Source organism: Chionomys nivalis, chromosome 24 (assembly GCF_950005125.1).
Source record: "Chionomys nivalis chromosome 24, mChiNiv1.1, whole genome shotgun sequence".
NCBI lineage: Eukaryota > Metazoa > Chordata > Mammalia > Rodentia > Cricetidae > Chionomys > Chionomys nivalis.
The window spans coordinates 11,397,800-11,686,157 of NC_080109.1; the positions used below are offsets into that span (position 1 = coordinate 11,397,800).

A 288,358-nucleotide genomic window follows, 5' to 3' on the forward strand; every position below is an offset into this window, starting at 1 on the left:
TGATTCTTGACATGTAGAAAATTTACTGATTTCTAAGGCCTTTTCAATGTCTATTGAGATGATCATATGATTTCTATCCTTCATCCTATTACCCTATTGATTTGCATGTGTTGCAACTTATTTCCATCCCTAGTAGGAAATCAACTTGGTCATTCTTTACATACTTTTAACATATCCTTGAACTTTTTTCAAAAATATTTTATTGAGAATTTTCATTCTCCATGACGTGAATCCATGTTCATCACATAGATTGGTCTCTGCTTTTACTGCTGTGTTTTTATCTAACTTGGACAATCAGAGTAATACTACTTCAAGAAGACTTTGACAGTGTTCTTTCCTTCCTTTTTTAGGGGGCAGTTTGAGGACATTGCTGCTAATTATTCTTTTATTCTTTTGAGGCCATTGCTGCTAATTATTCATAGCTTTTTGTGAAATAAGAGTGAATCATACTTTGGTTATAAACAAAAAGAAAAGCAAAAGGAGAAAAGGTATTCATATATCTTCTTTCTGTGTCCTATAAAACTGGAGTTAGAGCAGCAGATGTAGGGGGCATGGAGAGGAGAACCAGTTGAACTTGTAGCCTCTTGACTGCCCAAGACTGAGACTGGTGCTGAGTCTGTCCTGGACAGGTACCAGATGTTGCCAGAGCTGTATTTTCTTTTGAAGTTTCCCTTCCACGTACGAGGAGCTTCTGATCGACTCCTTTAGCTTTGTCCTTGGTTTGATGGTTCTCTCGCCCTTCTGAGACTCATCAGTTCACATGACAGTTACTACTTGGTAGCTCGTGTTCTAGACGAGCAGTTTCACCAAAGCATCTTTGGAGAGGAAGAAGGAAACATGATGCCGTTGTCTGTCTGGGCAGACCTGTCTCCGTACTCTCAAACGCCCTAAGCACCGACCCTGAACATTCAGACCTAAACGGGGATGTTTCCATCAAATCCCTGCCCTCAGGGCTCAGGGAACACTGTGGAAGGCAGAAAGATTTTAAGAGTCGGAGGGAATGGATGATACCAAGGAAACAGTGTCTCCCACACTCAACAGGACTGACACATGTATGAACTCCGTAATACATGTATGATCATGTATGAACTCCGTAATACATGCATGATCATGTGTGAACTCCGTAATACATGCATGATCATGTATGAACTCTGTAATACATGTATGATCGTGTATGTACAGAGACTGGGGGCATCATGTATAGGACCTGTCCAGGCCCAAAGCAGAGGAGGTCTCAGAGCTGACACGGAGAAGTGTGCAGGAGTCCCTATTCCTAACCCAAGAGCTTTAGTTGATAACCACTCACAAAGGAGAAAGGAAAACTGAGTTTCTCCAAGGGAGTCTCACTGGGTACACACAAACCACACTTAAGAGCAGGCTCCACAGCCCGCAGTAGATGGCCAACACAAACAAACAAACAAAAAACTCAATGGTACTTAGGGAGTTTTGTTTTATTTTGGTTTTATCTCATAGTGCTTTGTTTGGGCTTTTTTGTATATTATCACTTCAGAGTTTTGTTTTTATGGTATGTATGTCTATAAGTGTGTATGTATATATATGTGTGTATTGTATGTCTATGTTCATGTGAGTGTGTGCATGTATGTGTGTGTGCTTCTCATGCTCTTTCTTTGCTCTTTATTTTGTTTGCTTGTCAGTCTGTTAATTTTGTTTTATTCTTGGTTGTTTGTCTTTTTTGTTTGCCTGTTTGTTTTCTAAAGAGAGAAAAAGAAGGCCTGGAGTAGAGAGGGTAGGGTGTAGGGATATAGCCCCACCCATTGGGGGCATGTTTGCCTCGGGCTAATGTTTACGGATAAATCTGTGGGGCGTGATCCCAGCAGCCCTTTCTTTTGCTCCGCTTTTCCTGTTCTCCGTGGGAACCTGTGGTCCTGTAAGTCTATTTCCTTATTAAAGCTGTATATATCTATATAATCTGTCTGCATTCATTTACGCCACCACATTTTGGCACCCAACGTGGGGCTCGAACCCACGACCCTGAGATTAAGAGTCTCATGCTCTGTGGTGTACACTTCGCTGCCTCGGCAGAGCCTCTTGTCCTCTGACCTTTCAGCTTCTCACCATTGAGCCTTTCAGTTCCCACAACAATTTCCCAGGGCTCTCTCACCCTGAGGCTGCTGCAAGTGACTTTAGGTTCCAAGACTTGTGATTACTCTTTTTTTCAGACGCCCCCCACAGTGACTCCATTTTTTTTTAAGGCAGAGATTCCCTATCAAATGCCACCCGGGTACAGCTCTTAGAGACTAGAAGACAAGCTAGACTTCTCTCTACTGCGGATTCATTTGTCCTGCTGGAGATACCATTGTCTCACCAGAACCCACACTGGAGTCAAGCCTTGAGAGGGCTGTGGGCTCACCAAACTCACCAACCTATTTTGACAGGGCTGCCTGGATTATAGCTGCTGCCTCTGTTTCCCCTTCCCATGCTGGGGCACCCTGGGCTAGGACAGTGTGATGCAGATTTCTTGTTTGCTGAGTCACCCTTTCTGTGTTCCCACCCTCTCCTGCTGTCCTCCCAGCCTGGAATCTCTGGAACTCTAGCTCTCTGTATCTTTGAAATAGATTCTCTTCTCTGCTCTGGTAACTCTTCTTTACCAAGTCATACAGAGACAGCTTCTAATCTGCCATCTTAGCCCTAAATCCACCCGGCTTCTTCCCATTCTACTTGACATTCAAAGATGTCCCTATGGCTTGAAAGTACCCCAGTCCTCTCATGATGCCACCAACACAGCCTTGTAAAGGGAGATCGTGGAGACTAGAATGTTTTGTGTATCCTGAAAGTGGAAAGAAACCACGTTAAATACTCATTTTAACAGCTTCAACAAGCACAGTTAATTTGACAACTTTATTCACGGCATGCTAAAAGACGTAATAAGATAGATGAAATATTAGATTTCACCCACGAATTAAGGAACTATCGTTAGAATGTAATTTTACTCTTTTTCCTGCGCTATCTCACGATCATCACATAAAGGAAGGAAATGATCAGGTACCAGTGGGCATAAGTTCCTTTTACTTCAACGGTAATTCCTACGATGGCTATCTCTCTTCCATTGCTGTTTCTAGTTATGAAGAAAGCTGTACAAGACGTGGCCTCTAATGCCTCTTTTACTCTTCTGAAACAATTTACCTTTAAGCCGTCACTTTAAGCTTCCATTTTAAATCACATTAACACTCTGGCAAATGCTGCAGACACCACAAATGACCGTCAAGCCTTAAGGTCATCTGTGTATTTTCCCCCTCTCTACAACTGGGGCCACACCTCTAAGAGACTCTTTGTCCGCACAAATCAACCAGACGCCTATGCTCCTTCAGCGTCTTGAGCACAGAAAGAACATGAAAGTTAGCACAGCACAAGAAAGCCAAGATATCCCGAGCAGCCCAGTGCCATTGCTTCTCAAAAGGGACTGGAAGCTGCGATGCTGTGCTTTAATCTTGGCAAGAAATTAGCAGATTTATAAATCTTAACAATGTGGAAGTTCCAGTCTTATGACCCACTGTGCACTCTCTCCGCAGTCAATGCCCAGGGAAAGAATGCCATGCTTCCGCATTGGCTCTGCGGAAGAACTCAACTGACCTCTCACCCGTGTAATGGGGATCCCTGGGGGGATGGTTTCATTTAGCAACAGTCATGAACACTTTAGAATTTCACACTTTCTGCTTCCGAGATGTAACTTCTCTCTGACCTTTGATGAAATGTCAATAGTATGTCTAGTTTGTAGTGCTGGTGTAAGGATTAAACGAAGCTACTGAAAAACACTCATTACTTGATAAATGGTCATAAATGTTTGTTCCCCCGTGCAGAAGACCCTGCTGGGATGAGACCCAGCTGGGATGCGGGCAGGAAGGTCCCTTCCATGTTAACTTAGCTTCCATGTTAACTTAGCTTCCTCAGTCTGCAAGAATTCTCATTAAAAAGCATAGACAGGGTCAAGAAAGATGGCTCAACTGTTAAAAAATGATTGCTCCTCTTGCAGAAGGCCATATTTGGTTTTCACCACAGTTACAGACTGACAACCACTCATAAACCCAATTCCAGATGATCAGACACCTTTCACAAGCACCTGCACACACATGCACACACCACACACACAAACTAAAAATATTAACGCATAAGAAAAGCATAAGCAACTTAGCAGTAAGATAGCAAAAGCAAGCAATTCACCTTTTCCAAGCTAAACATTGTTAGCGTGCTTTCTGAGTATCTATAATGACCTTGTCAAACAAAGGACACACAATGTGCCTGACATTGCCCAGTGCCTCACAAAGCGTCAGCTGCCATTTCAGAAGTCACCTTCACAGGAGTTCATGTGACAGTTACAAAGTCTTTGAAGCTGGGCCAAGGAGTTCTCTCAATGGTCAGAGCTGTCACCTTGGAGCCACGTAAAGCTTCTGTGCGCATCATGAGAAGCCCCTCAGCGTTTTTCCTTGAGCAACATGCCCCCTCCGCTGAGCCACTTGCTACCCCAGCTGAACCAGCGCTACCTTGGCTCTCCCACTGGCTTGCAAGGGTTTTTCTTTCTCCTTAAGAGAGACATTAGGCAGACTGGAACACATTCCAAGACTCATGCCTCTCTCTTTTTCTGTCTCCTTGTCCTATAACTACACCAAGAATATAGCTACACAAGCAACGCCAACAGCATGAGCCAGGCCCACCAAAAGCCCTTAATCAGAGTTTGCCGAATGAATGAGCATCACCCATGGTCACTGGGATGAGGTCCAGTCAGTGGTGAATCATGAGCTGTTTCTTGTTTTCTTGGAATCCTGTCAAAGACAGACTTTAATCCAATTAGGGAATCAATATCCAGCAAATATCGGAGCTGTTTCAGTCATACATTTTTTTGTTGTTCAAGGTTACTATCTGGTAGCATTTTAATATATGACATTAAAATAACAGCAGTGCAGCAAACAAACCTAAAATTAATTAACAAACTGATGTAACATAACACCAAATACACAAAGATGCTCCAAAAAATAGGGTCATTTGAAAAGTTGGTGCATTTTTGTAAATCTTTTAAACAATAAGCTATGTGGAAAGGACAAAGAAACCTTGAGAAAAGACAAGTAAATTTCACATATCTGCAGAAGTCTTCTGAAATAGTTATTTTAAAAAAAATAATGAAGTTTAAATTTACTTTAAGTGTTGTTACAACGCAAAAACAATCTGAAAAATTGATGTCTAAATTTGGCTACGTCAAATTTGCTTATCTTGGTTCCTTCTTTTCTCACTGTAGGAAGCAGAAAATGAAATTGTGCATGCTAAATCAATCTCCCTAATTGCCTTGGTCACCATTGCCTGCCATTTGGATAGGAGTCTTGCTAAATAGCATCCAAGAGCCAAATAAGATATGACATTGAGCATAATCCAGCTTTGTGACTTCGCCCATGTCAGTGTGACCTGAAGGACGAGAGTTTATTCTGTAAACTCTGAAGATGCAAAAAAATGCCCAAAAATATGGAAATAGTCACAAACTTGACAAGTATCAGAACTGGAGGTGGGGCTTGGAACCCTTTGTTCACGGCTTTTTCCCTAGATGAGAAAAGTATAGACTTGAGGTCCTCATTAATACACCTGTAACTAGGGATTCCACACATGGAACAGCAATTCTGGCCATCCTCTGAATATAAATGAGATAGATAGACAGCCATGGATGGATGGATGGATGGATGGACAATATATGTAAATATCTATACACGATGTATTATAGCAACATTTATGCCTATCTCCCCCTTTCTGTACACACCATATACAGACTCACACAAAGAGAGACAAAAAGACACACACAGAGAGACAGAGACAGACAGACAGGCAGACAGACAGACAGACAGACAGAGCTCTATTATTTGAAAATCTTTGGTCATGTAATTTAATACATGCGGTTCTGAAGCATATCAGTAAAATTTGATTAAACTAACTCATAGAAGTATGAAATTATTCCGTATTTTGAGTTCACTTTGGAAACTTCCCCAAGCTGTGCTTTCTGTGTCTACCCAGGCTTTGGTTGTGGGTGCATCTCTTTGTGTCGTTCTCCCGGAAAGGGATTGTGGGAATGTTCTTCCCAAGCCACTGCAGGCCGTCGCCTGCGGCTTATGCAGAACAACAGCGCCATCTGCTGTGAGCATTTTCACAACAACCGCCAAATACTGCGGGGAGCCTTTGTTCCTCAAAAACGGGAGACAAACAGCAATTAGTTTACATTTATTAAAATTAATTCTAACCCGTTCACTAACTTTTAAGGGAATTACAAGGCACACGGCGTCATTGGATGTCTACACCAAGTGTCCTCTCCGGAGAAAGAACGACGTTAATACCGTGGGAGACGTTCCGTCTGGGGTACCCGTGCTAAGTTTCTGGGTTGCTTACACACATTTCTCTAAATGCACCTTTTAACGACTAGAAAGCATAGACTATGACCTTGCCTGTAACCTGAATGTGTTGGGCCCTCGATGACTGCAGAAGTATGTGGCCGCAACCTCTCTGGGCAGTCACATTCTGACCGAGCCTTGTGACTTCAGGGATCTGAAATGGTGTTTAGCAATAAATGTCTCCTCAGAGGACAGTCCTTGAGGATCGTTGAGCTACATCTCCGCGATACCTTACCTTCAGCTCCTAGACATATAGGCAAATATATCTGGAAACTCCGTCTGCATGAAGCCCTCGAGATATTTTAAAAGCACAATTGCACTCCGGCTTTCCCCCTACACACATAAGGAATTCTATTTTTGTAGACTCGCGGAGGGAATTTTATTTCTCTTTCTACCAGAAGTAAGATATTCAAAGATCTGGACTTAAAAGAATAAGCCGTTAGAGGTGGACACTGAAGAAATAGAAATAAAAAGTGGATTTTTCGTTGCTTTTGGATTTTTAAGTTTGGGTTTTGCAGGTTTCAGAAGTTATACAACAGCGCCACCTAGGGCCCTTTGTGGAATAACAGACCTTTCTTAGATGAGTCAGTTTTTCTGTGCAAAGCATCATACTGAGGGCTAACCTAGCACAATGTGTGATTTCACTTTAGTGTCGCTGGTTTGGCTCATTTTTTTTTTTAAGACACGAGGGCTTAAAAGCATTATTTGGCATATTTTCTTATATATAGAAACTAGGTGGACAAAAGATACAAAAATAGCCAAGAGGACTAAAACAAGAAAATGAAACCAGGAAAGGAACCGGATCCGAGGAAGAGAAGACAATGGGGCAAACAGGCTTTGCATTAGGAAATCACAGTGAAGCTGGTTTTACAATTAATGCATACTAGTAATAAAAATGCTTCTTATCCAGGTGGTGGTGGCACACACATGCCTTTAATCCCAGCACTTGGGAGGTAGGAGCAGGCAGATCTCAGTGAGTTCGAGGCCAGCCTGGTCTACAAGAGCTAGTTCCAGGACAAACCCTAAAGCTACAGAGAAACCCTGTCTCGAAAAATTAAAAATTAAAAAAAAAGGTTCCTAACATTGTGCTAGAATAACAACAACCACAAGATACTTTTCTTTCGAGGCCAAAGCTGCCACCTCACTTTTTGGATGGCTTGGATAAATTGCTGTGGTGGCCCAAGTCACCTCCCTGAGCTTCACATTCCTGGGCAAAATGGATGAGTTGGTCCATAAGACTTTACCATCCCATAAATTGTAGTAACAAGTTCCAGTTTCAATTGAGAGAATTAAGACGAGGCAAAGTTTGAAAACCCACATTGTTTGTCTAATCAGCCACAATAGGCACCAGCGGCTCAGAGCTACCCAAGAGCAGCAAAGCAGACGTGACGTCACAGCAGCGGGGCGTGGCCAGTGCTCACACTTCCTACCAAAATGAATCTGCACGCTCAGAGGAAAAACCATGTGGGAGCCGGGCGGTGGTGGCGCACGCCTTTAATCCCAGCACTTGGGAGGCAGAGGCAGGCGGATCTCTGTGAGTTCGAGACCAGCCTGGTCTACAAGAGCTAGTTCCAGGACAGGCTCCAAAACCACAGAGAAACCCTGTCTCGAAAAACCAAAAAAAAAAAAAAGAAAAAAAAAAAAAAGAAAAACCATGTGGGAATCAGCTTAATCAGGTGAAGGGAACAAACAGCGACCCTTTGGAAAGGAAACAGGGGAGGAAGAGGAAGCGGAAGGGAGAGGAAAGAAAGATGAGGTCTGGTTCTAAGCTACCCGCCACCTTCGTGGCTACTATCTGATGAGCCTCTCATGTTTTAATTCCAGCCTTCAAAGCAACTCATCTGTAAAATGAGAAATCCATTGGCTGCATCCATAGTCGGTACGGCAAACAAGGGAGGGCCGGACGCACAGCGTCAGTTTTCAGGAGTGACAGATGAGGGAGGAATCTGCTGACAATTCTGTGTTGGCTGTGGAGCACAGCCCACACAGCGGGCTGCCTGGTCGCCTTAAGGGCATTGAGATGATTTGCTACCCATACACACCGAAGGTGTTTCCTGACACATCGGCTAGAGGCCTGGCACAGTGGACCCTGGCCACACTCCAGAGAGAGAGATGTCTTGGAAACCGATGAGTGGTGCAGCGGCCTTGCTCCTGGTGCGTGTTGGTCGCGGAGTCACAGCAAGGCACCTGAGCTACACAGGCTGTGCTATAAAACTTCTGCTGATCCTGAAGCCACACACAGCTCTTGGCTCCACCAGCAGCAGCCTTTGCCAAGGACCTGGCCAGTGAGTAGAGCTGCTGTGGTCAGCTTTCTCGCATGTGTCCTCTAGTAAAAGCAGGAGGTGGGGTAAGGAGGGGCCAACGAGGGCCTTCTCCTGGGCACTCCATACCCCTGAAGAAACTTCTCTAGGGTTCTGCCTCAGATTGCATTCCCTCTTGGAAACGTAAGCATAACTGTAGCCTCTGCAAAGGGAGGGTTGAAGTCAACATTGTCTCCATTTCTTCGTATTGAAAGTCTGCAGCGATAAGGTAGAGAGAATGCAAAGGAGATCATGAAAGTGTTGTCCTGGTATCTCTCTGCAGGAAGGCACGCCTGGCATCCTTTCTGGAATGCAGCAGGCTGGACATGATGTTCCCTCTACACTAGCAGGTGTGAAGGCCAGGGCCAGCAGGGAGGCAGGAGGACCAGTCAAGTGAGTAGAGCCTTCACAGTTTGGAAGGCAGAAGAAGCGCTTTAAGGACCCCGGAGGCACAGCCTCGATAACACCAGGTGGAACAACTGAATGAGAGCCAGGGGAGAGGACGGGAGATGGAAGCCATTTCAGAACAGCATTAAAGCAGGAAGCAACGTGTACTATCAACAAGAGGACAGACACACTGAGTGACCCCCGCGTAACTACTGCTTTCTGCATGGTGTGGACTATGTTGTTCTCTGCCCCTTCAACACACAAACACAGCAGAGTGGTCCCGACTGGGACCATTGTCTTAAACTCAAAAGACAAAGATTTATTTAGACCTTTAAACATTTTGCCTTCTGAAGGATGCAGCTGAGGAAAAAAAGAAGAAAGAAAAAGCTAAATTGTTGATTTTGACACAAGCTCTTATGAAGCTTGGTGTTTCTCACCCTACACTACCCGGACATGGTAAACTCTCCATGGGAAAAATAGCAAGTGATTCCCCTCTCTAGAGCAGAAAGGAAAATGCATAAAGGAATAAGAACTGGCTGTGAAGATGAGCAGGGCTGGGGAAAGACTGAGCCAGTACACACAGATCAAGTACATGCAAGGCCCCGGCATCATGGGCAGTATGCTCCCTCCCAGCCCCAAGCTGCTCCTAGCCCTGAGTGGAGGGAAGAGCTCCATAGAGTGCCAAGCGCTACCACACAGCTGTGTAACAGATTTTGAAGCAACGCCTACTCAGAGTGTTTTTCATGGCCACAGGTATCTGGGGTCCTAATTTGCAGGGGTAAATGCTGAAATGGTTAAAGGGGGAGAGCTTGTTCTCAGTTGCACACGAGACCGCACATCCCCTCAATGGTGTATAAAAAAGATAGTTGCCCTTCCTCATTGGCAAAAGGAGCTAGGGGTTAGTGCAGTTGGTCCATGGCCAAGGGTGGATAAAGAGAAGTCTTAATGACCTCATTTGCCACAGACGAGTTCTCCACCATGGCTAGCCTTGGCACAGCAAACAACAAGCAGATATTACACAACTCAAAGAACCCACGACTCCGTTTTCTAACTCAGCCAGGAGACAATGCTCTGCAATTTCAAAAGGCTTTGTTGCTCATTGCTACAGCTAGTTTTGACAGAGAACTTGTCCACATGGGCCAGCAAGATGATGGCTCAAGGGTAAAGGCCCTTGCTGTGCAATTCTGACAAAGGGAATTCAATCCCAAGCACCCACAGAAAGATAGAAGGAAAGACCCGACTCCCCAAGTGTTCTGGACCTCCATAGACACGTACCCCTGACCCCAAAACATATCACATGCATGCACACACGCGTGCACATGCAATAATAATAATTTCAAAAATGTCTGACCCCCCCCCAATGATTAAGCTGGGTATTATTAGAGCAGATGGACTGCACACCCATGAATTTCTTGCAGCTGCTGTTCCTTTGCTTACCATGGCCACAGTGTTCCTTTCCACAGCCCTTTTCCTTGAAAACAAACAAAAAAATAAAATCTAAAATTCCTTTTGAAAATTTCCTTAATACTCTTGTTTACTTCGAGGAAGACATAAATCAGTCCTATGGCATGATAAAGTATCTGTTCTAATTAAAAATAAAAATAAAAGCCAGTACGTCAGTCAGCTTCACAGCCCTACAACAGAATCCCCAAGGTGAGCTGTTTGCGCTGTTCTGGAGGTTCAAGTTCAGCATTTGGTGGCCGTGTTGGATTTGGGCTGTGATGGAGGCTTGTGGCAGACAATTTGCTCACTCTTTGAACCAGAGCAAGAAGGTGAGTGGCCGAGCGTGGTTCCCACACTCGCCTTCAGAGATGTTCCCAGAGGCCCGAGGACCTCTCTCGAGACCCTACCTTTTTTTTTTTTTAATTGAAAAAAAAAAAAAAAATTCCGCCTCCTCCCAGCCTCCCATTTAGCCAAGGACAATGGCACTGGGTTTTGATCCTACTTCATGTTCTTGCTTTGTGGGAGCCTAGCCAGTTTGGAGACCCTACTTTTTAAAACCCACATCTCCTCTGGGGGCCTCAACCTTTAGCACAGAGACCGTCCTCATTCAAACAGTAACAGCTGGGTGAGAATCCACCTTGTTTCTAAGATTAACCTCATTCATTTTTTTCCTAAGTTGACCTCTCGTCATCTGAACGCCTACCAAAGCAAGTTAACGAGACTTGCCTACATGATGTCTGCTTCAGGGGCCATTCAGTTGAGAGAAGGGGGTGAGAAAATGGACGGCTACAGGCAAGATGCTTTAAATCTAAGAAAATCTCAGTCTCTGTGGTCTAGAGGAATGCAAGGTGGGAAAAGTACCTCAAACAACCGGAACAGAGCTGATGAGAATCCTCCGTGCCCAAACAGCACAGCAAGTCTGGATTTGTGATGGTACTGATATGTCAGGAAGAAAGCACACCTTTTTCTTGCTTGCTTTCTTTCTTTTAACTAAATGTAAAATGATCCTTTTGTATTATTTTTGTTCCCCAATTTGGCTTTGGTCAGATTCACTGCCAGGAGAAAGAAGACCCTTGGCCAGGACCAGAAATTGCTAAAGGAGATGACTCAAACCTCGTTAGGGAGCACTGTTCTAGATGGCAAAAGAGAAAATAATTTGTCTTCTCAGATAGATCTCTGGGCTTGTGACAGTGACAATCTGCCATCGTTACAATTCAAGAAGCAACCATTTTGACAAAACGCTGCTCCTCTTCGAAATATATTTCGGTGCTAATCTGACATTTTTCTGCCTGTCCCCTTCTACTCTTGTCTTTATCGAGTGTAACGCACACTCCTCGACGGAGTCCCGGTGAGTCAATCTTCATCTCTCGGCTGTTTATCCCTTCATTTTCCTCAGGCGGATAATCAGAGTGCCTGTCAATCCACCAGGCGGGAAATCATTCCGAAGAAACCTTGAAAACAGAGATGTCGCCGGCTCTCCTGAGGGATGGAGGGCAAAGGTTACACAGCACCACCTCTGCCTGGCGACCAAGTGCCCTGGGCCCATCTGTCCCCAATTCAAACACCATGGCTTTGAATGGCATTCCTCGGGACTTCAATTGTAGAGTAGGACTTCCCCTGACTGGCGAATCTGGGCCCCTTTGTCTTATCCTGGGGAATCTGTTTGTTCCCTGATTGACAGCTTTCCTCTTCCCTACACAGATGAAGACTTAAGGTGACTGTAACCTTTCTCTTCAGAATTAGTCCCAGCAGGAAGGTTTGCAGATCTGCTTCATACCGCAAAGATTAAACAGGTCCTTTGACTCATCCTGTTCCATTCTTTTGGAATACCTGAAGTGGGGAGTGCAGAGGAGGCTGGTTTGATAGGGTGCGGGGGAAATGACAGACATGTAATCAGTGGCCTCAGTTTTGGGTAGGAGTGGTCCTCTGCAGACCTAAAATCTAACTTCACATCTGCAGGGAGGAGACAGATGCAGACGCTGCCTGTGCAAGGCCCTGAACCTTGGCTTCCTTCCTGCTGGCTCTTCCCAGGGAGCTAAAGTACAGCAGCCACCCAGCAGGAGGCTCTGTTCCCCTTTGCTGCAAGTTACTGCTACACATCCGCCCCTTTTTTTCCCTGCTTTGGGAGGCCGTGTAAAAACCAAGCGCCCCCCACACCCTTGTTCCAGCTCACAGTCTGGGGCCACATAGTCCACAGGGCCCAGCCACTCGTCTGGATGAGTCTACAGAAAAGGCAGCTGGGCATTGTTTGCAGCTAACTAGAGAATTGGAGAGGGAAAATTCAGCTGAGAGCTTGCTGTGCAACAGCCAGGAACTCTCTTGAGCTCATTATTTGGATAAAAAACCAAAGCGAAGAGAATAGAAAGGAAGAAAAATGTGCCTGTGTCTTTACCATGCCTCCTCTGTCCCTCATCCTCTACTGGGGAGGAGTGTGAAAAGTCAAAGCAGCGGTAGCGTTCCTGTTTTTCTCTCAGAATCAGGTTAAAAGGGGTTTCACAGTTGGGTTTTCTCCCCCTCGGATACGGGTTGTTCAGACAACTTATATTAAAGCGATATTCTCCATTCCTTCCTTGAATGTAATGGCCCCAGTGTAATAAAAATCATTTTGCTTAAATGTTCCGGTGTTCTGTGGAAGTACGGCTAGTTCACCCTCTTTTACCCAACAACCTTGTTTATCTCCATGAAGATTTGATAATCACCCAATTTACTGAACATGTACTATGAACCCATCACAAATTTATTCTACTTGGAACTACATCATTTTGCAATAATCACTCCAACATCACCATGGAGAAACTGAGGCTCCCAGAGGTTAAATGAATGGCCTGAGCTATCGGGGACTCAAGTAGAGGATACAGTCCTTGCTGCCAAGTTATCTCACCGCAATGCACATAACAAACCTACTGCACCGTACAACGTCACTGAAGCAGGGGCCCAGAAAAAGTGTGGCACACCGGCCTCCATTCTTTTTCCCTCTTCGTCTCACAGACGAGCAGACCCGCGACAAAGGAGTCACTTCTTCATAGACTCAGAGAAGAGACGAGAAGATCAATTGCTATTAGTGCCGAACCCGGTGCCACGGTCGAGAAGCCTGTATTCACTGCGTACTGCGTATACTCAAGAAAATATCCATCAGTCTTATCCTCCTGCCCTGGGCACCGGAAGTGAGCCGTGAGGAACTCTCCAGACTACCGCAGCTTCCCACTCACCTCCTTAAATTCCAATGCAATAGCAGAAACTTATCTCAAAGTACCAGAAGTGGGCGGATAACATACAATTCAACCCTGAGAGTCTGCCTAATCAATGTACTGTCCCATATTTTCCACGTTTTATGGGAAAGCAGGGAGAATTGTTGAGAAGAGCCGATTTGCAGCTGTGTTCTTAATTATGCTTTCTCTGAGAGAGGAGGCAACGCTTGCCGCCAGAGACTGCAGCTGCCTTCCCAAGGCAGGAGACCCAGGGTTTGCAGCAAACAACTGAACCCCGCAGAGGTGTCGGGTCCCATGGCAGACTAAGTGGCCACCTCTCTACTTGTGGATGGGTGGCCAGGTCAAGCCATCTGATTCCTCTGCGTCTCCGGCAAGCCTGCTGCTCAAGTGAGCTCAAGCAGGAGGGTCTGACGGCTAAACACATGCCGGACGAGCTTAACTGGCCTGGATCATTACGTTCCCACCACGCCACTGTCACGTGCAAATCAGCGACGCTGGAAAGCTTCTGCCAACAGTGAGTTGCTTAGAACTGGCAGCACGGCTGGGCCGGAAGTAGCTCTTTCAACTGTCTTCCGTGGACTTTGGGCCATGATGGAAAGAACAGTGCCCAGACCCCTATATATCTGTACTGGTTGATCCTAGGCATGTTAAGACAGATGGAAGTCTGTCCACCCTACCCCCAACTCGAATTTGCAAAAGCTGCAATCTTATCTTTCTGTCACTGAATTTCACATCTATGAAGACCCCCACTCACTAGGAGGAAGGGTGAGGAGAATCCAGAAATGACCCTATTTTCCCGTAATTACTCTCAACTATTGCACTGTTAATATATTGCCCATAAAACATGACCGCAGTAACCCTGGGTTATCACTACGTAAGTAGGTATCCCAGAAGACATCATCCTTCTCATCACATGACATCGTTGTCACTGTGGAACTGCCCCTTGTTTCCTTAACCGTTGGTCTTTGGGTCTAGTAATCCTCTTATCTCCGAACTCTATGACCGTGCAGTGACAGGCACTGCCTGCTGTACATGACCTCCGCTTGACTTCTTTTATGAATAAGGAAACTTTGCTACTTCACCATCACTGACGGGCAAGCGGAAACTGACCTCCGCTGTGAGAAAGGAAATGCCATTCGAGTTATGTGGATTTCTGTCCTCTGAACTGGGGATCTGGCCCAGTGGTAGAGTATTGACTTTGTATGTGTGAGACCTTAGGTTTGATTCCCAGCACCTCGAAACAACAAAATCTCTTCTGCTCACGTCTTCTGTCTTCGTCCCTACCCCAAGTTAAAGGAAAGATGGCACAGGGCCCACAGCTCACCATTAAAGGGTGGTAAGAATTTAGTCACTTCTCTAACTCTGTCTCTGGAATTCAGGTAGGCTTCTTCTGGCTTCAGAAGGTCAGTTTGCTCGGGTACTCTCCGACCCCAAAGCCCTCCCAAGTCTGTGGCTTCTGCTTCAGCTATGACATTCCCAACAGAAAATGCTTCCAGGTCAGAAAAGAACAAGACACATTCCAAACTCATAGGTCAATATTTCAGATATTCCCACTCTCCCGTCAAGCTTGTTGGTCTTATTCCAACTGTATCTGGGCAAATTTATCTATTCTATCCTTTCCCAAAGCCCTGCCGAGTGAACAGACTTACAATGGCATCTGTCTCATCACCTGGAAACCTTATTCCCATGAGCAAGTGGTAGGCAGGCACACATGTTGTAAGAATATTGACCTTGTTCCTCCTGGTGGTTGATAGAGGCTGTTTAAAACTACACATGTTCCCACTGCTGCCCTGTTAGCCCCTGATCCTCCCAATAAATAAAACCTGGCACAGGGCGAGCCAGGATCCTTACCCTGTGCTATCCATTCTTTCTGTACCTCTTCTCTTGCTAAACATCCTAAGCTGCATTCTTGGATATGTCTACAAGACTTGAGAGTCTGGTCTAGGCAAGTCTTTCCTGGGATTGGGAGGTAGGGACGGGTACATCCTTCCAGCAGGTCTCCCCTGGGGTTCTGGGTTGAGCTACCAAAAAAAATTGATGAGAAAAACCGGAGACCTTTATCCAGATAATGTGACTGCTCCTAAATGAAGAAAGACTGGAGATGTTGTATGAGCAATCTATATACAGCTTGAGATCTTGTAGATCACTAGTCTTGTGATTTCATCTCTGCATGTCTTTAACTTTGAGATGAGAAGAGTTCCTATCTCCTAGGAACAATATGTAAATTCCAAGAGGTAGCACAACTTTACTTCCTTTTGGACATTTTAATCCAAAACTAATTAGATGGAGCAGAAAAAAGAAGGGGGAGGGGCCCAGATCTGCTCAGAATGGCAAGGTCTAAGTGTTTAAGTAGACTCTAACATGCTTAGCCAAGGAGAATGCCCCTGCAGATGACAGCATCATCCCAGTGAGAGGATGGGAGTCCAAGGTATATACTGATGAGCCAGGCATGGTGGCCCTTACCTATAATCCCATCACTTTGGATGCTGGAGCAAGAAGAACTTGAGTTCTAGGTTAACGTGAGCTACCTAACAAGACCCCCAAAATACTAGACGTACATTTGGCCAGAGTCTTGAGAGGGAGATGAGTAATTAAGTTGATCAAAGTTATAATGCTTATTGAGGGCCTGGAGAGATAGGTTAGCAGTTAAGAGTACTGTCTTCTCTTCCAGAGGACCCAGGTTTACTTCTCAGCACCCACATAGAGGCTCACAACCATCTGTAACTCCAGTTTCAGGACAGCAAATGCCCCCTTCTGGATCCACTAGTGGTATACAGACATACTTACAATTAAAGTACCCACACACATAAAAGAAAACAATAATAAATTTAAATATACACTGACAATAGAAGCCCTGTTTTTTTTCATGTTTGAAGAGGGAGTTACAAATATGAAAGAAGACAAAATTGGAAAAACCCTTATAACAATAGGTTAGAATTTCATGTCTTGGTCTAAGGTGTGCTTTTTGATTGCACTGACTGATGTACAAGTAAATATACATGTAGACAGCTGTTTATGTAGCTCCACGTGTATGAGCACATGCTCTATATTTCCATGAAAGGAGAGAATCTAAGAGGCGGCCACTCCAACGCAGTGAGCACACCTACAACAGATCCTTGTTTCAGAATACTAGTCTTCACCAAAAACAGGCAGAACCACTCAGAGATAGACACAGCAACAAAAGTAGACAAACATTCTGAAATATTAAGCTAGAAACTAAAAAAGATGATTTAAACACAAGTAAAACAGAGAATAAATAGAGTTCATCTGACTAAATCTGGTTTACTTTCATCATGAAAACACACAGCAGAACCATCTATAAACTATTACAGAGCATGGGGATGCAAGAACCAATATGAATATAAATAAACAAGTAATAAAGAGTTAAGAAAACTTTTGCAATGGCATGCTAACTAATAAATGTAGAAGAAACAACAGAGTGAAAAATATGGTATTCCTACTGTGAAGGTAATAGACAATTGAGCTATGAAATATTAATACCTGCTAAAGTAGTAGTGAAATCAAGGGGTACATACAAAGTGTCAAATGCCACAAAAATACATATTAACCATAAAGAATGAAAGAGAGCCTCTATGGCGGATCAGTTTGACAAACAGAAAGATTAAAGGTAACATCAGCGACTCAGTAGCAAATAGAATTCACGTCACACCTGGCAGAATGCAGTGAAAAGAACACAGAATCCCTTCTGCCATATTCCTATTCAAAATACATAGAGTAAATATTTTATAAAGAAACATCAGACAATTCCAGATAAAGGATTCTAAGAAAATAAACTGTATATAATCTTTGGTACACCAAGCTTAGGGACGTAACAGGGATTCCAGATGAAAGAAGACAGAGGGAAAGACAGTCAAGTGGAATCTAATCTTGACGATCTGGGCTAAAGGGCATTGCTGGGACAAGTGTCCATGCCCTGAATGCAGTTAGACGATGCAATAGGTAATGTGTCAGCATCGTCTTTTTGACTTTGATGACTAGGTTATGTCAAGAATTCCTCTTCATGGAGAATGCAAACTCAAGACCTGGGTAGAGAAGATTCTGTGTTAATTAGGGTCTAAGAAAACAAAACCAAAATAAAAAACATGTCTCTTAATTGTCTGCAATTCTTCACATAAGTCTGAAAGTACTATAAAGTTTTTTTGCAATAAAAGGCAGAAAAATTATAATCATTTCTAGTTAAGAGAAATAACATGCACAGACTTGGGATTGGAAAGAATTAGAATGAGCTAACAATTGACCCAAGCCAATGAGCCTTATTCCCATGGCTTTGTGGGAATGAATGAACCTCTTGATCTTGTAGGCTGACACAACACATTCTCTGAAGAAGAAAGTTTGGGAGAAGCAGGCACCAATGGCAAAGGTATTTACAGCATTCACACGACACATGTCAGTCTTGTTCTTTATAGTTCTGCCTGTATGCTCGGCAAACAAAGCATACCAATATAGCTTTAATTCCAGTATATTAAAATATCCTCTATTAATGGCTCCAAGCATTATTGCTGCTCTTTCTCCACCAGAAACAAAATCAGTTAAAAATTATTTTAATGGCTCCCATCTCTTTAGCCAAATAAAAGCTGCAGAACAGGGCACATCAGACTTAATTATCTCTTCACTGATACGAGCAATAGCAACTGGCTTCTACTTACCATAGAGCCCCTATATCTGACGATTCCTTAATTACACACACAGCTTATGCAAGGTGAAAAACCCAGCCCATTCTCATATCTATTACCACAAGAACAACTTCAAATTGCTTTCCATGGCTGAATAGAGAAACTAAAAATGCTGACCCAAAACTTTTTCCTTTCTAATGGTAAAGAAGTTGAAACGGATTCAGTAGAGTTGTCAAGGAGAAAGGAAAATAAATTAGCAGAAATATTGTGTGGCGGTCAGGAGCATGAAGCCTGGGGCCAGACCTCCTGCCTTTAAACCTTGAGTCTACCATGGTCAAGCTGTGTGATATTACAGCGTTACATAACATCTCTGTGCTTTGAACTTCTCATATGTTAAATAGTGCTAATAATAAAATCCTCTTCACAGAGCTGTCACAGGATATAATGGATTATTTTATGCTAAGTGCTCAAAACAATAATTGGAACATTGCAAATTGCCGACAAATGTCAACTATTATCTAAGAATCAGCAAGGCGTAGTGATATACATTCACATACAACCTCCTACTCAGGAGGCTGAGGCAGGAGGATCACAGATTCAAGCCCACCCTGGTGTGTATAACACCTCTATCCTTAAAAATAATTAAGGGAATATAAAATGAACGATATTAATTTTCCATTTTTGTATTTGTTATACTGTTTGACTCCAGAGACCGAAGGTTACTTCCCTATGGACATCAAAAGCAAGCACACTTTGCATTCCAATATATGTTTTTGTTAATCTTCTAAAAAATGCTGCAGCTGGCTGATCCAAATGCATTATTTTCTATGCAAATGTTAAAATGAACTCTATCTTGGGGGAATGCAAGGGAAACTCATGTCTGCATGTTTTAAGTTTAGAGCTGAAAATCCGCTTGAGTCATGAATGCAGAAGGTTTAAATGAGATATTTTCGTGTGCTTTATGAAGAAACTTGAACACAGAGGTATGTGTAATCCAGGCATTTGGGAGGCTGAACCAGGAGGCTTTTCACAAATCGGAGGCTCTCCTGGGGTTGTGTGTAGCTTTGATTGTCAACTTGACCCAACCAAGAGTCACCTGGGAAAAGACTCAGTAAGAGATTTCCTGCCCTGAGTTGACTCATGTGCACATCTGTGGGGGCTGTTTTGACTGCTTTGATGGACGTGGGGAAACCAGACCTCTGGTACAGGCCCGGGCAAAGGTCATGCTTTGGGGGGAATGTTTTCGTTCATTTGGCATTCACTATCTGACGGTCCATCTCCCCCATTGTTGCTGCAGAGGATTCCTTAGCTGGTATCAGAATCAGCTTCTTCAGGTTTCCAACAGAGACTGAAGACCAGCATCCTCCCAGAAATACGCCATGTCCTTGATGCCAGATTGGCATGGGTGAGACATCCAGCCTCTTGGAGCGGAGAAACTACCAGAGTTCTTGACATCTCCAGTGCGAATCAGCCATTGTTGGATTATTCCGTACATACCGTGGAACACAATCTCAGACATTTCCTTGTAATATATATTCCTTGTGTGGGTTCTGCTCTTGTGGAGAACCCACCAAATGCTTAGTCCACCAAAGCATTACGGTGAGTTCAGTGCCAGCCAGATCAACAGGATAAGACATTGTCTCTGAATAAAAAAATAAAAAGCATTCCTTTTCCACAAGGAGCATCACATGTACCCTGTAAGTCAAGACAAGCAGATGAAGTCAGGGCTTGTGCCTGTATGGACGAGGAGACTAAAGTAAGAACCAGTCAGACGAGTCTACCACGGCTACAAAGGAGACAAGCTATGGTTCAACTTTAAAATCTAAATCTCGATCCAAATCAAGATGGAATTACACATCACAAAGATATGGTGTCTGCCCCCACAGCTCAATGGGGGGTGAATCTGCTCCATCTTTACCAAATGTTCCAGAGACATTTTCTTCTCACAGAGACACGGTCATCTTTAGAACTGCTCCTACCAAACTTTGCATCAAACGGTTATTCTAATTCTCACTCGCTCCACAGCAAAGTCCCCTGGCACACTAAAACCAAACTTGGCTGGAGAAGATCAGTCAAACTCCTTTTGGTGATTTAATTAATTATATTGAAGCAAAGAAGTCAGGTGAGTCTAGCAAAAACCTGCCGGAGCAATAAACCAGAGCTTTCACAGGATGCTGAATGTCTGGAGGTGATATGACCAGTTTGAAAAACAAAGTATATTGAACAAACCCATGTATGCATGAAGAAAAATAGCAAACATTTCGCTTCCTGTAGCACTTTAATCTTGAGATGAAGCACTCCTGAGAACAGTCATTTTAAATTCCCAGTTCCCAAGGGCAGGAAACGTGGGTAGGGTGACAGAAACTGAGAACCATGAAAGAGACTTCATTCTTTCTGTGAGCTCAAGGTTTCTCTTATGAGATTGTCATGATGGTTTTAAAAAACTAGGAATGGTCCCCAAGGTGTAAGAGTTTCTTCTATGTCACAGTCAGAACAAGAGGAAAACCAAAATATCACACACAAAACAGACAAGCACTTTCAATACATCCAAGGAAAAATAATTTTCTAGGGCAAAAACATCCAAAGCTGTTTGAACAGGAAGATAACTTACCAAGGAGAAAATGTTTACTGCTTGTATGCAGATAACTCTGGAAAACTCAAAGAGCGCCTATTAATTTTTAAGAAGAAGAAGATCATATTTTTTTAAATGGGCCAAAATTATGAATAGTGAAAGAGAAGAAAAGTGGGCTACTCAGAAACTTGAAAAGACACTCTGTTTTACTAGCCATGGCAGGTATGTAAATCAAAGTTAAATTGCGGTATTATTTTTTCATCAGTCAGACTGGAATGTTTTAATCACAAAATCTCATGCCAGTGCGTGACATTTCAGTGGAAGTATGAATTGCTGCACCAATTCAGGTCAAAGATTCGGATGCTAATAAACATTATAAATATATACCCACAGAAATCTTACCTCTATATCGAAGGACCAGTAAGTGGATAAACAGATAAGACGTGAGTATCTTTTTTCTGTAATAAATTATTAAAACCTTGTGATTGGGAGGTACAAACTTAGAACAATACAACAGAAATCTAGAAGCCATGCACGAGTGTTCAGGTACTAGAGGGCTTCATTTCCTCTGTATTTCCTCTCCTACCGGTGTGTCCCCTTGACTGTTCCAGATTCTGGAAGTCACCAGGTTCTTAGATGAAGCTAGAATCTTTTGGAAAGAGGAACTCTCAACTAAGACTGTGCCTCTGTAAAATTAGCCTGTAGGGAAATCTGTGGAGAATTTTCTTGATTAATGATTGATGTGGGAATACCCTGCCCACTGTGGGTAGTACCAATCCTAAGCAGGTGATCCTGAGTTGTTTAAGAAAGCCAGTTGAACAAGCTGTAGTTGAGCAACCCAGGAAGCAGAATTCCTCCGTGTTCTCTGCCTCAGTTCCTGCCCCGATTCCTTTGATTGTGGGCTGTGCTGTAGAAGTGTAAACAAATAAACTCTTTCCTCTTTAAGTTGCTTTTGGATCATGATGTTTTCTCAGAACAATAGAAATCAAACTAAGATCTCTACTACAGTCTGTTCCCAGTGTCCCACATGGCCTCTACGTCTATCCTTGCCTTACCTCTTCTGACTCTGGGCTCAGCTCCATCTCAGGAGAATCCTTGTTGGTGTTCCTCCATTGCAACATCCCTCATCCCATCTCACAACCTCCTCTAGCCATGAGATGGAACAAAATGTGAACATTCCAGTATTATTTATTTGTGGAAGGCCTATGATATGAACATATACAGAGAGAGAGAGAGAGAGAGAGAGAGAGAGAGACATAAGTGCACAGACATGCACACATTCACACCCAACCAAAAACAATGGCAGGTATTCAATTCTCCATTACGAAATTTCAAGTGAGACTCTTACTATTCACAATAAAGTAAATTCTGAAGATAATTAATACTGTAACATACAGAATATTAACTCTAAATCAACCACAGAAATGTTGGCACGGGGTTAAGGATGTAGCTCAATTGGTATGGTGTTTGCCTGTTATGCATGAAGTCCTGCACAATTCCCAACATCACATAAACTAGACAGGGTGGCACATGCCCGTAATTCCAGTTTTACAGGACAAGAATGAATGAAGGAGGGTCAGGGATTACAAATTCACATGCACTATTCCCACTGAATATTCCCTTCCCAGAGACACTTTGCTCACTCTACTCTCTTATTGGAGTATTTGTTCAGATTTCCCCTAAATGATGAATCTTGTCTTAGCTTATCTGAATTAAAATAGCAGCTCTACAGATTCCAACCCCTCATACCCCCAGATCCTTCCTCTTGTTCCATTTTCTTTCTTCCAGATCCTTCGTTGATTTACCTTACACTCAATAATCTAATTGTTACTGTGTTTATTGTTTCCTGGTGATCTTTTTTTGTTGTAACTGGAGAGCCAAGATTGTTCCTTTCCCAGATGTTTCTTACGGCAAAGGATAGTGCCTGGAACATGGCAGGCCATAGAGCACACAAGAAAGACATTGAAGGAACACAAACAGCAGCTGGGAAGTATGTTGTAGCATACAGTAAAACAGTCTAGGAAGCATGATTCAGCCTATGCCTAATAACCAGGAAGTCTTTGACTGAGCAAGGAAAGGTGCACCAGCTTGATTGACCTAGTCATAAACAAGTGAAGTAGAGAAAAGAGATTTTAACAAACTAAAAGACCAATAAGATGGAAAGAAGGCATAGGGTTAAAAATAAAAAAACACGGACTACAAAGTTCTGTCTCTTTATCACAGAGTCTGGAACTTTTAACTCAACATAGAAATATCAATTAGGTTTCCAGGAATAGTTTTTGTGCCCTATTTCTTGTTGTCATAATAAGCTTTGTAATAAAGTAACACCGAGAGAAAGAAAATACATAAAAAATACATAACTCTTGACCTTTTATATTTTCATAAGAGGTTTCTAAGAAGATGCATTTCTATTGATTTTTGAAGTAGAAACAACTCCCTTGTTAATTAATCTTTCTCACATATGAACACACTCAGTCCCAGAGCATACCTCGTTCCACCTTCCCTGGACGTTATTAAATGGATATTTCCCAGACTCAACCTCAGCGTGGGCTGCAACATTGTCAGCTGAACCTGCTCTGCATTGATAACAGCGAAATAGTCTCACTCAGAAGCCCTCAGTATAATACCACCATGCCACTCTGTACACGTGTATGTAGCTTCCAGCAGAAACTTGATGGTTCCAAACTAACCCTTTCAGCTTCCTCTCCCTCCAGACATTCTTACCTTCTGCTGATTATCAATATTCTCATGGACAATTGAGTAATATTTTCCCCCCTAGGAAAGACCAGCCTACGTCCAGCCTATGTCTGCACTATGGGTGACTTACTATAGAGTCACTTTCTGGCCTTAGAAAGAATGAAGCATTTTCCTCTAGTGGCAAAGCCTTCATTGCCCAGTCAGGCACACATTAGAAAAGAATCTTGGCGTACAGAATTTTGAGTTCACTCAGCCTGATATGGAGTTCCTTAGTATGTGGAGCCTCCCATAGCCTTGCTGTGCTTAGCCCAAAGACACTCACAATCATGAAAGATCAACCTGGGACAGTGACTTCACATTTGCTGTTTCGTGTCAATAAAGACTAAAACACAGTTCTCACGGACCTATGCAAAAAAAGATGCAGGTTGTGTTAGGAGAATTACGGAAAAGTGAGTGTAACAGGTTTTTTCTTTGTGCCTCCAACCAGCTCCCAGTCATGACACAGAGACTTCTTATTAGTTATGAAAGCTCAGCCTTATCATGTGCTCGTTTCTTGGTAGCTATTATAACTTAACCTATTTCTCTTCACAAGTTTTTTCTTTGGGGCTTTTTAACTTTCTTTTTTTCTGTATATCTCATTTTCCTGCTGTCCCCATATTTGGCTGGCAGCTGCCTGGCTTCTGGCCCCGAGTGTGACTCTCTCTTTCTCCCTCCTTCTCTTCTTCTCCCCTGTCAAGACTAGATTTCTCCTCCTACATATTCTCTTTGCCCACCAACCCTGCCTGTCCGTCTCTTGCCTCACTATTGGCCATTCAACTGTTTATTCGACCAATCAGGTGCCTTAGTCAGGCAAGGTGAAACAAATGCAGCACATCTTTACATCATTAAACAAATACAGCAAAAACAAATGGAACATACCTTCAGATAATTAAAAATCACACAGCATAAACAAATATAGCCCATCTTTGCCTAGTTAAAACAATGTCCAACCAAAAGTGAGTAATTGAGGAAACATGAGAGAAATTCCCAAGCGTGGAAGGGATTTTCAAGATTTCAAATGTCCCTGCCCAGGGCTTCCTAAAGGCAAAGGGGAAAACTGGACAAAGGCTAAGATAATTGTTATGAAATTGGTTATCTCTCTGGCTATCATGGGCCAAGTCAATGGAGGGCCCACATGCTCTATGTGTGTCCTTCTGACCCAACTAAGGCGGTAATTCACCGTCTAGGCATTGCACACCTGCTTAGGGGTACTTGAAGCTCATCCTTGTCCACCTGTAACTCAATCTTTGTTAACTGTTGATCTTGGCTGTTGGTTATTAGTCCCTTGGTAAGCAGCCCTGCCCTCCAATATTGCAGAAGTCTCAGTGAAGCTGGTTATACTAACTCTCTCTTTATTCCCACACTGCCAAGAAACATCTGCAGTGCTCTAAGTTACCTGCTTGTCTCCAGGATAGTCTACAGTCTCTTTCCTGGTGTGAGTATGGGCTTGTTAGAAGCCATCCTTACTGAATTTGTTGTAATTAGCTGTGTTAGGCACCGGAAAGTGTGAGAAGCAGTAGCACCTAGGGTCAAAGGTCTTCCAGGGAAGCTAGCCAGCTGGCCTTGGTTCTTAGAGCTCATCTATTTCCTACCAGATTCTCTTGAGCATCTTATACCCAGCTATAGGCATTATTGTCTATCATCCCCAAAACAAAAATTTAAAACCATAGTATACAAGCAAAAGATCAGTAAGAAAAACAAAAGCCCAGACAAGACCCCTCCCTCATCATCTATTGTGACTCTCATAGTTCCCTTCAGATGAGGTTTTCTCCGGAAGGAGCAGGGAGGACGGTAAGGTCCGTGAGACTCAGAAGGAACTTATAAAACTCTGGTGACCAACAAGAAATTTACAAGATTTAAGACCCTACTCCCTGGAGTTGTATAAGCAGGAACCATTGGTGAGGGAAAAGGACCTCTTCAGTGATACAAATGCGTGCCCGTGACTTAGTGACACAGCTTCCCAAGCTGTTCTCATTCTGAGGTAGGCTTTTCAATTATGCAGGTACCTGAGTTGCTCATGCTCTTGTATATAATCTCACCCATGCTTTTATGTGCAATCCAATACATCCATTGCTTCTCAAACTAGACTTAAGCATCATTGTTTCTTTGGTCTTGGTCAGGAAACTTCAAGCAGCAACTTATTTTATATTTTGACTTTGTTCATAGTAATCATCTGAACAATTCTTAAAGGACTGTACCTTTGTAGCATTTCCTATTTATTCAACTATTTTTTTTGCAGAATTAAAAAAAAACTTGATCATAAATTCATATGGCATGAAAGCACTTCTTGCTATCAGAATATATCCCACCCAAACCCATCCTTTCAAAAATGTGACTTAAGTGCATTCTACACGCCTGGCTTTTGATAATGGTGAAAAGGAAAGCAGAACACGTGAACTCCACAGCAACAATCACCACCATCACCATCATTGTTCCCAGACAGCTACTCACTCTTCAGACAAATGCCACAGGGCACTGCGGGTCACATTGATGAGTAGGTAAGGTGTGCAATTTTACAGCCATTTCGAAAAGTCTAACACTGGTAGGATTTCTTTTATCACATTTTCTTGGGGCTAAAATCTGACATGTCATCACTCTCGATTTGCCGGAACTCTCAGTCATTTTGTTCTCACGTGTCTTTCATTCCATCAGTTTACACAACTCACCTAATCTCATTATTTTCAGGAGGAAAACTGTTTTTCTCGTGTGAGAAAGGTGCTGCGAGGAACCCATGCATATGTGGTAGGGCTTAACAGTGTAAGATGTCAGCCATAGGCCCTGGAAAATGTGTTGACGTTCTCTTTGGTCTCTGTAGAATACTAAAAATCTTCTGAATACTATTCATCTGAGTCAGGAGGCTAGCTTGCACTAAGCAGTAAGAGAAAAGAATCCATGCTTAAAATTAAATATGAATATGCATGTCTCAGCCTCAGTATGCGTTTCATGTGCTTTTTTTCTTTGGCTATTTTTTTTCTGCTTGCTTGTTTTGTTCTTGTCTTGGTCAGTGAAGAGACACCATAACTGTGGAGACTCTTTTACAGGAAAGCATTTAAATGGGGCTGGCTTACAGTTTTAGGTTTAGTCCATTATTATCATGGCAGGAAGCATGGTGGGAACATGGTAGCACACAGGCAGACGTGCTACGGGAGAAATAGCTGAGAGTTCTACATCTGAGTTGGCAGCCAACAGGAAAAGAGAGACTCTGGGCCAGGCTTGAGCTTTTAAAACCTCAAAGCCCACCCCAGGGACACACTTCCTCCAACAAGGTCATGCCTACTCCAACAAGGTCACACCTCCTAATCCTTCTCAAGTAGCACCACTCCCTGATAAATAAGCATTCAAATAGATATGCCTATGGGGAACCATTCTTATTCAAACCATCACAGTCCTATTCTAATTTGTTTTTTATCTTATTTTATTATTTTCTTAGATGCCTGTTTGTATTACAATGAGAGAGAGAGAGAGAGAGAGAGAGAGAGAGAGAGAGAAGGTATGGATTTGGGTGAGTGAGGAAGTGAAGAGGATCTGGGAGAATTTGAGGAAGGGAAAACCATAATCAGAATATATTGTATGGAAAAAATCTATTTTAATTTTAAAATTAATGAAAATGTTTAATAAGAAATAGAAGCTCAGAAAGAGAGCTGCCTCTTAGGAGAATGGCATACATGGCTCTGCATTGCTGAGGTTAGAAGTGAAGGGTCATCAGCACAATGTGTCCCAGGCAGTAGCCAGCAGTGCAGGTCAACTTTCTGGTGTTGCAGAAAGCACTTGTGAAATATACCTTAAAAGGAGAAAAGTTTATTTGAACTAATAGCTTTGGAAGTTCCAGTCCACTGTTGGTAGTTCCCATTTTTGGGAATGGGGGTGCTGTACTGAGGTGGGATGTTATGTTAGATGTGTGAGAAAGAGGCTACTCACTTGGTGGCACCCAGACAGGAAAGAAAGATGCATCTGGGCATGCAGCCACCTTCTTTGACAGTGTACCCCAGTTAGACCCCATCTCTTGCATCCCAACACCTTCTACTACACCAAAGTGATGACCAAGTCTTTACCCCATGGGCTTTTGTAGAATGTTCCAGATCTGAATTGCGGCCTTACCCTAGCCTCACTCCTTTTCTTCACACACATTTATCCTAACTGAATATTGCTTTCTTCATATGCTAGAAGTACCTAGAAAACTCAAATATTGTAAGGTAAAAATGAAATAAAATGTAGTAATAATTAATTAATTTGCCAATTAATTTTTACTGGTTTTTAAATCACTATTTTTGCTTTTTATAAAATTAATAAATAGAATATACTTAAAATATGCAATGATGGACAGAGGAATTAAACAAAGGCTCTACACCTTTTTAGGTGAGATTACAAAATATACTATCATTTATATAAGTGAAAACACCATTGAGGAAACTGGAGTGTTTTGGTCAATACGATGATGCAGCAGTGGTGATGGCAACAGTGTGCCTAGCTGCTACCTGCTAACTTGAAACTTGGAAAACTCACTTAGCCCTCTCAGCGTGCAGAGTTTCTATGTTGTAAACAAGAGGACCACTAAGTGAGCTACAGAGTTGAGGGCAAAGCCTCAGCTTCTGCCTTCTGCCTTCTGCTCATGTCATCCTCTGAAGCAACACTTAGCAAGACCTGTTGATTAATCTTGATGCTGCTGTTCAATAACAAAACTCAAGTTGAAATGTTCTCAAGAAAAATGAAAAGAACAAGTGGGGCAGTGTAGAAATTGGAACCTTCATGCACTTAGAGGGGGGATTGGCAATTTCAAATTGTAATTATAAAAACACTAATAAAATATTTTTGTTTTAAAAATATGAAAACAGAATGTCTCCCAGTGAACTAGGACATACTCTAAGGTTCTTTACTCTACAGTTTATTCTATAGACATGTCTTATCAGCCAGTCTTGGTGCCTGTGATTCCAGCATTTGGGAGGCCAAGGCAGAAGAATTGCCATGAGTTTGAAGCCAGCCTAGACTACACAAACAGACCAATCAGGCTAAATAATGAAACTCTTTCTCAAAACATAAATAAAGAAGCAACCAGACATATCTTTTTCTTACTCAATTTAAAGCCAAAGTTTTGTCCATTTAATTTTCCAGCAGCTTGTTTCTCAAATAATAAGTGCCTTATAGTGAAATAAAATTTTCAGGAGGTAACATTCCATCTATAAAGACTGTTCACAGGTTTGGGAAACAAAACTACATGAAAGTTGTAAAGCCTAATAAACATAATATCTGTTTCATACAAATAATGGTGTTCTATTATTTTGATAGTCTCAGGGAAATAAGCATTGAGTTCAGGACTGCCACAGACCACTCTATCAGCAGACATTTTTATTGACTGGGCTGATGCCCTTTTAATACCAAATTGATGAGCAATCATGGCAGACAATCTTATTAAGCTATTTTGCATATTTATGAAGACCCTATAGCTTCATAAACTGGCATAGGGCAATGAAAGTTTATGGAGATCACTAGAAATGTCAGAATGGTACTCCAAAGATACAATAAAACTTCATAATTCCAATTAAAGTCCCAAACCATCTAAAATAAAAACCAACTTTCTTTTATTAGCTCTATATCATATTTAAATCAAATTTTCTAATACAGGTTCCAGTTTATCTAACATTTTATTGACTATGTTGAAGCCTTGTCATAGCTTTGGTACATGCAATAAATTTAAAGGATTTAGGTTTAATTTTATGAATGTTGATTTCTACTGTCTTCAATTATAAGTATAGAAGTTTATCAGTAGTTAGACAGAGAAAAAGACCATGGTAACTAAGATAATAAACAACATACCACACCAGTAAATCTTCAATAGGATTGTCACTGAAGCTAAAATATTACACTATCATATTGCAGTTTGATATTAGATAAAGAATTATAACCTATTCTTTTGTGAAGATGATTTATCAACTCAGAATTTATCTCTATGGTGATGACTAATTGCTATTTGACCAAGAATTATAGTTAAACTTTTATGCATAATTTTAACAGAAGCAACCAGTATAATAATAAAAGCAAGATTCTGTCAGGTACCCTTAGTTTCCAGTTTTATTCCTCTAGAGCAGTGCTTCTCAACCTTCCTAATGCTGTGACCCCTTAATACAGTTCCTCATGTTGTGGTGACCCCCAATCATAAAGTTACTTTGTTGCTAATTTATAACTGTAATTTTGCTACTGATCTGAATTGTAATTTAAGTATATGTGTTTTCTGATGGTCTTAAATGACCCCGCCCCAAGGGGTCACAACCACTGTTGTTGTGCTTTCTAGGTGCTTTCATTTACAACCGTGACCTTCACCACTTTCTCCACATTCCTGAATCTATTGGGATAGTGTGGGACCTTTCTTGTGGTTAAGAAAGTTTGAAAAAAAATTACAAATATGCATCCAATAAAGACAAATCCATATGAAAAATACCTCTAAATGGGTCACAGTGTTAGATAAATGTACATAGTCTTGGGAGAAAGAAGAAGAAGAAGAATATAGACAGTTATAAAAGGAAGTAAATGGTTATAAAAAAATAAAACAAGGTCTTTAGAGAGACAGAGTACAGACAGTCATAGATTAATGGAGATCATAAAAATAAATCATGTAAATATGGAAAATACACAAAGAGTTTGGATTATGTATATTATTGTGTTTTCTTTGAATTTTTTGACTGTGAATAAGCTAAGTACAAAGAGACATTTTATTGTATGTACTGCTAAGATAAACCAACATATATATTTTAAAGGTATCTTTATTTCAAAATTTGGGTCTAAGGATATGTTACTTTGGAAAAGACATTCTCTTTTTGTTTCCACAGAGGATGGTAACCTGTGGATTTCTTCCAAGCTAATGTGGTTTGATAGAACAAGATCCCTCGAGAGGTCTCCATGAAACCTAGAAATGCTTTACCCAATAAACAGACATGGGAGAAGAAACCAAAAAATACTATAGGATATGTGACATACAAGCTCTGAGATGAGATGTGATAAATCTTAACTACAGAGACCTAATGACTTATTGCTACATGCCATCCTTTCAAATGGCATGGATAGAGACTTATATTACAGTTTTATTATGCAGTCCAAATGAAAGTTGACAAATGTTTTATCTATTCAAATATAGAACAAAAAAATCTTTAACTGATGTTTGCACGCCACACATTCCATACTTGTGTCAATGAAGGTATGTATGCTACCTTTGAAAGTTTATATGTTTTTAGAGCGAGGGAACTAGACAACAGAAAATGGGTGGCCTGGGTGATCTAGCATCTCAGAGTGTCCCTGTTACAGTTTCTTTGGAGTTCTGTATCCAGCATTCAATCATTTAAAAATCAAGTAAACTAAAAAAAAAAATAAAAAAAAAAATAAAAAAAAAAAAATCAAGTAAACTAATTTAATACTTAGATTTATAAAAATAATGCCTCCTACTTAAATTCTATCTAAAACAATTAGGCCTTTTGACTTCATTAAATGCTTTTCACATAATTATTTTAGCCCCTTTGTAACCTTACAGATTCATCATCATCTACACATGCTAAATAAAGAAGACAAGGCCCTATAGAAATTAAGGGGCTTCACAAAAGAACTCTTTAATAAGGGACTTAAAATAAAAGCTTCGTTTAAAGTTTTCTTCACCATTAACTGAACTTACTCAAAAAAATTCGCCTTCCAACCACATTGTTAAATAAAGTTTATTCTAAATTTTAAAAAATGTCTGCAGAACACAGAAGTCCCCAGCAACTATCACTTACCTCCCTTTAGACTTCATTTTGATAACCCCATTTGGATGGGATTTGTTAGTAGCTACATCACCCTCTTAAATTTATCATTAAATGATTCAAGGAAGGAAATCTTTTAAAAGACACCTTTTTAATGACTTTAATTGATTCTGAGGCCAATTACGCTTTATTTTTAGTCTCCTATAAAGCCAGACTCTTGATAATCGTCTTTTTGTTCAGCGTAGCTATTTGCATGAATCCTCTCTCCCTTTTTAGAGACTGAGTATGTGTAGTCCATAAAAGAAGCTGACATGGAGCCTCAGGGGGCCTCACTTCTCTGCAGCATCCAGAAGCACCAACTACAGAGCAGTGTTTACAAAGAAATGTTTCCCAGAGATGGCGTGCTAGTGACTTGCTCCAGCAAAGTCAGCAAGATGGGACAATTTTCTAACCAATGAAAATAAAGGACACCATAGGAAGAACAGGTTATCTTTCACTCCCTATGAGCATAAGCAACAGGTGAGCAGTAACCTGATAGCAATCAAATATTTATAGTATGTTTAACCAAACAAAAATTAAATTAAAGAATTTAAATATGTTCAAAATTTAATACCAAAAGGAAAACAAGCAACAGATATAATGAAAAAGAATTAGTAGCTTGAATTTCAACGAATTTTGTTTTGTTTTGTTTTGGGTTTTTTTTTTTTTTTTGGATTTTTCGAGATAGGGTTTCTCCGTAGCTTTTGGTTCCTGTCCTAGAACTAGCTCTTGTACACCAGGCTGGCCTCGAAGTCACAGAGATCCGCCTGCCTCTGCCTCCCAAGTGCTGGGATTAAAGGCGTGCGCCACCACCGCCCGGTTTAACGAGTCTTTTTGCATGTATAAGAAAAGAAAGTGAAGGCTGTAAATGGTCAATATCCCACACACACCCCCAAATTATTTTGAAGTACCTGGAAACTATTCAGCATCATATTTAAAGAATGTGGCAAATTTGTAGTAAAAAATTTGTAAACACAGTGGAACATGCAAATACGTAATAAGGAAGTAAAAGTGTACACAGCATTTAGACCTGGTCATTCTACTCTCCCTAGTTGTAGAAGACAACTCTTTTCTCCACAGCCATCATGTGACCAGATGCAGCCCCCACCCCAGCTCTGATGTAGGAGGAAAAGATTCAGCTCACTCAATGCATCTTCTACTTCTCCTTTTACTGCATCGAACAGGAGAGTGGGAGCTGCACTATAGCAACCATCTTCTAGATGGAACAGAGAAACCAAAACTATCCAAAAGCACTGATCTTAAATCAGTGGACCATCAGATGAACGCCAATACCTATCACATAGCCCCCAAGCTCACTATAGATGGAGAATAAATTCTGCTCGTTATAGCCACTTAACGATCCACAAAAGAATGAATGCAATGTGGTGGGAAGGCTGCTTATAGTTATTTGTAGCAGGATTTACTTTTATAAGAGGTAAAAAATGAGGTGAGCTAATATCTAATAGTAAAAATATTTAAGAAATAATTGTGTATAAAAATCAAGTTTAAATTACAGACCTGATTATATTCATGACCCAGGTTGCTTTTTTTTTTTTTTTTTTATTTTCAAGACAGGATTTCTCCGTAGCTTTTGGTTCCTGTCCTGGAACTAGCTCTTGTAGACCAGGCTGGACTCGAACTCACAGAGATCCGCCTGCCTCTGCTTCCCGAGGGCTGGGATTAAAGGCGTGCACCACCACCACCCGGCCCAGGTTGTTTTTTTAACTGTTCCCTATATCTACTCTGTATCATGACAGTTTGCTCTTCCTTGGCAAAAACATGAATCTATTTCTCTGAGGGTTTTTCTCAGACAAAGGAATGCCGTTGAGCATAACATAAGTAGTCTTAAGATGACTTCTGCAAATCTACTTCTCAAAAAAATCTCAGAAGTGTCTATGAGCATAAATAGGCTTGCCTGTCAGACCTATGGGTTATGGAATAAAGCTACTTAGTCCCAGTTTAAGTGAGGAGAAGCCATTCTAGACGATCTGTCTACTTAGAAGGTCCCCAAGATCAGAAGAGCTGGCATGGTGGCCTACAGCTACCACAAGAAGAAACTCAGATAAGAGCAATTGAGCCCACATTGGTGCTGCCCGTTCTATAGCTCTATGACATGAACAAATATTTACTATTGCTTATCAGATTTGCAACTGCTTGTCCCACAGTATTTCCATGGCAACGGGTAACTGATGTTAAAAGATTGCAAAGTATGTATTCATCTATTTAGTATTCTCTAATTCTCCTAATTGTACCAGGAATTATACGCAGTGGAAAAGAGTCAGGATACAGGATTGTACTATCCAATGATATAAAATTATAAATAATAACTGTGCTTGGTGGCAATATTGGAAGGATGTAAAGGCCAAAGGTTGCTTTTATTTTCACCTTTGTTTAATATAACCTCTGCAACAAAGATTTTGCTATACTGGTAGCATGGGCAGGATGAAGTAATGAATAGAAATGAAGGACTGGGGAAGAAGAATGAAAATAATGGGGTACACATGGGTAAGAAGGCGTGAGGATGGCCAGTCAGTCATTTGGAGCATAAAGGATGTGACACGTTTGTATGGTCATTCCAAAAAAATAGCAAAGCGTGGCACAAACCCAGCAAGGAATGGCAAGAGAAGGCAAGTGCCAAGTATGCACTTAGCTGAAAAGGAGACAGAAAGAACAGGTGGGGCAGTCTGTGTGTTTAGCATAGAAAGACCAGAGGGTGATAAGTGTCATCTGATCATCTCTCCCTTCGAAGCCCCAATGCATCAACACTGTCTGCTAAGAATGAAGAAAGTCAGGTGAATACATAACAGAGAGAGAGAGAGAGAGAGAGAGAGAGAGAGAGAGAGAGAGAGAGAGAGAACCTGAAGATAAAATTCTGTAAGAGGAGGATAAGTGTGGATAGCAGCAAAAATGGGTTCTGAATTGTGATGAAACTTGTTAGCATCTGTCTCACCTGAGAACTTGTGCTTGGGAGGAATCTTGAGAGGTGATTTGAAGCGACAGCACCTGGGAACCCATACAAAGATAATACCTTCATAGTTATCGTGATGATTGGTATTTCTGAAAAGCTCTCTTCCTTTCTAATGCACTTAGGGCTCAGCCTAGATTCAGTCAGACATGGGATAACAAAGTAAAATATAAACCAAAAACGCCCAGATTAGAAGAAAAATAAGATATCTTCATGCATTCAATTTACAATTACAACTCTAATTAGAACAGCTTAACACTCCAGTACTTGATGTGGATTCTTTTCCTAACTCTATTTTCACCACCGTAATAGCTTCCACCCCAAACTGCATTAAAAGATTCTATAGTTGTAAATTTTTCAGTATCACCTTGGGAATAAAATAACAAAAAAGAATGAATCTAACTAGCATTTGTTCAACTATGTTCATAGCAGCATTATTTGTAATAGGCAGAACCTGGAAGCAACATAGATGTCCTTCAATGGAAGAATGGTTGAAGAAACTGTGGAATATATATACATTAGAGTACTATTCTAATAAACAATGTAAAAAACAAAGTAAAAAACAATGACTTCTCGAATTTTGCATGCAGATGGATGGAAATAGAAAATACTACCTGAGTGAGGTAACCCAGACCCAAAAAGAAGATCATGGGATGTACTCACTCATAATTGGTTTCTAGCCATGGATAGGGGCCACTGAGTCTATAATTTGTGATCCTAAAGAAGCTAAATAAGAGGGTGAGCCCAAGGAAAAACATATAGTTATCCTCCTGGCTATGGGAAGTAGACAAGATTGTCGGGCAAAAAATTGGAATCTTGGGGGTGGGATGGGATGGGGGTTAGGGGAGATGGGGAGAGAAAAGTGTGAAGGAGAGGATGGGGGAAACTTGAGGAAACGGGATGATTGGAGATAAAGGAAGGTTGGATAGGTGAGCAGGGAAGCACATATCTTAATTAAGGGAGCCACCTAAGGGTTGGCAAGAGACTTGAACCTGGAGTGGCTACCTGGTGCCAGGGCAATGTCCCCAGTTATTTCCTTGGGCACCTGAGGATAGGGAACCTGAAATGACCCTATCCTATAGCCATACTGATGAATATCTTGCATATCACCATAGAACCTTCATCTAGCGATGGATGGAGATAGAGACAGAGGCCCACACTGGAGCACCGGACTGAGCTCCCAAGGTCCTAACGAGGAGCAAAAGGAGGGAGAACATGAGCAAGGAAGGCAGGACCACGAGGGGTGCACCCACCCACTGAGACAGTGGGTCTGATCTATTGGGAGCTCACCAAGGCCAGCTGGACTGTGACTGAAAAAGCATGGGATAAAACCGGACTCTCTGAACATGGTGGACAATGAGAGCTGACGAGAGGCCAAGGACAATGGCACGGGGTTTTGATCCTACTTCATGTTCTGGCTTTGTGGGAGCCTAGACAGTTTGGATGTTCACCTTCCTAGACCTGGATGGAGTGGGGAGGACCTTGGTCTTTCCACAGGGCAGGGAACCCTGACTCCTCTTGGGGCTGGAAAGGGAGGAGATGAGGAGTGGGGGGAGGGGGAGAGGGGCGGGAGGAGGGGGAGGGAAATGGGAGGCAGGGAGGAGGCGGAAAATTTTTTTTTCAATAAAAAAAAAAGATCTAGCTAGAAAAAAAAAGAAAGACTAGGATACAGTCAATTCCTGATCCAGATGAAGAATTTACAGAGAAAATGATGAAAACTGGGAGGGACCACGTGTTCAGGTTAAAAACTGTATGCAGAGGGGACAGAGCAAGAGAATGAGTCATATTGTACAAAACCACAATCTTGCCCCCAACCATCCATCCTATCTGTTCCTTCACCTTCCATCCAGTAAACAGTAGTCAAATGCCCCAGTGAACACTGGGGACGCCTAAATATCTGATTTTCAGTCTCTATATCAAACAGCAGAGTAAAGTTGAGTTGGCGCCTACCTGGGAAACCCAGAGAGTCATGAAAGCGAAATGAATGGACTCAAGTACGGGCCAGGATGAGGTTACCACCAGCTGAGATCAGTAACCAGGAAAAGAGAAAAGCAAAAGACTTAAGGTGTAGTCCACCTAAGGCAAGATGGCATCCTAAGTACTCACTAAAATTATCTATGCTGCTCCTTCTGCCTCCCAGGAACGAGAATAGGAAATAGACATTGGTCAGGTAGAGCTGGGAGCCCAACGTAGCAGTTCTGAGAATGATTTTGTTGGACCCTAGGAATGTCAGATAAGAGTTCTAATTCCTGTTTCTTTAATATTTCTTGCCCTTGTCAGGAAGTTGTCTAAACACAAGAATGGAACCAAACCTGAGAGGTGGCACCTGGACATCTCATAGATGAGCCAACTGGACTGACCAGCTCATCGCCCTCCAGGCCCATCATTTTACCCCAGGCCCTTTAAAAAGCTCTCAAACCTTAATGTTACCAATTTCCAGAGGCACACCCCACTGTACAGGAGTTCTCCCACACCCCACTCCTTTCTCTTACTCCAACATATGAATCTACAATAAATGTCTCTATAACTCCCCTTCTGTGATATACAAACTTCATTGTTCAAGTGAGAGAGACAAGAATCAGAAAGTCACTGACACAAGGCAGCATTGATAACTGTTCTCTAAGATCCTAGTCCCTCACCGCCCAACCTAAATCCAGAAGGAGTAGAGAAATGTCCATCAAACTCAAAGACACTCTAAATTTCTAATACGACCAAGGCCACTGCAAATGATAAATTCCCAGTATTTGGAGTTGATGAAAATGCCACTGGAAAATTTTGGGAGACCCACATGAGTTGCCATGTTTACTGGGGAAATTGAAGTCCTTTCTCTGGGTTCTTAGTCTCATTAATAAAAGAATTTAAGAACGGACTCAGAAGGAAATACAAGGGCAATTTTATCAAAGTTTCAAAGAAACCTCTAAGGCATATTAATCTCAGCAGCTGCCAAAGACAAAAAATGAAAAAGAGGAGAAGAAAGAACCATGCCTCTTGAGTTACACGTGACGGTCACCAAGAAACCACACGGTAGACGAGAGCAGCATAGGAATGGGGTGGAGCGTCAGAGAAATAGTGAATAAGCATGAAGTGTCCAGAAAAGCATGTTTATAAAAGATAAAAACTTAAGATTAAAAAAAGTTACGCGGCTGTACCCCATAAGCAACTGCATAGGGAGTGGGGGTTCTGGGAAGGAAGACATATAGTCTCATTAAGGGAATTATTAGTCCTATCTCTTGAGCATGGTTTAAAATCAGCCTTCCTAGGGACTGGTCTCTTAGCCATGTGACTGGCCAACTCAAGGGGATTAAGTTTTTGCTTTTCAAGGTCTGCTTGTTTATTTGATATTCATAAAGACTTAGTTTTGACTGGACTTGGGCTTAGAAGTAGAAGCTCGCAGTGAGGACAGGCTGTGTTTTTCAGCAATCCATTCCTGGAGGGGTGTGTGTGCGTGTGTGTGTGTGTGTGTGTGTGTGTGTGTGTGATGTGTGTTCCTTTGGCTTCTCCAACTCTCTTAACCCAAAGTTTAGCATGTCCTGCAGCCTCCTCCTTATTTACTTCATGCATTATCTCTCCAGAGCCACACATCTGTATCCACATTGCAGGACACATAGAGTAACAGATGCTGGATCTTGGGGCTTTGGGGCTTTGGCTTCTTATCTTCTTTGTTTAAGGGCTTTCTGACAATATTTTGCAGGCATCATCTTCCTTAGAGAGAATAAAAGACTTTCTGATTCTGCCAGCTCTTTTAGGACTCAGCTGCTACTCAGATATTACTGAAATACAGTATATCTGCCAGTACAAGAATATCCTTCTCTCCAATTTTTACAATGGCCAAGTTGAGTGCAATCATACTGGCATCCACAATGCATCCAGAAGGAGACAAGAGTCCTCTCTCCAGTTCTCTCTGCTCTATAACAAGAACGCCCCGTACTTAACAAGCGGGTGCATTCTGCTGAAGGTCGAGACACCTTGCTTCATGGGAATCCTTGCTTGTTCTTTCCACCACTGATTCACGCCACCTAACCTTCTGTTCATTGCCCAGAGCATCAGCAGCTACTTCAGAGGCCATTCAGTTCTCATAGGAAGTCTGAATCTTGTGTTCATTGTCCGCTTTGGAGAGCTTCTGACAGCTGGTGACTGGGAAGGAGATATTCAGCTATATCTTGACACAGTCAAACACCTAGAAGGAACCACAAAAAAAGGAGAAGGAGAAAGGAGGAGGAGAAAGGAGAAGGAGGAGGAGGAGAGGGGGAGAAGGAGGAGGAGGAGAGGGGGAGAAGGAGGAGGAGGAGGAGGAGAAGGAGAAGGAGAAGGAGAAGGAGAAGGAGAAGGAGAAGAAGGAGGAGGAGGAGGAGGAGGAGGAGGAGGAGGAGGAGGAGGAGGAGGAGGAGGAAGAAGAAGAAGAAGAAGAAGAAGAAGAAGAAGAAGAAGAAGAAGAAGAAGAAGAAGAAGAAGAAGAAGAAGAAGAAGTCGTCAATTAGGTTAACTCGTGGGAGAGGAGAGAATGGAATCTCTACCCACTTCCATTGAGATAATGCTCTTGTACACTGTAAAACTTTGTCAGTCATATTGGTTTAATAAAATGCTGATTTACCAGTAGCCAGGCAGGAAGAACAGGCAGGGTGACCAGACTAAGAGTATTCAAGGAAGAGAAAAGGCAGAGAGACACAGTCAATATGTTATAAAAAATGTTCCTGTGCAATGCTGTCCAGCCTGACTGCTTGTCTTTCACCAGCAATCCACAGGTATATTTCGTCTCCTGCCACCAGGAAGAAATAATTTTCCTTAAAGGGCCTCAACAGAGCCTTAGTTTTGATGCAACTTTAAGATACCCTCCCACCCCCCACCCCCGCAAGGAACAATCCTAAAATAATTTTGGAAATGAGCTGAAACTGGCGAATGACTATAACCCATTTTCATCACGGAAATCCAGAGCTCCAGCTCCGAAGCTGTTCGCCAGAAGCTGTGGAACAATGTGGAGACTAGAGTCTCTCACATGGAGCTTCCAGGCAGATGCTCATTCAGAAGGAGACAGGAAGCCCACATGACCCTCCTCCCATTTTTGTTTTTGATTTTGTTTTGACAAGGTTTCTCTGTGGAGACCTGGCTGTTCTGGAACTCACTCTGTAGACAGGTTGGCCTTGAACTCAGAGATGTGCCTGTCTCTGTCTTCTGGGTGCTAGTATTAAAGGTGTGTGCCCCCACACCCAATGGCAAATTTCTAAACAGAAAGGTGTCTATGACTTAAATTCTGGGGAGACAAGTCCACTGAATGTACTCATGTTTTTATTCCAAGGCAGAAGAAATGTATCTTGCACTAAATGGAACTTCAGGAGTTCCAAGGAGAGAGAAGCAAAACTCATTTTAATAACCTCTTGAATCATTTGTTCAATCAGTGTTATGAAGCCCTGAGAATTTAACAGTATTTTAAGGTTGACATCTTGACATGCATGCATAATAGGACCAGAGGATGAGATTTTTTAGCTAACAAGATCATTTTCTTTTTGAGTTGAATTTAGACAAAATGTTCACCTTCCCCTTCAGCCTCAAGTGGCTCACAGTTCCTCCCTCCCCCACCAGGGTCACTGATCTCGTCCTTGCCTAGGAGGTGGGGGCATTTGAATTTAAAGGGGAAAGAAGGCCTTTACACTACAGCAACTGAGGTGTATTCAATATGGGTTCAAATCGATTTGGATTCAAACAACTATGTCAAAATCCAGACACCAGCACCTTCTGGTCTTGTTGAAATGGGGAGAAGCGGGAGACTTGGAGGTTAAGAAAGCCTTCTCTCTCACCTCAGGTGGGCTTCAGCTCTGCAGTTTGGGAGCCAGAAGCTCACAACCACAAAGCATTTCCACCCAGTTGAGTGGCTCTGGCTTCTTGTCTGGCCGATTCTAAGAAGGAATGGCACAGGCCTCTCAGTGTGAGTTTGGGAAGACAGTTTCTAAAGCAGAAGTAAGCTGCACGTCTGGACAACAAGGGTGGGCCCAAGGGAATGAGGTACTGTGGACTCACCAGTCTTAGGACTTCCTAAGACTGATGGTGTAAATCTCCTAACATATAGTTTCCAGGCAGGACTACGTATGTAGGAGTAGAAAGAAAAGGAGCAAATCTCCCTTCTGTCCCCTTCACCTATGGACAGGGCAGAACCAACAACCTCTGGGCTTAAACATTCAGGCATCCTTGGCCTTCAGCAAAGACATACGTGTTAGCAGGACACATTACATGTCTAGCTTTTAGAAAGGAAAAACTGCTTTGGGCAGGGGGGCTCTCTACAGTAATACTGCCTGGACTGTTTCTGTCTCATGTCATCTTAATAATAGCAGCATCAATCATATAATATTTCTGGAACTCAGAAAGGTTCAGAGGGTGAGGTGTATTAAAGGTCTGCTTTACCAGGTAACTTAAAAATTAAATAAGATAATCTGCAAGGCACCTCATACAGAGTCGTGCCCTGGTGAATGCAAGTCCCCTTCCTCCCTTTGATTTTCTTATTGCAAAGTTCATTAGATTAAGGAAATTGAGTTGTATAAATAACCATTCAGTTGTCTATACTGCTGGCTTTTCATTTAGATGTTTTGAAGCCTTCAACAAAATTACATTAAGGGAAAATTCTACCTAATTACAAATAATAACCAAAAATTGAGTTGGCCTCAATTAAAACAATTTCATCCAAGTCTCTTCAACACGTTAAAGTTAAAATATGTGGCAACAGTATAATTAAAAAGCCAAAAGTCTGATAATTGCCTTGTTTTGCAGTGAGTAAAGATAAGCCTCTGAGATTTTTTAATTCTCTCCAAAGGTCTGTGTTTACCTTTCACTTGGCCTCATCATTTTTTATTTGCTTTTTACTGTCATATTATGGTCCTTTTCAATGACTACTCCAATAACCGGAGTTTCGGGGTGATTAAGCTTTTGTCTTTGAATGAGTGGTTTTAATGGCTGACTTTTCAAGTTCTGATTGCATGAACAACTCAGCAAGTGAAGAGTTGGAATACCTTGCCGATAGAACAACTTCAGATGATGTTATGGGTACACTGGCAAGACTAGGAATTAAAGACATAGCTGGAACATCTCAGAAAGAGGTGGAACCCAAACACTCCCTAGCCTACCCTTCAGCCTACGTATGAACCCCTCAACCCCATCCTACTTAACAACTACCTGCCTCTAACCACCAATAAACAGACCACCAATAAAACAGAACTTACCTTGGCTGTGAGCAACTAATTAGATTTTCATATGAATAATTTATTTCTTTGTTTTTAAATACTCAGTTTCCCTCTGTCCTCCTCCCAGTCCCTCCTCCATGCCTGCTCCCACCCTCCCTTCCTCCTCCCTTATCTTCTGAAAGGGGCGGGCCTCCCGTGGATATCAACCAGCCATTACATGTCAAGTGGCGGTGAAAGTAGACCTCTCCTCTCCTATTAAGGCTGAATGAGGCAACCCAGTAGGAGGACAGGGTCCCAAAAGCAGGTAACAGAGTTGGAGACAGCTTCCGTTCCCAAAACTCAAGCAGCACAACAATAACATGTGTTCAGAGGATCTAGGTTTGTTCCATGCAGGCTCCCTGGTTGTTGGTTTGGTCTCTGTGCGCCCGTTTGAGTCCAGGTTAGTTGATTCTGTGGATTTCCTTGTGGTGTCCTTGACCCTCTGGCTCTTGCAATCCTTGCTCCCCCAGGGAAAAAAAAGAGGGAATTTTAATGCAATGATTCTTCATAGTGGAGTGAAATCAATTGGTTCATTAGCAGAGTCCCTTCCAATCTGGGCCCTCTCAGAGGTAATATTTCAAAAAGTAGGTGTGTGTGTGTAAGAGAAAGGGGGTGGAGAAAAAAGGTGAGAACCTTGCACCCATGTGGAGGTCAAGGACAGCTTTTGTTTGGTTCACTCCTCTTACATTGGTTTCAGGGATCAAGCTCAGATATTTGGGCTTGTGCAGCAATGACTTTTACCCATCAAACCTCCTGTATCAGTTACTTCTTGTGATAAAACACCACGACCATGGCAAGGTACAGAAGAGAGTTTATTGTCTTCCTGTTCCAGAGGGCCAGGTGTGCCCCATGGAAGGGAAGTATGGCCATGAGTAGTAGACGTGGCTGCAGAAATAGGAAGCTGAGAAATTCCATCTTGAACTGCAAGTAGGAAGCAAAGAGAGCAAACTGGAGGACTTATACTCTCAAAGCCCACCCCTAGTGATATACTTCCTTTACCAAGGCCACATGTCCAAAAAAAAAAAAAAAAAAAAAAACCTCCAATAGTCCAATAGTGCTACCAACCAGAAACCAGGTGCTCAAATGCCTGCAATTACAGGAGACATTTCTCATGCAAACCTTCACACGGCTTCTCCAGCCCCAGTAAAGAAGATTTTATTTCTCTCATGATATAAATCGAATTTCTCTTTTAGTTTTGACTCTAACCACACAAGAGAAACATTGACAGGTAGCTTCCTTCAGAAATATTCCTCAGCATCTATGTGAGCAACCAGCTAATCTGAGGCACGTAATAGGCAGGACTTACAGGTCTGGCTAGGCGCGTACTGATTTACAGGTCTCTCTCAGCATGGGCCACAGTGATCCTAATTAGAGAGGATCGTTGTTGCCTGTGAATCTATGGAAGCTACTCAGGGCCTCCATTTTAAGGAGTGCTCCCTGAAGCTGCAGAAAGTGAATAATACCCAGAAATAATCATTACACACCAAGAACACCTAATATCAACAGAAAGTGTGAAATTACAAGAACAAACAGAAAATGGTGGCTTCCACCATGCTGTAATGTTGCACACTGTCTAAACACTCCGTCAAAATACTGCATCTCAGCTTTTCTAAGTTTAAGCCAGAATTCCATAACTAAGTTGAGCTTACAAGTTGGTGCTTCAGGCAGAACTATATTTACATTCCCATTGCAAAAGCTGATTTATGCTTTTCCCACATGCAGAGAAAATGACTACTGCTGTCACCTGGAGTGGAAATCCTCGCAGTACACCACCTGAACGTGCAGGGTAAAATCGGGAGTAAGGAACGCACGCTGTTTAACCAAGCAAAACATGAAGTGTGTCAGCAACATAGCAATTATACACATCCATACTGCAAAACACTCATCAACCCCCTGCCAATTGCGTCCCTCTATTTAGTGCATGATGGGTCACTCAGATCCTGACTGAGCAGCTACGTGGGTACCTCTAAATTATTATCGTTTGAATTCGAATTTCTCCCGCAACAATTTCACTCTATCGGCCACTTCAGGTCATTGCTATGTATCCGCTCTGAATGCTAAATCTGCTCATGTAGCATGAAAGGAAACCATAGAAATAACATTTCTCTTGAAACATAACATTTCTCTTGAAACACAACATTCCTTAATAGCTTCTGATCACGCTGCTGAGAAGTATTCCGTTGCTCTGCTAAAGCCATTTTATACACAGGAGTACATTTGTACCCCATGGTGTACTATATTAGTGGGTAAACACATGCTACTTTCCCATAATCACAGCCATCCAAGAGGCCGAGGCAAGAGAATCGAAAGGTCAAGACCAGCTAGGCTACAGAGTGAGTTTAAAGCCACGCTTGTGACTTTATGTGACCTTGTACCCCCAAAAGACATTTCAAGGAAAAAGAGGGCAGTCAACAGTAGAGTGTTAGCAAACACAAACCCATAGGTTCAATCTCCATACTGAATAAAGAAATCTGCTCAATATTTAAAAAAAACATAAATTCTATACAATTAGAATCCTACACTACTTAAGGACTAATGATAAGAAAGATATATATCCATATATTACAGACTAGATACTCTCTAATATCTTCAGTCATGCCTGATGACACCATGAATGGGCAATACAGAGGGCTGAGGGTGCGTCCCTGCTCCATCAAGGTTTATCTATCTATATGACTCATTTAGGGAATGGCACTTGAGCAACAATTGATTCTGTGCTTTCAGAGGCCTTGTAAGTTTCTGTCACCCACTTGAGAAAGTCGATTTGACAGCCCTTTCTTCTACTTGACTCCAAGAATAGAAGAATGTGTGGAACAAACTAGAACCCACTCCATTTCCTGGAGCCCAATCCAAAACAAGCAAGAAAAATCAAGTAAAACCACATCCAACCTGTGAACCCGTGAGTAAAAAGCACACACGTGTCTGCTTGTCAACCATCAAATATTTAGGGTTGTCTGTCATGCAGAAAAGGTTGATGAGTATTTACCTAAATGCTTCTGAAAGGCATGTAAGAGGAAGCAATAAATCTCACCTCAACCGGGATTCTGACAGCCAAAGTTATTGGACTAAAAGGTAGTTCATTGGAAGCTCGAAAAGCCATTTTTGACTCTTTAATAAGACTTTTTTATTTTTTATCTGATTCTTCTTGGTAAAACTGAAGGTCCTGAAACTGTTGGCTGTGTCTTTGAATACTTGCATAGGAATGGGAAAGCAATATTTAAAAGTTCAGAAACCTATCTTCACAAAGAGTGGCAAGTTGTGCCCTGAATAAAAGTGTGCACCCCCTATTATTCAGTTTTTGACTCTGGGGTGAGCGCCTTCCATTTTAGATCACCTCTTAGCTTCTCTCACCTTAATGCAATTCGCGTGTGATGCTCCTACATTCTGTTACAGGCATCTCTGAGGATAGAGACCACTGTCATATTCACCTCTGGATGAATTCCCCGAGTGCTCATCAATTGCAGAATGGTGGAGACAGAGAAAGGGAGGGAAGGTGGGAAAGAGGGACAGAGAGAACGGCAGCCAGAGGTAGAGGACTTTAGCTACGGCTTTTTCTGAAGGATCTACTCTACTGGATCCTCAACAAATGCCCTCCAGATACATCAATGATTTTCTACGTCAGTCTCTAAATTTGCCAACCTCTTTCCAAAATCTCAACGGCTCTCTGTAGGACCCCTCTGGAAATGGCTTTCCTCATAGCCTCACAAGGCACGTGTGTGGTGGTTCTTTCCAAGACACAGCTTAATGCCAGCTCCTTACTTTCCCACAAAGCTGCCAGTCCCATTCAGGCTAAAAGATGTTTATTTTTCTTGTTTAAGATTGTATCCAAAGCATCTAGCATGGTGTCTGTTATAAAACAGTTCCCCAATAAAATACTTCATAAGTGGGTAACTAAATGAATGTAAAAGTTTCTATAATTCAAACAAGTTGCTCTCAATCCCTCTTCTGTTCTATTCTAACTAATAAGTAACTTGATTCATTTAAAAAGTTCCATGATGGCTGTCTGTCCCAGAACATGGTCAATGAAAGTGAACAATAAATGGGGCCGTTGTAAAGAGTTTTAATAGCAGAAAAAAGAATTAAGACTGAGAAATCCGTGGACTGACTGTTCAGGGAGCTCAGATAATCCACTCTGCTTTGGCTGGGCATCTCAAATTTGTGTTTTGGTTTTTTGTTTTTGTTTTTGTTTTTTTGATTTTTCGAGACAGGGTTTCTCTGTGGTTTTGGTGTCTGTCCTGGAACTAGCTCTTGTATTCTTCTCGAACTCACAGAGATCCGCCTGCCTCTGCCTCCCAAGTGCTGGGATTAAAGGCGTGCGCCACCACCGCCCAGCTTTCAAATTTGTGTTTTGTTCTCGGGTTCGGCATCAGGTTATAGAGATGTACCGGACACTTTCTGATCAAGGTGTTCTCGGGTTCGGCATCAGGTTACAGAGATGTACCGGACACTTTCTGATCAAGGTGTTCTCGGGTTCGGCATCAGGTTACAGAGATGTACCGGACACTTTCTGATCAAGGTGTTCTCGGGTTCGGCATCAGGTTACAGAGATGTACCGGACACTTTCTGACCAAGGTGGGGGTGTATTCTTCTCATCTTTTCACTAGTGAGGTTCCATTTTGCTCACCACACGCATGGGCTGCCTTGTCTTCCCTCAGTGCCTTGATCTTGACAGTATTTCCAAGGGTACCCTAAGTCATTCCACCTGTAACTGTAAGGCTCTGCTTCCCAGTTTCAGATCATCCACTAACTTCTGAAGCACGCATGGTCTCCCACACAATGATTTTTGCAGTGTCAGTAGAAATTCCTAGGGTGAAAACCCCCCTAGAACATTGTAGCCTCGGGCTCTCAGGCTGGCCGTGAGCCCCTACTGTCAGTCATCTGAAATGTTCTCAAGAAAGATGTCCATGTGTGGGTAGAAGTAGCCTCCATCCCACTGGTCACCCAAACTTGTTCTTTGCCCACCTGTTCCCAAAGCCACTTATGAAATAACCATTCTGAAGCTTAATATTAACTACATACTCTTTGGCCTATTACCTCAGGTTTCTTATTAACTAATTCTTACATCTTAAATTAACCCATTTCTGTTATTTTATATTTTGCCATGAGGCTCATGGTTTGTTACCACACATTTTGTTTCCGTGGTGGCTGCTGGCGTCTTCCTGACTCCGCCTTCTTTCTCCCTGCGTTCAGTTTAGTTTCCCTGCCTAGCTCTATTCTTCCCTGCCATAGGCCAAAGCAGCTTCTATATTAACCAATGGTAATAAAACATATTCACAGCATACAGAGGGGAATCCCACATCATCTACATGTAGCCTTACACTCCTTAATCTTCACTTTTTGTAAATGAGGCAATCACTTATTGATGAATAAATTTCTTTCCTAGTCCAACATCTACCAAAGCTTTGTCCCAAATTCAAGGGGGAAAATAAGAAATAATGATACAGTTGAGTTTCACAAAATAAAAAAGTACTTTTTATTGGCCATTCTTTTTGTTGTTGTTGTTTGAGTACAGGTTTATGTATATGCCAATTTGATTTGTGGACATGTGCGCATGTGTGTGAGTGCATGTGTACACGTGTATGTATGTGCTGAGGTGTACACCTATACTCACATGTGGAGGCCAGAGGAAAACATTGAGTGTCCTGCTCTATCACAAATCCCTAATTCCCTTGAAACTCTCTCTCATTGTACCTGGAGCTAAACAAGCAGCCAGCAAGCCCTAGTGACTCTCCCATCTCCACACTCCAGTTCCACAGCTTTGCTGGGGCAGACACGAATGACCATGCCTAGATACGGGTCCTGTAGATTAGAACTCCGTATATTTGAACTCAGATCCTCACGTTTGCACAGAAGATGCTCTTATGCACTGAGCCATCTCCCTAGACCACTAATTGGCCCTTCTTGACAGGTACTTTTCCAATAAAACTATTTTCCATCACTTTTATAATTCCCAAAATTCCACCATTAGATGCCCCATTGCTCTTTTTAAAAGACAAAACAGAGAAGAGATAGTGTAACGAAAGGATCTCAGTTGGGTATCACTCACTTCTGTGAACACAAATTTTAGTCCAACAAAGCCAAGAAGCCAACAGAAGAGATGAAGATGGAGGGTTTGGGGCATCTAAGATCTAAGAGAAGGGAATGAAAGAGAAGGCTCAGAAAGCAAGTGAACTATCTGGAGAGAAAAATAGGAGCACAGGGGATTAAAGCTTCAGAGTCTTGTGTGCAGACAGTCTAAAGAAGTCTTACAAGCTAATAAAAAAAAGCAGCAGATGTCCAGGCATGAGGCTCATGTCTTTAATTCAGCACCTGGGAGACAGTGGCAGGTGGATCTCTATGAGTTCCAGGCCAGCCAAGGGCTGCATAATGATATATTGTCTCGAAAACACAAGGAAAAAGAAAAGAAAAGAAACAGCAGATTATACAATAAAATTGAGCAAAAAAAAACAAGCAAAAAAGCACCCAGAGCCACTTCACAGAAGAGGGTGTGCAAAGAGGGAATCCCCAAAGCCTGTCAGACGTCCAGATTTTCAAATCTTCAGGACAAGCAATGCCGAACAGGACTGGTTTCCTAGGCAGAATGTCAAGGAAAGAAAACAGACATGAGAGGCTACAGCTTCGTGATCCCATTTGTGCAGAGCTTGGGTCCACATGAAATTAATCTGTTGCAATAAATAAGAGCAGTGGCTGGAGTGATTTTAACTGACGATGTCCCAAGGAAGCTTTCCGAGTAGTAAAATGTCCCACATTGCGGTAAGTTTACAAGCATGAGGACCTGTCTTTGACCTCCAGCACTGACATTAAAAAAAAAAAAAAAAGCCAGAAGTGTGATTGGTGCTTGTAGTTCTGGCACTGAGGAGAGAGAGGCAGGCAGATCACCTCTTAGAGCTAATGGTCAGCCGGCTTTGCCTACTTGCTGAGGTATAGGCCAATGAGAGACCCCGTCTCTGAAAATCAAAGTAGGTGGCACATGAAGAAAAGAAGCTGAGATTGACCTCTGGTCTCCACACACACACACACATCCCAACATACACACACAGACATACACCAAAAGAGAAATCTGAAAATCTGTATACGCAATATTTGTATGTTTTTCCTATCAGAGCACCATATTCTGATAAGTTTTATAAATCGATAACCTTTTATTGGGATGTAAGTATAGTAGTGTGGCTGTGGAGGCCACTCCACACTGCTGAGCACAAAGGGTCTGAATTCATTTCTCCCTTTAGGATGTGGTAAGATGACTCTGAGAATCTTTCTGGGCTCAGGTGAGAGCAGCTCTGACGGCTCCTCTCTTAGCCCTTGATTCACTCACAACTCAGCTTCTGATTCCCCTCTAGAGCTCCGTAGTCTCCCCTCTCCTTATCAATCCATAGTCTCAGAAACAAGATTTAAGGTCCCACAAGGTAATAGCCAATTGTGAAAACGTTGTACTTGGATTTTTTTTTTGTTTAATATTTCTCTCTTGCTGAGACTCAACCTTTTGAAATCCATTGCTCACCTAGTACTATTTGGGGTAGTTAATAAGAACATCGATCAGCCAAGCTTCTGGATTAAGTCTTATCTCAGTTTGTCCAATAATACCTGTGGGGCTTAGTTCTTTGGCAACTGCAGACAGACACACACACACACACACACACACACGAGTGGAAAAACCACTGTTTCCATTTAGCTGATTCTTCCATTTGACTGTGACTTCCTCGAGGACAAGAAATTATCTCATTCATCTTTGTGTCCCTGGCATTGGGCCTCGTGCCTGGTACATAGTAGGTGCTCATTAATTTCTCTTGAATTAAAATAAATGAGTAAGACCTTCACAAAACCTTTCGCCAGAAGCGATTTTCACTTGCATTCTACATCCAAGGAGAGTGGGCGTGCTGCTTTGGTGACAGCCGTGGCATTGAATAATCTGGACGTTCCAGATTTCTTGGTGCTCATTTATCCTCCGGGGGGGGGGAGATGCACGAGGGGATCGTGTTTGCAGGGGAGGCAGACACAGCTCACACTCATCACACAGAGAGACGGATCCGATGATGAGGCAGCAGCAGGACCAAGGCCGCCTGCCCTGCTCCTCTCTTCCAACTGCTGATGTTGCCTTAATCACCCAGCCAATGCAATTTCCTACGGCTAACCCTCGCTATGGTCCACTGGGAGGTCCCATTTGTCACTGTCATTACCTTTCAGATCAGCAAAACATCCATCTCGGGGTGGGCCCTCATCCAGTGCTTTGCCCAGGTGTATAAGTAACGCATTGTCAGTGTGGCAATCAAAGACTGGGGACCCTGGGGACCTAAAAATGGAGGTGAAGGCGTACACTTTGATACAGTAACTCTAGGCTAAAAAATTTGAAGGGTGAGTGGTATCTCATTTCAGAAGTGTAACATTTTCTGTGCCTGCTACAAGCCACACTGTACCAGATTTCGACATTCAGTAGGGAAGTCAAGATCAAAGGCACAGCTCCAGCTTCCCCAATGCCACCATCTCTGCCCTACACTGAGCCTGATCCTGCCCTGGTTTTACCTCCCCATCTTCACAGAAAGCCAACAGCTGCTAGTGAAACGGGGTCTCATCCACACACAAATACAGCCTCCAGCCTATTTGAATCAATACTGCAGCTTTCTCGTTTATCAAACACCTGTTTAGCGCCTTTTATGCATCAAGTAGAGTTCTAAGAGTTTTGCAAACACAAACTCATTTATAGCACTGAAATTATTTTATGGAGGAAGATCACGAGGCACAGACGGATCTTGTTTTCACTAGGTAAGATCTAAGTAAGGGAAGCTTGAAGCCAGACTCCGGGTTCCTGGCGGTACTCTTAATGACCACAGCTACACAACAGTGGTTCCTCAAGACTAACAGTCAGGCCAGAATCTCCAGTAGGGTCCTTATCTTACCTTTCCCCTATGTCTATCCTTTGGGCACCATCCCAGAGCAAAGGGAAAGCAAGGGGTGACAGAGTCAGCAAGCAGCCCACACGCCTGCTCCGTTTATTACTTTCTCTCGCTTCTGGATCTCCTTGTCACCCGTTGGGTCTCCAGAAGCAGATGTGAAAACAAGGTGTTCAGTCAGAATAAATCACTGTGAGAGAGTGGGAGCAGAGTTAAGCTGAGGCAGAGAATGGTATGGCTGCCAGAGGGCCCTGCAAAGCTGTGGCCCACAGGCAAAATGCTGTCTGTTGCCTGAGTGCTGTCGCTTTGAGTGACCTCTAAAGACCAGAATGGCCAGACCTGTATACGTAGCTTGCTGAGTTGCTACTAGATTTCACCTTCTCCAGGAAGGACATAGCCTCAAGAGCAGCTAGGCAACTGTGGTTAGTGCTGAAAGAATAAACAATGCCAATGTAACAGTCCCCGTGGTAGGACATGTGCTAAAAGAATAAACAATGCCAATGTAACAGTAGGACGTGTGCTTCCCACCTAAGGGGTGAGGGAGCACATTACATACCCGCAAACTTGGCCTGAAATCTTGCCACAAGAGCCTAAAAGGCCAACAGTCTGGCATTTTGTTACCTTTTAGACCTCACCCACTTCCGATGACTTTCTCCACATTGGACTAACTGGCTCTGTTGCTAGGCGGGCGCCTCCATCAGGAATGCTGTCTTTATATTCATCCTGAGTTCCCAAGTTGACGCTTGACTTGTTCTCTTGCCTACTCCACAGCTTGGCTCAAATACTACCTTCTCGATGATGCCTTTTCAAAGCCCCCCACCCCACTTACCAATACCTGCTCGTAATCCCTCTCACCACGCACTCATTTTCCCCCAAAATCTGTATCATTCCCCAAGGATGCTAGGCAACCAAAAATTTACAGCACTTCTTAATTTACTGGCATTTCTTTTCTTCTTGAGCTCTGTGACAATAGAGAGGTTTTCCTTCATCTGTGTTGCTATGGGATCCATCCTCGGTACCAAAAACTAGCCTGTGTTAACTACAAATAAATTAATAAATACTCAGAGGGCCAAAAACTCAGAGTCCAAAGTCCTCAACATCTTTCTCAAGCTCGAGTTAAGTGAGATGCTGTCAATCACATTTCTTACCTCGATAGGAAAGATCATGAAAATGCTTGTTTCTCATGTGATCTCTGTTAGACTCAGTGTTTCTTATATTTCAAACAACAATAAATATGTTTTTATTCTGGTTACTAAAACAATCAAGTACTCTTTTTCAATTGATCCACCAAAATAACATATAGACCAATGGTTTTCAACCTGTGAGTAGCAACCACTTCGGGGGAGGTCGGACAGCCCTTTCACAAGGGTTCACACAAGGTATCCCGTATATCAGATATTCACACTGCAATTTACAACAGCAGCAAAATTACAGTTATGAAATAGCAATAAAAATAATTTTATGGTTGGGGTCACCACAACATGAGGAACTGTATTAAGGGGCCACAGAATTAGGAACATTGAAAACTACTGTTATAGACTAAATTAATCACAGAAACCTAGGGTTGGGGCTGTTGGGATCATCTTCAGTTTTACACGACTTCTCCTTCTCGTTCCCTGGCAGTGCTACCCTTGAGAACAGGTACAGTCAACCCCTTTCCAGGCGCAATCTGGTTTTTTTTTTTTTTAGTTTTTTTTTTTTCATTTTGCATACTACAACAGTTCCCTCTCTCTCCCCTCCTCCTGCTTCCCCCTTCTTACCTCCATCCAACCCCTCCATCCACTCCTCAGAAAGGGTAAGGCTTCACATCGGGAGTCAACAAAGTCTGGCAAATCAAGTTGAGGCAGGACTAAGCCCCTCCCCTTGTATCAAGGCTGAGCAAAGTATCCTTCCATAGGGAATGTGCCAGTTCATGCACTAGGGATAAATCCTGGCCCCGATGCCAGTGGCCACACAGACTGCCCAAGCCACAAAACTGTCACCCACATTCAGAGGGGCTAGTTTTGTCCTATGCAGGTTCCCCTGCTGTCAGTCCATAGCCTATGAGGTCCTACTAGCTTGGGTCAGCTGTCTCTGTGGGTTTCCCCATCATGATCTTGACCCCTTTGCTTGTGTGATCCCTCCTTCCTCTCTTCAGCTGGACTCCAGGAGCTCAGCCCAGTGCTTAGCTGTAAATCTCTGCATCTGCTTCCATCAGTTGCTGGATGAAGGTTATATGATGACAATTGAGGTAGTCATCAATCTGATTACATGCGAAGGCCAGTTCAGGTACCCTCTCCACTCTCCACTATTGCTAGGTCTTAACATCATCCTTGTGGATTCCTGTGCGTTCCCCTAGCACCAGTTTTCTCCCTAACCACGTAATGGCTCCCTCTATCAAGCTATCTCTTTCTTTGCTCCTTCCTTCCTCCTCCCTCCTCCTTCCCCGTGAGCCCCCTCCCCCCCCAATTTACTCAAGAGATCTTGTCTATTTCCCCTTCCCAGGGGCATCCATATCCGTGTGATATCTTAAATTGCCAGACTTTTAAATAATTACGCACCACTCTCCTAAGAATGTGAGTGATTTCTAGATTCAGTGAGCTGGGTCCATGCCCCCCCACCTCCCAGGTGGGTCTTATTGGCACATTGCTTTACTGGTAAACTCTATGCTTCAGAAGTGATAGGTATCCCTCAGGATACCGCCAACACCTGTAAGGCCCTCTGCAAGGCCCAATGTGAGTACCAAGGAAATATTAGTCAGGATTCCTCCATTATTTCCAGTGACCTTATTTCCCACTTTAACTGTGCACAGTGCATTGCTTTCTGCTTCACCTCCTCCAAAACTCTTCTCAACCTTGACAACATTATAAAACTCTAGCCTGCTTGCCCCATTGTAAAAGCTTTTGGCTAGTGGGTTTGCACTATAGTGTATATTATATCCTGGACTCTGAATGACTTCTTGGTGCAGGAGTGGGAGATGAGAATGGGTAGAGCCTTCTCCCAGAGCAGCAACTTTCTATCTTTGCTTGTAAATTTCTCACTGCAACTGCGAAGATCTGCCCAAATCCTACATCTCCACGGAACAGGAAAGCATGTGGCGTTTGAAACACAACCAAATATAAAACAGGTCCTTAATAGTAAGGCCTCAATCATCATTTTATCTGCCTTACAAGATGTCTGTTTGGAGGTTGAGAGAGTTGGGGAATTTTTTTCTTTATAAAGATTTTTATCTTGATAAAGATTATCTAAGCAAAGATAATCTGAGAGCGCCACCTTGTGGGGAGATCTCCTACTGCCTTGCAGGTTTAAACTTCAGCCTTCACTCTCTGGTCGTTTTAATATGCGGACCCTAAAGATAAAACAGCAAACAGGAAAAAAGGAAAAAATGCAAAACACACACACCATAAAAACGCAAAATCAAAAGCCATAATATATAATCAAAATGTAGACAATGCCCAAACAAAGCATTATGAGACCCAAAAAAAAAAATCTCCAAAAAATACCACTGAGTTCATTTTGTATTGGCCCATCTACTGCCTGGCATGGGTTTGTGTACCCACAGAGACTTCACGTGAGAAAACTGTTTGTTTCCTTTGTAAGCGGTTGACACTTGGAGATAGCTTATGGTTAGGGATGGGAGCTAGTGTCCTCTTCTCCCTCTCAGGACTGGGACCCCGTTTGGCTTGGACCTGGGAAGCCCCTGTGCATCCTGGTGCAGTTTCTGTAAGTGTATCTGGCAGGTGCTGTTTTTTTGGTGTTATCCAACCCTACCATCTCTGACAACCTTTCTGTCTTCTCTTTCACAGACTGTCCTACCAGGAAAGATCTGAAGAAGACATTCCATTTAGGACTGAGTGTTCCGAGGTCTCTCACTCTCTGCACACTGCGCAGTTATGAATCTCTGTGTTAATTCCCATCTTCTGCAGGAGGAGGCTTCTCTGATGATGGCTGAGCAAGACACTGATCTATGGCTGCAACAAAATGCTGTTAGGAGTCATCTTATTGCTGCATGCATTTAGCAGAATAACAGTATTTGGTTTTTCCCTAAGTCCATGAACTATCCAGTCTCAGGTTCATGGCTACCCAAGCAGTGTCAGGCATGGACTTCATCTCAGAGAGAGGGCTGGTCTTAAACCCTATCAGATATTGGTTGTTTGCTCCTACAACTTCTGTGCCCCTGTGCACCAGTGTATCGTGGTCAGATCACCAGTATACACCGATGTTTACCTTTCTCCTCTGGCAGCGTGAAAAGTACTTTCCAGTACCATGACTACTGGTAATAAAGGGTGAAGGCTCTAGTGAGTCACCAGCATGACTTTTCTGTGTTCATTGACATATGTAGATATTGTCTTCTGCAGTAGGGCCTTGCCATCCGTTTGTGGAGAGCAACCAATAGCCTTGACGGTAGCCTGAGAGGTTTGAGGGTTTCCATGCAGCCCGTTTGGCTAACAGCTAATTATATAGAACTCCTTCCTGGCACTGGGGATTTTATTTGCTGTTAAAGATGTCTAGATGGGGCTTTATCTCTGTGATGTTTGGGGACTCCACTTAGATTTCTTTCATATATATTTTTATTCTATATATTACATTTTATATAAATATATGATTAATATATATTTTAAGAAACTTCTACTGTAGTAGGTTTTCATATGACCCTCCCCCAAATGGCTTCTAGTGTTAGCTGTCCATCCCCAAATTCCCTCCCTTACACTCCTCTTCCCTACCCCTCTCCATCTAACCCCATTTCCTCTACTGTCCTCATCACTATATATCCTATTCCCCTTCCTTGGGAAATAATGGTTTTATGGATTGTATAAGGCTTATTGAAGTCTTAAAAGCTAATATCCACATATTAGAGAATACAATACCTACCATATTTGGCTTTTTGGATCTGGATTAGTTCATCCCATACGTTTTGGGGGGTTGTTTCGTTGGTTGGTTTTGGTTTTGGTTTTGAGGGGTTTTTTTTTTTTTTGAGTTCTATCCATTTACCTACAAATTCCATGATTTCATATCTCAAAGCTGAATAATATTCCATTGTGTAAATGTACCACATTTTCTTTATCCATTTTTCTGTTTACTCTGACTTTGGTTGTGGACTTGCTGTAAATTGTCCTTGTTATACTGAGATTTGCCTCTTGTACTCCAGGTCTCTCCATAACTTTTACAATGAAGGAATGTTGATTTTTGTCAATGATTTTTTTCTTCATCTGATAATCTTGTGGTTTCTGTCTTTGAGTCTGATTACATTTACAAGGTAGATTACATTAACGGACTTTCATTTATTGAAATTTATTGAACCATCCCTGCATCTCTGGAATGAAATCTACTTGATCATGGAGGACAATGCTTTTTTATGTTTTATTAGATTCAGTTTGCAAGTATTTTGTTGAGAATTTTTGATATATGCTCATAAGAGAAACTGATCTACAATTTTTTGTTGTTGTTGTTGGGGTTATTCTGTGCTTTAGGTATCAGGGTAATTGAAACTTCCTAAAAAAAATAACAATGATCCTATTTTTTCTATTTTGCGGAATACTTTGAGGAGCACTGGCACTAATTTTCTATGGAGGTCTGGTAGAATTCTGCATTGACTCGGTCAGTCAGTCCCTGGCCTTTTTTTTTTGGTTGGGAAACTTTTAATTACTACTTTTATGTAAGTAGGGGTTATATGTCTGTTCAAGTTGTTTATCTGATCTTGTTTTATTTGCCTTTTTACTTTCTAAAGATGGAGAGAAAGATGGTATGAGGTTGGATGGGTGGAGATGTGAAAAGGATCCATAAGCAGAAGCCACTCTGGTTTGGATCCCTTGTAGAATGTTCATAATTATCATCAATTATCATCAAATAGTAACCATGAACATTTTAGACTTCCGAGAAAATGCCCATCACAAACAGATGGAAGACACTGTCAGGTACCATAGACCTTAAAGCTGGACGGCTCCCTTGCTGGCCCTCTGCCAGGTTGTCTTCATCTCTAATACCTTGATGTGCTTGTATGTATTTTTGGGTTTTTATGACTTTATCTTCCTGCGCTACTTAGTTCACAGCCTCCTCAAACTCAGTGTTAGACATGATATAAAGAGCATGAAAATGGGTGAGATGGTTCAGCTGTTAAGAGCACTCGGTACTCTTCCAGAGGACCCAAGTTTGATTCCCAGCACCAACATGACAGCCCCCAACTGTCTGTAACTCCTGTCCCAGGGGATCTAATGTTGTCTTCTGGCTTTCTAAGGTACTGTGCATAAACATGGTGCACAAACATATGTGTGGTGAATCACTCATACACACAAAATAAAATAACATAAATTTAAGGGGAAAAAACATAGGAATCAAAAAACAGGAGATAAGACGCTATGTTCCTGAATCATTTCACTATTTAATACCCAAATTAGGGAAGAAAGATTTCAAATGAGGTGTAACTTATTTAAATCACCTGGAAGCTATCTCATTCTTTCTCTACGAAAATACAGCCACAGTCCTAACAAAAGCCACATTCTGGTCTACACAGAAGAGAATCATTGGATAAGAAACTAATGCCATATTTCCAAAATTAACATCGTGAAGAACACTGTTCATGAAATGAATTCAAAACCAACAATAATCTCAGGGTCACTGAGCAAAACAATATGACACTAATTTCCTATGCAATTTTCAGAGACTACCTCAATGGGCTTTATGACTCCTTACATGCTCTATATGTATGTACACATATAGAGATCATAGCTCTTCCAGCATTTGTTTAACATGGAAGCTAATTTTTTTCTAGAGATTCGCAATAGCATCTAGAAGTGGTGCTCCTCAAACTGTTTGGGAAACACTCTGTTAGTATGCATATGGATGAGGGTCTCAAAAGTGAGCGCCTGCCCAAGCTGGCAGAACAGAGCCAGAAAATTCCCAGGCACCCATTTCCTTACCTGGCACACAAAGATTTGCAAGTCTGTATAACTTATACCGCTGCAAAAATCTTTATAACTACTCAGATTTGCAAATCCCGTATAACTATCTATTTGGATTCAATAAATTTCACTTTTTTAAAAGAGAGAAACTGCTGAATTATCCAATATTTACAGTTATTAAACATTCACTTTGCAAATGAATTTCCTACCCCCACCTGTTCCCAAAACGTTATCACTGAATAACTGGAATTAATTATTATTGAGATGATGATAATGATGCCAAGAATGTATCCTAATTAAATGTTCTATCATGAAGAAAAGCCTGAAATTTTGATCAATACTGATTTAACTTTGTTCTTGAGTCTTTTGGAGACATTTAGTTCTATGCACAATAATCTGATGAATAGTTAACTGAGTGACATCTTTATCAATCTTCTATTTTACATTTAACCTTAGTCTACACAATATAGGCTTATGTACAAATCCTTACACATGAATAAGTTTTAAAGCCATTTTTCCAATTCTTTGCCACACTGCCTGTGGATTTTTTTCTGAATTAAAATCTGAAAGAGAATGCCTCTATTGCGTTGAAAGGCAACCCTTCCTTCCAAGAGAATCAGGGACTTTGCAAAAGAGCTGCCGTCATGGTCTGTCAGATGTTGGCCTGACATTCACACAGAGCAGAGTGATGTGTCATCACATGAGGTGAAAGAAAGTATCGAGAAGGATGTTGTCTCAGTGTTCCATTGATATGAAGAGACGCCACGACCAAGACAGCTCTCATAATAGAAAGTATTTAATTTGGGGCTGATGGTTCCAGGGGGTAGTAGAATCATGGCCATCACAGTGGGAAGCAGACAGGCGAGATGCTGGAGCGATAGCTGAGAGCTTGGCATCCTGACCTGCAGGCAGCAGGCAAAAAGAGACAGACATTGGGCCTGGCAAGGGCTTTCGACACCTCAAAGCCCACCCCTAGTGACCCACTTCCTCCAACAAGGCCATACCTCTTAATTCTTTCAAACAGTTTCACTTCCTGTGACCAAACATTCATTCATATGGGAGACATTCAAACCATCACTTAAATATTTATTAATTATAAATCTCACTCATAGCTTTGAGCATTGCCATTATTAATCCCTTAAATGGCATCGGTAATGTCATTACATTATTAAATGAAAAATGTTAGCTACAAACTTAATAGACATGTTCTCAAAGACATACATATTTCAAAGGAGATGCTTTGAAATCAGAGTCGTTTTATGTTGTGCAGTTTTTAAATGTTTCTGTGTTGCATTTATAATCATGAAAAAAATCAAAATTTTTAAGAGCTGGGCTCAAGATTAATAGACTAAATCAAAAGTGCAGTGTCCAAAACCCGAATTTATGGTGACTTTCCATGAGTTTCTTCCGGGTACAGGAGGAACCCACTAAAAATACTGTCATCCTCGGGGCCGACGTACAGCCCGTTCCAGTCCTTCGACACTTCCAGCCACACCTGATCTCCTGCGCTCAGTTTCAGAATGAGCAGGAGGGAGGCCTGGTCTACTTGTTGACCATACAGCGTCTCTCTGGACTTGAACTGCTTCTTGTTGCGGGCCACGAGGCTGATTCGAGCAGGTCGGCCCCTGACTGTCACGTGATAGGAGAACACGTACGTCCCTGGAGCACTGCAGTTAAACTTCCCAGTGATGGGGCTGTAATGGCCCTGGTCATTGGAGAGAATCTTGTCAAATTTGATGGGAATGTTTGGGGCAGGAAAAGGCTTGGACAACAGGGCACTAAAAGCCGACTGTGGAACATGAGAGGCCTCGCCCTTGGAGCCCTTGACCCCCCGGGAGCCCTTCTTCCCAGTAGGCCCTCGAGCCCCTTTGCTCCCCAGTTCGCCCTTTGGCCCGGCAGGTCCAGTTAAACCAGGAGGACCTGCATCTCCTTTTTCTCCCTTCGGGCCAGGATCGCCTCTGGGTCCAGGCAGACCGTCTGAGCCGCCTTTGCCTTCCGTCCCTTCTCCTCTGCTACCTTTTTCTCCCTTCACGCCTGCCTCACCCTTTTCTCCCTTCTCTCCCCTCTCCCCAGAATCTCCATGATAGCCTTTCTCCCCAGCATCCCCCTTCTCGCCCTTGGCCCCAGGCTCTCCAATGAAGCCATGAGCACCAGTGGCCCCAGGGTCCCCTTTCTCTCCTTTGGTGCCATTCTCACACAGGTCCCCCTTGGAGCCTTTTTGTCCTTCTATTCCTGCCGGACCTATGCTTCCTTTGTCTCCCTTGGGACCAAAACCACCTGAAATGAAAAAGTAAAATAATGCTTAAGAATCATATAAGCTACAACAGGATGCTATTACCTAAAATATTGAAATAATTCCCACCAATAGGACCTGTAAACCTGGTTCTTGCCTCGGTAATGTCTGTTTCAAGGAGTCATTAAATGTGGCGAGCAGTAATTACCGTGTCACGTTCTCAGAAGAATAGCTAAGGCTTCCAAGAAACAGTAGTGTTTCAGGCTTTTGTTTTTTTCTTTGCTTTTAAGATAATACAGAGCTGTTTTATTCCACTAGCTTTTGCACTTGACCCAACTCGTGTAACGGCTCCAACCTCTGTTTCACCCATCTACACCCAAAGTGTCACAGCTGCAGAAGAAGAAAGGCAGATTCCGTTTCTGATAAGAGCTCATGAAAGGGATCAGAGCACAGACGTATTTGCCTAATGTCTCAGCTCCTGGATTCAACTCATGCAATGAGCACACTGAGTCATTAAAATATTGAGAACTGGAGTATAAACCTTGCCGATCCGACATTGCCAAGCAGGAAGAGACAGAGCTTTACTGCACTCGGGTCCTCACGTGGTAGATAGACTGGACTTTACCTTGCTCTCCGGGCTTTCCTGGGTATCCTGGAACGCCACCTGCTCCTTGGTCTCCCCGTTCTCCCTTCAGTCCTAAAATAGTAGAGGGATTAATTCCAACGCAACTATGTCATTTGGGATAAATCTAGCCTGTGGTTCAGAGCTCCGCCACGTTCCAACGTTTCTTAACAAAAGTTGTTTAAAGGAAAAGCAGTACGAGAAAAGAAGGTGTTGAAGGGCATCTGGGGTTGTGAGTTCCGGTTAATAGTAAGCCACTTAGAGGGGATTAACAGCTGATCCCTTGAGCAGAACTCCTTGCAGCCTTCGCACGATTCTTGAAATTCCTCATGAAATTTCAAATAATCGGCAAATGATGTGTATGTGTGAGCTGGTGTTTTTCCTATTGTAAATTTTTGAACATCAGGCAAAATTTCTTCTTTGCCACCCACTATAGAAGTTTAGACAGAGAGAGAGAGAGCACCACTTTCTTTCATTCACTAAAACTAACAAAAACCAAAGCCAGGAAAGAAAAACCACCTTTAAGAGACACTGTCAAAATGGGTCATTTTCATTACATGTTAGAATAATTTCTGTATACTCTTACAGAGCTACAGGAAACATTATGATAATAAAATATTTAAACATTCAGATATTTGCCATAATACCACCCAGAGAAATCCAATATGGGTCACTCTAGTATCCTAAGGAGCTGGCTTCTCTATTTATTACTCTAGACAAAGTCAAATGTGCAAATTTAACCTATGGAGTACCAGAAAAATATCCAAACATATTCTGACAGGTTCTGATGCTGAATGAAAGAGGAGGACCAAGCCTATTCTCTCCTTATCAGTAATGGAATGTTGGACAGCTTCATTCAGCAATACTGGTATGATATATATTCTTAGATCCAGATTCTCTGTGTGTCCCTGATGTTCTGTAATTCACTATGTACACCAGGCTGGCCTTGAACTCAGAGAGATCTGCCTGCCTCTGCTTCCCAAGTGCTAGGATTAAAGGTGTGTACTACCACACCCAGCATAAGTGGCATTTAAGTTTATTTAAGGGGATTAATCGCCTTAATTGAAAGTATTCAGTTAGATGATAACGGACTAACATGCAGCCATTCAAGCAAGGTTTTGGAAACTTAAAAACTTTTATTCTTAACCAGGAGTCCACGCCAACTCTGGAAGTAAAAGGAAAGTAGAGTTGCCACTTTATAAAGACTGGCTGAATGAAATTATACTTTGATCATTCATCAAAGCCTCTTCTTAAGAACCATGTCTTACGGTACCGCCCCGGATTTTCTTTCCACTTCCAGAAGTCTAGCTTCCAAAACGCACGAAGTGCCGAGGAGGTTCATCACTCACCCTTATTTCACAGGCTCCCTGCTAATATGATTCAGCCACAAAAGGATTAAATGTTTCCAAGAATGAGAATCGCATAGCTGACAAGTGCGAAGTAGCACTCTCTCGCCTAAGCATATTTTTTGAGTAATTACTTCACTGACTGTTCCAGCAAGAACGAGTTAGGCAGTTCCCGAGCCGTGTGGAGGGTGATGTATATGTGACATTAGGCCTTCTGACATCCAACAACACGGAGCTTGGTGGACAGACGGTATTTCTATAGGGTACCAGTATTCAATGGGGAATTTCTAACTATCCCAGGGAATCTGTAACTACCTTAGTACCAAAAGAACCAGTCATTTCTGGGACAGAAAGGCTTCTATGCTAATGTTTTCAGAGTTATAGACTTCTTGGGCAGGAGAAGATCAATGAAAGTGTTCATAGCTACAAATCTTCTTTGAGAAACAGGTTGTAAGTCAATAAAAATCCACTTCTGCCAGGGTCCAGCCAGCAGAAAAAAATCATTGCTGTGTTTTAATTATTTCTTGATTTTTTTTGAGCTTATTAGTTCATTTATTCAGTTGCCCCATCATTGATAATACATCTGATTTCAGAGTGAGTCAAAAACAATATCAAATGCTCCTTACCATTCAGATTTCTACCAAAACTAAATATTCTACAGGATTACCTACTCTGGTACTATTTAATGTTAACTTAATTGCATTAAAGAAAAATATCCACACTTAATTGGGTGTGTATAGCTCAGCGGAGGAGCCTTAGCTAGCATGCATGGCCTCACTCCCCAATACTAGAGCAAGGAAAAGAAGAAATAAAAGATCTCACACTAAAAGAAAAGACCCTTCCCTAGAGTCCATACTTCGTAACTTCTAGTCTCTGGGTCACACCGGGAGCCAGTAAGTGGTGGGAAGGCTGTTTAAGAGTTTCTCTTGGCATTTTTTCTTATAATTTGTTTGTTTGTTTGTTTTGATTTCTGTTCTTTGTTTTGGTTTTTGTTTGGGGGAAGCATGTTGAGAGAGAGAGAGAACATGAAGTTGGATGGGTAAAGAGGTGGCAGAGATCTGGGAGGAGATAGGAGAGGGAAAAACATAATTAAAACATGTTGCCTGAATAGATGAAAAATAGTGTAACTTAAGAAAATAGTCTCCCCTACTGGTGTGTGTGTGTGTGTGTGTGTGTGTGTGTGTGTGTGTGTACGTGCATGCAACTGTGCGCATGTGAAAGCGTGAGAGAGAGAAGGAAAGGGGGACGGGATAGTTCACATATACCTGAAAGTTTTTCAAGTGGCAGGTATAAAGTTAATATTCATGTCAAATTAATATATGAGATGATTTATCAAATATTTGTACTTTTAAAAACCCTCTTTCAATAACCGAGCCTTTGTTTCAGAGTCTCCAAGTTTTATTCGAAAAGGAAATGGTTACCCACCCTTCTCTCCTTTCTGGCCTTTGGGTCCTTGGGGTCCAGTGATTCCTGGGGGCCCTGGGCTGCCAACGTCACCAGTCTCCCCTTTAGGACCTAGGAAGTTTCAAAATCATCACATTAGAAAAATCATATTTTGAAATTCATTAGTTCAGGGGAAGAGGTCGTTATTTTATCGAGACCAAAAACTGTCAGTGTCCTAATGATAAAACCTGGCAAGAATAAGCCACTACAGAGTTCTGAGAGCAATATTTTTGTCTGATTTTGTCTGATTTGCCATTTTGAACTACCTGAATAGATAAATTGAGCCCATTAGTACCTGTCACTAAATTCACGGCAGTGATCAAATGATTCAGGGAAGTGGCACTATATCAAATGACAAAAACAAAATGATTATCTGACGCTTCACCTCATAGGACCACACTTTTAAATTGAAAATAAAAGAAACCAGACACTTTGAGATACCCCTTAATCCACTTACTCATTGATTAGGAACGATTTGTGACGTTTTCTATACACTGAATCCTCTTGCTAGATACTAGAAATGCAACCATCTTCCCCCACCCAGGGATGAGAATCTGTGCAAGATGAACATTAAACATATAAGGGGAAATGGAAATTATCTCACTCTAGTTGATACAAAGTAAATAGGAAGGTCCCGTTGTAAGTTATAGTTAGAAATAAAATGAGCTATACATTTATGGGGTCAGAAGACAATTTCCTGAGAAAACAGTATTAAACAAAGACTCAACAAAGGAATTAGAATTTCCTGAAGTGTCAAAAAAAAAAAAACAGTGTCTTAAAACAACTGAAAAAAATAGCATTGTGCATGGAAGTCATGACCAAAAAAGGGGGTGGGGGTTGAGAGGCAGGCACAGTGGAGATCATGCCAGTCTCTGACCTCGCTGGACACTGTCTCGGTTACTATTCCACTCCTGTGAAGAGATGCCATCACCAAGACAACCACAGTAAGGAAATCATTTAATTTGAGGATCACAGTCCCATAGGGTACCACCATCATGGCAGGAAGCAGACAGGCATGGCATTGGAGCAATAGCTGATCCACAGGCAGCAGGCAGAGAGAGACAGGCTGGGCCTGACCTAGACTTTTTAACCCTCCAAGCCCACCCCCAGTGACACCCCTCCTACCACACAACCACACCTCCTAATCCTTTCTGGATAGTTACCAAACTGAGGACTAAGCTGTTGTAGAATATTACTTGAAATAAGTAAAGATGTGTTGCGTTTGTTTATGCTGTTTAGGTGAGGCTGGCAGGCACAGAGGTTAACTGGGAGGAGGAGAGAACTAGGGAGAAAGAGAAGGAGATGCCCAGGACCAGTCAGCCAGGTAGACATGGACAGACATACAGAATGAAAGAAACGTAAAAGGTCCCGAAGCAAAATGCAGATGAAGAGAAATAGGTTCCATTAAGTTATAAGAGCTAATGAGACAAGCATAAACTAAGGCCAAGCATTCCTAAATAATAATAAGTCTCCATGTCATGATTTGCGAGCTGGTTGGTGACCAAAAAGAAAGCCTGCTACACTAAGCATAGAAATATGAATTTTGGGGGCCTTCCTCATTCAAATCACTACAGGTACACTTATTCATCCAGGCAGTCACTTACCTAAAACACACCTAACTCAATTCATTATTTTTTTTTCGGTTTTTTCAATGCAGTTTCTCTGTAGCTTTGGAGCCATCCTGGAACTAGCTCCTGTAGACCAGGCTGACCTCGAACTCACAGAGATCCGCCTGCCTCTGCCTCCCGAGTGCTGGGATTAAAGGCGTGCGCCACCACCGCCCGGCCAATTCATTATTCTTTCTGCAAGTTCAGTCCTATTTGCAGAGTAAAAATTGCTCCTTACTTAGAATAATTCAAGGCTAATTTCTCCAAAAGTTTACCATATAGATAATCTCACCCAATGAAGATACAAAATGGCATTTTAATTATAATTAAGGTTAATGGGATAGAATGAAATGGATTTTTTTTTAATTCAATGAAATGAAAAATCATATTCGGTAGAATGCATCTTTGGAAGAAACTATAAATTTGTAAAAGGAAACCACTGATAAGTTGCTTGCAGTAGAGGTTAGGGCTGAAGGCAGTCTCTGCCATTTGAAGGAGAATTGCATGAAGAAGAGGAATAGAGACAGACTAAGCAGAGGAGGTGAAAGCAAACAAGAAAGCCACTGTCTTTTTGCCCTGTGCATTGTCCCCCAAGGCTTGGTGGGGCTCTGCTGTTGAAGGAAACAACAAACCACACCCCTGAGCTGGCACAGGCGCGTCATGTGACTGCACACATGTAACTGCTGCACATCATGTAACCCTATCACATCTACATGAGAAGGACACCTAGGGAGTATTCTCGTAAACACCTTAAGATTGAACTCAAGGTGAACCAATTGATTTTGCCTCCAGTCTCTGTGCAGGCAGGTGCTGCAACCTCCAAGTTGACCAAACGCTCACTGAACCGGAACACATCGCCAGGTGCGATGTAAAAATATCTTCAGTAATTTTATAAAGTTTTAGAAATGATGTAAAATTTCCCACTCTTCTTAACATGGGGAGCCCACAGCAACTGAGCCAAAAACAGAAGCAAGAGATGGAGAACTGCCTTCTGGCCATTAAATATAATCGCTGTATTTTCATAATGTTTTTCATCTATAAATTGGATCTAAGTGGACTTTTAAAAGTAGATAATGCACCGTGTGATGCCTGCAATATGTGTGTTTACGTGAACAAAGACAGAGAGTTAAGGAAAAAAAGTTGAGATGCTTGGATTTGTGTAGGTTTTTTTCTTTTTCTCTGAATTTGTTCAATGCTGCTCTTATATTGATTTCTAATGAAAGGAACACATGAAGAAAAGGAAAAGTCACTGAGCAGATCTATGTGTATACTCAGAAATATGCGTGTGTGTATGTACACACGTATGTAAACACACAGAAGTATGTAACAGAAATTAAAGGGGAAAAAGAGGCCATAAATTTGAAAGACAGCAAAGCAGGGGGCTTGGGAGGGTTTGGAGAAAGATTGAGAACTGGGAAATGATGCAATTATATTATAATCTCAAAAACATAAATTTCAGGATTCTAAAGCTAGAATAACTGAATCTCAAAAGAAGAGGATGCTGTTCTATCAGGCCCAGAGAATTTCACAAGCTAGAACCACACGCCACGGTAACCGAGTGATAAAAGCAGTTTGTAGAGTATTTATTCTATTTCGAGCATCACATATTCATACGGATCATGGTTTCATTTAACCCTGTTTTCCATTGTTGAAACTGAGACTTCAGGAAGTAATGAAGTCTTCTTAGAAAGGGCAGTGGCAGAGTCAACCTTCTGGGCTTGAACCTGGCCTTGACAGCATGGGTCTGTAACTGCAATTACTTGAAAGGCTGAGGCAGGAGTTAGGCAAGTTCCTGATTTGCCTGGCCTTCAGAGTGATTAAAGACCACCATGAGCCAGTTTGTGAGATGGACTCAAAATAAAAAGTGGACGAGCAATAGCCTAGCATGTACAAAGCCCTGTGTTAATCCACAGCAGAAATAAACACAGAACATTCTAAGTCAGATGACATAGGCAGCTAGATTATGACATATGAGTTACACAGACAGGCTAAAAAGTGGACGCACCTCCAAAATGTATTTCACAAAGATTAGGGAAAAAAAGCTGAAGGCCAAGAACAATCTAATCTCATCTGTCATCAGGTGAGACAAAAGCCCTCATGCTATGGAGCTCACTGTCTCCTTAGAAGGCCGTGTTGCCAGCCAAGTAAGATATGAAGAGTTCTGATAAATATGATTTTCCTCAGCCTCGTTGCATTTCCAATATTGTGTCATCGGCTGGGAAATGGGGTCCTAATCTCACTCTTTTTACCCCTTAATCCTGCTCAGTATAAATAGCACGTCTCTCTAAAACCCGCTACCATGAGATGAAATCAATTAAAACCCGAGTGGTGATGCAGAACTACTGATTTTCCAGCTTCCTCTTCCTCAGGTTAGATGCCACAAACACCATATGAATTCTTTTTCAGGGAATAGTGACTTCAAAATTGGCATTCTGATCTTTAATTTTATCTCAAGCTGTCTACACTACCTAGCACCTAAAAGCCAGACTGCATTACGGTCAAACTGAGAGCATATTCATTACGTATCTATTGGAGACATCTGAGGTTTCAAAATAGTAACCACAGTGTTCAACACAGAAAATTGCTGGGCAATGGCAGCGTTGCTTCCGCATCTCAATGAGGACCACGCTGAATTTTACATTTCATTTTCCACTCAAAGCCCTTCCACTTGGAATCCTAACTACAAATAGCATTCACAAAGTCCCTCAGTTGCCGCACTTTCTCGCCATGCAATAGGATTTTCATTTACCATTTTTTAACCCAACAAAAAAAAAAAAAAAAAAAAAAAAAAAAAAAAAAAAACCTGAACTGCCCAGAAAAACCTCAGCTCCGAGGCTGAAGTTGGGAGTCCTTGACTCAGTTCGAACCAGCGCTATTAATACAGCAGGCGTTACCCGATAGAGTAGGTATTAGTAGGGAAAGGTCTTGAAATACGGCTGTGATTAAGGCGGAAAAGTGTGCTCACATGGTGACTCACAGTCCTCAATAACCCCAGTGTCAGAGGACCTGACACCTTCTTCTGACTTCTGTGGGCACCGGGCACACACATGGCCCACAGACATCCATGCAGGCAAAATACCCATAATCATACAATAAGAATAAATCTCTTTTTAAATAAATATAGCTGTGGTTACTGAACTGCATTTTTGTCTCAATCTGAATATGTATCAATAACCATGTTTGCACTTGCATTTGTCACATTCTTACGGGCAAGTAGCCCGTCACTGCTACTTGCACGGCAGCGCAGAAACCCTCAAATCAATTCTTTACCCTAAGCCCTCCTCTCTGGGGACATTCGGTTGGGCACTTGTGAGTACCTTGCTTTCCCATCTTTCCAGGTTCTCCTTTCTCCCCAGTGACAAGTGAACAGCAATGGCAGCAATTCAAAAAGAAACGAGTCGTGTCCAGAGAGAAGCTTTCAAAGGCGAACAGACCGGCGGTGGCGGAAGTAGAGGGGTCCGTGGTGGGCTCTGTCGTGGTTGACAAAGAGGGGTCCGTGGTGGGCTCTGCCCCGGCAGCCATTTCTGTAAGGAGGGCTTCTTCTTCATCCAGAGGAAAGCCATTGGAAGGCTTTTGGCCCTTCAGCATCTCCTTCCCCTCAGATTTCTTTGTAAATTTGGTGTACGGTGTGGTCTTCCCTACTGTGTCCACATCAGCCACGGCCAAAATCATTAAAAGAACACAAAGCCAAGAAAATATCCACATGTTTGAGGCTGGAAGAAAGACATAAAAAAAACACGCGCAAATTATAAATGATCCAAATAAAAGCACTGGTACCATCTGTCCTTATATGAGAAAAATAAAATATATCTCCGAGACATAAGGATAACAGCATATGTGATTTAGAATGATGTTCAGCTGGGATATTCTATATGTAAGTGTGTAAGAGTCGCCACAAAGCATTTTCTCTAATTTATTATGAGGAGTACTTTGCGTTCAGTTTTCTCTCCTGGTTGTTTCTTGGTGTTACGTGTTCTCAAACGGTGTTCTCAATCATTCAAATTATCTTGCCGAATAGCAAATATGATCTATAATAAGTGCAGCATGCCTTAATAGCTCCTGTACCCTGTGGAAAACAAATATGTGTGATTTCCTCCCTGACCTCACTCAGATTTATAGGAATCAAATACATTTGTATTAGAGAGAGATGAAAAATATTGAGCCGAATAGTTTATTCCCGCAAACTCAATTATTTCAGGGAAAAAAAAGTACTGGTAAAATAGTCTTTAAATCTACTAGGGATAATGGCGCTGTTGGGAGAGCACTCTGAGGGAACCTATTATAATAAATGGAGAGGGAGACAATTTGAAAAATCATAACTTTGAAAATATGCTATGTCCTTAGCTTTTCACAATGCCACTTAGCTCGCAGAATCTTTGCTGTAGACTTTGGGGAGTTTTTCTAAAAACTCACATTTATCTTTGGGTAATTTTAATTAGGCAAATGTGGTTATTCTTATTAAGGTTTTTTTTAACCAACATCTAAAGAAGCATGGTATAATGTTCCCAGTGAAGCGAAATTGTGATAGCTCACCATTCCGTTCCCCATCGACTCCAAGCAGGCTGCTAACAGACACATGCATTTTCTCTGATATGAGATAGGAAAAAAGCAGTAGAGACAAATAGTAAGAGAATTTAAACTAAGAGGGAGAAAGGCACCTACTATGTGGAGAGTCCCTATACCTAGCTCGACACCATCAATCCAGACGTCATGTGATCATTCTCCATCACAAATGAGGAAGCCAGCACCAAGAAGTTGCATACCTTGTCCAAGGTCATAAAAGCAGTAAATATTGGGTTTAAGATACAATGCAGTTTGGTTTAATTTCAAGACCTAAACTCATATCCACAAATCATGTGGACTTTATAAGGATGGGATTAGAGAACAATAAACCCAAGTTCAGCTCAATGGAGTAGAGCAGTAGAGACAGACATAAATCAAAGCAGAGGAAGAGATAAAGATGGGACGCTTTGTTTTCAAAACTGGGTAAAAGTCCAAAAGTTCTAACTTTCCGTCTGGTTGTCTTTGCTGCTGTATTCATTGACCTGGCTATTATTGGTTGACATTGGTAATGTCACAAGAAACAAGGAATTAGTTTTAATGACACCAGACATAAGTTAAGTCATGATCCTATCCTCTATGAGTTACGTTTAGTAAGAAGAGATGGGAGACGACGGAAGTAAAAACGTGAACAGCAGTTAGTTCACCATGCATGTGATTGCAGATGCATACACGCCCCGACATGCACCACACAGTCCCACCCACAAGATGAACATACACACGATTGGCATGCATCGGCCGTTTACACTCATCCCCCTCAAATGCTACACTCAAGCTTCTTAAACTGTGGCTCAGAGGACCCCAGATGATGCCACAGGTGGTGGACTTCATTAAAAATTTGGTAACAGTAATATGTTTTTAAACACACGGGAACCAAATTTTAACTCAAACTCAGACTTCCAGTGAATCTGAAGTGCTTCGAGCCATGCTCACCTGTGTTGTGTCATGTCACTTCATTCAAGCCTTGTCTCTAAGCACACAGTGTGTAAACTATGCACTGCGTGTACCGCCGAGCCACCCAGTGCCTATGAAAACGGCCAGCAACAGGTCAACTCGGGCTCCGGATGAGCGTGTGATAGGAACTGCAGCCTTTTTACTCTGCACACTGCGCTTACAGAAGCACAATTGCTTAATTATGGAAAACGAAGACAATTGCTTCCTACTGTCACATTAATCATCAGATTAGTGTGTCTTTGGATTGGATTATGCTAGAATGTTTGATTTTTTTAAATGCTATTTGATTTGCTGTCTTGAGTTCCAGTTAACGAAAAACATTCAATACATTTTGGCTTGGTGGTAAGACAGGACTTCCACCCATTTCTAAACTAAACATACTTCTTCCATTTTGCCCTTTGTATTTAACTAAAGCAGCACTCTTAGTGTTGGCAATTAGGATATTGAATTGTCACTCAGCTCTGAAAACTGTTCAAGATCCTCTATGTCCAGCAATATCAGATGTTCAGCCAAGACTTAACTCTCAATAGTGACGTAAAAAAATAGATAGACCCTGCTCATTAGCACACTCATTTGCTTCTGTTTCTTGTAAATGGTAAAAATCATGTGTGAAGGAAATAATTACTTGAAACTTAATTTTGTTGTGATTTATTACCAGTGAACATTGGATCTGTATACCTATTATATATACCTATATGTTAAGTGTGCAACAAAAGTTTCTCAGGTAAAAAGAGGTCAAAGATGGAAAAAGTTTAAGAGGTCTCTATATTTAACAACAAGATTTTTCTTTTCAAGACAGGATTTCTTTGTGTTACATCTCTGGCTGTCCTGGAACCTATTGGGTAGACCAGGCTGTCCTCAAACTCACAGAGATCCACCTGCTTCTGCCTCCCGAGTTCTGGGATTAAAGGCGTGCGCCACCACACCAGTTTAATAACAAGATATTATTGACTATAAAGCAGCTAAACTTTCTTTTTCCGTACTGGGACACATCTGCTACTCCTCCATATGTACATGGTAATTTTTTTATCCTATAAGAATTTTGCAAAAGGATCTTAGGAAAATAGTCATGGGGGGCGGGACAAGGAAGAGAAAGCTGAGGGGTCCTGTGAAGGAGAAGGGGCCCAGCATCTATCTGGCAATCTGTCTGGCATTGTTTTAAGCACTTTTTAACTATTATGTTGACTATAACACAAAGTATATACCACAAGGTAAGACCCACTGTGCCCATTTAATAGATTATAAGATGGAGGCACAGGGAGGGAGAAGTGGTGTAACTTTATTTCACCTAAAAACAAAACCCAAAAAAAATAAATTCATAAAAACATAGCCCCCCAACAAAACCCGCCACAAGTGAGGACTTTAGACAAAATTTCAAGTCACTAAAAGACAATAAAAAAGAAGTTTTAGGTATGAAGTTTAATGAAGGTTAAATCCTAACAAGGATTTAAAATAAAGATTGGAAGAAGAGGATGAAGGCCTGCGGAGAAGGCTCAGTCAGTGAAAGACTAGCCCCACTAGCATGAAGCCTAGAGTTTCAGTATCCAGCTTGAGGAGTTCAGGACAGCAGCACACACTTGTCAGCCCAGCCCTAGGGAGGGGAAGACACATGGGTCCCTGGAACTCAGTAACCACCCCAACCTAGCCAAGAGCCAAGGCTTATGGGAGACACCGTCTTCAAAATAAGGTGGAAAGTGACTGAGGTTGGTATCTGGTATCTGACATTGACCTCTGGCTGACACATGCATGTATGTCCACTCTCATGTACATACAACATAGAGGGAGAAAGAGAGATAGAGACAGAGAGACAGAGAGAGGAGATGAGATTTCCAAACAGAAACTTAAATACCCTGAGGCTTTTACTTCTCCTGAATATTGTCTATTCCATAAAAACATTTTAGAGAGAGTGTAAAATTAGATCTCCTCTATTTCTGTATTCCCAGGGCCAAGCTCAAGGATTGACAGATGATAACTGTTGTATAAATGTTTTCTGAACAGCAAGAAGAAATAAGAACAAGTAAGGGGTAAATATGATAAACTATAGTCTTATACAGATATGAAAATATCATAATGAAACCCATCATTTTCTATGCTAGCTTAACAAATGTTTGCAGATGAAGTAAATATCATATTAAATATAGATATTGCTTTCTCCCCTCCTGGACTCACACCCTTTGCAGTGTGAGTCTGCACTTAAAAAGAAGTAGCACCTCTCTCCTGACCCCCAGTATTACTCCTGGAGTCATGTGACTCCAGCCAATGATCTGAAGGAGGAGGGAAAGGGACCCAGCCTCAAGCCAACTCCCAAGGACACACATGTCTCCATATTTCTATTTTGTTTTTGTTTTGTTTGCCCTCTTGTCAGAATATGAACAGCCTAGCTTTATCATCACAGGGGGAAGAGGAGGGACACCCAGAGTTGCACTCTCCCAGCCACACATGACCTAGACTGGAGCCCCCACTAATCTGAGTACATATGGATGACCCCAGTTAACAGCATCTGGAGCCAACTGAGATCATATGACTACCTCCTGTCCTATACACATGCCCCTGTTAGCTACTGCTGTGTAACAAAGTACCCCCACCTCCGCAGCTTAAAACAACAGCGGTCTCATTAGCAAAAGACTCTCCAGCAAGATTCTAAACCTTCAGATAAGTCATCTACACCAGCATTATATTCCAGCTGGAATATTGGTGTTGATAAATATGAAGAAATTTAATAATTTCAGTCGCAAGGATGTGTGGACATGTGCTTCAATAACTGCAGCAATGGTGACCTTTTTGACCTTATATAGGGTGTTCTTCCCCCTCTAACCCTAGGTAACTATGTAAAATTATAAGGTGAACTTGGATGTCTATGACATAATATTCCTGTCTGAATTTTAATGTCTTACAATGTTTCATTTAGGCCATTATCTTATAATCTGCTCCTTATGCCTTGTGTTTCTTCTTTTCCTTCCCTCTCCCCCTCCCCGCCCCATCCTTTATTCTTTCCTTCTTTCCTTTTATTCAGTTCACATAGTCACTAATGGTCTCCTCTTCCAGCTACTATATCAAACGCAGGAGTCACAGGATAACACATTTGTAGAGATCCTATTCCAGCAGAAACAACAAATGTCAGATGGTGAGCATTTCAGAGGGTGGCAGACGCTATGCAGGAAATAGGGGTGTTTGAGAAGGAGTGGCCAGGACAGTCTGCGGAAGGAAGGAAGCATCGCTTAGCATAATAGGAAAGACCCAAAAAAGGTCACTGATGGAAGGGCAGAGAAAGGAGCCTGGAACCTTTCAGATAGCAGGAACCAGATTCCCTCAAGAGAAGGAAATGAGACCAGCACACCTTGCCTGTGTGGCCTCCAAGGGCACATCACATCAGTTGACTGTCATGAAGACTTGACATGAATTCTACAAGCAATAAGAAGTCCCTGAAAGTTAAACTCAGGAGAAACTTGGTGACACGTGGCTTTAAGCCCACCTGGGAAAGCACGGAGAGCACAGACTCAGAAGAAAACCACAGTTGCAGGTTTAACTTTATATTTGACTCTAGGAGGATTCTTAGGATTGTGATTTTACTTCCTATTGTCTTGAGAACCTGAGGATGGCATGAAAAGCCCCATTCCATCAAACCTGTATGTGGGGAAATTTCCTGAAGCGAATGGCTATATATTTTTTTTCTTTTGGAAATAAAGGTTGGGGTTTAGATAGTATCTGAGTTTCTGTGTAAAATACAGAATGAACCAGAGATAATTGTAGTAAGTGGGACACTATAGACATGGTAGTGTCCAAGTCAAAACAATACTCCTGAAAGTATCCATCTGACACCAGGGACTGTAGAACGTCTGTGTGAATTTCCGATAAAGCAGATTCATTAAGAAGAGCCCGCTTGCCTCTGTGTTGAGACGTGGAGAGAACGCGCAAGTACTCCAGAAGCCTGAGTCCCCGTGGAGAAATGTGATGACCTAGGGCTTGGGTTAAGGATGCTAGCTGGCTCCTGTGATTCCTCATTCAAGTAATGGATCAACAGTGATGTGAGCAGCTGCCACAAGGGTCATTACATTATTAACCTCACTTTCATTCCAGGTGAGCTCGCTAGGGGAGAAGGCCCCATAAGAACATATGCCAAGAGAAGGAAAATGGGGAGGAGCGATTGCAGTTACTGCTTTCTTTTATTAATTCATGTGGGGTGGTGTGGGGGGGGGGGTGTGCAAACATACATGCATGTGTGTCCACAGGTCATAAGAGGGCATCAGATTCCCAGGAGTTGCAGTCTGCAATTGCAAGCTGTTGGGAGCCATCCCCAACGGGTGCTAGGAACTGACCTCGGGTCCTCTGGAAAAGCAATAAACACTCTTAACTCCTGAACCATTTCTCCAGGGCCAGTCACTTTCGTCTCTTTCCTCCTATGGGCTATGGGTCCTCTTTCCTTCTTGGGGTGCATGGTATTGTGCTCTCAGGTCTTTGAAAATACAATAAACAGTTTCTGATAAGCTGTTGCCTCAATTCTTCTAGTTCAGGGAAGCTTCTAGCTCTCAGATCTCAAGTTTATGCTCAAATACAAGGAGTATCAAAAGGAAGGAAAAGAGACATCGTCAGCACAGATTTCTGTTTCCTGGTTCATTTTTTAAGGGCAATTCCAGAGTGATTATAATCAGCTCTGACAGGCTCTGCACATCCCATTGTGTTGATGGAGGCAGCAAAAGCACTGTAATTTCTATTGTCCAGTGGGAGCCTATTTCTTCCAGTGTCTAAATAAATGAACCCATTATAAGTTTATTAAGAACATTGAATGTACCATCACACTCTCCCAAGTTAAATGCTTTTTTTGCCTTATAAGTATGCAGTAAAATGGAAACATATTCTCAGCATTTTTCTGTCAAATGGGAAGAGATTGGCTTTGGTTCAGAATACAACATCACACAGAGTCCAGCTGCAGATGGGGATATTGCTTTCCCTCTCTGCATGCTGCTTTTTCGGTTCCCACTCTTCCCACCCTGCTCTGAACCAAAGTACACATTCTGGATCACTGCAAGTTGAGACACACAGACTAGAGCTGTTAGAGAAAAAGCGGCCAAGCTCGGGCGAGACCAAGAGGTGCCTATTGATGAAGAAATGAAGTCACCTCTAAGCTCTAAGATTGGCACACTGATAAACATGTGGAATAACTTTAGGCACAAAAATAAGCCCCGGTTCCACATCGCCAAAACTGAGAAATAAAAACTTTTTTTTAAGAGAAACTTTTCAAAGGGAAGAACAAAATTATTATTGCTTGATTACATGAGCTTCCACTCACGGTGATTCTGGCCACGTCTGCCGTAGCGGTTTTATTCTTCCATTTGTTCAACAAATAGAAGGTTGGAGAGAAGGACAGTGTGAACCTGTAATTGTACGGCTGGATAATGAAACAGAAGTCAAATTTCCCAGCAGATAATTCTCTGGTTGTAAAAGCTAAGGGTGTGGGTGGAGGGAATGTGGGAACTCTTTGTTCTGTTCTTCTTGACTCTTCTGGAGACTTGCGGCTGTTCTCAAACACAGAGCTCACTGATTTCAAAAAACTCAGGGACATAGATCATAGATCATATGACTAGATCATAGCACCTGCTCTGTACCTTTGTCTATCAATTGATCTAAGTATTAGTTAGTAATCTATCAAAGTTGTCATTGCACACTTAAATTTAATGCCCACAATATATTTTTATCGAATTGGCATATTAACAGAAAAACCGTGATAAAGACAGGGACCCACATGAGGGACTTTCTCTATGAGGTCAGGGACCCTCATGAGGGACTTTCTCTATGAGGTCAGTTTCATTGAGTCTTTTCTATGCCTTTGGTCAGAAATATTCTCGCACTCATTAAAGTGAATCTAGCTATGTTTGAGCAGACTGCTTCCCCTTTCTGAAGATTGAACAGAACACCTGATTTTTGCAGTGCTCCTCACTGGGGATGTTATAGGAAAGGCATGAAGATTTGCAAAAGGGGAAACTTAAGGATGCAGAAGTTTGAAAATGAATACACCTTTTTGTTAAGTTTTTCTTTGAAGCTGCAGATGGTGCTAGGACACGGTGGTAGGCTGTCATTTTGAATACCAACAGCTTGGTAGCCTAGCTTCTGAGGGAGGGAGAATCTGTATTGATTTCTTTTACGCACTTACCACAAGTCCAGGTGTAAGCATCTCAAATGCAAAGTGTAACTACTAAAGAGATGTCCTGCAATAAATGTTTTGTTTTACAGAGATTCCTGTTACCAAACTTCTGTTTTCCAGAGAGAGAGAAAAAAAAGACAAACAGAGAGGTGAACACATACCTTTATTTTAATCCAGAATGATCTAAAACTGTTCTAGTCATCAGAAACATTAACATTAGGATAGTCAGAAGTTTACGAATGGCAACAGTGTAGCTGTGTATGCATAATATGTAAAAATATATAATTGATAGCCCAAACTCTATCAGCATCTTCCACACCCATTGATCTTCCATACCCATTGGAACCTGGTGGTGATGTGAGGGCCCTTCACGCATGTAGAAGCATGCGTGTAAAAACACATAAGTGTGAAGTTGAGAAGAGCAGTCCACCTAGGCTTGTAAGCAGCCCTGAGTGTCTTCCCCATCTCTAGATCTCAGCAAGTGCTTTAGAAGCCTCTGGTAGTCATGGCAGCTCACAGGGCTATTTATTTCCCTGACCCACGTCATCCTCATGCGGGTAGAAATCGTGGAAGACCCACACAGTGATCCTCTGCACTGCCCTGGCACACTCCTCCTCACCCTCGCCTCGTTTGCTCTACTCCAGAACTGGCGATTGCAAGACCTCTTAGTGGATATGGATTCTTAAGGGAATCCACCTGCCTCATGAACCTGGCATTCGTTCCCACTCTTATTCAAAACAAAGAATTGGAGCTAAGCGAGCTGGCTCTGTGCCTTTTCTAATTCTAAAGTATTAAGAGACCTTTCCCAATAAATCCTGGCTAATCTCAGTGGGTGCTGGGGAATTAAACACTCTCCTGTCTCATTTTGTCACTTAGCTCCGGGCCTATTCCAGGACCTCAGAGTCAACTCCTAGAAAACTCTGCTTGAGTCTCTGGCTTGTGAAGCCCTTGAGAGGTCAAGGGCTCTCCTGAAGGGAGTTGAGAATCCCAGACTAGCGAAGACCTCATAAGTATCAGATTTGGTATCAGTCCGAGAAGAACAGAAGGGAGCCTGTCCCTGAAATGCTACCAAGAGGCTAATGCATCACATGAAAAACAGCACCTCTTCCTCTCCAGGACAGCTGTGCTATTTAATACCCCCAAAGACCAAGGACAAAGAATGGCATTGTATAAGCACTGTAACTCAAGCAATTAACCAGGTAATGGCCTGTGGGTTCATTAGAGCAGAATGTCAATTAAAACAGTTGGAAGGAGATTATGCACCATACTTAGATTGCAAATCTTATAGACTACCCTAGTAGGACTAAATTATAATAAATGTCATATCACCACGATAGGTAAATGAAAATAAAGTTTCTTCTCTAATGTGGACCTCTGCCTAATGTCTCATAAATCCCAGGAATTGAGAAGAGCAGCCAAGTGTCTAGGCTTTATTCCACACTAAAGAAAATGGGATAAATTGTGTCGAGTATCTTCTCAGCCCCCTTTAACCTAATTAATTAATGCCTGTATATTGCTAGCTAATTGTTTTTTAAACATTCTAAAATATACTTGTTAGTTTTATCTTGGACTTCTGCCAAGAGACTTGAAAACTAACAGGGAATAATGGATAAAATATGAATTTCAGAAGGAAAAAAAATATTTCTTAGAATAATTTTTAGATGGGCGTTCTTCTGTTAATGACTTTCCGGGTCTGTTCCCAGGGACACGGAGTATTCGCCTTGTCGGTGCAGAGCAGACCACATTAGAAAAACTGACTTTGTCAGCCTGTAAAATGAATGCCAGTGTCCTTTATGAACTTTCAAAATGCGACTTGACTTGAGCATCCAAAGAAAGGACCCTAGTGGTTTTTCCTGAATAATGGATGGTAGAAGAACACGATAAATGAAAATTGGTTTCTGTCTTAACGATACTCACCTAAAGTTACATCGCAGTTCATTTTTATTCATGAATTATAAATCCCTTGCAAGATATAATGAAAATAAATGATCAATAGGTCCACAAATATAATATCTCTCTAATTCTATCATAGATAATAATGCATATTAACCTTTTGGAACTACTCGTAATTTTTCTGTAAAACACCACAAATAAAACATTTTTAAAGCAAAATATTTTTCTTCACCAGATAATTGTTATGAAGGAAACCACACTTTTAATGCAGCTCTGTATGGATCTATGGTGCTGTAAATGAACCTGATCTAAACTATTATGACCTAAAGGAAATTTGATTATTAGGATCTTCACTGCACATCCTCTCCGGAAGAAAATTAAACACTGCTACCAAGACAGCATGTGTCCGCTGTGCCTCCTTTAGAATTTGTTTTGTCTACACTCCTCACAGACATTTGCAAAGTCAGTCACTCTAGAGTTAAGAACGATTCTATAATCCACAGACTTTCAAATTTCAAAAATCAATATGAAAAATGACTTAATACCGAAAAGCAGAAGTACCTGTTAGTAATTGCATGCTTTACCATTTCTATTCATATTTTTATTTCCTGGCGGCAAGTAATATTAATGGGAACTTTTTAAGCCTGGGATCTCATTTCAGAGGGCCTGATGGAAGATAAAAGAAATCAATATTTGTAATCATCCCATACCTTATAGGTGTCCCCTTGTCGGCAATCCTTCTCCTGGATAGCACCCTGGCAATTTCAATTTCATTTGTCATCAGACAGGGGTCTGATTTCTTTTTTCCAAGGTTTGTCCTTACCCAATGAGAGGGGAGTGCCTGTGTGACAAGGGGGATAGTAACTTCCTCCGAATCTGGAGAAAGACACTGAAATCTGATCAAATGCAAATGTCTTGAGATTTATTAGAGTCTTAGCTCTAACTTTGTTGACCGTTCTTCTTGGCTTACTATTTCATCCAAAAAACTCTGTTTTCTATGAAGTGTGCTTGCTGTGTGTTATAACTTTTATCTGGTTACTTGTGTTACATATGGGTATTCTGAGACATCTTTTGCCCCTGCTCAAGGAGACTCTGTGTTAGGAGGGCAGCCACATAGAAGACATGCACATACTTGAATGCGATCCCCCTCCTCCCCAGGGCTGGGTCAGCCTATCACCCACTGAGAATCAGCAGTTCTTGGCCAAGTTCATTTCATATTTTATTATGTGGTCTGCAATCAAGGTGTGTGTTATTCAGTGACAGGGGCTTATCGTCCAGTTCTGGTGGACCAGGGACAATGCCTGAAAACTGTGCAGTTTTGGGGATGGGACTCTGCTGTCTTTCTTGGCCAAATTCATTTCCAAAATCATATCTTTGCCCTTATTTGAGAGTAACCATGTGACAGTCCCAAGGACTTATAAATTTTAAAAATGCTATTGGCCTCTGATGGATCGTTCATTCATGGTATGCCTTTCTCATGCATTTTGATGGTGTTTATGAGACCTTTCCAAGGGCTGGTCATAAAGCAGAAGGAAAATCTACATGGTTCCTGTTTCCATGGAGTTTACATCCTCATGAGAAATACAAACAGGGAGTAAAGAAGAAATATGAAACACTGAAGATCAGATACTAAGAGGCTAATAAGCACCACACCCATGCTAAACTAAAGCGGACAGAGACTGAGTGGCTGTTGGAGGCTGTGGGCTGTGAGGAAGCCTTTGTGAAAGATTCCCCGTTAAACTGTTGCCCTTTAGATAACAAAGAACCCCACAGTGGGGAAAAAAATCGATGGAATGAGGAAGCCAGGAAAAAATAAATCCCAGACCATTAAACTATGGATTAACATATCTGATATTTAAACAAAAGAGGAGAGTGAAGCAGTCATCAAAACACAGAAAAGTACGTCAGGCAGGACAGAATAACGACCCACCCATGCAGTCCAAAGGAGCCTGAACCAATGGGACTTAAACTCTAGCCCCGTAGTAAGTAGACTCCTGATGGATGCAGCCAGCTAGTTTAACCAGACGCCATGATCCATTTTGGCTTATGTAAATTCTCTCCTTATTCCATACTCACAAACACATTCCAATTACATTCTTTGAGAAATTGTGCCCCTTCCTATGACTTGCACTAACTTGATGGCCTGATTACTCACAGTGAGTTACAAAGCACGGTTCTAATTATCACGTGACTTCCCTGACAGCTCATCCATGTGGAGGGAGTTCTGTGACTGTGCTGAGTAACTCAGCAGCGCCTCTGGTTAGAGTGCATTAATGAATATCGTGAAATCTATCTATCTCGTTCCTGCTTCGGTATTTCCGGAAAGCCAATCACTCACGCCTAAACACAGGCAAGCTCAAGATTAATCAAGCTACCTACAACAGCCCTGCCTCACCTAGCTGGCTTCTTGTTTCTCTTTAGCTCGCACTGCCTCCGGGTACTGAAGGTAGGGACAATACCACCACAACTTCATTTAAAAGGCCTCGTCGAGTGCCCAGAGAAAAACAATCAGGTCTCAATCTGAGACTCTTGGCAGGCGAATGTTAATTTCTTCATCTATAAATGGGGTGGTTTGAGCTAGATCTTTTCTCATTTTTAAATACAGGTAATGTAAAGTTATATGTTAATTTACTTTCTGAAAACACATAAACTATTGCAAGAATGTCTCAATCACTGTTTCCTTCCTCCACTCAAAATGCACACGGTTATACATGAATCCTTCCAATCCCCTTTCATGTATTTATACCATATCTCCATACCTACAATTTGATAAATAATTCACTGGCCATCTGGTCCTGGAACTTGCTTTCACTGAGCTACTTGTCTTAGAGACTTTTCCACAACAGAACATTAAGCCTTGGAAAATGCAAATAGAACATCTGCCTTCGTCTCTTTAATTGTTGCACAGAAGAATTCGATTAAACGACTGTGTTATACTTTCGTTGACTGTCCATCAAGTGAGGGCTATTTAAACTCATTCCAATTTTTAACCTCACTCAAATATTGATTGATGTGACTATTTTTCTGCATTCATTATTGTGCATGTGAAAAGCTTCCCTGAAACAGGTTTGCTCATCTGGATCTAAGCTTACGTCTAACGCTGTAGTGAGATTGCTTAAATCAGAATCACGGAAGTGTTGCTAAGAAGGACAAGGGGTTGGAGCAGTGGTTCAGTGGCCGAGAGCACTCTTAACTCTTGCAGAGGACCTGGGTTGGTTCCTACCACCCACTGTGGGAACATAACTGTAATTCCAGTTGCAGGGGGTTTGGTTTGGTTTGGTTGGTTTGGTTGGTTGGTTCAGTTTGGTTTTTTGTTTGTTTTGGTTGGTTGGTTGGTTGGTTCGGTTCGGTTTGGTTTTTTGTTTGTTCACCCTGTTGCTTAATTTTGGTTTGGTTTTGCCTCCTTGGGAATCAGGCAGGCACACATGTGGTACACACATACATACATACATACATACATACATACATACATACATACATACCTGTAAGCAAACATTCCCATACATAGAATAAAAATAAAGCTTTTATTTAAAAGAAAGAAGAACAGAAGAATAAAGGAAAAGGCAGCTTCATTGGTCTCAACTTGGAATCGGAGCCAGTATCCACGGATGTGGCAACTCCAAGCTCCTCCAGTGTTTCCCAAACTTAATGCAATAGAACCACTGCCCTCGGCAGCTCTAGAGACTTTGTCTCTTAGAAATGTACTAATGTGCAAGACGCTGCCCTGAGACCGGTGCCTACGGAACTGTCTTGCGTCTGAGGTCCAGGACCAAGCAGGTCTGCGATTCCGCTTGGATTCCAGCCCAACTTGTGCTTCTCAAGATACAAAACCGGCGCTCACTCCGCTGGGACCTGCTCCTGGTGGGCTGTCTCCCTAGTGTATGCCGTCCCCTGCCGGAGGGAAATTGACTCACAATCCTTTCCCTTACGTTGCTTGGACCAACCTTTGTGCTCAAAGAGGAAAAGAGAAGCTAAATGAGCAAAGGTCCACATCTGTTGTAGATGTGAAAGACGGCATGGGAATATTAAATATAAACACATTAATAACACATTCAATTAATAGTTGCCTAGTTAATGAAACCATGTGAGGCAAATGCTGTCATCCCCTCTTTAATAAGATAGCAGAACACATCCCTTGATGTTCCTGCGAGGCCTGGGGCTTTCTGAAAGGAAATGAAGAGGTGGATCTGGTGCTAAGGGGAAGTTCGGAGCTGGGGCAGGGTGGGCGGGGCGTGGAGTGGGGGGAGTGGCTGGGAGGAGTGGAGGGAAGGGAGCCTATGATCCGGATGCATTGTGTGAGAAAATGTATGTATGTATGTATGTAACTATGTATATCAGAACACAGAAAGTGATTTTTTTTTCTCAAGCTAACTGGGGAGGGAGGATTAGATGCAACACGCAAACTCAGATGCGGCCGATGCCAAAGCTGAACTCACATTGCCTCCTTCTCTTTCCAAGGTGTCTGTGATTTCTTTACCCTGTTCTTCTTCCTGAGTGTTTCTGTGCCGAGCACGTGCTTTTTGCTGAAGTACCAGCAGCAACCTTGAGCAGCAGTTGAAAGGTGTGTAGCCCACCCGAATCTTCATCAATTCACTTGAGAGCGCTTAGCGAGTGAGGCGCGCGCTATGCTGAGTCATATTAGGAATTCTCGCCAGCCTGCACTTGCTTACGCTCCCTGGCCTGCTGGCACTGGGTGGATTTATGTCCCACTCAACTTAGATGGCTTAAAACACCTCACTGCTGGAGCCCTTGGTAGTGCTGATAAAATATGTGTGGCTATACTCACAAATCATTGTCTTTACTCACATTTAATGAAATTGAAAACAACGTTTTCCAATAAGTTGCTAGACAATTTCAACTCACTGAAACTCGTTGCTAGTGTTTGATTTTTGCACCCTGTGTCTCCGCCCTGTGATAATGTTTGGTGAAAGAGATTGCTTTGTTCAGGTTATTTTTGTGTGTTTCTTTAAAGGTGACATTTTTAGCACGGATAAGTCTGTTCAAATTTAGTTGTATGAAAAACGGCCTTTCTGTGGGTCAGCTGTGTCCCCAGTGCCTCATATACCAAAATCTTCATTCCCTGTGTGACTGTATTTGGAGAGAGCTTCTAGATATATGGACACAGTGAGGATACACCCTTCTTTTAAGGGTGGGATTGGTGCCCTTAAAAGAAGATGTAAGAGAGAGATGAGTTCTGTGTGTCTGTGAGTTCTGTGTGTCTGTCTGTCTGTCTCTCTCTCTCTCTCTCTCTTTCTGTGGGTGTGTGTCTGTCTGTCTGTCTGTCTCTCTCTCTCTCTCTCTCTGTGTAAGTCTCTCTCTCTAGCTCTGTTTCTGTCACACTCTCTGTTACCTCATTGAATACCAAGTTTTCCAGGCCACTCAAGGTCTCAGACACCTTAACTCACCATCCCCACCTTGGGATTTGTATCAGGGACTCCGGAAGAAAGCTCAGCCCTGAGCTGGGCATCCAGCTGACTTACAGTTTTCTTATGATAAGCTAGACGCTCCTGTGCTGGGAAGTCTTCGGCCAATGTTACAGTAACATCTCTACACGCTGTGCTTTCTCTAACCCTCATGACAGTGATTACTCAAGTGACTTCCACATTTGGAACTTTTGGGGGGTGGGGGGGGTGTTTGGGGAAATGGATGTTGTTTTCCATGCTAGAGACTGATATAAGAGCCTGGCGCAGGCTAGACAAGTGCTGAACCCCTAAGCTACACCCAGAGCCCTTTGTGGATTAAATTTTAAGACAGATAATGTATCAGGAGCTGGAGAGATGGCTCAGGGATTAAGAGCACATGCCATGCTGGTTCAGTTCCCAGCACACAGACGAAATGGTTCACACAGCTCCAGGAATCTGACACCCATTTCCGGTCTCCTCAGGCACCCAAGAGCACATACACACACTCACACACACACACACACACACACACACACTTAAGTAAAAATAAAACTACTCTTTAAAAAAAGAATATGCATCAGGTGAAATTAAATTTTCGAGCAGGAAAAGATCTTATATATAATTTATATACATTCGTGTCCAAATGACTTTGTACAATGTCTTGTGTTCCTCTCCAGGGTATATTGAGTCTATCGAATATAATTAGAAAGGGAACAATGACAGTCTAGAAGAAAGCTCCTTCAGAAAGTGCTGCACCCCCAAGCAGATCATATTCTTGACCCTGAACCAAAGGAGCTTGTGAGCTTTCTTTCCTCCCGAGCAATGCAGTCATTCAGGGCTGCAGTCCAGACAGCCTGTCAGTTCTTGTTCGCTCTGTCTTTCCATGACCTTTTCCCCCTGGACATGTATCTCACATAACAGGTGTGCACACCTGACCCTGACCGCTTTGTTCAAACTCAAAAGAGAAAGGAATTAGAGGAGAAAGCTTCCTCGCTCAGTGTATAACAGGGGGCCTTGTGTTTTGAAGACCGTGATTTTCTGCTATGGCTGCCTCTTTAAAAGTTGGTAACACGAAGTTCTGAAACTGTTTGAAATTAATTTTACTCTGGATCAGATTTTAATTGCTATGAAATTGTTTCATTCTCCCTCTTATTAAGAATCATATTGCAGAAATACTCATTTGTTTCCAACTCTGAGAAGCCTGTAAGGCATAGAATGGAAATTTTAAATGGCAACATGCTTCCTTATACTTTGCAACTGAATGCGTAAATAAAGTCAGCATGTAACCGCTAGCCACTTCTGCGGACCTGTTCATCATTCAAGCCCGCTGCCCAAAGAGAAGGATTGTCTTCTTGGCGGCTTCAGGCCTTTTCTTAAAACCATTTAGTTCTATTCCCATTGATCCAAACAATAAGAGACCCAATGTTCCTTGAACCACTTATATTTGAAAATGTTCTTTGCTTCCTGAAAATATTCAACCTTTATAACAGCGAGGGGTTTTATTTTCAATAATATGGAGTTCCAGAATATAGGCAAATCTCCCACCAGGGACCTTTGAAATATTGCAATATAGTAGTGATTCAATATAAACACTAAAAATAGTTTTCTTTTTATCGTATATTCTTCTAAAGTCTGACAGATTTACACATCATTCTATAAAATCAATTAATATTTGCTAATGTGCATTCATAACTAATATACATTTATACCTTTGTGTTTAAAATCCAAGATAAAGTCGTAATTAAACCTGAAGCCTTCTTGAATTCAACCAGAGACTGACATTTGGAAATTGTACATATGGAAATTTTCCTGTGTTTCTATGTTACTGGAGAGATAACTCAGAGGTTAAGAACACCCACATGTCTCCCAGAGGACTGGAGTTCAGTTCCTGGCACCAACGTTGGGCAGGTCACAAGCACTTATAACTCCGGCTCCAGGAGAGCTGGTAGCCTCTTCTGGCTTCCAAGGGCATCTGTACACACATGGCCTACACACACACACACACACAAATAACATGGAATTTGTGCACAGACTGATTTATTTTCCAGGGTCTGCGTAACCTTAAGAGTAACTTAAGTTTTGCTTGCTTTTACCTTTCTCTCTTCTAAGATCCCCTTCCAAGTGCGTCTGACCAAGTGGCTCCCTGTGTGGCCCCCTGTGCTCCATCCCTCCCCAACCCTCTCCCTTTGCCTCTCCATCATTGTCTTGTTGTTTAAAAAAAAAAAAAAAAAAAAAAAGCAAAAAAATAAGTATTTTCAGTTTTGTTCCAGTTTCTGTTCTATGCAGAGCTCAGACATGAGGTGAAAGGAGCCAGCCAGCCTGTGGGGTGCGTTTGAACTGGGCATCCATGGGAACAAGTATTAGAGGTACCCTTTCTAGTGAGCAGCCCAGAGCCCAAAGATGAATCCTTCTGCAGATTGTTCCAGTCCTGATGCTCCACAGCCTCATTTTCCTTAATGCACACGATGGGGTTCAGGACACAGCATTCAGAAATATGACTGAAGGACAAAATGCAGCGTGTCAAAATATGCCTATCCTTAGTTTAGACTCGTTATTTTTAAAATTAAAAATAACAATGCTATGGTTTTTAAATGGCCCAGTTTTTCGTTGCCATATTTATATGAATATAGTTCCCTTGAATATATGTATGATGTACATATATGAAATATATATATATTAGAGGGAAATAATGCAGCCAGTAAAGTTCTTCTCTAGTACAAGGACCTGAGTTCAACCCTTAAACTCCTATAAGCATGCCAGGAATAGTGGCACATACCTATTCATTACTTGGAGGTGAAGTTCACTGGCCAGCCAGCCTAGGATGCATGACAAATTCCAGGCCAATGAGAGACACTAAGGAAATTAAGGAATGACAGCCAAGGCTACTGTCCTCTAGAGTAACAATAAAGCCCCACTAGAGAAAAACTTCCAATAAGAGAACAGAATCCCTGGCCTGCAATAGAGACTTAGCATTCCAGATGGGCCAGGTCCATCACCTGGCTAAGAGACCACTCCTGCTGGGTAGGCTTACCTTTAATCAAACAAGAGAAAGAGAAAGCATGAGCTTTTACTTTAATGAGATGCTGCGCTTTTCCTTCCCAGGATTCCATGTTCCCCCTGAGCCACCTTAAGGGTCAGCTGGGTCTGCCTGCCCTCTGTGGCCTGGATCAGAAAAGTACAAAGTTTCCTTTTTCTCTTTTCTGTCTCTTTCTTCCAGATGCTTGGCAGAACCTGCATTTACTTTTCTGGAGACTCACCTGCTCTTTCTGCAAAGCTCCCCACCCCACCACATACGGTTTGTCCACCATGTTTGTGTCTGACCTCCTTCCTAGGTCAAACACCTCATCCACTCTTCCCCTATGCAGCTGCTGAAGTTTACAGCTTTTTCTTGCCCTGGGTTTGTTCATTTAAACTCCAGTAAAATGGTCCATTTGAGCCCATTCTTTGGTTCTCGCATTACTAAGAGCCTCTCACACAGGCTATTCTCTTACCAGAAGGAATTTTCCCCTGATTTCCCATAGGTCAGTCCTCCACATACACACAGAAACAGGATAACCCAGACACAAATATGCACATACATAATTCGTGTGTGTGTGTGTGTGTGTGTGTGTGTGTGTGTGTGTGTGTGACCCTGGGTTTTTATGCTCTTCTGCCTTGTATAATGCTCTGCTGTTTTATGCTCTTCATGGCTTCTTCTCATTGTGTAACACACTAAGGCCCTTACCAGATGTGAACCCTGGACCTTGGATTTCCAGAACTACAAGAAATATTAATAAATGTCTGTGATTTGTAATTTACACAGCCTGTGCTATTCTGTTGTAAGTGCTAAGGCAGAAATTGGGACCAAGAAGTCAGACTGTTGCTACAGCAAATACCTGAGACTGTGAAGGCAGCGTTGGAACTCAGCCATGAATAGAGACTGCAAGGATTTGGAGAAATTTGCTTAATAATAATAATAATAATAATAATAATAATAATAATAATAATAGTAATAATGAAAGAAACATAGTTTGCTTAGAATAGAGGATTAAGGTCAGTTCTCATAAGGACTCAAGAGTATAGGATTGCAGGAAAATTGTGAAGCATTTTAATTTTAAGTGATTATGACAAGAATGTTGGTAGAAACATGGATAAAAAAGTGAACTGGATTAGGTCTCTCAGACAGAACTGAGGAACAAAGCCTTACAAACTAGAGTAAGGGCCATCTGTTATAAAGCAACAAAGATTGTGGCTGGATTATATCTGCAACCAGAGCTTCAAGGAAATAGAATTGTTTTTTAATTTATTTTATGTGTATGTTTGCTTTGCCGGCTTGCATGTGTGTGCCCCGTGTGCATGCCCATTGGATCCCTAGAAACAGGAATTATGGATGCTTGTGTGTTTTGATGGGAACCAAAGCCAGGGCTGCTCCAAGAACAGCAGAGCTCTAATCACTGAACCATCCCTCCAACTTCTGCAACAGAGAACTGAAGGGCAGTGAGCTGGGCTATCTGGAAGAAGAAATGTCTGAGGAAAATGGTAGAGGAGAGGCATAGCCACTTTTAAGCACATCTAGTATAATGTGGACAACGAGAAATTGTTTTGAAAAAAGAATTTGCAACTCTAAGAAAAGCATGCAGGCAGAAAGATTTGAAAATCCCACAGTGGGGCTGTGAATAGAGGAAACAGGTGTTTAGAAAAGGAAAGGTGATCAGTATTGACAAGGCTGCGGGAGATCACCCTCGGGTCAATGGAAGAAAGACCCTGAGGCGCTTAGAGCTCTCAAGTTGCCCCTCACTTGACAGGCTCAGTGTGGGGCCTTGCAAGCAAAACATCCACTCAGGGTCCCTGTGTTCTGGCACAGGGTGTCTCCCTATATGCCCTGTTAGTAGTGGGTCGTGCCTGGAAAACACCAAAGATAAATTCAGGAACTACATCTCAAGAAGACCTTGTCACATCGAAGTAACTACCAGACTTTGTTCTTTTTATTCCATGTGTCCTTCCTACCCGTTGGAACTTTACTGAGGAGGGGAAGAGGTTCCACTAGCAGTTTTTCCAGCGAGTCCTTGCTCTTGACCCATCAACCAATCAGAATCCCTATATCCACTCAAATTAACCAACCATGTTCACCCCAACTTGCTCTAGAGTGCAACTTATTTTCAAGATTACGCCCTGGCACGGGCAGCTGTCAATCCACTTCTCATCCACTTGCTCGCCTTTCTTTCAAAAGGCTCTGTAGCAGGGCAGCAAACTCAGCTCTGGATCAAGACAGGCAACAAGAAGGACAAGAGTCTAATAGCACCAGCATCAGAATGCCATAGCTTGGATGTGTTCCCCTAAATTCATATGTTAGAAACATAATCCCCACTGAAACAGAGATGAGCAGAAGATGATTAGGTGTGATAAAGGAAATGATAACCATCATCAGCGGCTTGCTGATAAACAAGATGAGTTCGGCCCCTTTCCCTTCTTTCCTTCACATTCTGTTGCAACTTCTGTCTGTGCCACGAGATGGTATAACAAGATAGCCCTTCCACAGACATGAGTCCACCCAAGTCTAAGTTGATGCAATACTGACTTTATTTGGTTTACTTTGCAAGAGTATGAATGACTCAAAAGCCTTTACCTCTTCAGAGAGTACCATCAATAGTGGGTGATGACGTCATGGAAGCTGCCTTTTAGAGTTCTGATTTCCTTTAACCTTCTACACCCCAAACAATCCAGCACCTCCCAAGACAAGGCTTAGTTGGGAGAGAAAAGGAAGCTGTGAACTCCAAGGAGACTCTCTCTCCCCTCCTTCCATTTGGGAATGCCAAAATCCCATTACCATCGTGGTACAGCCAGGAATTCCTGTACTACCTTCATTATTATTTTGCTCAGACAATGGCGCTAAGGTTATTGTGCCTCCATAATGGCACAGGGTGGTCATGTTACACCTGCAGGAAAAATCTACACTACAGTATCTGTCAACGCAGTGGGAACCATCCAAATCAATTGTATGTAGTTCTCCCTTCAGGAGGTCAAGTGTGAGACACACCTGTGCTCACGGCGAGCCTCCTGTAGAAGTGGCTCTTAGCCTGACTAAGCTAAAACCCTCCACTTCCCTAAGGCACAGTTCAAAGGACACTTTCCTGACAGAACATCCCAAATTCTTCACTATTTGATTTTAAGCAAACCCACGTAGAGAATGCTCATTGCCCTGACTGAATGTCTTTTAGAATGCTGAAAAGAACACGATGTATAATCTCGTTCTCCCTTCTGAAAGTAAGGGAAGGTGTCTCACATACCTGGAATGAAAGCACTTAATCAGAAGACTCTCCCTAACAAAGGAAACTGAAGATGCTATGTGAACGGTTCTGCCTCCGTGAAACCCACTGGCAGGCACTGCTGAAAGGAAGTGTTCTTGGTGAACCCTTTAAAGCCATTAATAAAGGACTTTCTTTCTTTTAAGAAAATCACTTAAAAGTTTCAATTTTATACTTTTTAAAATATATATTATCTGCTGGTTGGCCCAAAATTCAAAGTGGCCCAAAAAGACCCCACCCTCACCCCATTCTCTGGAGTGACCTCCCTTACTTGCGGCTTGCTCTTTCAAGAGATGGAAGCATCCAGGACAGCAGAGTCTTTGGAAGATTCTAGATCAACTTCTTCCCCCTGAAGACTAAGGTTAGCTCCTCATGTTAGGACTCTGCTGTCTTCTGATTTCTACTTTTGCCTTACATACCCTGTGCTCAGTAATGGGGCCTTCAATCTCATTACCAGCCACGATTCTTCCACATCTCCCCCGCTGCAAGACGGGGCCTACCTTACCTCTAAACTGTAGCTCTGTTTTTACAGAATGGATTTTTTTATTAGATTTTATTGGTGTTCCTTGTCCAGTATCTTGGTCCATTTATTCTTATTTTTAAAGTTTTGCAAAGATTTTGCTCTTTGTACAAAAGGCATGTACAGAGAATCAGGAACTGTAAAGGGTATGAGATCTTAACCTACTTGCAAAGCAACACATTAGCCTCCCACAGTCTAATGGGTTCTGGCAGAAGAAACGAGACTCCTGGGTCAAAGACAAAGCACAATTTATCGCTCAGAGCAGCAGCAGTAATCAGAGCATCAGTGTTTGTGCCACTTTGCCAAGCACTGCTTCCTACAGTGTGACATCAAAGGGTAAACGATACTTCTCATGTGGCACAGTGCAGCTTGGGATCCCCGGGCTTCTATGCAGCGAAGTAAACTTACACAGAAAGAAAAATCTCTTATCATACTGAGTAGTAAGCAGGCTTGCCCATTACTCTGTTCATCTTGAATGCTACTTACATAAGTGTTCCTGAAAATCTAGTTCATGACACAGAAGGTCCATTTCTCAATTCATAAGAGTTCAGAAATGTTCCTCCTGTCCCAGTCCCACCCACCCCATGTTGATCTATACCTATCTGTTCTTCTCCCCTTTCCAAGGAAGATCTATCTGCCTCACCCCACTCCCACTGCTTACTCTCTATCTCTGTGGGTCTACAGATTGTAACTTGGTTATCACTGACTTAACACCTAGTGTCCACATACAAATAAATACACACCATATTTGTCTTTCTAGGTCTGGGTTACCTCACTCTGGATGATTTTTTTCCAGTTCCATCCATTTACCTGAAAATTTCATGATTTCATCACTTTCAATGGGTAACTAAGACTTCATTGTATAAATATACCACATTTTCTTTGTCCATTTTTCTGTTGAGGGACATCTAGTTTGTTTCCAATTTTGGGCAGCAATGAACATGGTTGAACAAGTGTTCTTGTAGTAGGGTAAAGTGTCCTTTGGGTATATGCCCAAGAGTAGTGTAGCTGGATCCTGAGGTTGATCAATTTCTAGCTTCCTGAGGGGCTGCCACACTGGTTTCCATAGCAGCAGGAAAAGTTTGCACTCCCACCACCAATGGAGTTGTACTCTCCTTGTTTCACATCCTTGCTAGTATATTAATCCTTCAAATACATAAGAGATATTTCCATCTTTTGATATCTTCTTTAGTCTCTTTCTTCAGGGTCTTAAAGTTTTTATAAAATAAGGAGGGGAGGGAAGTGAGGAATGAGGGAGATAATAATGAGTGAGAGAGCTAAACTTATGGACCTAATACAAGAGAAGCTTCTTAAAATATATACATTGTGCTGGGGCTGTGGTGACACATGCCTTTAATGCCCACTAGTAAGGCAGAGGCAAGTGGATCTCTGTGAGTTCAAAGCCAGCCTGGTCCACAGAGCAAGTTCTAAGACAGCCAGTACTACATAGAGAAACCCTGACTTAAAAAACAAAAACAAACAAACTATACATAGATGAAGATGATCTAAATGAAGTCACCAAATAATGGAAGAGACTGAGTCCCAGGCATCCATCTTTTGTCACCAAATGAAGCTTCCAGTATGGGGACTGGGTTCATCTAATTGAGCTGTTGATCAAAGAGGTTCCACGGGAAACCCCCAAACAAGCCACATTGTTGTCAATGGTATAAGTTGGATGATAATTTGAATGTAATTGGCCCCCATAATCTCATTAAGGCTTGGCACTATTAGGAGGTATGACCTTATTGAAGTAGGAACAGCCTTGTTGAAGGAAGTGCTTCATGAAAGGGTCTACCAGACATTCTGCAGGACACAGAAGAAAGCAACTGATGGACTTCTTTATTACAAGGCAGAACAGATCTTCAAATTTCCTGCTTCGTGGAAAAGTCTGCTGGATACCATGGGCCTGTAGGTTGAAGATGGATGCCCCAATAGTAGAGAAGAAGTTTGGGTCCTTGTCCAGGAATGGAGATGTCTCTGTCAATTCTGGAGTTTTGGAAGTTTGCTTATAATGCACTTCCTGTTTACTTAGGTAATATTATATCATTCTGGAGTTTTTGATGGAGTTGAGGAGTACATAGTTATAATTATAGTTTTCCTTGGTTATGATAAAAGATAAAGTAGATATAAATATTATAACTAATTCTTGCTTGATACCTGTTTTGTTATATGTAATTTTACTATGTTAAAATTAAAACCTTCCTTTTTATTTAAGCAAAAAAAGGGAAATGATGTGAGAAGTCCTTCTGGCTATGTGTTGCTTTTATTGGTTAATGAATAAAGAAACTGCTTTGACCTATTGCAAGGAAGAACTTAGCTAGGTGTGGAAAACTAAACTGAATGCTGGGAGAAAGAAGGTGGGGTCAGAGAGAAGCCATGTAGCCCTGTCAGAGACAGACGCCATACCTTTACCTGATAAGCCACAGCCTTGTGGTGATACACAGATTAATGGAGGTAGATTAATTTAAGATATGAGTTAGCCAGAAATATGCTTAAGCTATTGACCAAACAGTATTGGAAATAATATGGTTTCTGTGTGATTATTCAGGGCTGAGCAGCCAGGAACAAACAAGCAGCCTCATACAACAACCACCCGGCTCAAGTGTTTTTATCATAGCAACAGAAACTATAACTAAGACAACTCATATTGTTAATTTTTGCCACCAACAGATACCTTGTTAGTTTCCAATGAGATATTTCCATATCAGTCGTCTAATAACTGAGGTAATCTTTTACTGGTATAACTGTGTAGATGAAGAGTCAATGTACTTCATACATTGACACAGAACAGACTAATTCTCTGCCTATAATCAGTTTCTGGGGCTCTCTTTTCACAATGGGAAAAGGGAGAAATTGGATGGGTGAAATTCAGAACTTTAAAAACTCAGTTATGAAATTAAATGTTTAATGACATTAAAAATGATAAACTAAAGATTTCTCCACTTGATTGAATTCTAATTTAAAATAAACCCATTCATTTATGCAGATTTTGATGTGGTGTGTATTTAACAATGGTGTGTTGTATAATAAATTGCTGATAGCTAAATATTTTTTACCACTGTGCAATAAAATTTTCAAGATGAAGAAAACAACTACCCTGCAAACTCATATATAATGCATAAACACATTATATAATACCAAATTATTAAAAGTACTTTAGACAAGACAATATAAAATTTTAATTCTCATTGTTTATTTTCTCTTATTTTACATAGCTTTGAAATATGTAGCAACTGTACATACCTAAAGTATACTATTTGAGAAGTTTTAATATGCAGATATATTCATAAAGCCGGCACCAAAATAAACATGATGGACGTTCACCCCCTAAAGCTTTCAAGAACCTGTACACGTTTCTTCCTCCCACTCACACCAGTGATTCGTGTCATGTCATCTTATATACACTTTCATTTTAAAAAAATTATAATTAAGTAGACTATACAGTATGGATTGTTTGTAATCTTACTTCTTTCAGAATAGCATTTCTATATGTATTTATGTTGATACCTGTACCAATAATTCATTACTATTTGGCCTGACCAGTATAGCACTGAATATATATTCCACAGCATATTTATCTGTTAGTTGCTTGGATTCTGGTGCACAAGCCACTGCTCTAGGAGTCCCCACAGCTGGGCCACAATATACCAATTAAACAGACCACAGTGGTGAAAGGCGGAGAAAAGAGATTTAATGAACACAGTCACGTGAGAAAGAACATATTAAAGAGTTTAGAGATGCTAAGCCCTTCTTTGTGGGTATTAATATTAGTTTAAATAGAGGAAGAATTGGGACACCGGGCAATAGGTATGCACAGTTAAGCAATCCCACACAAAGTGTGATCTAGTGACTAGAGTTTTTATCATAAAACCCTGGGCTCCAGCAGCCCCAAGAATTTAGGCTCAGCCACCTGTCCCTGTAGACCAATTTAAAGGGTGAATAACAACAAAAAATAAAAATAAAAATAAACAGAGAAGACAGATTTTTTCAGTATGGTTGTCTATGGAAGAGGAACAAAGAAAGGAGTCCAGCAACCATGAATCCATCTTTGCAGTATGGACACCGGGTTGGGTTTAAACAAGGACAGTGGGTATTTATAACCAAGCAGCTCCAATCAAGGTATGATTCCACTCACCACTGCACCACCACTGTCTCAGCTCAAGCCCCACAAGATAGTCCTGCAGAGTGGAGTGTAAATTCTTAGTTTATTAATCACTGTCATCAATACAGAGGATGAGAATGATTTCACATCATGCATCCCGATCCCACTCATCTCCCCATCCCCTCGCTTCTGCCCTCTGCCCTTGCAACCTCACCCCACAAAACAAGATTTAAAAGTAAAACCAAAAATACAATAAAGAAAAAAACCTCAGCATGGAAGCTGCAGTGTGGCCCAGTGAGTCGCACGGTGTACCTTTAGTCCATACGTCTTTACTTGTAAGTGTTCATTGCAATGAGTCACTGGTCTGATCCAGGCCTCTGACTTCTGCTACACCCTGGATACTGGGTCCTCACTGGGACTCCTCTTAAATATCCTATTGTTAACTTGTATCATGAAGACCCTGCAGCTTTGGACCTGCAGGTCCAGCCCATGCTCCAGCAGTTCACAGATGGCATGGATGTTGGGGTGGGCTACCTCACAGTCCTGGTTCTGGGCCTGGGTCACAGCTGGATTGGTCGGCCTGCCAGGTTTCCCTCATCATTACCACCCAGACGAGCTCTCCAACCCTGCCCTGGCTAGCTCACCCAGTGCAGCAGACAGCAAGGAGAGGGGCCAGTCATCCTGCCCTCACAGCCTTGGGCCCAGTTAACCCGCACTCTGCTACGAGGGTCAGCTCTACTGTTCTGTCCAGATGAGGTACCGTGTCCCCCGGGAGGGGAGTCTGTCTTGAAAGGATTGACTTTCCTTGGAGTTCAAGGTCACAGGAAGAAAGCTAGAAGAAAAGATGGCAGCTGGCAAGCTCTCTGGCTAATAAATAGGATAGTGTGGGAGCTGCTCTCCTGAGAAGTGAGGGCATAAAAATATTAGCTTTAATAACAAAGAAAGAAAAGTTAGCAGAGAAGACAGAATCCGTTCCAGATGTCTTAGTAGTGTGAGCAAATGTAGCCGCAGAGGGTCAAAACCATGCAAGGTGGGCCTCAGAAAACTGGCAGTTTTTAATGACAGAGAGAGAGAGAGACAGAGAGAGAGAGAGACAGAGACAGAGAGACAGAGAAACAGAGACAGAGAAACAGAGACGGAGAGAGAGAGAGACGGAGAGAGAGAGAGACAGAGAGAGAGAGAAAGAGAGAGAGAGAGAATATGCAAAGACAAAACAACCTATCCACACTGGCAGAGGGAGAGAAGGTGCTGGAAGGTCCCCCTTTCTCTGCACTGAGACATCCAGAGCACCAACAAGAAGCCATCGTACAAAAGAGCCCTGTTGAGTCAGCAGATCAGTGGTGCTCTGAGAACCTACAGAAAGTGTTGAGGGCCTAAAGTCTGAGAGAGATCTGGCCTGCATCATATCTCTAGATTGAGAGGGAAAACTGAATTCAAACTGTGCCGCATACTGCAGAGAGGAAAAGTGATCCCATTCATTGGCCAGGGGATCACAAAGAAACAGCGTGAGCAACCACCCCCACGAAAGTACACAGAGGCAGGGCTAGCACTGTGCCCCACCCACATTCGTAGGCAAAGAAGCAAGGCCTGTGTGGTGATTTGAATAAGAATGATTTCATAGGCTCATAGATTTGATTGCTTGGCCACCAGGGAATTTGAAAGAATTTTAAAGAATTTAAAAGAATTAGGAGGCATGGCCTTGTGAACTTGTCAGAGGGAGTGTGTCACTGGGGATGGGCTTTGAAGTTCCAAGAGCTCAAGCCAGGCCCAGGAGCTGTCTCTTCCTGCTTCCTGCACACCTGAATGAAGAACACTCAGCTAACTCTCCAGCCCTATGTCTGCCCGCATGCTGCCATGCCCTCCACCATGATAACAATGGACTAAATCGCTGAAGCTGCAAACCTGCTCCAATGAAATGCTTTCCTTTATAAGAGTTGCCATGGTCACTGTGTGTCCTCACAGCAACTGAACGCCGACTAAGACAACTTGCCTCTGTACCTCACCTCTCTGGGGCGGGCAGAGAGCAAGAGACATCTGTACCAAAACCTACACCCAACCCACCTCTTTAAGAGCCTATAAAAGCTCACACAGAGACGAGAGCTGCACCCATTTCACAGGCTGTCCCTTCCCTCAGTTCATTATTTGCTTTGATATGCAGAAACCATTTTTATGAGCTGTGATCTTGTTTAGGAATCTACTATTTTGCCTGGGCTTTTAGGTTGCATTCAAAAATCTTTGTCCAAATAAATGTCCTTCTGTTTTGTTTTGTGTTTTCTTCTACTAGTTCCATAGTTTAGAATATTACATTTGAGAGTTTGATCGATTCTGGATTGAGTTTTATGTACCGAGAGATCCAACAGTCTGGTTCCTTCATTCTCCACATAGAACTATGACCAGCTTTCTCAGCATTGATTTTTGAAGGTATTTTCCATTCTCTGGTATATATTGTATCTGCCTTTGTGAAAAATTGGTTAACTATAAATACAGAGATTTATTTCTCAATTTATTCCACTTTTTCAGTGTGTGTTTTATACCAGTACCTGTTGCCATAGCTTCATAGAATATTTTGAATCTGGTATTCTAATGTCTCCAAATTTGTCATTTCTGTTCAAGATTTTTTTTTTTTTTTTTTTTTGGCTAATTGGAACTTTCTGTTAGTTCCATGTAAGTTTCGTGATTGCTTTTATAGTTATGGAAACAAAGTTACTGATGTTTTTACAGGAAATGTACTGATTCTACAGACCCACTCCCAACAATGTCTTCCTCCAATAAGTCTCCAGGCCCTGGTGGTTCCACAACCTTCCCAAACAGTATCGTCAGTTGGGGAATAAGTGTTAAACACATAAGCCCATGGAAACACTGAACAGTCAACTACAGCATGACCTACACTGAAGATATGGGGAATTTTTGCCACTACCTGGGATGCTTACATAGTACAGGTTTCCATGTCCAGTGTGCTAAATCGAGTAGACACTGTGCCTATGGGTGTATGGGAGTCAGATCAGTGTGTGGTCACCTTGATGGGTGCATTGGAGCTTGACAGGTAGTGAGTGGCGAGGGGTCCTTGTCATTGAGAATCACACAAGGGTTATGTCGGCAGATGCAGGTGAAGCGCTTATCAGTGCCAAGCACTTAAGAGTGACTTTACTGGGCCTCTTAGGGCTGACTTGCTGAGCAAGGTATACCAGCTGTTTCCTGAGGGTGCATGGGAAAACAGGACTGCTCATCTGTTACTTGGACAGCTCAACAACTTTGTGTGGTCACAGAAGAATGACAGGCCTGTCAACTTGGTTTCTGAAGATCACGGTGTGGCTATGCTTCCCAGAAAGAGTTGCATAAACACTTCTCTGAAACTTTGTATTCCAAGCCACTAGAGATGCATGGGTGAACTTTGGAGTGTCTCTGGAAGCTGAGGGTGAATAAGCAAGTCGTCTGGCTGATTCACAGTAACCAGGAGAGCACAGAACTGCCCAGCTGTCTTCTGGAATCCTTAAATACTGACACACATACCAGCCCTCACTGCCCAACCTCCCTCATCCCCCACCACCACCCACCTACCACCTGTGAATGCTTCCAGGATCCCAAATGTTTATCCAGCAAGAAGATCCTGGTCAGCAAATCCTCTGCATTAGCTCTCTCCTGGGTACTCTACTCTTCCATGATAATGCACAGGCCTCCAACTCTGTTTCCTCTTGTAAGGTACATTGTTGGGTTCTGTTTGCGCTCCCCTTTCCGAGTTCTGACTCCTGCCCACTCTGAGCCCTGTAAGCTTGAGAAGTAAATGATAAAGTTCAGCTTATCTGTTCCTTTTTCTTAGAAATTCCCAAATGTCTTAAAAACATTTTTCCAAATATTTTGTATCATTATTAAGCTGCTTAAGATAAACGTCTCTATTAGCTGATAACTAACAAAAATGGAGGCTGATTATAATTTTAATGCTTATATAAAATTAAATGTTGATTTAAGCCCATCTTCTTCCTATAACTTATGCTGGTTAGTGACATGAACTACATTAATAATATTCTTAGGACAGCTTTTTATTGTGAAAATGTACAATTTTAAATAGCTAATAAATGGCAAACTTTTTATTTTGATATTTCCTGAGAATAAGAAAGCTATTAAAATTATCATTATCGGGTAATTACATTTTAATTTTTTAAAAAAATAGAAAATTTAAATCAGTGTTAGCTATAAGAAAAATATGTTAAATATGCCTTACCTAGTTATTATAATTAGAGAATACTCAAATTTACTTAAGTATCTTAAATGCGACTTTGCCATCAAATTTGATAAGTAGACCTCATTTAACAACTTGGATTTTAGGAAGGAATTTAAAATTTTAACTGCCTTAAAAACCAGAACAGCAATTTTAGCATTATATATATATCTAAAGCCCTTAGACATATGAAGTAAATAAATTCAAGGTGTACAGGTCTTTTAAGAACCATTAGTTAATTACTTTGAAAACCTCTAATGACTTCTTTCAGATTTTGATTGGAATGCCAATTATTCCAAATGACATGTTCGCTATAATTTGGCCTTCCTCTATTTTAAAATTATTTTCACTTGTGATGAGACTGCTTTCCAGCAATTAGGCTAAAAATGTCTTAAATATTCAACACTAGAACCTAAATTACATGAACAATGGCACTTCATCCATGAAATTTCACACACGAAAAAACACTTTTAGAATTTAATAGAATAAACATGCTTGTATTAACTGAAATAATGATAATACTTCTGATAAGAGAATCCTATTAAAATTCTGAGGTTGGCAAGGGTCTCGGTGAATTAAGTATTTGTGGTACAATTGCAAGGACCTGTGTTTCTACGGCATTCTAATACCACATAAAACTGGACACAGCAATACATGTCTGTAATCCCAAAACTCCCTGTGGTAAGATAGGAGGTGGAGACAGGAGAATTCCTGAAAGCCACAAGTCAGACAGCCTGGCATATTCATTGAAATCAAGAGACCCTGTCTAAAGCAAGATGAAAGACAAGCCCCACTACCTAAAGCTGTCCTCTGCCCCTGCGGCATGTACTGTGTGTCCACACTCACGTGAGCACACAAACATATGCACATATCAAACAGACACACATGCACACAAAAAATATTGTAAAACTTTTACATCTAAGTAAAAGTTGCAAAAAATTACTCAATTCTACATTATGAGACAATAGTAACATTAATTCTGATCTCAGTCTAATAATTCTTCATATTCTTCTTTGTTAAGAAGTAGTATTTTTTCCACAGTGCTTTCCTTAGCTCATGTTAGAGGCCCTTGAAGACAAAGAAATAAAAACATGCATACCTTCTTCCTCCACAAAGTTGACAATCTAGTTGTAAAAGAAGACAAAGAAATACAAATTAAATAACTGAATAGGTATAATAAGCTATTCATAACTTGGTAGAAGATAATGTTATTTATTTAAAAATATTCCACACCCAGGAATTCTATACATGTCTACTCCTATCAAAAATTATTTAGGACGGGAAAATTAAAATTCTTCGGTTGCATGAGACAGCTTTCTTTGTTCCCTCTCTCCCTGTTCCCTCTTCCCTCCCTTTCCTTTCTTTTCTATTTCCCTTATAGCGGAATAGATCCATTTTCTCAAGTCAGTGAGGAAACAAACCCCTAGCTCCAGTGTGATCCATCTTGAGACGTCTGTATTTATGCTGTCATAATCACAGAAGAAAAACAACTATTTTCTCCTGGCTTTTGTTTTTTAATCTAGCCAGAATGGTGGAGCATACCTGTAATGTCAACACTCAGAAGGCTGAAGCAGAAAGTCTAGCCTGATTCATAAGACAAGACCTATTTGGAAACAAAAACAAAACCCTCTAAGATAAAAGTTCATATTCATTAGTGTCAGCTCAAATGTCTGTGTTGGAGAGGGGACTATGGTTTGGTATAGAACATTTTCAGCTCATAGTGGTAGAAACGCTAAAAGCTGGAAAGGGACTTGATCTCAATGTCCCTTTCAAGGGTCTTTCCCCAATAACACAACTTCCTTCCACTAAGCACTACCTTTGACAGGTTGTGCCACCTCCAAAGGGCACCTCAGACTGGCAACCAATCCTTTAACACACACACACACACACACAAAAAAAAAAAAAAAAAAAAAAAAAAAAAAAAAAAAAACGGGAAAGGACATTCCAAATCCAAACTGCGGTGACACATTTCTCAACCTATAAAATGATGGTAAGATTTCAAGTAGATGAGCACAAATATGGCCCAGCGCCAGATCTGACCCACTGCCTGCTTTGTAAGTGAAGTTTAACTGTGGCAGAGGTCTTGTCTAGTTCTACACACCAGAGTAGAGCACTTACAACGATGTATGATTCCCAACGCCTAAAACATTTGCTGCCTGGCCCTTTACAAAAGCCCCCTATCCATGACTGATGGTGATATAAAATTGGCATAGCCACTGCGGAAATTGGTAGAGAGGGTTTCTTTAAAACTAAACATGAGACTACCGTATGGCCCAGTGACATCCCTCCTGGATGTATACCCAACATACACTAAATTCTCCTGCTGAGAGATTTTTTCATCCATGTTTAGTGATGTGTCACTCATAACGGCTGAGAAATAGAACCAGTATAGTTATAGTTTAACTGCTAGATGGATAAGAAAGATGTGTACATACACACAATGAAGTTTTGTTCAGCCATGAAGAAAAATAATAGAAAATCATGTGTCAAGCAACTTAAGTCAGACTCAAATACTGCGTGTTTTCTCTCACATGTAGATCCTAGATTTTAATTGTGGAGTATCTTAGGTAGATGGTAAGGGAAAAAGGAGTAATGGAGCACACGTAACAAGGAAGTAGGAGGGAACTATTTGGGACCGAGGAAGGAGATCATGGAGAAGAGAAGAGAGGATGGCACTTGGGAAGGAAAACCTATAGCAACAGGGTATTATAAAAATGCCATAACGAAGCCCATTACTTTGTTAACTTTTAAAAAAACTAACAGAAAATAAACAATGAGACATCAAGTATTAAAACTAAATAATTTTTTTAAATATTTAAATATATTTAACTGGCATGCCGAGGAAAAGCTCTTCACTTTAGTCTTAGCAGGAAAAATAACCTTGAAATAGTTATTCTGCCTCTTGTGGTGGCTGAGCTCACTCCTGCCTTCTGCAGACTATGAACCAGCCTCCTGTGCGCAGTTCACTGGAACGGCATACTCAGAATTGTGTGTGGTTCAAGAACTGCGAGCAAAGTCAATTAATTTCAGTCCCCAGCACTAGGGGAAAAGTCAATTAAGATCTCTCAGCAAATATGTTGTAATTTTTTTCTTCAGACCGAGTAGTGTTTGTTGCAATTCTCAGCAAGCATCCAAAGTCTCCGTGCGACACACTTTAAAGGGCACATTTTACTATGTGCTAATTATTTCTCAACCAAACTGTTACTTTTCTCAAAAGACAAAGTCAAGGGGTTCCGGTTGTTTTGGTCATTATAAAATTCTCCCATCAAACTCTTTCTTCTTCCTTTTATTATTGTGGCCGTTGTTTAATTGGAATCAGCAAGTAGTGACTCTAATTCTATCAATGTGTCTGCATCTACCAGCTGTATTTCTTCTATAGGAAAAAAATCCCCTTATCAACTATATTTTAGTACAACAGTATTCAATGCCCACAAATGGACTTGAATCTTGCCTTTTCAGTTTTTCAGGGCAGTGGCTGGCACTGTAGCAACCTCCTGGTGAATGATGGGATGCAAGGCTTGTACTGTGTGCTGTCCTTCAGGGCAGTTCAGCCTTTGGTTTCAATGCTTAAACATCCCATTCACTGGAAACTCCTTTACAACTGGCTGTGCCCTTTCTTTCATCTTCATTAGGCAATTTTCATTGTTGCTTTATTAAGATACATCACATACAATACAATTCATGTAAATTATGTACTTCAATCATTTACAGTCAGGAAATTCTGAGATCATCACCACCATGAAGTTTAGAACATTTCCATTACTTCACACACACACACACACACACACACACACACACACAAAGAAACTCTGTACCCCCCCAAAAAAAATAATTCAATATTTCTCTCTATCTCCATTCCACCTCCTGCCTTATGCACTCAGTAACCTACATCTTGGCTTTATGGTAGCCTGTAACAGGCATTACATATAAAGAGCCTCAAGCAATACCTAGCCTCCTGGGTCTTGTGTTCATTTTGCCTGTTTTTATGGTTCATCTCCATTGTAGCCTATGTTGATAGTGTATTTTATTGCTTTCAATGACAATGTTTATTTTGTGGAAATACCACATTTCACTCATCCATTCCTCCGTTGATGGACACTTAGCCTGATTCCAGTTTGGAGCTCTTATGAGTAAAGGTGTTGTGAACATTTGTATCCTAGAATTTCTGAGGGTTTGTTTTCATGTTTTGGAGACAACTGGGAAGAGAGCTGCTGGTCTTATTTCAGTTTATTTAATCCTTGTTAGGAACTGACAGACTCTTTTCAAGGAAGTTGTACCCTTTTCCGTTTTCCCCATATCCCAGCAGGGCCTGAGACTTCCCATTTCTCTAACTTTCAATTATATTTTATTTAAAGTGATATATCATTGTAATGTTTATGCACATAGTTCTGAGGGAAAATGAGATTGGACATCTCTTTTACCGTTTTCATATCTCCTGTAGAGAAACATCTATTTAGATGTCTCCCCTGTTTTGATGGTGATTTGTCTCCTTACTGCAGCATTATGTAAAGTCTTTATGTATTTAGAAGTCAGCTCTCAGGTATAAACTCTGTAAATGTGTTTTCATTCAGTCATTTTTCTTCTCATTTGCATGAGTGTGTCCCTTGAAATGCACAAGTTTTCATTTGATAAAGTCCAATTTATCTATTTTTTGTTGTTTTTCAAGGTTTGGGCTTCATACTTGAGAAAACACTACTTTCTTCAAGGTCATATATATCTTCTAGAAGTTTTACATGTTATGTCTTCCATTTATAATATAAATATCTTATATTTATTTTAGGTATATTGTGAATTAATTCTTTGAGCGGCCCCTTCTTTCTCACTTCTTTGGTTATTATTTTTCATCCTCTTTGCATGAAGTCCTTGGGTATGAAATTCTTTGTATGTATCCTTCTTATAGCCTATTAGTGGTGGTCTGGGGAATATATGTAAATATCTACACAGAACCACCTCACACTGGAGAAACAGTCAAACTGCACTGCTATGGGGATAATGCTCTTGTACCCTGTAAAGATTTGCCACACAAAACAAAAAAGGGGGGGGCTGGAGAGATGGCTCAGCAATTAAGAGCATTGCTTGCTCTTCCAAAGGACCTGAGTTCAATTCCCAGCAACCACATGGTGGCTCCCAACCATCTGTAATGAGGTCTGGTACCCTCTTCTGGCCTGCAGGAATACACACAGACAGAATATTGTATACATAATAAATAAATAAATATTAAAAAAAAAAGATTTGCCACACAAATTGTTTTAATAAAACACTGATTGGCCAGTAGCCAGGCAAAAAGTATAGGTGGGGTGACCAGATTAGGAGAATTCTGGGAAGAGGAAAGGCAGAGAGATGCAGTAGCAACAGAAAAAGAAGCTTGTTTTCCAACAGACTCAGAGTATTTTGTCAAATTTTGGAGGAGTCACTCTTAATAAACAGTATCTTATCCCAGTATAACTTGAAGCTTTCTCATTAGGAGAGTTTGAGTATGTTTCTATTTGAAAATATCAAAGGGTTATTTTGACCCTATCAGAGGAACAGTGACATTAGCAGCTGCGTCTCAACAATGCTCTGTGCTGTGGTAGGCAATGGTAAAGTGAGGTGTCCCAGGCCTTGTATAGGCCACAGTGTTCTTCCCCAAGGCTGAGTCTACAGTGTCAGCTTGGTCACGGTCCTGACAGCCTGATCTGCCATTATGTCTGCTTGTACCAATAGACTTCTTCCTCGGCCTTCCTGGAAACTCCAGGAGCAATTTCATATTCTTTCCATAAAATCCTTTTTCTGTTTTATCGACCGAGACTGATATATCTTCATTTTTTTTCTACTGTAGAAGTTAATGGTGACTTCCTGAAATGTTTTTATATAAATCAAAATTATTTCAATGAAATGTAAATTAGCTTAATGGCTATTCAAAAATGAGAAGTCTCAAGCTTTTTGGCAAGAAGTTTAAATTACAATGATCTTGACATAGCATACTGTCAGCTTTAATGTCCAATTTATTTCTACTTCTTGTTTCTAATAAGTACTTATTCACAAAGATGTGCATTATTATAACCCGGATGACTTCACTGTTTCCTTCATCTTCGTATATAATTCTGCTGCACTTAATACTTCCACATCCCCTGGAAAGTCAAAGTTGTTCCTCAAGATTTCTGCTAATTCTAATAATTGCTTGGCCTCCCCCCACTCCCAAGCTCTGAGGCCCTTGGGTTCTGCTCCATCCCACCCTATCATAACCCCTTGCCAAGGTTAAGATCTGCCAAGGTTTTTTATAGGCCTAATAGAGTCAACTGACTCCTGGGCCATATTTCCATGTGGGAGCAGGAATGGGAGTATGTCATGTCAAGTGATGATTTGCTGTGTTGTTCTTACTTGTTTTATTTGGAGAAGGGCTATCTGGTTCAGTATTCAGGATTAAATCCTAGCTACGTATGTCTCCAACCACTAAACTACAACAGTAGCTTATGCAATGTCCTCGAAGGTAAATCAAAGATCAACATTTTGTTGACTCTCATTTTCCTTCTTTCTATTAAATACAGAGGTCATGGTCACTCTCTGAAGTTTCAGGACCCACTGATTCCCACAGACCTACTGCCTCCTTTTTAACCCCACAGTAAACTCTTATGCCTTGTTTCTTCGTGTGTTTCCTTGTTGTGATGGGTCCGATGCCCTGAAAAGAGTTAGAATTACAAAGGCAAGAAGGAAAAACTGCCCATATTTGGGTAAAACTGAGCAGTCAAAAGTCCAGTTTGTTTATACATTTATCAGAATATGATTCCTAACAAAGACAATTCTAGAAGGAACTATTGTGCAGTGTTTAATGCGTGCATTCTCCCTGTGGAACTTAGAATCACAACTGCCTTCACTCAGTTTCAAAAACAGATCCATAGCAAATACCACCGGGATTCTCTAAGACATTGAACAGACTGTGAGTCAGCCCTTCCTTCTTCTGTCTCCACATCAGTCAGGATGTCCTGAGCAAAGCCTTACTCATTGCTACTACTTTCGTTAACCACAAACCCAGACCTCTGTTTCAAGATTTAAGAACACAGAAACTCTAATGAGCTCTGCCTGGTTGCCAGGAACTGATACGTTATTGGCTTTCCTATTTCCAGAGCATCAGAAAGGTTGAGTACTCTGCCACTTCCAGCAATCGTTTTGTCAAAAAGCAAATCGTCCTCTGGCGTGATTCTGTCCTGCACATCTGTTGTGGGGCACAGGGGGCAGTTATTGTTACCCTACTTACCTCACAGCAAAGTGCATGCCTCTACCTCATGGAAGACTCAATGAGTGAGCCCTCTAAGGCCTCAGAACTATCTCTTCTCTTGTGAACTAAAGGCCAACAAATGTTCCATCACTAGGGAGGCAGAGGCAGCCGGATCTCTGTGAGGTCGAGGCCAGCCTGGTCTACAAGAGCTAGTTCCAGGACAGGCTTCAAAGCCACAGAGAAACTCTGTCTCGAAAAACAAAAACAAAAAGATGGATACCAATGAAAATAATAACATTACCATTTTAGCAACTGGGACGAAAAAAATGAATTAAACATCATCAATGCAGAAGCAGCAAATTAAGAAGGCAGTTCAATCAAAGTCACACTGGCAACTTTCAAAATGCCTATACAACCAACAGTTTCCCTTGGGGCCTTTGAAATGACACCACCTGTGTTCCTGAGGTTGAAGTGTGGTTCCGGGACTGTGCACATTAGTGGACATACCTAGTGGCTGGAGAGGAAGATACAGAAGCAGAAGAAGATGAGTAGGATGTAAAGCTCTTAAGTGATCTGGCCTGGAAATGGTAGCAGATTCCACAGAAAAGAGTAAAACTTGATGAAGACCATGATAAAGATGATGATGAAGATGAAGATCAGGAAGAAATGGGGAAAAAAGCTCCAGTGAAGAAATCTGTATTCAACATCATAGCCAAAAAGGACAAAAATCAAACCAGAATGGAAAAAGACTTAAGACCATCAACACCAAGATGAAAAGGTAAATGAAAAAAAAAAACAAATCCCTCAAAGCACAGGAAAGAATTCCTAAAACACAAAAAGTACCTAGTTCTATAGAGGACATTTGGGCAAAAACGCAAGCAAGTATGAAAAGGGGTGGTTCTCTTCCCAAAGTGGAAGCCAAGGTCATTAGGTGAGGAACTGCCTCCAGATGACTGACCAGGAGGCTATGGAGATCTCTGGCAGTGGAGAACATCTCTCTAAGAAGATGATTTAAACGGCTTGACACGGTTCATCTTACTTCTGTAGCAGCTGGTATCTGGTGGTCCTTTTTATAACACAAAGTGAGAACATTCCCTACTGTGTTTGATAAATGCTATACAGGCTCAGTTGCCAAGAGTGTGTTATCTAAAATGCCTATTGAGTTTCCAAGGATGGGGACTCCACGCTTTACTTGGTTTAAATTATACATGGACTGTTACAGTAGGACATAGTGATAGTGGTGGCCAGTTGTAGAAACGGTGGGGGGACAAACACATACATACATATAAACTCTGAATTTTAACAAGGGAAAAAGAGCTGATCATCTCCTAGTTCACACAAATGTCAACACGGAGCCTTCAGCGAATAAACTTACCCAAGCAGATGTTCAAAACTGTCAAGTGAATTAAGTCACTAGTGAGCTATTCCTGTGCCAAACTCACTGTGGTAAAGGTAGATCTTTTCTTTCTTTCAAAATAGAGAAAATGCATCTGTGCCATGCAACTGTGCATTCCAAGACCTGCCCTTGGCAGAGCCGGTTATCCACGGAACAGAGAAGTACTTTGTATCTGGCACCCATTTCCCAACGAAACCTCTTTAAAAGACGCCACTGTTTGGAACTTAACACACCAAGCACAACTTCTGTTAAGAGTTTCGACAGACTTTTTGATGCCAACACATGCCAGTGCAGAAAACAGTGAGTCGCTTTGACATGTCACGAGCAGCGGAGTGGAGTGTGATGCCAAGCATTGCAGGGGCTCCATCTGCATGACAATCAAACGTCTTCCTAGGCAAAGTTTTGCTTGGATAAGAAATAATGCATCATTTTGAAGCCTTTAACAATGTTTTTAGTTTCCAAAAGAGGTTCTGAAATAGTACATTTTATGTTGATGGTGTAAGCATACGGAGACAAAAGATAGGAACTGTCTGGGCTGGAAAGTGCCACTCATAACGCAGAGATGCATGTGGCAGCCCCAGGACCAGAGGTGACCGGGGGGGGGGGGTGTCAAAAGCTCTACAGAAGAGCACATCATTTAGGAGAGACGCTGTTTCCATTATTTCCCCTTATTCTAAGCTGCTTCCAGTTTGATGCTCACAGTACAAAACGGTTTGTCAAGATCTCCCTAGGGTTGGGGAGATGGTCCAGAGGGTAAAGAACTTGATGTTCAAGTACAGGGACCAGAATTCAAATCCCCAGTGCCTACATAAAAGCTGAGAGTGGAGACACACATCTAAAACCAAGTTTCCGGAGAATCAAAGGCAGGTAGATACCGGGATATACTGGCCAGCCAGTTAGCTGAAACAGTGAATTCCAGGCCCAGTGAGAGACCCTGTCTTGGAAATAAGGTGGAGAAAGAATGACAAAGACACCCAGTGTCAACAACTGGCCCCACACATATACAAACAGACAGTGTGCTCAGGCTGGACCTGACCATCACTGTCTTGAAGGTACCCACAAGACCCTCAGAAGATCAAGCTTATTAACATTTTGTTCAGGGACTGAGACAATGGCTGGCTCAGTAGTTACAAAAGTTGCCACACAAGTATCAGGGCTACCGTTCAGCTCTCCGGAGTCTTTGCACATGCTGGATGGGGGCGGGGCAGCATCTCTGAAATTCTAGCCTTGAAAAATAGATACAGAAGATCTCCAGACTCTGCTGGCTGGAAAGCCTGACCGTATCAGAGATCTCTGAGTTTGGTTGAGAAATCTTGCCTCAGTGAGTTAGGTGAAAGAGCAATTGAGGACACTTAATGATGTCAACCTCCAGCCTTCACACAGGAGCATACAGGTGTGCACACACACGCACACACACATGCACGCACACACACACCACACATACAAGAAATATGTATAGAAAGAGAGTGAGGTTCATGAGACTCACGTGGTCTTCAAAAGATGCACAACATAAGACCGACTGGCATGGGACATCTCGGTGCTGCCACCCAGGCGTCTATGAGGAACCTGAATGATGTGTTGGTTCACCAAGCTGGACTTGAGCTGCCTTTGGTCTGTCTTTGATCTGCCAGTGTCTTCTCTATCTGGGATGATCAGCATGTCTTTGTCTTCCAAGGGCAAGTCACACGGCAAATTGGGACTGCTTCCTTCACAGTCTTGCGTCTCTAGCACAGCTCTGGGCAGGTGGGCATACCTAGCTCTTTCCGCGCAAGTTGGGTACCTCTGTCTGCTCTCCTTATCCTCTTCTACTATGAGGAGGGGATGATGAGCAGAGTTCTGGTCTTTGGCCTAAACTAAGCTAGCAAATGAGGCTGTTTTTCCTTATCAGCTCACAGTTGCTGTCCTGAGCTTCATTTCCGCCTTGTTTCTTCAATATAATTATGGCCCTGGTTGTTTGGAGGAAGTTGACCATTGCTGGGAAGGTAAGTCTGGTGAGACTCTCGGATGACTGACACGTCCTAGTTTCAAAAGACTGGGTAAGCCTCTGCCCTCCGTCGCTCCCCTGCACTCTAACTTAGCTTCCTAGAAGAGCCTTACTTCAAGGCTAATACAACCTTGCGTAAATGCTAACACAGGGACTCAAGGTCCACCACCATTTGGGGCTTAGAGGAGACAAGAGGAGAACACGTTATCATCCCGAAATGAAGACCTTCTAGAAGCCACACTGCTCTGTTCTCAGCGTGACTCGGCCTATGCATTCCTTGTTGATGCTATCACCAACTTCCATTGCTCCCCAACCGACATTCACAGGTGCATATCACCATTGGAGTTAGAGCCAGAAGATAAAGGGCTCCGTCACTTCTACACTTTCCATATGTCCAAGAGTCCATCCCATTAGAAAAGCCTACATGGAAGCCAACTGCAAGGAGTCTGGAAAGTGTGCTCCTCTTGATTTGTGCCTCAGTAACAGAGGGTAAGCATGAGCCTCAGGACTTGCGGGCAACAGTTAGCACACCGGGAAACAATGTCCATTTAATAAACACATATGCTGTGGGTTTCGCTTTTATCTTTGTTTTGTTTTTCCAGCTCTCTACCCCTGTGCCCTGATCTCCAGCAGAACCTCATAATAAAGGAGGAACCAGAGTGAAACGTGGGGACCCGCCTTACCTGAGTCATTATTTATTGCACGTCACTAACAGCTGATGTCGGCATTCCCAACTACTTGCCACAGCAGAGGAATTTATTACCTTTGCGTGAACACATACCATGTGGGCACACATCTTAGTAAAGCACCAACACAATCTCTGTGACTAAGCCTAAGACAGTAATAGGATGAGTCCCCAGTAACGTGGAGATTTCTAAAATACCGCTGCGTTCTAGGTTGAAGAAGGCCAAAAGTGTTGGGTTTGTATCAAATAGGGTCCTAGAACTGAAAGGAGAAATAGACTCATGCCCCTATCCCTAATCTAGAAGCAATCTCCAATTGATAACCACTGGCAAATGAAAGTTTAGTTTCCTCTAAGAGAATCCCACTGGGGAAACAAACTGCTCTTGAGGGTAGGCCCAGCTGAAGATGGTCAATAGAAATGAACTCAGTGGGATCTTCGGAGGTCCCTTGACTCATAACATCATGTCGGGACCCTTGCTTTTTATTTTATTTTATTTTTTATTTTCCTTTTATTTATCTTTTTTCTTCTCTCTTTTTATCCTCCAGGTCCTTTGCATACACATCATGACTTCCAGTCTAATGTTCTTATGGGATTCCTGAGTGTGTGAGCAAGTGGGTCTCAGTTTCTTGTGTCTTCTCTTGGGCTCTTCTTTTTCTGTTTGTTTTGTTCTATTCTGATGTTTTTGTTTTATGTTGTCCTATTTTATTTTAGAACGCTGTTTGCTTCCTAATGAGCGACAGAAAGGTGGTGGATCCAGATAGGAGGGGGGATGGAGAGGGAGCTGCGAGGACTAAAGGGTGGAAAACCCACAAGCAGAATATATTGTATGAAATAAATCTATTTTCAATAAAGGGAAAACAGAAAATAGTGACACTGAGACAGCTGAGGTGATACTCACTGGAAATGGGACGGGCCAAGGGGACAGTTTACTAGGAGTGAGGATCAAGTATTTATTACCTTTTCCTTCCGAGAGGATGTAGGGGAAAGTAAAGCAGAGGTTGCCAAAGGAATTGAAAGAATAGGATGCCCGAAATTCTTCATCACTGAAATGTGACAATGAGCCAGAGCTTTTCCATCCACCCTCAGCCAGATGGATTTTAAAATAAAACAAAGAACTGAGCTTTGGAGAGGGGTTAGATAAGAATCCACAAATCAACATGAAAAACAAGAAAGTGGAGGAACTACGCAGTGAGGATACTCAGGAGTGGGTCATGGGAGATGTCATAGAACACTAGAGACAGCACCGGGTCCCCAGGGTGGGGTGGAGCACTGTTCTAGCCTTCCCGGGGCTCAGGACTACGAGCAGTGCTACACAAATCTGGCTCCCAGAGTGTTCAGAGCAGCAAGAGTGTTTTGTTCCCATTGGTGGTCTGGGCCTCCCTCTGCTGGCCTTTGGTGATCCATTGCACTATATCCGTGGGTCTATCATCTATCTTTACACCACAGGACAGGAAATCCAGAACTTTGAGCCAATTGTTTAGTTAAAAAGCCAGCTTTTGTGGGGCGGGGTATGTCAATCTTTGTGATTTTATATAGATCCAACACCCCAAAGAGCCCCTAGTCACTCAAAGAGAAGGCCATGACTAATCCTGACTTGATTTGGGGCCAAAGATCAGCCTGACATTTTTCTTCATTGTCTTTTAACGTTATTGTGTTACAGACAGGCATGAGAAATTAGAGTAAATTAAGATTAGAAATGCATTCCAAAGTGGAGAGAAAGAGACTATGAGAATTTTATGAGCTGGCATATGTGCTGGCTGGCTTTTATGCCAGTTTGACACAGTCTAGAGTCATTATTTTAAGATGAAACTCGAACTGAGAAAAATACCCTCATCAGACTGGCCCGTTGAGAGGCCCGGTGGTCCAATCTCTTCATTGATAATTGACATGATTGATATGGCAGAACTGGTGAGACCCCCGGGAAGATGGTCTTGGAGGCTATAAGAGAACAGGTTGAGCAAGCCATGGCCAGAAAGCCAGTAAGCAGGACTCCTCCATGGCTTCTGGATCAGTTCTTGCTTATAGATTCCTGTCCTGACTTCCCTCAGTGAAGGACTGTGTTCCCTGGAAGTGTAGGATGAAATAGACCCTCCCCCCACACACACACTTGCTTTTGGTCATGGTATTTATCACAGCCATGGAAACCCTAAGACAAGATGACAATCACAGCACATGAGAGGACTTGGTAGCAGAGTCTCTAGAATGGGAGCAGAGCAACGGCTCAGCAGTATGAGTACTTGCAGCTTTCGGAAGGCACAAGTTCTTTTCCCATGTCTGTGTTGGTGACTCACAGCTGCCTGCAACCCTAGCTCCAGAGGATTCTATGCCTTCTTCTGACCTCCAAGGGCACCTATCATCATCAGACACACAGAGAGAGAGACACACACACACACACACACACACACACACACACACTAAACATTTTTAAAGAAAAAAAGAATTTCAAGACCAAGGTTAGCCAGGCCTACACGGTAAGGTTAATACAAAAGTATGAGGTTGGGGAGCGGTGTTGTTAAATGGCATTAGTTGGGCCCTGGTGGGTCCCATGGTGGGGGAGGAACGTGGGCAGAAGACAAATATGCCATACTGGCAGTTTGAGTGTGTAGTTTTATTGGGGGAAGGGAAGGGAGTGGGAAAAAGGAAGGGAGAGAGGGAAAGAGAAGAGAAAGAAAGAGAAACAGAGACAGAGAAAAGAGAAGAGGCAGGAAAAGTCCTGTCTGTTCCTTCACAGGAACAGAGGAAAAGAGAGACCGGGAGTGGGCAGAGCTTGTCTCTGAAGGGCAACTTTATACCTCCATACAAAATAGGACCCTGCGCTGGCCAGGGTACAGCCCGGGTACCTTCTGCCAGATGACAGTAAAGGTCAGCCTAATGCCTGAATCCTAACAGAAGGGATATTAGATTCTTATTCCTTGTCTTGTATTGAGACAGTTTCCTATTAGATCTAGGCCTAGAGTCAGAGGCTTTTATTAAATTAAAGAGCTAAGTGCTGGGTGGTGACTAATTCAATAAAATGCTTGTCATGCAAGCGTGAGGGTCTGAGGTCAATTCCCAGAGCCCACATAAAAGCCTGGCAGGTACGTGTATAGGGAAGAGTTGTTGTGTGACGCTATTCCTGGGACACGTCAACAAATGTCTCTCCATCCCAGATAAGGAACTGACAACAGACAAAAGTGCAGATGCCACCAAAGTCCAGCTTGATAAACCAGTGAGTTTTATTGGGGTTACTTACAGGAATGCAGTTGAGGGGTTACTTGTAGGAACAGAATTGACTCAAAGACAGTCCCAACATCAAAAGCCCAGCCCAACATAGGTAACAGTTCACAGAGGCTGGAAACCTGGAGAGCATTGTGCAACTGATGAACCAACCTGCCTCCATCTTAGACTTGAAAGCCATCTTACAGTAAAGATAAACTAGGCTCTTTCCTGTTTATGATCTCAAGTTTTAATTACAAACGGTTCTATACTGCCTGTTCCAGGAATGGCCATCTTGTTTTTGTTTTAAAAAGTTGTTGTCTTACAACCCTAGCTTTGTTACAAAAGGTTGTTATGACTCCTATTGTTATGACTACGTTGTTTCAACCTCCTTGCAACCATGTCTTTGTTTCAGTCCTCATTATTACTAACTTGTTATGTTTATGTTCAGCTCCTATAACCCCATCCATTGTCCCCCACAATTCCTCCATTTGGAAACCCCCTACCCCTGAGCTATAAAAACCTTGTCTTCCTCACATTTGATGCTGATATCTTGAACACCACCTTTAGAGGCAGACAGCCCATTTACATAAACAAAAAAATTGTTTTAATCAATTGTTTGCTTTAGCTAATTTAGCCATAATGATTTGAGTTAGTGTAGCGACCAGGGGCAAAAGAAAAACACCCAGCCCCTGACTTGACCCCAAGCCTGAGACCAGGGCCAAGGGAAAAGCTTTCTGCCTCTGGCTTGTGACTCGGTGTTAATGGCCAAAACACAACCAGTCATACTGTACTTTTTCACTAGCCCACTGACACGCTCCAAGAACCCTATGAAAGCCCTCCTTCCCTTTCGCCTTGCCCTCTGCTGTCTCTCTTTCCATTCAGAGTCAGCCATTGCTCTATGTCACTCGCCAGTAAATCTCTTGTGTGACTTTGTGATATTCCTCAGCTCCCTATTGCCAAGATACCACTGGAATAAGCCTTACAGTTAGTGGTCTTTCTCTTCACATCTTTGGGATTCACACAACCTACAGACAACTAGACAAGCTGGAGAGCCAGAGCATCCTTTCCAGGTGACTCAGTCTGCCTTACCCGCTTCTAGGCAGCTTGTCTTAGAGTGTCTCTCAGCAGGGTTTACAATTTACATAAACTGGGGGCGGGAGATACCTTGTCCATCTTGTCAGTTTCAGGGACTCCCTGAAGCTTTGAGATGTTTCTTTCCCAAGTCAAGAACTCTTGCAGGATGGCATGCTTCTCCTCCTCTTAGAGCATCCTGTTCCCCCAACCACCCACCCTTAGCATCCTGTGCCATAGCAAGTTTTCTGCCAATATTGAATGCTTTGATCTCAGAGGAAACTGTTCTGGAACAGGGGAGCAGAGACAGCAGATCCTGGTCTTGCTTAGCACCCAGCTTCACTTGCTTAAAAACCCTCTAGCAATTTCTTATTGACACAGGTTTCTTTAAACAGTGTTTACATTCATAAGACAATTAATTATATAAATGTACCAGTTTTTAATTTGTTCTATAATTTAACCAAATGGATTTTTTTTCTTTTATTTTGGTGCTAGGGAGCAGCCAGGACCTACAACATGCTGGGCAAATGCTCTACTACTGTGATCTCCTAGTCGCCCACCCCACACACACACACACAAATTTATTTTAGCATCTTTCATGCACCATGCTACGTACTAAAGCAGTGAAAAATAACACAGCACATAACGCTCCTATTCCCATCTCTCCCTTTTTTCCTTCACACATTTGCTTATCAGAATGAGACTCTCCTGCCCGGCACCACAAGGCACTGGGCAAAGAAATGCCTTCCTGCCAGCCGGAACCCCAAGTACCCCAGGTGGCTAGTCCTGTCTGAGCAGAACTGCATCAGGTGGGGTGTGGATGTCTTCCCACCAGTCAGAGCCTTGAGAACCGAGGCTGGCTAGTTCCCATCTGAGCAGAACTCCATAAGTTGACTTCCGGTATAAAAAACACCTGGTGTTGCTGAGGCTATCTATCCAAGAGTAAATTTTCTATCCTTAAAATGCCAGAAAATACACTAACACTTTTTTTATATTCTTTAGAGTCTCAGAAAAACACCAGTTTTAGGAAAGATGATTTCTATCATCTATTATAAGTTTAGGTTTATACCGTATGCTATCTACACACACACACACAAAGAGAGAGAGAGAGAGAGAGAGAGAGAGACTGCAGAAGATTTGTTTACACTGTGTGAAGATGTGTCACTGTGATGGGCTTAATGAAGAGTAAAATGGCCAATAGCTAGGCAGGAGAGAATAGGCAGAAATTCCAAGCAGAGAGAGGAACTTGGGATGAACCTAGGCATGTAGGAGATGCCAGTGAGACACTGAAGAAGTCAGACATATGGTACAGAGGAGGGGTCACTAAGCCATGTGGCAGAATAAAGATTAATAGAAACAGGTTAAGTTATAAAAACAACTTGAGCCGGGCGGTGGTGGCGCACGCCTTTAATCCCAGCACTTGGGAGGCAGAGGCAGGCGGATTTCTGTGAGTTCAAGACCAGCCTGGTCTACAAGAGCTAGTTCCAGGACAGGCTCCAAAACCACAGAGAAACCCTGTCTTGAAAAACAAAAAAACAAAACAAAAAAAAAAAAACTTGAGGAAAAACCTAGGCTAAGGTCAAGCTTTTATAATTAACAATAAGTCTCCGTGTCATCATTTGTGAGCTGGTGGCCAAAGGAAAGTCTGACTACACACACACATACACACGCACACAGACATTGTAAATTTTTTAAATTCCATAAAAGAGCGTGAGACTAAACATCTATATGACAAGGGAGTTATAAATAAAGCCGGTCATTAGCAAAGACGAGGCTAAAAGTTTAATGCTATGTGAGTAGAAGCAGACTGCAGTCATTCTCATATCAGACCAAGCAGATGTCAAGTCAAAGTTAGTAAGACAGCACAAAGAAGGTCGCTGGATGCTGATAAAGAGAAGGATGCATCAAGCAGATATAATGAGAGGAAATACTTATCCACCCAATGATGGTGCATCTATTTCACGAAACGAACAGACAAGATAATGCTAGTGACTTCAATACCGCCCTCTCATCAGGAAATAAGTCACATATAGAAAAATAAACCTCAGAGTTAAACTATCCTATACATCAAAAGGACTGACTTAACAGATATCCACAAATTGGCCCTCTGACATTTGGAACACACATTTTTCTCAACAGCCCGTGGAGCTTTCTCTAAAATAAATCACATTCTACACCAGAAAGCAATTGTTAGCCGACCCCCACCAGGGATCTGGACAGGGTCCCGAGGTGGAGGACCAGGAATGAAAAAGAAATAAAGAGGTAACGAAAGGAAAGAGTGAAAAGCTGTGAGGGCTGAGACCCAGGCCAGCTGGTTTATTAACAGCACAGCTCTTTTTATAACTCTCTCATGGGGAAGCAGGCAAAAGTCAGTAAGAAGCACCAGACAGCAGAATTAAAGGGAATTCCGATATCTCAAGTTCCTTCTTCATCAACGTACCATCCTGGGGTGTCAAAAAAGCATTTCACATCTCTGAGTTTGGAATATTTGATCACATACATGCGGGGGAGGATGTCAAGTGTCAGTTCCTGAACTACAGACCCAAGAAGCCCTAGTACCAGTCCATAGCTGGTCTTCCCTGGCATGATCCTTCAGGCTAAGTGAGGGGCAACATGTCCATATTCCATAACCACGACCTCCGAGCAGCCTTCAATTCAGTAGACTCCCCAGCAGTCAACAAATGGAAAAATAAAAGTGATTTCTCATATATCATCTGATCATAGTGAGAGAAAACTAGAAGTCAATGGAAAGAGAAACTATATAAACACATGGACATTGAAGAGTTTTTAAGCCATGCAGTGGTGGCGCATGCCTTTAATCCCAACACTGGAATCTCAGTGAGTTCAAGGCCAGCCTGGTCTACAAAGCAAGTTCCAGGACAGCCAGGACTGTTACACAGAGAAACCTTGTCTCAAAATATATATATATATAATACTTTTATTATATATATTATATGTATATATGAAAGTACAGTTTTTAAGGCCAGCGAGACAGCACAGAAGGTAAGCCCTGTGCAAGTCCAATGAAATGAGTTCAAGGTAAAAGGAGAAAACCAACTCCACAAAGTTGTCCTCTGGCCTTCACATGAACACCATGTACACATGTGTGTTGCACACATGTGCACGCTTGTGGGTTCACATACATACACCAACAACAAACAACAATAAATTACATCAATTAATGCATTAAAGATAACCTCAGGGCTGGAGAGATGGTTCAGTCATTAAAGACTAGACTCACAGCCCAGAATACAAGATAACCTCAAAGGCACCAGAATGTGTCGGCTCAGTGTCAGAAGCGACAGCTGACTTCTCTTAGATGACTTTGACCAAGAGTGCGCTCAGATTTGAATACTTCTCTCCCCATGTCTTCCGTCTATCTGTAGCGTGTGGTTGCTGGGCTATGTGTCATCGTTCTGTTGTATCTGTCTGTTGTCTGGCTGTCTCTGTGAATCTTTCTGGTTGGGTTTGTCTTTCTGTCCCTGCTGCTGTCCATAACAAAGGACTTTACTCTGGTTTTATTGAACAATACAGAAAGCATGGCATAGGAAAAAAGACGAGGAAAAGGAAGACATCTGTCACAGGGTTCACAAGGAAAAAAATAATTTTACTGACCCAAAACTGACGCCGAATAGCAAACATAACTGCAGGCATGTTATCAAGCTGTGTTCACATGTCTTGTGGAATATTGTTTTAAGATGCGTTACTTTTGTTTATGCTGTGGAACATTTGCTTCAATAATACAAAGATGTGTTGCATTCCTTTGTGTTGTGTTTAACTCTGTGAAACTGTGCTAACTTGGCCTGCCTAAAACACCTGATTGGTCTAATAAAGAGCTGAATGGCCGATAGCCAAGCAGGACAAAGGATAGGTGGGGCTGGCTGGCGGAGGGAACAAATAGCAGGAGAAAAAGAAAAAAAGGAGGATCCAGGAGCGAGAGAAAAAGGAGAGAAAGACACTGGGGCCAGCCACACAGCCAGCCAAGGAGTGAAACTGAACGTAAGATATACGGAAATAGAGAAAGGTAAAAACCCAGAGGCAAAAACTAGATTGGATAATTCAAGGAAACCTGGCTAGAAACAAGCTAAGGTCAGGCATTTATAAGAAAGAATAAACCTCTGTGTGTATTTATTTGGGAGCTAGGTGGTGGATCCCCAAAATAGCAAATAGTATAAAAGCAACTAACAACACACCCATGTCCTTTGCAGCATTGGCGGCTGCTGCTTATTTTATGAGGTAGCTTCCAACCTGTGAACTGCATTCAACAAGGGATTACCACCACACGTGCATTACTCTGGGAAAGAGCATAAATGAGTACATAAGTTAAGGTTAAAGCTATGTATTTAGCTTAGGTTAAAAAAGCTGATTACCTGGGAAATCCAAGGCAAACCTGCTGGATTGTAATGTTCTCCTAAAAGGCGGGTTAAACTTAAGCTGAGTACACAGTACAGCAGTGTTTTAGTATACAGTCTTTATTAAATTTTTTTTTTTTTTTTGGTTTTTCAAGACAGGGTTTCTCTGTGGTTTTGGAGCCTGTCCCGGAACTAGCTCTTGTAGACCAGGCTGGTCTCGAACTCACAGAGATCCGCCTGCCTCTGCCTCCCGAGTGCTGGGATTAAAGGCGTGCGCCACCACCGCCCGGCTTAAATTTTATTTTAATTGTGTATGTCTGTGTGGAACTCTGAACACAGGAGTGCGGGTGCCCAGTGATGCAGTCTGTGGAAGTGGAGTTTCGCGGGTCATTGTGAGCCGCCTGATGCAGATGCTGGGAACTGAACTCAGGTCCTCTGCAAGAGCAATCAAACAGGTTCTTGGCCACTGAGCTGGTTCTCCAGTCCAGGCTGTTAAATGAGCTCAATGGTCATCGCTAATTTGCTGTGAGTCTGGGAAAAGTTCAGCCTTCTGGGAGTCGATAGATACTTTCATAACGTCATATAACTATAATAAATAAGTATTTTAATATTAAAAGGTTTTTGAAGTGTAGCTTTTTTCTTAAGACTTTTTATTGCTAATGAAACATGAACACTTTTTTTTCTGGACTTGTTGATTAGCCATTTTTTTGCACTCTGCTTACTCAAAGATTTTACGTAATTATTCATATTTTTAAAGTTTTTATAATAATAAGTTAAAACTTTATTACTGTAAAGAACTTTCAAATAAAAATCACCATGCCTTGAGATCAGTCAGATCCAATCTATGCGTCTCAATGAACTTCTTTTTTTTTTTTTTTTTTTTTTGGGGGTTTTCGAGACAGGGTTTCTCTGTGGTTTTGGAGCCTGTCCTGGAACTAGCTCTTGTAGACCAGGCTGGTCTCGAACTCACAGAGATCCGCCTGCCTCTGCCTCCCAAGTGCTGGGATTAAAGGCGTGCGCCACCACCGCCCGGCTTCAATGAACTTCTATAGAGTTAGTATATCCGTTCTCAAACCATGGAGATTCACTGTGGATTTTACGTTTTTGTTGTCAGTTTTATTTTTATGCACTTATCCACCTCAAGAAAAATAACCCATAACAGCTAAAATTAGAAAATAATTAGCTTAATATCATCTCTCATGATTCATAATTCCATTTCCTGCATTCTCCCCTTTCTTGTCATGTAATATTTACAATTCTTGTTCTCCTTTCCACACACCAAACTATACCCATGTGCACATTTATATATATATATAAATAATATATATATATTCACATATATATTATAGGCTCATAGCCATATACAAGGGAGAGCATGTGGGTTTTCCCTTTCTAAGATTGTGGAACCTAGCTTAATATTATACATTCTAAGTCCATCCATTTTCCTGCAGATTTTGTGGTTTTAGTTTTCTCTAGAGCTGAATAGTATTCCTGTCTGCATACTAAATTTTCGTTATCCGTTCCTCTGTTGATGGACATCTAGGTTGGTCCCATTTCGTGCTACAGAGAATAAGGAATAATAACTATACGAACGCAAATGTCTCTACAGCAGGGTGTAGCTGTATGCCCAGGAGTGAGATGTCTGGGTCATGTGGTAGCCCTAACTTTAATTTGTTTGTTTGAGGCAGGTTCTCACTTTGTAGCGTTGACAGTCCTGGAGCTCGCTGTATAGACCAGGCCAGCTTCTGCTTCTCGGGTGCACGGATTAAAGGTGTGAACCACCACACCCAACTAATTGTACTCTCTTGAGGAACCTCCAAACTGATTTCCACAATGGTGTTATTAGTTTGCACTCCGGCCAGCAGTGAAAAAGGGTTCCCCTCTCTCTTCACACCCTCTACAGCGTTTGCTGCCAGACTTCATGATGCAGGCATTCTGACTGAGGTGACGTGGCATCTTAAAGTAGTTCTAATTTGTATTTCTCTGATGGTTAGGGATATGGGACACTATTAAAAATGATTATTGGCCGTTTGTGTTTTCCCTTTTAAAACTGTTTGTCCAATTTTTTAGCCTGTTTGTTGACTGCAGTTCTATTTCCTTGGCATTTGATCTCTGTAATTCTTTGTAAATTCTGGATGTTTGCTGCTTGTCTCAGGTGCAGTTGGTAAAGATTTTCTCCATGACATGCAGCATTTTCTCTGCCGAGAGCTCCCTTCACTGCAAGGAAACTTTAATTTTCAAGTAGTCCCATCTATTGATACTCATAATCTTAGTATTTAATAAACATATGTATAAAGCACATCATTATCAGATCAGATGGTAAAACAGAAGCATCCACTTCCTCTGTGTTCCCTAAGCTATGGTCTTCAAAGAAAAAAAAGAAAAAAGTTTTGCTATGCCATACCTCAATTTCTTCACTAGAGGGCAGTAGTCACTCATTTATACTCTGGTTTTCAACACACAGGACCAATTTATCTTCATTTGACTCTAAAACATGCTTGAAACGAATATGGTTAAAATTAGGTATATGAAGCATTATTGCAACAAAAACATGATAATTTTAAGTTTAATTTCTTTCAACACAGGAAAATTAAAAAATGGACTTTCAACAATATGTTTATAATCAGTTCTACAAATGAGAAGCGCACCTTTCTTAGCGTTCATTATTCCATCAAGTTACTCAGCTCATCGCTATCTCTAAAACAGTGTTTACAGAACAATTTATAATAGACACTTGCCCCTGATACAAACTGAACAAACGCACTTGACTCCTGCAACCAGGCTAATCCCCGATTCCAAGTGTTGCGTCTCATTGGCTGGGAAGCCATACAAGGCAGGAGCTGGCCACTCTAACACGTATCCAAGTTCATGGGCCAAGAACAGGAGACAGGGAACACTTCAATGAGGAAAATAAGGGTACCAGTTACAGTACGTGGTGATGCACTAACTCACTGACAATTGCTAAGAAAATGGGTTTTAAATGTTCTTCCCACAGGCGGGATAATGCCTCTATTAACTATCCCAGTCCACAATGTGTGTGTGTGAATGTGTGTGTGTATACGTGCATATATGTTTGTGTGTTTAGAAACACCATGCTATACGCCAAAATACAGAGGTAACTTTTGAAATAATAAACAAGAAAAAAAATTAAACTACTAAAGCTGACCTGGTTTACCTATTAATATTTTAAAACATTTTGCTAATCTTGCAAATATAATGTGTTACTAATTTGTTTTCAGTGCCTATTTCTTAATGGAGCAAGGGGATAATGTTTGATATCAAAGAAAGAAAAAGGTCAAGAGCCCTGTATTAATTAGCTCATGGTCCTTTATTATGTATCTTATGGGGAAATGTGCTTTATAGTAGCTATTGGGGGCACTTTATCTCACCCCCTGAGTTAGAATAGTTTGCAGCCTGATTGTGTGAGATACTGGGCTCAACATCCAGCACTGAAAATGAGGCAGGGGTGGGGGAGGGGTTAGGAGAATAAGGCTGACGTCACCCTCTTTCCCAGCCCCCACATCCTCCCTAAGTTATATCCGCATTCAGTATCTCAGCTTAAGGAGAATCACGAAGACACCTTCCCCGGCACCCTCTGCTACCATTACCTTCTGTCTCCAGCACAATGGCCTCTGTCTTTATTCCTTTATAACTAAGACGTCCTGGCTGAACATCAGTGATACACCAAATCAGGCCGATGCAGCTGATTTCTTCACCCAAATAGGAACTACCTTCCTTCAAAAGGAACTTTCGAGTTGAGGTATGAAGGCAAACAAAAGATCCTCTAGAAAAACAAAACGCATTTCCTCAGCACCTTCCAGAACGTGATTCCTTTGCAGCTGTATTTGCAAAGGCATTACTAGTGAAGGGGACTTATTTCCCTTGGTGCTGAGCAGGAAACTGTAATCACCTTAAGGATCTCCTGTATCGCATGGCCAAAGAAACCCACAGAAAGCCAGTTCCATCCAGCTTCTTTTAAAGAGGAACCTTGAAGTGCAATTGCTTAATTGAACAATGCTTTGCCATGGCTCTCTTTCATTTTAGTTTCCTTAGGAACCCAGCCAAATACTGATGTAACCTTTGGCACGGATGTCTGTGTGCAATGGGATGGGTTGGGAGTACAGAAGTCCCTTTCCCTCACTTGTCCTTCGGTGCAAGTGCCACGATCACAGAGAAGTCTGGAGGTTATGGCTGGAGCCTTACGATGGCCCAGAAGAGGCCAGGTGAAGAAGTCTGCGGGACAATGGCTACAAGTTCAATTTTAAAGGTCATTTCTAAGAAGGATAAGTTTGATTTGATCCAAATGATAAAATACTTATTAGATTTTTGTTTCCGGAGTGTTGTGTTCAATACTATACAGTCTCTGTCTTTCATAGATGACCCAGATCCACATGCGAAAAATCTCTGCCTTGGTACAACTCCAGCTTTTAAAGGGAAAAGGCAAGAAATTCTGATAAATGACCAAATGTGTTCAAAGATAAAGAGAGGAAGAAATCCCCAGTGCAGCAGTTACATGGACGAGAAAATTTTCCTATTTCTGAGGTTTATCAAGCCCCATAGCTAAATGTTCATGAAAATGAGTGTTGTAATTGTTAGCCAATATGGAGATGTTATTGAGAAAACCACAGCTTTCTAGGAACTGTAAAATGTTTTTGTTATTTTTATTTCAAAATAAATGTTCTAAGGTAATAGTTATGAACACTTCTCTATAAACTCCCGTAGCTTTTTATTAATATATATTTAGATAGACTGACCTTGAGTAAACTTTTGCATACTTTTTTATCTATAACTGTGCAACAACAGCACACACACAGAAAGAGAGAGAGAGGGAGGGAGGGAGAGAGGGAGGGAGGGAGGGAGGGAGGGAAGGAGGGAGGGAGGGTGGGAGGGAGGACAGACTATGAACTGACTCAGGAACTTAATTTTTTTAAACATCCACAGTTTCTAGAGGAGGATTTATGGATTAATGCTTGCCTAGTAAACGTTCATCAAGTTGAAATTTCTCTTAACAATTTAAAGTTTTAGCTCATGTTTTCTTAAGCAAGTGCCTTAAAATAAAAGAATTTCCAAAAAAATTCCAAAGGACTCCAGAATTTTAATAGTTCGTTGGCATGATGTGCAGATTCAATTTTCTTTTTAATCAGTTCTATTATTATAGCTACGTTCTGCAAAAATTTTGCCGGTATGTCAGTATAATGAGTTGTCAGAATTGTGGACTGTCTATTCAAACCAGAAGCTATGTTGACAAAAGGCATGTAAAGAGTGCTGGTGCACTGGTTTTTATTAAATACTTATTAATGTTAGTATTTGATTAAATTACTATTTAATACTAGTTTCGATTAAATAATAATTAAACTGGGATTAAATTAGTATTGGTTAGATTAATATTAGCCTTATTGCCTTCCCAATCTGGTGCAAGAAAAGGCTAAACTTAATTTTGCTATCAGGTTTTAGAGAGTCCCTTCAGGATAGTTTCCTTTAACTACAAAAGTACCTATTATCTTCCCTCTCACCCTAGTATCAATGATAGACTCTAAATTAAAGGTCTCGGGAAAACGGTGCATGGATGAGGTGAAGATACCAAATCCGGCTTTGATGAGTGACCAGAAGAGGAAGAAAGAAAAAGATAGAAGGAGAATGGAGGACCGGAAGTGAAGAAGAGAAAGGGAAGGAAAGAAGGGGGGACCAAAATGCCACTAAGTCTGACAGGGTCCTCTTCTTGATGTGTCACCCTCAGGCCACACTGCCTTGCTCTTTCTAGCTATCATAGACGTCAGTTTTGTTCCTCAAAACGGAGCAGGCACGTACAAAGCCACTGATGGATCTCAGGGAAGTGCAGGTCCCAACCCAGCACGGTCCGGGTTGCACCTAACAGTGGCTTTCACAGCCGCTCTCGCGCTGCTGGGGTCCGGGACAGTAATGTGCTAGTCGACACCTAATCTTTCTTATCTTCAGACACAAAATGGAGCTTCGAAAGCTTGGCACAATTGCATTTTGAACCAGCTAATTCTTTGCGACGAGGGGCTGTCCTGTGCGCTCCGATGTTTGGCAGCCATCCTGTCCCCTGCCCATCCGATGCCAATAGTGTCCCCATCCCTAATTATGGCAGTCAAGAATGTCTCCTGATACTGCCGAACTCCCCATCAGTCAACATCGCTCCAGCAAAGTCCTGCTGACATAGCAGGCACGCTAGCTACGGTTGCTGCAGTGGAAAGGCTCAACAGAGTAAAAATATATGCACCTTTGTACAAGCAGCGGGATACCGCATGGCTTCTAATCAGCTTTGTGCCTGCGTTGACCCTTGTCCAATCTTGGCCTTTTAGAAACAGCGATAGAGAAAACATCAGTGAAGTCTCGCGCCAGCACCTCAGATGAAAACATCACAACGGGGCCAAGCGCAGCCTGGCCTCCTTCCAGTAGGACTTGCCATCCAAAACCACCCCTTCATTTGCCGCGGAGCCAGCAGGATCTCAGTACAGACGAGCTTTCAAAAGCCGTACGGTCCTTTGTGCCTATGCTTAGACTTCAGGTACAGGCTAAATTACTAAAAACAGAAATATGATTTCCAACCATATGAAGTCAGACACAGGGGGAAAATGTAATATTAATATCTTCCTTTAAAGTCCCCCACACTGCGAACCTTCTTGTGCTTAAGGAAGCAAGCCACAAATACTTTAGAAGTCTGCAAAACATATAAAAGCTGTAGTGTGGTAAAGAGGGTGAATTTTAGTGTCTTCCTTCAAAACTCGGAAGGCGGTAAGGATGTGGCTCCTTTGGGCCTCAAGTCCCTTGTTTGTGTCAGACACAGAGGGCAGTTCCCATGAGGGTGGAAGCATGGTCAGGAGGCTGGGGTCTCGGCCAGGTGTTTCTATTTCCAGGCTCTTGGCTCTAACTCAAGGAAGGGACCTCAGGGTACACACACACAGCTGGCAACAAGCAGCCAGGAAGCAACAGAACAAACCAGAGAGAAGCAACAGTGTAGCTCAAAAAATGACAAATAAAAAAACAAATCAAAACACCAGGTATGCTGTCAAGAGGGACAGCAGGCCACATCGGTGGGGTTACTCAAGGGTCTCAATTACTGTCTAGGTTTTCTTTCCTGAGGTTCGAGAGATTTTAGTATGGTGGGTCTCTATTTTGATTAACTGACCTGGATGACCTAAGCCTTTCTCACCCCACCCATCCTTCCCCTCTGGTTGCAGTCGTGTGCATGCTCACTATTCATAGACGGAGAATGACTGACAGGGGTTCTCCCAAAATTCACCTGGAGGACACAGTTTGCCTTACTGCACATCCATCCAAAACTAGTTCAGGCTGGATTCCTACACACACACACACACACACACACACACACACACACGTGTGTCTGGTCATAAATGGTGTATGATTTGGTCTGATTGGAATTATTTGCATTGGCAGAGAGGCTCATCTTAAGAAACATTCCTAACACAACTAACAATACAAATGGCACCAAAACTCTCCAACTTGAACAACACCTTATTCCATAGAAAACTCCCAACTGATATTTGTGAGTGATGGGCACTGAGACAGGATCTCATGTCTCCCACACTGGGCTCAAACTCCCTATGTTAAGAAGGCTAACCTGGGATGAATTCCTCCTCTTTGTGCCCCACCTCCCAAGTGCTGGAATTCCAGGCGTGCACCACCACAGCCGGCTCAAAACCACTTTATTTAGTTAGTTTTAAGACATATATTACCTTTATTTTTGTGTGTATACGTTTCTCTGTGTGTGCTTGCACAAGTGGCTGTGACTATTTATGGACAGCCGTGAGGCTGCGAGCTTCCTGATGTGGGTGCTGAGAACTTAACTCCAGTACTCTGCGAGACTGAGAACTTAACTCCAGTACTCTGCGAGACTGAGAAGTGCTAGAGGACGAGCCATCTCTCCAGCCCTCAAAAAATGTTTAACTATTGTAGTAATTCCATTACCTGGGAACATGAGGCACAGCCTCCCCCAAAAAGTGAGTCTGAGGTCAGCCAGAATACATGAAGCATGCCTCAAAACAAATAAGCAAACACAAAGTCTCACAAACGTGAAAATTAAGAAAACTACTTTCTCCGAGTGAAATAGAATATTAAGACCGAAGTGCACATCCTTGTATTCCCCAATTCCTTTCCCTGTGTTCATGCCACAGGGAAATCTGGCATGAGTAACTAGGAAGATTGGTTCAATCATATTAGATCATTATTGTTGATCTGGATGAATTAGTTTCAAAGAATGATCACCACCTAATCTACTTTGCAAAGCGTGTTTGATTCAAACATGGAAAGTCATCGATCATAAGGCTGGGTTGAGTGGAAACGGCCATGGAATGCAGTCAGGAATTAGTGCAGAGAAGCTATCTGCGGACTCATGGTCAAGTTTTCATTTTAAAAATGTGGAATCCGACGAAGGTAGTGAAATAACATACTGTCCCGAGAAAGATTAGCGCGGTAAATCTTACTTGTCTGTTTATAAAAAGCCTAATTCGGCAAAGAACTTGGCAAGTATCAAGAGTTCCAGAAGGGGGCAGCATGAGGCTACTGCACAGACGAAACGGCGCGTCAGAACTCTTTAACCTCCAAAAGTTCCGAAGGCCCACTTCACTCCCAAACCCTGGGAACTGATTTGAAGAATCTCTGCCAGCAACTTCTGTCCCTGGGAAAGCTCCTCATGATGGCCACGGCTAAGGACGCGATGAGGAATGACCGTAAGTCCTGGTTGGCCTTGACACGTCCTTGACTTTCCATCTTTATGCTAAAACTGGGCTAACACCAGCTGCATTGCACCGTAGAGAGCGAGCGCAGAGCGCAAATTCCTAGAGCGGCGTGTGTCTGTACATAAAGGAGCCTAAGATTTGATCCCTTAAAGCCACTGGACCCTGAGTGGGAAAAGGATTCGAGGGTTTCCGGTGGGTCTCCAGAATCCGCTTTCCAACCATTACACAAGCAGCGTGTGCCCTGAACAATGCCTTCGGATGAGTCGGGTGTCGCGGAGGCACACATGCAATCCCAGCACGTGGAAGTCTGAGGCAAGGAGACAGGAAACTGGGGTCCCTCTTAAATTACACAGAGAGATCTCTCCATCCCACCAACCCCAACCCTATCCTCACAGTGGGGACTGAACCCAGGGCCTTGGACTTGATTACAAGTATCTACCATCAAGTTAAATCCACAATCTCGCAGTCCTATCTTAAAAACAAAACCAGGGGCTGTAGAGGTGGCCCGCAAGTTGAGAGTGCAGACCAGGCAAGTCTGAGGACCGATCCTAGCAACCATGAAACAAGCTGGGGCAGTCTCACGTGCTTGTGTGACCTCAGCAATGAAGCACATATAGACAAGAGGGTTGCTGGGACCACTGGCCTCAAACCGACTGAGAAACACATTTTCTGTTCAGCAAAAAGACCTTTCCTGGAAGGAATGAATTGGAGAGTGATAGAGACCCCCTCCCCATGCCCTCCTGTGGCCCTAGAGAATCACATACACACAAATTTGCTCATCTGCCACGTATATATATTAACAATAATAAACACTAATCCCCTGGATGGGATGGACTCTCCCAGGGTGATTTTTACAGTCTTCCATAAACTCTATGCTGTACTAATGATTTGCTCACTCTACTACAAGGTAGAATCGCTAGATCTTGCTAAGTCACAACGCTCCCTGGAAATACCTGATGATGCAGGTGACTTGGCTCAGGGAATTCTACTTTGTTCATACTACCTAAGAGCATGAAACAATACACACCTCATTTGGTTATGATTTTATGAAGAATACTATTTCATGGTTTGGGATTCAGTTTCATCTTTTTTTTTTTCAATCTCTAAAACTAAATCTGAAAACATTTCAAAATCCTATCACTCAGAGCTCTTTGCTTACAAGGTAACCCATCTTTTACCAGTCCTAAAATGAAAAATATTAACATTCAAAATATTAAAACAACTTGGAGATTATTGTCAAATCTCCCGGGGATTGGTAGGGATCTGTAAACAGAGTTCTCAAAGTTGAGCCTGGGTGATAAAAAACACTGCATACAGATGGTGTGGGTTCTGGAAACATGGGTGGGAAACCAGCTCATTCTAGACAAATTTACCAGCTGAGAAGGAACAAAAAACAACATAACCCTTAGTCGGAGTCATAATAGGCCCAGCCCTTGAACAAAACCCAGTGTGCTGGACTGGGGCGCATCCATCTGCTGAGTCAATATTTGCACATTCAAAACTTGCAGGTATCAAATGTACATATTTGTTTTGAAAAGAATTTAGGAGCTGGAAAGTATTTTTTTCTTAATGGCACCTCCTGACATTCCTTCTACTGGAAATGAAAATTTCTCAAGAGAAACCTAGATCCCCACAACCTGAGAAACTTAGACTGGGAAGAGAGAATCCTTCTGCCTGTGGGTCCCACTGCCCTCCAGGAAGCCCCAGGTTAGCTTCCATTCTGAGGGCTGACCCTTTGTCAAAAAGCAAAAGGAGGTTCTCGAGAAGCAGCAAGAGAAATGAGGAAAGAAGGGGAGAGAGGGCCGACAAAAGGCTCTGCTGTGTTCAGAGGAAGTTTCAAAAAAGCTAGTGCAGGAGAACTAACTCCGTCGGTCCCATAGCCTAGCTACTGTGGAAAATACAGCCAACAGCAAAAACATGGACAAAGATAATGAGGTATATACACATACTGAGCTGTTCCTGCAGCCATGAAGAATGTTATATTGTTTGCAGGAAAATGGATGTAACCAGGGAGAATCATATTAACTGAATTAAGTCAGTCACAGAAGGACAGATATCAAATTTTGCCTTATTTCGGGGGCCTGGTCATTAAAGGTACGCAATATCATATATGTACTGATGGCATGAAAATAAAAGGGAAATTGAGGGGAAGCCTCCTTCTCTTAAGCATCATTTAAATACAAGCAAACAACAGCCACACTTTCTCAGGCCCTGGGATAGCTTAGCTTAATGCCTTTTCAGGCCAGTGTTTGCCCAGAAATAAGGCCTCAGCCTGGTGTAATCCCTGCCAACCCTACCTTGACTCTAACCTTAGAGTGTCGACTTTAGTCCGTGGGTATCTCTAGAACAAAATATCTAGATTTGAGTAATTTATAAAGAACAGAATTTGGGTTTTCCTCACAGATCGAGAGACTGAGAATTTCAAGATCACAGTATGGAGTATGTGTCTGGTGGAGGTTCACTTCCTAGAGATAATGCCGTCGAGAAGTCCACACATGGCAGACAGGACGAGGGCAGAAGGGAGAAAGCTAGACGTGACTCGGTTGATGGAATGTTTGCCTGGTACACGTGAGGCTCGGGCTTCAGTCTGTTAGCCACCCAGAATCTGAGTGAGTGTGGTGGGCGCCTATCATCCCAGCCCTGGGAAGGAGGAGCAAGGAGGATCTGGTTTTTTTTTGTTGTTGTTTTGTTTTTTTTTGTTTTTCGAGACAGGGTTTCTCTGTAGCTTTGGTGCCTGTCCTGGAACTAGCTCTTGTAGACCAGGCTGGCCTCGAACTCACAGAGATCCGCCTGCCTCTGCCTCCCGAGTGCTGGGATTAAAGGCGTGCGCCACCACCGCCCGGCAGCAAGGAGGATCTGAAGTTCATGGTCATCCTCCTCGGACTACAAAGCAAGCTCTTGGTGAGTCGGGATTAGTCAATGGGTGACCAGTCTCTTCATGTGGCAGGAAAGAGAAATAAAACTGGCCTAAACTTCTCTTTCGCTCTAAAGAAATGAAGCCATTCCTGAAGGCAGCATTGTCCTGGCTTAGTCACCCTCCCAATGGCCATGTGTCTTATTACTACCACAACGAGGCTTTCATTTCACCACATGAGTTGTGAGGGGTGTTATGCCCATAGCTGCATCCTTAGCTTTCCAGGAAGGCTAGCTTAGTTCATGCCTCCTGACTTGTACTCTGATGACCTTTGTGCTAGTTTTCAGTGGGTCCCACCTACAAGAGTCCTCCCTTCCCTTGATATTGGGTTCAACCCTGGTCAGCTTGTCTTTCTCACCACAAGCCTATCACAAGCCTACTAATTTACCAAACCAGCAAACACCAGGATTGCCTAGAGTGATTCAACCTTTGCTCGCTCTTACACACACACACACACACACACACACACACACACACACACGATGTTCTAACAGGAAGTCCCACATCCAGTCGTTCATGTTGTGCTCCTGCACCGGGATTCCACCGGGGAGCTGAGCTGGCATCTCAGATGGACTTCTCCCAAGGGTACAGACAGTGTTGAAGAATATCTGTCCCTGTGTAACACACTGACTCCCCCGTCTTTGAGATAATTCTTATCAAGGGCTGAAGGCAGCCTCTCAACTTAAAATTCTCTCAGACTATTTCCTCATGCATGGGGAAGTATTATAAAACAACCAGATTGCCAAGAATGTAGGCTGTATGTCAGTGGCTTTTGTAGATAAGCCCAGGAGGGCTGGTTAGGAGAGAGCAAGAACATTCTCACCGCCAAGGAAAGAGGTCCAACTGGATTCTGAAAGTCACGGGTCATCGACAAGGGCTTCTGTGTGAGGGGTGGCACAGCTGGTAAGCCTCCTCCCCACGCCACCCTGTTGGAACAGGAAATGCCTGAAAGCAAAGCGGTGAGCTACAGCCAAGCACAAAATTTCAGCACACTGAGTTTAAAGCCATAATTGATTTTGGGTGGGCAGCATTTAGCAAATCAGGCAGCATTCTGCTTACAAAGTTGGTTGATGGTCTGAGAAATGAGCAGACGTAGGGGCCTTTGTAGGGAAAAAGCTGAAAAGGACAGAAACAAGACACCAAGTGAGCAACGTATTGAAAAGTTAATTTTCTTAGACTGGAAGAAGGAGGAGGAGGATAAAGAGGAAGAGGAAGAAGAAGAAGAAGAAGAAGAAGAAGAAGAAGAAGAAGAAGAAGAAGAAGAAGAAGAAGAAGAAGAAGAAGAAGAAGAAGAAGAAGAAGAAGAAGAAGAAGAAGAAGAAGAATCATCCAGGAGTGCTTTAATACACAGATACACAGATCCTCCTCCAGTATTAGCCCTCTGGACTAGGTGCTGTGGCCTCCTTTGTTCTGGAAAACTGGCCTCCTTCCAAGCACAGGTTGGTTAAGTGACACCTGGCATGAGTGACTCTGTTATTGCTGGCCAGAGCTTCTTGATGTTTCAGGCAATCACTCAGTTCCAAATAAGCCCCCACCCCCAAACATTTTATTTAACAAACAGAAGGCTGGTATAATTCTGCAGTGGAGAAGGCATGGTGACCTGACCCAGAGGAAAGCACAGGAAATTCAGAAATAAGAACACTTCTGAAAAGAAGAGACAAGAACAGGGCAGAGAACAGACAGGGAAGGTAAACACGAGACTTCAATCACTGCTCCCAATTCAGCATCAGAACCAGAAGCAGCCCCTCGTGCAATGCGGCGTGACAAGGGAGCTGAGAAGATCCAGTTGCCTCAACCTGAAATCAAAGTCACCTGGGATGTGAGCCCACTCTCCCCAGGTGTTCATTCTGTATTGCTCAGTTAGAACTTTCAGTACACTAAGATTTAGGGTACAAGGAACAATGAAAAGAGGCAAAGATCCCCTGGGAATTTATCAACCAGTTTTATGATTTATTAGTAATTTCTCTAGTTTCTTTATGCGCCAAATAAAAAAAAAACTGTCACTGTCTTTATTGGTGATTTCTACGATAACCAGTTCTTAGGCCGTTATGTAAATGTATGCCCTCTTGGGGGTCAATATGGTACTTCCACGGGCAACTGTCTGTCAATGGAAACAGAGTAAGAAGAACACCATTGTCAAGCAGCAGAGCTCCGGGCATCACAGAAGACCAGAGGAATATTTTTTCCCATTCTACTGAAAGTCCGTGTCTCAGCTCTTCCCAGAGAGAATTCTACATACTACCAGAAGTACCAAATGACACACTAAACTGTACCCAGAGGCGCAGGTAGTAGGCACACTATTCTGGAACACATTTTCATTGATATTGAGGTAATTTGCTAATTCTACACACTTTGTTGTAAAACCATTACATGGATCCCTTATGTAGCAGAATATAAATGTTGCCTTTACGTTTCCTTTTAAACAAAGGATTGAAAATAAACCTAGGGCTGGGGTCCTCAGGCCTGAGAGGACTGAGAGCAGGAGAAGGTAAAAACACAAACTCTCGCTTGCACTCCAGGAACAGAATGGGGAACTGGCAGAGCATCCAGCCCAGCCTCCCACCTCCAGGACCTTAGGAGAAGAGATCTCAAACTCCAACTCACCGGGCATCAGTTAAAAAGTCTTTTCTATGCTCTCTCCATTAACTCTGAGTGGAATTTATATGTGCTTTAGAATGTTGAGTCCATTGGCACAGGCTATAATAAATTCAATAGCTCTCTCAAATCAGAGTCATGTGCCAAAGGCCTGCACAGTCGTAATAGTGGTGTGTTTGAGGTTAAAAATCTGTGAAGGCCAGCATGATCTGCCTGGCAAAGGTCTCCCCATCCCAGGCACTATCCACAGGCCGCTCAGGCACCTCGACCAAAACGCCAGCAGCTTTTGGTGCCCTATCACCTCCCAAGGCCTTCAAAGAATTCAATAGCCCAGTTTCCCCCTCCCTTCTGGGATGTCTATAAATCCAGACCAAAGTAAGTCATCTCCATAGTAACAAGAGACAAATCTAGACAGAACAGGAGCTTTGGATGTCTTTGGCCAAAATGGGAAAATCCAATGTGGGCCATGTAACTCTTTTGTTGATAAAGATGGTTGCTTCGAAAGAGTAAACATGCAATTATTTAAATCAAGTCACTTTAAGGAAGAGCTTCAGCTTTGACAGTCTTCCTATAGCCTGTCACACGTTGTGAGGACGCACACCCCACACGGTTTGCAGAAGCCCTCAGGGCTGGGACCAGGCATCTCCCAAGTGTTGTTGATGGTTTCTAATCTTGAGACTTTCACTTCTAGTGTTGACTTTCCCCGTTCACCTCCAATATCTCAATTCCGTATTTGTTTAACTCCTTATCAAAGACCCTCCCGGCTACTTTAGCGTGTGTGATCTACCCTGAGGCAGAAAGATTGCTGCAATGATTCTGAAAGCAGAACTTGAGAAAAATACCAAAACCAAACTTGGATGCTCAGGGCTGGTGGTGGCTCAGCTACCACTGGCTGCGCTGGCAGGAGACCTAGGTTTGGTTCCCAGCCTCACAGGGCTGCTTACAGCCATCTGCAGCTGCAGTTCCAGGGCCTCTGACATGACACCCGGGCACCAGGCCCACACGTGGTGCACAGACATACATAAAGGCAGCATGCCCACACACATAAATTCTTTTTAAGTAAATGAATTAATTTTAAGTTCCTGAAGAAGGACACTCCCTCACTCCTTTCTGAGACTTGCCATGCAAGAGTAGAGTCTTGCCTAGCTGTCAATATAAATGTATAAATATGAGTCTGTTGCAATTTGTTCCAATAAAAAAAATGGCACTATTGCCAATATTCCAAGCATCTAAATCACCAAAGAGCTGTCCAGCTTGACTGCACTCTCAGGAGGATACAAAAACTAGAAATAGTGAGAAAGACATTTTCATGAGATTGTACAGGAAATGAAGAATTATCCAAAGATCCTTTTGTATTATTTTGTACTTTTAAAATATTTATTTTTATGTTATATGTTTCAGTGTTTTCCTGCATGCAAGTATGTACATCACGAGTCTGGTCCCTTATGGACCAGAAGAAGATTTCACATCCCTGGAACCGGAGATTGCAGACAGTTGCAAGCCATGTGGGTGCTGGGACCTAAACCCCCGCCCTCTGGGATAGCAGCAAGTGCTCTCCGACAGTGAGTCAGCCCTCCGGATTCCTGTTAAATGCATTTTTATGGTCTAATTATCACCCACAAGGGTGAGGCATGCGGAGTAATTCACCTCCACAAGAGAGTCTGAGAAATAAAGGGTCCCAGGATTTCTGCATCACACTCTACCGCCCCCTCTTGCTTCCTCATTGGTTGACTGGTTATGTTCTCTTCTATCATCATGAAACATCACCTCCGTGGTTGATAAGCAGGCTCAATCATGGTCTTCTTTTCCTTTCTTTCTTTTACAATAGACCCTATGTTGCCCCGGCTAGTCTCAAACATCCAGTCTCCTGTGTGCTGATCTATGGTCACGTGTTACAGGCTTGGCTCATTTTGATATATGTAAGATCTGTCTTTTCTTTTTAAAAAAGATAAAACAAACAAAACACACAAAAAAACAACTGTGCATTGGTGAGGCTGTCAGTTTTAATGTACATATTTGAGCGATACTTAATTTTCTATTTCATTTTATTTTGCACTTTTTCTCACTACACCACAGGATTTCAGGGTCCACTCAAGTTGCTGGCCGTATTCATCTGTTACTTTTCCCTTTCCACAATGTGAATTTTCCATATTTATATACACGGGGTCTCGGTGCGCAGAAAACCATGGAAATGCCCCACTGCAGGGTGTGTGTGCCCTTTATTGGCCTGTGTAAACACACGTACACACACCAGGAGCACTGCTGAGTCACAGCAATCTCCTTTGTTAAAGATAAATATTTAACTTGCACTTGTACTTAGTCATTTCTGCTATTCACCTGTCATTTTGAAGATTGGTTTTGAAAATCCCTTCCATGCTCCTAGGCCACAAGAAAATTCTACAGTCTCAACTACTAATGTTATACCTTTCAAATTTAGAAGAATGTAACCACAAAAATCACTCCTAAGTGTACATAAAGCTTTGACTCCTGTCTGAAGCATTCTCCAGGCGATCCAGGCTGCGCCTCTAGGTCCTCTGCCTCAAAGAGACAGGTCTAGAAATGTCTGCCACCAGAAGACCTGGGCGACACCTCTGATTCTTTTCCGTTCTTTGTGTACACAAATCTTAAGCTTTTTATACCATCCTGATAGTGGTAGGGGTCCTCAACGTTCACACTATTTCCTCACTAATAAAGAACGGAAAAGAACCAATAAAAAGTGAGGCTCAAGACCCAGCATCCCACCCGGCCCCACCCACCGCCTGCTCAGGGAGCACAAGGATAGCAATGGTGCAATGCGGTCCTCTTTGGTGTCTCCTATTGCCTTAACCTTGGTCTTGGGTTGACTTTAAGTACAGTAGTTTTCTCGGAGTTTGGCGCCTCTTGGGAGTGTCTTGAGGTTTTGTGTGGTTACCTGTCATGGCTGGTGAATGAAATGAGGACATAATCACCCCAAGGTGTGGCTGAGGAGAGGTTTTTATTGTAGATGTGAGGGAGAGTTCAGCCAGAGGCATCTGGAAGAGTCCAGAGTAGGGAGAGAAAATAGTGGACTGAATATGATCAGTAGACTGGACCAGGCCATGAGAGGAAAGCAGGCAGGGAATGAGAGAAGAAGACCAAGGAAAGGGGACAAGAGAGAGCCTGTGGCAAAATGACAGGGTTATAGTAAGGAGAAGCTGGGGGAGGGGAGGGGAAGCCCACGAGCTGGAGATTAAGGTGTGAGGAGGAGGAGGAGAATTGCTGAGAAGAGGCGCAGGTACTGAGTGAGCTTGGAGGCCAGCGAACACTTGATATGCTAACAGACACCACATTTAGCCTTTTGTCCCCAGTTATTCTGGACCTGACAGGATATAAAATGTTCCCAGAGTTTCCTATTGTGAAGGCCTGGTTCCCAGACAGTGGTCCCGTTGAGATGAGGCTGATGATTCCTTCAGTGGGTTAATCCGCTGATGTGTTCACGGCTGACAGTCTTACTAAACGGGAACTCTACCTGGAGAATGTAGGTCAGTGTGGGTGCGGTTTAGAAGACCATCTTTTCCCTTCTCCCCCCCCCTCCCCCGCCGCCCCACAATTCCTATTAAAGGAAGAATCCTACAAACAACAAAAAGACATGGTTGAAAGCTGGTAAGGGCAGCTTTGTGCTCCTAGAAGGTCGTCTGGGTTTTGTTACAAAAGACAGAAGGCTCACCTGCTGGGACTCAGCAGGAAGCAACCGTTTTTTTCAGTGTATTGGGCTGCTTACAGAACCCTTAGAAGGTTGGAGAAGCAGGTTCAAGGTTGAGCTTCTAGGGAGAATACCCAAAACAAAACTGTAGAACTGGCCTAGTGAAGAAACTGCCCATGCTGCCTTCCCACCACTCTCCCCCAAACCCCCAAAACACTTCCTTGCCAGGAGTCCCCCCCTTTCAGTGACTGACACCCCAGAAACAGGAAGGCTAGGCCCCAGTCCCGGACAGCAAAATGCACTCGGTATGGATCTGCCCATTCCTGTACTCATGCTCCAGAGAGCAAATGAAGCCAGTCATAAAGGAGGCTCACATATCTTCAGGGCCCTGCTTGGGAGGCTTGGGGACTCATGGGCTGGAAAGCCTCCAAATGGAGCCAAGAAGATCAAAGCCTCCCGAGCAGCCAGGAACTATGGTGAACACCCAACCAGGTGACAGGCTAAGGGGGAGTCAGACAGGTGGCTTCTGCGAGGATTGAGTGAGCACCTCCCAGCCAGAGCGTGCTGGCCTTCAGCCACCAGAGCAGTGGTGTGGAAAGCAGAGAGCTCCGAGGCAAACAGGCTAGACCAGGTTCCATAAACACCCATCTTATCAACTGAGAAAACACGGGGGTCATGTGCAGTCTAACCTCGGTTTTTAAATACCACAAATGTTATGAGACCACAGTGAAAAAGACTGCTGGACAAAAAAAAAAAAAAAATCAAAGTGCCACTGGCAACACATGACACTAAAATCGTTAGCAGAGTGCTAGGTTCAAAGCCGGCACCCTTGCTGCCCTGAGGAGTTAGACTCCAGCACCTGCCTCAGCAGGCCAAAACAAGGGGTGAGCAACAGTGAAAAGCAGAGAAAGGGACAGATTCAATGGGTCACAATGGGACAAGGAACAAAGAGGTGGGGTGACCTGTGGCCCGAGGTGGCTCTGCATGAATATTTTTCAGAGCAGGCAGAGGTTTGCGTACCTAAGCAGTCCCGGTCAAAGGGTGTGGGCCCACCCATCAAAGGGGGTGGGGTGGGCCCACACATTGGGGAACCCTGCAGTGCGGTCCACTCTCCCCTGCAGTGCGGTCCACTCTCTCCTGCAGTGCGGTCCACTCTCTCCTGCAGTGCTGTCCACTCTCCCCTGCAGTGCGGTCCACGCTCTCCTGCAGTGCGGTCCACGCTCTCCTGCAGTGCGGTCCACGCTCTCCTGCAGTGCGGTCCACTCTCCCCTGCAGTGCGGTCCACACTCTCCTACAGTGTGATCTAACAGCTATCTGAACTGGGACATCTCCCTAGAAGACAAATTTCTGCCCTGCCTGGCAGCAGGCTTCAGTCTTTCCCTCAGCAATCAGTTCTTGTGAAACTCCAGTATCTCAGGATCTAGTCTGAACAGTTCGAGGGCCCTTGGGAGGAGCACAGCTGCCCCTTCATTCCTGCCAGGTCAATTGCAGACAAGAAGCTGCCAACTGGTAACTTTTTACATCAGACAACATGTCTTCCAGTTATTTCTTCGCTTTTCCTTCCCTTCTATTTTTTTCCCATTTCTTCCAGCCTTCTTTCCTGCCACGGTTATACACCAGAATAGAAGAAAAAAAACCTAAAGTTTGTACAAATGGAGCATCTATAGCTAGCTGAGCAAGTTTTTTGAACCCAATTTTTTCCCTCATTAGGTAGATATAGTTTACACCAGAGCATATCAAGACACCACATAAGGCAAGTGACTCTAAATGCAGTCTGAGCTTTAACTTACATTTACTGGCCGGGCGCCCCTAGTTCCTAAGAAAGCAGCAAAGAATTGGGGATGGGAAGCCCTGTGGGAGGAACATGTGGAGGGAGCAGGGGCACATATATGTAAGGTGTATCCTCCATATAATTGGGGGCAGGGGTTGCTATGGGTTGCCACCCATAACCCCTTGCTGCCTCAAATCCTGCCATCTCACCTGGGGAAGTGAGACAGGCATCTGCCATTCTCTTGGAACCCAGGCACCCAATAAGTCTACCCAGGAAGATTTTCAGTTGCTGTGAGGCCGAATAGAGAGAGGAAAGGGACTAGCAGCAGCCTCATGGCCTGAGCAGCTGTCTGGTCTCCATTCTAACACAGATCACTCATTAGCAGTTCTACTGGCCTTGTGGGCCCCATTAGCTTCTGATCCATTCTTAGTTCCTTTCACAGCAAAACTTAAGGACTGGTTAACCCTTGCTGTCCTGTCTATTTCCAATGTTCTTTAACCCTTCACATGTTTAAAAAAACAAATCAAAACAAAACACATACCCTCTCTTATCAAACACGTCTGACCATACTAACCCCAATGCTCAGGCCTGTCCCTGCAACTTATGCCTCATTTCATCTAGCCCCAGCTTTCTAAACTCAAGTTGAAAAATCATTTTTATTCTGAAGTACCCACAGTTTTATTCCCAGCATTTCAGTTCCAGCCCACTCTATCTCCTTTCTGTCCAGTTGCTAATGACTGAACCCCAGGAAAAGGTCCACAGCACTTTGTCAGCTCTGTCTGTGACTTATAACAGTGTTTATCAGAGAGCAGAGACATCCTGCTAAAAACCCAGACAACTTAGGTGTCTTAGTCAGTGTTCTATTGCTGTGAAGAGACGCTATGACCACAGCAATTCTTCTAAAGAAAACATTTAATTGGGATGGCTCACTTACACTTTCAGAGGTTCAGTCTGTAATCATCATGGTGAAGTGATGTGGGATTCCCCTCTGTATGCTGTGAGTACCATTGGTTAATAAAGAAACTGCTTTGGCCTATAGTCCCGCCCCCATGTGTCTGCACTATGCCTGTGCTGGTGACCATGCCATACCACAACCAGGGCTCCAGGAAACTCCTCCCCCCACCCACCCACCAGGTTCAGGTGTGGTGGCTGAGCTTTCACTGCCCGCTGCCCGGGGACTGTTCCTTGTACCAAGCTGCTAACACCCTCTGCCCATTCCCGCTAAGGCCACAGTGGGTAAACAGCTGGGGTGTGTGGTGTCCTCACTGTCCCCGTTGCTGTAGCCACAGAGCCGCAGCACACTGGGGTGCCACATCCGCTCCAGCTGCACCATCTCCTTGAGCAGCTTGTGAGCCACCAGGTGATAGCAGCCCCTTTGCACCCCAAACTCTCATCATTTCCGACCTCCAGAAGATGACATGTTTAATCTGAACTGACGGATTGTGAGCATGTGTGCTCACATCCAAGAGTAAACGGAGGAAATCGTCTGCCCCCTAGCATCCGTCACAGTCAGAAACATGAATACAGATAAACATAAACACCACAGGAGACTAAGGGCACAGAGAGTGAGTTCACCCCAATGAAGCTGAATCCAAAGAGACAAGTCCAAATACCATCTAGACAGCATAGGGCTCTCTGTCCCTCCTTGTACAGATGGGGGCCTTCTGTCCCCACTTACAGATGGGGGACCTTCTGTCCCTACTTCCCGAAGGGATGTGAAACATCTTTCGGACTCCCCCGTGACCACGGTTGTGCAGTGGTATCCACCCTAACCTGTAACTATCACGGCTACAGATTCTGATGCGCCAGAAGAGCAGAAGCAGGAGAAGCAGAGGCAGACAAACAAGACAGACAGAGACACCACCGGGCAAAGACCCTCCGGTCTTAGGGGTCTGTGGAATCATGGGATTCCCAGTAAGGGAACCAAATGTTATGCCCATGTCCCTGAACCCCAGATGAATGCATGGAGCTGGTTTCCAATGCAAAATGCATGAGGGTCTCTGTTTAACAAACCTGAGTCTGAACCACACTCTTCCAACATGCCAACGCAGTGGGTGAGGAGAGAGTGAAGCCCCGAGCCCGGGGAAAGGAGAGCCTTCAAATGGGAAACACCCAAGGAAGAGTTCATATTTTTGGGTCTTGGGGTTGGTTGAAGGGGATACAGAGTAAGATGATTTCTGAGACCATTGGTCAAACTTTGGGTGTGAACTATTAACAAAAGACCATAAACTGCTGTCAGGACATCCACAAGGACTGGGATGTCTACAGAAAACATCTGGGCCTTGTTAAATTTTATGGCCCTGCTCCTTAGCTCCTTAATTGGCTATTTCTAGGCATCCATTCGATTCCACTATCACAGCACATTGCAGGAACTGAGGTTGCCCTGGACACTATATGGTTTTAAGGTGAAGCCCCTTCTTTAAAATGGAGTCTGCAAAGTCAGGTCCTCACACCACACTTGTGCCATAGCAAACCCATCTGAACAACCACCCATCATTTATACATATATACAACAATGACAATAATACCACATAAAATAAATTCTGAAAAAAAAATGTTTTCCAACAAAAAGCCCAAACCAACCAGTTGTCACATAAGCATCAGCTTCATGAGGTGTCTTTCTCTGTCTAGGCTTCCTTCTTTTAACTTGCTTTGCCTTTGCCTAGGGGTCATCTCATCCCCTCAAGCCGTGCTCATTTTAGAGAATGCCCACACTCCGGACACATTCATTCTTTTCTCCACCTACACATGAAGGCCATGTTGCATTCAAGCCTGAGTGCATGGTGACAGTACATCAAAGCCAACAACAGAAAGTCACAGATGAGGCACAACATTTTAGTCCCTGCACAAATACTTTTCCAGTATTTCCAGATTAGCAGAAGTGCCCTCCTCTCTGGACTCAAGCATGGCAACGTTGAGCAATTTCTTTTCGTCAAGATGGGCAGTACCTTGATTCATTTGATATCCGCCATTTTCCCCTTGCTTGGAAAAGGTCAATGACGCCATGAACTCTTGGCAGATTCCTCTAAAGATTCACTGACTAAGTCAACCATCAACCTTAGGTTCTTCACAGAGTTCCTCAAAATCTGCCGACCAGAGTTGGGTCAGTTTGTCATTTACATAACAATCTTTTTTTGTTGGTTTTTTTTTTGGTTTTTTTCTGTTTGTTTGTTTGTTTTTCGAGACAGGGTTTCTCTGTGGTTTTGGAGCCTGTCCTGGAACTAGCTCTTGTAGACCAGGCTGGTCTTGAACTCACAGAGATCCGCCTGCCTCTGCCTCCCGAGTGCTGGGATTAAAGGCATGCGCCACTACCGCCCGGCTTACATAACAATCTTTTCAAGAAGTGTAAGGTTTTCTTTGGGCAGCAACCTAGATAGTATACACATACTTTAAACAAATCTTTGTAGTCACAAAGATCCTTGAAAAGTGAACTCGTCAACTGTCTCATCATGTCTTTCTGGGTTGGGGACAAAGAAGCTGAGATCTGGTGACATTACTAAATCTACAACAGAATGGTTATAAAGTTATGAAAAATAAAGAAGACATTTATAAATTCTCCTTGTTTTTCCTTCAAGATGTCTTTACCCACACAATCTAATCTGCATTGGAAACAAGGGGCACACTCCATGTGTTTGTCCTTTTGAGACGTTAAAGAGTATCTTTGAAGGGCATCTCTTCTCTGCATTCCCTCTGTCTTGGAGCAAAAGAATCACTCTGTGTGCCTCCCTTGCCCTGCTTTCTTGGCAAATAAGCTTCTGTTTTATTCAGATTCTATAAATAATACAATAGTGCTTTCTAAAATAAAGAGATGGCTTGATTTTTCCACACAAGGAAAACTCCCCAGCAAGGTCAGCGTCAACACCATTTTGTAACGCTCCCTTCAGCGGGTCTTGATGGAGCCCAAAAAGGACTTACTGTGTCAGGAGCTCCCAGGACACCCTCTTTCCTTCGCAGGTAGAAAAGCAGACTCCAAGAGGTTGGGATGCCTGCACTCACACAGCCAGCCTGAGGACACTAGACTGACAGAGGCTTGACCTATTTTTCATGACCACCCTATTTCCTTTGTCACCAAGAAAGAACACTTATTTTCTAAAATGCTTGTGATGTCTGTATCCTAACGCTTTATCTTCTCCTCGGCTTCAATCCTAGAGAGTCTCAGAAAGTCACCCATTCTGAGAGGCAAAGACCTGCCAGAGGTTATGCCAGAACAGAGGCGGGGTTTCTATCATCCCTAGATATCTCTGCATCAAAAGTTAGTCAGTATCAGATCAAATCCTGATGTTAGATGAGGCAAAACTCCTGGGCAGGGCCCCAAGGAAACCAGCTTCAGGAAACAAAACATGAGGGAAGCAGAGGACTGGGCACAGAACCAGGGGTGCTCATGAGTTTCTCATTGACCGACCACGGGACTTGGTGTTGCCTCACTTCTCTGAGCCCTGGTTTCCAAATTGAGAAAATGGAGATACTACAAACTTCTGAACTTCCAACAGCACGACAATGATGATGACCAAAAGAATAGCAGAACAGACCCCGTGTCTCTAAACAGGACACTGAATAGACAAAGCCCACAGTGGGACGTTACTCAGACATTGACGGGGATGAATTACCATGTGCAGTCATGGAGATGAATCCCACAAGCATTACCCTAAGGAAACAGACCAGATGCGGAGGTCTGCCAGGTTCCATTTATATGAATCTCTACAGCATAAGAAACAAATTATTAGTGAAGGGGGTAAGGAATTAACTGAGAAAGGCCGTGGGGATGCTCTCTGGAGTGCAAAAATTAATTTACTTTTTGGGGTTGGGGAGAGAGCTCAGATGGCAAGGTAGGGGAACTGACTTTAATCCCCAGAGCTCATGCAATGTGTGATGGCTTGGAATTTCAGTGCTGGGAGGCAGAAAAAGGCAGATCCTTGGCGGTTACTGACGAGCCAGGCTAGCCCACTCAGCCAACTCCAGGCTAGCCCACACAGCCAACTCCAGGCTAGCCTACACAGCGAACTCCAGGATAATGGCAGACCCTGTTATTCTGTTGTTGCTGCTGCTGCTGTAATTCTTTAAGAAGCGTATTACCCTTGTGCAATGACACCACAGCTGACCGTTAGCCTTCCCAAACATAGGCACCCACATGAATATCAACTTCCCTCCCAAAGAAACACTGTATCTTAATAAAAGTAAATGCTTGTCAACACTGTAGAAAATACATTGAAATCTGCACATTTTACTGTATGTAAAATGTACCTCAGTAAAAAATGATGAAATTGGAAACATTTTGTAAGTACTAAATTTTATGGAAGCGTAAAATGCCACTGTTAAGCCTAGGAGGGTAATGACGTCTTTAATCCCAGCACTCAGGACGCAGAGGCTGGCGGATCTCTGTGAATTCAACCAGTGTGAGCGACATAGTGAGTTCCAGGACAGCCAGAGCTACAGAGTAAGACTCTGTCTCCAGCAAACAGAAAGAAAAAAACTCTGTTGCTCACTGAAATAGTAAACTTTTGTACATTATGCTCAGATTACTTCACACGAGTGACTGGTAGTAGCTCAACAAATGTATATTAGGGACTGGAGAGATGGCTCAGTGGTGAAGAGCATTTGTTACTCTTGAAGAAGACCCAGGTCTCTAGTTCCCAGCATCCACATGAAATCCCTCAACCATCTGTAACTCCAGTTCCAGGGGATCCAGCACCCTCTTCTGAATCAGGCACACATGAGGTGCACACACAGAACAGGAAAGGCAAAATGCTCAAATAAGAATCTAAGTGTGCTTTCTTGAGGCTGTTTTCTTTTATCTAGTTTGGGCTCGCATGGGAATATAGGGACTTCTGAAAAAAACTCAGAACGCAAAGACAGCGGTACTAAGTTTAGAAATAATGAGTCATTCTAAGACCAAAGCGGCATATGGGCTGCTCCACAGCCTATAGACACATCCTCTAAACCAGATTCCCTAGATTTCCGTAGGAAAAGGAAGCTTCTATTTAAAACGCAGCCCAAGAAAAACAAGTAGCAAAAAAAAGAAAAAATGGCTGCTCCAGTTAGGGTTGCCAGCACCTTCCGAAGGATCTTTTCCTCCTCACAATGGCCCTGTAGAGCAGTATTGTTTTCATCCAAAGGGCAAGGATAGCCGAGGCACTTGCAGTAAGATCCACACCAGAAATTTAATCACGTGTGTGACTGACTCAAGAGCTTCCAGGTATAATTGCCCATGTATTGTTCTAATTGGTTATCTTCATAACACTAGGCGATTTAATCCGATTGTACAAAATTCAGCAACAGTATTCCTTAACATTTATTTATTGAGCCTTTACCCATGGTCACTTTTCCCCTCTAACACCATGGTCAACCCAACGACTTCCCACATGTTGTACAGATGTGCCCAGCCCTGAGCCGCAAGCCATCTCAAGTCTCAGACATTCATTCAGTGCTTCCTAATGCACAGAGAAGCCAGAATCTTTATGTGATGGCTATTCTTGGTTGCAAGTTGACTAAAACCCAACTGAACAAAACTAAAACCCCAAAATGGAGGCCACACCTGTGAGGGATTTTTATTTTGCTTTGTTTTGTTTTTCAAGACAGGATTTCTCTGTGCAACATTCCTGGGTGTCGTGAAACTTGCCTTGTAGACCAGGCTGGCCTCAAACTCACTGAGGTCTGATGTGGGATGCCCTTCAGTACACTGTGAATATGTTTTATTACCATTGGTTAATAAAGAAGCTGCTTTGGCCTATGACAGGGTCAAATATTGCTAGGCGGGAAATCCAAACAGAAATACAGGGAGAAAGAAGGCGGAGCAGGGGAGACTCCAGCAGCTGCTGAAGGAGTAAGATACCGGAGCATTGACCGCTAAGTCACAGAGCACATAGCGATATTAGATATAGCGGTTATTAGAAATGGGCTAATTTATATGTAGAACTAGCCAGTAAGAAGTCTGAGACATCGGGAAAACAATTATAATTAGTATTAAGCCTCTGAATGATTATTTTATAAGTGAGTGGGGACCGGTGGGTGGGAGAGAAACTGGTCCTGTGGGGTGGGCAGGACAGAGAAAAATCTCCAGTCACAGAGATCCACCTGCCTCTGCCTCCCAAGTGCTGGGATCAAATGTGTGCCACCACTGGTGTTTTGTTTGTTTGTTTGTTGTTTGTGTTTGTTGTTGTTTTGTTTTTGTTTTTTGTTTTTTGTTTTGTTTTGTTTTTTTGCCTAATTTGAATTATACACACTCTTAACCAAGATCTTGAGATAGTAAAGGACACCTTTATCTGGACCACACCTTTTCCTGGCAGCCTACGTAGAGACGTGAAGGAAGGAAGCTTTTGTTTTGTGCCTGCTTGCCCTCATCTTCACTGGCAGTAGTTACGTATCTTCAGGATTCTAGCAAGTTCACAAGTGTAGTAAGCGAAACCAGGGTTTGGGCCTCTCCAGCCGGGATTCATGATCCTGGCCCCTGTCTTAGTTCGGCTCTGACTACCTGAGCCCCAACACACTGTCAGCCCTCAGAAGGGCTTGAATTTGAGTTCTCATTCTCAGCTCCAAAGTCCTCTTGAGGAGAATTCTGAGGCTGCTCTCCACAAAATGAGTTGCACCCAAACAATAACTGCAGAAAATAGCTCTAACTCTTAACCGAAAGCCATAACCACGGATAGAAGCCGTATTATTCACCAAGTCCTTAACCGAAAGCCATAACCATGGATAGAAGCCGTATTATTCACCAAGTCCTTAACCGAAAGCCATAACCACGGATAGAAGCCGTATTATTCACCAAGTCCTTAACCGAAAGCCATAACCACGGATAGAAGCCGTATTATTCACCAAGTCCTTAACCGAAAGCCATAACCATGGATAGAACCCGTATTATTCACCAAGTCCTTGTGGCAAATATCTTGGTAACCTGTTACTCAAAAATGTATCTCAGCTTTCCTTAGTAAAATCAATAATCTGATTTTTTTTTCCATTCTAAAAGGCCATGAGCCTGCTAGAAACTATACTGAAAAAAAAATCAACTCGTCTAATTCTTATCTATTTTTATCATGAATGAAATTTGGCTGTCTATTGTGGAAATGCAGCCTCACCACAAGCCTTCCTTCAGGCCCCCTCCCTACACCGCTTCTAAAATCTTCAAAGTACAGACCGAGACTGTGTCTCCTTCGTGTTAGGGGAAACATGAGAAAGTGAGATAAAACACAACGAACCCCAGCGTATCCTGAAGATAGTCTGGGACCTCCTAGATTCTTACCAGGGCTGTTGGGAACTGAAATCAAAAGCAATCGGCAACAATACAGGAAAAGGGGGTTCCCATAACAAGGGGACAGCCTTACTGAAGATCTTGTTTATTCTTACCTCAAACTCCAGCTCCCAGCTCAGCAAAGTTACAAACTTCATGGACCTCCTTGAATGTCATGGATGGGTGGCCGTTATCTCCATCTCATGCCCTTCAGAATTTAATGACGGAGTCCGTGGTTTCAGCCTCCATGTAATCTGTAAGACAATAACCACATAGCTGCTCACACCTTCGTCTGTGCGTTCTCTTGCTTTAGGACAGCTTCAGAGTCCTCTGCCCCTCTCTGTAGATTTCCTACAGAGGAAAACTGGGGTTTTAACTTTCTGTCCATGGTCAATAGATCCTGGAGCATAGGAGTATTTTCTTAGTCACTTGTAATTGAAAGTCTCCACCTCTTAGCTTCAGGAAATCGTAATTTTTCACTCAACTTAAACCTGAAAAGTCTAAGTCGGCCACAGCAGTTCATTCTAAGACCACAGTGTCCGATACCCTTGATAACCAGCTTTTCTCCCACCACACTTCCTGTTAAGGCTGCCAAGGAGTTACCATGAGGTGTCTGCTTTTCTTGTTAATGAGAGCAGGGTGATGGGCTACCTGGCTGCCTCACCTTGACAATGACTGCCTGCCTAGCAAGGCTTCTCAGGACGATTGGACACACACACCTTCCTCTGCTTTAGTTAGGAATCTACAGCTGTCTCATTTCCCCTCTAAGATTCCCACCAAATGCTCAACCAGATTCCAGGCAGGGTACTGAGCTCTTACCTAGAGCAGAGATAACATTTTAGGAGGTTAATGACTTACATCTGTGGTTCTCAACCTTCCTTAAGCTGCGACCCTTCAATACAGTCGGTTCACGTTGTGGTGACTCCCAACCATAAAATTACTCGTTGCTGATTCATAACTGTAATGTTGTTACTGTTGGGAATCGTAATATAAATGTCTGATATGCGACCCCCCAAGGGGTCTCGACCCACAGGTTGAGAAACATTGAGTTACATTAAAGAGATCCCTGCCCTGCACTTACAAGTAGAAAAGGGAGTCTGGAAGTACCTTCTCTAACTTCCTCCCTGGGACTCAGAACTCAGTTTTTATTCTGTGAGATTCCAATGTGTTCACTTCAACGGCACTGGTGTGAGGTGTGAAAATAACACGTTTTCTTTCAAAATGATTGGCTAATTTAGAATTCTAGAAAGATAGACATCTCCCGAGTGAAACCCTTCTTTTAGCCATAAAGGACCAGGATGATATAATGATTGCATTTTTAAAGTAATTCAACAGAAATCACTTAGGGTCACCCCCTCTTTCCTCACGACCTTCTCCATGTCACAATTGTAACCACAGGACACCTAGGGTGCTGCAGAAGACAGAATTGTTCAGAAGCCTGCAGGCCTGCCAGCCTAGAATGATTCAGAAAAATGGAAGACCTTGTCTTACCAAGATGGAAAGACAGGATGGCTCCTCCTACAAGCTGCTCTCTGACCCCTACAAGCATGCTGCCACACACCCGTGCACCCGCCCATCCACACACGCGCGCACACATGTACGCACACACACACAACACAAACACATACATGCACCCATACACCCCACAATAATAATAAATGATTTAAAATAATTTTGAATTTATTTTAAGGACTCTTAAAGAAAAAAAAACAATCTAAAGAAACAGAAGACTTGCCATATTAAAGGATTAGAATGCTTAATATTATTAAGATGGTATGTCCTCCCAAATTAATCTACTGATGCAATTTATAGGTTAGCTATAAAGACCTCTGCTGCATTTTTTAATTTAAAAAATAGATGTTAATTACTATAAAACTATATGAAAACACAAAGGATCAAGAATAACAAAGTAATCCTAACTGAAGCACCCATTGTTGCCAAATTTCAATTTGTAAGTCTAGGTTTACAGCTCAGTGAAATAGAACTGACTGTCCAGAAATAATATCCTTTGTTTTGTTTTGTTTTCGTTTTTTGAGACAGGGTTCCTCTGTAGCTTTGGAGCCTGTCCTGGAACTAGCTCTTATAGACCAGGCTGGCCTCGAACTCACAGAGATAAGCCTGCCTCTGCCTCCCGAGTGCTGGGATTAAAGGCGTGCGCCACCACTGCCTGGCTCAGAGATATCTTACACTGATGGTCTGATACTTTTATAAAGGCTAAATAATTCAATGGAGATTGGTTTGGGTTTTTAACATTTTTTTCAAAAGAATCTTTATGAGGAGTTTTGCTGTGACGAGGCGCCATGCCCTCAACAACTCTGATAAGGGAAAGTATTTCTTTGGGGCCTGCTCACAGCTTCAGAAGTTTACTCCACTTTTCTCATGAGGGCGGAACACAATGGCCGGCATGGCAGACACCATGCTAGAAAAGTAGCTGAGAGCCACATCCTGCTCCAAAGGCAGAGAGAGTCTCTGGGCTTGAACCTGGCTTTTGAAAACTCAAAGCCCACCCCCAGTGGCGCACTTCCACCAACAAGGCCATACCTGCTAACACTTCTAATCCTCTCAAATAGGGCCAGTTCCTGGTGACTAAGTGTTCAAATTTATGAGCCTACAGGTGCCGTTCTTATTCAAACCACCACAGTTAACCATGAGGGGGATAACCAAAACTCCACAACATGTGGTAATACAGACATAGTATCATCATCTTAGAAAAGCCATTTGGCAAGACCTCAAAAAGTTAAACCACTTTATCATATGAATTCATCTAAGAGATCATAGACATGCAAGAGAAATAAAGGCCCAGGTCCATACAAAAGCATGTATGTAAATATTCAGGTCACGTTGTTTTCAAGCCTGAAGTTGGCAACTGTAAACACCTGTAAAAAATGAAATTGGTAAGCAAACTAGAGCTCGGGTGCAAGAATGAACTATTATGCCACCTGGAAAGGAAGGCAGTACGGATACACAGGACCACATCAATGAACCTTGAAAATATGGCATTTAGTTGAAGAATTCATCCACTGAAGACCATTTAAGCAAAATTTCCAGAAAATGCAATTCATGAAGGTAAAAAGTAGATCGCTGGTTGGGAGTGTGGGTGGGGAATGTGATATAATAGCTAATGAGCCTGGGCTTTCTTTTGGCTATCACAAGAGTATTCTAAAGTGATGACAGTTAACTCCAAGTGGCATTCTAAGGCTAAGTTCTCCTGGTGCCTTGCTTTTTATTTCTTACTTTTATTCTGTGTTTGCTCTTTCCATCGCAAATGGTAACACTGACCTGGAAGTTTAATTTGACAGGAATTGAAATAATAACTTCCCACTAAATGCCAAATTCTTCACAGACAAAAATGTCAGGACCACAGAACGGCTGTGAATTTTTATGGTGCCGAAGAGTTGGATAAGCTGATTCATAGCACATGTTTGACAGTTCACCGGGTAGGACTGGGAAATAATCAGACTGGGTTCTTCCCTGCCTCACACACATGCTAATTATAGCAGGAGTCTCCCTCCAACCCATTAGAGACAGAAAACTAGTCAGAGAAGTAGCCGCCAATCCAAGTGTTCAAAGGAGCAGTCAGCCTGTTCACAAAGCACAGGCGCAGTGAGCTTGGTTGGGTAGGGACCTGTTTACATACCTAAGGCAGAGTGGTGGAATTTTTTACCCAATTTCAGAATTTAAGAGTTTTGTTTTCCCCCTGAGAGCCTCCCAACCCCAACTTTCTCTCTCATATTAGGAATCTTTTTTTTTTTTTTTTTTGGTTTTTCGAGACAGGGTTTCTCTGTGGTTTTGGTTCCTTTCCTGGAACTAGCTCTTGTAGACCAGGCTGGTCTCGAACTCACAGAGATCCGCCTGCCTCTGCCTCCCGAGTGCTGGGATTAAAGGTGTGCGCCACCACCGCCCGGCTTTCATATTAGGAATCTTGAGCGAGAGAATGGCTAAGTGGACAACGGTGATGAGGACATCTCTATCTCTTCATGGCAATGGAAACCTTAAGTAAGACAAGAGGTGGTACCAGGGCCTGAGGTATTGTTACGATAGGCCAGAGCATGCTTTCGTGTAGAAGAATATGGAACACTTTGGGACTTAGAGATAGGAAAGTGATTGGACATTTTAAGCCGGGCTTAGTGGGCCATCCTAGTAGGAACACGTGAGACAGTGGTGCAGAGGGTGATTTGAACTGTGGAGGACTGGCTGAAAAGGCTTCAGAGGAATGTATTAGCATATGGGTTTGAGATCAACCTCGTGATATTTTGGTGAACAATGTAGCTGCTTTCTGCCTGAGGATAAATGGAAGAGTTTTGGATTGTGTTTGCAGAGGAGATTTCAAAACAGGCCAGTGTTGGTTGACTATGTTGTGTGATTCTTAGTGGCTAGTCTTATGCAGGTTTATAATGAAAAGGAGAATGCTGAGCAAGGAAAAAATATAAAACATACAGTAGGAAGTGCAAGCAGGTTAAAGAAATGCCTGCTGCTGAGTAAAGGGAGTGGTGACCTCAGAGCAAAACCCCACCCAGTTACGTTTCCAACTCATGAAAAGGAATTAAAGAAAGGCATAGGAACAGGTGTGGTGGTGCACATCTTTTTTTTTTTTTATAAAAATATTTATTTATTATGTATACAATATTCTGTCTGCGCGTATGTCTGCAGGCCAGAAGAGGGCACCAGACCTCAAAACAGATGGCTATGAGCCACCATGTGGTTGCCGGGAATTGAACTCAGGACCTTTGGAAGGGCAGGCAATGCTCTTAACTCTTGAGCCATCTCTCCAGCCCTGGTGGTGCACATCTTTAATCCCAATACTCAGAAGGTAGAGGCTGGCAGATATCTCAGCCTGAGGCCAGCCTGGTCTATAGATCAAGTTCCAGGACAGCCAAGCTCAGGCAGAGAAGGAAACCATCGGAAACAGAAAGCTGGTGAAAATATATTTAAACAAGGAGCATGTTCTAGCCCCGGAAAGCAGCAGAACTTGGCAGCTTCGACTTTAAAGTCAAGAAAGAAGTTATGGAGTCTACCTCTGCAACTAAGGAAAGCCACTAAAGACAGACACGTGTCGGGGTATCCCTGCATGGTGATCCAACGAGGCCATTGTGGGAAGCTGTAAAGGCAAAGTCTGGATTGCCTTGGAGGCCCCAAGACATTAGAGATGCCAGAGCTGTGGGTACCTGCTGAGGAGAGCTGCTAACCAGGAGTGGGGGAGTGGAACCAGCCTGAGAGAAAGAAGTGCGTTGGAGTCAACAAAGCTGAGCAGATTTGGAGATCTGAAGAGCGTTTTGACATGAGACATAGAGATACTGTTCGGAGTTTGCCCAGCTGGGTTTTGGTTTTGTTTCAGTGCAATATTTTCTCATTGTTCCTCTTTTTGAAATAGTAATGTATATCCTGTGCCAATAAACATTGGGATGAACTTCTGCCTCTTACTATTGATGTGATCCTTATTCTAAGACTAAATTCCAGAAGTTTTAAGGGTTAGGATTTTTCCATGATAAAAGGCCTCTCAGCCTAAGCATATGAATATCTGAGGAATTAGAATCAGTGTGGAGGCAGTATCAGTTAGACACACCCTTCATGAACAGTGTTTTCAGTTTAGCTTCAAATGAACTCGGCATCACTCCTACTTCATAACTGAGAAGACCAAGGACAGAGACACAGGGATGGTTTGTTTTAGATTGCAGATCTAGGGCCAAGGAAGATGGAGACTTGAATCCATAGCTGGTTCGTTCCAAAGAAGTCCACGATCCTCTCACCCTGCCACCATTGTCAGGCCTGGAAACTTCAGAGAACGGGCATTTTTTTGCTGGACCTAGAAACTTGGCCATGTATGTAGGGTTGGCGTCTATGCTGGTTAGTTTTAAATATCAACTTGCCACAGCTGAGAAACCTGAGAAGAAAGCCTCAGCTGAGGAATCGAGTAGATCCCCTTAACCTGCAGGCATGTCTGTGGTGTCTTGATGCAGAGGCTCTCGCCCATTATGGGCATCACCATCCCCTAAGCAGGGCAAACTGACCGACGTAGAATATGAGAAATCAAGAGAAGCAGCAGAAATAGGCAGCTTCTAAGGGCTCCTTTCTGTCGACTCTTGACTGTAGATGTGATGGCTGCTCAAGTTGCTACCTCTGCTTCCCCTCAACAAGGAATTGTCAGACAAATAAATCTCACCCGCCCACCCGCCAAGTCACTTTAGGTTGAGTACTTTAGCACAGCAACATAAATGAAAATAGGGCAGAAATCAGCACCAGGAAAGGAGTGTCTTCAAACGGATTCTCACATAGCCTGCCTCCTTCCTTCCTGGAACCTTAACTCCAATGGCATTCCAAACAAAATAAATAAGAGCTTTAAAAGGTGATTGACATCTAACCTCCAATCTCACAGTGTGCCTTTCATGGGCCAAAAAACAACTGAAGGTTAGTCATTTAATGGCCTTGTCTGAGGTTATGTGTCATTTTTGCTTATTAATGTCACCACCCTCCCCCGTGTGTTCGCTACATATGTGTGTGTGTGCGCGCACATCTCAACACATACATGGGGAGCCAGAGTCTGAGTTCTAGCATTTTCTTCTACTGCTCTCCACATTATTTTGTTTTTTGAGACAGGGTTTCTCTCTGTGTAGCTTTGGAGCCTGTCCTGGACACTCACTCCGTAGACCAGGTTGGCCTCGAACTCACAGAGATCCGCCTGTCTCTGCTTCCCAAGTGCTGGCATTAAAGGTGTGCCCCCCCCACACACACACACACTGCCCAGCACTTTCCATGTTATTTTGGAGGCAGAGTCTCTCACTGAACCTGGAGCTCGTCAGTTCAGCTAGACTAGCTGGCTAGCAGGAACCCTGTCCCCCGACCCCAGCACTGGGATTACAGGTGTACTGCATGGTCCAATGTTTTTTACACGGATGTTGGAGATGTGAACTCAGGTCTCTGTGTTTACATAGCAAGTACTTTACAGACTGGACCATCTCTCCAGTCCCAAGACTTACTATTTCCTATCACACTGTACCCCATAAATATTTACCATTATTGCATATTAATAAAAGATCTTTAAGCTATGGAGATGGAAATGCTAACTGCCCTGATTTGATCTTTGCAAACTATGCATATATATCAAACATTACCACACCGTATCATTTCGATTTGAACAACTAAAACAATACACTTAGAAAGAGTTTGCAATCGCTCCATTTGTATCTGATCTAGGTTAAGTTTACCATTATGGTTTGTTTGACTGGATTTATTTGAAACTGTGTCTCATTTAGCCCAGGCTGGCCTAGACTTTGCTGTGTACTGAAGATGAACTTGAACTCCCAACTTCCCTGGCTGTACCTCCCAATGCTGAAATTACAGGTGTGTACCATCACTCCAGACAGCTTGAGCCAGATTTAAAACATCTTTAGATTTCCAACTGTCTGTCAATTCGGGTAACTTTATTTCTCTATCTTTATCCTTTCTGTGTTTGGGAGAGCGATGCAGCATCAATGGTCTCTGCCTTGTCTGCTGTGGTGGCTTCTATCTGGTGACTCAGAGTCATGCTCACGTGGCACACACAGACAATGTTTTCTCTTCTCGGGAGGTGTCCAGACAGACATGAAGGCGTGCCTGTGTGCCTTTAAAAAAATATCATGAGCCAGCACTCGGGAGGCAGAGGCAGGTGGATCGCTGTGAGTTCGAGGCCAGCCTGGTCTACAAGAGCTAGTTCCAGGACAGGAACCAAAAACTACGGAGAAACCCTGTCTCGAAAAATCCAAAAAAAAAAAAAATTATATATATATATATATACATATATATATGTATGTATATATATATATATATATATATATATATATATCATGTTCAGTGGTCTGGACACTTTTGCCATCAGTGCAGGTTTCCTCCAACTTCTATGTAGAGTAGTTGCTGAAGGTTCCCATTTCATAAGCTTTGGACAGGAAGATCAATGTCCTTTTCCACAGACGTGGGAGTTGGTGTCCCAGTCTAGAGCAGTGGTTCCCAACCTTTTTAAGGCTGTGTGACCTTAATACAGTCCCTCATGTGTGGTGACAGCCAACAATAAAATTCTTTTTGTTGTTACTTCATAACTGTAATTGTGAATTTTAATGTACATATCTGTGTTTTCTGATGGCCTTTGGTGACCCCGTGAAAGAGTCATTCAACCCAAGGGAACCCCCTTGTTGAGAATTGCCGGTCTAGTGGGAGGACTAGGAGATATATTAAGGTCCAAAAACTGTAAGAACGTTGGTCATCCTGCAAATTGCCTTTTCCTCAGAGCCTGTGTTTCCCCCTCTATAGCCTTAAGTTATGTCCGCCCTACAAACATTGCAAGGTGTGTCAGGAGAAGATAAGAAATGTGACTAACATAAAGTGATTAAGAAATAAAAAAAAAAAAGAAAAAGAAAAAAAAACTATTCACAAGAGCTGTGAGGAAAGATAGCTGTAAGAAACAGTAAGCCCGGGCATGTGTTCTACACACCCTCCTTTCCCAGCCCCCAACCACCTTCATCTTTGGGGGACACCCTGCTTCCTGCAAGGAGACACCCGCCGCCCAATAGCGTGAGGCTCCCTCTGCGTAGCATCGGAGCTCCCATCCTGTTGAAAGTGTGTTGTGAGAAAGAGCAGAATGCTGCCAGGAGCTCAAATTTGCGCTTCAGCACAATCAGCACTGTGGAGCCTATGACGCCTCCCCCTCCTGGAGTGGAAGCTGAATGGCAGATGCAGCCCGAACGTTCATTAATTGAGAGGCTTCCGTCCCCGGACGCCCCTGGATCTTGGACAGAAAAAATCCCGGTCGGATATTTAGGATGAGGATACCCAGGCCCTCTGAACTTTTAACGCGCAGTCACGGAGTCAAATGCAAGAATTGCCTAGGATGGAGAAGAAAGAGATCGATCGTGGTCTGGCTGCGGGTTTCCAGCGGAGATGCTGCGAAGGGCACGCCTGCCCCGGGGCCGCTCCGTGCGTCTCTGCGGCACCCGGTCGCCTGCCGGCCCCCTTTTCCCAATTTGTCCTCGGGCCGCAGTCGTCTGCGAATGAATAATTCCCTGCACTTGTGAGTGAGCCCACACAAGTTCCCCAGGCACGGTCCTCCTACCTCTTTCCCCCAGGGAAGGGTGGGAGCAGTTTTTCCAACCGTAACCTTCCTACCACCTGGGGGAAGGTGACTGTTTTGGGAGGCCGAGGGATTGTTTTACTGGAACCAAGGCAGCAGAAGTGGCTGCCTATGCTAAAGTGGTTCATTTTCTTCTTTTGCTTTTTGACAAACGGTGGGCGGACCGATGCCCGGACGCGACCCCGGGGCTCACTTCGCTGCCGGACGCTGAGTTTCAGACTGCAGCCTTGCTCTGCGTACACCCAGGCCCCTTTGCTCATCGAGTGTGCGGACGGATGAATGCTGACAGGCATCCTTTGAGCATTGATTAAAGCCCCAGCGTGCTCACCTTTGCATCTCCTGGTTTTCTGCTGCCGCTGCCTCCTCCTCCTTCTCCCCCTCCCCTCCCCCTACTCTTCCCCCATCCTCACCCTATCATCAGCACCACCACCAAAAGACGCGTCCCTTTGGCAGAGTCGCAGCTCCCCGCCGAAACGAAGGGGGAGGGAACACCCATCCCCCACCTCCCATCTCTGCCTAGGCTCCGAGTTTTACTGCAGCAATCGGAGGTGACAGCGCCACCTCGGTCTCGGTAGCTCTCCGAGCCCCGGCTCCCCCCACCCCCCACCCCAGTATCGGGGAGGGATGCGCCCCCTCCTGAGAGGCTAATCTCCGGAGAAGTGCGAAGGAGCTACCGAAAAGCGAATTTAAAAAATGTAGAAGTCACTGGGCTGCATTCCTCGGACGATAGCCCAATCCCCCAGGACTGAGTGTCAGCGCATAGGAAGTTGGGACCTTAGAGCGAAGGGGGAGGGGAGTGGTGCAACCCCGCATTCTCTTCTGGAAGGAGTCTCTGCAAGCCCTGCGGTTGGACACAAGTTTGCGTAAGAGTGTTTTCCTTTTGTCAATTATTAATCACCGGAATCAGTTTGGCAGAACTGGAGTTTTAGCAGTAGTGCAGAGGGCGGGGCCCGAACACCTAACTCTTGGGGCCTCCCCTGTGCCCGGCGCAGTGGCAAGCTAACAGCAGCTGGGGAGAAGCCAGAGCATCCAAGCTCACCCAAAGGCAGGAGGTAAGCATCTTCCAAAATACCTATGTTCAATCCGAAGAAGCTCTCTTAACACAGAATTTCTGTCTTCATGGGGGGGTGGGGGATAGAACTGAGCTTTAATGTCATTTATCTGCTTATTATCTAACCACATTACAACTTTAAGAACTGAATGGGTCCTCTTGGCATTCACTATGTTGGAAACTAAGACGTTAAACTCAACATAAGCCACACTTTATTATTGGAACTTTTCCAGCCGGAAGAAAATTATTTTACATTATTTTCATTATTCTATCTTTGTGTGGCTTGTTAATATCCAGGGAAATATCTTAGGATGTGTTTGGCTTCCTTATTTATCTAGTAGTATTTATCCAGTTTCCTGCTCTTTTTTTTTTTAATGCCAATAAGTTACTTTAGGCAAGGGCACACCAATCCACTGCCAGCAGATAAGGTATAGCTAGGAAAGAAATGTGTTTTAGTATTTTTTCTTGATTATTAAGCACAGAGTGTTTTCTCAAGGATGCTTCTGTGATTGTCACAAGCAATCAAAGTTTTCAACCCATGGAGCAATGTGTGTCATAGCATCCTTGGGGAGCAGGGGAGCACAGGTGGGGAGGTTTTCAGTACACGTGTCAGTCTGGACTTTCTCAAATGGAAAGGCACTCAACTGGTTGGGAGTGCACAGGTCAGCCCAGCCCGTGCGCCAGGACAGAAATTGAGGAACTGTTAAGTCTGAATGTTAGCTCCCAAAGTCCAAATAAATGTATCAGGGAAAGTAGGATGTTTGCTTCTGCAAGAGACTTTATAGCACCAGTGGTTATTTTGAATCAAAAGTTAGTAAGAAATACACTGCTGTTTTTTGCTAAAGAACTTTTAAATGTGTGATTCATTCCTGTGCTTCTTTCTTAATGCTGCGATCATTTTCATGCTTTTTTTAAAAAGGTTTTTTTGGGGGGGGGTTGTTTTTGGTTTTTTGTTTTTGTTTTTGTTTGTTTTTGCTTCTGCAAGACAGGGTTTCTCTGAGTAGCCTTGACTGTCCTGGATCTTTCTCTCTGTGAACCAGACTGGCCTTGAACTCCCAGAGATCCGCCTGCCTCTGCCTTTGGAGCTCTGAGATTAAAGGTGTCGCCACCACCGCCAACCATTTTCATGATTTTCAATAGTTGTGATGACTTTGCATATTGATCACTTAGACCAACAATGAACTTTTGTGTGGGATACGCAACCTCATTTTTCAAATCTCTCTAAACAACAATTTAACTGCAATAAATGAAAAATGGTTGTTAAGACAAAGGCACAGACTGCATATCAAGTAGAAAACCAACCAGTCTTCAGCTCCCATTGGTTTTCTTAACCTACTGTTTGTAAGTTTGCTAATTTTAAAATTAAAAATTATCCTTTACACATCTATGGCCAATTTTGGCCAACAAAGTCAGTGTAAACTCTGACCACCAATTAACAGTCTTCATTTCAGATTATCCAAACAGCAGCTGAAGCTGAAAAGATGGCTCAAAGAGTTAAGTACGTTTAAGCATGAGGACCCAAGTTCAAATCCCAGCACCCACATCAAAAGGCACAGTAGAGTGTGCCTGCAATCCCAGAGCTGGGAGGCAGCATGAGAATCCTCCAGTCTTCTCCAGATAGCCGTTCTAGCCAAATGGGCAAGTTCCTGGTTCAATGAGAGATCCTGTCTCAAAAAGTAAAACGTGGGGCCATAGGAGGAGACACCAAACACTGACTTCTGACTTCCCCACATAACCCCAAGTACGGACATACACACATGTGCACACAGATCACACACTCATGAGCAAATCATCCAAAAAAGACTCAACTTCTCGAATTATGTCTGTGAACACACCTGTTACAAAATACTAAGTGGTGAAAATTATCTCGGGATTTTATCCTGAGGGATTACAACAAATAACGAATGGTTTATGCCAAATAATCCATAATATCGCAGCAAAAACAGCAAGGGTGTGTGGTATTTGAGCACACTTCATCTCCCCAGCCTCCACCAGCTGCTGGTGATCCACTCTGGCTGGATGGAGCTTTGCACTCGGTATTTTACAGAGTTCCCTCCCAACCTAGCATCCAGCCAGCCCAAAGCTCCAGCCGATTCAAAGGAGAAACAGGCCACTACGCTCCCATCTCTCCTGACTTTATGTTACAGAAGATTTATTTCAGGGAGGACCAACTGAGAAGTCAGTCTTTCTTCCTGTAACTACATGCACGCATGCACACACACACACACACACACACACACAAACTACATTTGTACACACACACACACACACGACCGAAGATGAAGAACTCAATAGCAAAAAGACAAACAGCCCATTTTGAAGTGGGTAAACGTTTGAATAGTCCAAATAGAATTTCTCCAAAGAAGAAGTGCCTAAGAAAGGTGCTTATATTTACTTGTTGGAAAATGAAGATCAAAATCATAATGCGATATCACTTCACACCAATCATAACAGTTACAGATGAAATGATCCATATTGATAGATCAGCCCAGTTCATGCTCATATAAAGAATTTGGAGGTGATGGAGACTATGTGGAATAGCTGGGGCTGGGAACACAACTCAGTGGTGCTTGCCTAGCTTGCCCGAGATCCTAGGTTTGCTTCCTAGCCCCACTAGGAGAATGGGAAGGAAGAGCTACAACTGCCCCATCTTGCCAATGGGGTGTAAAATGATGTAGTGGAAAGCAATTTGTTAATTCCTCAAAAAGTTACACCTAGAGTTACCAAATAATACAGTTCCCCTCTTAGACATACATCCTGGGGAACTGAGAGATTACATCCACAAAGGAACCGGTGCCCAAATCCTCATCCCAGTAGTACACATAACAGGCAAACCCCAAAACACACGAAAACCCCTGGAAACAATCCTAGCATCCATTGAGAGGTGAGCGGGCCAGTACAATGCATGGAACAGAACAGTGGATATTATTCAACACGCTTCAGCACGGCTGAACTTTGAAAAACTTACATACGCTAAGCGAAAGAACGCGCATTGTGCCATTCGTCACAAACCAGCGAATCTACAGAGACAGAAACGAGACCAGTTGTTGCTGAGGGCCGGTGTGGAAGATGAGCTGGGGAGGGATGGAGGGGTGACAGCTGAAAGGGACAGGGTGTCGTGGGGAGATGACAGATTTTAGACCGTGGGATGGTTTGTGGCTATGGATGCTACACAGCTGAAAAGCCTTGGACTGTATACTTAAACTAGGTTAATTGTATGGTAAGTGAATTACATTCCAACAAGGCATATTATTAAAAACCCATCCAATGTAGGCAGGCGTGGTGGCAATTACCTATAATCCCAGAACATGGGAAGATGTTGAAAATTCAAATTGCAACTTTGAGATTAACCAGAAAAATTTAGCAAGACTCTGTCTTAGAACACGAAGGGCAAGCCGGGCGGTGGTGGCATACATCTTTGATTCTAGCACTTGGGAAAGAGAGGCAGGTGGATCTATGATTCCAGGACAGCCAGAGATATTCAGAGAAACCCTGCCTGGAAGGGGGTAAAGAAAAGATACAAAAGGCACCAACTGAAAAGATGGCTCAGCTCTCAAGAGCACTGATTGCTCTTCCAGAGGACCCAGGTTTGGGTCCCAGCACCCACACAGGGAGTCAAAACTGTCTATATCTCCAGTTCTAGGGAATCAGATACCCTCTTTGGCCTCTGTAGGCATCATGCATGCATGTGACGCAATACATACATACATACAGGTGAAACTCTTACACACATCAGATAAAAATAAACAAATCTTTTTTTAAAAAAAAGGACTAAAGGTGTGGCTCAATCTTAGAGCATTTGCCTAGTGTGTACACAACTCTGGTTCAATCCCTAGGACCAGAAAAAAAAAAGTGAAGCATTGAAAGAACAAATGAATTTAGAACCAATATGGAGCCTTTTTGCCCAATGGCCATTTAGAAATAAGAAATAGATGGACTAATTAAGGGTGGCCCAGCAGTTACACAGCTGTATGGTTTGCATAAGTTTGCATACCTGCCCTGGCTTGTCTTCTATTTGGTAATAAATCAGATGCCATTAGCTTCCTGTCACAGGGGATTTACTTGCAATGCAGCACCCGCTCGGACTCACCCATCATTGTAGTAACCCTGGACCTGTTGAGGCTGGTTACTCTTCTCGCTTTTAGGTAAATCTAATCTTTAACAGTTCTAAGGTTAATTGTTGAATCTGCTATGTCCCACACTGGGTTAGAGAGGAAGGTACCTGACCCTCTGTAAAATGTGGATTTCCACTCAGATCAAAGCACTTTTATTTACCCTAGATTGGCTCTGAAGGCCAGAGCCATGGAAGAGCTGGGGAAGCAGCCAGTAGTCCCCGAAGCACGCTGATCTGTCCTTGCTGGAAAGCATCATCGGTAATTATAACGATCGCGAGCGCAGAGGCTCCTAAATAATTAATTCATGCCTCTATTTGTCTCTTGTGTTTTGAGTTCCCACAGCTTCTCCAGCCTGTGCTAAGAACCACGGAACGGGAGGGCAACTCTTTGTCCCGAACAAGTACAAAGTTAGTGTGTCTTGGAACCCTGGAGGGGAGGGAGTCACAGAATGTGTTGCGAGGACAGTTAGGAGCACACTGAATCAAACCGTACCCTAAGCTGTGTGGATTAAACAGGCTCCAAAACCACAGAGAAACCCTGTTTCGAAAAAAAAAAAAAAGTCTTCCTGCTTCGGGAAACCTCAGGGATTCTCCTTCTCACCTAAACAGGCCTGTACCTCCGTGCGTCTGTTTTAGGAGTGTGCCAAGCCCATGGAAATAGATTCCCTCCGGTCTTTAACTACCATGGCTGGTGTCATATTTTGTTTAATTAGAAGACTTCTATTGAAAGAAGTTGCGTGTGTGTCTGTATGCGTCTACAGGTCCACACACACATTTAGGTCACTAGACAGCTCTGGATGTCACTCCTCGGGTGCAGACCCTCTTTTCTGTCAGGCAGCAACTTTCATTTCCTTGGCACTTGCTAAATAGGTTAGCCTGACTGGCCGGTGCTAGGCTCGCTAGCCAGCAAACACTGGGGAATCTTCCTGTCTCCATCCCTCCAGCACTGATTACAAGCATGTACCATCATGCCTTTTTTTTTTTTTTTTTTTTTTTTTGGTATGGATTCTGGGGATCTATCTCAGGTTCTCATGATTGCTCTTTTACAAACTGGACAATCTTCCCGGCTGTGGTAAGGAATGATTTTAATGTCTAATCATCTGTCTATGCATTGAATATATGGAGAAGTTGAGCATGACTTTTCGTCATGTTTTGGTGGAAGGCTGTGGGAGAAAGAGAAAGAGGTTCATTGTTGGAGGAGGCTTCTGTCCCACCCTGTCCTGCAATAAAGACACAGAAACTATATTATTTGCAATACTGTTTGGCCAATTGCTTAAGCGTATTTCTAGCTTGCTCTTATATCCTAAACTAACCCATCTCCATTAATCACCACGAGGTCAAGGCCTACCGGCAAAGTTTTGGCAGGCTCCGCGGAGGCGTCTGTCTCACAGGTGTGGCTACATGGCTTCCCCTGACTCCATGTCTCTCTCTCTCTCTCTCTCTCTCTCTCTCTCTCTCTCTCTCTCTCTCTCTGTGTGTGTGTGTGTGTGTGTATCTCTTCCAGCCTGTTATATTCTGCTAAGCCCTTGGCCAAAAGCAGATTCTTTATTAACCAATAAAAGCAACACATAAACAGAAGAACTTTTCACACCAGTTCATGAGGCAGCGTGTATTTTTATGTAGCTCAGGCTAGCCTTGAACTCATAATAGTCCTGCTAAGACTACCAAGGGCTAAGATCATAGATGTGCCCCACCGTGACTTAATCATTACTCTTTAATATCATTTTCACTCAGGATTGAAGAATGCACGTATTTGGCAGGCATTTGCTGCACATCTACCCCACTCCAGGACACCCTCAGGCCTTGTCTAAGTAATAAGCATACAGACAAAGCGTCCTGACCCTTTGAGGTGCTTATAGTCTAGTGGACATCTCAGACATCAGTAACAGAAATAATAGGTGAGTGTGTAATTTATAAGGAGGTAAGAGCTCTGGGGAAAATAAAGAGGGAACGGGGTACAATTTTAAACTGCAGGCTCAGGCTAAAAAGTAAGAATGGAAGAAGCGACAGGGATTTCCAGCATCACATGAACTTCTCTTCCTCTTACAGAGGTTTGCTTTCCCCTTTACACTTTCCTCACCCGCCAGCATTAGCTTTCTGCCTAAATATCCCATTGTTTCCTAAAGGGAAATCTATCCCCAGCACATAGCAAGTAGGCACAAGGAAGAAATACCCCAACACCTGTTTGAAGAAATACAGCTGAACTATTATTAACAAGGCAGCATCTTTTTTGTTAAGTCTTTGAGAATTTCTTGTATGCATGCAGTCTATTTTAATAATATTCAGTCCCCCGTTCTTCCTCCTAAGTCCTTCCAGATCCACACCTCCCCCCGCCCCCTTTCTTAGGATCCACTGAGTCCGACTTGTGCTGCCCATGTACTCATGGGTACAGGGGCATCCAGCAGAGTGTGGCTAACCCACCTGGGGTCTCACCCTTAAAGAAGCCCCTCTTTCTTCCTGGAAGAGCATCTAATAACAACCCTTCTCACTCTAGGAAATCGTCAGGCTAGGCTCAGTTCTTCTTGGCCCTTTCGGCAGCAGTCCGGGATTGCGCACAGTGTTCTCAGGGGTTGTCCACAAATAGTGCAGATCGGGTTCCCCAAAGGCGGCACCTTTTGGAAAGTAGAAGGGAGTCTGAGGGGAATGAAACCTCAAGAGCCCATCCTGGACTAATGGAAGAACTACAGAAAGGGAACAGAACCTGGAGTCCCACGGGTCAGCTGTGGAGGGTGAGGGAAAAGTCACTACCCCGTTGTTTCAGAATTTCTGCCTGGTTCCAACCGTCCCCAGGAAGCCCTGCTCTAACCTATACAGAGTAGGTGTAGTATTGCTTCTTCTAGGTGTGGCTTAAGAGGAGCAGGGATGGAACTTTTCAAGTCAAAAGGGACATCTCTTTTAGTCTCAAATGAGAAGTGTGTAAGAATGTTGAATAGAATTAGAGACAGCTTTTTTTTTCTAAAGAAAAATCTGTTATAATGGGACATTAGAATTCTCATTCATTTATTTAACATGTTTTAATTAAACAACTACCGTATGCCACTCATGAAGGAAAAGACATGACAAAGAAGACCTTACTCAAATCTCTTTCTTTCTAGACTGCTTTGTGTGTATGGTACTAGGAACTAAACAGGACTCCATTCACGCTAAGCAATCACCCTGACAACTGAACTATATCCCCAACCCAATACATCACTTGCTACAAAATGGATGAAGAGCCCAGGATAAGACTTTCAAGGATGTGCTGCCCTACCAACCCGGTTCTGTCGGCCTTTCTTAACCCCATTCTATGCCCTGGTTTACCCACTACTTCCCTGTCAGAACATTTACCACACTGTGGGGAGATACCTGTCCCTCCTCTCAGGAAAGTAGCCTGGAGAAAGTAACCATGTCAGCCTTAATGAACTGTATACCCCTCTAGTGACCTTGCTACCTTGTTGATTGAAACAGCTAGGATGGATGGATGGATGGATGGATGGATGGATGGATGGATGGATGGATGGGCCAACAACTGTGATCAAGTTCTTTGCAAAGCAAGTCAGTGTGTTAGGATAGTTCAGAGTATGCGCTCTGCATTTTGGTTTTGGTTTTGGGTTTCTGTTTGCTTGCTTGCTTGCTTGCTTGCTTGCTTGCTTGCTTTATAAAACTTAGGGTCAATTTTAAAATTCCCTCATACTGCCACTTTCATATTTAAAAAGTGAGTGCAGAAATACTGCTATCCTTACAGTGCTGTTAAGTGATACCTATAAGGTCCTACCTAGAAAGTACTTAGCAAAATTCTGAGCTATAAATTGCTCAATAAATATCTACTGCTATTACCAAAACAGACCGGCTTTCAGGCTGACAGTCTGCTATTCCAGTGTTATGGCCCTGCTCTTGCACCTCCAATGTAAGAGCAAAGGCTCTCAGCCAGGCCTAGCTGGAGTCATCATGCTGCCATCAAGGTCAGTGAAAAGATTTAAAAAAGAAAATTTGGAATGAAATGTAAGTAGCATATTGAAGAATAAAATTAAAATGACCAGAAAAAAAAAAAAAAGGAAAAGGCTCAAGATGACATACACAAAGCGGTTTTTCCAGGATTGTAACCCCCTGTTCCGGTCACCTCCCAGACCAGTCAAGTACTCGTCCTGACACACACTCAGCATGCCTGGCAGACTATCACACCCAGTGTCAGTGATGTAGAGAAGAAAGAGACACGAAACCCATCCTGCTCGAAACTGAGCCTTGCCTGTAGCTTAGGGCACTGAATTGTCCTTTTGGCATCTTTTGCAAACCTAATTATCTTTCTGGGGTATGCCAGACCAGTAGTCAGAATTATCACAGCGCCACCTCAAGCTATCTATGACATTATAAACTAACCGAAGAAAGAGCTAACTGGACCAATCAATGGAAATCTAGAAACCTTAATAATTACCTTTAATAAGACTAATAATTACAAGGAATAGAATACCCTGGGGCTTTTCTCCAAATGGCGATCCACAGAGAATCTTAAATCTTACATAGAAATGTTTTAATTACTGGGCTAGAGCCTCTGCGGCCCTGGGAGCTCAGAAGTGACAGGCATCAGCTGTGGCAAAAAGCAGCGTGGGCCAGCGAGGGGGCTCAGCAAGGCAAGACACTTGCCACCAAGCCTGGCCACCTGAACACAATCCCTGGGAACTGCATGTGGGTGACAGAGAGAACAGATTCATGCAAATTGTTCTCTGCCCCCCCACCCCGTGTGAGCCATCAGACACACACTAAATAAATGTAAAAAGTTGTAAACATGACCACGAGCACAACTGTGCCTGGCACACACACACACACACACACACACACACCGGTCACATTAGAAGGAAGGAAGCTATTCTAGTCAACAAAGCTTTGTTTGGCTAAACTTTCTGTTGTCATTAAGATGTGACTACTGTATACTTCTCCAGAGAAGGATTTTTTTTTTAAAGGATTTTTTGTTTGTTTGGTTTTGTTTTTGTTTTTCGAGACAGGGTTTCTCTGTAGCTTTGGAGCCTGTCCTGGAACTCCCTTTGTAGACCAGGCTGGCCTCGAACTCACAGAGATCCTCCTGCCTCTGCCTCCCGAGTACTGGGATTACAGGCGTGCGCCACCACCGCCCGGCTTTAAAGGCTTTTTATGTGTAATAGATTTAAACCTGGCATGCTATTTATCAAGTGTGTATACATACTCCTTCCTGCCTTAGTTGATTGTCGGCAACTTAATGAGCAACTTAAGTTTCGGAAACAAGAAAGCAAGAGTAACACACTAGGGGTGGGAGGGGTAGTTCAGAGGTGGAGAGGCATGCACAAAGCCCTGGCTTCAATCCATGGCACCTTGAAAGTTAATGGCCAAATTTAATAGTATGAATTTATTTCATAAATCATGTATGCATCCTCTGCCACCCTCCCATAGAATGCTCAGCACTCAAACCAGTGTTAGGTCCATACAAATCACTCAGGAAATATTTGTGATATGAATTGAACATATCTGTATTTGCTTAAAATTTAGTTCTATGTAATCAGTAAAGAAGTAATTTTTCAAATCTATGTAGTAACAAATGAAAAAAAATCCTTTGAAATGAATTGAAAAACCTCAGGATTCGAAATTAAGTACATAGTATACTTAGCTAGAGTTTCCATTTCTGTAATAAAATGTCATGACCAAAATCAACTTGGGGAAGAAAGGATTGATTTGGCTCACATGTCCTAGGTCACAGTCCACTGAAGGAAGCCAGGACAGGAACCTAGAGGCAAGAACTTCAACAGAGGCTGTGGACAGGTGCTGCTTCCTGGCTTTCTCCTATGGCTTGCTCAGCCTGCTTTCTTATATCATCTGCCCAGGGATGATGGCACAGCCAGCAATGAGGTGACCTCTCCCCCATTCATCATCAATCAAGAAAGCGTCCCCACAGACTTGCCTATAGGCCAATCTGATGGTGGCATTTTCTCGGTCAGAATTCCTTCTTCTCAGATATATCCAGGTTTGTGTCAAGTTGACAAAAAAACAAGCAGAACATACCACACCACACCACTCACAAGTTGGTTTAAAAGGGGAAAAAAAATCAGAGTAGACATTATATATTTAATGTGATAATTAAATATGCTTCTATTTCTTGGTTACTCTGATACTCTCATTGTTACATTTCAGCATTTTATTTTTTCACAACTGGTGCAGGTTTAACAGCCATCAAAATTGTTAGCCAAGAAATCTTTCTGTGATTTCAAAAGACTCAAACAGGATGGTAGATTTGAGATTAGCTGGGTCTTCATAGCCAAGACTGTGTCACAAAAAAAAAAAAAAACCAAAACAAAGTTTAAGAAGCAAGGACTATTCATTCACAAAGCCACAATGTTTCTCTTAAAGCTACAAACTCCGTTAGCTGGACACTATTTGCCTTCTTCAAAGCTGAACTAGTGTATACAAATACACAGTATTTATGACATTGAGAAAGTCCTGACGGTCTGATTACCTGAGCTGTTTTAAATAATATGCAACTGAGGGGAAAGCTGTCACATCATGGAGATTTGCATGTCCTTAGCTCAGTTAAATGATAAATGACATTTTCCTGAAATGCTTACATGTGTTCTCTGTGACAGTCATTCCATCTAAATACTTTTGCATGAGTCGGGCACTGGTGGCATGCACCTTTAATCCCAGCACTTGGGAGGCAGAGGCAGGTGGATCTCTGTGAGTTCGAGGCCAACCTGGTCTACAAGAGCAAGTTCCAGGACAGCCAGGGCTGTTACACAGGGAAACCCTGTCTCAAACAACAACAAGAACAAAACTACATGAAACAAGCTGTTGGCAAACATAATGAGCATAAAATCTAGAAATAAAAATCATTTTTAGTACTTATCAATGATAAATATGAAGAAGCACACATAACTAATCCCCTTCTTAAACCTCATAAAATAAATTAATTCTGTTACTTTTTGATTGACTCCTATATCCTAAGGATATGCTATTTATAAGCATGTGTGTGTGTGTAAATAACAAAAACATAGAGAGAGAAATATGTGTAATCTACTAATATTATAATATGTAAAAAATTCAACTTCTCACAAACATGTCTCAAATTCCAAATTTAGTAATCACTATGAGCCACTAAACTAAATGCTGCAGAAAGTGATCATTCAGTTGTCGTACACCTTGTGAATAACACGTGTTAAACCGCGGGTTTTCCTTCCAAAGCTGTAAGTGGATTATCTCCCAACCAGGTTGTGCAACCCACTTTTAACATCTCTCTTCATAAACATGACAACCCTTTAAGCGATAAGAGCTATCGCTCTGTTGATCTATCACTCTGACACATCACTTTTGATCAGCTGGAGGCTAGCTAATTTCTTCCTGTTGCATAATTACTTAAGAATCCATTCTGCTAGGAGTGAGTTCCTGAAAAGATCTGGGCAGCTGATGTTATTGAATACAGGTTTGCGTTTTAGGGGGGGGAAGGAAAAACTAGTAACAGAAATGGAAGGGAGCAAGAACACAGCATGCTGTGAAGCCAACCTGGAGCAGGGTCAAGTGCAGCTGCTTTTCCCAGAAGCAGGCAATGGATACTCACTTTGTCAGGATCCCTGAAAGAATGGGATTCTTTGTTTCATCCACTAAGAATAGGAAATGACTTCTCCTCTTCTTCGCTCAACAATTGAAAAATAAATTTGTTGCTTTCAGGGTAACTCTGTTGCTAGGCATACTAGGCAGAGATGGAAGATAAAGCCACAAACAGCCCATGTCCCCATGTCCCTGCCATGGGGAGAAGGAGTCTTCACATACTTTTATTTAATTAAAAAAAAATTTTTTTGAGACAGATTCTTACCATTAACTCTACCTGGCCTAAAACTCACATGTAGACCAGGCTAGCCTCTAACTCACAGAAATCCAGCAGACAGGAGAGTGCCAGGGTTAGAGGCATGTCAAGGCTTGTGCCAGCACACCCAGCTAACCTTCGTCATAATAAATTATTGTCTAAAAGCCTAAACAGAGAGAGAGAGAGAGAGAGAGAGAGAGAGAGAGAGAGAGAGAGAACAAGCAGGTTGACCTCATTCTGGATTTGGATTTGACTGGCTGACAGGAAAACCTGATTATAAGGGAGGACAAAAGGAAAAAAGAAAGCAAAAAGCAAAGCTTCACGGTTCCCTCCACTGAGAAGAAAATAGACGAGGGTGGATGCAGAGTGCAGGGCGCCGCTGCCGCACCCACTGCCTTCTTGCTGGCAAAACCCCAGTTCCCAGAACCGTCTGTACCCACCTTACCTGGCTCGCTGTCCCCTGACCCACCTACCTGGCACCCTGTCCCCTGACCCACCTACCTAGTGTGTCTCTGAAGTGTTCGAAAGGGTAAGCAGAAATCTCTCAGGGAAGGGGAAAATGCTTAGAAAATGTGAGAAATAGTTATATAATAACGAGATAAATTTGCCCTTATATCAGATATAGAGAGATACACTTTACTGTATTGTGAGGATGAATCTCTACAACATACAGAGATCACGAATCACACATGTTATTCATGTAACATGCACAGAGAGGTTTAACAACCTCTAGAACGTCAAAGAGTAAGTTCAGGATGTACAAATTAAAATATCAACGAATTTTTGTGCTGTTGAGAGTGGATCTTGGAATTGGTGAGCTCTTAGTAACTCTGTCTCTATTCATTGTTTCCCACGGTTCTTTGAAACAGCTGACCTCACAGGAGGGTGCTCCTCAGCCTTGAGTAGCCTTGAACGTCTCCTCCCTCCACCTCCAACGCTAAGATTATAGGCGTGTGCTACCACGCCTGCTAATCTCATCCTAAATCCTGCCTCCCAGTTTCTTGACAGTCTGGAGAAGGCACCGGGAAGTCTCTGCTAGAGCCTGTTCCCAGGGGAGTCCTCAGCATCTCACCGGGGAAACCCATTCTTCTTTATTTTTTTATTTATTTGTGTATACTTTGCATGTTAGGCAAGTTCTCTGTCAAGAACTGTCCCTCCCACCCCACCCCTTCCCCTTCACTCAGCTCCTACTCACAACTATTTTTCTAAGATTCACCTCTGAAAACAGTAAAGCAGATCTAAACTGTGATCGCTTGTAGCGTCAGTTAGAACATCTGTCCTTCTCAGACCGCTAACTCCTCCCCCTCCAGAGATTTTCCAGCCCTTGAGGATGCACTCTGCTGGCTGGCATGGCCTTTTCTAAGAGCTAGAAGAGTTTGGTGGTTTGAAAGAGTTGTTGGGGTCATAATGTCTCTTCACAGCAACAGAAACCCTAACCAAGAGAAAGAGCTACAGCTCCTTTACTCAACTACGGCATCATATTTTGCAGATATATAGGAATACTGAATTATTTATCACACACAGTCTACCCAAGGTCTGATTTTTAAACTCCAAGATTAACCCAATTTCTTCTTTTTCTCCTCACCCCTCATATATTAACACATTGTTTAAAATCAAGAAACATTCCTTCCCCCGCCCAAAAGTTGCCCAGAAATCCAGTCCTTGAAACGGAGTAAGAGCAGACTGCTTCCGTGGAAATTGGGATAAGGATCCTATATCCTTAAACCTAGTAGTGTTCAGGTCACAACTGCAAAGTCATCAGCCATGGTCGTATTCTTAAACTCTGATTTTCTTAAACTCTGATCTTCCCCCCACATAATTTTTCAAATGATGTTAGCACATCCCTTGTTGTTGCACAATATATCCTAGACCTGTGGAAGAGAGCCTGGATGGTTGAGTGACATTTCTCAGGAGATACGATCGTTGTAAAGTCTGCAGGCATCTTTGACTTAATTGCGCTGAAATCTATATTCACAGATGAAGAGATAAAGGCCAGAGAAGAGAAGCCACCTAAACCAGATCACACAGAAGAGAAACGCAACGGTGCTCCAGCCTGGACCCCTGCTCAGGTGAGCTCCTCTGCTTGCATTGTGGACTTGCAGAAATCTTTTAGAAATGTGACCCTTCTCATGGTAACATTACATCTTTACTAAAATGAAATCCTAGTCCTCTGTCAAGCAAGCAGCAACAATTTATGGCATGCTTCTGGAATATCGTATTGACATTGGAGGTGAGACCAAGGATGACACTGGCGTTAGCTTTACTTCATCTCAAAACAGTGACTCTTGACTTAAAGACTTAGCAGGACCTTTGAGGTATAGACAGAAAATATTCCAACTTTGCAATTTGCATAAATTGCAAGGGTTACATAGATGCCCCCTCCCCCAACCGCTGACTAATGGTTACAAACCCCTGGCCTAGAAAACACCAGTGGCGGACACATGCCAAAAACACAATAGCAGAGCACTAGCGCCTGCCTTATTTATGGGTCTCTGGTGGAGGACGGCTTCTGTTTCAGGATCCTTCATCTTTAATTTATACGATGCAGTAGTTTATCCTGGAAGGCTCTCGGTATGAGAGGAACATTTTTCGGTAAACATTTAGTTTACCAAGTGGGATACATTAATATAACAAATATGGAAAAATGAAGACATTGTCTTCCAAAATCAAAACACTCGCAGTGTAAGTGAGAATGGTCAGTGTTCACAGGAGGGCATTTATTTTATTTTGTATTAAAATTTTTATTACAATTATTAAGAAAAGGGAACAGACCGAAAGGAAACCTAGCCGGCTGGTTCCTATTTAAGTAATTATAAAAGCACCCATTCACCCATGGGAACAGTGCGAATGAAAGGCATCTATCCCTGTGTCTTGGGGACGTCTAAAAGCCCCAGTCCTTTCCTGTTTGCAGCAGTGTTTCAGGGGATTTATAGTTCCAGGCTGGAGAGCAGCAGTTTCTTTATCCATGTACTTTAGGAAACTTGCAAATACTTTAAATTTATCGGTAAGGAGTCTTGGTCTCTGCAGATGAAAACATCCGTCTTGGATGTCCTGGTAGCATTAGTTAACGTGACAGGAGCATGTGTCCCACCCTGCGGTGACAGGCGTTCTCACACTTGAGTGTCACAGGATCCCAGGATCGGGGCTGGATCCCAGGATCAGGGCTGGATCCCAGGATCGGGGCTAGTTTGACTCCCAAATAAGCAGGACACAAACCCTGGAGCCTGGGCTTCTTCATCTCGTGAAATGAGCTGATGCACGTGAGGGTCTTCACTTGGTCCTCTGCATGTGCAGTGCTGTGCTCCAGAGGGCAGTTAGGACTGAGCTTGCTGGAACTATTTGTCTCTAGTGTGGTAGCCACACTAATATACTAATATCACATAATATACTAAATACACTAGTGTATTAATAGCTGTTGTAATACTTTCCCGAGGATCGCAGTGAGCACTTCATTTTTTCTAATCTCTTCCCAGCAGATGTGGGCATGGAGTCCTGTCCCCATTCCTGTTCCCCAGCTGAGACACTGAGGGAAGGCGGGTGTACCTTACTCAGAGTGACTCACCCAGGGCTGCAGTTGAACCCTAGGCAGGACCCAGAACTCACCCGTGTAATCACCCCAGCATCTCGCCTCTCCTGACTCCACTCAGTCACATGAGCTGTTAGGCCTCAATTTATTCAGCTCTATAAGGATAATCGAAGCCCCCAATCCAGTCGTAGGCCACCACACTGGCACTGAGAGAGGCTGCCTCTGCTTGGGGGAGGTAATTGTGACGAGATCCCACTGTCCTCAAGGACTTTTGTCTTTGTTTCTGGGACAGCTCTAACAAATCAACATAGGTGTGGTGGCTTCTGTCAAAGAAACGTGTCTACTGGTAGTGCTGGAGGCAAAAGTGTGCAATGAAAGTGTTGGTAGGGACGTGCCACCTGCCACCTGCCTTCCCCCGCCACTCACAAATATACACTCTACACACACACACAGTGGGGGCACTGGATGGCTTCCACGTGGCTGTTATTAATCGTGCTGTCATACACATAGCTGTACTTTGAATGACTTTTTGGAGAAACTTCTAGTGACTTGAAAGACCCTTACTTTTGTATGTTCTTGTTTTACTAAAATTAACTTGGCAGCCTTCGGCCGTAATAGCACAGAAGTGAGAAGCCAATTGGAAGCTACATACCCTCCTTTTTGTCACTGTAGAGTGACAGGGATGGATTTTTAATGAAGCAATAACAAATAGCATACCCCAAGAAACACACAGCTGAGTGTGGGCCTAGAAGCTCGTCTCGCCATGGCGGGACTTTAAAAAGTGCACAGGGTCACTGCCCTGTCCCTAGGTCGGTAAATGATGAGACATCAGATAGAAAGCATAGAATGTCATCCCCCACATCATTATAAACCCTCTCCTATCCATTTCCATATTAATATACGTTCCCCCATTTATGGTTTTGAAATAAATAGCGTCTTTTGATAGTCACACAACATTGAATTTAAACAAATCTCTGAATTTTGTATGCCCTAAATTATAGTCAGTGCTTTCACTAAAGCTGAAGTCCAATCTTTTTCTCTCGGTCATGAGCCCTGCACTGATAAAGTCATCTGGAGGCTGAACTGAGCTCCCTCAAAACCAAACCAAAACAAAAAACAACTTCAAAGTCAGTTATTTGGAACATGTCTTGTGGTCCTCCACTTCTGTTCCTGTTAATAAAATTAGACGCACTGGGGGAGGTAGAGCCACAAAACTCTCTGTGCCGAGCACTTGGCCTCTTTGTTGCAGACTTTCGGTAGCTCACTGAGAAGTGCAAGGTCACACAATGTAACAGAGTAACCCAGTAGCCTGAAAGGGAAGCCTGTGCTCACTTACCATGCTTGCTTCTTCCTCTCTCTTCATGAATGCATAAGGAACATCACTAACTGCTCTGCGCTCCTTTACTTTTCTCCCTTGCCTTTCGTTCATCCCAAACTCCTGGGTCTCTTCTTCTCCTCCACTAAACCCTTGGGTTTATAGTCTGATTTCTAATATTCAGCCCGCTGTCAGCTTGGGAAACGAGTTGCTGATGGAAACTTGGCAAGCATTGCAGTATGGAAAGAAAGTTCCCAGGGAGGGATTAAGCAAGATTGGAACCTTCTATAGTGCATGAAGGCAACAGAAACCCATAAACTAGTCACGCTTTATATTCGCACAGATATGGTATGAGGTTGTGCCATTAATTATAAAGACTTCTCCCAATCCATGTCACTGATGATTTAAGAAATTGCATGTGGCAGAGCTAAGGAGAGGGCTCAGTGGGTGAAGAAGGTGCTGTGTAAGAGGGAGGTATGAAGTTCTACTCTCTAGAATCCATGGAAAAGGCTAGGCACTGTGTAGCACATGTTTAGGGGGAGGTAGGGCAGAGACAGGTGGATCCCAAGAGCTTGCTGACTGGCCAATCCAGCCAAGATGGTGAGCTCCAGATTCAGTAATAGACCTTCTCTAAAAACAATAGAACAAGATACTCAACACTGACCTGGCCTTGGAACATGCGCGTGCACATATGCACACACACAGGAAAAAAAGATAAGAAATTACATTCTGCATCTCTGTGCATTGAGCTGTGCTCAGGGGAGGAAGCCGCTTGGGATTTGGCCCCTGTGACAAGAACAAGCATGTGAAATTGTGCCTTGCTCACCCTATACAAGAAGACGTGGCTGTGCCCAGGGCCAAATCTGAATGTGTTCTGAAATGGTAAGGCCTTTCGATGGGAAGCTTGGCTCAATGGCCACATGGATGCATTGGTTGATTGGTTATGACTGCACCAGGCGATTCAATTAGTACAAAGAATAAGATCTAGAGTTTCCTCCTGTAAAATACACAAGCCACTGCACTAAGTAGTGTAATCAGAATGCTCCAAGACTTTCTCAGTCTATCACTTTGCAAAATCATACAGTTTGAGGTGATGGGACCACAGCTCACAGCGCACACTGCTGCTCTCTTACACGCGCTCCGTCGACTAAGTCAAGTTGAGAAGAAGCTGCCAACTATTACTCGTTCTACAGAAACCACTCGTGACACAAAGAGCTTTGGGGATATACCCAAGGATGTAACTTAAGACAGACAGACAGGTAGGAAAGAAGGGGACCCGAAAAGGAAAATGGAGAGAGAGAGAGAGAGAGAGAGAGAGAGAGAGAGAGAGAGAGAGAGAGAGAGAGAGAGGTGAAGGGAAAGCACGGGGAAGAGAAGAAGGAAGGGGAGAGCACTGCTGTGAAATTCGGCTCTCGGGGTGTTCCCGGGGTATTTCCTCATCACAACCGCTTTCCATCCATCTTGAATTTTCAGTCACCGAGCACCAGCACTTGGAAGAGGCATTTTTGTGAAATTTAAATCCACTTCGCTGGTGTTCCTTGTGGAGCCTGCAAGCTATTAACATTAGAAGAATCTACAAATGCATTTGTGATTTTCATTTGCTTGTTGTGTGTGTGTGTTTAAATTGCTCACTCCTTTCTATTCAAAAAGACAGATGAGACTACATTTGCAGAAAACCATTTGTCTAAAGTCATTGCCTCAAGCAGATCATGTGAATTCCTAAGCGCCTCTTTGGGGCTCTCCATCTTGCTGGGGAAATAATGATACTCGGATTAACTTGGGAAGCACGTTCAAGAACGTCTCTGGTCTCAATGACCACAGAGTTTGTCAATCATCCAGCCTGCTATCTTCCCAGCCAGGTCCTGGGGGTGATGAGATGAATGCCACATTCACCTTGCTTTTAAAAAACAAACAAGCAAACAAAAAACCCTTCAATCTACTGAGGCAATGGATTGCGTGTGAGTAATACAGTAAGTGCTAAATGTTCGTGCACTGGGTACCACACAGAAGAAAGCAATGTGTGCTCCTTGAAATAGAAGGTTCTTATGAGCCTGTTCAGTACAAGGAAGGTATACAAACTAGGTCATGAAAGTAAAGTGGATTTTATCTGGCAGAGATGAGGCATAAGAGAATAGAAAGCAAAAGAATACAGCTTGAAATATTAATACTTTGAAGTCAATCTCTTAGCATGAGAATTCAAAAATGACTCCAGAGAAGCGAAGCGATCAAACTGTGAGGAGCTGGGAATGAGTCTTTTATTCCTCTGCAAAGGAAGAGCCCTTCACTGGAGGTTTTCAAGCAGATAGTCTAAGTTTTCAAAGTTAACGTGAGAAACAGAATGAAAAACATAAAGTAGGAAAAAAGACAAGTTGGTAAGGAATCTTACTTGTCTAAGCAAAGTATCTGGAGCCTCCACAGCACTGTCTGTTTAGTATTCTCTACATCCATGCTGTTCAATATGGCAGTCACCTGTCCTACGTGACGACTGGGAACCAGGACTTCAAATTTCCATGTGTGACAAGTGGCTGTCCTGCTGACCATACAGAGACAAACTATATGGAAAATAGGTGGAGGGGCGCTCTTGGGGATTTAGTCCAGTTGGTAGAGACCCCTGGCTTCTATCCTCAGTACAACATAAACTAAATGAGATTCTACAAAACTGCAATCCAACTTGGAAAATAACAATAAGAGAATCAAGAGTTCAGGGCCATCTTTGGCTACATAAATGAGTTTAAGGCCAGCCTGGGTTACATGAGACCTAATCTCAAGTAAAATTCTAAAAATTAATAATTACAAAAAAACAGCTTAAGTTAACCCAGGAGTTAAGTAGGGTTTGTTGTTAATGTTTGCTTGCTTGTCATGTTTTGTTTTGTTTTGTTTTGTTTTGTTTTGTTTTTGTTAGGGAACCTAGTTAGTGGGACTGAAGGCATGGCTCATTTGTTTAGCATGCATGGAGCCAGGAGGTTGGTCCCTAGCTTATCTTAGGATAGTTTATGCAGTCACACGTGTCTGTGACTACCCTGGACCACACTGCAATCTGTCCATTTTCTTGTTCTTAGTAATGCCAGTACTTCATAGAATGACATTGCATTTATGTCCTCATTTTCGGTTACTTCACTTTTTAGAGTAGTGGTATTTAAGCTGTGACACAAGAATTACTTTGAGAAGTTTCCCAGACAGGAAGAACAGTAGAACCACAGCATAGCACCCAGAGGTTACCCAGAGGTCTAGGCATGCTGTCACTCACCGATAACCCAGAACTCAGGCAGGAGCATCACAGGTTTGAGGACAGCCTGGGTGGCATAGCAAGAGCGCCTCAAAAAGGAAGCCACAGCAACCAGAAGGTAAACTGGGAACTGGAGAGATGGCTCAGTGGTCTAGGACACTCGTTGATCTTCCAGAGGACCTGGGTTCAATTTCCAGCACCCACACGAGGCTGACAACTGTCTATAACTCCAGTCTCAGGAGATCTGATGGCCTCGTCTGACTTCCTTGGGCACTAGCACACACGTGGAGCACAAACAGGCATGCAGGTAGAACATTCGTACACACAAAATACACAGCTTTTAAAAAGTCAGCTAGATTTTTGAGTAGTTCATTGATCATTATTTTTCCTTGGAAATTTTTAAATGGACTTTGTACTTTTTTATAACAAGTTTTTTGATTTGCATATAAATTAAGAAGGCAGTATGATGTCCCTTGAACCTTATGTCCTGTTTCTCCTACTAAAATCTTACATAGCTATGACATGTTAATTATAATTAATGAAAAATCTTGGCACACCATTGAGAAAAATATTCACTTTACTCATATTTACTTCACTTTTATACAATTTTTATCCCTACTATTATGGGGTGTCAACATCACAATTAATCTTCATGTCTCTGTAAGCTCTTGGTTGTAACCATTTTGTACACTTGGGGTTTTTCTTTTTTGACAATTTTAAGATGTTTAAGGAAAACTAGTTGCTTCTCTTGTAGCAAGCCACACGCAGCAGAGTTTGCCTAATGTTTTAATTATTTGATTTATGAACTGTCAAGGAGATGACTGCAGAGATTAGGTACCATTGTCTGGGCATTGTGTCAGAGAAACCCACTATCAGCGTTGGCTCTTGTAGGTGATGATCTTGATCAGTATCTCATTTACCATGACTTCAATCTCTCCCCACCTCTCCTTTCCATATCACACCCATTGGAAGGAAATCATTGCACTCATAATTCATTTAACAAATGAATTACTTCAAGGAAGGCCTGTGTTTGAAGAAGTCACATCTGGGATCCTTTAAAGAAAGCTGCTGAAGAAAGGCACAGTTGGTTTACAGACAGCATCTTTTTCTCTGCCACAGGCAAGACACTTTGGTCACACCTCAGACCTTAGGTTCTGAATATGAAGCATGTGTATACTGGAACACACTTGAGCACACACACACACCCGTGCACTGAATGACCGCTACAGCTTTCCAAAACGAGTCAGGAAAGAGTTAGTCTGAATCCATTCATGCCCCTTTGACCTTTCAGTCCTTGATTCTGAAGTTCAAAAGAGAAGTGTAGCTCAGCACGTATTAGCTCTTAACCAAGAGGGCAGTGAAGCTTCAGAAAAGGAAGACTCTTATTTAAAAAGGGCTTTTTTTGTTGTTCATTTTGATGTTTAGTTTCGCAAAGGTCACAGGCCCAAAGCACCTGGGAATTACCTTCCGTTGCTGTTGCCTAACTCGCTACCACTCCTATGGTACAGATAACAATGCCGAAATCCTTGGCAGGCCAAGCCCCTCCTATGCGCTCCTCTCACGGCATCCCCTTCCTGGCTTGGGCTCATGCAAGTACATGCATTTTTATAATCGTTGCACATACTCACTTATTCATGTTCTAGCTACGTAAACCATCCCGGACTGATGGGGGTCACAACTGTTAGGCTTCCCCCTTAGTCTGGGAGAAGAACCTTTTCTTCCGCTCCTACTGCCCATGAATCTAGTGTGAAATCTTTACCTGTTGGTTGAAAAGCCGTAGCACTGAGGACTAGAAAATAACAACTCACTATCCATTCATTTATGCAATAGCCTCTTTGGAGACTTCTAAGTCCTTGATATTTTTCCACTGTCCTTGAGACCCTTTTCATTCACTGGATCCAGATTAGGATGTAGTATTTCCCCCTGGTTCCTAAATCTCAAATAAATCTCCTCCTTAACCCGGCAAAGCTCTGTGTTGAGGCGTTCCACCATCCTAAGCTATACATTACAGACAAGAATCTTAGATTTTACAAATTGCGAGGGAGACTTGTAAGAAGCGTACATTAAAACCTTCAGCTGTCAGACAAGAATCTGAACTGTCAGGGCAATTTCTTATGTGCGGGGATGAATGGGGGCTGGGCAAGGGAGTGGTGCTGAAACCAGGTTAGCTCACAGGGGCTCCCTTGTCCTTGCAGGACAGCAGGCAGGTTAGCATGTGCTACTGTAGTGTCCTCACAGACAAGACTTTATCATGTGCTGAAAACAGTGGTTCAGAGACCACTCTTCCTGTGAGCTTCCTTCCTTCCTTCGGGAAGCAATCCTGACCTTCTTACAGAGGACCTCGACTGCCTTATATTTCACCAGGGCCTCTTGAGAAGCATCATCATAGAAATACAGGCGCTTACAAAAGCTTCTGTTCTTCTCTTCCCTTGAGAGTGTGTCTTGGCTCAGGCCACTGTAATAGTACTGTGGAATGGGGATTAACCTTCCTCCCAGGTCTCAAGGCATAGAATCATGAGAACCATACTCAGGTTCACAGGGCTGCCATCTTACTGTGTCTTCACAAAGCAGAGGGGACAAGGAAGTGTCTGCGGTCTGTCTTAGAAGGGCAATTCCCTGGGCTCTGACTACACGACCTAGTCACTTCCCAGAGCCCTCAGCCTCCTGACACTGCCCTAACGTTCAGTTTGCTGCAGGCAGCATCACACAGTGGTGGAGTGGCCTCCGGTACCTAGGAAAACAGGCCGCAGTCCACCCGTATAATTACATTTGGGAAATACACAATGTATAGATATAAGTGGATTTTAAAAGTCAAGTTTAGGGAATTAAAAAAAAAACAAAACCCTCTCCCTTTTTCTACCTAGGAGCAATCATCATTTAAAAAGTATCTAACTAGAGACACGGAGACTCATAGCAGCCACGAGTAAAGCAAACATCACAGGTCCTTTGTTCCTCATCTCTAGGTTAAGGCTTTAGATATTTAGAGAAGCAGCTATATTAATTTTGTACATTATTGTAAACATTTAAGGAATGAAGACATTTACTGGAGGGGCTGGAGAGACGGCACAGTCAGTCAAGTACGTGCCATGCAAGCGTAAGGACCCGAGTTCAGATGCCTTGCGTCCACATTAAAGCTAGGCATGGACACACAGCCACAACCCCCAGGCTGAGGAAGCAGAGGCAAGCAGATCGCTGGAGCTCACTGGCCAGTCAGCCTAGCCAAATCATGAGTTCCAGGTTCAATGAGAGAGCCTATCTCAAAAACTAACATGAAGAGCAACTTGAGGAAGACACCCAGCATCAATCAGCCTCTGGCTATCACACAACACACACACACACACACACACACACGTACAACACAGGGTGGGGGATAATCATATAGTTCTATGTGACTACAGATAACTAATTTCACTGTCTTTCTGTCATGCTTTTTCCAAAATTCAGCATCTGTTCCAGCTTCCTCCTTGGGACTTTGCCAGCACCCCTCCAACCTCCATCTAGTTTTCCTTCCCAGACCCTCCTGTACTGCATGACCGTTACACTGTCCAGAAGAGCTTCTCCTTCTGGCCTGCAATGTCCCTCGGGACAGAGAGTGCCCTTCTGAGGCCATTGCTACTCAGAAGCTGCATAGTTATATTCAAAAGGAATTTGTTCACTGAGTTAATGAACTCTCCCATCCGTGTGACTCATCCCATTGTCTACAGGGGTGGTGGGTTGCTTTTCTTATAATTGTAAATATTGTCTCATAGGAAATACAAAGCAGACTCACAAGGAGAAATAAATTACCTAAGTAAATCAAGAACCTAGAAGTAGTGCATATTCTACAATAAATTGTAGAAGATGGCTTTCTAATAATAACCAGCTCTCTCTTCTCCCCTTTGCATTATAGGAAATGGGGAGCCATCTTTAAATTTTCTTCCTAATAAATGAAAAGAAGAATCCAGGAGGGCAATCATGCCTTCTTGAACTAACTGCTAGACCTCATGAGATTAAAATGAGACAGAAAATAAAAGCACATTCCCCCGAGGCTGGAGAGGCAATTCGGTGGTTAAGAGCATTTGCTGCTCTCTCAGAGGACCCAGGTTCCATCCTCAGCACCCATATCAAGCAACTCACAACTGCCTATCACTCTGACTGCAGGAACTTGGACACCTTCTTCTGGCCTCCACACACACAAAAATAAATAAACCTATAAAAGCATTTTTCACAGGTCAAAACTGGCAATTTGGAGGGCTGAGAAATGAGAGGTAGAAAGAGCCAATCAATATTAATGTTTTGTTCTTAGTATGAAAGTATATTTAAAATATCCATTTCTAAAGCATCGTGACGTTTGTGACCAAAGTGTCACAAAATAATGAAACATGTGTTCATACACTTTTTATCTGATTGGTTGACTTTCAGCAGCCTTAAGTATTGGGCACCTATTATTCCACAGTTTCCACAGCTTGGCTGGGGGGCCTCTGACGCAGGGTTTTTCAAAAGGCTGCCATACTTGCCTGTTAGGGCTGCCCAAGCAAGAAGTTAATTTTTAAGTAGAAAACATCAGCCAGGAGATTAATTGGTGTGGAAAAAAAAAATAAAACACAATAGTGAGACTAGTGAGAAGAAAAGTCAATGATATTCCTGAGTGCAATATCATCTCATTAATAAAACTGGAAATAGTATTGCAAATCTTTGTGAATCCTCAATACATGGTTGATTCTGAAGAAGCAGTACCCGTGGGAAGAGCAGAGGAATAGCACGCCCAAAATGAGTGATATGCAAATCCACTTCACCTTGGCTTTAGGATGTACCCGACCTTATGAATTTAGCCCCACCTCCCTGACCTACAACTTCCCTCCTGTCAGTAGCCTCTGGGACCCTCAGAATCATAGGTTAAGAAAAAATAATTAGTCGGGCAGTGGTGGCGCATGTCTTTAATCCTGGCACTTGGGAGGCAAAGGATTCAGAGAGAAACCCTATCAAGAAAGAAGGAACGAACGAACAAACGATGAACGAACGGAGAATAATTAGCCTAATCAACTCCATCTTCCACTCCTGGCCTCATGCTGGCATAAGGCATTACTTTAGCCTCTTTGGTTTTACACTATTCTCTTTACTGGAACCTTGACCTCCTCCCAAGCTCCCTTACCCCCCTACCCTGCCTCCCCCCCCCCCTTATTCCCCCTTCATCATTTCCCTTTCTATCTATTTGGGTTTTAATCATCCCTGTCATTTTATCTTTTCCTCAGACTGTGTTTAGACTGGATCAGGTTTACAAAAGCTCCTTGAACACTATACTTGCCCTTCAGGGCACGTAACATAGTTGATAATTACGTATTCATTTGTACTAAGTGTTTAGTTTAAGATCCTTCTTTCCAACTAGTCTACACTCCTTAAGGAGACGAGGTGTGTCTGTCTAAGCCATAAAGACTTCCCCTTTCCTCCAGCACAACCTGGCTCTAGATACCTGATAAATAGACCCCAGGCTCTTCCACCCGGCCCAAGCTCAAACTCTAAGCAGTTACAGAGAAGCAACTGTGGAGGGTTTTGAATAAGAGCTTTTAAAATTGGGTTGTCTAGCAGGACTGCCAGACCCCAAGCACTGGTAGTCATCACTTTTATTGTTTCTGTTCGTGGGAAATCTTGCCTATTGAAGTCATCACTGTGCTGTGGTTTGGAGGCTTCCGTCCCTTCTAAACTCCACGTCAAACCTAATCTCCAGTGTAGCAGTCCTAAAAGGTTCAGTTATGGGCCGATGAGCGGGTAAAAGGGCTTGCTATACAAGTCTGGTGATCTCAGGTTGATCCCCGGAATCCATCTGTAAAGCTAGACGCGATCGTAGGCATCTGTAATCTCAACACTTCTACGGCAGTATGGGCGATAGAGATAGGAGAATCTGCAAGCTGGCAGGCCAGCTAGCACCACAGAAACAACAGAGGCCACCTTGAAAACAAGGTGAATTAATCAAGAATGCTCCTCTCTGCATGTGATTAAGGATCTTTTTTCTTTGGTAATAGTTCTTTGAGAATTACGCTTTTACCTTATTTTCATGTTTTCAACGTCCGTACCATGCTGTTTTCGTTACTGCGGCTCTGTAATATAATTTGTTTTTTGTTGTTGTTGTTTTTTGTTTTTTGTGTTTTTTTTTTCTGTTTTTTTTTTGTTTGTTTTTTGTTTTTTGAGACAGGGTTTCTTTGTGGTTTTGGAGCCTGTCCTGGAACTAGCTCTTGTAGACCAGGCTGGTCTCGAACTCACAGAGATCCACCTGCCTCTGCCTCTCAGGTGCTGGGATTAAAGGCGTGTGCCACCACCGCCCGGCTGTAATATAATTTGAAATCTGGGCTATTGGTACCTCCAGCAGTTTGGTGGTGGTTGTTGTTCAGGATTGTTTTGTGTATCCTAGGTCTTTTGTATTTCCATATGAAATTGATGATTACTGCTTCCAGTTTCCGGGAAGAACAGTGTTAGAGTTTTGATATGGGAAATATTGGATCTGTAGATGGCTTTTGGTAGGACAGCAGATAACATTTCACAGTGTTAGCTCTGCCAGTCCACGAGCAGGGGAATCTTTGTCTCATTCTCCATTTATTTTTCAGTGTCTCAAGGTTTTCATGGCACAAGTTTTTCTCGCCCATGTGAAATTTATTGTATACAACTGTGAAGACAGAAATATAGATCAGTCCATTTGAAGGCTTCCGATGCTCCATCAGGGGACAGACTGAGTGCGCTCTCTAGCCTACCATTAAAACATTAAAGCCCAAGGAAGCCGATTATAGGCTAACACTCAAGGTTTATATTAGGACTAGTGTCGGGGACACCCTTTGCGTGAGAATAACCGAAATGTCAGGTTATGGGAATATTAACCGTAGGCGTTTGCTGTGTGTTACCAGAAGATGGGGTGCTCTGTTTCTTATTTTTTTTTCCTGTGGTGTTATTTTCTCTCACAGGAAGACTTTCCACAGCTTGAGCAGGAATCATGGATTTCAAGAGTGTGAAGGAGTATTTAGCCTGGCTCTACTATCAATACCAAATCATCAGCTGCTGTGCCGTCCTGGAGCCCTGGGAACAGTCCATGTTCAACACCATCTTACTAACCATTGTTGCCATGGTAGTCTACACTGCCTATGTCTTCATCCCCATCCACATCCGCCTGGCTTGGGAATTTTTCTCCAAAATATGCGGATATCACAGTTCAATTTCTAACTGATCTCTCCGGAATCCCGCGAAACGGCATGATGGGTTCCCGTTGCTTACAACTCGTCGACCTAGGAGACTGTGGCATCTTTCACCGCTAACCTGACCAGCGCCCTCTCTATGCACCCGCGTCCTGCCTGGAGTCTGAGCTAGGTGTCCTCCCAGTCGCTTTGGTCCATGCAGCATGGTGTGTGTCCGATGATAGGAAACACAATGACCACCCCGTACCCCACAAGCGCTTGACTCAACTCTGTGGCGTTAGATTTCTGTTGGAGATCAGGACGCTTTCAAATAAAACTTTCCCGGGAAATAGGCTTGTAAGAAACCCGACAGAGTCGTACTTGAAATACTCTCTTCATATTATTCCATACTAAGGGATGCGTTACAGAGAGTATTTCATAGGCTACTGTCAAAAGTACCTGCTCTTGTTTACAATCTATTAAAAGATGTGAATAAAAAAACCCAAACCTTTAAAGTCTTATTTTCTGGTAAATAGCCGATACCTAAAATTATTTTTTTTCTTCTTTTTAAAATTTTCATTATATTTGTTTTGCCTAAAATTATTTTACCTCAAATGCAAAAGAATAGGCCAGAGACAGTTATTTTCTTTTAGATATGGTTCAGGCATTGTTTCAAATGCCTCTGAAATCTGACTTTATCATAGCTTTAAATGAACTATGATATTAACTAAACAAGTAAATATTTTACTAGAGAACAGCTTAAGTTTAAAAAAATAAATATAAAGCCAATTCAGATATTGTGACTTTTGACCATGCCCTGACTTGCATGATGCTGGAGGCGAGAGGAGAGAAAGGGTTGTTTCCCTGCGCCTTCACTGAGTGGAAGGAAAATCGCATGTCCTGGGCGACAGGAAGAAGCTAATAAACAGGCTGGAAGTAATAGTCTACAGCGGGAGTCCACAGCTCCAGTTAAACGCTCTGATACAGCGGCTCCACTGCACAGCAGAAGCAAGATTTATTAAATTTCTCCCAAAATGTTTATCTTCGAAACAAATGTAAGATTTTAATTATAGTGCTGAATCAAACATGAAAGTCAAAGACTAAACCTTGCAGCTTTTCTTTCCTCCCGATAAATATCAACCTTAGTACTTCTGGAGGGTAAAAAAAATAAACAGGTTTTGGACAACACTGGCACCTTTGTTTTCGAGGGGAAATATTCTAAGGGGAGCTAAGGAGAAAGATATTTGGCATGCAAAATCAACTTGCACGTCTGTTTAAAAATAAACAAAGCATACATCTTGAAGAGCGACCAGATATGAATATACATTTGTTGATTTTTACAAAGTAAAGTTAAGTTTACTTTGATAAATAAATGCACAGTTTGGTCTCGTTTTCCCTTTCTTCACCATACACTATAGTGCATTCCCCAAATAACCTCTACTGACCTTACCCGGATACTGATCTCAATGGTAGAATAAAGCTATCCTTGGCCGACCAGCTGGTTACTTTCCCTATTGCCGTGATAGAACTCCAGAAGGAGCAGGCAGCTTCAGGAGAAGGGTCTCCAGGATCACTGTTGGAGGCACAGCACATGGCGGGGGAGAAGACACGGCCACGGGAACATGAGGCAGCTGGTCACACTGCAGCCGCTGTCAGCAGACAGCAATGAGTGCAGGTGCACAGTCTGTTCTTTCCTTAGTCCGAGAAATGGTGTTGCCCAATTTGAGGTGGAGCTTTCAAATTTGATTCAACCTTTCTAGAAACATCCTTATAGACATACCAGGCATGTTTCCATGGTGATTCTAAATCAAATTGGGTTGACAATGAAGATTAGCCCTCATCTTAATGAACTTCTCAATGCTTGACATGCATTTTACAGGTTGCATAACTTCAGCTGCATGCCGAAGTCGGTATCCAGGTCTCCCAGTTGCAGGAAAGGAGCCTGGAGCTTAGAAAACTCAAATGTCCTGTTCAAAGGCAGCTGGCTACCAGCAGCATAGCAAGATGAGGACCACAAGGAAGGTCATGGGAAAATGACGTGAGCTATGGGCATCGCTGACAAGTTAGAAATCAAATGTCCATCATGTGACAAAGGCAAGAGCATGGACAGACAGCCATGTCTGGAGTCCTAGCCACTGTCTTTGTTGTACTCGGGGGACTTGTTTGCCCAGTCCTCTTGCCGGCTTGGAGAGAGATCACTTTTACTTTTAGTTAACGGTTGAAGGATGAACTTGAATGCATTCCCAGTTGGCAGTGATTCAGCACCCTTCTGTATGTGGCTTCCTGCTGGAGTACTTGGAGAGTTCAGTCACAAAGATACCGCTTTGAACTTCAATGCTACCTTCTAAAAATAAGAGTTAAAGTCAACAGCAATAGACAGAAAGTTAATAAAGGATTATTACAGAATGCCAGCCTGGGATATCACTTCAAAGCAACCACTGCCTCTGAACAATCACAGGGAGTCAATATAGGATACAAAAAGCATACTCATACAGATTTTTTGCTTGTTTGTTTTAAAGCTATGGAATATGGCAGGGAAGAAAGCCACATCTGCCTGCCTGCTGCTGCTCTACGCTTGGCAGAGCTTTTTTTTTTAAATTGATTTTTATTGAGCTCTACATTTTTCTCTCTCCCCTCCCTTCCTCTCCCTTCCCCTTCAACCCTCTCCCTTGGTCCCCATGCTCCCAATTTACCCAAGAGATCTTGTCTTTTTCTACTTCCCATGTAGATTAGATCCATATATGTCTCTCTTAGGGTCCTCATTGATGTCTAGGTTCTCTGGGGTTGTGATTTGTAGGCTGGTTTTCTTTGCTTTATGTTTAAAAACCACTTAGGAATGAGTATATATTATATATAGTATATAATATATTTGTCTTTCTGTGTCTGGGTTACATCACTCAATATGATGTTTTCTAGATCCATCCATTTGCCTGCAAATTTCAAGATGTCATTGGTTTTTTGTTTGTTTGTTTGTTTTTACTTTGCCATCAGCCCAGACTGGAAACACAGCTGCTTTCCCTTTGCTTTGGCTATTCAGAGATTGCAATGGTATGCTTAGAATTTAAAACAAGATTCCAGAGGTTTAAGATTCCAGAGGGCTAGTGTTTGACTGTTCTTTTCTCGGTACTGACCAAGGCTATAAATTAATACCCAAACCTGTTCTACCTACTTATATAACAACAACAACAACAACAACAAACCTACAATATGAAAAATGCCAAGAAACCACTTTTAATATAACATCGTTGATTAGTCTACATTACATGTAAAAAAAAAATCACTAACATTTTTTGACTTGCTCCTTTTCTGTCACTAACTAATTGGGGTCCTGTAACTCAGGTGCTCCTAGAGAACACAGTCAGCTTGTTTGTGAATGCCAGATGGTTGGTACAGGGAGTAGCGGGTACCCACTACCGAGAGAATGATTCAGCTGCCCAAAGTCTGTACAAGGAAGCTCAGCCTGTGTATCAGGCCCCTCTGCATGAACAGCTTCCAATTATGGACCTAAGAGTAACTTCCATTCACATGACAGATTCATTAAAAGTTAACCAGGCATCGATGCATAGATAAAAGTAGTTGAGAGGCAAACTAAATAACTGATAAAAAAAATCACAACAGATGAGGTGACACGCATTCCAGAGTTCGTCAGAAATCATGCTATCTTTTAAAATTTGAAAAAATCTTAGCCTACTGTATGCCAGCTGTTGAATTAGATAAGGAAAAAATAAACCAATGAGACAAAAAGTGAAATTGTGAACACACACACACACACACACACACACACACAAAATGCCACAGCTCCCAGCAGAAAAGGAATAAAAGATAGCTGATCCTGCAGCCAAGTTTGAGTGACTATGGCCTGAAAAAGCACAGATTTAGGTCACCCCACTTCCTTGTCTTCCAAAGAGGAAGTGGTTTTGTAATATGAGAACAAAGAAAGTCATAAATCAAAGCAATTTGAAAACACACTGGTGAGAACATCAGAAGAGTGGGTTCAGTCAGTCAGATGAGCCTCAGACATTACCTGATCAGAATCTTAGTCCTTTAATTGGTGGAGAATATGGTTTGAACCTAATACATTGTGAGGGTTTTAATCTGTTTATCAGGATGTTAGGTCTGACTCAGAGATGACCAAAAAATGGCTATTTGGTAGGCTGAATATCACTCAAGATACAACAACTGGGCTCTGAAATGGCAACATTCCAACCTCCCCACAGTCGTGAATGCTGTAGCCAGCCCATTAGCCTCTGTGCACACAGCTTCTTTCCAGGAATTTTTTTATCTCATAAGATATAAAAACCATCTAAATTTATGCCACAAATAAATTAGATGATTGGCAAGAGAGCAACTAAGAAACAACCAAAATACAGAACAAGTCTTTAACCATTATCACAAATTTTGATGGGAGCAGCCTGGCGGTGGTGGCGCACGCCTTTAATCCCAGCACTCGGGAGGCAGAGGCAGGCGGATCTCTGTGAGTTCGAGACCAGCCTGGTCTACAAGTGCTAGGTCCAGGACAGGCTCCAAAACCACAGAGAAACCCTGTCTCGAAAAAGAAAAAAAAAATTTTTGATGGGAGCTGGTGAAAAACCAGCAGGGTTCTGAGGAGGAAGCAGAAGGCTGGAGATGGGAAGAGCACAGGGTGAAGGCAGCCAGCACAACTCTTGTGACTGAGACGCGGAGCCATTCCGGAGGACAGTGAGGACAGACTTAGCAGATGACCATGGTCAGAGAAGTAGGGGCTGGTGGGTTGGAGCAGGCACAGCACACAGCCTTTGCACATAGGAGCTGGGTGGAGGCGGTGGCTGAGTCAGAACAGCAGATGGTCTGGGATAATGTACAGAAAAAGCTAGAAAGTTGAGGCAGTTTGCTGATGCCATGACTCCATTAAATATTACCCCTTGTGGTGGTTTGACAGAAAAGGGTCCCCAGAGGAATGGCACTACTAGGAGGTGTGGCCTTGTGGGAGAAAGTGTGTCATTGTAGGGGCAGGCTTTGAGGTCTCTTTTGCTCAAGCATCCTTCAGTGTGACAGTCAGTTGACTTCCTGTTGCCTGAAAGATGTAGGACTCTCAGCTCCAGCACCACATCTGCCTGCCCACCGCCATGCTCCTCATCATGATGACAATGGACTGGATCTCTGAAGCTGTAAGCCACCACCCCAGCTAAATGTTTTCCTTGTAAGTGTTGTCGTGGTCATGGTGTCTCCTCATGGCAATTAAAACCCTGAATAATCCACTGTGTGTGTGTGTGTGTAACATATATACATACATGTGTATTTATAGACACACAGATAGATCAGCAAGGCACGGTGTCACAGGCCTGTGATCCTAGCACAGACTGTGGAGACAGCTCAGTAGTTATATATGACAAACATTCATGCAGGAAAAAGATCCATACATATAAAATAATTTTTAAAAAGTTTAAAGAGAAGGAAGCAGGAAGATTGAGGGTCTGAAGAAAACCAAGGATGCAAAGCAAGAACCTTATTATTACAAACTCAAATTGTAAATAAAATTCTGAGATTTTTGTCTTTAATTATAAAATATCCTAAGACAAAAACGAAATGTAAAACTTCTAGTCAACCCAAAGGAAAGTTCTTCTTCATTCTGGGACGTTACTTTCTAAACCTGGCTATGAAAAGAGGATAAGATCTTTTCTAAAGATTGAAGGGGGGGGGGGATCAGACTTTTCTTCCCTACTTTTTAAAGCTTTTCTGGTTGGAAGATGAAATGCCGACTTTCCAGCATGAAATAAAATCATTGTCTAGACACTTTGCATTATCAAACTGACTAACATATCAATAGTATGATTGCTCCTGGACTTAAAGCGTTCTGACCTTAGAGACCATTAAGACAGTTCATCCCTGCAGACCGCAGCAAAGAAGACAACCAGCCCCCACAAATTGTCCCTAGCCGCTGCACAAGTGGGTGTGTGTGCACACGAGCAAGGGAATGTAAGAAGAATATTTTTAATTATGTCGCAGTCTATGGAGAGTTTAACAGGCCGGGAGATCGAATTTCAGGGCTGGGCCTCCCTTCGACTCCTTCCTGCTTTATTGGGCAGGTAGCGGAAGCCTCAGCTGTGGGACAGCTCACAGGCAAGCAGGGCCGCCCACTCTCTAAAATCTTACCATCGCTCAGAAATAACAAGAAAACAGGAAGCAGCCTCTCACCTTATTTCAATGACAGAACTTATTTCCAGAGCTTTCTTGCAAGCCTTTGTATGCAATCCAGATGTCTCCCGTGGACAACAGTCACTCGTCTAATCCCTTTGATAGGAATTCAATATTCAAATTGCTTGTTTCAACATTACTTTTCTGTGTCTTGCTAGTGAAAAGTGCTGACTGAGGTGACACTTTGACCCAGGAATCTGAAGGAGCATCAGCGTAGACTAAAAAAAATAGGACCAGACATATGCCCCCCCCCACACCGCCCGCCCCTCCACCACGCGTGCGCACGCGCAGGCGCGCACTCAGTCTGGAACTCCCAACCGCAGCTGAGGCAGGTACATTTCCCAGAGCCCGAGATCCTGGTGGTTAGGGATGCAACCGTTGGAAAGAGCTACCTGTCCCATAGTGCTCACACATCCCATGCATCCATGCTCGAATTGTTTAAACTCTGAGGAAGAGGCCTGAGGCAGAAGAGGAATGGGCAAGGTGGGGAGAGGAGCAGGCAAGAGAAGGAGGTGGGGAAACGCAAGAAAGAAGAGTGAAAAAAAGAGAAAGGAACCCTTTCTTTTTCATCTCTGCGTCCAAAATGGGAAGGTCTAGTGAGTTTCAAAAGACAAACATCCCAACAGATTCAGCTGAAAGTTCTAACTGGTATTTATTAGGGAATCCAGAATTGTGCACCACCTCACTCTGTAACCCTGAATTGAAAAGAGGGAGTCAGCTTTATGGGCAGAAAAGGACTGAAGAAAAGAAAAGCAGAACTAAAAACAGAAAGCAGCGAGACTTGTCTGAAGGTAATTTTCCTTAAAGGGCAACACAGAAACGACTTCTCTGCTGGGCCAGGTCGGGCAAGCTGGACCCATTCCAATTGGTCGCTGTGAATTTTGGGTTTGGTTTTTCACTCTCACCCCTAAAGTGGCCCGTTTTAAGGTTCCTTTTGATTAATGGCACCTAGCAGAAGGGATTCCATACTGGTTTAGTTGGTCTGTAGGTATCTTCAGAGGGAGCTTGGCCCAAAACAGTAACTTCCCACAAACTTATTAACCTAAACAGACTTCAGCTCTCTGATCTCATCTCCCCAGGAACACCCCTGACCACATGGATTTCTCCCTAACAAAAGCCATAACTGAATGTCTTACTTCCTTGTTTGTACTAATACTTCAATTCCTTTTGTTAAAATAATTCACGTTCCCAAAAAATTTCAATAAATCTGAATAAGCAGACAGCTGATGCCTCCACTCTCCAGGGCCTTCTAGTAAGTTTTCCCCCACCTCACTATCTTCTAGAGGCTCAACAACTCAACACCCTCAGGCGCAAAAAGGGGTCTGTTTGTGGAGTATCTCATTTCAGATACTCTTCCAGTTTAAAGAATCTATATTATTTTAAATTACAGTGATTCTTAATTTTTAGTTTTCTGCAGTGAGTTTCCCTAGTTGTTGGCAGGACACTGGCCTTTCCCTGAAATGCTAGAGCATCTCATGACCCTGTTGTTCTGGGGATGAAGAATGGTCACAGATGACAACAGATAAACACACAAAATTCCAGTCCTAATATAGTAGTCAGGTGCGAGGAAAAGACGGCAGCTGGAAGTGGTATCTGGAGTGAGACCCCCCCACCCCCACATTGCAGTAACTCCTGTACCCTGCACGCTCCCAGTCCTTCTAACCTCTGCTGGTTTTGTCATTGCTTAGTCACCCTTTTTTTCTCTGGGGCCTTAATTCCCCCAATCAACAAGCAGGACCCTGATAGACTAGGAGTTAAAGAGGGGTCTCTGAAAAGACAGGGAATCTTGTTGCTCTCAGAGTGTGTCTCTTTCTGCAGTGAGTAACTTAAGGCAGAGGCTTATAACTGGCCTAAGTGCTAAGAATATGGAATTCCTAAGTGGTACACCTGAAGAGGCCCTTTTTTTTTTTCTTAACGCCTTCCTGTGAGAGCTAGAGGGTGGGGAAGAGTGTGGTGAAATGTTATCTTCAGACCGCCATGGCCATTGCAGTAGTGAGCGCACTGTAGCTGTGGCTACCTACTCATAATCAGGACGACAAGATCAGCCGGATTCAGTGTGGGGGGCAAGGGGAGAGAGAGAGAGAGACAGACAGACAGACAGATAGACAATATGAAGGTGAGAAAGGGGTGTGCTGGTAGATTATATGGGCAGAATGGGGGTAGATAGGCTTAAGATGTGTGTGTGTGTGTGTGTGTGTTTGCATGTGTTGTCAAAGTTTTAAAAAGATGTGCTTGGCTATTAAGAGCTTGGCTCACATTCATTCACCTGGGGTTTCTGTATCAATAGACTCTGTGGATCGAGTCCTAGAGCCTCAAACAGCAAATGCCAAGAGATGGAGAAGAGAGAACTAAAGATTAAGCATTAACAATGTCCTGTTTCCTAAGTAGGGCTGCGAAGACAAGGGACGCGAGAGCACCCGGAAAAGCCCGTGCATGGATTCCAAAGAAAACACTACAAGAGCATTCGAGGATCGGGTGCCACCACAGTGCTTTTCAAAGAAGTCAAATTCTTCTTTATTCACGTTAGGCTTTCATAATAAGCTGTTTATGACTACTATATGTTGGCTATGGCTGAACTGACCACTGAGAAACTCGCATCTCTAAAAGGTAGTAAGAACGGTACTTACTAGGGGAACAAAACCCTTTGTTAAGTACTTACTAGAGGTGATTTTGATGTCACAGAAGAGTAGAAAAGACTAAAAATTCTTCTTGTTGGTGTCTTCAGAGGCCACACACAGTAGCACAGGTCTAGCTGACTGGATTAGCATCTGGTCTCTCTCCACTGCACTGAGTAGAAATGCTTACTTTCTGAACTCTAAGCTGCTGTGGAAGAGCTCTGCTCACAGAATGCCACAGCTGAGCTGGGAGAGATAGGACCTTTGTTAGAGCTGGTTTTGAAGAGGATATACCTCGTGTCAGATGACCTAACTCACCTGTGAACATGCTCAATGCTCTCAAGCTAAAGAAAGTGTGTTGACTAGTTTTACGTCAACTTGACGCAAGCTAGAGCCATTTGAGGAGAGAGCCTCGGTTGAGAAAATGCCTCTCCAAAAGATTGGACTATAGGCAAGTCTTTGGGGCACTTTCTTAATTCGTGATGGATGTGAGAGGGCCCAACCCATTGTGAGTGATACTACCCCTGAGCTGGTGGTCCTGGATGCTATAAGCAGGCTAACCAAGCCACGAGGAGCAAGCCATGAGCAGCAGCCCTCCATGGGCACTGCATCACCTCCTGCCTCCAGGCTCCTGCCCCTGCTTGAACTCCTGTACCCACACCCTCGGATGATTAAGACAATGAAGTGAAAGCGAAATCAACTCTTTCCTCCCTAAGTTGCTTTGGCCATGGTGTTTCATCAGTGCAACAGGAACCCTGACTAAAACAGATGGAAGCTCTCTCTCAGGATGCTTTGGTTCAGAAGGATTTGAGGCAGGAGCAGGACGTAAGCAACTCCTCACCAGGACAGTGGAGTGGTTAGAGAATCTGCAAAGAACCTAAGAGATCAGGAAGAAAAAAAAAACCAAAACTCACGAAACACAATTAGTGACTAGCCAGTCGCTGCTGTTTTATTGCACTCTGTTCACTACAAAGCATGACCCCATTTTGACCTGTTCCGTTTTCTTATAAGGGTCTACTCTTTGTTTGTTTGGAGGTTTTTGAAGGTGGTGTATATGAGACAGGATCTCACACTGTGTAACCTTGGTTACCATAGCACCTCTGTAACTGGGTCAGTCCTGCCCCCCCTAAAGCTCTGGCATATAACCCCACAACCAGACTACTGTATATTTTTTATAACATATTAGTTCCTTTTCTATTGCTAGAGTAAGAGATCATGACCAAGGCAATTTCTAAAGAAAGGTGTTTACTTGGGGCTTATATTTTCAGACAGTGAGTCCATAGCGATCATGGCAGGGAGCATGGCAGCAAGCAGGCATGGGGCTGAGAGCTCCCATTATCCCGAGAAACCACCCCAAGGCAGAAGGAGCTAACTGAAAATGACTTGTGCTTCTGAAACCTCAAAGCCCATCCCCAGTGACACACCTCCAACAATCCTTCCCAAACGCCCTACCAACTGGGGGCATACTACTCAAATATATTCACCTTAGAGTCTATGGAGGCCATTCTTATTCAAACCACCACATAACATATGACCTTTTTTTTTTTTTTAGATTTAAGACTTGATTAATAGGTGCTTGTGGTTTGTTGGCATTTTTGAAAATATCAAGTTGTAAATGTTTATTTCAAATTAAAAATGAAGTTCTTGAATCTCAATTTGACCAGCTATGACACAATTTAAAAACGTTTAAAGTTTTTTTTAACTTGTTATTACCGAAAGAGGCATCTTTGGGTAAAAATAACAAAATCATAAAAATCCCCATGCTGTATAGACAATGTAGCTAGTTCTACTGTATCTGGTCAGCAGGCAAAAGGCAAGGTCTTCAGCTTCAATCTTTGTTCATTTCTTATGACTGAAATTCTGTATTTCTTCTTGTTGGATGACCAGACCGGATGGTGGTAGAGATGGGTAAGTCGGCATTTCCTCAGTTCTGCCCTGCTCAGCCTTGGTAGTACATAGATTCTCAACTGGCGGATCAGCTGCATCTGTCTCTTTGCCATCTTATGGTTTCGGGTTCTCTGAGCATCTGCACTGGTAACTGAAGTTGGGGCAATACAGATGTGTTGAGGAGGATGCTGACATGAGAGTCTTTTTTTTTTTTTTTTTTGACTTTCCTTGTTCTCTTCATTGCAGTCCTCCCTAGGAGGAGGATCCCCTGCTGAGCCATTGACTGTAACCCCCATATATGTTGTCTCTCTGGTTTGCCTTACTCTCCTGCACCCTGGTTGTCAGCACCCTTCATCACTTGCATAGGTGGGTTAAATACTATGGCTAATGCCTTTAGGGACTCCATAGTCAGGGTCACCTGCCGAGGGCCAGCCCGTTGCTAGGCCTGCCTTCAGACACACTCTCTGATACCTCATTCTGTCCTCCACTCTCACTACTCTAGTAATTTACTGGCAATTGCTTGGAGGACCCCTACGGCTTGGGTAGTGCCCACGATGGTTGCGGTCTGCTGCATTATTTACTGTCTTTTACTGGAATTCCACCAGAGCCTGTAACGTCTGCTGCCTCTGCACCCTCTTCTCCTTTGACATCAAACCCCATCTTGGTCTCTCTAACCACTATACCACAAAGATACTTCCTGATGTACAAATATGTCTTCCTTACCATTGCTGTTGATGAAGCTGACTCTGTGGCATCCCTTACGTTGAACCATTTTAATGTTCCCCACTTTTTCTTTGCTATGACCTTCTTGTCTCTGCAGTGGGTGGGGCTGGGTTATTGCATCTGTGAGGCTGCCGGGGTAGCCAGCGGCCTTGCTGCTGCCTTGGAGTGGGAGGCAGGCTTGGTGACACAGGAGCTGAGGACAGCAACAGCAAGGGGCGGAGGAGGGATGGGGAGCTTCAAAGGCTGGATCTGGACCTCACTGCTCATGGTTGTGGCACTGGTGACTAGGGCCTGCAGCAACGACTCAGGGGTCTCTGGGGTTTCTGGGGTGCATTCTCTGCTCTCACTACTGATTGAACTCAAGTATGACACTTTTTAAATTGAATATGTATAATGGTTTGGGGGCATGTGAGTATCCAGAGGGTGTGGATGTCAGAGGAGAATTCTTTGGAGTCCTTCCTCTCCTTCTATCTTTATGTGGGTTTTAGGGATCACATTCAAGTTGTCAGACTTGTGCAATCAGTGCCTTTGCCCACTAAGTCATCTTGCTGTCCCAATGTATCACATATTCTTGGGAGCAGTACTGCACTAACAGTTTTAAACAGGCTTCTTGTCTGTACTGGTGGCTCCTGGTATACCCTTTTCTCACTGATATAAGAGTCCCCACCTCAAACTCTTCTCTTTACTTGGGGGATGAAAATTAAATCTCCCAAACCATGAATATTATTTTTTTAAAAAAAGTTCTGATAATGACAAGAGAAATGAAACTGAGCCAAGGAGTCTGAGCAGATAGGAGAATTTAATGGGGAGGAGCTTTTCCGGGTGGCGGGTAGCAGCAAGATCACTGCACTGATAGCTATTAGGCAGACCTGGAACAAAAAAGAGAAAAAGAGGAACTGATGAGATGATGGCTCAGTGGTTAAGAGTGCATAGTACTCTTGCAGAGGACCCAAGTGATGTTTTATTACCATGGGTAATAAAGAAGCTGTTTTGGCCAATGACTTAACAGAGTAAAGCCAGGCAGGCAGGAAATCTGAACAGAGATCTAGAGAGAGAATAGGCAGAGTCAGAGAGATGCCATGTAGCTGCTGAAGGAGAAGGACATGCCAAAACCTTACCCAGTAGGCCACAGCCCTGTGGTGATACAGATTAATAGGCATGGGTTAATTTAAGATACAAGAGTCAGCCAGGAATATGCCTAAGCTATTGGCCAAGCAGTGTTGTAATTAATATAGTTTCTGTGTGATTATTTGGGTCTGGAGCAGTTGGGAAAGGAGAGAGCAGCCTCTGTCTATAAATGGCGTGACAACATGGGGGCAACTACATCCACATAAAAACTGAGAGAACTTGGGAAAGAATTCTAGACACAAAAGAACAGAGTTAAGCACAGCTTCTTGGTAGCCACATTTTTTTCAGAGAGACTCTGTTTGCTGATGGCAAGCAGAGGCACAGCTCCTTTAAGAGAAGGCCTCCTGATTCAGTGTTATAGGCAAAAATTACATGGTTTCTTTAAGATCCAGCTTACTGGTTCATGCTGGCAGCAAGAACTGCTCTGGCCCTTTCAGGAGGTCCAGCTATGGAGTACTTAAGTGGGGTTTGTGAGCAGAGTGCTACAAGTTGCTTAATGACAACACAGACCTGCTGCATCCCTGGAGCTGGGTGATGAGTATGGCTCACAGAACTGGTGATGAATGTACTTCTGCCATATTGGACTGGGCAGAGCCAAAAGGCAAAGCAGCCTTAGTCCTAGTCACACCGTTTAGCATCTTAAGAAAATAATTACAGGTGTATAATAAAGACAGATTCAGATAAAAAAGACCTCTAAATGGGTCACAGTGTTGGATAAATGCATGTAAGCTTTGGAGATAGAGGAAAAGAATATAGACAGTTATAAAAAGAAGTGAATAGTTTTAAAAAATAAAACAAAGTCTTTAAAGAGACAGTAAAATAAATACAAAAGAGTATAGACAGTCATAGGTTAAAGGAGTAAAGAAAAAATAAGGCACATAAATATGGAAAATAGAGTCTGTATTATGTGTATTAGTGTGTTTTCTTTGTTTTTTTTTGTTTTTTTTTTTTTTTTACTGCAAAGAGACATTTCATTTGATTCTGGAGGCTGCTAAGTTAAACCAATATACATATTTTAAAGGTTATCTTGACTTCAAAATTTGGGATTTGTTACTTTTAAAGATATGTTACTTTGGAAAAGAGGTTCTGCTTTTGTTTCCACAGAGGATGAGATTCCTTCCAGGCAAATGTGGCTTGATGGAACAAGACCCCCTGAAAAGTCTCTATGAACCCTAAAAATATTTCACCCAACAAACAGCAGGAAGCAGTTTGGAGTAAACAACGCCCAAATTCCCAAAATGTTTATTTAAATGTTTATTTTCATTTAAAGGGGGTTGATTATAAATGGTTAAATGGTCACAGTCAATCTCTTTCTTTAGAAGAAAGGTGGGGGAAAGATATGATATAAAAATGAATACTTTGCATTGTTATGGATCTTGGTCTATTGATACAAATTTAGGGTCAAGTTTGTTATATGTATTTCTGTTCTTGTTTAAGGCAATATGTTTAGACAGCTCATTTAAAAATGTAATGTGTAATTAAAAATACAGATTAATAGTCACTTATAATAATCAAACTTGTAGTCATATTAGGCTTTCTAGATATGCAGAGTTTTATTTCAGATGGATAGGGATTTTTCAAACCCTTCAAAGACTTACAGAATATGGCATTTTAAATGTTTTAGAACTTAGTCTTTTCTTGATAGTAAGACACATCTGCTTCTGGCAGCACCAATTACTTCATAGAGGTTGATGGGCATTGAAGAAACTTGTTATGGAATTTCCTTCAATGTGACAAGGCTAGCCATTTGGGCAAGAAACTGTTCTTGCATGGACTGCTTTATTAGGTATGCTGTATGAACTGGACATGCAGAACCCACAGAAAAGTGACTGCTAAACATTGCAGAAGATGGAATGGTTCTTCAGGGTTCCTGCTTCTCAGAAGAAACTGCCAGACATTCTGCAAGATACAGAAGAAAGTGACCAACAGACTGCCAAGATAGGTGAAATGGTCTTTCAGATTTCCTGCTTCATGAAAACGTCTGCCAGATGCTATGGGCCTGTAGGCTGAAAATGGATGACCCAATGTTACGAACTTTAGGTGACTGTCCAGGCAGCAAGGTATCTCTGTCAATTCTAAAGTTTTGGAAGTTGCTTACAATGCACTTCCTGATTACTTAGGTATTAATATATCCTTCTGGAGTCTTTGAAGAGTTGAAGACAGATAGTTTTCCATCGTTATGATAAAAAATAAATTAGATATAAAACTTTAGATTCATAAAGATAGGATAGATGATAGAATATTTTCCTTAATTTGCCAAATGTAAATGAACTAAATATTGCAACTATAATTCTTGTTTGATAACTCTTTTGTATATGTAATTTTACTATGTTAAAGTTAAAACTTTCCTTTTTATTTAGACAGAAAATGGGAGATGATATGAGATTCCCCTCTATATGCTGTGAATATGTTTTATTACCATTGGTTAATAAAGAAGCTGTTTTGGCCAATGGCTTAGCAGAGTAAAGTCAGGCAGGAAATTTGAACAGAGATCTAGAGAGAGAGTAGGCTGAGTCAGAGAGATGCCATGTAGCTACTGAAGGAGAAGGACATGCCAGAATCTTACCCAGAAGGCCACAGCCTCATGGCTATACAGATTAATAGAGATGGGTTAATTCAAGACATAAGTTAGCCAGGAATATGTCTAAGCTATTGGCCAAGCAGTGTTGCAATTAATATAGTTTCTGTGTGATTATTTGGGTCTGGAGCAGTTGGGGAACTAGAAAGCAGCCTCCGTCTACAACCAAGTTTGGTTCCCAGCATCCAGGTCAGGCAGTTCACTGGGTCTCAGACACCCCCTTCTTGACTTTATGGGCACCTACACACACCTGTTCATCTCTATCTACATACCTACTTATCTATTTCTATATCTATTTATCTACATACAGACATATAGATAGAAATAGATGATAGACAGACAGACAGACAGACAGACAGATAGAGATAGTTATAAATGTGTATGGAAGATGAAGCTACACTGAGATTGCTGGGGTACCACACTGTAGTAGTTTGAAAGAAAATGGTCCTATTAGGAGTGAAAGGAGTGGCACTATTAGGAGGTGTGACCTTGTTGGAGGAAGTGTATCACTGTGCATGTGTGTGTGTAGAGGTCTCTTTCTCTCAAGTTCCCTCAGTGTGACAGTCAGTTGACTTCCTGTCGTCTGCAAGATGTAGCACTCTCAGGTCCACCACCACATCTGCTTGCACACTGCCCCGCTCACCATCACGATAATGGACTGAACCCCTGAAACTGAAGCAAGTCACCCCAATTAAATGTTTTCTTTCTAAGAGTTGCATGGTCATGGTGTTTCCTCACAGCAATAGTCCACCCCTACTAAGACACACACATCATACAGTTGTAAATGTGTATGGAAGAGGAAGTTTATGAGGATTTCTGGGTAGAACAGGGAATGGTAATTTCCCACTGGTCATAAATATGGTACTTTGTAAGAAGCGTGGCCTTGCGTAAGATGCAGATCAGCAGGCAGTTTATCATTCGCGGTGCCACTGTGGTTCTCAAGGTATGCTAATAAACCTGGTTTTTACGGCTGATCTGGTCTTTATAGTTGATCTAGTTCCTGTTATAAGAGTAGAAAATAAGGAAAATGCATATATTGTCAGAGAAAGGGAAGACACCACTCATTTCTGAAAGAGTAGGAGTGGAGGGAAAGACAGGTAATGTATTTTTAGTAGGTAACAGGCTACGGAATCAGGCCCAAGAATATCTACTCTTTGCCTTCTGAAGTCCCTGTCACTCACCAAAAGCTGGGGAAGAGCAGAAATGGCATATATATCAGAGATAAATATGCACTCAGTATGAACAACCTAGAAATATTTCACCATACCACAATATGTACTAACAATTTGATCTTTATTTTTTTGACACTAATATTTTGCCTGAAAGCCTACTAATTGGAGATTCATTTGAGATTCTATGCTTTGTGTTTTATTTTTTTTATTTATTTATTTTTTTTTTTATTTTTTTTTTGGTTTTTCGAGACAGGGTTTCTCTGTAGCTTTGGAGCCTGTCCTGGAACTCCCTTTGTAGACCAGGCTGGCCTCAAACTCACAGAGATCCGCCTGCCTCTGCCTCCCGAGTGCTGGGATTAAAGGCGTGCGCCACCACCGCCCGGCACTATGCTTTGTGTTTTAAAATAATGCATTTTTTTCTTTTGAAAGTGAAGAGATGGGGGAAGGAAAAACTAACACTAAGGCTGTTTGAAAGCCACAGGAAAACGACTATTTTATAAGCCATATATATATATATAATGTTTACTTAAAATTTTAATTGGAGTTATCCTGCACTGGGAATGAAGCTTCCCCAGAACCGTGAGCTGCCAAATGAAAAGCCTAGTGCCAGCTGTAGTTGGTTGGGTGCTCTTAACACCCCCAAGACACTGCAGCCTGCATTGTTGGCATCACACTCATACTAGATTATTTATGTTCTGCATAATGATGCCTTCGACCATTTCATCGCAGGTCATTTGATAATATTAAAACATCACAGCTCATGCTTCAGGCCTGAGGCAGTAGCATACACTCAGTCTGCGCCTTCTGAGCTCCATGGGGCTTTTCACTCGCAGTGTGAGCACACGATCATGACACAGTAATTCAGTTAAGTAGATATATGGAGCCATTAGGGCTGCGAGAATGAGGGATCTGTGCATCTCACAGCAAGGGCTTGGGTTCCTGAACCTTCTCCACCTGCGGCCAATAAATCTCTGCTCTACCTCAAATAATAGGGCTGCAAACCAAATATCTACTAACCATAAATCATAAAGAAATGTCTTTTAAAACAATTATTTAGTGTAGATATAATCTTTTATTAAAGGGGAAAACAAGTTTGCATGCCAGTGAGATAGATATTTATTTTATACAAAGAATTAAATGTTGGTTCAGCATTCAGTGCCGCAGGGCATTCAGCATCTTCAACACTTGTCAGCGTTGATGGGTATCTTGATTCTGCAACTTTTAATGCCAACAGTGCCACTCTGCATAACAATGTAGCACAAAATGACAGAAGTATGTTTGGGGCCACTTCAGAAATCATTGAAAAATTCTATCCTAATCTCAAGCTAAAATTCATTTAACAGTATTTTCAATGAAACTCGCTGGCATCTCAAAAAGCAATTTTTTGAAATTAAGCATTCTACCACAATAGAATCCAAAAATATATCAATTTGATACTCACACACTAAAGACTGACCATAGGAAGTCATTAAAAGTCTTTGTCTTCATTATTAGACTGTTAGGTTTCAGTAAGAGTAGAAACTCTGTGTGTGGAGAAAGTAAAAAGCTCTGCAGTTCACGACTGGTCGTCTCAAGTGTGAGCCAGGGCATTGCAGGCAGGGCTCTCGGTGGAGCTGTGAGGGAGCCAGCATGTGCACTGCAAACTCTCCCCACTGCTGACTCAGAACCGGCCTCAGTGAGGTCAAAGAAGCATCTCAGGCTGCACACCAAGAACACCTTAGGCTCATTATGAATTTGATTCTGAAATACATTTTGGTTGTTGTACGTTACTCTTGCCAAATTTTTCATGACCCCCACATCCAGTTACATGACTCGCAATGAGGTCCTGACACGCGGTCTAGGAAGCTGTGTCATAGGCACCTTGGGGATGAATGATTTCATTTTGCTTCCTTTCTGCTTTTATATCCTTGTAACTAGATATCTTTGACATGATATGTATAAACACATATTAGTATAGTATACTATAGTATAGAGGCATACATTTTAACCAAGTTGGGATGTACCAACGCAATTTGTGACAAATGCATTTTAATAGACAGGCAAGTAACATGTCTGATGGAAAAGATAAGAACCAGAGAGTGAAAAAAAAAAAAAAGGAGGTTGGGTGGTGGTGCAGCACAAGATAACACACACAAGAAATAGTTTACTATCAAGTCAAGTAGAAGTTTTCTAAGATAAATATCAGTGGCCTAGAAACAGGTCCCAGGGCCTGAGGAGCCTATGCTCTACCACTGAGCTACAACTGTGGCCTGGAGCTTCTCATTTAGGAAAGGAGGGCTATTTCAACACAAGAGAGGGTGAGAGGGAAAGTTTCCTGTCACACGACATAAAAGCAATGAGAACCTGAAGGAGAAGATACTGCGTCTTGGTGAGTTCTGACAAAACATCCCATTTATAGACTCTCTGACCTGTTTCAGGATGGCTACCCAATGGAGAAGCGCCGAGATCTAAGCTAGGAATGGGAACGTTAGTGGAATTTGCTGACTGGTCCGGGTTTCTAGAAAGTTCTAAAGAGGGAATATAATTTCCCAAAGATGGGGCTTCACTGGGGATATAGGATGGATGAGAGCCGGTCTATCGCACATTACTTCCAAAGAGCACGATACAAAGCTATCTAGGGAGGGCTTCTTAGAGGCACAAGTTTGGAATCAGCCTTGCCAAAACTCAAAGGATAGCTCTCTGTTTTACAGTAGAACAAGCTTTTTTGTTGTTGTCGTTCCTTTCTGGAGACTCACAATAGGCAGAATAGAATTTAAAGGGGACATTTGAGGTTTGAGTTATTTGAGAGACAAAAGCTGGACCATTATCATTTTGGAGAGAAGCAAGGGTACTGATGGCTTTCCTTTGGAAAGGGTCCCAGCAACACTGAAAAGGTCAAGAGTGGCCAGGTAGCTGCATTGTTTGTGGTCTTATGAGTGAGATCCATCTGCGGGTACAAGGAATAGCGAGGGCCGAGATGTCCTTGAGGGGTATCAGGACTAGACTGAGAAGCGACAGTCTGTAGTGAGCCTGTGTTCACTCCCAGGTTTGGACAGTGGGTCTAAGAGTAAGCAAGAGACTTGCACAGAGGCTCAGTCTAACGGAAGGAACTCTGTAGTCTGCTGACTGAGAAGGATTATTCAATCGTCGGTGTGAGCACCTCACGTTTTCCAGAGATCACATCTCCCAACAGGAAAGGGGGCCTCATACACACAAGGGAAAGACTAGTTTGGAAGGTTGGCATCAATCTGACAGGGCCTGGATAGCCACAGGAATAATTTAGTGTAATCCTGTCTGACTAAGGAAAACTCTTTCCCTGACTTGGGCTTGAGATTAAAAACATGTACAGAGCACAGTATCTGAGGCTTGGCAGCAGCGGCCACTCCTCCCTACTCCCAATCCTGAGCAGGAACAGTGGTCTCAGATCTTCGTATTTGGAAAGGCTAGAACCTGGAGTTTTGTCTGGTGGACAGAAATGTCTGGTGGGTATGGATGCCTGGAGGGTATGGATGTCTGGAGGGTATGGATGTCTGGTGGGTATGGATGTCTGGTGGGTATGGATGCCTGGTGGGTACAGATGTCTGGAGGGTATGGATGTCTGGAGGGTATGGATGTCTGGTGGGTATGGATGCCACATGGGTATGGATGTCTGGAGGGTATGGATGTCTGGTGGGTTTGGATGTCTGGTGGGTATGGATGTCTGGTGGGTATGGATGTCTGGTGGGTATGGATGCCGCATGGGTATGGATGTCTGGTGGGTATGGATGTCTGGCAGGTATGGACGTCTGCTGGATATGGATGTCTGGTGAATGTGGATGTCTGGTAGATAGAGATGTCTTGTGAATAGAGATGTCAGGTGGCTATGGATGTCTGGTGGGTGTGGATATCTGGTGAATATGGCTATTTGGTGGGTATGGGTGTCTGGTGGATATGGTTGTCTGCTGGGTATGGATGTGGATGAGGGGGCTGATATTGTGAAGACCCTGAAAGCACTGAGAAATTATTTTAAGTATTTTAATAAATAAATTTTAACTATTTATTTTAATAAATAATTTAAGCATGTCTAATATTTTTAAAGAAATAGAAGACATGTTCTTAATCAATATGTATAACCACCTAAAATTGACAAATAACCACTAATTCTTTTTAAATTTATTTTTATATATATTAATTTAATGTGCATTTGTGTTTTGTCTGCATGTATGTCTATGTGAGGGTGTCAGGTCATGGAGTTACAGACAGTTGTGAACTACCACGTGGGTGCTGGATTTTGAACCCGGGTCCTCCAGAAGAACAGTCAGAGCTCTTAACCTCTGAGCCATCTCTCCAGCCCCAATTGTTAATTCTGGTGTCTGCATTTTTGCAGTGTTGCTGGGAATTCATTGAAATGTTTGAAGGAATGGTATTCAATGTCCACATTTTAACGAGCCTCATTAAATCTGCTTGAGCTATTTACTAATCCAAATGACAGACAGCTCTCTGGGTATGCTACTGGGTTTAAGTATTTTATTTTAGCCAACCGTGATACTAAATATCACGATTTGCAGCGCTAGGATTGAAAAGCATTTTTATGGACTAAATCTGTGGTGTCTTAATTTGTTGTATGAACCGAGAAATTTAGAAATGGAAGCACAATGTTGCCAGTATGTGATGATACACTCTAACTCAAACAGGGGAAGAAGAAAAGATTGGGGCAGGCTTCAGACAGCAAGGAGGCAGCAAAGTCACCTGGAGGACAAATTAATTCATCTTGTACTAGTCAAACAAAAGTTTAGCAGTAGCTGAGAACAGGAAATGACTGAGAGACATGAGTCATTATACTATGTGGTAATTCAGATATAATGATATAATAGTACCATCAGGAAAAATGTGGACGTGCAGTGTGTATCCACCTATGCACTCACCATCCTATAAAAATTCATTACTAGAATATTACTATAATTATAAAGGTATATGGAAACAAGGTGGGGTTTTTATTGTTTTGGGGGCTTGGGGGTTTTTCAGTATGATTTAGTCATAAGATGTCATATTACATTAGTTGACCTTATGCAAAAAAGCACATACAAAAGAGCATATTATTAAAGAAAAATAATACTCTTTTAAAGACGGTCTGATGTGCTCCAACTTAAAATGATCAACAAGTGGAAAATACAATGCTTTCTTATCACTAAATGAAATGTTCCATAATTTATTTCACTAACACTTAACTGTATTTCATTAGGACCAGCAGTTTAAGCTTTTATTCTTATACTTTATGGCCTATAACTTACTTTGGCTTTAGGGTTGTATTCCACTGAAGGAACAGGGAAGTAGTACACATGTCTGCAGGTACTCAAACCAGTGTATCATAAAATGATGCAAACTTTTACAAAAGTAGTGGTTCAGAGTGAAAGAAAAAGTACAAGGAAAAGGAAGTTAAAGAAAAATCATAAACTAAATGACCCTACTGTCAATGAATGCCCAGCAGAAACAGACCCCATGAATCATGTGACTTCTGAGAGCCTTGGTTTTACTCCTCTGTAGGGAGATGGAGCTGTGGGCATCTCTACATTCTAAGTCTGCAGATGCAGAGAGGAGCGCAGGCTGGAAGGCTCATGCCACTGCAGAGTGCCGAGTCCTCCACTCAAGTTAGGCTGCCAGATGATTCCACAGCCCTGCTCCGAGGAAGTGTTGGGAGACAAAGGAAGAAAGGACTGACTGGGACTTACACTCCATAACATGAGTCTTTATGCAAATAAAATCACCTAATATAGTAAAATATGAAGGAGCTTGTGTAAATAAAAAGATCGTGGAGGTGGGGCTGTGTGTGTGACTCAGTTGTAGAGCAGTCTTCTAGGGCTTGGAAGGTCCTGGGTTCAATCCCCAGGGCTACAAAAAGAAAGAGGGAGGGAGGGAGGGAGGGAGGGAGGGAGGGAGGGAGGGAGGGAGGGAGGGAGGGTGGGAGGGAGGGTGGGAGGGAGGGAGGGAGGGAGGGAGGGAGGGAGGGAGGGAGGGAGGGAGGGAGGAAGGAAGGAAGGAAGGAAGGAAGGAAGGAAGGAAGGAAGGAAGGAAGGAAGGAAGGAAGGAAGGAAGGAAGGAAGGAAGGAAAATCGGTAGATTGCTCAAGTGTTGAATATGACACTGGCTTCTGGAAACTTGAGACTAGACTCTCATTCCAGGGCTTCTTAGGAGCTATGGAACCATGGCAACATCACATTCTCAAACAAAAGACAGTCATGATATTAGCTGGTGCAGAAACCTACTGTTTCTGTTTCTATTTTGGTTTTGTTTTATTTTTTTGAAAAAAGACCTTGCTATGCAGCTTTGATCTCTGAAGTCCTGGGATTGCAACTGTTCACTGCCATGTGACTCTTCATAACATAAACTGTTTTGTCCCTTAGGTCCAAGCCTCCTCTACATCTCTGCCTTGGGAATGGGGCATTAATGACCTGTATCAATGGCTCCTAGGTCTCCTGGATTTGAGATTGCTCTTGCCCCTGAGTCAGTGAGATGGCAGGAAGGAGAAGAGGGGTGAGGCAAAGGAGATGTTGGTACACATTCTCATAGCTCCCTCCTCACCAGCAAGCCATTGCTCGGATGATCCTGGTATAAAAATCATAGCCTGGGTCCTGGTCCAGTCCGGGCTCAGGAAGCCCTTCCTCCCATTGCCCTTTCAGACACAGGGTCTCCAGAGTTAGTTTGTAGGTTCTACAGTGCCACTAATTTTTCCTCCCTCGGGAATATTCCTTTCCTAAACTCTTTTGACTCCCCCAAGTGGTGCTCTCATCTGTGTTCCTCCCACACACCTTCACCCCTCCACTGCTCCCCCTAACCGGCGCCCGCTGCTCACTAGCACCAAGTCAGTGAAGACCAGCTCTACAGAGATAACTCAATGCAGGAAACTCCAGTAGAGTTCAACAGACCCATCTCATGGTTTGGCAACATGGTGAGAACGTAAGGTTGTGTCCTTTGAGGGACATAGGAAAAAAGGCTTTTCTTTCCCCACTGTTATATAAGCAGTAAAGACTATGGAAGAGTACTGCTTACTGGCTTGCTCTCCATGGATTGCTCAGCCTGTTTTCTTTTTATATTTTTTTCCTTTAAAGATCTAATTTTATTTCATGAGTATGAATGCTTTGCCTGAATGTATGTTGGTGCATCACATGTGTGCAGTACATGGAGGTCAGAAGAGGGCACTGGATTTCCTTATCCTGATTTTTTATACCACCCAAGCCTACCTGCCAAGGACTAGCACCACCCACCATGGGCTGGGTCCTATTAAATAGATCAAGAAGATGCCTACAGACCAGTCCGATGATGGCATTTTCTCAACTGAGGTCTTCTCTTCCCTAATGACATTGCTTGTGTTGAGTTGACCAAACACTAATCAGCACATCATGCCATGGGAGTCTGCTCTCTCCTCCCATCACGTGGGTACCAGAGAGTGAAGTCGGGTGGTCAGGCTTGGTGGCAGGTACCTTAACCCACCAAGTCATCTCTCCTGACTCTGTTCCGAGTTTAATAGATAAAATCTAAATATTTAGAACACTTACCAAACTGCGTCTTTGAACCCAAACACCTTTACAAAAATGCTCCCTTAAGTATATTGTTTTTTTTCAAAAAGAAAAAAAACCTCAAGCACAAAGGGGCCCACAGTACACTCTGGTTTCACTCTCTAGTTCCACAAATGAGCAAAATTTTTGTGGAAAATGGTGATGAAAAAACACGAAGTCTCTAAGGGTCCAGGTGATGCACTGTTGTTGAGCTGGGTGCCAGTTATGTAGAAGTGTGTCATTTGTCAAAACACATCCAGGGATATGGTAGAGCACGAACCTAGCAAGTGTAGGTCCCAGACTTGATCCCTAACACACACACACAAACACACACACACACACACACACACACACACACACACACATACATACACATGATCAATCCATACTTTATAATTTTTTAAAATTTATTTGATATATATGAATGTTTTGCCTTCAGAGGTCAAAAGAAGGCATGAGAGCCTCTGGAACCTGAGTATCAAACAGTTGTGAGCTGCTGTATGACTGCTGGGAACGGAACCTGGGTCCTCTGCAAGAGCAATAAGTGCTCTTAACCTCCAACCCATCTCTCCAGCCATACCCTTTTTATTTGTGTCTTTTCCTAAAGTAAACGCTTATATGGAAACTACAGATTCTCCTAATTCTAAATCTTGAAGTTCAGTAATTTTGAGTGTCAAACGTATGTCACTCATCCCGCACAGCTCTTCACATACTAGGTCTTCACAACACCTCCCAAGGGAGGCACTATTAGAAGCGTTTCTCTTCTCTCCTACTCGTCTTCCTGTTCTCTGCAGAGCAATACTTATTTCCTTTCAAGGACTTGACACAATAGGAAACAACCGTACTTGATGATTTTCTGTCCTTTACAACCAGGTGACTTGGCCGTTTTTATTGTAATTCTTATTTAGGGGCTGGAGAGGTGACTTTGGGGTGTTAAACACACATACTGCTCTTGCAAGGGAGTGGGGTTCAGTTTCCAGATGGTAGGTCAGACCACTCACAACCACATGTAACCCTAACTCCATGGAAACTGACACCTCCTGGTCTCCATAGGCACTGTACCAGTCCTGTACACAAATCCACACACAGGCACACATATTTTTAAAAATAAGATAAAAATCTCAAAAAGTATAAATTGTATTACATTTGATTTTTGGAAATTTCAGTTTTTTTACTCACTCAGCTCCTTGTGCCACTCCACTGCCTAGAATATGAGAAATATTTGGTTGGTTTTCAGAGTTACTGAATGTAACACAAATGCAGGCTTTATAAAGACAATGAATCTAGTAGGAGCAAGACATTCGCAGGCAAAACAGGTTTGAACTGGATGCTCAGACACACTCTCTCTAAGGAAACAATACTTTCAGGGTGGTTGGCCAACTGGCTGTAAGCAGGAGAGCCACGCTATCTGGAAGGTGCTGGTGGGAAAGCTGCATGGAACTGGGATGGGCTCGGCTCACTGAAGGAGAGGTTTGGAGCATGGGAACAGGGAGCCAAAGAATCCACGCTCTCCAAAATGTTCTGTTCATTTCTGGCCCTGTGTCTTTCTTTCTACCAAACCCTCTTCCTAGAAGGTAAGCCTTTAAGAGTACACGCAGCCTTCAAACCTCATCTCAAGTTGGCTTCCCCTTAAGGAAACTCTTTTGTGGACTCCAGCCAGAAGTTAGACACAATAGTGTTTACTCTAACTTCGTGCCCATACAAAGCTCCCCGAGTGACCTCACTTCTTGTGTGACATTACCTTTATTCTACTTTGTATTGCGATCATCCACACACATAGCTAATCCTCCCATCAATAACAAGAGCTTAAAGATTTTTGGGTGTTATTTTTGTTTTGTTTTTCAAGACAGGGTTTTTCTGTGTGGCCTTGACTTGTTCTGAAACTAGCTCTGCAGATCTGCCTCGAACTCACAGAGATCAGCTTGCCATGGTCTCCCAAGTGCTAAGATTAAAGGAGTGAACCACCATCGCCCAGCCAGAAACTTAAAGATTTTTAAAATGTGTCTTATTCATCTTTGTGGGATTCCCAGTGCAATGTTAGCAAAACGCTTGCAAATGTTGCCCAACACGAACTGAATTAGATTCATGGCATAATTCGGCAGATGTGAATCCAGAAATAGAGGGAATCATTGCTTTCATATGAGTGGCATTTCGGGAAGGGAAATGTCTCAGAGTTGCTTTTAGTTTCAAGCGACAGAAAATCTGAGCGGCTGTGGCTTATATTAATACAATAAAGGTTTTCTTTCTCTCACACACAAACCTAGTCATTTCCAGCAACTGATTTAGCCTCCCAACCACACCTAAGGGTCCAGTCTCTTAATGTGTTTCTGTTTGGTGAATTATACAAGTTGACTCTCGCCCTTGTGGCTGTCTCTTGGTGGCACCAAAAGACTTTTGCACTTCCAGGTAACTTGTTCACTTCAAGGTATGAATACAGGTAGAACAAGCAAGGGTCAAACCAATTATACATTAAAAATTCCTCAAGTCGTCATCTGTATGTTCTGCCAACATCTCATTGGGTTATCTGACCAGAAATGAGGAAAGTTGAGAAATGTTGGCACAGCCTGGCTCTGGGCACCTTCTAACAACAGGAATCTTCACTGAGAGGACTGTATTTTAGGGTACAAATTATCTCAGCCTCAGGGGTGATCTTTGTCTAAAGATGAGGTCTTATGTAAAAGCTAAATTCGATATGGGATTCCCCTGTTTGCTGTGGATCCCATTGGTTAATAAAGAAGTTGCTTTGGGCCTATTGCAGCACAGAGTAGGGCAAAACGGGAGTTCTAAGCAGATAGAGGAGGAGAGAGTAGGCAGAGGCAATGAGAAGCCATGTAAGCCACCAGAAGAGAAAGACACCCGTGTGCTGGTACTGGTAAACCATGAACCTCGTGGTAAAATATAAAACAATAGAAATGGCTCAGGACTGCGAGGGGTGCACCCACATACTGAGACAATGGGGATGATCTTTCGGGAACTCACCAAGGCCAGCTGGACTGGGTCTGAAAAAGCATGGGATAAAACCGGACTCGCTGAACATAGCGGACAATGAGGACTGCTGAGAAGTCCAAGAACAATGGCAATGGGTTTTGATCCTACTGCATGCACTGGCTTTGTGGGAGCCTAGGCAGTTTGGATGCTCACCTTACTATACCTGGAAGGAGGTGGGAGGTCCTCGGACTTCCCAAAGGGCAGGGAACCCTGACTGCTCTTCGGGCTGATGAGGGAGGGGGACTTGATTGGGGGAGGGGGAAGGAAATGGGAGGCGGTGGCGGGGAGGAGGCAGAAATCTTTAATAAAGAAAGAAAGAAAGAAAGAAAGAAAGAAAGAAAGAAAGAAAGAAAGAAAGAAAGAAAGAAAGAAAGACAATAGAAAAGGGTTAATTTAAGAGTTAGTCAGGAATATGCCTAAGCTAATAGGCCAAGCAGTATTTTAGTTAATAGAGTCTGTGTGATTATTTCGGGCCTGGGCGGCCGGGAACGAACAAGCAGTCTCCATCTACATAAGCCAGAGATCTAAAGTCCAAAACCTGCAAGGAATAAATGAGTTAAACAGGCAGGTGAATTCTGTACCAATATGTTTGATATGGGTATAAAGATCTGAATACTCTTGACTGCCATGGAGAAATACACCTTCTTCCACTGTTCCTTGATGAGGAAGCATCTGCTCTAAAAGGTATTTTATTATCTTACATGTATGGATGTTTGGACTGCACATATGTCTGGTGTGTGCCTGAGATCAGTCAAGATAAGAAGATTTTGGATCCCTTGGAACTGGAGTTACAGATGTCTGCAAGCTGTCATGTGCTGAGAATTGTACCCAGTCCTCTGCAAGAACAAGTGCTCCTAAGTTCTGAGCCAACACCCCTGCTCACAACACAGCATCTTCCACTATCTTTGCTATATTGCTGACATACATAAAACAGGAATAAGAAATCTTTCAATGTATTTGAAGACTATAATACACTTTGTCACCCAGCATCTGTCTGAAGAAAATGGGACCGTGGGGTGAGAGCAGGGAGAGCGCTAAATTAGCTTTGTCAAGAATGAGAAGCTTCTATTTAGTTCCTGCTACCACTTGCTGTGATGGAATGCCAACAGATTTGTCAAGAAATAGCAGAAATAAGGATCTTTTTCTGTGACACCTCATCACTAGATGTCCATAGTCGGTTTGGGACTGTCAGGGTGCTGAGGAAGGAAGGACAATGTGGATTGCTGGATAAAAGCACTTGCCGGATGACCTGAGAGCAGTCCTCAGATCCACACGACATAAGGAGCAGACGTGGACCTACGCACACATGTTCTCCACCCTCCACCTAAGGGCCAGAGTGTCTGAGTTCCTTTCCCTCTGACTGTCCCTATCATGTCTAAAAGCTTTCACCACAAACCAACCAATGTCCTCTGTGCAGATCACAGCACCTTTCACCCTGTATCCCTGTCCTACTTTCTAAAATCCTGTATATTCCGATCAACCTTGGCAAACAAAAGAATTTTTTTTTTTTTTTTTTTTTTTTTGGTTTTTCGAGACAGGGTTTCTCTGTGGTTTTGGAGCCTGTCCTGGAACTAGCTCTTGTAGACCAGGCTGGTCTCGAACTCACAGAGATCCGCCTGCCTCTGCCTCCCGAGTGCTGGGATTAAAGGCGTGCGCCACCACCGCCCAGCCTAAACAAAAGAATTTTTAAGAAAGCTTGAAATGAGGACATTTTTCATTCTAAAGCTGGCATTCATTGAAAGTGCAAGCTTCTGTTTGGAGTTTCTTTTCAATCTTTTTTATTTTTCCGCCTAAGGGTTAAATAATGTTTCATCACTAAAGCATATACCAATGAGATAGAAATAAACAGAAGCAGGCACTGCCGGTTTCCGTAAGGGCAGTTGCTGAGTTCAGGCACACCCATTTCTTTATTCACCCCTGCGTTGTGTGCTTTCATCTACAAAAGATGCCTTGCTTCACACGGTCTTTTCAGCTCAACAAGCTGAACTTGTTACTTTCTCAGTAAAACCTCAACACACAGTGGTCCGGGCTGCTGCCAAGCATTGGATTCTTGCTTTCTCTTCTCTTGCCTCCCCCTTTCTCGTTTCTCTCTAGCTTTTGGCCTTTTGGTAAGTCCAGAGCAAAGTCAATAGGATGTGGGGTTCCCCTCTGTATGCTGTGAATATATTTTATTACCATTGGTTAATAAAGAAGTTGTTTCTGCCTATGGAAGGGGCAGAATAAAGCCAGGTGGGAAATCTAAACAGAGATATATTGAGAGAGAGTAGGTGGAGTCAGAGATGCCATGCAACTGCCGAAGGAGGCAGACGCCAGAACCTTACCAGTAGGCCATAGCCTCGTGGTGATACACAGATTAATAGAAATGGATTAATTCAAGATGTAAGAGCTATAGGAATATGCCTGAGTCGTTGGCCAAACAGTGTTGTAATTAATACAGTTTCTGTGTGATTATTCAGGTCTGGCAGCCGGGAAATGAACAAGCAATCTCCTTCTACGCCAATACATAATTTGGTAAAGAAAACCTTGCTTTGTAGAACAGTGTTCCCAATGGTCTGTGTCACTGCAACTCCCCAAAGCCTTAATCACTACACTCAAACCAGTGCCTTCTGCCATGGTGACAGAGGCACGCCCTTCGGACTCAGCTATAAAACCCTGCTGCTACCCAGTTCTTTCATCTTTCTTTTCGTTGGGTCATTGCGCAGCTTTATCACCAAGTTTGTAATACTTCCCACCACCACCCCGCCCCAAGAAGCTTTTGGATTTTCTTGTCTCTTTTTTTATCTTTCTCCAGTGTATCAAACAGTCAATGAAATACCAGATGTAAAATGAGTTTTTCCCACACTCGGCTTCCCCGCTACATAATATTCATTAGTAAATACCAACAGTATCCATTGTCCTCACATATGAAGTTATCCATCTACAGGTTACAGGATTAATTCCGATTAGTCCTTATTTGCCTTTTTGTTGTTGTTGTCGTTGCTCACAATCACATGCATATTGCTTCTTCTAACGCTATCGTGCCTTGGTTTTTCTTATCCTGAGGTTCTCAGGTTCACCATGGTGAAAGACACTGAGGGTCTTTCTTCTGCATAAATCAGAGATAAGCTAAATGCTGACAATTGTATTTGTAGTTTACCCCCATGGCACGTCCAAAAAGCATTTGTGATCATTTACAGTGAGAATACATATTCAGGTTAATTCAAAGAGAAATAAAATAGAAACAATACTTAGGATAGAACCAGGCAGTAACAGTCACAGAGCATCATACTTGGCTCTGATGTCTTCTGACATGCTGAATGGGGGTGAAGAACAGGACAAAGCTCTTATGATGTGTTTGTACAAGAAAAAAAAGACATTTGAGTTTCCCTTTCAGTAAATGAGCAATTGAATCTACTTAACTGTGAAGGACTCACAATGCCTCAGAAACACATCCGTGTACAGATTAAGACACAAAGACAGCAGCTATGGAAATGACCTGAAATGCAGAGTGACCAGCAGAGCAGGAAGGTGCTTCAACAGTGGCCAGGAAGAGGAGGGACATCAGGGATGGGGTGGGGGAGAAGGAAGAAGAGAACAGTGGGCGAATACGCTCAAACTACATTATTCACACATGCGAAGTCATAACGAAACCTATTATTCTGTAGAATGTATATATGCTAATAAAATATCTCAGTGTTTTTAAAAGCCTTAGAAGCAAATAACTAATAAACCATTTTTAAAGCGATGACTATGGCCTGGGTTTTGTTTAACAATAACAATCTGGCAGTGCCCTCTGGCAACCTTGACGGGAGTCAGGAGAAGCAGGGACCTCTCTAGAAGGGATGGCTGGACAGGCTGAACTCACCCATGAGTTCCCCACGCACCAGATGCTCCAGCGAGAGCACACCACATATCCAGGATACTTGCAGATTTGGGTGTATATCAGAACTAAACAAACAACTTCTGTGTGTATAAAATGATAATTATTTCCAATTCGGGAAGTGACATTCTATTTGGAAGATACCATGTGCTAGAATCCTCTGAACTCAAAACAGATGACATATACCTAGCATAAAAATATATTCTAGGTGATGTCACATCTTAAGGATGTGGAGCCAGAGAGATGACTCAGCAGTAATGATCGCTTGCTGTTCTTCTAGCATCCATTTCAGGCAGCTCACAATCACCTGTAATTCCAGCTCTAGGGACCCAATCCTCTCTTCTGTCCTCTACCGGCTCTTCACTTGTGTGCACGTGCCCCCAAACACATATAGACATAATTAAAACTAAAGAATATTTTTAAAATATCATAAATGTGATAGTTAATTCTTATTGTCACCTTGGCAGGTCTAGCATCACTCAGGAGGCAAACCTCTGGTGTCTCTGGGAGTTTCTTCGTGACTTGAACTGAGGTTGGAACGCACACCCTAAATGTGACCAGTGCCATGAATCCCAGATGGAGTAAAAAGCAGAAAGCAAGCTGAGCCGCAGTAGCATTCCTCTGTGCTCGCTAACTGTGAGTACAATGTGACCAGCCACTCACGCTCCTGCGGACATGCCTGCCCCACCGTGATGGACTGCGTCCTCCAACTTCCAACCTAAAGAAGCCCTTCCCTCACGCCACGAGAAGCATGACTACTTCGGTGGCCCCACTCTGCTCTGCTGCACAGCTCATGAGAACTGTGGTTTTCAAACTGCATTACGGCTTGATGTTTGTGTTCATCTCACACGTGGGGGACGTTAACCAGGAGAACTCAGCAAGCCTAGGAAGGAGCCCCTTAGACAGTACAAGTCAATGCCAGCCTCCCCCTTGACAAGGGTAACTATTAACCCACACAGAAAATGTAGCAGGAAGCGCTTTGCCCAATCCTGTTTGGGATTTTGTTTTTGTTTTGATCCGTTTGGGTGGAGATATTTGCTTTGTTTTGTTTTGATAAAGTTTTTAAAAGCTTCATTTATATTTTTAAGTCTGTCTGTCTGTGTAGAAGTAAAACGCACATGAGGGCAGTTTCCCACAGAGGTCAGAAGAGGTATGTGTCCCATCCATCCTCTGGGGCTGAAGTTAGAGGTGGTTAAAAGCCACCCAATCCAGGGCTGGAAACCAAACTTGGGTCCTCTGCAGGAGCAGTGGAGGCTCTTGAACCCTGACCCCTCTGTCCGGTCCTATTGCTGAGTTTTGAAACAGGGTCTCGCTCAATAATTCGGGCTGGCCTTTAATTCTCAGCAACTCTGCCCTAACCTTCTGGGTACTGGGATTGCTGGTGTGAGCTACCATCCAGTCACGAATTTTCAAGGGGAACCAAGATAGTCAAGTGTGTGTTTGTTGCTCTATGGTGGCCAGAAACTACTGAGCATTCCTGGACACTGACTGGTACTCTCTTCAAGGGAAGCCTGTCAAACAGCCCTGGCCATAGTGTTCTGAATATTTCTCCCTCCAAAATTCATGCATTGAAGTCTAATCATTACAGTGTTGGTTAAGAGGTGAGGGCCCACGAACATGATTGCATAAGGGTTCTGCTGACAAGGGTGAAATCCATAATTAATAGAGACAATTAAAAAGATCCTGCTGGTCTCTTCTACCATATAAGGTCACAGTAGGATGATACCAAAACTGTCGGCACAATGATCTTAAATTCCCCGCCTCCAAAATTGTCAGCGACGCATTTCTGTTGTGTGTAGATTGTCCATTTCAAGGTATCCTGTTGTAGCAAGGCGAGCTACTCAAGATAATAGCTTTGAATGTGCTGAGAGCCAGAGGAATCTGTAGTTTTCTAACTCACTCTTCAGTTTCTAATCCCTGGGAATAAGGCACCTAATCCTCCCATAAATCATGGGTGTTGCAATAAGGGATAATTCTAGATTACCCAGGGATGGACAGTATGATCTTACCATAGCTCAAAGAGGGACACAGAGGAGACAAAGGTGAAGAGCGAGCAGAAGGTCAGAATCAGAGGGAATGAAGTGCTTTGCTTTGAAGATGCCAGAATGGACCAGAAGACAGAATATAAAGTCCCTCCCCTCCCCAGGGACCCCAGGGAAAGCCAGTGCTTTAGCTCCTGACTTTAGCTCCGAGAATCCCCCTTGGGATTATGACCATAAGATAAATTCGTATTGTTTTAAGCTGCTGTGTCTGTGGGGATTTGTTACAGCCACAGTGAAGAGCAGAGCGTATACCACCTGGCAAGCCAGTGGGTACCGGTTTCTGCCTGGAAACAAAACAGCTCTCCCGCACCTGTGATAAGGGAGCTGAGCCAGGAATTTAGGCTGAAGGGTGCTGTGTCCCTGAGCAGCATCAGCGCTCAGAGCAGATAGAGAGCCTCATTTCCAGGGCCTCCTTCTCTACTAGAGAAGACATCAGAAAGCACCTGAGTGTCGACCACAAACTCGCCCTGCTTGTTTCCAGAGCTAATCAATTAGTCTGCCCTTAACTCTAGAGGAAACAAAGCGATTGGATTGGGAGAGTCAGAACAGCAGGATGCTTTCAAAGAGTCGCAGGCTCAGAGATGCTCCTCAAACCCCAAGGAAAGAGGTGGCTGTACTATTTCATCACAGCCCACAGAGAGCCCCTTATGTAAGAGCAAAGCAAGCTGATCCAGAATGTATTATCTGTGGTAATCCAACTTAATCAAAAAAGTTATAGAGCCTGGATGAACAGACTCCATACTCATATCTTAAGAAAAAAATGGTTTTATGTCTCAGAATGATAAATGCCACTCTTTGGAGATAGCTCAGTCAGAAAGTGCTTGCCTTATATGCACAAGGTCGTGTGTTTTGTTTTTTTCCTCAGAACCCATGTGAAAGCCCAGGAAGGGTGGTGTTCCCTTGCAATCCCAGTCCCTGGTAGGCAGACATAGGTGCTTTCCCTGGCGCTTACTGGCTGGTAAACCCAGCTCCAGGCTAGTGAGAGAGCCTTTCTCAAGTAAAAGTAGACAATGCCGACGAAATGGCAGCAAAAGCTGTCCTCTGGCCTACCTGCACACAAAGTCATGACACACACGTGCACACACACACAAAGACAAAGACCACATAAAATAAAGTGTGGTTATGTTTGAGGGAAGCAGTCTGAAACTTCCAAGAGGAACAAAGGTCTCTAAGGGAGAGAAGGACGAACATACAAATATATATTTACAGCTTGTACGAAATTTTTCAATAAAAAAAAAGCTGAAAAGAGCAAAGCTGACTTTAAAAGCCATTGATTAGTAGCAACATCTTGCAGTGGGCATATAGTTTAGTGTTTATGTGACCGAGTATCTCTCTGTAGCCCAGACTCGGCTTAAGGCAATCCTCCTGACTCCACCTCGACACTGAGGTTAACAGTATGCATCACAGCACCCTCTTGTGTCTGCATTTGTAACCACTAAGTAGCAAGTCTCTCGATCATAAAGGAGAGATTTGAAGTCTCCCGGCAGTTCAAATTTCACTTTACAGAATTTACACTCTATAGTAGATACCACTACTATATATGTTTATATATGTTTAGTATATATATGTTTAGTAAACATATATGTATATATACATATATGTTTAGTAAACATATATGTATATATACATATATGTTTAGTAAGGGGATTGTGTTTTCTGGTATGTTTGCATTAATCAGAGAGTAATTATATTTTCGTATCATTTATTAATTTCTAAAATGATGCATTGCAACCATGCATCTCTCCATATTCACGCAGAGTTACAGCAGCTTGCTTCTCTACAAAAATGGAAGAGCATTTTGCTCTGTCCAAGGCTCCATCCTTAGCAGCCTCAACTTCTGACGTTCTTCTTTTACATTGCTCTAAAACTAGGGGCAGAAATGTAAGGTGACAACTGGGGCTTTCACCTCGGCCACCAGCCATATAGAGTTCTTTCTAGCCACACTTCCCTGAGTATCCAGCTAGAGATCAGCCCACAGCTCAGCTGCATCAAATAGTTCATCTCTGTATGTTTTTAAATACTTTTTATGTTGCATCTTTTGTGTGTGTGTGTGTGTGTGTATGTGTGTGTACACATTCATGTGTCTTCCTCGGTGTTTTTGTTCACTTGATACAAACCTAGACATACCTAAGAAGAGGGAGCCTCAGCCCGTCAATTGTATCCATCAGATTGGCCTGCGGCAAGTCTGTCAAGTGTCTGCTTGATTAATGACTGATGTGGGAGAACCCAGCCCACTGTAGGCGGTGCCACCCCTGGGCGAATAGGCCTGGCTGGCATAAGAAAGCTCTCTGAGGAAACCAGGGATAGCGAGCCAGTGAGCGGCCTTCCTTCAGTTCCTGCCTTGATTTTCCTTGACAACACATGGTAACCTGTAAGTCAAAGACAGCCATTCCTCCCCAAGTGGCTTGTGGTCAGAATGTGTTATCACAGCAACAGAAACCAAGCTAGACGACTCACTTACTCTCCATATAATTTTTCAAGATAAAGTATCTCTGAACCTGTAGCTTGCCAATTTGGCTAGATGGGTTGGCCCGCAAGCCCTAGGGATCCATCAGTATCCATCTCTCTAGCCCTGGAATTACATACTGCGGTGGTGTGAATGAGAACGGCCCCAGAGGCTCAGATATTTGAATACCTGGTCCCTAGTAGATAGATCTGTGAGGAAAGGATTGGGCACTGTGGCCTTTTTGGAGGTGTCACGTCACGAGGGGTGGGTTTTGAGGTTTCAAAAGCCTGCACCATTCCCCCGTGTTCCCCTCCTGCTCAGCCTCCTACTTGTGGATAAGGGTGGAAGTTCTAAGCCACTGCTCCAGCACCATGCCTGCCTGCCTGCTACTGTACTCTCTGCCAGGGTGGTCATGTATTCACCCTCTGGAACTGGAAGTCTCCAGTAAATTCTTTCTTCCGTAATAAGTGCTTTGTCTCAGCAATCAAAAAGGAACGAAGACACAGATATACATTACTATCTGGGTTGGCTGTTTCTAAGAGCACTGGGGATCTGGATTTGATCCTCATGCTTGAGCCGCAAGCAGATTACTAATTAAACCATCTCCCTGGCTTGTGGTCTCTATTCCTTTATTTTAACTTAATTTCTATTTTCAGATTCCAGGATACTGGACAAATAGCAAAACAACCATGGGGTTTGCCCTTTCATCCAGTCTGTGGTGTTATAATCTCAGGCAAAAAAAGGTGTCAGCTAGATAGCTCCCAAGATACCCATCAGCTCAGGTAGAGGCCCCTAGAACTTGAGGGACTGTTCACTGCTCATGTAATCTATGTGGCTGTTTCTGTACACCCAGCCCAGCATCCTTTCAACCTGGCATCTGCCACTTTGCCAAAGCCCTACCTACAAATGTAGCACAGCATAGCACAACAGTTAAGAGACACGGAGGCAGTCTGTTTGGTCTGAATTCTAGTTCTACCTATGAGATCAGAAAACTCTGTGGCCTGCTTATGGCTTACTTTCTTCAGTTGTGAGCTAGAAATAGGACATATAATTCAAGGGGCTTGTGTGAAGAAATATACATGGTATTTAAAACAGCGTCTGAACTAAACAGTTTCATGTTGCTGTCGCCAAACCCTCCATGAAGGAGCTGGCACTCATGGCACTCAAAGTCTGGGTGTTGAAAGAGTCAGGGAGTGTTTTCTCTCCGTCCTGAGACTTGGAGCTCTGTTTTTACGTCCCCTCCTTCTAGCTCTGGGCACTGTCTCTGATTGCAAAAGAGTCTTTTCTCTTGGGTTTCTGGCTAACATGTTATTGGTGTGCTTTCTGGACAATATCTCATCATCAGTGCTCCCAAGGCCAGGAAGATGTGCAGCCCATTTCTGCTTTTCCTCCCAACCGAATGGCTTCATGTAAAACAAACAAACAAAGAAGCAAATCACTTTATCTGCTTGAATGGACAGAAGGGAGGAAACACAGAAGAAAAGCAAACTTTGGGGTGGGGGGAAATCTCAAAATACAGGCTGGGGAGAAGGCTCGGTGAATTAAGTAGTTGTTGCACAATAAGGGCCTGGATTTGGATGAAGTGTAAAGTGTAGATCAGCCTACATATAATCCTAGCACTGGGAGACTGAGACAGGAGAATTCCAACAGCTCACTGGTCAGCCAGAGTAGTCAGTGAACTCCAGGCTGAATAAGAGACCCCTGCCTCAAACATGAGGGGGAGAGTAACTGAGGAAGACCCATGTCAACTTCTGGCATACACAAGTGCGCGCGCATACACAAACACTACACCCAAAAATCTCAAGACATTATCCCATCCCCTGCCCTGAGCTTCACCTCATTATTAGAATTTTAAGTTTCCCGGTTAGCATGAAGGAGTGTGATACTTCTACAAAATTATGAAGATTTTTCTCTCCATCATAATATGAAAAGCAGCTCGCCTCTGCTCGCATGTCAGATGACTCTAATTAACATGTGACTAATGGCCCTGTCATCATCTTGGCCATGTTAGCAAGAGTTTTCTCCTGGCTCCCTTAGAAAGGATGGCCATGTCCTATCCATGGGGTCCTATCCATGAGACATTTGGCTATTATTGTTCCTATCTGTGATACATTTGCCTTTGATAAGGGCTCTGCTGCTATTCTGTAGCACAGTCCACGTCCGGACACACCACACCCACTTTCTGAACACAGTGGAGTAAGCAGGTCTACAAACCCGCCACCCTCCACCCCTCCGATCCCTCCCAGCATTTCGCAGCTCCCTTCCTAGTCATTAGCCAAAGCCTTTAGGGTTTATTAGCCAAAGCCACACATGGGAAGATCCATTTGCCCATATCCAGTTACAGTAGCCCCTCCACCTCCAGGACGACCCTCCTCAGCCTTCACCTTCCTATAAAAAAGCCATAAAATCTGAACACAAAATCAACAGGGCTTCTAGGACAGAAACACTGAAGCCCAGCACTTGGTCCAAATGTTTAAGGAAACTGGCTCAACATTCTATTTAAATGAGACGCATTTTCTTGTTCTTAGTTTGCTTAGTCATAACTGAGATTAGATCATTATCTACCTTACCCTGTGCTACTCAGGGAGGAAGATGGGGAGCTCCTGCTAGCAAAGATGCCCATCCCTCTGTCTAAATATTGCTCAGGTCCCAATATTACATCACTCACATGGCATAGCGTGATATGATGCTGGGGCGAAAGCCCTGGTAAAGTGCTAAAATCTACTCTCTAAACCAAGGCCTGATTACTGTTTTCCCTTGGATGAGTCAGTGACCCTTGACTATATCCACTTTCTAGGCTCCTCCCCTCTCTCTCTCCCCCTCTCTCAGAAAAAAAAAAAAAGATTAGCTTTGTTTTATTTTGTTTTGTTTTTGATGTTTGTTTTGTCATGTAATCTGGGCTGGTCTACAAACGTATGTAGTCAGTGATGCTCTTGAATTTCTCATCTTCCCGCCTCCTCCTCCCCAGTGCTGGGATCACACACATGTACCACCACTCTCACTTTTACATAGCATGATGGATTGAAGCCAGGGCTTCATGCATGTGAGGCAAGCCCTCTGCCAATGGAGCTACATCCCTAGCCCACGGTGCCTTTTAAAAACTTCACACTAGCTGGAGAAAGCGCTCAGAGGCTAAGGAGGGTTCAGCAGTTTAGGGCACTGGCTGCTCTTCCAGAGGACCCGGGTTCAATTCCCAGCACCCACATGGCAGCTCACAGCTGTTTATAACTCCAGTTCTAGGGGATCTGACATCCTCACACAGACATACATGCAGGCGAAACACCAACAAACATAAAATAAAAATAAATAATTTTTAAAAAAGAAAAAATGATTTCACACTAAAGCAATAAGATTGGAGTGAAAAATATTTCAACTACCTTTTTATAGCAAACACAATTTGCCCACAGCTTTCCCAGTTGCGTGTGTTGTGAGCTGCTCAAGGGTGCTTAGCCAAAACAGCAACACAAACAACGAAACTTCCAGAACAAGGGTGGCTTCGGCCGCTGCCTGACTGCAGCCTCTAGAGACAACGGGAGTGAGACTGACCACCAGATTCCTCAATCATCGTGATGCCCAGACGCAGCAGCAGTGTGACCAACACCCTGATTTGCCTGCCACGAAGAAGGTTCTTGAAACGTGGCGCCAGGCTTTCCTGGCCCAGCTTTCCTCACAGCATCCCCTCGCCACACAGCTTCCACAGAGGAACCACAGAGGTTTGCTGACGGTCAGGGGAAATGGAAACAGGGCAACAGACTTATCTGAAAGCCACCCTGGAGGTGAAACTCAAGGGGTTTCAGAGAAAAAGAAGAGGAGAAAGGATAGGGAATTTTTGGATGAAAATGTGAAATCAATGATTAACGCCAAACCTCTCCGGGCCAGTAAGATCTCAGGGGCTGGCAGCAGATAGGGCAGGCTTCAAAGGGCAAGAAGCTGTTGTCCCTTGTGGGAAAATGTCATAACTTAGGGTGATAGTTCATAAAAACCTCTGTATAAGAACTGGGTGCCAAAGGCAGAGGGTGCCAACAGGCCAAAGGGAGAGACGGATCCAAAACTGAACCAAGCACAATTAATACTAGCCTCCAGACTGCAGCACAGATGGACAAAGGGACAAGCGGATCCCACACCCAGTGGCGCAGGAAGAGATGCTAAGCTAACCAGAGTGTAGCTGGGCTCTCCTCAGAACTGTTACTATAGGTGGCTGAGAGGGCTCCAAAGTTAGGACCACTGGCTGCTCTTCCTGAGGACCAAGTTCGGCTCCCAGCACCCATGCCAGACAGCTTAAAACTGCCTGTGACTCCAGCAGCAAGTAATCTAACACCCACTGTGGTCTCCTCAGACACCCACAAATGTAGTCCATGTGTTAATGCACATACACACACGCTCACACGCGAGTGCGCGCGCACACACACACACAAATAAAAAGAAATAATTTTTTAAAAGGTTTAATATGGCCTGGCGGTGGTGGCGCACGCCTTTAATCCCAGCACTCGGGAGGCAGAGGCAGGCGGATCTCTGTGAGTTCGAGACCAGCCTGGTCTACAAGAGCTAGTTCCAGGACAGGAACCAAAAGCTACGGAGAAACCCTGTCTCGAAAAATCCAAAAAAAAAAAAAAAAGGTTTAATATGGTTAGAAGAGAGAGTTCAGCATGCAAAGACATTCCAGAACTTCTGACCTGAGTTTAATCCCTGAGAAAGTAGCAAGAGAGAACTGACTCCTCCTCTGACTTCCACATGTGAACTGTGACATGCACCTGTACACACACACACACAAAATTAATAAAACAAACATCACTAAGACACAGTCTGGACACCGGTGACCAGCAAGACGGGCTCTGCTGACCATCTTAAACACTTTATTTATCTATAGGGTCTGCAATGGGTATTGGGTCACCTGGTAGCTAAGATGGCAGTTACAATTAAATGGCTGCAGGCCTATGATGTTAGTGTGACTAATGCATGACCACAGGAAACTGGAAGTGGGCAGCACCGAGTGGTGGGTAGTCAGAGGGCCTCTCTACCTACCACTGTGTCTGGTTATCAGGAGAAAGGGGGCGGCACCGAGTGGTGGGTAGTCAGAGGGCCTCTCTACCTACCACCGTGTCTGATTATTGAGAGGCACAGAATGGATGTAGCAGGTCCATCAAGAAATATATGAGGAGCTAGTGTTTTTCCAGGGAAAACAAACGAACGAACAAAACCCATATAGCACTGGGGAGGTCATCCTGAAGAACCTGAAGATGAAGGTATCAGAAACTCCCAGACTCAGGAAGAAAGAAAAATGACAACATAGGAAATGGAGAGAGGCTGAGTCTCTAGGAGGGACCTACAGATCAGCTGAACCCAGAGAACAGGACAAATGACCCCCAAAGGGAGGATGGCCAAGTGCCCAGAGCCCCAAAGGCTGCTGGACTGGGGAGCTTCACCATGGAGCTAGGAAGCAGTCAGAGACAGCTGAGTGTCTATTCCCCCGCCACCCTGAGGTCAGGTGAGCTCCCCAGTACACTTGCAGAAAGGAGAAGAGAAATAAATCTAAATATGCTCTAAGGAACAGAAGACAAAGGAGAGGAACCTAAAAAACGAGGCAGAACATATTCTAACCAGGAAAGTCTCCAACCACGAAAATCTACAGAAGGTTGAGCAGACAAACAAGGATATTCATCAGAGAAATAAATGACCTTGAGACTAGGAAAAATACAGGAGTGAAGCCAATTTAATAAAATAGTAAATGCCTTTATCAGAGTTGGCATTTAAGATAGTCTCTGAGCGGGGCGTGGTGCTGCACACTCTAATCCCTGTACTGGGGAAGATAATGCAGGAGGGTTGCTAATGGCTTTGAGCCTAACTTGAGCTGCACAGTAAGAGCCTGTCTCAAAATACCATTAAAATGATAATAATAAAAAAAAGAGGTGTAAAGGATATTCTAGGTAGAGGAAACCCTGGTTACAAGAGTTGGAATTATGGGACGTCTACTAATTAATTGGCAAATTTAAAGACTGGTTCCTTCTCTCTCAGCTACTATTAGAAAAGTTATATGTGGAGAAAAAAATCATTATTTTTCTACAACCTGTGGCTGGTTTTACAGACACCACCAGCTTCAAGGGGAGACCACCATTTACCGCCCATCAAAATGGTTCCACTCCTGTTTGTTTTCTGACTCCTGTAGTCTACCTTCCCCAGGACATGGTCTCACTAACTTTCTCAAGCCAAAAGCCTCTGTCTAGTTGCCTTCTCATCCAACCATAACTCTGATGATTCTGTCTCCAAAACATCCTAAATCCATCCCTTCTGCCACTCACCTTTGCTCTATCCTGAGATCTATCCTTCTGGCTTGGCCAGAAGTCAGTGGTCCCATAGCCAGCCTCCATTTCTGCTCTTATCTTTCTACATGCCATTCCATATCATATTCAACAAATACATTTTGAAATATAAATCAGATCTTTCAACTCCTCCCTTTAAGCCCCCAACAGACTCAGAGATCTTCCCCCCATCCTCAGGACCATCAGTGTTATTTAGCTGACCACTCCTTCGCTACATGTGAGACCTGCCTGCTGTCTTCCTGACCCACGGCTTTGACAGTCGGCTAGCTTGAGATGGCCTTCCCGCAAATCTTAACATAGTTGTTTCCTTTCCATAAACCCCCTTCCCTCCCAGTTGGTTTCCTTCCCTGGTTTTCTTTCCTTCGTTTCTCTTTGATGAAACAGCAATCCATCTGTTGTCTATTATCCAGTGCCACCTACACGTGTGTACTTAGGTAATATCCCTGACAGCAGACGCATGCATTTCCAGCACTCAGAACAACATCCAGCTCCCGGCCGAAGGACCAGACACACAACCACCAGATGAATAAATGAACCCACTTGTTTCCCGAAAAGGAACACTTTCTCTCAGGCACAGTTTCCTCACATGTGAAACGAGGCCACGGCATAAGCGAACTCTAGGGTTCCTTTTCGTCTGTAACTGAATAAGCCCTCTAATAGCTGGCTGGGTGAGGGAATCATTTCCACACAGGTACTGAAGGGCTATGTGAACCTTCTCCTCAAGTGTCAATTAGTGTCCGCAAAGGGTGAAACTTCATTAGTCACACAGTCGAACCTTGCCAATAAAGGAACTCAGAATAAAAGAAAAGCTAGAAGTCACTTGCCACAGCAAAGCCTGGCCTAGATTGCCTGTGTGCAGGGTTTATTTATATCGGGCCTTTAGTTTTTCTTTTATTTGTCTCTTCTGAGTTGGAGCCCCTCAAGTAAATGCAGGAGAACCCGGGATGGAGACAGTTAACTTCAGACGGTTTGCTGTGTTCTTACTCGAGGTAATTCTTTATTGTCAGCAGTACACGATTTTCAACTTCCGTTCATTTTCCCCAATTCTTCCCAAACTAGAACGGAAGAAGAAATACTCTGATTTTGGCAGAGCTTGCAGCCACATGAATTCAGCTCACTGGGTCCCAGCAAATGGCTGTAGGATGGTGACAGTACAGAAAAACCCTCCTCCTCCAGTGAGAGACTTTGTGAAGATCTGGAAAACGAAGGGACTCCAGCTCTCTTTGAGATCCATAAGAAGCTTGTTCCAAACCAGGCCTGGGGTCCATTTTACTGTACATAGACACACCGGCTTCAGAGCCGAAAGGCATGAAACAATAAACCTTGGGAAAATGTAGAGCTATGATTAAGAAGATACTAAATAAAATGAACCCCAAAGCATTTGTGGAAATTTCACTGACTCTCCCCTGGACTTGCACAGTCTAGCTACCCCAGGCACTTTAAAATTCCCTTCTAAATACATGCACCCCCTAGAACGTGGAGGTTGCTGTTTAGGTATGCTTACCTCCTAGGGGGTCAGTCACCTTTCCCCAAAACCGCAAATACAGGGAAAATGAATCCTTCCTACTGATTAGAATACTCAATAAAAGCTGGCACACTCCTTTAATCCCAGCAATGGCAGAGGCAAACAGATCTCTGAGTTTGAAGCCAGTCTGGTCTACAGAGCAAATTTCCAGGGCAGCCAAGGCTACACAGAGAAACCCTGTCTGGAAAAAACAAAAACAAATAAACAAAAAAAAAAATACTCAATAAAGTCTAATATCGCACTTTTTTTTTAAAGTCATTATAGCGCCATGCAAACAAGTGATAGATACTACGTCTTTGTTTTGAGAAAGAATATGGATCATAGGGCAGCCCTTGCTGGCCCTGATCTTTGCAATCCTGCTGTTTTAGCCTTCCAAACTTCTAAATATTCTGAATGAACAGTTTTAGTCCACACATTGATTTTTTTTAATTTATTTATTAAAGATTTCTGCCTCCTCCCCGCCACCGCCTCCCATTTCCCTCCTCCTCCCCAATTAAGTCCTCCTCCCTCATCAGCCCTAAGAGCAATCAGGGTTCCCTGCCCTGTGGGAAGTCTAAGGACCACCCACCTCCATCCAGGTCTAGTAAGGTGAGCATCCAAACTGCCTAGGCTCCCACAAAGCCAGTGCATGCAGTAGGATCAAAAACCCATTGCCATTGTTCTTGAGTTCTCAGTAGTCATCATTGTCCGCTATGTTCAGCGAGTCCGGTTTTATCCCATGCTCTTTCAGACCCAGTCCAGCTGGCCTTGGTGAGTTCCCAATAGAACATCCCCATTGTCTCAGTGTGTGGGTGCACCCCTCGCGGGTCCTGAGTTCCTTGCTCGTGCTCTCTCTCCTTCTGCTCCTGATTTGGACCTTGAGATTTCAGTCCGGTGTTCCAACACACATTGATTTTTTTAAATAAAAAAACAACATTTTTCATTTTGAAATAGATTCACAGGAAGTTGCAAAATATCCAAGATTATACACGTCACATAGCCCCCCCCATGGTAATATCACAATATCAAAATAGGAAAGCGGCATTGAATAATGCCATTACCATGACCCCTGACCTTACTCGGTTTGGGGTTTTTCACAGGCACTCATGTATTTGTGTATCTATAGTTCTGTGTGGTTTTATCTTCTGTGTACAGTTGTGCTTTTTGTTACCACCACAAAGCAGCCGAAACAATCAGCTAACAATTTGAGGTTTCTTTGGACTCAGGGGCTCAGCCCCTGCCTAGTTGGACCTGCTGCTTTGGACCCTGTAGGAAGAGCATGCGTGAATAAAGGCGCACACCTATGGAGCGGGGAAGGAATCTGGGCCTTTCAGGTCTCCCTGTGGTTGGAAGCCTCCCTTAGAGTTTGTCACTTCGTCTACTACCCTTCAATAGTGGTACATTAGGGACTAAACCCTTGAAACGAGGGGCATTCAAGATCCACCCGGTAGTACCACATGTATATTTATGTTCCCGTCACTACAATCACGCTGCCGTACCACAGGGGAACCTCCATGTGCTGTCTTTCTGTATTCTCACTCTCCTTGATTGCCTCTGCCTCTTGGGAACCATCAATGGCTCCATTTTCATTTCAGGAACACCACGTAGTTGAATTAACAACGTATCACCTTTCGAGATGTTTCCCCCCACAGTATAATGCCCTAGAGGTCTTCCCGGGCTGTCACGTATGTCAACAACTCATTCCTTTTTACTGCGGAATAGTAAGTAGTTCATGGTATTGATGTGCCGGAGTTCTGCCTTTTCTGGTTTGGGGCTAAAACAGCGAAGCTGATTGCAATATCCGTTTTCATGTGTTTGTGAGAGCCTGTTTTTATTTTTCTGGAAGAAATGCTGAGGTATAAAACTGTCACCTCTGGTAAGTACAAATCGAGTTACATAAGAACTTTCCTAGCTGTCTCCCTAAAGTGGCTATGCTCCTACTTCCCAGGACCTGAGCAATCCAGTTTTTCTGCATTCTCCCCAGCCTTTGGTATCATCATCACCACCATAGCTCATCCCATGGGGAAGTAGACTCATAGCGTGACTTTAATTAGCACATTCTTAATGGCTGTTAATAAGCCTCTTTTATGTGCTTCTTTGCCATCTGTAATCCTCTCTGGTGAAACAGGTTTCCATGCCTTTTGCCCATTTTCGAATTGAGCAGCTAGTTTTTTTACTGTTGATTTTGAAAGGTCTTTGTCAATTGTGTAGTTTACAAATGCTTGCTCTGTCTGAGGCTGGTCTTTCACGTTCTTAAGAAGGTCTGCGCAGCACAGGTTTGAAGTTTGATGCAGGTTTGTCATCTTTGTTATGAATGACATCACTGGTGTCATCTCTGAAAACTTCACAGAGCCCTAAGTGCAAACAAGCCTGCCCTCCTCCCACCCCACCCAAAGATGTTTTTCTTCCATTCGTGAGGACGGTGGGGATGGGGAATGAAGAGGACGACTTGAGGGAGTTGCTTCTCTCCTATCACATGGGTCCTAGGAATCAAACTTGGGTCCTCAGACTCGGCAGCAAGTGCCTTTATCCACTGAGCCATCTTTCCAGCCCTTAAAAGATTTTACAGGTTTACCTGGAAGGCCATGATCCATTTTTGATGACTTGAGATTTCAGGGTCAGATCATGAGAGGCTGACTCGATCAAGCACTTGACTATGGGTGCTTTTGCTCCAAGGCAGCTGTTGGAAACGGTGCTTTTCTGCCACTGAGCAACTTTGCCCCTTTGTCTGATGTCAGGTGGGCAGTTATACTGGCACTGTTGAAGCAGACACTCCAACAGGCACGTGTTCACGTACGTTCACAGTAGCCAAAAGGTGAGAATAGCAAAAACGTCCAACAACAAACAAATAACTAAACAAACTATGTTGTATGCATGCAATTGAGTGTTTCATTTTGTCTATCAAGGTATGTTATTTAAGTGTACATTTTACAGCCGGAGAAAAGCAGGTCCAGGGTACTCATCTGTGTGTTTTTATCTTTCTTTACAGTCTATGGCATCAGCTGACATCATCTGCAAAATGAAACTAAACTGATGGGATGGGAACATACCATTTTCCCATTTGTCTAGGTCTCTGAGACACTCATCTAATCTATGCCTCACGATTCTGTGCTTTACAGCAGTTCCCCGGTTCAAATCCACCAATGGAGCCATGCTTCGCCAACACAGGGAGAAGCTGGACACTCACTCTGGAACAAGCCTCATACCTAGGGATTCAGCCTTTGCCTCTCTTCTCAGTACTGATGCTTTTGACAGCATCAGCCAGAACACTCCTGTGCACTCCAAGGAAGCATGGGAAGGAAGAGGTGAAGTGACGCAATGTCACTGGACCACAGAAGGAAGAAAGTACTGATCCGGCAGTCTATGTTGAGTGAAAGGTGACAGTCTGTACACTTCCATTTAGAGGGACTATCCATGAGAGATGGCTCCGTGGAGGCAGAACCAAGATTGGTGGTCAAGTGGGGTCAGAAACAGCTTCGATTTCCTTTTGGAAGACGAGAATTTGGAACTGGAACAGCTTACGGCACTGTGAAAACAATGAGTGCCACTGAATTGTTCAATCTGAGTGAATTTGACTTTTTTTTAAAATCATTTGAATAAATCTGCACAGAGAGACAAGGCCTTGTCCTTCCACTCTAACACTGACTGTGGGACAGTAAGAGAAAATCCGCTCATGTCAAATGCCTGCTTAGAGCCCTCCTCCAGTGGCCTCAGAACACAGCCCCAGAGCCGGTGTCATATGAGGCCCTCGGCTTGCAGCTTCCTCTGCCTCCTTCTTAGCCCCAAATCCTGGTCTCCATCACTGCAGCAAACTTACCTTTCCAACACCAGCCCCACCCCAGCCCTTTGCATGATGCATCTCACACGTGCTGTTGACTCGTCTTCCTTTCGCATAAGACTAAAGGCAAAGACTGTGTCAGAAATAGAGTAGATGCTCCAGATGCTTTTCAAAGCAACACAATTATTCTTTATTCTCTAAGAGATTTGTTGAACCTTTATTTTACGCCACCAGTTCCTGCGCTCGGTGTCTCAGATTGAAGGCCCAGCAATCACTCTATAAGGCAAAGTCTCTGCCCTCTTGGAGCTTATAATAGAGCAAGAAAATGGAAAGGCAATGATCGTGTGTGTGTGTGTGTTCAAGTGGTACTAAAGGATGCAAAGAAAATAAAAGCAAATCAATGAATGAATGAATTCAGAGCTCAAAATCAAGTAGCTCAGCCCACGCTGCCGGAGAGGCCCGCTGAGCTGCTACAAAGTCACACACTAGTGACTCAGGCCCGTGATCTCAGATACTCAAAAGGTTGAAGCAGGAAGATCACGGGTTAGAGGCTTGCTAGGGCTACAAAGTAAATGCAAGTTCATCCTGGGAAACATAGTAAGTCCGGGTTTCAAAATTAAAAATAAACCAAGGGTTCTGGGTGTAGTTCAGTGGTAGTGTGCTTGCTTAGCGTCCACCAAGTCCCAGGTACACACACACACACACACACTACACAGATTTACTTATAACACATAATCCACATAAGGGTTTATAGACCCATTTCAAGTGCTTCTAGTGCCAGCTAGTGCTGCATGTCTGGGACACAGCAAGGTCAGAAAAGGAAATCCATCCTTGTGGAGTGTGCCTGCCAGTGTTAGCACGGGAATATATACTATGTCAGAGGGTCAATAGGCCTGCCAGTGTTAGCATGGGAATATATACTATGTCAGAGGGTCAATAGGCAACCTGTGGGAGAATAAAACAAGAGAGGGGAGAGAAACTCTTGCATATGTGAAAAGCAGGAAGTTAGTTGTTCATGCTGTAACTACTCAGGAAAGAATTAGCAAAAAAAAAAAAAAAAGGACCATTCTCCCACCTCCCTGGCCGTTCCCAGAAGACGCTGATTTCCTCCACCAGTGCAGCAAGATGAAGCTCCCTGAGAAGGTTGGTCTAGAAGACCATGTGGTTATCCTATAAGATTTTAGGAGCTGATTTCAACTCCATCTTTCAGGGGAGTGGAATGCTGAGCATCCCAGAGAACCGCTGCAGTGTTCTGGCCAAGGACCTGAAGTCAGCTCTGAAGGATGAGCAGGAACAAGCATTTCACGAGTGGCCTGCTCACATACACAACCTTGCATGCTCCCAGGCATCTGCCCCAAAACATATCTTTCTCTTTAGCCAGGATTGGTTCAGTCAATAAATGAACAGCATTAGAAAATAAGAAGCGAGTAAATATTTGAGCAGGGAGGCAAAGGACGTGAGGGGGGAGACGAGTACACAGCAAACTGCCCTGAGAATGCAGGAGGAAGCTCCTGAGGCAGGCCGGACTTCTGATGCGGAAACCCACTCCCAGGATGCAGCAGCACACCTGAACAAAAGCAGGGCTGTGTTATGTTGTGGCTGAGAGAACAGAGAAACAGGAATACTTGACCAGCCTGCCTGGGCTGAACAGTAGCTTTTTCTAGAAGCAAGGCAGATAGCTTCTTAGTTCTCAAGTGCTATGTACTCTGCTAGGCGTGGTGGCATGGACTTGCAATCCCAGCACTCAGGAGGCAGAGGCCTGCAAATCTGTGAGTTCAAGGCCAACCTGGTCTACACAGTGAGCTCCAGGTCAGCCAGAATTATGTAATGAGAGTCTGTCTAAAAATAAAGTATATTACTATTCATTCATCTCTCCCTGGTCCTAGAAGAATATGAGGGAGCTGTCCAGGACTACAAACCACAATCATATTTAAAAAAAAAAAAAAAAAAAAAAAAAGAGGGGCTGGAGAGATACACAGCAGTTAAGAGCACTGGACGGTCTTCTAGAAGACATGGGTTCAATTCCAGCACCCATGGGGCAGCTCACAACGGTCTATAATTTCAGTTCCAGGGGACCTGGTACCCCCTCTGGCCTCTGAGGTTACAACCAGACACTCATGCAGTACACAGACATACACACAGGCAAAATACCCATATACATAAAATAAAGCTTAAGAAATGAGTCTTTGAATACCCAATGACCAACATAAAGTCAAGATCTGCCATCACTGTCCAAAACACAAAGTTCATTGGGTTGAAAGGAACCAGCTGCTCAAGACAAACCCAACTGCTGTGCACCCTGAGGATCAGAAAAGCATTTTCCCCTGAAAGCAAAGTGGCAGCCGGTAGCAGGATGAGCAATGCCAGCCATGTCTTCATCAGGTGAGATGGCGGCAGACCCTGGAGCCAAACTGCCTCCACACCTTACACAACCCGTCTGGCCTCAGTTTCTTCTTCCGTGCATAGGAAATGAGCAACCCTGGAGGTTTTATAAGATAATGGTGGAGGACCTTTCTCACGGCGTCTGGCCTGCAGGAGGACACTGCACACACAGGTGCTGATGCTGTCGCTGGCCTGCTTCTTGGCATGCCAGGCACCTCCTGCCTCAGAGCTCTGTATCTACCATCCCCTCTCCTTTCTCACCACACCATGGTTTTCCTACAGGACATTTAAAAACAAAATGCTTTGGGGCTGGGGTGATGGGTCAGTACTAGAGTCCTGATCTAGCATATACGAAGCTCTCAGTTCAATCCTTAGTACTAGCAAAAAGATCTAAGTACAGATGGGCAGCCAACCTCCCTGCCCTGACTCACCTTTCTCTATAGCACTTCTCGTACCCCAAGAACGAACTGCTCTACTTTCTTCGTCTAACAAGGCCCAGACCTGAGTAGGCCCCCAGAACTTAGAGTAACTAAGATTCCATGATGCAAGTACCATTCAGGCCATAAAACTCAGCACACAGACAGCACCATGTGCCAAGAGAAAACAAAGACCTAGTCTATCAGAGTCCACAGTTAGGAGAAAATCTCTAAACGTACTAATCTTTTTTTGGCTTCTGAAGTTCCACTTCTGGCTAACTGTTCTTGTTAACTGAAGCATGTCAACCCACGGGGTGGGTTTTGTGCTTAAAAGCTCACCCCGAGAAAGGCTCAGAGCTACACGGGGATCCTAAACACCCAATGTAGAAGTAGCCTAGCAAATAAAGACTTTCTATTGGCTTACATCCACGTCTGAGTGGCCTTCTCTGGTGACTACCCCACATCATCTGCCTTCCTCCATTATGACAGATATTTCTGTCTTATCTACTCCTCTATTTCTCACAGCTAAAACAGCAGGACAGAGCAGAAGCATGGACGAGTGAGTGAATTAGGTAGTCAATCAAAAAACTCGCCACTCTGGAGCTGATTACAGGGTCCCTTCACATACTTACAGGAACCAGTCACTCAAAAGATGATCCAGTCAATTTTTCAGCCTTTCCAAATCCTTTAGAAACAACTTTGAGAGACTTTGGGAGACTCAGAGTGTGTGGTGGTGACAAAAGAAATTACGTCGATTTCTGGTGATAGATACCATTTTACTGTCTTCCGGCGAGCTGAAAATTAGTAATTAACCATCACTTCCTGTAAGAGCATGGCTAGAAGAATTATTCAGAATGCTGAGGAGTCATTATCAGAATCAAACCACTGCCATCAATTATGCCAATTAATGTTTTTAAATTTAAATTTTCGTCTGTGTTTGTGCTTGTATGTGTCTCTGGCTTCCTGGGACTCACTACATAGACCAGGCTGGCCTCCAACTCAGAGATCCACCTGTCTGAAATTCCTGAGTGCTGGAGTTAAAGGCATATGCCACCATGGTGGGTTTAAATGTATCATTTTGGTTTTTAAATAAATACAGAAAAGCAAGAAGATTGTGTGTGTTCATGAAGAGTGCCAATTCTCTAAGCAGCTGGTCTGAGTAGATCACAGCTTTGGTTTGCAACTGTCATGACACCAGACAAAGGCAGGGCAGCAGGTCCCCCGCACCGTATGTACTATGCACCTTGGAGACACTCAGAATGCCAGGCTCCCTAGTGCGAGATGCAGGCACTCAGAAAGGTGCGTGTCCCGGAGAGGTAGGGCTCCTGTTTATTAACGAGAGGTACATGCCTGCACAGGCCACGGCTGAGAGGTCGTCTTTTCAGCCAGTGAGGCAATCTAGCAGAACAGAAAACAGGTTCCAGAAGGGGCATCAAAGACAGCAGAGTGAGTCAGACTGCAGGTGGAGCTGAGAAACTCACCCAGTCAGTCCCAAGCCGACCTGTGGGATGAAAGGTGCACCTCTCGGATGGGGCAGCCATTTGTGCCTACCCCTCCCTCGCCAAAGAGCAGGGTCTGAGGAGCTGTGCACTTTCCCATGTGCAAGTATTCAAGCCTGGAATATTTCCCCAAGAAATACAATAAATACGATCTTCAAGAGTTCAGAAGGAGGAAATGTAATTATGAAGCTGTGTTCAACTAGATAGCCTAGCACTGTCACCTCTGTGCGAACTGTGGCCAGAACCCAGGGGTCACTGTGGGTTTGTGTACTATGCTTCATCGCTGGCTGAGAATCAGCAGGGATTTCTGAACTCTGCTGCTGCAAAGCCCACAAGGCCTTCACACCCTTTTAGCTCCCACTGACTCAACCCTTCCCCACAGAAGCCGCCATTCTAGTCTTCTAGTTCCTAATTAAATTCAAGTTCACCCTGCTCTGCTCTTTTAAAAATTGAGATTTCTCTCTTATAGCTAGGCTAAAGGTTTTGGTTCTATTGTTTGTTTGTTTGGGGTGGGGGGCTAGTACCCACAGAAACAGACACCACTGTGTCTTTAATTAGCAAGCTGAACAACTCACAAAAAGTTCTAAGATGGCCATGATGGCACAGCATACAATTCCAGCACACAGGAATCTGAGGCAGGAGGATTACCAGTTAGAGGCCAGTGTAGCTCCATAGTAAGACCCCATCTCAGTCTAGATCCCACCATCCCTCATGTGTGTCTGCCTCCCTTCTCTCTCTGTTCCTCTCCCTCATCTATCCAAGCTTCTGCTCCACCCCTACAACTATAAACTCTATCCCCATCTGAGCTTTGGAAACTGCCCCTTATCCCCACCGGATTAGAAATAAACATAGCTTTATGATCCCCCTTCACCCTTGGTCTATCCATGCTGGGCACTTACTCCAGATCCAGCCAGTACCCCAGTACCCAAGATGACATTAGGTAGGTACGCAAGGCCACCGCTGGGCTCATCACAGTTCCAAGCCATCAGGCAGAGAAAGCTAGACGTACTATAGTCGTGTTGAGTGTCAGCAGCAGGCACTGGAGCTCTCTGCTGGAGCCCAGCAACAGCACCTGGCAGACAAGCACGGATGAAGGTTCCAGCTCAGCTCACTATCACCTGAGGTGACATTTTGTTTGATCAGGGACAGCGAAATGAACTGAGAATAGAAAAGTGGAGAGGGCTGTAAGCTCCCTGAAGGTAAGAAACGTGTATCTGATTCATGCTTCATACTTCAGGCATACTAGTGTCTTGACAGGTGGTCCTTGAAATGCTTGTTGAAAAAGTGACCTCTGAGGGAAGTTAAATGAATGAGCTCATTATTCTCAGAATGGAAAGCTTGTAAACATGGGGACAGGTGGACAGGGTCTACGGGGACTGAGGCGAGAGTTCAGTCCATAAAGTGCTTACCACTCAAGCGCAAGTACCTGCGTTCCATCCACAGAACCAAAATTTAAAAAGCCAGGCATACTTGCTTGTAATCCCAGTGCTAGACAGACAGACCCTTGGGGCTTGCTGGCACGCCAGTTTAGCCTACTTGGCAGGCTCCAGGTCAATGAGACCCTGTCTCAAAAAACAAGATGGTACCTGAAAGCTGACTTCTGTCCTCTACACACACACACACACACAGAGAGAGAGAGAGAGAGAGAGAGAGAGAGAGAGAGAGAGAGAGAGAGAGAGAGAGAAGAAAAGCAGCTTTTATTCTTGATAAGCATACATATCATTTGAGCACATAGGCAGACACATTTAGATGCTTGTAGGTTGTTTGATCAGCAATATGTATAAAAGCTATGACACACAGACAACAGAGCAATTTATTCTATTGAGAACCTATAGAAAAAAACCTGACAGTTGAGCTGGGACTTGAAACAGGCAGTGTTTCAAAAACTGACCTCATTACTAGGACTGAGGGCCAGCCCTAGATTTGGCGAGAGAGCCTAGATTCAGCTCAGTATGATACAATTGCTCACAGCAATCTTCTATCACAAAAGGTCCAAAATCCACCAGAGAAAAGCCCCAGCAGAAGCCAAGGGAAGCAAGGAGTCCAGGGTCTGCAAATGACACATAGCTCAGCTGAAATTTACCTCCTTATTCTCGGGGCTCTTCCGGGGATTCCCACACTGTTGAGTGAATGCTGGGGACCTAGTCTGGCTTTGTGATTTAGAATGCTGAGGAGTCTGGAACCTCAGGGAGGGCCCGGAATTCCCTGAGGCTCTTGAGTAACAAGAGGCTCCTGCAGTATTTCCCAGTTCTGTAGGTGACCAGAGAACAAAGGTTCTATGGATACTCAGGCTGGTCTGCACACACGGGTGGTAGACATAAACCAGGGGATTGATTCTCTGACCTGCAGAGAATCTAAGCAATCTACAAATTAACAGACTGAGAAAAGTCCATATGAGAATCTATGTATGACCAGGAAGACGTTATGGGGACATCAGAAAGCTAGTAGAACGCCAACTTGTAGGGAAAAGCATCTACTTCCCTAAACAGTGTTTTAGTGATGCAAAGCTGAAGAGGAAGGAGCTAGGTGCACTGCAAGATTGGGGCCAGCCAGGGCTATACAGTAAGACAATGTGAGAGGCGAGAGGGAAAAGAGGACGAAGACAGAGAGGAGGGCAAAAGGCCATGCTTGTCAGCGGGTGTCCACCAGTCCCCAGCTATTCTAAGCACTCACACTGTAGTCGGGACAGAGCATGTGCCACCCTTCCCCACCAGGTGCTTCAGCTGGAGCTCTGCTTTGTTCAAATCCCACCTACTCTCCACTAGTCCACCTACAATAGGAAAGAATAGTAGAGACTATTCTTTAGTCCAACTTTGAAAATACAGGTAGGCCCCCATGTTGATGGGTAATAAATTTATACTACAGTCAAAGACAAATGAAAACCCAGCAAACAACTTAACAAAACTTGGCAGCTTTCATCAAATAAAAATGTTCTATTAGGAAACAAATTTAGCTAGAGGAGAATTCTCTAGACTTTTAAATATAGCAGCTCCCAGATGTACTGAAGCATCCTTGCAGTAAGCTGCTGCTTCTTCACACCTTAATTACTACCCTGAAAAAAAAATCAAATAAACTCTACATCAGCATAACTTCCAAAAGAAGCAACAACAGTTTAGTTAGATCATTCCATCTGCATTATCACTGTGAAGGAGAAAGCTACGAATGTAAGCTAAGCTGCAGGGCCATGCTCTATCAGTCACTCAAATGCCAGCAGCAGCGCTGACAGCGGTGAGCAATTTTGGGTAAAGATCCAAGCAAAATAAAAGTCTTTACTTGATTTACATAATCATTGCATTCCTAAGATACTCAGTGTCTATATAAAATCTCAATTACTCTGTATTTAAACGTAACAGACTTAGAAAGCAATCTTAATTATATACTGCCACAAGACTTGTCAAGATGAGCTAAAATCGGGGGCGGGGGAGGGGGCAGGGAACAACAGTTGCTTTTATGAGCCTCTTATGGGGATTATATGCCATCCAGCATCTACCTGTGGTTTCCAGGCCAAACACTGTGACCACTCCCATAAAAATGTTCCTCAGGGAACAGTGCTAGTCTTTTGGGAGCTACTGCTTAGGGCTTCAGAATGCCTTTAATATGATAAAGTAAGCTGAACAGAGGCAAAGACAAAACTACCTTTTCTTTCTTTAAGCCCAATTCAAAGCAACTTCTTGGAGAACTACTGCTTCACTGAGCACACTTGGAAAATGTGGGGATAATTTTTGAAAGTGTAGTCAACAATGAAATTATACAGAGTACCAACTGCAGACAAACAGCAGCCAGAAGACTCTGGAGATTTATTTCCCATGAGTGCCTATCTCAGTGCACCAGTAATAAAGACGACAAACTAGTTAGGAGGGTGTGGGAGTTGGTGAGAAACCTTTCTAGGGCAATCAGACAGACAGCCAGGCTCCAAGGCATTTTGACTATTATTTGGCATCCAGGAGGTTGAAGGTTATGATCCTTGAACAATTTTCATAATGAACTTATCTTTTCAAGACCCGTCTTTATGATCCTTTCCCATGATGAAAGAGGCCTTAGAGGTCAGTCTAGTAAATAAGGTAAGCAATACTGATCATCATCAATTCCACATATGAATTAAGCAATAAAATGTGTATTTCTAATTTTTCTATGAACCTGTAGGATTTATATGCATTGAAACACAAAGTTAAATGGGAAAACCTACACATTAAATTTATTCTTCCAAGCCGGGCGATGGTGGCGCACGCCTTTAATCCCAGCACTTGGGAGGCAGAGGCAGGCGGATCTCTGTGAGTTCGAGACCAGCCTGGTCTACAGAGCTAGTTCCAGGACAGGCTCCAAAGCCACAGAGAAACCCTGTCTCGGAAAACCAAAAAAAAAAAAAAAAAAAAACACACACACACACAAAAAAAATTTTATTCTTCCAAGCCTAGCTTTAAATCATAACTCACAAGTCACTAAGAAAAAAAAATCTAAAACGCCTCACTGTTCAAACCACTGAGGTTTGAATATGTCCTGATCCCCACCTCAGAGAGACACAGTGAGTGCTGCTACCACAGCAAAGTCTCCACCCCACCTCCAGAGCCTCAGCTGGTGTTTCCTGAAGACTGGGCTCAGGCCTTTCAGTATTAGTCAGGCATTAGTGCCACCTGGTGGACATTTGAACTAACCCTACAACTACTGCCTAATCACTTAAAACATCAATTAAAAACAAAAGGTAGGAAAACATTCCATCGTTTGAAAACATACTTCATTATCGTAGCTTCAGACACTTAGTTTCAGAAGACCAAAAGATGTCAAAGACAGAATCTAACTTGAAGAGACATCAGCTGGTGGGCTCTGGTATCTCAGTATTAACTTTAAAAACTGCTCAGAAATAAGAGCAACAAACCTGCTATGTGCTGAATATATGTTCCCCAAATTTACACGATAAAATCTAATCCTAATGTTAATGATTATGTGAGGCCTTAGGGAAGTAAATAGATAGTGAGAGTAGCACCTTCTTACCAAGGGATTAGTGCTCCAAGGAGGTGACCCAGAGAGGGTTGCTCTGTACCTGTGAGGATTCAGGGTTTTTGCAAAACTAAAAGGACTTCCCCAGAGCCTGACCATAATAGAACCCTAAATTTGACTCTCTAGCCTCCAGAAGCATCAAGGTTATAGAGTTGATGTAGCCCAGTCTATAATATTCTTCATAGTACTTTTCACTAAGATAAGAAAACAGTTTTTAAAAAAAGACAAAAGGAGCCGGGCGATGGTGGCGCACGCCTTTAATCCCAGCACTCGGGAGGCAGAGGCAGGCGGATCTCTGTGAGTTCGAGACCAGCCTGGTCTACAGAGCTAGTTCCAGGACAGGCTCCAAAACCACAGAGAAACCCTGTCTCGAAAAACCAAAAAAATAAAAAAATAAAAAAAATAAAAAATAAAAAAAGACAAAAGGAACTACAGGCAACTGAGTAAAACTGGGAGCTGGAGACATGGTATTCCCCAGGGAAAACACACCAAGCCACCCTGAAAACATACATACAGGTAACATTATATGGACACAGCCGGATGTACTTAGGAATAATACAATAAAAATTAACAAAAAACGAAGTTATGTATTTGAAGGAGAGAAGGGAGAGTATATGAGAAGGTGTGAAGAGAGGAAAGGCAAGGGAGAAATGTTCTATCTCAAAAAAAGAAAGAGAAAAGAAAGGCTGCAAAGATTTGAAATAGCCATTTAATCCAGGAAGACACACAAATTAACTAGCACATGAAAAGATACTATGAAAATGCCTATAAAAATCACAAAAAGAGGGCTGGAGATACAGCTCAATGCTGGACTACTTGCCTAAAGTACACAGGCCTGGATCAGATATACACTCAAAAAAAAAAGAAAAAGTCACAAAAGATACCACCATCACCTGCCATGGTAAAAACACTGACAAGTATCAGGGTAATGAAGGTCTCATCCACTGCTGCTCTGAGATCTCAATGGCACAGCCACTTTGGTAAAGCTTGGCAGACTTTTATAAAATTAAACATACATTCACTATACACTGCAACAATCCCATTCTTACTTGCTATTATTTTTGTTTTTTTCCTAGTGCTGGGAATCAAAGCCAGGTCCTCACACATGCTAAGCAAGTACTCTACCACTGAACTATAACCAAATTCCCCTTACTCCCAACTCCTAGTTCTTTATTAAGGCAAAATGAAAAAACAAACAACAAAAAAAAAACCTTGAAATGTTCACAGCAGTTTCATTTAAGAATCTTAAGCTAAAACCAAATGTGCCTCGACAAAGGAACAGATAAAAATACATCCATACAGTGCAATAGCAGAAATAAAAGGAAACTCTGGACATAAATAACTTGAGAAACTAAAATGAATATATATACATACACAGACACACACACTGTGTGATGTCACTCATTTACTTTAAGAGACACAAACTAAGTTCAGAGTTCAGATTAGATATTATCGAGGGAATACAGGTACAGTTTAAAAACAGTGAGGGGTTTTTAGCGCGTGCGTACATGCGTGTGTGTGTGTGTGCGTGTGTGCTGACTTTGTATGTACTTTGATTGTGATTACATAATCTACATATATAAAACTTCAGAACTACACATCAAAGAGTGATTCTGTCTACATGTAGAAAATGAACTTTTAAAGAACAAGTAAAATTTTTACCTTAATAAAGAACTGTAAGTTGGGAGTAATGGGAACCTGTGGTTACAGCTCGATGGTAGATTGTACACAATTAAATCATACTAGATTCAAAGAGGAGAAAAAAATATATAGTCTACAAAGATATATATATATTAAAAAGGAATAAAGAAATATATGGAATGAGAGCTCATTCTCAGAACAGGAAGCCAAAAAAACAATACCAGGTTTGGGAGCATCTGGACTCACGGGCAGCATATGCATGCTAGGATAACGCACCAGGTTTGACATCCCTTTCGAGCAACCCCCAAAATGACATAATCTAAATGTAGGCACAGGAAAAAAAGACAAAGTCAACCTGCAGTTATTCTACAAATAACTGTCTTGTATCCTTTAAACAAAACATACTCTTAAGGACTGGTCCAGCTCAGAGAGGTATGAGATGCTAATGTAACACAAACTCTTACATGGACACATCTGCGAAGGACTCTACTGAGACAAATAGCAAGACCTCAGCATCCTACCGATTGGGTAAAAGTTTAGAACTGTATTAATTTAAGAATGACACACTAATTATTATTAAATAATTTCTTGCTTTTAGAATGAAAAATCCTCATCTCTGACAGGGCTGTCCAACCTTTAAACACATGACACAATGTTGGGCCACACAGCTATCCTGGGACACACACAGCACTTGAGTGCTGGCTGGGCATGCCGGACGCTAAAAAAAGCATCACCCTTCTCTTTTTTGGTGGGGCGGAGGGTAATGGTAGAGAGGAGTAGAGGTCCTGGGCATTCAAGCCAGGGTTTGACCATGCTAAACCAGCACTCTCTCCAAGGCCAGCCATTCTCTGAAATGGTAGAATTAAAAACTAGTGAGAAGGAAAGGAAAGAGAGAAAGCCAGCAAGATAAATGTTTGACTTGCCAAATCTGGGTTAAGGTTAACCATGAAATCTCTAAACTTTTTTCGTACCTTTCTGTAAGTCTGAAATTATGGGTAAATGTTATTTTTAAAAATATCCCTTGGGCTAGAAGTAACAGAACTAAAAAGCTAGGTAAAAGCAGCAACAACTGAATACCAAGCAATCGAAGGATAGAAGTCAACATGAATACATTTATTAAAATTAAGACCTTGACTCACACCAACTAAGGAAGCACGCCCTGGAGTCCCCAGACTCTGGCAAGGTATTAGCTTGACTGTTAAACATCTCAATTGCAGAACAAACTCTCCCTCATCTTCTTCCTTGCTCATCAGACTTCTGACAAGAAAGGAGCAGCTTTCAAGTGTGTGTTCCATTATATACAATGATAATCACAGAATTTACAAAGCTGACTATAAACAACTTCTTGGTTGGGAAGCTAATCAACCTGAACAGTCAGAGTACCATGGGACTCACGGAAATGGTAGATTTAGCAAGCTACTTGACTCGGCAAGCTCTTGGATACCTTTATTCAAGAAAGACTAAGGTTAGAGGGAAACCAAATTTTTTAAGTGGGAAAATCACATTAAGTATATAACAACTTCACTTTAGAAAAGGGCATGAATACTGCCTTAAAATCTTGATGAACCAACCAGTGGTAAAACAAGTGAGAACTTGCTATGGTCATGCTCAAACTGCCGTCCCCATCAGTCTACCACCAGGACAGAACATGCTTTTTAGATGAATACACATCCAGAAATGAAGGACTGGAGGATGTTTGGGCCTTTACTCCTAACTTCAAAAACCAGTGAGTCGAGTCTTAAAAAGCAGTTCATTCTTAATGGTACATACGAACTAAGTAAAGAACATTCAGAGAGGTGCATTTACCAAATCTTGTAGGAACAAGGTTATAAAAATTCATTTTCAAAATGCTTAAACCCGAGCCAACACTCTTCTTTCGGGATATGGAAGGCATTACTCTTGGTTTAATAGAACATCTTCCTTAGCAAGCTACTTGACTAAGAAGTAGTCTTCCATCACCTACAATCATTCTTGCTGACGGTGGTGCATTATGTTCAGTGGCAGAAGTGGACAGAAAAAATAGTCTTTATTCTCAACTTGAAACCCCGAATTTGAAAATTATATCCTTGATACAAGGGACAGACATTTTTATAATAAAAGCAAGCTATCACCCTAAGCTGCTGTCCAAAGTAGAATACAAATCAAATTGTTATTTAACCTGTAAAACTAATCTGTGCTCCATACAAACCTACACACATTTAAATACATTTTAGTCTACTGAAATAAAAATTAAAATAACCCTCAGTTAAGTTTTTTTTATAAAGCTAAAGTTATACCTTAATGACTGGACAGCAACTATTTAAGTACAGCCTTGAGTTTAAACCCAGGAAGGGAGAAAAGGGGTAAGGATACTAATTCTATGTAGAAATAAAATGATTAACTTCCCAGTTGTCCTGTGATAAACTGAATTTTCATTTCCCTACCCCAAGGATATGAAAGTGATTTAAAGTGGGCCAAAGCAATTAACATAAAACAAATGTAAGAGGTTGGCTTATATTCTAATATTTGGTTAATATCCAAAGGATCCTAACTTTATCTTTGAATCCAGCACTAAAGTAGCAAAACTACTACGGCTTCTCAGATAAAACTGCATTAGATGCCTCAGTAACAACTACGTTCCATCTCAGCGCTTTTCCTAACCATCAAACTATGAAACCTTTCAATACTGTAAGTGAACAATCAAAATAGTCATATATTCAGCTTTAAGACCAAATTCTCCTCTCAAAATACAAAGGAATGCATGTGCTGACTTCTGAGGTCACAGACACGCAAACAGCATATACCATAGCTCATCATGACATCATTGATGCACCTTCTTCACCAGTGGCATCTTGGGAAATATGAAGGTCTTCAATCATCTCAGCCAGACTAATTCGAGGGGCTCCTTCATCATCCGTGTCACTCTCCACAGGGATGGTGGAGTCTAAGGAAGGAGGGGATATTTCACATGTACAAGTATGGACATGCACAAACCACTATCCCTACTATCATCAGCACTAACTAAGGCTCTCAGCTCTTAACTACAGCAGGCTTTCAAATACTAAATAAATGAGCAAACTAAATATGCAAGAGCTAGCAACTTAAGGAATCAGGCTCAGATAACAACTGCTTCATTATGTATACAACAAACAATATTTAGGAAATTTTACTCTTCCTTAATTATCTGTAGGTAAAAGCCCGACTACAGCAGTTTATAAGACAAATAAAAGTCACTTATAAAAAGTAAGTTTAAAATATCCTCACAGATACTATCTACAACATGACTTCAAGACACCTAAAACACTAACCTCTGTAAATGTTGACATTTTTTCTAATTGCCTCATCTTCTTCAAGATCTTCAAGGAAATCTTGATATTGCCTGCAAGAAAAAGAAACTTTGAGCACTGTCTCAAGTATTAGAGTATTTGCAAAATTGAAATATGGCTGCTAATTAATTAGGTAGGCTGGGAAACACATTTCCTTACAATATTTGAATATTAAAGTGATGTTAAATTCAAGACAATGAAAAGATACCTCTCACCTCCATTCTACCACACAAATCAATTCCCGGGGACAAGTGATTACAGTTAATTTGGGGTGTTCTGTTTTGTGATTTAATGATTTATTTTTATTTATGTGTGCGTGTGTATGCCAGAAGTGTGAGGGTACCCATAGAGCACTGGATGCTATGGAGCCATGGCCACCCCATGTGGGTGCTGGGCACTGAACTTGAGTTCTCTGACAGAGCAGGAAGCACTCTTAACTACAGCAGTCATCTTTCCTGCCCTTCAATTTTATGTTGGTTCTAGGAGCTTGAGTCTTTAGCTGCTGAGTCATATCATCAGGCTAAGACTATAGCTGAAACAGTCAAGTGTGTACTACTAAACAGTATAACATGCTACATATGTATGTATTTTTAAATTACATCATGAAGTGTTATTGATTTCCAGTAATATAAACTCTTCTTTTTTTTCAATGTTTTTATCATCATCAAGAATTAAGGGCGGATCTCTGTGAGTTCGAGACCAGCCTGGTCTACAAGAGCTAGTTCCAGGACAAGCTCCAAAACCACAGAGAAACCCTGTCTCGAAAAACAAAAACAGAAAACAAACAAAGAATTAAGGTCACAGGCTAGAGAGACAGCTCAGCAGTTAAGGGTCTAGGTTCACTGTATAGTCCTAGGGGATCTGACACCTTCTGGCCTCCAGGAGGACTATATGCACATGGAACAGACATAAATTCAGGCAAACACTAATCCACATAAAGATAAATAAAAATATCAAAAAAAGAAAAAAAATTAAGGTCACATTTTAATGTATTCAATAAACATTTTTAGAAAAGATTATTTTCATGTCTGTTTAAGTTATCTGGGTAATATCTAATGTCAATGAACTATTATGTTAAGCTTAAATATAAGCAACCATCTATTTCTGATATCCACGTGGTAATTATTCATTATACTGTGTGTGTGTCTGTGTGTGTGTGACAGGCTTTCTCTGTGTAGCTTTGATGCTTGTCTGGAACTAGTTCTTCTAGACCAAGCTGGCCTCAAACTCACAGAGATCCACCTGCATCTGCCTCTTGATTGCTTTAATTAAAGGTGTGTGCCACCACCGCCTGGCTTATACTTGAACTTTTTAAACTAAATTATTTTCATTAACACTGCAATTATAAAAGACAATAACCCAGGAAATGATTATTGAGGTTGTATAATGTCATTTTATTCCTTTATGGATTCTCCTAAGTAGATTCCATTCATAACTTTCTCTTCCTACGTTAATTTGAGTACAAAAATCTATTAACCTGAAACTGAAAATCTTCTGTAAAGCAAAGGACAGGGTCAACAAGACAAAGTGACAGCCTACAGAATGGGACAAGATCTTCACTAACCCCTCTCAACAGAGGAATCGAAAATGCCCCTCAACCAAAGAATGGATAAGGAAAATGTGGTACATTTACATAATGGAGTACACAGCAGAAAAAAAAATAACGACATCTTGAATTTTGCAGGAAAATGGAGCTAGAAAACATTATTTTGAGTGAGATAACCCAGACACAGAAAGACAATTATCACATGTACTCACTCATAGGTGGTTTTTAAATATAAAGCAAAGAAAACCAGCCTACAAACCACAATCCCAGAGAACTTAGACAACAATGAGGACACTAAGAGAGACTTACATAGATCTAATCTACATAGGATGTAGAAAAAGACAAGATCTCCCTAGTAAACTGGGAGCATGAGGACCTTGGGGGAGGATTGAAGGGAGTAAGGGAGAGGCAGGGAGGGGAGCAGAGAAAAATGCAGAGCTCAATAAATATCAATTAAAAAAAAAAAAAGAAAAATCTATTGGGTAACAGCAATTTCTTTACAACGTAAGTCTACCCTTCCAAGGGCTTCCCTTGAAACAGCTCCCAAGCTTAGGAAAAGCAGTACCTTTCATCATCTGTGTCCATGTCTTCTCTGTCCCTCGCAAGCTCTTTCAGCTTCCAGTTTCTACGGCGCTGGCGTTTGGTACGGTCATAGCTCTTCTTAATTAACACCTGTAACAGAAATATCTGCAGTTACAGAAAAGAGACACACAGTAGGGGAAACATTCAAAACTTCGGGATGCCAGGGAGTCCAACTGTCGGCCATTGTTACACTTCAGGAGAAAGGTGTCAAGAGGGTGTCTAAAACTTTTACTATGTATTCATGAGGATACATTTGAGTATTATTTATCTAACTGAAAATTTCAAATGACTAAATGCTAAATTTTTAATGCCAAAAACTTGCATCGTTTTTATTATATTTTTTCAGTCACCATTCATATAGCACATTTTGAAACATTACAGACAGATACTCCATTTTTTTCACAGTAATAAGCACTTACAAATTTACATGAATTTTATAACATTTAATAATTATATAGTGAAAATTTTAGAAAACAGAAAAATTCTGAGATGACAAGTGATCTCCTCATGAGACCATCCTGCAGCTGGAGAGATGGCTGAGTAGTTAAGAGCACTTGCTGCTCTTGAGGAAGACCTGTATTCAGTTCCCAGCACCCACTCACAACCATATGTAACTTCACATCCAGAGGATCTGACACCCTCTCTGACATCCACCAGCACTGTTCACACATGGTGAATACTGACACATGCCAACAAGACACTCACACACGTCAGATCAAACAATAAATCTAAACAATAAATACCCACTCTGACCCATACCCAATTCTTTTCTGTCACCAACTGAAGAACAGCCAGAAGAGATAGGAACCTCCTATCACCAAAACTCCATTTTTGCTCAGAGTTAAAGAAATTCATGTTTATTCTGAAAATACTAACGAAGTGGAGCAGGGTCCTATCCTTCATCTACTGCTGTTTATGGACTTTAAACTCACCATGACAACTCTACAGACTTTTCCAAAGTAAAAGTCTGTCTCCAAGAGTTTTCAATTTTAATTTGTATTTAATAGTTAATAATGGACTTAATTCTAAATGTCCTGTGAAGCTGAGAAAATACACAAAATAAGCTGAGGCTAACATAAGAGTGAGCCTGAATAAAATTTAGAGGTCTCCATTTCCAGGTGCAAACTCACTTTCCCTATATCAGCAGTACTGGTGGACTAAAGCGAGGGCATTCTGCATGACAGGCAATCCCTTTGTCCCCGAGTAATGTCCCCAGTCCTCTGGTTCATTTCTGTTCTATTGAGACAGGGTCTCATTAAGTTTCCCAATCCAGTCTCAAATTCACTCAGACTCACTCTCTAGCCCAGACAGGTCTTGAACTTGTGATCCTCTCAGATCAGCCTCCTGCACACCTGAGATTGTAAGCCTGTGCCACCAGGTCAGGCAGGATCAAGTGTTTTGCTAAGAAAATGAAAATCTGATTATTATTGGAGGTAGGGGTACCCTGAATAAATCCTCAAAATTATATCAATCCTCTTTAACACAGGAAAAACAACTACAAAAAAAAAAAAAAAAAAAAAGGAAAGAAGGAAAAAGAACAACAACAACAAAAAAAAAAACCCACAAAATCCTAAAGCCTTACCACATCTGGAACTCTATCTGACTTCATTTTGTTGACATGCTCATCGTTTAAGTTACAGTTGGCCAAATCAAATCTGAAATGTAAACAGTGAAGAGTTTATTAAGTATCCTTGTGTATAAAATTCTGTTTTATATATATCATCTCTATATATGGACACACACCTATCTTTCTAAGTAGAAGATTTTGAATACTCCCCATTTAAGTTTTGAAATTTTGGGCTGGAGTGATGGCTCAGTGGTTAAGAGCACTGGCTGCTCTTTCCGAAGACTTAGGTTCAATTCTCAGCGCCACATGGCAGCTTACAACCATTTTAACTCCAGTTCCAGGGGATCCAACATCCTCTCCCAGCCTGTAGGCACCAGGCACATACACTCATACAAGAAAAAGATACACATAAAATTTAAAATTTTTAAATAGTAAATAACAGTTCTGAAATACGCTATGTGGTGAACATGCTTCTCTGCAGACAGGTACACACTGTACACTAAGTCTGTCACTGTCCCTTGTGTCCTCTTTCCATATACTTTTTAAGGACAACATGGAGTGACACAGCAGCCCTAATCTCAAAATGCAACTAAGTCTGCAAGTTTATAAAACAAGCAACAATCTCTCATTCTCTTGTAAACAGAGCTCAAACTGCTGGAACAAAGCTCATGTCTAGAGGACACTAACGAGCTCAGATGCAGACACAAATACTTACTTTTATGGGTGCTGTCTGACATAAAGGACTGTTGTTTTATTAATTTATTTATTATGTGTATGTGCCTGCATGCATTTATGTACACTATATACATGCAAGTGCCTAGAAGTCAGAAGCATCAGCTCCCTTAAAATTGGAGCTACTAATAGGTGTGACCTACCTGACAGGAGGACTGGGAATTGAACCTGGGTCCTCTGTAAGAGCAGTGCACACAACCTCTGAGCCATCTCTTCAGCCCTGGTTATTTCCAAAAAGTGAAGCATTTTCACAGTCACCTAAACAACCCACTACCATTAAAAAGCTATAGTCAAACTATATAAATTCAGTATTTAATTACCAAAATCTTTGAATAACTGACTCAGATGATGGCCCAAATGGAACTACTATTGGCTTTTATCCAATACATGGTTTTATAGTTATCAATAATAAAATAAGCTAGAAGGCTCTTTAGGACCTCTTAAATCTTTCTTGAAATTAACAAGCTTAGTATCTTACTGACTTATGAAGAAAACTTGCAATGCTACCTGGCAAGTTAAAACACGACAAAATAAAACAAACCCCAGCACCAGGTCTCCAGGATTTAAAAGATGTCCCAAGTGAGTCCGACAAAAATACTGCTTATCTGTGTCCATTTCAGATGTCTTCTGGATCCAGACCTCCCCAAGGGTATGCTTAGCAGAAAAGAAAAAAGAGTCAGTAACAGAACAATTCAAGACTCATTTCATGAAAAAATTAAATATAAAATTGACTTTTTTCTTATTCAATATGCTCTTAGAACTGCCTTCTACTTTCCAGAATTCTAAAACCCTGTATATAAAATGTCTTCAAAGGAAACCATAAAAACAATCCAGAACTTGTATACAACATTAACATTACCCCCTGAAAAAAACAAACATGCAAAATACATATACAGCACTTTCAAAGGAAATGGTTTCAGAGAGAGACTGGTTAACTCAGAGTGGGCACAAAAGTAACTGGAAGGGTAAAAGGATCATCAAGCCCGAAAACAGTTCAAGCAAATGCCTGTAAGACCCAAGACTTAAAAACAAACAAATTAACCAAGAGTTCAGAAAACCTACCAATGACACCAGCACACTAATAGTGAGCCCCCTCCCGTCCCCCGACACACACACACTGGGCTGGAGAGATAGTTCAGTGGACAACAATGGTTGCCACCAAGTCTAATGATGTGAGCTTGATCCTCAGATGCAGCTCCTTCAAGTTATCCTGATTTCTACAGGTACACATGTGCACACAAACAGCCTCCCTCCTCCCCAAATACAATCTAAAAGTACATTCATCTCTGAAATAGTCCCATAAAAACATGTCTGTCAAAACGCAGGTGCTCTTCTAATTTAGAGAAAGACAATAAAGTCGAGTTATATTGACACTATAATCAAACAGGAATAGAGACCCAGAAGGTAGTATATTCTACTAGGGATGTGCTCTTTCTGTTTAAGAAGGTGGTATCATAACAAGACAGGAAAGCATTATCACTGAAGAAAAGATTTAAGAATTACAATATTCACATAGTTTAATGTGTGCTCCCCACCTAGATGCTAGTCTGAGCAAACTTCTGAGTCAAAGGAAGGAATCTGAACGTGGACCAAATGTCGTTCTCATAGTGATAAACTGATTGCCTCAAAGGAGTTCCGTGTTGTATAAAAAAGTATGAATGATTTCATATTCAATAACGATTCAGAAATTTAATTGTCCACTTGGTTCTCTCCCACCAAAATAAATATGAACAATGAATTTTTAAAAATAAAATCAGAAAAAAAGCCTTTTTCCCAATACAAAAAGAAGAAAATCGACTTAGACTATAGTTCAGCAACCTTCACCACAATGATCCATTCAATTTCATTGTTTGTGAGACAGTGTGTCAGCATGTGTCTCAGTATGTAGCCCTGGTAACTGACATACAAACCAGGCTGGCTCAAACTCAAGGATCCGAATTCTTCCGCCTTCTGAGTGCTGGGATTAAAGGGATGCTCTACCAGACCCAGTGATGACAACTCCGTTTTAAAGGAATTGTATTTCTTATTTGTGTGTCTGTGTGTATAAGACAGGGTGCTGGCATATGCCACAGCACCTGGAGACCAGAGGAAAACTTTGTAGAGTGGATTCCAGGGTCCCGGCTTGGATCAAGAGACTTCACTTTTACCTGAGTGATGCCTCTGGCCCTCACAGCTAACCTCACGGTGTATTTCTTTATCTGGACTTCACATTTTATAATCACTAACAATCGAAAACCAAAAACTTCTGAGGGTAAGAATGGGCAGATGCTGCTTACTTTTTTTGATAGGACTCCAGCCCCGGCACTTCGTTTCAGATCTCGGACTATGCTGCATTCCATCACAATGAACTCTTCGAGCTGTTTAGGGTGGCATAAACTATTGAAAGGGTGGCTCCAGAACGTGTTTCCATCAATATCGGCAACTAAGAACAAGCATAAAAACAAGATTACTGACAAATGTCTAAGTCATCAAACGTGTTAACCAGAAGGATGTTTATAACAACAGGAAGAATCAGGCCAATAGGAACAGAAGTCAAACCGCTCTAAGTCATCGCTCATTTCCATATATGAGCTCCACACCTCCCACGGCACAAGCCAAATATCGCGTGTCAAAAGATATTTATATCGTGTACCTGTTCTAAGGGGAGTTCACCAAAGCCAGCTGACAATGGGGGCTAACTGAGAAGCCAATGATAAAGGCACTGGGACTTGTTTCCACTACATGTACTAGCTTTTTGGGACCACAGTCTATTTGGATGCACAGCTTCCTAGGCCTGGATGTAAGGGGGAGGGCTTTGGACTTCCCACAGCGCAGGGTTCCCCGCCCTCTCTTAAGCAGGGAGGGAGAGGGAGGAGGGTGAGTGAGGGAGCGGGAGGGGAATGGGAGGAGGGGAGGAAGTGTAAATTTTTGAATGGGAAAAAAAAAAAAAAAGATATTTAAGTCTTAGTTATGTAAGCAGAATGCCACACAACAAATTCAATCAGTTTTATGGTGATTTCATGTGCTGACGTTTCATTATAGGAACCTACTGGTCAAGTTAAAAGCCATAAAGCCTACTTTTATCTGACAGGGACGAATGCCCACCCTACCCTATGACTGCAAACAGACCTTAGTTGATAATATAATCAATGAGTTTCTGAAAAGTATCAAAATACAGAAAGCTTATAAGAAACTTAAGAAAAAAGATTGAGGAGACAAATATCAAGACTATCACTATCGCCGGGCGGTGGTGGCGCAGGCCTTTAATCCCAGCACTTGGGAGGCAGAGGCAGGCGGATCTCTGTGAGTTCGAGACCAGCCTGGTCTACAAGAGCTAGTTCCAGGACAGGCTCCAAAACCACAGAGAAACCCTGTCTCGAAAAACCAAAAAAAAAAAAAAAAAAAAAAAAAAAGACTATCACTATGCAGTCTTCCTTTCTTAAAAAAATTTCTATAAAGATATACTAAAAATCACCCATAATAATGGTGAAAAGTTAAAATTCCTACTTAAACTAGGTACCTCACTGGATCACTGCTCAAATATCCCAAAACTTAAAATACTTGTTCAAAAACTAAAACTTGCAGGCTAGCCATATAGTTTAGCAGCAGAATCTCTGCCTAACAGGCACAAATGTGTGAGCATACATACATGTGGCAAAAAGACTTAGTCACCAAAATTATATGAGTCAGAAAATTTTCAGAAAATGAATAAAACTGAACTATCTATAAGGTTACAGTAAAGTTTCTTTAAGACAGAAAGAAAATAACAAAAAGCTCTATAATGCCTGTATTGTTTTGTTTTGTTTTTGTGAGACAGGGTTTCTCTGTGTAGCTTTGAAGCCTGCCCTGGCACTCACTCTGTAGACCAGGCTGGACTCGAACTCACAGAGAGCCACTTGCCTCTGCCCCCCAACTGCTGAGATTAAAGGCGTGCACCACCACCGTCCGGCTAATTGCAGTATTTAAAAGTACTAAACTTAACTATTAGTCTTCCAAAATAATATTATCAAGAGTAACATTTGGGACTGGATGCAGCTCACTTAGCAGATGCTTGGCTGGCATCCACCAGGCCTCGGGCTCAATCTCCAATAGCACGTAACCTGGTTTCAGGGCACACCTCTGTGATCCTAGCGCTGGGGAGGCGGAAGAGGCTCAGGCTCTGAAGGCCATCTTTGAATACAAAGTTTAAGGCCAGTCTAGGTTACACGAGACCTTGTCTCAAAAAAAAAAAGAAGAAGAAAAGAAAAAAAATGAGTATGGGGGAATAATCAACATAAAGGCCGTGAGTGATTGCTGTTACCACAGAGGACAAAGCTAGTTCCAAAGCTTACCTTGTAGGGTGTTCGGGTCTATGAGATGGATGGCACTAGTTACTCGAATACAAATACATATCTGGCTCATATTTCCAAGACTCTGCGCCAGTTTTGGTGATAGGCAGACAACATTATCCTAGACAAAAAGAAGTAACATCTAAAACAAGGCAATTCTCAGTTAGCTGCCTTTGATAAACACTCATTAGTAAACCTGACAAAACTGTCTGTCTGAATTTGTGGATGGGCCAGTCAAGAATTATCAAGTCTGGGCTGGAGAGATGGCTCAGTGGTTAAGAGCATTGCCTGCTCTTCCAAAGGTCCTGAGTTCAATTCCCGGCAACCACATGGTGGCTCACAACCATCTGTAATGAGGTCTGGTGCCCTCTTCTGGCCTGCATACATACACACAGACAGAATATTGTATACATAATAAATAAATATTTAAAAAAAAAAAAGAATTATCAAGTCTGATTCTGCCTAGAGGACACTACCACACCTGGCTCCACAACATTATTTTTCATCTTGGGCCAATAAAGGACCTGAGAAATGGAAACACTCTGTACATTCTTAAGTTGAGCCCATTTGTCACTATGTAGACTAGCCACCTTAAATTCAGAGAGACCTGCTTGCCTTTGCCTCCCAAAGACAGAAATTAAAGGCAAGCGCCACCACACCAAGCTATTTGTTGGATTTTACTCATTTATTTATTTATTTATTTTTAAATTTTTTTTTTGGGGGGGGGGGTTTCAAGACAGGGTTTCTCTGTGGTTTTGAAGCCTGTCCTGGAACTAGCTCTTGTAGACCAGGCTGGTCTCGAACTCACAGAGATCCGCCTGCCTCTGCCTCCCAAGTGCTGGGATTAAAGGCGTGCGCCGCCACCGCCCAGCCCTCATTTATTTTTTTTAAAAGTGTTTTATCTTAGTACATTTAAATGAAATGATAATATATGTTTTAAATGTTTTATTGAAATGTTTACAAGTAAAGACGATTCTATGATCTCATTTCCATTAATACTGTAGTCAAAATCCTGTTGGCCAGGCTAGAAAGACAGCAGAAGCCAAATACAGATTCTCAGCATTCAGGTAAAAAAAAAAAGTTGTAAGCCTGGAAGTGGAACTGGTTCTCTTTACCTGGGCTCCAGGGATCCAACTCAAGTCATCAAGCTTGCACGGCAAGCACTTTAAAGGATAAACCATCTCCCCAGTCCAATCTTTTCATCATAATACACCAAAATGAAAAGCATTCCAACCCATAGCTATAAACACAGATTTTAGATTTTTTTTTTTAAACAAAGCTGAGCATGTCAAAAATCACTGAAGGAAGCTATTCTTATTTTTAGCCAGTAGGAAACCAGGAGCAATAAATTATATATAATCAATTAATTACTATTCTCTTACAGACATGAATTAATTACATAAAAAGAGGTACCTTGCATATTGGAACAATTTCAACAGAAAAAGTGCTCTTGTAATTGTATGTGTTACTATGGATATCTTGGGAGATCAATCTTTGTGATGCTTTGTATCTATTAAGAAAAAAAATAGTATTAATAGAAATGGACAGGTCCTTCCTTGTATAAAGAAAGGGACATCAATTTTCATCAAATCAAAGTCCAATGCCTTCACACGGCTTCCTAATGGTGTGACTGGCTTTAACTGTCAACCTGACATAACCTAGAATCAAGCACAGAGAAGGACGGGGCTGGTCTATGAACATGCCTGTGGGGAGCTGTCTTTATTGAGTAAACTGGTATGGGAAGACCCGGCCCCACAGTAGTACATTCCCTAGGCCAGCAGGTCTCAGTCTGTGGGTCCTGCATATCAGATACTTACATTATAATTCATAACAACAGCAAAATTACAGTTAAGAAGTAACAGTGAAGTAACTTTATGGTTGGGGTGACCACAGCATAAGGGACTATAGTAAAGAGTCACAGCCTGGGAATATTGAGAACCACTGTCCAAGGTAGAGGGCCCTGAACTGTTTGAGCACAGAGAAATCGAGCTGAGAAGAAATAATCAAGCAAGTGGACAGGCACGTCCACATCCATTTCTCTGCTCTTGGATGAGATATGACTCACTGATTTGATTTATCCATGATATGAACTGTAACAACTGGAAGCTTAATAAACCCTTTCTCCTAAGCTGCTTTCTGTCAGGGGGAATCATCACAGCAACAGACATGAAACTAGAACACAGGGCAAAGCTACTACATCTCAAACTTTCATCAGAATGACTATACTCTAATCCACACTAATGTTCCTGCTAATCTCATTTTTCAATATAAACTCAGCTTGTGAAAATTTCCTTAATCTTGAAGTCCTAGCTCTTCTCTCGGTCTTCTATAGCCCAGCCTTACAGTGTTCATTAATATGGAGTTAGGTTTAGCTACCAAAAGATTCTTCAGCACTCTTTGGCTAATATAAAACAGATAACTCAATGTTTCATGACTATTTAAATAGTCGTGCAAAATTTTAATTTTAACAAAGTAATATCTAAGCCTGAGGAAAAGATGTGACCTATATATGTCCTATTCCCTGATCCAGGGACTTAGACATTTAGGTTCACAACATACCTGCAGGGAACCGCACCCTGAAGAAACTCCACCATCTTCTGAGCATGTTGTTTTGAAGAATAGTAGAAATCCAGACCATCTAAAAATATAATAAAAATGGTTCTGTAAAACAAGGTCTTCCTCTAACATGACCACATCACAAATTAAACCCATAAGTAAAATATATTATTAGAAAATTGTATAGCCAAAACATGTTGGGGATATTAAGAACTGTTTGGCAAAAAGGCAGACAAAAATCAGGTAAGAAGCTAAAAAATGAAAACAAGATTCACATTAATTCACAAGAACAAAATTCAAGACCAAGAGACAAAAGGAAAAGAATATGTTACGTAATAACTGGAACCGTCTACCAATAGGATGACAAGCGTCCTAGCTAAAGTGGCCCAGGTGGCATTACCTACGCCAGTGAAGTGTCATCTCACACTACCAACAAAGGGACAGCCAAAAGGAAGTCTACTGCTAAGGAATATTTATGAGATACTGAAATAAGAATTAAATTTACCCACAAAAGCCACGACAATATTGAGGGAAAAGAGCAAATTCACAGGACTTATATGAAATTAAGACAGCATGGGGCTATTATAAAAGTTCATGCAAACTTGAGACTGCAGAAAACAACTATTTAACCAAAAGACCTTAAAAGAGGATCAACGGCATTTAACCGATAAATGATGAATTTAGACACTTTACATCAATTAAAGAGTCAGGACCCAACTATGAATTAAAATTATAAAGCATAAACTGGGGGGGGGGGAGTGCACACCTTTAATCCCAACATTAGGGAAGCAGAGGCAGGTGGATCTCTGTGAGTTCGAGATCAGCCTGGTCTATGAAGCGAGTTCCAGAACAGCCAGAGCTGTTACACAGAGAAGCCCTGCCTCAAAAACCCTCCTCCCCGCAAAAGTAAAGCATATAAAAAATGAGTATTTCTGTGACCTTAAACTAACAGTCCTCAAGTATAAAAAAAGCATGACTAAAAAATTAAAGAATTTGATTAGATGGTGTTGCATACAGTTTCCCAAGATTAAAACATTCCATCCTGCAGGGATGCGTAGTAAGAAGGAAGGTAAACAACTCAAAATAGCTTCACCCCTAAAACTAGCCACCTTCACTAGCAACCCTGTCTGCCACAGTAAGCAGAGCTAAGCTACAAATAAGACTCTGAGATCAGACCAGCTGCCTGGAAGAGGCTTAGACCAAATGAGTCCCTTAAGAAGGATACTCTCCAAGCAGCTGAGCTGCCCGCAGGCTGTGTGTAGCATGTTCCTGGCTCCCAGCTTTGCGAGCTGTCGCCCATATAGGCTGAGGTGGGCTTTGGTGATACAGCTGTCTTTGAGCCATTCCTGTTCTGTAAGTAACCTCTCCCCCATATTCCTGTAAATAACCCCAGTCAAAAACACTGGTTCAGGGGCTGGAGAGATGGCTCAGTGGTTAAGAGCATTGCCTGCTCTTCCAAAGGTCCTGAGTTCAATTCCCAGCAACCACATGGTGGCTCACAACCATCTGTAATGAAGTCTGGTGCCCTCTTCTGGCCTGCAGACATACATGTAGACAGAATATTGTATACATAATAAATAAATATTTTAAAAAACAAACAAACAAAAAAAAACACTGGTTCATCAAGTTGGACTTTGGTGGTGTCCTTATGTATGGTCTGTAGTGGGATTCCTATCAGGGGTGAGTAGACAGGTGTTACAACCCAGCCGCCCCCAAACCCAAGGAAAACTTCTACCACCCAGTATCTGGACTTCATCAAACTTTAAAAGTTGGAATTGGAGAGATGTCTAAGCAATTCAGAGGTTCTTTTAGAGGACTTGGGTTCAGTTCTAGCACCAACATGGCAGCTCACAACCCTCTGCAACTCCAATTCCAGCAGGGGGCACGGGTGGGGTGTCTAATGTCTTCTTCTGGTCTCTGTGGGCATTGCATACATATGGTGTACTTATATACATGCAGGCAAGACATTCATACATATTATATATATATAATATTATATATAAATAAATATATATATATATATTTTTTTTTTTTTTGAGACAGGGTTTCTCTGTGTAGCTTTGGAGCCTGTCCTGGAACTCACTCTTTTGATCAGTCTGGCCTCAAACTCAGAGATCCTCCTGCCTCTGCTTCTAGAGTGTTGGGATTAAAGGTATGCGCCACCACCACCCAGCTAAAATAAATCTTTTTTTTTTTTTTTTTTTTTTTTTGGTTTTTCGAGACAGGGTTTCTCTGTGGTTTTGGAGCCTGTCCTGGAACTAGCTCTTGTAGACCAGGCTGGTCTTGAACTCACAGAGATCCACCTGCCTCTGCCTCCCGAGTGCTGGGATTAAAGGCGTGCGCCACCACCGCCTGGCAGAATAAATCAATTTTTAAAAGTTAAAAAAAAATTAATGTTGCCGGGCGGTGGTGACGCAAGCCTTTGATTCCAGCACTCAGGAGGCAGAGACAGGTGGATCTCTGTGAGTTAGAGACCAACCTGTTCTACAGAATGAATTTCAGGAATGGCTCCATAGCTACTGAGAAGCCCTGTCTTGAAGAACCAATAATAATAATAATGATGATGATGATGATGATGATGTTTGCAATAGAAAGAACAACATTAAGAAAAGGAAGACAGGCTATATATAGCCCAGGAAAAAACACTGCAAATCATACAGGAATGAGAGACTTATACGTAGAACATGCTTCCTATCATTTGTCTTTAGTGAAATGGAAAGTAATGCCCCAGTAAGACACCACTATAGACTTCCCTCTACAAAGATGGTCAGCAAGTAACGTAGAGAATCCGGAACCTTTTAACACTTCTGTCAGAAAGGTAAAGACCACAGCCTGTTTATGTTTCTCAAACATAAACCCAACATAAATTCCCCATGAAACTCGGCACTTCTGTATTTAAGTACAGACTTGGAGACAGAGCTCAAGAGATGGCTAAAGATGATGGATGGATGGATGGATGGATGGATGGATGGATGGATGGATAGATAGATAGATAGATAGATAGATAGATAGATAGATAGATAGATAGATAGATAGATGCTCCCTAACTTCCACATGTGGCATACCATATGCCCCAAGAAGATTACATACATAAATCATGTAATGAAAATGGTTCATGAGGAGACCAATGTCTCAAAGGGAAATGACATTAGCTATGCCAGGAGGTACTTCAATAAAGGGCTTAATGGACAAGTTCTTCAAAAGCCCAGAGGGCAAACTTTGTAGCTTTCTCCAGTGCTAATATAAACTGACAGCAAAATTGGATAAAGCACAGAACACATTTGTTGGGACCATTTAGAGTCCTGGCCTCCAGCTGCTCTTTCCTGCTAGTGATCTTTACTTTCCTTCTGATTTGAGTTACTAAAAGCTGTGTCAAAGTTGTTTACCAGCTCTGCTTCGCGAGCACGTGTTGCCTTGGCCTTGAGGATCAGAGGATAAAGTTTTCAACTGTTGGCCCACCTGACTGTTGGGTATATGCCTCCATGGCTATTGAATAAGGGGCACAGAACAGAGGTCTATGTGTGTTTGTGTGTTTCAACCTCCAGCCCCTTGCCCGGAGCTCGGGAACTGAATGGTAGCATATAGAGCGCAGACAGGCATTGTGCGCTGCACACATTCATGTATATATGTTCATACACACCCAGCACATGTATCCATTAGGAACCTTAACAACTGCTTACACACAAAACAAGGTACTAAGGAGACTGAGGCACTGAGAGTCCAAGGACAGTGTGGGCTACAGAGACCCTGCTGTTCAACACAAACTGCTCTCCGTATTTTTTATGTGTTTGGAGGGGGATGGAGCTAGTGTTTTGTTTTGTGAGAGAGAAAGAAGATGAAACTGGAAGGCAGCATCTGAAAGGAGTTGGGGGAGGGAAGAATACAAGTAAAATGTATGAAAATGTTTTTAAAATTTTAAAAATATGAGAAAAGGAAAAAAAGAAAATTGACTTCAATATTCTTAGTGCCAGAAGGTAACAAACACTGTAAAAACACATACAAAACAAGACAAAATAGATACATGAGTGAAGGTAATTAACAACAGATAACTCACACTAGAAACAAAATGATTAAATGCATAAGAAAACTTTTATCCCTTATTACTAATCAAGAAGTACAGATTAGCCGGGCGGTGGTGGCGCACACCTTTAATCCCAGCACTCGGGAGGCAGAGGCAAGCGGATCTCTATGAGTTCGAGGCCAGCCTGGTCTACAAGAGCTAGTTCCAGGACAGGAACCAAAAGCTACAGGGAAACCCTGTCTCGAAAAACCAAAAAAAAAAAAAAAAAAAAAAAAAAAGAAGAAGTACAGATTAAAACAATATGCCATTACATGCGCAAAATTTAGAAAGGCCAACCCAGTTCTAACCATTACCAGTAAGTGTCGGGAAAAATGAAAAGCTCCCTGGTGCTGGGAAAGTAATATACTAGCACTGTTATGGGACATCAAAGTTTATATTTGGATTCTCCTGTCCAGCAATTCCAATTCTTAAATCAATTCCCAAGAAAAACCACTACATATACACAAAGATGAAGAAAAGGATAGTTATTCAGTCCTACTTTCAGCAGCAAAAAGTAAAATATAAGTCTACTAATAAATCAATTTATATATCCACTAACTAAGGACTATCAGAGAATAATTAAAAATAATTAAATGGAAGTAAATGCACTGCTCCTGTAAGTCTTCCAAACAGTTAAAAGCATCAGAGTCACAGAGCACTTCATGAGAGCAACTACTGAAAAGTTAGAGTAGACTGTTTTAAGGAAGTACACTATCTCTAGAGATGAGACAAATAAAGGTAAAGTGAGAGAGGGGTTCTTAATTTCTATACGATTTGAATGTTTAGAATTATTTTTAAATACATACTTTGTTTCTATTAATATGTGTATGTTTGTGTACACACGTGTACAAGGTGCCTACATAATGAAGAAGGCATTCGATTGCCTGGAGTTAGAATTGAAGGTGGATTTTGAGCCAATGAAAATGGGTGCTTGGACCAGACTCCAGTCCTCTAAAAAAACAACTAGCACTCTTCCCTGACGAGTCATCTCTCCAACTCCAATGTTGTTTAAGTTACTAATATACAAGTTAAGGAAAACACTCATTTAAGTCAAAAATTAGTAATAAAAAAAGACTTTAGCTAGAAGAAGGGTTGTTAAACCTGCAGCACTGGGGCTTTGGCAGTAATTTTAAAAATGAATTTAGCCTTTTGCCAATGAAACATTCTGTAAGAATAATTTCTACTACGGTCCTTAGCTAGAATATGAATGAACTGAAGGCAAACAAGCAATCCAACAGACTCTCATGTTGCCCAGGCAGGCTTATACAGGGGACAACCTTCCAACGCTCACTCCTCCTGCCTCCAGCTCCCAAGTACCGAGACGACAGAAATGCAACACCACACCCAGCTTTGAGCTTCTTCATCAGACATTACTCAGCACTTTTCCCTATGGATTAGCCAATCAATAAAGGAATCGTGTACACAAGTGTGGTGGTTTGGATGGAAATGGCCCCACAGGCTCATAGGGAATGGCACTTTTAGGAGGCGTACCCTTGCTGGAAGAAGTATGTTACTGGGGGAGATTTCAGATGCCCAAGCCAGGCCAAATGTCTCTTCCTCCTGCTGCCTGCCAATCCAGATATAGAAATTCCAGGTACCTCTTCAGTACCATGTCTGCCTGCAAGCCAGTTTCCCACCATTAACAACCTCTGAACTATAAACTAGCCCCAATTAAAGGCTTTACAAGAGTTGCCGTGGCCATAGAGTCTCTTCATAGCAACAGAAACCCCTAACTAAGACAAGATATCACTAAATTGTTTCATGATGCAGACAACCCTATGTCTACCAGTAATACTCTCAACATAGAGGCACAGATTATGTTTTCACATAACTGATACTGCTTTCTCATTTAAGGACTTTGGTCATTTCTTCAAGAACAGTCACCATCAGAAATCATGTATTTTAAAAAGTGACTTAGAAAAACAACTCTTGTCTAACAATAACACCAACCAAAACCTACTAGTAGTAGGAGTCTTGCGTTTGCTTCAAAATATTTAAATTATTAATTTCAGAACTATGGCATCGCCATCAAATATATATATAAAAGTGTGCTGCATCTACAGTGAACACTATAAGCCTACAGTGTCACTCAGGGGCAGTCACATGAAACCCAGATGGCAATCTCTGCCACCATCAAAGAAACCATGCCAAACAAAACCCAGCATATTCTGAGACAGAACTTAGAAACTACCATGAAATTTTATATTTCAGAACTCCATTCAGATTTTTCACTATGTATTCATCCCTCTTTATTTTCTGAGTTTATACTGAATTCTATCACACATTACCTCTCAGCACATAAAATACAGAGAAAAAGTAGAAAAGAACTTAAGAGATCTTCCAATCAGAGCAATCTTTCCCATATGAAACATGTTCTCAATGAGTTTTTTATTTCTTTACTCTGCATTAATGGAGTCACTGGCTTATTCTTCAAGACAAACAACACATAGAGGGCAAGAACTAATATTAATACAGCATTATATTCCAAGGACAAAGAATGGCATCTATCATAAACTAAATGCTTATTATAATAAATGAACTGGGACAGAGGGACATCACACAGAAAAAAACAGTTCTAGATACGTGTTATCCACAATAGCCACTAACGTGTGTTTAGTATCAGCTAACAGAAGAAAACTCAAAACTCAATTCCTAAATTAAGCAACATGCACAATGTAGATATTAAATTAAGAATTTCTTTTTACACGTGTACATATACGCACATGATTTTTTTAAAAGAATTTGCAACTGCTTCAAAAGCTGAAAAAGACAACGTTATTTGGGATAACTGAAAGAAAATTTAGATAGTTTCCAATTCTTTTCAATTTGAACTTACCATGAATCTCTTTGATACGCAATGTATTCTGATGCATTCCGTATTTCAGAATCAACTGCTCCAGATAGTAGAACGTTTTCTTGTGAAGAGTCTAAACACCCATGCATTAGACAATCAGTACATTATATGCCAAAAAACATTAATAAGTATAGTATACAATATCATTTGCAGATATAGCACATTGATTTTTCTTTTCTTTTTTTTTTTTTTTTTGGTTTTTCAAGACAGGATTTCTCTGTGGTTTTGAAGCCTGTCCTGGAACTAGCTCTTGTAGACCAGGCTGGTCTCGAACTCACAGAGATCCGCCTGCCTCTGCCTCCCGAGTGCTTTGATTAAAGGCATGCGCCACCACCACCCAGCATAGCACATTGATTTTTCAAACAAAAACATCCTTTAAAAATTAACTAAAATGGGGCTGGAGAGATGGCTCAGAGGTTAAGAGCACTGGCTGCTCTTCCAGAGGTCCTGAGTTCAATTCCCAGCAACTACATGGTGGCTCACAACCATCTGTAATGAGATTTGGTGCCCTCTTCTGGCCTGCAGACACACATGTTGTATACATAATAAATAAATCTTTTTAAAAAAATTAACTAAAACATAAAATAGTGATGTATTTCCAAAGTTGAATGTTCCAGAAACCCAGATTCTGGTTATACATCAAGGGAACAGAGATGGTTTTATCAGCTATTTATAATGGGCAATGCTAAGTTCATGATGCAGAATTCACTCGTTATCTGTTTTCAGTACCTTCTGCCTGACTTGAATCACGGCCTTCCAGAAATCCTTAGCTTCTACTCTATGGCAGTCTCCACACATTTGGGACTGAACAACATAGTCCACCACAAACACTTGCTGAAGGATAGCACCATTCATCACCTGAAAAAGAAAGCAATTGCACTCCTTCACTCTTACAGTTCTGTCCAATAGGGACCGCTTTCTTTATTAAAGAAAAATAAGTAATTTGAAACTTTTTCTCCGAATACATTAAGGACACCAGTAAGCTAAAGTTAAAATTATAAAATTAAGCTATACTACCTATTTTGGGAGAAGAGAGGGACATACAAGGATTGAACATGGGGCCTGATGCACGCTGGCCAAGCACTCTACCACTGAGCTACTTCCCTCATGTGGGATTCCCCTCCATATGCTGGGAATGCCATTGGTTAATAAAGAAACTGTCTTGGCTTGTGATAGGGCAAAAGAGTAGAGCTAGGTGGGGAAAACTAAACTGAATGCTGAAAGAAGACGAAATCAGGGAAAAGCCGTGTAGCCCCACTGGAGACAGATGCCAGAACTGATAAGCCACAGTCTTGTGGGGATACAAATTAATGAAGATGGATTAATTTAAGATATGAGTTAGCCAGAAATATGCATAAGCTAATAGGCCAAGCAGTGTTGTAAATAATATTTTACAAATAGAAATTTTAAAAATATAAATATTTTATAAATAATAAATATAATGTGTGATTATTTCGGGTCTGGGCAGCCAGGAACAAACACACAGCCTTCCTACAACACTCACCCCAGTGGTAAGTTATACTGTTTTAAGAAAGGTACACATGAATTCCAAGTATTAGATTACCATTTTAAGTTTACCTCTAGAAAAAGTGGTTGTGAACATATTTTTTAAAAAACTTGGGGGTAGGGATGTGGCTTGATTGAGAGTGCTTGTCTGTCACACTTGAAGCCTGGGGTTTGATTCCCACTGCCATATAAACCAGGCATGCTGGCACACACCTAAAATTTCAGCATTTGGGAAGAAAAGCAGGATTTGTGGCTATATACTGAGTTTGCAAACTCAACCTAAAATTTTTTTAAAAGTTATATATATATGTGGACATGCTGTGTGTGTGTGTGTGTGCGTGTATTATGTGTGCCTATGTATGTGACACACAAAGAATTCACTTTTAGAAGAACAGTAAGAAGGAAATTCTCCACAAACAATGAAAAGTTGCCTGGGAAGCTTTCTAAATACAGTCTAGGAGTATACAAAGCTTGATGGTAGTGAGTTCACCTGGCACACTTGAGACCTTAGGCTTGATCTTTAGTACTTCAGGAAAGTAATAATAAACAAACAAATCCAGAGATTCTGATTCTGCTACTGTGATATACGATAATAAGTCAAACTTGAGAATAAGTCTTACCTAATGTTTTAACTTCAATCTTTTTAAAATTAATTATTTTTGCTTTTTAAAAAGTTTTAACTTTTAACTGTGTATAGATGTGCACATGAATGCAGGCAGCCATGGAGGCCAGAAATAAGTGCTGGATCCCTTGGAACTGGAATTACAGGTGGTTGAAATGTTGGTGCTAGGAACTGAACTTTAGTCCTCACAACCCTGGGATTACAGGCACCAACAACATACGGCTGCTAAAAATGACTGAGGGTTGGGCATGGTGGTACACACTGCCTTTATTGCCAGCACTCAGGGGCAAAGGCAGGAGGATTTCTACTTAGTAAGTGCTAGGCCAGCAAGGGCTACCTAGTGAGAGCCTATCTTAAAACAAAAACAAAATCTTTAACGAGACTACTGAATCCACTAATTGACCCAATTATAAGTCAGATGATTAAAAGATAACAAAAGACTAAGATTTAAATTATACTCTTCCTTTTAAAGCATTTAGTCCATAAAATAATTTAACATTAGTCCCTCATTCTCATGGCTTCTATTTTAACCATATTAAAGGAAAAATGAATAGCTTACCTCTTTCTGAATTGTCAATTTAACTTTAAGCCTCTTGGAATGGGGCTCAGTCCAAACAAAGCATGCATCGACAAGGCGAACCTTCATAAAATATTGAAGAAAAGAAAGGAAACCTAAGTCCCATCTGAGAGACGGAAAGATGAATAAATACCTCATTCATAAACAACTCAGATCTTTGAAGGAACATGGGGTGAACATCATTACAACACTGACTACAAACAAATCAAAGGTCTATCACTAAAGCCATGGCAACAAAAGCAGCACGTGAAAGGGCAACCTAATGGTTGCACAGTGAGCCAAGAAAGAACTATAAAAAAAAGCTACTGCTCTTAAAATATACAAATATAAAATTTTTAAATAACAAACTGATGACTTCATTATGCAAAAGAAACACAATTATTCCGTAAATAAAAGCGTCTATTCAAGTTAATATCTTTCTATGTTGGACTATAGATTTCCCTCCTCCCCCTTTTAAGAATGTACATTTGCTGGAGAGATAGTGGTTGAGAGCACTGGCTGCTCTTCCAGAAGACCCAGGTTCAATTCCCAGCACCCATACGGCAGCTCATGCTTGTCTATAACCCCAGTTCTGGGGCTTGTGACACATTCACACAGATATACATGTAGGCAAAACACCAAGGTACATAAAATAAGTTCAGAAAGAAAGAATGGACATTCATTTGAAATGTATTCATGTACTGACTACGTAACTATAACACTCACTGACAGATAAGGAACTAAAAACAGTTTGCTAATCTTGATGAACTGAATATAAAACAGGCTAGAATGAGAACTTTGAACAAAAAGACTGAGAGAACAAGATGGAGCCTTTGTAATAATCTGAGTAGAAATCTGAACTAAGAGGAACCAGAAATAAGAGAAGCAAGAGCAGCTACTTAGAAGATAATTCTATAAATTTAATATCTATAGATTAGAAAGAAGAGAACATACACCAGCACAAAGTCCACGGATCCAGCTTAGGCAGCTAGATAATACAATTTTTTTTGACACAAATAAGCAACAGGTTTAATCGAGAAAGATCGCTTCACGGCATCTATGACACACATAAGTGGACAGTATGATACTGGTCTGGAGGTGCAGGGAGAAATCTGTTAAATAACAGACTGAAAAGTGTGAGCAAGCAGATTAAAACTGTATCAAATATTGCCTGGTGAGAAAAGACTAGTCACAGCAGATGCAGTCCTAAAGCAGAAAACCCACCCAATATGACTGAGGAGGCTACAGCAAATCCCAGTAGTCAAGAAACCAAGTCAGACAGAAGATGAGCAGCTTCCTAACCAACGTCCCCCCAATCTTATAGTCCTCCCCACCACCGCTGCCACCTCCCCATTTCTCTCTGCGGAAGAGGAGGAAATGTACACAGCCCTAAATAGGTCTGTGCTCTGTCTAAAGGCTCTAACCTCCATCTGCAGGAATGGGGAGACTCTGATACCCACTTCAGCATTCAGAAGGCTCAACACACTTCTCCTTAGACAGGCAATTGCCAATGGTATCGAGTCCTTTGTCCTTTACCCTAACTGTCTCAGTCACCTTTCCATTTCCTTCAATTAATTTCCACAGGGTTCTTCAGTCTCTTCTGCCCCCATCTAACCAACCCTAAAATCATTTTACTATGCTCTTTATTCATAACAAAACCTAAAAAAAAAAAAAATTCAATGGAGCATCTCTTTCCTTTCCCTTCTAGTTGTCATAATTACATTGTTTCCCTCCAGACAATTAAAAAAACCCAGACAAATAAATCAAGAGCTTGAAAGATTCCAGACCTTAAAAGTATTACTGCTAGAGCTGGAGCAATGGCTCAGTGGTTAAGAGCACTTAGTGCTCTTCCAGAGAACCCGAGTTCAATTCCCAGCTCCCACAAATCAGCTCACATGCATCTGGAACTCCAGTTCCAGGGGATCACAACAACATCTTCTGGCTTCCAAAAGCACTGCACACACAAATACATGCGGGCAAAACACCCATACACATAAAATAAAAACAAGTATAAGTCCCCAAATTTTTCTAATAAATAAAACTATTACTGCTGAATAAAGGGCAATATAAAAATTAAGTGTGTGTGATCAAAACATTTGTAATGGGACTAGCAAAATGGCTCAGTGGTAGAGTACCTGGCAAATATGGGCAAAGTCCTTGGTTTAATATCCAGCACCAAAAAGTAGATGAAAGAAAAAGAAAAATAGGAGCAAAACAAACAACAGTCACCAAAACAAAGCAAATTCCACACGGAAGAATTTTCTGAAATTGAGTGTTTTAACCATCCACCTACCTTACTTAGAGGTGCTTTAATTTTTTTCAAGCACAAAGCAAGAAGCTCCCTGGATTCTAGAGCACACTGTATCCACGATGCTGGCGGCTGAAAGTATCTGAAAGAAGATAACACATTAAGTCTACCACTCACTTCTATAGGCCCTGCATAACTTACACTGATTATTAACCAGAAGCATACTCAAAGCTACTCTTAATCCAAAAGATTAAAAACCTCATGAGAGACCACTGTCTTTAGCTCAAACTGAAATTCTGAGAAAGCCAATATGAGATATCTACCATCTGTTTTATCACCTCAATTAGTAAAATCCCAGTTAAGAGGCACTGAAGATAGCTCAGAGATCAAAGTGTGTGCTGCCAGGTCTGACAATCTGAGTTCACACAGTGGAAGAAGAGAACCAAGTTCAAGTTGTCCTCTGACCTCCACATGCACAGCATGGCAAAGTGCACATACATACAAAACAAATCCATAAATGTTAAAAAAAAATTCCAGTGAGGAGGGCTGGAGAGATGGCTCAGTAGTTAAGAAGACTCAAGCTGGGTTTCCAGTACTCAATACTGGCAGCTCACAAATGCCTAGAAGTCTAGCTCTAAGGAGATTCAATGTCCCTGGCCTTCAGGGCATTGCACTCATATGCACATGCCCACACATACACCAATAAAATAAAAATAAAATTTTTACAAGTTCCAATAAGGATGGCAAAATGCCCAAAATTTCCTAGAGGCTATACTGACAAACACATAAAAATCAACACAAAACTACACTAAAATTGTTTATTTTTTACTTCTAAAATGTTTAAGAAATGTTAATTTCTCACAGACAAAAAAATGGAAACAGTACAGCATAGCACTGTATATCAACAACAGTTCAACACCAAATTCTATTTCAATTTTTAAGCTGAAAAACAAATTTTCATAATAAGCCTTAGTTAGCCAAGTTTGGGGGCACACATTTCAAGGTTTAATAAAAACCTTGTTTATAATACTTTCAAATATTACCTATCATCTACTAAAATCCCTTCAATTCTCATGAGAAAGTTCAGACTCAGAGAGACTATATCTAAGCCATACAGAAAACTAGTTGGTAAGAAATCCAAGATAGCCGGGCGGTGGTGCCTTTAATCCCAGTACTCGGGAGGCAGAGGCAGGCGGATCTCTGTGAGTTCGAGACCAGCCTGATCTACAAGAGCTAGTTCCAGGACAGGCTCCAAAACCACAGAGAAACCCTGTCTCGAAAAACCAAAAAAAAAAAAAAAAAGAAAGAAATCCAAGTGTCCCAATTCTTTGTCTAATACTAAACATTTATAACAGATCAAAAGTCTCCTATCAGGCTTAAACACTGTAAACTGCCTGAAATAATACACTAAGTACATGGACTTATATATGTGCACAGAGATATTATTCTGGGGAGACACATTTTGAATTTTTGGGAAGATCCAGACAATCTCCATATAAACAAAGCCAACTGCTATCTGGGAAAATACAGGCATATAATTTTCATATTCACCAGCAAGTTTTGTGTCTCTCAATGGACCACCAGATGTAAATAGCTTATGCCAACAACTAAGAGAATGAAACTAAAGACGAATGAAATATCAACTCTCAGAAGTCATCTTCTACTGTCAAATTCAAAATACTATTTATGCAAATACTCTTATCATCTTTACCAGATGAGTAGGACTGTAGAAGGCACACTATAAAATTGCAAATTATTAAATCCTTAGTACCATCAACCTAAGTAAGAGTAAAATCCCAATTGCACATGCTTCCTTCTGCGTACTTTGGGTGTATTCTCAGCGCACCATAGGGCTCTCTCTCTGCATGGATACCAACTTAAGAAAGCTAAACAACTAATGCACTGTACTGTACCTTTGGCACTGTTTGCAGAAAGAAATGGAGACCTGCTTTGGAACACCTTGGCTGATGTCAACTTTACTTCGTAAACAGGCCACACAAACATTGGCAGGATTTGGACTAATTGGAATGCCACACTCACAGCACAAGCTTGAGAAAATAAAGCAAAAAAATTTCCAATTAGATCTTATAAATTCACCAGTTAAATAAAATTATATATATATATATATATATATACACATATATATGTGTATGTATGTATGTATAAAACCCTACCAAGCCAGAGACCCAAGATCGATTTCTAGCACCCAAGTGGTAGTTCACAACCATCTGTAACTCCAGCTCCAGGAGATTCAACCTCTCTTCTGATCTCTGTGGGCTCCTGCATGCACGTGGTACACACACATACACACACTCATGCACACACACATTAATGCAACTTAAAAAACAAACATATAAACAAACAAACAAAAAAGACAAGCTGAGCATGGTGGGAACCCCCTTTAATCTTAACAATCAAGAAGCAAGGAACACTGATCTGTGAGTCCCAGGCCAGTCAGAACTCTATAAAGAGGCGCTGTTTCACGTGGGGGTGGGGCATGGAGGACTGGCACTCTAAGGCAGAAATAAAGCGACCTTAAAGACAGAGTGAAGAAGAGCCCTGGACCAAGGAGAGCTACAATTCTGGGAATGCTGAAGGCATGGAACTGTGCGATAGAACTTCATGCAGTGATAGAAATTCTGCCCTTCATCATCCCTTCTTTAAAACCGGAAAAGAATAAAGAAGATTAACAATGCAAATAGCATAACATCGGTGGCAAACACTGAAGCACATTCCATGTGAATAATATAAGACAGCCCAGTGTGGTGGTGCGCACCTTAGTCACAGCACCTAGGAGGCAGAAACAGGCAGATCTCTGAGTTCCAGGACAGCCAGGACTTAACATGGTAACAGTCTCAACAGCAAACAAAGAAACAAGACAAACAGAGCACGGAAGAGCAGTTTTTCTTTAATCTTGTAAACACTGACTACACAAATGTTTTTATTCTGAGCACGATCTCCACATTAGGAACAGTTCAGTTGCTGGGACAGTAAAGGAAAATGTACATATAACATGAAAACAGAAAGGAGATTATTACAAGAAAGGAGGGGGGTGGGGGCGGTGAAGCACAGTGGTAAGGGAAATATGAGCTCTGAACAAGGTTAAATATATGTGTACTCATATACACATACTATACATCAAAATGTCATAATGAAACCATTACTTTTTATGTTAAAGATTAATTTAAAAAGACAAGTACACTAAACTACAGGCCAGGAAGAGCACCTACGTCTACTGAAGCTCTAGACAGGAGTAAAACTCTAGTGGACTGACGCAGAAAAATTTTGTGAACTGGGCTCGATGTAATTTCAGCACTTGGGAGGCTAAGGCGGGAGGGACAGGTCTCAAAGTCAGTCCTGGCTACAGCGCGAAATTTCCTGCCAACTGGGGCTACACAGTAGGGCTCTATCTGAAGCAATTAAAAATTAAAAAAAATAAATAAAGGTTGTTAACCACTGACATTGTTGCCCAGAAGAAAAATATAATTAACTTCCAGCTGTAAAATATATTTTAAAAAATATAATAAACTTCCATATGTGAGCACTTAGCGTGTGGCTCATATGTCGGAGGATCCGAGTTATAAATGAAAATATCCACATGGAAAGAATGACTACGCAGTGCACTGTCTCTCCAGCAGACGTCTAGTAAAAACCCTTCCCGAAGCATGCATTCTCTAGATAGAACTTACAATGAACTGAATAACTTAATTAGATTTCTTAAGGGATTAAAACTTAATTTTTTTTTTTTTTTCAAATTGAGAAAAGGGCTCCTGTCACTGAAAGTTTCCCCAGGAAGTTTTCCGGAGCTCGCAACTCACATGTGTCCCGGACTGCGGTCAGCCGGTTCTGTCATATACTCCATCGCTCCGGATCTACAAAGGAAGGGTAAGACCGGTGAGCTTTGCGCCCCGGGGCGTCTCCCGGGCGGGGCAGCTCCGGGGACCCCAAGGCGCCCGGCACCCACGACCCCAGGCCGCCCGCCGCGGCCCCGCGTGGGTCCGGCCGCCGCCCCTCCCCGCCCCGCCCCGCGCTCCAGCACCCACGCGGTCCGCTCGCGGCGGCCTGCACCGCCCGGCCCGCTCCCTCCTCTGCCCACGCCGCCGCGGCGCCAGGAGCCACACCGCGACCCCAGAACGTACCGGCTCCTGCCTGACAAGCGGAGGCACAAGCTCAGCCGTCACTCCGCCCGCCCCGGGATCCCCTTCAGTTACCTCAGCTTGCCACGCCACTGGGAAGATATCGCGAGAGGAGGACCGGAAGTCCCATGTGCTGAAGGACGCCGGTAAAGGGGCTAGTGGATGGGTCAAAAATACACGTGGAGCAAAGGGCGTGGCCTGTGGAGGGGGAGGGTGCGGGAGGCGGGGCGAGCTGGCAGGAAATGGTGCAGCTTGGGTGATGTAGTCACTGCGGCTTTCACCCCGTTACAAACCCTTAAAATGCTCGATCTAGGGCCTGGAGGGCTGGCTCACAGTTTAAAAGCAGCTGTTCTTCCAGAGGCCTGAGTTCAGTTTCCAGCACCCACGGCTCAGCCATCTACGGTTCCAGTTCTGTAGGATCTGAGGAGAGACTCAAAGTCATGTCCTTCTGAAGATGTTACTGAAGGAAATAAACTAAGAAAAGGGAAAACAGAAACAGTTTCCAGGAATTAATTATCAGTAGAGTTCGGCAAAAGCAGATCACCAGTCCATTTGTAGCCGTCCATAGGCTCTGAGACAAAGAAACAAAAATTAACAACATCTGTAATGCTTTGGGACAGCTTCAGAAGGAGATATATAAGGAACTGGCAAAATTTCATACTAATGAGGGAAATCTATAATGAATCTACACATATAAATTCAACAACTTGGATGCAATAGACCATTTCCTTAAATCCACCAACCAGCAATACTCTCTTAATGTAAAAGTACGTGAGTCACTCGTTCACTACGAAGGAACTGGAATGTGAAACTTGAAAAATCTTCCCATTCCCACCTCCAAACCACCAGGTCCAAATCATTTCACTGGAGAACAATACCACATGTTTTAAAGACAGCAGGCACAAATTCTGTGCACTCTCTGCCAGGAGAGAGCAGAGAAAGGCAAATGGCATTGTTGTTTACATAGGAAATCCCAAGAAAAGTTCCTAGAACTAGTAAGTGAATTGAACAAGATGTCAAGGTACAAGAGAAACATACAAACATTGCTGAGATGTATTTGTATGTGTATGTATGTGTGTCTGTGTAAGTGTGTATTCCATGTGTATGCAGGTGCCTGTAGAGATCAGAAGAGGGTGTCAGATCCCCTAGAGTTAAGGTGGCTTTTTTTTTTCTTTCTTTCTTTTTTTTTTTTTTTTTTGGTTTTTCGAGACAGGGTTTCTCTGTGGCTTTGGAGCCTGTCCTGGAACTAGCTCTTGTAGACCAGGCTGGTCTCGAACTCACAGAGATCCGCCTACCTCTGCCTCCCAAGTGCTGGGATTAAAGGCGTGCGCCACCACTGCCCGGCAAGGTGGCTTTAAGAATATATAAATTCTATAAATTCTGAGCTGAGAACCAAACTCTGATCCTCAGAAAGAGTAGCAAATGATCTTAACGGCTGAGCCATTTCTTCAGCTCCATAGTTATGTATGTTTTATATACTCATAATAAATATTGAAATTTACTGCAATATAAATTATAGTTATTTTTTAAAAGATATGCTTAATTTCTACTAAAGCAGGCAAGAGTGTCTATTTTCTCCATTCTCAGTATAGTATTGGAAGTTTTAGCTAGAATGGTAAAAACAAGAGACATAATATAAGGAATACAAAGAAGAAAGAAAGAAATCCAAACAGTCTTATTTGCAATGATAAGCTCCTATACATAACAGACCTAAGGACTCCAACAGAAGTCTTGTGAAAGCATTACCTTCCACAGTGAATTGTTCCTTTCCTACCTGGGGGCAGCTGCAAATATTAGTCAACAAAGGAGAAGAGATAGTTCTTCATCTGGGGCAAAATAAAGCACCTGAAACCTTGTTCTTGGCCATGTTAGCCAAGTAAGCGAAGCAAGGTGTTTTTCTTACTGGGCTTATATTCCCAACCATCCCTTAAGCAAATAGTGCACTGGGGATCCCATGATTCCATTTTATACTAAAGACTCTAGTTGAATTAAAGGACCCCACGACAGTTCCCAAAGAAGAGGGTTTAAACCTTTTAAATAGGAGTAGAAGGACTTCCTACTTGTATTGGGCATGAAGTTCATTGTTTAAAAGTTGTGTCTAGTGGACAGTTATTCATAATAGAACCAAAAATGAAGGGAAGAAGAACCTGTTTATTTTAATAGCTAAGGGGGTTGAAGGAAATATTATGAATGAGCCTTTCATTCCACTTCATTTTCCCCTGCCACACTCCGCTCGCTGTCTCAGAGTTAAGTGGAAGGGTACGTTGGGGAAATGAAGAGGAGCAGAGGTGCGAGTTCTTATTAATTCTCCAAAGGCGGGGTCATAGATTAGAGCTCTGTAGGTGCTGCATGCACCAAATGGAAAGGCAAAGAATTAAGACAGTTCTGTAACTACAGGGTCACCATCCTTATTAATGAGCTTGAGGGGTTAGCAGTACATAGGGGTGGGATGGATGTCCTCTCCAGCTGAAGCATTTACATAAGTGATTCTTTCATCAGTTAAAACACAGGAGTCAGATATTAGGGTCCCACAGAGCAACCGAGAAACAGTCAGCTGACCTTGCCTCTCCATCTTCCCAGACTGAAAAGACTCTTGAATCTAAGCCCCTCCGTATTCTTTCCTGTGTCTTTAATTTTTTTTACTCTGTTTGTGTGGCAAAATTTCCATTCTAAGATATCTTTTCTCTGCATAAGAATTCCTGTGGGAGAATGCATAGAAGGTCAAATAACCTGAATACAAGCAATCTCCGGATCCAAGCCATTCTCTTGGGCATCCTGTAGTTTCAATTCTACCAAAGCGCCAGGCGGTGGTGGCGCACGCCTTTAATCCCAGCACTCGGGAGGCAGAGGCAGGCGGATCTCTGGGAGTTCGAGGCCAGCCTGGTCTACAAGAGCTAGTTCCGGGACAGGCACCAAAGCTACAGAGAAACCCTGTCTCGAAAAACCAAAAAAAAAAAAAATTCTACCAAAGCCACTTCTCGCTCAGCCTCAACTGATAATCTTCTTGGACTATTTAAGTTCTTATCACCTTGTAAGGTTTGAAATAAATTGCTTAGCTCGTGAGTTGTTAATCCAATTGTGGGCTGTAGCCAGTTAATATCTCCCGGCAATTTTTGAAACTAATTAAGAGTTTGTAATTGATCTCTCTTGATTTTTTGCCATCTGCGACTGAATTTTTTTGTAAATCTATCTTATATCCTAGGTAATTAATAGAATCTCTTTGTATTTTTTTCAGGAGCACCTTGGTGTGATCTAATAATGCCAAGTGTTGGGTGTCAGATGCAGCATTAATGTTAATTATTCTTTTATCAATAGGAGCTCGGGAGTGAGATACTGGGGTAGAAGCCTGATGGATCCACAGAGTGATGGAGAAACGATCAGCTGACCCTGCCCCTCCACCTTCCCAGATCAAAAAGGCCTGGAATTTTTCTAAGTTCCTTCTTATTCCTCCCGGTGTCTCCTCATTCAAATCTGGGTCCATCCGAAGCTGTGTGGTTTATTCTGGCCAGCTGAACATGGACTCCACCTTCTTATTCAAGATTTCACTTGATTGCCAGTCTTGGAGTGACGGTGTAACAAATACCCTGCAACATCCATCTCCTCTTGTCACCAATGGATAATATTTGGGCCCAGAGAGGGAATATATAGAAAAATACTCCTAATAATGAGACTTTGTTCTGTTTTTATATAATAAGTATCTCAGAATATTATGGTATGTGTTCATCTTCCTTATTTCTTTATGATTGGAAAAACTACTTGGAATCAATCTGAAGGATATGTATCTTGTTCCAACTGTTCTTCACACCTGTTCGTTTGAACTCTCAGAGCACTGATGTACTTTGAGCCCAAATTGGTGTTTTGATGCCTGGACAGATGGATTAAGCATGGACAGAATCTCCTTCCATGTCTATGTTCTATCATATATATTGGACTAATTATTGCCAATGTGTTGGGAAATATTGCCATTACTGCCACTGCTGCAACTCCCGGAGTAGCCCTTCATCAAAGCATTCAACATGTACATAATATTTAAAAATGGAATTCTGATTCAGAAAAATCATGGAACACTCAAAGATATAGGCTGCATGTTGGAATCACAAATTTAGAATCAGGTGTGGTTATGTTAGGTGATCAAGTTGTTATAACACAGTTCTCATTAAGATGTAATTAGAATGTGACCCAGCTCAGCACATTTGAATCAGACCTTGTTCCCTTGGGATAAGGTTGGAAAACAATTATTAAATCAGGGTAATAGGACTCAAGAAACATTGAAATTACTCTCTGATAGCAATCATATGTTTGCAGAACAATTGCATGGACTATCTGGTGACAGATTATTGGAAGGTATTGCTGAAGGCTTGGGGAAGTTCAATTCATTTAATCAAGCTAAGATGGCAAGCTTCTCCTATGCTGTAATGTTTATATTGATTGTTTGTATGGTTTTGCTATTTTTAATGGTCTGGGGAAGAAAGCCTCCCAACATCAAGAAAAGACTCAACATTGAGCAGCTGTATTCCACATTACGTTACAAAATATGACTAAACAAAAAGGGGGAAATGAAGGAGATTTGTTGAACTGAAGTCGGGCCAGGATAATGCACTTGCCAGGCGTCCCTGGAAAACAAGAGGATGCTCGCAGAGTTTTGGCAGTATACCGCCTTTACACTCCAAAAAGTATTCCCTTGGCCTGGCCTCAAGTTCTTCACATTTATCTTCTGGAAAAAGGATTCAATTAGTAACATTTAAAAAGCTGCTCTTTGTCCAGTAAGAAAAAAGCCCACATAACAGATTGGTTTCTTATGCTCTCAGCATTTTGTAACCAGACCTGCAACCATACAATATGGGTAAGAACAAAGGCTCTGCACTGTGAGTTCCGAATAAGCTGATTCCTTTGTTGTCCCTCATTTTCAGTGTCCATGGTCCCAACCCTGACCTTTCACAAGAAGATCCAGCCGGGCGGTGGTGGCGCACGCCTTTAATCCCAGCACTCGGGAGGCAGAGGCAGGCGGATCTCTGTGAGTTCGAGACCAGCCTGGTCTACAAGAGCTAGTTCCAGGACAGGCTCCAAAACCACAGAGAAACCCTGTCTCGAAAAACCAAAAAAAAAAAAAAAAAGAAGAAGAAGAAGAAGATCCAGATAGCTAGAACACACAAGAAATAAAAACAATAAATAGTCTAATGAAATGTTCAAATAGTTCACAAAAGATGAAATACAAATGGCCAACGCAAAAAAAAAAAGTTCAATCTCACTAACAATCAGAGAAAGGTGAATCAAAACTACATTAAGATTCCATCTCACCCTAGTCAGAATGTCAGTCATTAAGAAAACAGAAAACGAATGCTGGCTAGGACCTGGACAAAAGGGGTCCTAAGTACACTGCTGGGGAGCATGCGACCCTTCCAGCTTCTACACTACGCAGTGTTCTGAACTAACGGGATCTGTCACGTGACTGACCACGCAGTGTTCTGGACTAACGGGATCTGTCACGTGACTGACCACGCAGTGTTCTGGACTAACGGGATCTGTCACGTGACTCACTACGCAGTGTTCTGGACTAACGAGATCTGTCACGTGACTCACTACGCAGTGTTCTAAACTAACGAGATCTGTCACGTGACTGAGCGGTGCCACTTGTTCACTTGGAGTCAACACACCACACCGCACAGCATACCGCTGTTTTCTGCAGGTCCAGTCACAATAGTTAAGCTATGGAATCGATCCAAGTGTTCAACAGCAGAGAAGTGCATAATGAAAAGGTCGTTTATGGGTACAATGGAGATGCTTTTCAGCCATAAAGAATGAAGCCGTTTGTAACAAAATGGATACACCTGAAGGCAATCGTATTAAACTCACTGAGCCGGTTATAGAAAGACAAATCTGAGATGCTTTTTCTCATCGAGACGTGGTGATCAGCAGAAAATGGCTAGAGGAAAATCATCGTGCCGGTCTACAGGGTAGCTTTAACAGTCTCATTAAAAAGGCTTAGATTCACTGAGTTTTGCCTAGACTGCTGCTCCATGTCCTTCCGACTCATCAGATGTGGTGTCCAGAGGAAGGGCAACCCAGAGACGTGGATAAGGCAAGAAGTAGTGAGGGTGAGCGCCTGCATGCTAAGGCGCACGGCCTGAGAACTGGGGTCTCCGCAGTGGCAGAGGCCCAGATCCGGGGCTCCCCACATTTACTTCATCTCTCTGTCAAGAGATAAAAGTCTTCATTTCCTTAAGCCACTGTGGCCAGCTTTTCTAATTTTTCCCCCCAAATGTATTTCTAACAGATTCTGACACTCATGGGAGCCTCTCAGACGAGCTGCTGTGCCTTGCCTATATGACTCCTGCCATAGGGATAAATCACTTTATAGCCATCCGATATTCTTTGTGTCTTTCAGAAACAAAATTTTAAATACTACTTTTTCCTTTAGGTCCTCTCAAGTCAGTATTTTGTGTTTCCCTTTCCTTCTTAAAAATGTCCTTGTTTGGGCTGGAGAGATGGCTCAGAGGTTAAGAGCACTGGCTGCTCTTCCAGAGGTCCTGAGTTCAATTCCCAGCAACCACATGGTGGCTCATAACCATCTGTAATGAGATCTGGCGCCCTCCTCTGGCGTGTGGGCATACATCAAGGCAGAATGTTGTATACATAATAAATAAATAAATCTTAAAAAAAAGTCCTTGTTTTTATTTTATTTATGTATATATGTGTTTTGTCTGTATGTAAGTTATGTGTACTATGTACATACCTATGGCTCTCAGCAGTCAGAGGGAGACATCAGATGCCCGGGAACTGGAGTTACAGATAGCTGTGAGCCATAATGTGGGTGCTGGGAACCAGACCCACACCATCCGCAAGAATAGCCAATGCTCTTAATCACTGAATCATCTCTTCAGATTATATAACAAAAATTCAAAACACTCAGGGAGAGTAAGAAACACAAATGCAGGAAAACGTTCAATTTCAACTTTTTTTTTGTTTTTTTGTTTTTGTTTTTGTTTTTCGAGACAGGGTTTCTCTGTGGTTTTGGAGCCTGTCCTGGAACTAGCTCTTGTAGACCAGGCTGGTCTCGAACTCACAGAGATCCGCCTGCCTCTGCCTCCCGAGTGCTGGGATTAAAGGCGTGCGCCACCACCGCCTGGCTCAACTTTTTTTTAATTGAAAAGAATAAATTTAAGTTATAATTGTACTTATGTCAGTCACTCTCTGTCCTGCTAGTTTTGACCCAAGCTGGAGTTATCTGAAAGGAGGAAATCTTAATTAGGAAAATATCTCCAGGGACAAGAGAGATGGCTCAGAGGTTAAGAGCATTGCCTGCTCTTCCAAAGGTCCTGAGTTCAATTCCCAGTAACCACATGGTGGCTCACAACCTCTGCAATGGGGTCTGGTGCCCACTTCTGGCATACATAATAAATAAATATTAAAAAAAAAAAAGAAAAACAAGCCGGGCAGTGGTGGCGCATGCCTTTAATCCCAGCACTTGGGAGGCAGAGGCAGGCGGATCTCTGTGAGTTCGAGACCAGCCTGGTCTACAGAGCTAATTCCAGGACAGGCTCCAAAAAAACACAGAGAAACCCTGTCTCGAAAAACAAAACAAAAAAAAAGAACAAAACCACAGAGAAACCCTATCTCGAAAAACAAAACGAAAAAAAAAAAAAAGAAAAAAGAAAAACAAAAAAAATATCTCCATAAGATCTGCTGGGGCTGGAGAGATGGCTCAGAGGTTAAGAACACTGACTGCTCTTCCAGAGGTCCTGAGTTCAATTCCCAGCAACCACATGGTAGCTCACAACCATCTGTAATGAGGTCTGGTGCCCTGCAGGCATACACACAGACAGAATATTGTATACATAATAAATAAATATTTAAAAAAATAAATATAACAAAAAAGAAAGAAAAAAGAGAAAAAAGGAAAGAAAAAAGAAAGGTGCTTGATGAGAATCAGAACTCAGAAATTCAAGGGCATTCTTAGCTACATCATGAGGTTGACGCCAACCTGGTCTAAAACTAAAGTCAGGGAAAAGACTTTAAACTAGCTGTGTTCTATGGAATAGTTTTTCCCACCCTAACCCTGCTTTCCCCCTGAACTATATAGCATTTTGTAAAAACATAATGACAAAAATAACATATTTCAAAAAGACATTGTTTGAACTCTTGGCCCATGGAGAATGGCACTATTAGGCACTATTAGGAAGTGTGGCCTTGTTGGAGTAAGTGTAGCCTCGTTGGAGGAAGTATGTCACTATGGGGGTGGGCTTTGAGGTCTCATATACTCAAGCTGTGCCCATTGTGGGACACAAGTCTCTTCTGCTGCTTGCAGATCAAGATGTAGAACTCTCAGTTCCTTCTCCAGCACCACATGCCTGAATGCTGCCATGGCATGCCAGACGATAATGGTCTAAACCTCGGGAACCATAAGCGAGCCCCAGTTGCTGTGCTCCTGATGTCCCTTCACAGCATTAGAAACCCGGCTGAGATACTACACTTGTGTAATACATGGGTGATGAGGCTTCCTATGGACAACAGCCAGTGCTGCAACCCGCTCATTTCCCCTACCGCTCAGCTATGGAGTGATTCCAAGGTTCTATGCAGCCCCTGCTTCTTTGAATCATTTTTCCCCTAGTTCAGGGAAAACAAATCTGCCGAGAGGAGACTATCTGAGCGGAGGAAGGATGTTAGCCAGAAGAGGGAGGGCTGAGTCACCAGTTCCTACTCGCCTGCCTTTTCTTCCTGTCCTTTTCTTGTTGGATTTTAAATAACTCCTACTACTCTGGCAATTCTTACCCTTTCAAGTTTAGAGTCCCTAAGCAAGCATAGTAATTGGCTCATTCACAGCCAAAATTAAGAAGTCTAATAGCCGGCTGTTCTCGGTAAATATTTATTAGTCTGCTTTTTAGATCCTGGTAATGTGTCTAATAAATATTTATGACTGTAAAATAGAGAACCCTAAATGACCATGACTACACTCATCAAATATTTCTTTAAAATTCAAAATTAGCTCCTCAATAGAGTCTGCCAGTGCCTTGAGAAAGTCAATTAAAACCTTAATCCCTCGTGTGGAGTGATTTTCCTCCCCTGCTTTATGATGAGGCCTCCGTGTTTGCCGGCCCTTGAGCTACATTGCCTACTGAGACCCTCTCCTGTAACCCCTAATCCATGCAGCAGTGAGCAATCAAACAGCTCAGGGAAAATTGACTTCATTCAACCAATTCTTGGATAAACTCATTAATTTTCTCTGAAAGCTTCTAAGAGGATAAGAGGCAGCCTAGAATTTGAGGTGTATTTGTCAGTGGCTTGGCATGTAGTCATAGCTTTGATTTCACATACAAAGAAATGCTTTTAGCTGCAAGAATTGTTTTTCTCTATTCATGGCAGAACGGGCTTGACTTATTCTGGAATCTTAGCAATTCATCTATCACCAAGATTCAGTGTTCTGCTTCTTCTAAAATAAGACCCATTCCTTTGGATGGGAGTATTGCAGATCGTAAATAATTTTTGCCCATACTATATTCCAAAAGATTAAATCTTGCGAATTTATACTCCGTTGATGTTTATTGAACATTAACATGCTTTAGACACTGAGAACACAAATCTGTTCTCTCTGTGAAGTCCCATCCACTCTGAGCTTTGCCTTCCTCATCAATAAAACGGGATTGAATAGTGACAGCACAGGTAACATTTGTAACATTGGTAAGAGCAGGTAAGAAAATAAATGTAGCTGTAACGGCTAAGACAATGTAACAGTGCTTAAAACAGGTCACTGTTCAGTCAGTAACAGCTCCACTTCAATGTGGCAGCCTTCATCTTTTGGAATACAGCTTGGAGAATGGTCATCTTGTTACTATATAATGGGTAAACAATGACTAGGGAAGATGTTTTCATCCTGTCTGCATAAACCCCTTGCCAGCTTAAGGGTACAGGGATTCAGGTTAATTCGTCTGTCATCTTGCTTTACCAGTGCCTCTTTCCCCCATACAGTGACCCCATCACACTAGACAAATGAAAAGCCCTTCCAGCCGGGCGGTGGTGGCACACGCCTTTAATCCCAGCACTCGGGAGGCAGAGGCAGGCGGATCTCTGTGAGTTCGAGACCAGCCTGGTCTACAGAGCTAGTTCCAGGACAGGCTCCAAAACCACAGAGAAACCCTGTCTCGAAAAACCAAAAAAAAAAAAAGAAAAGAAAAGCCCTTCCAGTGGTACAGAGCTGTATAAACAGACTTTCATCATCAGCTTTGGTAATTTTACCTTCATCCTTGATGTTAGATTGAGATCAACCAAGAGGTTTACATGAAACCATCATATAATAACTTCCACCTCCTGACCTGAATTGTGGTAATCCAGCTATTTTACAACTGTCAAGACCCCTCTCCCCCAGTAAATTGCACTGTGGCATACTGGATTCTGCTTTTCCTTCCCTTTCCTTTTTTCTCTTTTTTTTTTCTTTTCTTTTCTTTCTTTCTTTCTTTTTTTGGGGTGCATTAATTATAGTCTCATATGGGGACTGGATTATCCTCAAACTATAGAGAATTAAATTTACAGCTGTCCCAAGGGTGACCTCCAGAGCTAATGGATCCTTGCTCTAGTTCCACAACATGAAATTCAAGATGATGTCTGGTCCAAGCTCTTTAGCTTCGAGTGGTTAAGAGTAAGAAACAAAGGACCGCCTCCATGGGTAAAGACACTTGTCACTAGCCTGGTGCCCTGTGTTCAGTCCCCAGGGCTCGCATGACAGAAAGAGAGAGCTACACTTGTCACTAACCTGGCACCCTGCGTTCAGTCCCCAGGGGTGCATGACAGAAAGAGAGAGCTGATTCTTATGGGTTTCCTCTGACCTCCTCCACACCCACACCACGGAACACACATGCCATACATATACACATATACAAGCATACATACATTATACATACACGTGTATAATAAAAACTTCAGAAGAGTGAATAACCAACGGGTGAGAAGCTGGCTCCGTCTGTAAAGTCATTGATGTTCAAGCATGAAGACCTGAGACCCATGCCCAGCGCCCATGTAAAAGCTAGATAGATACATGCACTCCTGATGTTCTGTCTAGGAGGATCACCGAAGCTTCCTAACCAATCAGTCTAGCCTAATTTGTGAACTGATTGAGTGAGTGACTCTGTCTCAGAAAATGAAGTGAAGTGACTGATAAAGACACCTGACATTGACTTCTAGTCTCCATACATGCATAGGCACACACACACACACGTGCACCCACAACACATGCACATACAGGAAAACAGAAAGTCATGCACCAGCTGGCATGGGTGTTAGGAATCAAACTCAGTTCTTTGGAAGAGTAATATTATATCTTAGCTGCTGAGCCATCTCTTCAGCCCCATTTTCACACATTCTTTAAGTTCTGTGAGGCAACTCACAGGGAAGGAAAGTATAGGACAAAACAGGCATTAAAATTTATGAAATGTGGAATGTGCTGGAAGAATAAAGCTCCGGGGAAGGGGGCTCACGATGTACCCATAACATCTAATGCCTTCGGATGAAGCAGTTTAATATGCTGTATGTGGAGGGAGAATCCCTTTGAAACTACTGCCATGCTAATTTGAAGGCATGGGAATAGATGCATGGGAATTAATAATCCCTGGGAAACATTTTTATCTGCGGCACATAATGTCCAATTAACGCTTACTCAGCAGAACGCTGCCCTTTCTGTCCAGTGAACACACGCATGGCTGACGGATCCCCCACTCTTTCAGCCGCTCGCTCCTCCATTTATCCAGATCTTTCTACTGAGACGCTCTCCTTTCCTCCCCGTTTTATTAACTTGCAACTGATTGCACCTTTCTCTAGGGCTCCAGGTCAAAAGATCAAAATGGACAAGGTTGTTTTGTCTCTGGAAACTTTTAAATTTTTTTTTACCCTATTTTCATTGACATACATGAGTGCATTACCCATATGTAAGTACACTGCATGTGTGCTCAGTACCCTCGGAGGTCAATAGAGGGTTCCAGATACCCTGAATTTGAATCACAGGTGATGGTAAGTCACCATGTGGGTGCTGGAAACTAAACAGGTCCTCTGTAAGAGCAGCAGGTGCCCTTCACCTCTGTCCCTGTCCCTTCTCTATATCCCCTCTCCATTTAAAACTTTTAAAAGGGCCTCTTCTTTCTTCCTAAGTCATATGGGGACAATGTAGAATTCTATTTGGACCTAACCCTATTGACATAATTTAGTTTCATGAAAGATTTAGCTTCTTCAGACTGGTACAGGTAAGGTTTTCCTTTCAACTCTGCTGATTTATGTAGCCCCAAAGCACTGCTGTAGTAGAAAGGACTGACTCACAAAAGGAATAAAAGTCCTTACACAAGATCACGTGGTTGAGATAATGGGTCTGTACTACCCAACCTATTGGCTTCTATGTCCCAGCCCCTTCAGAAACAATTAAAGAACCGAATGTGTTATTAGTTTAGCATCATCATTTGGGTCAATTTGCTTTTAAAATCTAAGGAATGGGGGCTGGAGAGATGGCTCAGCGGTTAAGAGCACTGACTGCTCTTCTCAAGGACCCGGGTTCAATTCCCAGCACCCACATGGCAGCTCACAACTGTCTGAAAATCCAGTTCCAGGGGATCTGACACCTTCACACCAATGCACATAAAATAAAGTTAAATAAATCATAAAATTAAAAAAAAATCTAAGGAATGCGTGCTGTAAAGTAAATTATTGAAATTCAACACCCACCAAAGAGCACACAGATCTTGTGAATTTTGATGAATTTTCTCTAAGTGAAACACCACAAGCCCCAGTCAAGCAATAAAGACATAGCATGTGGCCAAAATACTAGATTCCCCATTGTCCCGACCTCAGGAGGTGACCACTTCTGTGACTTTTACATTAAAGATACACCTTGAAGCTATTAAAATCAATACAGTCCTTTTAAGAATAGATAATATGGGGGCCTGGAGAGTTGACTCAGCAGGTAAGAGCCCTTGTTACTTCTGCAGATAACTGAGGTTCATACCCAGTACCCATATTGAGGCTGATAACCTCTGTAACTCCAGTACCAGGGGATTCTGACACCCATTTTTGACCTCCTCAGTACTAGGCACACTTGTGGAGCACCTGCATACATGCAACCAAAACATATAAAACAACTATACACATAAAATAAAATAATCAATATGTCTAAAATGATATTTCGAGAATAATCTGTAAGGAACTTGATTTCTAATTGTGTTGTTGGCTCCGTTGTTCACAGCAAGGGCGACAGCGTCACATCCCAGTTGCGCAAGTGTAGTGCCGTATTAAACAAGGAACAGCAGATTCCGGCTTTGAATTCGATTATAAAGAGAACCCAACCGTCCACAAGGGGGCATCGTTACACCATTTGGTTACCGGGAGAAACAGTTTTTAACATTATTTTACCTTTTCACTACACCTGGATGGAACTCAGAAATATAGGCAGTGACATAACCCAGGCTCAGAAAAACAAATATCACATATTCTCTCGCACGTGCACATCCTGGTTTCGTGTGTGTGTGTGCGTATGTGTATGTGTGTGCGCGTGTATGTGTATGTGTGTGCGTGTGCATGTGTATGTGTGTGTGTGTGCATGTGTGTATGTGTGTGCATGTGTGCATTGTGTCTGTGCATGTGTGTGCAGGTGTGCATGTGTGTTTATTGGGAAGGAGTGAGGTCATGAAACAAGAAAGAGGCCCATGAGAGGAAAGGAAAGAGTTTTAAGGTATAAAGCAGGAGTGTAACAGAATGCACATGACATTAAAGTGCGAGGGGATACAGAGGGAGAAGGACTTAAACAGGGACCAAGGGCCGGGAGATGGGGGTGGGATCAAACAAAACAAGGATATATGAAAATTCCACAAGAAAGCCTATTACTAGGTACTCTAATTAGAAACAAACAAACAACAATAAAACCCTAGCAACCACAGAGTGAGCAATCCAGACAACACCTTGACCATGGGAACAGAATCAGAGTGACAAATGAGAAACAGACAGCACACAGACTGCATGCCTCTGGCTGAGATTCTGTAGGGCTACAACATTCTGCATGGACTGCTCTGGTCAGGATGAATGAGACGATATCAGACAAAGACAAATAAGGGCTGTTCTAACTTCGGAAAAAAAAAGGTTAATTTCTCAAAAATTTATGTCAAGGAAAAATTTCATATTCAGACAAAAAAAGCCATGATAACTAAAGATGGTATATTACTTGTTTATAGTGGGGATCTTCTTCTGGAAAGAGGAAGAAAGCAAAACTATAGAATACGTCATTGGACTAATTAACCAAGTTGGAAATGGATGGTAGAGGAGAAAAAAGAATGGGATCAATGGGAAGGCTACTAATGTTGACCAGCACAGTGTTTGTGTGAAAGACTCACCCCTGTTCTTAATAAAACTAAAATTATTAGGGATAAAGATGGTGGGGATAGGAAACAGTTCACAAAATACATGTGTGTTCTCCAGGTATATAAAGAGTCTAGATATACCCCGCAGACCATATCCTGTCTCATCTGATCTTGAAAGCTAAGCAGAGTTGGGTCTGAATTAAAGGTGCATGAGATCATGAGATGGAGGGAGGGAGAGAGAGAAAGGAGGGGGTGGGGAAAGGGAAAGAGACGAGGGAGGGAGGGAGGGAAGGAGGGAGAGAGGGGAAGAGAGAAGCAGCAGAAGAAGAAACTGACAGTAACAGGGGCTCAGAGAATGATGCCTAAGAGTATAATTGCTTGCCATGACCTTCTCCTCTCCTGACCACATCTCTTGCCTCTTTCCTTTCCCCAAGCACTAGAAGGTGCTTTCTCTGATGTCCCACCAGCTACTTAAATGCTGTATCTCCTACAGGATTAATTTACAAGGAGACTGGAGTTGACAACACACCACCTGGAACCTAGTGAACTTGGTCTAAGATCATTGCCTATTCTTCAACTCCATTTACCTCCTTTAAAAACCAGTCATTCTCCTCAATTGCCTACAAAGCTCGCCTCTCTCTTCCCTGTATATTTAAGCTTCAGCCGCCTGGGCCATCTTTGAGTTTCACACTGTTCGACTATTGTACAATTGCAGAGGAAGAAATCTGTGTGCCTTTTCCCCTGGGAACAAGTGTGTTGTACTCTTTTTTTTATAGACTCAAGTCACTAGAACTTTAGGGACTGGGGTACTTTAAACTGCAAGCTCTGAGTTACAGAGATGCAGAAGGAAATCAAATCTGACCCTCAGCTGACAGCAACTAGCTAAGTCACTAAAGCTAAATGTCCCATGATACAGCTTCCTTTCAACTTCCTTGAAGGGTGTTTCCTGATTTCTTCAGGGAAGCACAAATTCAGCGGCTGTAGACCTCTAGGGGAGTTTCCAAACAGGATGGGAAACCACACATCTGAATCACGCTGCAAGAACCCATTAGAACTTGCCAGACTTGCCCACTGAAGTCCTGTAAATGTCAGCCTTGCTCCCAACTGTCTGCTGCTCGTTTCCAGGCATGGAAATAAAACCTTGTGTTTGCTTCTATTCATTATCTGTCAGCTCTACCCCAGACTGAATCGCTTAGATTAAGCTGTGTATATTGTAGGTGGAGAAATGACTACAATTCTGGCCCCAAACAGGTAATAAGTAGACTATTTCATCATCTTTGTGTAAGTTGCAGGCTGTACTTCTCTGATTAAGATGGCTACATTATTAGGTGATTAAATATCATGGAACCATTGTTAGACACACAGTGGCGTATGTACAATGTAGACTGAACCATCATTATGGTGGTGCATAACTAGACTCACAGCCCAACGTAGGAAGTTGTTTGTGATATTTTAAGGAAAACAATTGAAGAAGAAAATGGGTCTGACCTAGCCTCTGGTGAAATTCACTTAGATCCCAGGAACCTAGAGCAAGGAGTCAGCTCTTCTGTATCCAAAAGAGACCCTAAGGGCCTTTCAGAAGGAAAGGGACAGACATTTGGTAGCAGCTGAGGACTTCATCTTAGGTGTGGTGCCAACCCTGTGACCAACCTGAGAGCACTAAGACAATACCAGGAATTCCAGAAATGCAAAAGATCTGAATGTTCTCTCCCACCTTCAGAAGTCCACTTATGCAAGAATAAATTGTGGGCCGGGCGGTGGTGGCGCACGCCTTTAATCCCAGCACTCGGGAGGCAGAGGCAGGCGGATCTCTGTGAGTTCGAGACCAGCCTGGTCTACAGAGCTAGTTCCAGGACAGGCTCCAAAGCCACAGAGAAACCCTGTCTCGAGAAACCAAAAAAAAAAAAAAAAAAAAGAGTAGCCCTCGCTTTTTTAGCTGGGCTTCAGTTCCAAACTGGACCCTGGGAACTGAGGACAGTAGCAGTTAAAAATAAAAGTCACGACTTGATAGAGTTCCAGCTGTCTCTTGGTGTTTTCTATCTCTGCAACAATCTTCCTCCATTGGCAGCTTGTGCCCCAACTTTCCTGGCTTTAGGGGTGA

At 42.5% G+C, this 288,358-nt stretch overlaps 3 protein-coding genes and 1 pseudogene across 4 annotated transcripts; 2 read left to right on the forward strand and 2 right to left on the reverse strand.

Moving 5' to 3' along the window:
- Window positions 1-58,551: 58,551 nt before the first annotated feature.
- Otol1 (otolin 1) lies at window positions 58,552-146,570 on the reverse strand. Its single transcript, XM_057757343.1, has 6 exons — window positions 146,558-146,570; window positions 131,017-131,119; window positions 67,926-68,321; window positions 62,984-63,073; window positions 60,216-60,287; window positions 58,552-59,634 (listed from the first exon to the last, which is right to left on the reverse strand). Exons 3-6 carry the CDS (start codon window positions 68,311-68,313, stop codon window positions 58,739-58,741), a joined length of 1,446 nt encoding a protein of 481 aa, XP_057613326.1. The 5' UTR covers window positions 68,314-68,321; window positions 131,017-131,119; window positions 146,558-146,570; the 3' UTR covers window positions 58,552-58,738.
- On the forward strand, window positions 94,397-106,875 carry LOC130865751 (nucleophosmin-like; annotated as a pseudogene).
- Window positions 146,571-155,030: 8,460 nt separating the features above from the next.
- Sptssb (serine palmitoyltransferase small subunit B) lies at window positions 155,031-185,073 on the forward strand. The gene is made up of 3 exons (XM_057757345.1): window positions 155,031-156,590; window positions 170,479-170,570; window positions 183,498-185,073. The coding sequence occupies exon 3, from the start codon at window positions 183,527-183,529 to the stop codon at window positions 183,755-183,757; it is 231 nt and encodes a 76-aa protein (XP_057613328.1). The 5' UTR covers window positions 155,031-156,590; window positions 170,479-170,570; window positions 183,498-183,526; the 3' UTR covers window positions 183,758-185,073.
- A 56,082-nt stretch (window positions 185,074-241,155) lies between these two features.
- On the reverse strand, window positions 241,156-272,065 carry Nmd3 (NMD3 ribosome export adaptor). Of its 2 annotated transcripts, none has more exons than XM_057757289.1 (16): window positions 272,012-272,065; window positions 271,619-271,672; window positions 269,714-269,848; window positions 267,846-267,942; window positions 265,556-265,636; window positions 263,598-263,726; window positions 262,851-262,941; window positions 255,958-256,036; window positions 254,812-254,908; window positions 253,402-253,519; window positions 251,368-251,513; window positions 249,633-249,745; window positions 248,375-248,447; window positions 246,776-246,882; window positions 244,647-244,717; window positions 241,156-244,282 (listed from the first exon to the last, which is right to left on the reverse strand). In XM_057757289.1, exons 2-16 carry the CDS (start codon window positions 271,660-271,662, stop codon window positions 244,152-244,154), a joined length of 1,512 nt encoding a protein of 503 aa, XP_057613272.1. In that variant the 5' UTR covers window positions 271,663-271,672; window positions 272,012-272,065; the 3' UTR covers window positions 241,156-244,151. The 2 variants fall into 2 exon arrangements, with proteins under 2 accessions (XP_057613272.1, XP_057613271.1); XM_057757288.1 differs by having other exon boundaries at window positions 271,940-272,043.
- Between the last annotated feature and the right edge of the window lie 16,293 nt (window positions 272,066-288,358).

Excerpts from the sequence above, each read along its gene's own strand:
- Otol1 (XM_057757343.1), bottom strand. The coding sequence starts at position 68,313 with ATGTGGATATTTTCTTGGCTTTGTGTTCTTTTAATGATTTTGGCCGTG. Across the intron at positions 63,074-67,925 it reads TGGAAAGATGGGAAAGCAAG|GTCCTAAAGGGGAGACTGGT; the intron begins GTACTCACAAGT and ends GAAACTTCCTAG. Across the intron at positions 59,635-60,215 it reads AGGAAAGCCCGGAGAGCAAG|GTGGTTTTGGTCCCAAGGGA; the intron begins GTAAAGTCCAGT and ends TTTTCATTTCAG.
- Sptssb (XM_057757345.1), top strand. The coding sequence starts at position 183,527 with ATGGATTTCAAGAGTGTGAAGGAGTATTTAGCCTGGCTCTACTATCAA.
- Nmd3 (XM_057757289.1), bottom strand. The coding sequence starts at position 271,662 with ATGGAGTATATGACAGAACCGGCTGACCGCAGTCCGGGACACAT. Across the intron at positions 256,037-262,850 it reads GCGTATCAAAGAGATTCATG|ATGGTCTGGATTTCTACTAT; the intron begins GTAAGTTCAAAT and ends TTATATTTTTAG. Across the intron at positions 253,520-254,811 it reads AAATTGTTCCAATATGCAAG|GATAATGTTGTCTGCCTATC; the intron begins GTACCTCTTTTT and ends CTTTTTGTCTAG.